Source organism: Lepidochelys kempii, chromosome 11 (assembly GCF_965140265.1).
Source record: "Lepidochelys kempii isolate rLepKem1 chromosome 11, rLepKem1.hap2, whole genome shotgun sequence".
Lineage (NCBI taxonomy): Eukaryota > Metazoa > Chordata > Testudines > Cheloniidae > Lepidochelys > Lepidochelys kempii.
Genome location: NC_133266.1, coordinates 57957675 through 58246032, shown reverse-complemented (window position 1 = coordinate 58246032; position 288358 = coordinate 57957675). Strand labels below are relative to the sequence as shown.

Below are 288358 nucleotides of genomic sequence, written 5' to 3'. Positions count from 1 at the left end.
TTATGTAATCTAGTCTGCAATTGTTTAATTCAAAGGGAAACAAGGAGTTGGAAAATAAGCAGAATCCTTAATGAAATCTGTCCAAGCCAGAAACATTTGTCCCAAACCCTGACCGTTGGAGGGCTGATACAACAGGACATAGGACCAAACCACTCAGTTTTAGTTTTTCAAAATCAAAACTCAAATGATGTCCAGTTTTTCTCCTCTCAAGTTGTCATTCATTGTATAAAATGAGGAATAATTCACATGCTTTGGGCTGGCTATTTGATTAGGTATGTTTGCTGTGAAGTACCAAAGCTAGAGATGAGCCTTAACATAGACCCTCAGACCCAAACACTCTCTTGCCACGGTTGTAGAGGCAGAATGCTGACCCATATTTCATAAATGCCCCTTATTTCAAAACCCAGATCTAAGCACCCCAGACATTGTGCTCAGCATATTCAGCTTGGGGCCATTTCTAGTCAAACCCAGGCTAGCTGGCAATATAAGGTAATGCGTGGAGAGTTCTGGTGCTATTCTACCGTCTCATGAGGACTGGTGGCAAGATGAATCAAACCTGTTTATCAGCCCTTGAAGGTGTAAAACGAAGGAGTTGGAGACTCAGGGCCTGATGATGGGCTGGGTGTTATGATCTAATAATGCATCTTGGTGATGGGATTGCTGCTAACTGGCAAGATGTGCCATTATGGGACATAATACACACTCTGGAGAGATTTATTGCAGCTATAACATATTACTTTCTAAACAGGAACCCATTCATAAACATTTAAAATTAGTCTAAGGTTACATTTCAGGAAAAACCACAGTCTCAAAATAGTGACTTTCATCGTTTAAACCATTAACTCTTACGGAACCCTTTTTAACAAGAGTCACTTTTTAAAAAGCGGCGTGTCAGAGGCTGCACTGGCCTTGTTTTCGACAGCCACTCCTGCCACTAGCTGTGCTGCTTTAAACCACCAACAGGTGACGAAGGAGGCCAGCGAAATGTTTTAGAAGGGACCTGATCCTGCTTCCATGAAAGGAAGTGGCAACATTCCCATTGATTCCCGGTGACAGTCAGCTGTCTTAACGGGAGGCAGAAAAGACCTAGCAGATACTGTTAGAGCAGGGGTGGGCAAACTTTTTGGCCCGAGGGCCACATCTGGGTATGCAAATTGTGTGGCGGGCCATGAATGTTCACAAAATTGGGGGTTGGGGTGCAGGAAGGGGTGAGGGCTCTGGCTGGGGGTGAGGGCTAGGGGGTGGGGCCAGAAATGAGGAGTTCAGGGTGCGGGAGGGGGCTCCAGGCTGAGGCAAGGAGTTGGGGTGGGGGGGAGGGCTCTGGCTGGGGTGCAGGCTTTGGGGTAGAGCTGGGGATGAGGGGTTGGAGGTACAGGGGGTTGCTCTGGGCTAGGATTGAGGGGTTTGGTTGGTGGGAGGGGGATCAGGACTGGGGCAGGGGGTTGGGTGTGGGAGGGGGTCAGGGATGCAGGCTCCAGTCAGCGCTTACCTCAAGCAGCTCGTAGAAGCAGCGGCATGTTCCCCCTCTGGCTCTGCATGCTGCCCTGTCTGCAGGTGCTGACCCTGCAGCCCCCATTGGCCAATGGGAGCTGTGGAGGTAGCGCTTGGGGTGGGGGCAGCGTGCGGAGCCCCCTGGCTGCCCCTACATGTAGGAGCCGGAGGGAAGACATGTACTGCTTCCGGAAGCCACACAGAGCAGGGCAAGCCCTGGACCCTTCTCCCCGGTGGGCCAGATTAAAACATCTGGAGGGCCAGATGTGGCCCTTGGGCCATAGTTTGTCCAGCCCTGTGTTAGCGGCTGTGGGCTTCTGGAGGCTTCCTATTTAACTACTTTGTAGAGTTAGCTAAAAATGAGAGGAATTAAAAAAAAAAAGTTGTAACTTGTTTGCACTGTTAATTTTTTGGATGTAGGGCTATGTGGCACAGGGAGGATGGATAGTCATGAGTTTAATACACAGGCTTGTAGATTGGGCGACCTGGAATGAAATCCTGCCTCCTCTGGAGTCAATGGCAAAACTATCTTTGACTTCAGCGAGGCCAGGATTTCACCACTAGGTTCCACTCCTGGCTCTGCAACTAAGTCACTGTTGTGCTCTTGGCCAAATAACTAATCTCTGTCTGTTTCATCTACCATTTCTGTCCCGCATGGGAGTGTTGTGAGGCAGGCTGTTGTGTTTGCAGAGTGCTTAGCTATCATTTGATGTTACAGAGTCGCGGAGCGTTCTGACTGGCAGTAATACGGCTAGCAAGTTACAACGTGTGTCATTCCAACCTGGAGAGAGCACTCCAGGAGGGCTGCTCATGAGTAGCCACATTGCCGGCTTCCTTTTATCCACCCTATTTATTAGCCCTGGTCGAAAAAAAGCAAACAAAAAAATCTCTACATGGAATATTTTGAATTCATCTTTTAAATGTTTAAATATTTTTATTTTACTATTTTAAATCATTTTTTCATTTAGCATTTTCAAAATAAGAAATACTTTAACTGAATGTTGTGGATTAGCTTAGTCACCGTGGGAATTTTTGTGTTTAAAAAAAAAATCCACTTCAAATGTACAAAGAGCCATTCATTTTCAAAAACTGCAAATGATGAATGAGAAATGAATGTTTTGAATGAAATTTGCAACAAAAAATAACTCTCCAAGCCCTTAATTTCTCTGCCTCCATTTTCCTTACCATAAATAGACCTAATTCTCCTCATGGGGGTATTGTGGGAATTAATTAGTAGTAATCTAGGGCGGTGCAGTATTGCCATCCCTATGAGTTCAAAAATCATGAGCCCAGATTGAGATTTTTAAAAATAAATGATTGAGATTTTTAAAAATAAATGTTGGGTTTGTTTTATTTGCCTTCTTATTTTTGAACCTTACATTCACATTTTCAATCTTTCCTCAGCAACCAGGAGGGCTAGAATCTTTTTGTTAAATGAAACCAGAGAATCTCACCTAGCTCCAGGGGCTGGCACTTTAAGGAAAAACGCCAAAAATTGCAAGACTTGTGAGAATTGGGAACTCTGTGAGTACTACTAAGTGCTATTGTTAGTAGAAGTTACATGAGACATAAGTGACATTGTTCTATTGTTTTTCTAAGTGTATGTCCTCTGTTTGCACCACCACAGAGACATAGCTCCTGAGCAGGCCAGACCACTTGATGCTGTCCCTTGTTGTTCTAAAAATAAACCATCACCTCTAATTTTGTTCATTTTTTTTTTTTAATTAAAAATCACTTTTAAGATGAGACCCTATCTGATTCCTCCAGGAGGTAAATTACAATAGTACTAGTTGATGTAATACTTGATGCCCACCGCAGTGGTAACAGGCATTAAACCAAACAACGTACAGTTGCTTTTAAGGGTTGCTATTACACAATGAGAGTAAGAAAAAGGAAGGAACACTGTCTCTTTTAGGCGAGCACCAGGATTGTCCACATGCAAACGGTTAACATCTCAGTCCTGAAATATTATTTAAGATCCTACTTGTTGAAATACCATAAAAGGGAACCACTTAGCAAAAAAAGATGGAGCAGGCATTTGAAAGATAAGCTTGTTCTGCTGGCTAATATCAGAGCTAAATGAGGGTGATTGTGGTTTCTCTGCCAACATGGCTCTGGAGCTAAATGTGGGACCACACAGAGTGATATAATAAAAGCCACCTGATATCTGGCCTATGGCACTCATATTAAGGCTCCTCATTGGATCAGCAGTTCTCTGATAGACTGCTCCTCACTGGAAGTTACATTGGCGGACCTGTTAGATAGTTTATATGGATCTGTCTGTAAGTTTGCACATGTGTTGTTGTGGTCTAGCGTCTCTTTACAAAGAAGACAGGCTCAAGTCAGAGCCTCTGCTTATTTCTTTTTATCTCCTGCTAAAGATGTAGGAGAGCTGAAAAAGATCAATGTTAAAATTCAAGGCTGGGGTTTTCAAAGTCACCTACAGGGTTTGGTTGCCCAGGTCCAGTTAATTTTTGTGGAATTTGGATGCCCATATCCCATAAGTGGCTTTGAATATCTCAGCCCAGATCCTCTGCGTGACTTTGGATCAAAAGAAACTTCTGTTGTCTCCAAAGGCAGTTTGCTTGGGACTTTTATAATTAATCCTACTGGAAGAGGAAAATCAGAGTGGCAATAGCTCAGCAATTCCCCTTCGTGCTAGAGGCTGCCAAATCAGCTCTTTAATCTGATGGTGAATTATTTAACCACCCCACCAGAGCCAACATAGCACAGGGGCTTTAATAACTCCTATTTATGTTCTAAATATATCCATGGCAGCTGTTAAAGTATGAATAATTATTTCCACAGAGATCCTGCTCACATTCCTGTACTAAGCAAAGACAGGAGGAAATCCAGTGCAGTGAGTATATTACAGCCTTCTCAGCCTTAAAGGGATGTCCAGATCATAATCAGAATATTGGTTTGCTTGGGAAATGCAGGATCATAAAATCCCTGTATGCAAGCATTTTGATTAATCTGCAAAAAGTCTTGGCCAAGTTAACCATTCTGGCCCCCTACAGGTGAACATTATTTTCTATTCTACATACTAGCCCTTGTCAAAAAATTTCAAGCACATTTTGTTGTCCCACCCCCAAATTTTCAGCATCAAAATTGGTCACCAGAAATTGTCATTTGTTAGTTCTGATCAAGGTCATGTGTGAATATAAAGCTCAGTAGCTGTTCCTGAATGGCTCCATGTGTAAATACGTGTGTAGGGTCCCTGAGTGACTTATCCAGGAGTCGGTCCCTCCAGAGAGGGAGCTGATGTTATAGTCCCTAGAGTTAGTTGTTCAGATGTATTTATGACCACGTGGTGAATGCATTACTCCAACGAGGGGGCAGTTTCTCACACAAGTAGTCCAGCTGAAGTCAATAGGTCAGTTTGTGTAACTGCTCATCATTCATAGTAAGGTACGAGTGCTGTAGAAATGTGGAACAAGAAGATGGTCTCTACCCCAAAGAGTATAAAATCTAAATATGAGATTAAAAAAGCCCAGCAGGTGGAGACAGACAGGACAGCACCAGGAAACAGAGAAACAATATTAGGCAGGCAGTGGTCTCAGCACACCAGCAGCCTAATTGTTGTCAAGATTGTTTATAGGTATCCCAGAAAAGACTTAAGAAGAGATCTGAAGGACAACAATGAGGCGGCTTTGTAGATGTTTACAGGCAGCTCCTCCTACATGGGAGTGTCAGCATGGGGGAAAAACACAACGATTTTGGGTTGTATGAAAATTTAACAAGAGGGGAATGAAGGCTGGGAGCGTGGTGGTGAGAGTCAACACTGAAATAACCTATGAGTCCATAGCATAGGTTGGGGAAGCATAGGCTGCGAAAGGCCTTGAAAGTGGAAGCAAAATGTCTTAACCACTTTCCCTGTTGATGTTTAATCTGGTTTTATTAATGAGGCATTTTTATGGTTGACAACTTAAACATGGGGTTAAAAAATATTTTTCTTGAACTCTGTCTCTAGTTTTTGCCTGATTTCTGAGAATTCAGAATAATCAAGAGAAGTGGTTGTAATATTCCATTCTATTCAGAGGAGGGCAGCATTAAACTTTAAATAAAAGGAATGTATCCACCTAAAAGGCTAACAAACATAGAATCTAAACTCTAAGCATTGCAGTTTACACGGGATAGACACCAAAAGGGTTTCTAAACACACATTTCCTGAACACACACCCTATAGCTCGATTTTGTTAAAACCAGAATCGATTCTAAATTCTGACATTAAAACAGAGCAAATCCGCAATTACAGGAGCATTACAGTGTCATGTCATATTATCTTTGCTTTGTACGGTGATACAATATTTCAGCTTGTTATCTTACTCAGAATAGTGATGCGTTCATTATAGTGGTTAGTATAGTATCTTAGCTATTTAAGTGATATACTCTCCCATATGTTTAGTTTAGATAACATTGCTTTCAAAAAAACAAAAGTTAAAACAAAATCAGAAAGGGCCAAACCCTCTAGTTCCATTTGACTCATGAAGGGCCTTATCCAAAGCCCATTGAAGCCGGTGAGAATTTTCTTACTAGCCACAGGTAGCTCACACAAACTCTGATTAACCTACTCACCCTGGATCCAAGTGTGCAGTTCTTAGTTGGCCAATGGGCCGGCTCCTGTTGACTTCAGCTGGCTTTGGATCAGGACCTGAGTCCGAAGGCCTGATCTGGTAAAACCTTTCTTTTTTCCCTTCAAAGTTCTAAAAAATAATGGGCCTGATCCTTTCCTTGAACTTGATGAGAATTTTTCCTGGGTGAGCACTGTGAGATCAGGTCCAAATTGAATTGTTTTAGTCATCCATCTTGTACCTCCATGTCATGAATAATTAGGGCTGTTGCTTAATCGCAGTTAACTCAAAAAATTAATTGTGATTAAAAAAATGTATTGTGATTAATTGCATTATTACACAAGAGAATACCAAATTTATTAAATATTTGTGGATGTTTTTCTACATTTTCAAATACATTGATTTCTGTTACAACACAGAATACAAAGTGCACAGTGCTCACTTTATTGTTTTTGATTACAAATATTTGCACTGTAAAAATGATAAAAGAAATAGCATTTTTTAATTCACCTCATAAAAGTACTGTAGGGCAATCTCTTGATCGTGAAAGTGTAACTTACAAATGGGTTTTTTTGTTACGTTGTTTTGTTTTTGAGTACAGTTATGTAAAACTTTAGAGCCTACAAGTCCACTCAGTCCTACTTCTTGTTCAGCCAATTGTTAAGACAAACAAGTTTGATTACAATTTGCAGGAGATAATGCTGCCCGCTTCTTGTTTACAATGTCACTTGAAAGTGAGAACAGGCGTTTGCATGACGCTTTTGTAGCCAGTGGTGCAAGGTATTTACGTGCCAGATATGCTAAACATTCGTATGTCCCTTCATGCTTTGGCCACTATTCCAGAAGACATGCTTCCACGCTGATGATGCTTGTTAAAAAAAAATGCGTTAATTACATTTGTGACTGAACTCCTTGGGGGGAGAATTGTATGTCTCCTGTTCTGTTTTACCCGCATTCTGTCATATATTTCATTTTATAGCGATCTTGGATGATGACCCAGAACATCTTCATTTTAAGAACGCTTTCACTGCAGAGTTCACAAAACACAAAGGTACCGATGTGAGATTTCTAAAGAAAGCAACAGCACTCAACCCAAGATTTAAAAATCTGAAGTGCCATCCAAAAATCTGAGCGTGACCAGGTGTGGAGCATGCTTTCAGAAGTCTTAAAAGAGCAACACTCCGATGTGGAAACTACAGAACCCGAACCACCAAAAAAGAAAATCAACCTTCTGCTCGTGGCATCTGACTCAGATGATGAAAATGAACATGTGTTGGTCCGCGCTGCTTTGGGATCATTATCAAGCAGAACCTGTCATCAGCATGTCTTCTGGAATGGTGGCTGAAGCATGAAGGGGCGTACGAATGTTTAGCATATCTGGCATGTAAATACCTTGCACCCTGGCTACAAAAGTGTCATGCAAACACCTGTTCTCACTTTCAGGTGACATTGTAAACAAGAAGTGGGCAGCATTATCTCCTGCAAATTGTAACCAAACTTGTTGTCCGAGTGATTGGCTGAACAAGTAGGAGCAGGGCGAAAGGAAGCTGGTACAGGCCAGTACAGTGTACCGGTGAAAAGTGGCCACCAGTACCGGCCCGTACCCAGCTGACTTTGCAGTGCTTTAACATCGCTGCCTCTTTTGCTTCCCCCCCCACCCCGTCAGTGGCCCTGCCAGGTCTGTAGCAGCAGGGCCACCAAAGGGGTGGGGAGGGCACAAAAGGGGCGATGACCTTAAAGCACTGTCACTGCAAAGGATCCTGCTTAAAGCGTTGCCGAGGTAGTGCTTTAATGTCCTTGCCCCTTTTGCCTCCCCCAGCCACTGATGGGGGCAGGGGGCAAAAGGAGCTGCTGCCCTGTGGCTGGCAATTTAAAGGGCCCAGGGCTCCGGCTATTACTGCGGGAGCAGCCAGAGCCCTGGGCCCTTTAAATCACCACTAGAGCCCTGGGCGGCGCGGGCCAGGCAGCATGGAAGGGCTGGCTGCAGGATGCTGACCACCCAGCCCCACCCCTTCCGCCCGAGGCCCCGCTCCTTCCAGGGGCCAGAGTCTGCCCCGGTACCGGTAAGTCTTCGGTTTTACTTTCACCCCTGAGTAGGACTGAGTGGACTTGTAGGCTCTAAAGTTTCACGCTGTTTTATTTTTGAATGCAGTTATTTTGTGTACATAATTCTACATTTGTAAGTTAACCTTTCATGATAGAGATTGCACTACAGTACTTGTATGAGGTGAATTGAAAAATACTATTTTTAGTTTTTTACAGTGCAAGTATTTGTAATCAAAAATAAATATAAAGTGAGTGGCTGTACACTTTGTATTCTGTGTTGTAATTGAAATTAACATATTTGAAAATGTAGGGAACATCTAAAAATGTTTAAATAAATGGTATTCTATTGTTTAACAGAACGATTAATTTTTTTAATCACGTGACAGCTGTACTGATAATGTAATGCCATGCAATGGGCCAAATTTTACCCTCCGCTACACCCAGACACTTGAACTGAGCCAATGCAGTTGCACAAGTGGAACAAATTCTGCCTTCTGTGATGGAGGCCCCTATTCAGCAAAGCGTTTAAGCATGTGCCCCAGTCTCATTGGCTTCAATGGGACTTGGCAACGTGTGTAAGTGTTTTGCTGAAGAGGGAAGGACGATTGAATCAGGCCCAAGTCATTCGAATAATCAGTTCTAGTGTATGTGCTACAAGAGGCCCAGGGACAGCAAATATAGCCGTTCCCCTGTTAAGAGTTAACTGCTCTAAACCAAGAGGCAGAAGGAGCTAGGAATACTGCAAATACCACTGTTCTTCTGCTGCATTCCTGAAGTGTTTGCTTAATTAATATTTATTTCTGGGTGTATTTAAAGTTCTCTGGTTGGTGAAGATGCTCTTTCATTTTTGAGTTGATTCCTTTCTTTAAGGTTAAAGAACTGGAACATGAAGCTGTTGGGTTTTGTGAATCTGAAGGAGTGTAATTTAACCTTGAGTTATGTATCAAAATCCCCGGTTTCAGCATAAAAACTGCATATGTACCTATTTAATGAATAGGACCCTTAAGGTTTGTAAAGAACCTAGATTTATATATTCTATTAAACAGGTTAATTAGTTGGTAATTTCACCCTTGTTTGCAATATATACAATTTTATGGTCCATAATAGTAAAATCTATGTAAACCATGCTCTTTATTAATAAACATTATGTGCTTCTGGCTTTCAAACAAAGTAATGGATTACTTGCTTCTCTTTCATGTCTGGCACTGTAAAATTCAAACTATGAGAATTGATGATTGAACATTTCACGTGAAGTATGAAAACACAATAAATTTGTTTTATATAAAAATAACAAGATTACAGTGAAGATACTGGTAGTCTAAAGAAAGCTGTGATCAGCAATATCAGAAAGAGCCGGGACTCGATGGCTTAAGGGATTAGTATTGCTTATTGTGACTTTCACTTCTGTGTTACTGGGTTTGAATCCAACCCAGGTTAGTAGTAACTAGAATTTGTTACCAGCTGATTGCTGTTAGATGGTTTCTCTGCTGTTCTCACTGAACAATATCCGTATCACCAAAATGGCACTAACAGGCAATTCTGTTAACATCATTAGCTAAGAACGTGAGGACTAAAGGAGCATGGAACTTCAGCTTCCAGGTCAGGATTTTAAACAAAGTGGTGGGAGCCATGTATGAATACAAAGTAAGTACCTTGCGGGGTTCTACCAATGCTCTGCTGTCCTTGTTCCCGTCCTGGAAATTCTTGAACAGAAATTGCCAGTGGCACTAGTGGGTTTCCTGGTTTTTGGTGTGTGGTGTGTTTGTTTTGTTTTTAAATGCATATGTAACCCACACACCTCCTGGGTGTGGGAGAGGGAGCGAGAGGGGGAGCGGGAGGAAGAGAGACTCTCTGCTCTACAGCCTTAGCTAACAGCCAGTTGGCTTTTAACTCTTGCTGTAGAGGCTCATGCACTAAACTCCCGAGGTCCCCATTTCGATCCTGCCCGAAGACGACCGGCTCTGCCGGTGTTAGATGTACAAATGTCCAGAGGCCCAGACTGAAACTTTAACTTGGGACCTAATGAGAATTTCAGCTTAGATCTCTAGAGGAACAAATGCTAGTGACCTAAGACACAACCATACCTAGTTCCCCAAAACAGGATTAATGAAATAACGTGTCTACTCTTCCCATAAAGACCAATACAATACAAACCAAGAGTCCTGAATAGAAATACCATGTATATGTGTTTATAGGTTTCTATATAAGCATTCTGGGATCTGGCATGGAAAACAAATGTCTCTTGCAATTGTCTGTGTTAAGATCACATACAATAGTGCGCTGTTTTGTAGCCTGAATCTTGAAGCGGACACTGCGAATTATTTTGATGATCTAGTACAAAATGCAGCCTTGGTAGTTCGTGTGACTATAGATAACAATTTTATTTTCCCCTTCTCCTTTCCAATAGAGAGCTGTATAGCAGTGGAAGGCTCTATCTTTATATTGGCTGCAAAGAGTCCATCACACAAATCCTGACCAAAAGACAAGCAGAATGCTAAACCAGCCTGGAAAGAGATTTTTGTTAACAATGATAAATCACTCTCAAAATGAAGCTGGCACTCAGCATATCCCGAGCATTTCTCCAGGATCGTTGTTCGTGCATCCATCATAGGTCCCAGAGGCACAGAGAAGCATGTTAGGGAAAAAATCTAGCTCAAAACTACCTCCCCTCCACACCCACCCTTTTTGAAATGGAGCTGTGTGAGGCCTCACACATGATAGGCTGGAGAAGAGACAACCATTATATTCCTTAGCTTCTCCTCTCCACCCAAGTATATTAGGTAGATGTCAAGGGTAAGGTGAATTCCACTTCCTGTTTCCGCCGTTTCTCTTTCCCACAACAGTTCTCTGAAAGCCTTACTTTGGAGTGTCCACCCCCGCACAATGCAGAGCAGATTAAATTAGGTCAATTAACCTGATAGGATGCATGTGTGGGGGGGCGAGTTAAGGCTTGAAAGGCAGACTGATGCTAGAGCCCAACTGAGAAGGAACAGGCAGGGCTAATCTAATGCCAGGAAGGTACCTTGTAGCGGCTTTCTAGGTGGTAGAGAGGGAGGGAAGGAAAGCTAGGAGGGTTTAACTCTAATAGGCCCTGCATGGAGACATGAGCACAGCAGGATGGGTGGGGGTCAAGCTCATCTCTTCCATTAGCTTCCCCCCACAAAGCAGCTTGACATCTGTGGAGCATCTGCAAAGCCTTTTGGGGGACCTTTTTGGGGACCTCCACCCAATGCAAAGCTGGCTCCTGCACGAGTAACTTGTTTACTTACTTGTCTATAATAATAGCCAGTGCCTGGCCCTTACAATGGGCTTCCTTTTTCAGACTTTAGAACACGCTTTTTGTTCCTTAGGTATGCGGCAGGCAGTTAAAGAGTTGGGTATTTGTGTTTTTTGTGGATGTTAATGGGCTGGACTTGTGTGGTTGAAGGATGTAAGTCTCTCTGAGCTTGATTATTCTCTGTATGTGTGTCTCTTCCTTATCTTTCAGTGTCAATCTTCTCCTTCTCTAAAGCAACTTTCAAATGGAAACACCAAACTGATCATCCACAATTAAAGAAAAGTCTGCCTCTTCCCAAACCTCTACCTGATCTCATGAGCCTCTTGCTCCCATAGATTGTCAACCCTGGCTTCTACAGTAGTAATAGGGACCATCTTCTATAGGGATCTTATAGGGACAGGACTGTTTCACTTCCATTGTAGCCCATGTGCTACCAAGGCTGTATGGTCCAGTGGGCCTACGAACACACTACAAACAGTATCATTTCTCTAATACACAATTATGGTGTCCAGCTAGCCAAAGTGATTTTATGGCTCTCATTTTCAATGGAAAACTGCCTCCTCTGAAGATGAATTCCCAGAAGGCAGCAACTTCATGTTTACAGCAGCAAAATGCAGGGTTCCAATCACAACAGTGAGTTTCTGTCAAGGAAAAAAAATCATCTCAATGTGCCAAATAAAAAACCCAAGCCTGCATGGATGCTTTGGTTGCTGACCATAAAAGCGAAAACCTGCTGCCACTTAGGTGATGGATTTCTCTTAGCAGGCAACCACCATTTTGTTTACAAGGAAACTTCCACCATTAGTATGTACACAAACTGCTTACGGTAGTTTGATTGGTTTTTTAGCAAAAGATGACAAAGAAGAAATGAGACATCTATGAGATTGAGGTAAGCAGTCTGTTACCACAGCAGTATCACTAACTTAGATTTAATTGCTCAGCATTTATGAGATTCATAGTTTGTCTTTCTTGCCACACAATAGGCTGGGTAAGTTAAAGAGCTCTAAGTTTCTAAGGCTAGAGTTTTTGGGTGCCTGCCAGCACTGATCTGTTTAACAAATAAGCTGCAGGGTGCTTATTAGTAGGTTGTGGTTTGCAAACCATGAAGCCTCTGGGGCCAGATGCACTGATCAAATAGGAAATCTATATACCAGTGAGACCATTAGATGAAAAAGAGGCGCACCATTGAGTATAGGCCACTGTAAACGACTTTTTTGTAACTTTCTGTTGACCCAGCAGTCTACATATTAAACATCAGTATAAGCAATATTTGTTTCAAATTGTTTCTCTTAGAATTTCCTGATGAGTGATAATTATATGTACTCAGTACTAAAAGAACAAGTACTTAATTGCTTTTAATTATTTGTATGTATTTCAATGTAACAAATTCTGCCTATCTGCTGCCAAAGATGCTTATTCATTATTCATAAAAGCACAACAAAAATTAATGAATCAAGAACTACAGAAGGCCAGATGATGAGCTGGTCTGAATCAGCACAATTCCATGGAAGCCAAGATGATTTGTTTGGCTCTCCAAAGTCAATGGAGCTATGATAATCTACAGTAGCCAAAGACCTGACCCAAGACCCAATCTACAGTAGCCAAAGACCTGATCCTGCAAATAAAATTCCTTCACCTCAATCTCCTCATCTTCCCACTTCAACTAGAGGAGTGTCTGTTTGTTTGGGATAGTTTGTGAAACTCTACAAACACACAATTTATTCAATGAGTTTACTTATGAATTATCCATGAGCAGGCTTCAGTTTTTACTAAGTTGTTTGTTCCAAATTCTTTGAATTGTAGATGCAGCTGTATTTCATCCTATGAATTGCTCGTGAATTATGTTCTGTAACTACTGCCGTGAATATTTGTTCTTTGTGCTGTATGATTGGTCACCTCAGTCATATGGGACAGTTTCCAAGCCCCTATTGGATGCCAACCAAACTCTTGGAGCTTTCAAGATGTCTGCATGAATAGTCACAATATTTTCCCTTTCCACAAACGTTCTTGTGGACAAAATGTTGCTCTTATAAATGTTTGTGGAAAGCAAATGAAAGGGGGTGCAAAGACCATTGAAGCAAGTTCAGTTTCAGTCATACAAATATTTGCAAATAATGCTTGCTTCCCGCCCCCCAGTATGCAGCCAGCTCTAATTTCAGTTTCAGGGAAAGTCTAGTAAAGGAGAAAGGCCTTGCAGTGTACTTTTAAAGGCTCCATTGGACCAATCAGGAGGAAGAAAACATTAAGTTTTAGAACTGAGGACTTTCACTGAAAATCTAGAATTGCATGGCTAGAGCAAAAACAAAGACCTCTTCTTGGTAGCTCTTCAGTGTGGTGTTAATTTTCCCCCTTTGTTTTCCTTGTGTGGAGTAACTCAGGGCTGCCCTAAACATTGCTTAAGTAGTCTGAAAGAAATATGGGTGCGCGGGGGAGGGGAGTGTCTAGGAGCAGCAACTTTGGCAGCATAATCTGGGAGCAGCAACTTTGGTAAAATGGTGCTTAAAATGCACCCCTCAGTTACCCAGCTTGGTTTAAAAAAAAAAAATTGCCGGGTCTGCAACTCCTTGCCACTCCCCACCCAAACTTTGAGCACTATTAAGTAAAATGAAAGGCAACATGGCTGCAATACTCTTGTAAAGTGAATAGCGGGTGGTGGGGGGGAACAAATGGGGAAGGTGACTGTCATTTTGCATGGTTGATCTAAATTAGAATAGTTAGGAAAGGCTGTTAGCTAGAAACAGTCATTCTAACATGTAGTTTGGATGTCAGCAGAAATTAGGTATCCGTATGTATTGTATCGGGGGGTAGCCGTGTTAGTCTGTATCCACAAAAACAACAAGGAGTCCAGTGGCACCTTAAAGACTAACATTTATTTGAGCATAAGCTTTTGTGGGTAAAAACCCACTTCTTCAGATGCATGGAGTGAAAATTACAGATGCAGGCATAAATACACTGGCGCATGAAGAGACGGGAGTTACCTCACAAGTGGAGAGCTGGTGTTGACAGGGCCAATTCGATCAGGGTGGATGTAGTCCACTCCCAATAATAGATGAAGTGGTGTCAATTCCAGGAGAGGCAAAGCTGCTTTTGTAATGAGCCAGCCACTCCCAGTCCCTATTCAAGCCCAAATTAATGGTGTTAAATTTGCAAATGAATTTTAGTTCTGCTCTTTCTCTTTGAAGTCTGTTTCTGAAGTTTTTTTTTTTTCCAAGTATAGCTACTTTCAAATCTGTTATAGAATGTCCAGGAAGATTGAAGTGTTCTCCTACTGACTTTTGTATGTTACCATTCCTGATGTCCAATTTGTGTCCATTTATTCTCTTACGTAGGGACTGTCCGGTTTGGCCAATGTACATGGCAGAGGGGCATTGCTGGCACATGATGGCCAAAATAACATTAGTAGACGTGCAGGTGAATGAGCCTCTGATGGTGTGGCTGATGTGGTTGGATCCTCTGATGGTGTCACTACAGTAGATATGGAGACTGAGTAGGCAACGAGGTTTGCTACAGGGATTGGTTCCTGAGTTAGTGTTTCTGTGGTGTGGTGTGTAGTTGCTGGTGAGTATTTGCTTCAGGTTGGGGGGCTGTCTGTAAGCGAGGACTGGCCTGCCTCCCAAGGTCTCGGAGAGTGAGGGATCATTTTCCAGGGTAGATCGTTGATAATGTGCTGGAGAGGTTTTAGCTGGAGGCTGTACGTGATGGCCAGTGGTGTTCTGTTATTTTCCTTGTTGGGCCTGTCCTGTAGTAGGTAATTTCTGGGTACCTGTCTCGCTCTGTCAATCTGTTTCCTCACTTCCCCAGGTGGGTACTGTAGTTGTAAGAATACTTGATAAAGATCTTGTAGGTATTTGTCTCTGTCTGAGGGATTGGAACAACTTCGGTTGTATCTTAGGGCTTGGCTGTAGACAATGGATCGTGTGATGTGTCCTGGATGGAAGCTGGAGGCATGTAGGTAAGTATAGCTGTCAGTAGGTTTCCGGTATCAGGTGGCGTTTATGTGACCATCACTTATTTGGACTGTAGCGTCCAGAAAGTGGATCTCTTGTGTGGACTGGTCCAGGCTGAGGTTGATGGTGGGGTGGAAATTTGTTGAAATCCACGTGGAATTCTTCAAGGGCCTCCTTCCCCTGGGTCCATATGATGATGTCATCAATATAGCGCAAGTAGAGTAGGGCATTAGGGGATGAGAGCTGAGGAAGTGTTGTTCTAAGTCAGCCATAAAAATGTTGGCATACTGTGGGGCCATGTGGGTACCCATAGCAGTGCCACTGACTTGAAGGTATCAATTGTTCCCAAATCTGAAATGGTTGTGGGTGAGGACAAAGTCACAAAGCTCAGCCACAAGGTGTGCTGTGGCCTCTTCAGGGATACTGTTCTTGACAGCTTGTAGTCCATCCTCATGTGGAATATTGGTATAAAGAGCTTCTACATCCATGGTGGCCAGGATGGTGTTTTCAGGAAGATCACCAATGCATTGTAGTTTTCTCAAAGTCAGTGGTGTCTTGAAGATAGCTAGGAGTGCTGGTAACGTAGGGTCTGAGAAGAGAGTCCAAATAGCCAGATAATCCTGCTGTAAGAGTGCCGATGCCTGAGACAATGGGACATCCAGGGTTTCTAGGTTTATGGATCTGGCGTAACAGATAGAATACCCCTGGTGGGGCTCTGGGGTGTATCCATGTAGATTTGTTCCCGTGCTATAGCAGGGAGTTTCTTGAGCAGATGGTGTAATTTCTTTTGGTACTCCTCAGTGGGGTCAGAGGATAGTGGCCTGTAGAATGTGGTGTTGGAGAGTTGCCTGGCAGCCTGCTGTTCATAATCCAACCTGTTCATTATGACTACAGCACCTCCTTTGTCATAATATATTTGATTGTAATGTCAGAGTTGTTTCTGAGGCTGTGGATGGCGTTGCGTTCTGTACGGCTGAGGTTATGGGGCAAGAGATGCTGTTTGTTCACAATTTCAGCCTGTGCACGTCTGCAGAAACACTCTATGCAGAAGTCTAGTCTGTCATTTTGACTGTCAGGAGGAGTCACACAGAATTCTTCCTCTTGTAGTGTTGGTAGGAGGGTTCCTGTGGGTCGGTGCACCGTTCAATTGTATGTTGAAAATATTCCTTAAGTCGGAGATGAGTAAAGTAGGCTTCCAGATCACCACAGAACTGTATCATGTTCATGGGGGTGGTGGGGCAGAAAGAGAGTCCCCGAGATAGGACAGGTTTCAGAGTAGAAGCCATGTTAGTCTGTATCTGCAAAAAGAACAAGAGGACTTGTGGCACGTTAAAGACTAACAAGTTTATTAGAGCATAAGCTTTCGTGGGCTACAGCCCACTTCATCGGATGCACGGAATGGAACATAAAGTAGGAAGATATATATACATACAAAGAAGGTGGAAGTTGCCATACAAACTGTAAGAGGCTAATTAAGATGAGCTATTATCAGCAGGAGAAAAAATCTTTTGTAGTGATAATCAAGATGGCCCATTTAGACAGTTGACAAGAAGGTGTGAGGATACTTAACATGGGAAAATAAATTCAATATGTGTAATGACCCAGTCACTCCCAGTCTCTATTCAAACCCAAGTTAATGATATCTAGTTTGCATATTAATTCAAGCTCAGCAGTTTCTCGTTGGAGTCTGTTTTTGAAGCTTTTCTGTTGCAAAATTGCCACCCTTAAGTCTTTTACTGAGTGGCCAGAGAGGTTGAAGGTCATTTATGAATACGTTGAACAGCACTGGCCCCAGTACAGATCCCTGCGGAAGCTCGCAATTTACCTCTCTTCACTGTGAAAACTGACCATTTATTCCTACCCTTTGTTTCTTATCTTGTAACCAGTTCCTGATCATGCAAGGATCATCTCTCTCAGAAGATAAGAATGGCCATACTGGGTCACACTAAAGGTCCATCTAGCCCAGTATCCTGTCTTTCTACAGTGGCCAATGCCATGTGCCCCAGAGAGAATGAACAGACAGGTAATCATTAAGTGATCCATCCCTGAGGCCCATTCCTAGCTTCTGGCAAACAGAGGCTAGGGACACCATCCCTACCCATCCTTGCTAATAGTCATTGATGGACCTATCCTCCATGAATTTATCTAGTTCTTTTTTGAACCCTGTTATAGTCTTGGCCTTCACAACATCCTCTGGCAAGGAGTTCCACAGGTTGACTGTGTGTTGTGTGAAAAATATTTCCTTTTGTTTGTTTTAAACCTGCTGCCTATTAATTTCATTTGGTGACCCCTAGTTCTTGTGTTATGAGAAGGAGTAAATAACACTTATTGCCTGACTGCTTGGGGAAGTTACCCTTGCTCTCTTTACCACCATCAATCACAACACCACTTCCTCATGGCAGCATAAAGTTCTGAATGGGGACTCTCCTTGCTGAAGGATAGCTGTGTTGTCATGAGCCACAGGTACATGGAGGAAGGAGGTTACACAAAAGAACAGGCTCAACCCAGATTACTTCTGTCATGAACCAACATCAGAATTGGGAGTGGGGGTAGTACTCTGGGGTTGAAGACACTTAGTCCCATATCCACCAGTGCACGCTGATGAACCCCAGACGTTTAGGCTCTTAAACTCCATTAAGAGCTTGATTTTTTCAGAAGGGCTAAGCACCTGCAGCTCCCAATCACTTCTGCTGGAGTTGTGGAAGCTCAGCACCTTTGAAAAGCAGGCCCAGAATGCTGCATGGAAAAGGGCTTATCCTCCAAACGAGAATATTAACACTCCCCGGAGTTCCATATGTTGCGCGTCTGTAGGGAAATAGAAGGATACAAGCTCTTTTCTTCTACTCAAACCAATGGATTACAGATAGCTCTGTGAAATTGGATCAATGTTTTCATGAAAACAAATCTTCTTTTTTGAATTCATTCCATTTTGCTTTGCCTGAAATGCTCCGTTTGGCTGCTGTTCAGCACGGGTGTTAGGAACTGCTGCTCGCTGAACACAGAGCAAACTCTCTCGGCTAAAATTAAGAACAGTGCTGTCTTCTGTAAAAGTTTTTAAAACCTAATTAAAGCAAATACTTTGAGATGATTAAAAGGCACACACCATTTTTAAGATAAAAGTTTATTATAGTTGAAAAGGAAGCTCTATAATTTAAAATGGAAAGTTTATGAAGCTGCAGGATAAACCTCAGCTAGAAAAAATAACAGGTTTCAGATGTTCAAAATATCATACATTAACCCCAAATGATCATTCTATAACACCAGTTTCCTTAGTCCATGGCGCTGGAAGTTAGAACACCCACTCTGCTTAAAGGCACAATATTTGCTACAATCAGCAGTTAATCACCCAATTCCTGTCATGAACAAAGACTCCAAACTTCATGATTTAATAAGACAATTATTGTATTTTTAATAAAATAAATGATTGCTAGAACAATACACAATGAGGCTTAACAGCTCTGAAACAGATAGCATCTCTTGTATAGTTGTGGATATTCCAGCTAATATATATACACTGAATATTCAAGTGTTATTTATTTAGAGTAGCTCTTGTTTAATTTACAGAGCTAGATTTATTTCAGCGGTTTCTATATAATTAAATACCAACCGACTTGTGGAAACATATTGAGACTTAACAATTATGTAATAAACATCCTAAGTGACAATTAACTGTGTTGGGGAGACAAATCTTTTAAGGGGGCAAGTACTAAAGAGACGAGAAATTAGTGTAATAAAAGAATCACTAGGAGTAAAAGGATGAAATTAAGAAAGTCAGTCTACTTTCTTCCTTTCCGACAGTGAGCTGTATTACACTCTGTATTAGTCTCCAAGGGAAATAATTGGAGCTCCATGCTTTGGATTCTTAAAAGATCTCTTCCTTCTATGTGCCAGAGGTGAAATCAGCCAAAGCCCTGGAGCCCCTGGTAGAGAGTTCTCTGGGAGGGCCTTTCAATTTTGAAATTCACTCCCCCGATTGGATCCACCGTGGCCAGATTTGTTAAATTTCTGAGCACACTGCAAAGTCCATCTCTTATCTCAGGTTACTGAGGAGCAAGGTGGGCTAAGTTGGGATGTTGGTATTAATGAACAGTCCTTTGGCATTTCCTTTTCCTAATTTATAGGATAGGCACCCAGGGCATAGGGTTTGTGTATGTGTGTGGGGGAGAGAATAGCTATTTTATTTGAATAAATTCAAATAAGCATATAAAAGCAGAGAGGGCAGAAGACACTAGGAAATAAATAGAGAGAAACACATCTTGCATTGGAAGAAGACGGACTGGATGATCTAATAGGCTTAATCCATTTCAACCGTCTGTGTTTCATGACTTGTGTTGGTCTCATGCTGTAGCTGTGAAGCTTCGTTAAAGAGATGGTTTTTGACTAGTCTGTGTGTTTGGGTGACACTTCAATCAGTTATGGTTTGTGATGTGCTGTCAAGGTACATCATCTTGGCAGTGGCAGTGACATTCTTTGGTGGAATTTATATCTAATGTAAAGGGAGCTAGTTTAAAGTGAATACAAGTGAAGCAGTGATTCTGCACTGAGCACTTCATCCGAAGTTGAATAGCAGCTGTGGGGTGATGTTGCAAACCCTGGTGCCTTCCCAGATCTGAGATCAAATCTGAGAGCGAAGGCCACTAGCTGACAATTCTGAAACCTAAATACATTCCTAGATGAAATGTAAGCAAATTATCTTTATAAAATAGGAGATATATTCTAACAAACAGGTAAGAGAACAGCCCACTGCTTCCATACAAAAGCCCTCAGCAGGCAGATACAACCTAATCTACTCCTGCAACAAGTTATATGAATAAAAATAGCAGGTCAGGCCCTCAGCTGGTGTGAATCAGTGTAGTTCCATTGAGGATCTAGAGCAAGATCAGCAGCTATACTGGCTAGGGTCAAAGTTCTGAGGATGATTAATTCTCCCACATCGGGACGTAATCTTCTCCTTAGCTGGGGCCAAGAAGAAAGTTGCTCCCATGTACTGTGCTGTACTACTGTAAAAATAGGAGCTCAGTGGGATTTTGTTACTTTTCTAGAAAAGTTGCATTGATTGCTCTTGGAGATGGGATGCTCAACTAGATGGACCATTGGTCTGTTCCAGTATGAAAATTCTTCTGCTGCAGAGCTCTCCTCCACTTGCCCCAGGTCATCAGGATTCTCTCAGTGTCATGGCAGGATATAAATAACAAAGACCCTGATTAAGGAAAGCATCCCTATTCAGGAAAGCACTTATGCACATGCTTAACTTAAGTAGCTATTCCTTACCTAAAGCATTTAAGTCCCATTGAAGTCTAGGATCTTAAGCAGGTGTTTAAAATTAAGCACATGCTTAAGTACTTTCCTGAGAGGAACCAAAGGCTTTCTTATTCTACCACTAAGTCATCAATAAAGTCTCCAGCACGTCAGCCAGTCACACAGGAAAATGGGGCTATTTATTTATGATGGGATAAAGGGATCTCACTCAGGGTTTGGAAGAGATGGGGTTAAAACACTGCTTTAAAAGCCACATGCCTCTACAAAAACAGTGGGATTGTAATGGAATAGTCTGACATGACTGTCAGGCTGCCTGCAGCTGATCAGCAAGAACAGGTACATCAATGAGGTTGGAATGGCAGAATGTGAAAAAAATCCTCTTCTTCCAAGGGGGACTATACCTAGAAACAGGAAGTGCATATGAGTGGGTGCACGGAAGAGAGGAAATTGGTACTCCTTGTGCTCTTTGGGGGCTGAGGGAAAACCCCTCTGCAGACCTCTGGTCTGAAGCCTGTTACACTTTCTTGGGGTGCCCAGAACTGAGAATCATCTTGTTGCCAACTGCCTCAGCAAGAGGAAGATTTGCTTGTGCTTAACTGGATGTCAACTCCCTGCCACCACCAGAACAATCTCCCAGAGCTCTGCCAGCCTTCAGACTGCCTTGCAGGTAACAATAACTGCACTCCAGCCTCCTAGTCTCTCTGAAAGCATTCACCTTAGTATCCAGCCCCTGTCTCTGGACACACTTGGGAATTACCCAGGTTTGCTGTCCCCAATGTACACACAACTTGACAGGTACAACTCAGGATCAGGTCCTTTATAACATCACAACACTGAGACATGGTTATAGTGAAAACTATCCAAAGTTTATTATCAAAGATCAAGATTAAAGAGACACCCAGTGAGGATAGTGATGGAAACAGAAATGGTTACATAGAAACCACAAAGAATAACAGACTTTTTAGAATCAATACTTAACTTTAATGGGCTAAAATCCTTGTCTAAAGTAGTTCCTTACCTAAAGCAATCTCCCAGCATCACCAACCAATGTGTCTGGAATCCACCTTTCATGGATGTAAAAAGCGCTGTCCCTTTTACTCCTTCAGTGATGGACAAAGATGTGTCCTTTTTTTTTCTTCCTCTGTTCCCAAAGTTCATCGTTTTGTCCCCAGAGTCAGCATAATCCACTGCAGTTTAGGCTCTGGTGTTTTCCCATCCCCCGGTTTGCTCTGTCTGAAGATTTGGCTTCCATTGTGCTGACTTAGTGCTTCATTTACATAGCTGACACCGAGACAGGTGAATCAACTTCCTTTGCCTGGCTCACAACCTGTTTCTCAGACGTGCCTTGATGTAGATATATTTAGTACATATACTCAATTGCTTAAATATCATCTGTACACACTTCACACAATGACTATGAAGATCAGTGTAATCCTGGCTTTCATTTTATATCTCACATGACATTCTCTATGGGTCAATTCTATGACAGCAATGTGTTGGGTGTAGTTAGTCAGCCCTGTGAGGAATACTGCTATAGGACATGAACCCTTTGCAGTTGCCACTGAGGTGTTCTTAGGGTAACAGTCTATTAGGTCTAAAAGCTCTGAAGTTCATATGAACAATGGTGAATGATTTATGATGATTGCTTCAAGTGGTGGGCCAACTGACCCACTCCCTGCATCCTGCTTCTGCAGTACTTGGCTAGATGTGTCTAAGCACTTCCCACCCTGCAGAAATAGACTTCTTATTGCCCTGTGGCTGCCATGCAGCTGCCCTTCAGAGCCCCTGGGGCTGAGAAATGCCCTAGAAAGTCCATTATTTAGGTGAAGAAAGGCTGGGTCACCAGAGTAAATGATGGATCTGAGGTATACTGTGTGTTTACAGTGGAAAGGGCTTGAAATATTTGTTTTAAATGAAATCCTAGATCTTGTCAGACAGAAGATTACATAAATGTCTGAGTGAAAATATCTTTACAGAGAAGATCAATCTCCTACGAAAGGAACTCACCTGAGCAAAAAACTCCAAACTACAGTAGTTAGCATTAACCATCCCACCATCCTGGATAAGCTTAAGAACTCCTGAGAAGTATCTGAGTAACCATCTGAGCTGTTTTTCCCTCCTGGCTGATGAAAGACAGCGAAGAACAATTGTGCCCACTGCTAAGGGGGAAAATCCTTGCCTGCTTCAAGGAAGCAACCCTGCCAGCCTTGATTGTGTGCTCCAAAAAGCCAACATTTGATGCAGAAAACTTCTCCAGCTATTGCCCCATCTCCAGTCTCCCATTCCTAGACACAATCCTGGACAGTATGACAAGTGGCTCCAACAATATGCAGCATCTGCTGACATCTTGCAACAGGCCAAGGCGTGCGCAGAGATGGCCCTAATGGATGACCAACTTGTGGAAGTGGACAGGGCCATCTCTCAATGCTGGCATTACTCAACCTCTCTCTTCAGCTTTCAGAGTAGTTGACCCCAAATGATATAACTGAGGAGGCTACATTTGTGCTTGGCCACTCCTCAGGCAGGCAAAGAGGAAAAAGTTCTTTCCCTCTTCTGATGGCTGCTATCTTGGTGAACACTAGGGATTGAGTGAAGGACTTCCTGGACCAGAAGCATGCATCTGTACAGCTTGAGCTAAACTCTGTAGCTCAGGGCTGTAACAGACTCTCATTCTCTGATGCTGGGGCAGGACGATGGACGTGTGTAAACCACTGATCAGTGTGTATTACACACATGCAAGGGGGCACAACCTGGCCTTTAATGGGGGCTGTTGTGCCATCCTGTATTGTCCAGGATGAGCAGTGTAACACATTCCATCTTCAGCTGTTGTTTTTCCACAGTCACTGTTTTCTCTCCTCACAGTTTTAATAACTCAAGGTAGGATTATTATTTATTATTATTTTGCATTTGTGGGGGATTTATTATAAACATGAACACTGAGCATCTTACTGAAAGGTTAGATGTCAACCAAATTAGACTAAATGGTTGATATAGTTGGATAGCACTGTGGCTGAACTGCTTTGGGTCTGTTTGTCTGGCCGAGCCTGTAAGAGGAGCCCCAGGAACCTCAGCAGAATCCAAGTGTGCTTTAATTCATAACCACAATGGGCAAAGTTGCAAACTTTTGTTTATTCCATCTGTGTAACCCAATAGTATTAAAACTAAAACTTTATAAACAAGAAGATATTGAACTCTTTGGTCAATTCAGCTCTGCTGGGATAACCCCTGAATGGATTTCTTGGTGTAGACAATACACCGAGCCCCTTACTTTGTTTGTGAGCTGGAAAATGTGGGAGTTTCAGCAGTGGTTGTTTTTTCTCATTGTGAGAAACAAATCACTCACTGTATATTATGTTAACATTTGATTCCTGCTCCTACTCTGGATTTGATTTTGATTAGTTTCCCATTAGAATCGGGACTCCTCTATTGTGGGAAAATTTACATATGGGTAGGGATCTCGGAACTGGTGGGATATTAATATAGATATGATGTAAGGAACTTCATTCTGCACTCCTTATTTGGGCAAAACTCCTCCTGACTTATGGGGCCAACTCTTCAGCTGATGTAAATTGGCTTTGCTCCAATGACATGAGTGGAGCTTCACTGATTTACACCAGCTGAGGAGCTGGTCCAGGGAGTTTTTCCAGAATATGTCACCAATTTATTTTTGAATATTAAAAACAGCAGTTACTTAGCACTTACAGAGACACAGTCCTTTGTATGACCTGATAGAAAGCCATTTGCTGCCTGACTTCTTCCTATCCTCAGGGCCAGATTCTGCACATATATAATCTGGAACTGACAAGACATATACTAAACCTTATTTGCTTTTTTTGTCCTACAAACACTTACCACCAGCCATTGTGCTTAGCATGGCGAAGTCAATGGGTCTAGCCACAGCAGTGTGCATTTGCAGGATTGGACTTTTCAAATGCGATCTCCTTGACGTGGGATCCTTGTCTTTATAATGCTGATGTACCTAACTCATGCTGGGTTTTTTACAAGTAATAATCCAGAATAATCGCTTGCAGATGGAGGGTTGAAGATGGTGTTCTAAGCAGTCCATTCATGCTGTAGTATATACCTCAGGGCTTGTGCAGGTAGAATGAACTCTCTAACTTGGATGATGGCATAAGCAAGCCTTCCTCTTGACTCGGAGTTCTAATTCCAGCTGGAGAGTTTAGGAAAGGATCAGTTGTTAATTCTCTGATGCCAACTCAGACGATCCCTTCTTGTGTCAGTTCCCATCTGGTTAAGAGTTTCCTTAGTTCCCTTGATAGCTCTTTCACCCTCCATCTTTCTACAGGATGCCTCAGGTTCAGAATCATCTTTTCAGAGTCCCATGATAGATGCTTTATATTTCTCCCACTGCAGGAAGGGATGTTTAGCTGGTGAGTCTGACTGGCTGTAAGTCCTCTCACATTCTCTAGTCCTTTTGTAGAGTTCTTGCAGTCCATAGAAAAGACTCTCTAAAGCACCAGTTGCACTGGGCAGGGGTCCACTCACACAGATGTCACTTCAGGATCAGTTCTGAATCACTTAAGTTTATTATACAAACTTTTAATCAGATGGAGCTGGAGAATTCCAAACCTATCCCATTTCAGGGTGCACTTTGTAAACTGTAACCTAAGATTACAATTTCCTTAAAGCAAAGGAAGTTTACTCCATTGCGCTCTCCGGTGACAAGGGGAGTTGCCCATAGGAATTGGTTTCCAAATCCTTCCCAATAATCAAATCTTGAATTTATATAAAATCAAAGTTTTCTAAAGCCATTTGCAAACTACGTGCACAGTGAGAGATGGGAATGCCCTTGAAGGACGAGGAAAAGATTAGGTACAAATGCCTTTATTTTAAAAATGAAAAAAAGAAAAAAGAGCAGCAAGATACAAACATAAACTATTGCTCAGTTTAAGGAAGTTATCTGTACATTTACAGCACAGGCAAACACTAATATCTGACCTAAAGCTTACTGCTAGCATTGGCTTTGTTTATAAGTCTCTGTCTTCTAGCAGTACCTGTATCTAATAAGAGACTTCACGGACTATTCATCTGAACTCTCCTCATCAGAGAAACTATCCATAATTCACAACTGTAAGCACTTAAAACCACCTTCTCCATGCAAAATAACCCAAATGAACATACTTGGTCTGTTTGTGGCATCATCTGTATCTCGGTCGCTCCATTTAATACTGTTCTGGCAGGTTTCACTAGTGGTGGGATGTTACAGATAGTCTTCCAAGTTCTTTTTCTGAGGGTTCAAACGAGTGTTCAGTGCTGGGAAAACATGCCATGTTGATGTTAGTCTGGATTATGGAAAATTGTGATGGAGGCGTGCCTTGACTTGAGTAACTGGACATGGGTGAGGCCTCATTTCTTGGGAGACAGGATTAAGGAGGTAAGTAGATCAGCAGGCTGGAAACAGAATGTCTGTACTAGCTAAATTAAGGGAGAATACCTCAGGGAATCCTTTACAATGAATAAGACAACAGTGGATAAGATCAACTTGAAATGTAAAATGAGTTAGAGTAAGTCATACATAGACAGTGTGTGGACAGAGCATATTGTACGGAGATTGGTGCCTGTAAAGTGATCAAGTCAGTCTCAAAATATGTGATGCAATATATAGTAAATGCAGTGTAATTTGTAAATGTATATAAAGGAAGAGGTTTTGCTGTGTAACTCTGGATGTGGGGTATGCCCTGTATCCACCCTTCTCTTGAGTCTGATCAACTCAAGTGTAGTTTTGAATGTATGCCAATAAAGAAACCTCAGTGACAAGTTGGAAGATGAGCTGAACTCTTGGGAACTGAGTGGATAAGGTCTCAGAAGTTACCCCAACATGTGGGAGAAGTGGGCTCTGTGTAGAGGGAGCTATGCAGGCAGCAGGAGAGTTTTCTATTTGCTTTGATCTCGGATAGAGTCTGTTCTTGAGGCAGAGTTGCTCCTCAGAACTGGACATTGTTGCTGAGATGAGCTCCTTGCCTGCATGCTGATTGATCATGAGCTCTTTTGTAGGACTGGTCTACAGGTGTAAATAAAACAAATTACACTTTGAATATACGCTGATTCTGAATCATGGATTTCTCCTTCACTGGGAAGCTGACCGGAAAGGTTGCGGTGCTGGTGTCAGAATGGGCCAACCACACAAACAGACCCTCATTAAAACCACATTCTGTAAACTGATCACTGACAAACAGACATGTCTAGCAAAGAGGACACTTGGTACTCAACTACATTTCCCAGCAGACCCTGTGACCAAAGGGCAAAGTTCAAACTACCTTCCCAGTTATAAAAAGCTCCAGCTGGAGGCCATACTTCCATACTAGTGTGTTTCCAACAATGAGAAATAGGACACCCATGGTAAATAGTAGCTTTCCATCTCTCATAGTGTTTCATAAGCAAACACTTTACAATTCACAAAAGAATAATATATAGTTCAATGTATTGAATACCATCTCTCTCTAGATTGCATAATTTAATATTAACTCTAAAATCAGTCTCTGTAGTTATAGTATTGGATGTGAAAAAACTTTAGCTTGTATGGCAGGGAAAACTTTTTTTGTTTTTTATTTTAACATTTGCTGGAACTGGGCTGCAATGATTGTGAGGACTACAAATCACAGTTGTGTTTGGCTATCTTTTCTGAGAAGCTTTGCATCATTTCTGCTGAGTTAACTAATGAAGTGTAATTTTCTCTGTGTGTAATTTTGTATAATCTGATAATAATACATATTTTTTAATAGGCACATTCAGTAGGTTTTGGAGTGTGGTGTTAGTTTGAAAAGAACTTCCTGGTCTGCTGTGAATTAGTGTGTGTGGCTGAGACACATGACTGAGGATTGTTGTAGCTGAAGGATCACAAAACACTTTTCAAAAGCATAGAGTTCAAGTGAGTTAGTGTCAGTTGGGAATAGAGCACAGATCTACAGATTCCCAGTTCCTCTGCTCTAACCATCAGAATGCTGGATCTTGGCTTGCTGTGAAGAGTAAGGAAATGGTTAGCTCGCTTGAAGTTGGGAAATAGAATGTGGTTCAAGATCTTAGGTCTATTTCCTGACTTACACATCCATCCGAAGAGTCTATTTATACCACACTAAAAATTAAAAGGCTTGTTTTCATGCCCCCAACTCTGAGGCTCCATTAGGGGCAGTGATGATTTGCTTAAAATTTGCCCCCACTCCCTTCAATTTTTCTTCCCTTTCCGTTGGATCCCCACTTGCTTCCTTACTAGCCACAGAAGCGTCGATAGGTCTCTCCCCATTAGCAGCACTGCTCTGTGATGGAGAGGAAGGATTTCTGTTGGACCAGCCCTTGTCAAACTATAGAGCAAGAAGCCAGAACAGAGGAGTCTTTCACATGACAGCCTAGAGTAGTATCCCTAAGCTAGTCTGCTGATCCATACCCTCCAACATGCAGGACTGTTATTGCTGTCCTATCCTCACCATCTCATCTTGTTCTCTTGGTAAAAGGTTCTTTTCTTGCTGCTTATTCTTTCTAATAATTATTATTATTGTATTTATTATGGTAGTGCCTAAAGGTCCACGGAGACTGGGGCCCCATTGTGCTAAGCTGTTCAAACACAGAATAAGAGATGGTCCTTGTCACAAAGAACCTACAATGTAAATAACTATAACCACAGGTTATTTGGCTAGCACTACAGCAGGTTGTGTGACTCGGCTGGGGCTTAACCCCCAACACCTGCAAGGCAAGGGAAAGAACCCAATTTGTCAGGCTCTGCAACTGGTGTGGGCGGGGGAAGAGTAACTAATTGTCTTCTGGCCGGAGGGGGTTGTGCTAGGCCTTGTAAATAGATTGAGGGAGTTCAGCCTTAGAGGAGATTGGTCCCTCTGGTGGAGAAAAGCCCTGAGATTGGGCTTAATGGACAACAACAGAGGAAGAACACTAGGAGCAGGTTAGGCTCCTGCAGGGCAAGTCCTAAAGTAGTTCCAAGAAAGGTACTACATGGAAGATGAGGGGGGTCAGAGGCCTATTGATGTGAAGACTTTTATTCAGACTTGTTCCTGCTCCCCTGGAGGGGGTTTAGACTTTTATGTGACCTGGCCAGAGGGTGAAGCTACAAAGTTGAGAGACAGTGGAAGTCTGAGAGAGAGTGCCCAACAGGGGGCACTGGAGATGAGGGGGTGCCCTAGAGGTACGTGCGCTTACGGTGACCTTAGCCCGTGTTACCAATCTCATGGAATAAATGTATTTCCTTTTTTTTTTTTTTTTTTAAATCCGTGTTTTATCAGTAGCCTTTATTTAGCATGGTTTACAATCAAAAAGTGGGTAGGTTAGGGGAAGAGAGGGTGGTGTCCCTAATCCTGATGAGGGAAACGAGTTTGTCTCATGAACGGCCAAGCCATGAATAAGTTATTTCTATTTCACCATTAGTATTTCCATAAAGTTGTTATTCCACTGCAGCACATTACATATCCTATATACACCACATTGGTTTGGAGAGGGAAACTGTTATAATAAATGTTCAGGTTTTAGGCAAGCTGTGTTAGTTTAAGTTGGAGCAGTTTTAACTCACAGTGTAGTTCAGCAGCGCTATGATGTCAATTTAAAACTGTTTTTAGTGCTGTCATCTGGAGGTTTCTTAAAAGCAAATGACATGTTCATTGCTACGTTGTTAGGGTTGGAACTGCTGTGACAGCTGTAGTTAAGGTTGCCTGAGACTTTGTGTTATAAAACTCTCTCTCCAGTTCCCATATAACTTTGTGAAAGTTCCACCTTTAGGGCTGAAATTTTCCATACCTGGCCTATGCCCAAAGGTGAGCTTATATGGAAAGTTTGAGCAAAAAATGGTTCTGTTCTGAGAAGGGAGAGAGAGAGAGAGAGAGAGAGAGAGAGAGAGAAACTCCCGGTTGTCTATTACTGTACAGTAAATACTGCTATCGAGGCATTCTTGGTGAGTGGTGCTTGGCTCTGAAATTTACTCTTTCCTTGCCAGTGGAGCAAAGGCTAAATCTGATGACCTTCCATGCTGGAAGATGAATCTTCCCTCTCTTACACAGGGGAGGGAGACTATTGAGCAGAGTTTTGGAGATGACTGGGAAGTTATTTGCTGGCAGTGAGCCAACTAGTAAATGTACAAAGCACAGTAACATGCGCCTAGAGTGTGCTGGTAAAAGAAATACCCACGAGAAAGTATGTATGAGGCCGAGATGTGAAAATGGATGAAGGGACACACAGGTATGTCCACTGATAGTTATCCTTTCTCACAATCTAATGCCACAACACTCTCTTTTTCTCACAACATTTGTCATTTTCAGGCTTTTGTATACAGAATTTCCGAGAGCACAATCAATGAGAAATTGCTCCACTTTCTGAGCACCCGCTCCCGGTCAACTTGTGAGAGGGCGTTATCTCTGCCAATCTTATAATGTCTGAGGGAAAAGTGCCGTGGAGAGTATTCAATTTAATTGATGGAAAGGACGTAAATCCCTAAAAGGACCGTGATTTGAAGAAATGGATTTCTGTCAGGTGTATAAAAGCTGGGGAGAGCGTACAGAATATCACTAGCTTTCCTTTACAAATAGAAATGACTAACCTGTGAGCTCACACTATGCTCTGTTACCCTTTGAGTCAGGTCAGCCAGAGAATTTGAAAGAAAAACACCCCCAGTTTTCCCAAAACTATGGTTAAAGGGGAATGTGTTCGAAAGAAAGTCACACTCCTAAGGCAGCCGCAGTGTGTCTGAAGTTGCAAGTCGTGTGTTTGTACTGTTCTTTTGGCATGTCAGAGAGTGCATAGTTATTCCTGAACTCCACCTGCTGCGCAGTGGAATGTCACTTGTAGTTTTAAAATAGTTTAAGGCAAATTTGGTGGCTACCTAGTTTAGGTTTGCTCGGTAAAAGTCCCCTGTTGGCAATGCGTGCCAGCTACCGGCAGAACATGCTACAAAGACCAACTGTGTTGATTGCTAGTTCAGCTGCACCTATTGCTAAATCTCATTGTCAGACATGTCTTTTTATTTTAAATGAATAGTTATTTATTCGTGTCTAGTTTTTATAGAGCACTTTTTTCATTTGTAGATATCTGTGTTTGCAAAGAAAATACAGATCCCCATTTTCAGATGGGGAAACTGAGGCACGGAGCAATATGACTCATGCAAGGTCACCCAGCAGGCCAGCGGCAGAGTTGGGAATAAAATCCAGATCTCCTGAATCTCTGTTCAGTGCATGAGATTGTCTTGCCAAGGAGGCTATGATGGTGCACTGAATCTTCTGATTGCTTTATGGTCACTAATTCAGTAACTGATCTGTCAAGATGCTAGAGAACTAGACTTGTCTGTAGGAAGGATTGTAGCAACAGTGCATGTTTCTCACCCATTTTCTCCCTCTCCCCATGAACACATGCTTCCCCACCCTCAGTATATCTCAGCCCTGACCTGTAGCAGCATCGAGGGGTGAAGTGTAGCTCAGCCACCACCATCAATTTATTTTTGGTTTCTTGGCTGAAGCTGCCAACGAGGATGACAATTAATTCCAATTATGACAGTGACTTTTCTGTGGTAAGCATCGGATTTGGACTGAGATCACCAACATGTTTCACGCAGGCCGGCAACCAGCCCAGCAAATGGAAACGACTTTCAGTCCTGAACGTGCTGCCGCTTGCCAAACTGCTCGGAAAAGCCGGTGCGAACCTAAACTTTCTGACACGTGCTCAAACTCAGAAACTCGTGCACGTTTGTGTTGATCTCTGCACCTTGAAGCTTTGCGCTTCTGTTTAGTCACAAGTGCTTTAAACTGACATTTGAAATGTGAGCGATCTCTGTGTATGCTTGAAGCGTTCATGAGCAAAAGAGATTTTTAAAGTGACTTTTCCTGTTAACATAATATTACTTGTAACCAAGAGCCTGAGCCAAGAGTTACTGTGTGAAAGCATCTCTGCCAGGTAAGGTCACATTTCAGCAGGGCTTGCTGGCTTGCTTTTCACTTCTAAATAAGCATTTCCAAACGTAGCAGCGTGCAAGTCCTGGAGGATTTAGTGTAACATCTCATAAAGAAGTTAACATTGTTTGTGATAGTGCACGGCCTTTGTTATAATTACAGTGAGTCCTGGGAAGGTTCAACTATTTCATTAGCTGACTGAAAAAAACAAAGTCTAAAGTTTCATTAGAATCAGATGTAATGCTTGTGTTCCAAGATCAGTTGGAAACTAATAGGAATAAAATAAGTCGTCATATCCCAACTGAGGCTGAACTGTACTAATCCTACTGTGGATCATGCTGCAGTGATTTGCTATTAAAATATATCCTGTGGCAACCCCAGCCTCTCAGTGTAGTCCCCAGAAGATCTTTAGGGAGGTAAGGGAATGCTGTGTCCACTTTGCTAGTGAGACTATACCATCTGAGGCTCTTCTGGCCAACCAGGTGCCTGGCTGAGCGGCTGTTTTAGGGCCACGCTTTTTTCATGGACCCATTAGTTTCTGCACCAGGTTTAATAAATGACAGAACTCAAGTTCATCTCCCTGCTGCCATGACCGACTTCCTGAATGTTGATGCGGTCTCCCTGAATCTGCAGGCAGAGACGTTGCAGATTAGGTATTGGGGTTCCATCCCCCATACTCCTCTGCTCAAATTAACTCTGTGTGTATGTAGAAGTGAAACACCGTAACCCTGTGATATTAAATGGGTGCACACACTTGTCCCCTTTTCTCCTCCCATTCACCAGCATAGCCCCCTTGAAGCCCAGCCAAAGAAACACACAAGAAATACAATGTTGGTCAATATACTCAGTACAGATATTGAGAAATACAGTGCTTAGTAGAAGCTCCTGATGCCAGAGAAATAAAAGCTGGAACTTTGGTTCCTAGTACCCCAGAAAAAAAACCTCAGAGGACAACAGTGCTTGATGTTGAACTGGCTTTACCCTTTCCTGGAGAAAGGGCCATATACTATTTACACTGGGAGCAAGTGAAAAGTGTCACTGAAGGGGCTGTGAGGAACTCTTCCAAACTGGATTTCTGTGCCATCAGTTTCCACTTAACTGAGGCAAGAAATGCGGTTCAGGGTTGAGCCAAACAAACAAACAAAGTAAACAGATAATTTTTAACAGGGCTCTACACATAACAGGAGAGATGACTCCAGTCCCCTCTCTCCTTAGGCCAGCCATTATCTGCCTAGCTCACTTCCCCGCTCCCCACGCACCCCCCCCCATTGCAGATAGTTTGGCTTCTACCAGCAGCTTTAAATCTTGGGGGAGAGGGGTGGGTAATTATCAGTGGTAGCTATGGTCCCCTGACCAAGAGCCCCCACTGCGGGTATGAAATGAGAGACGGCCAGAAGACGAGATAGCAGCCAGAGGAGGAAGCAAATATCTCTTTCCTTCTGACCTCCTGCTCCCTCCCCCTCCCGCACAGCAACCTTCTTGGCCCACTTACACAAGCCAGAAATCCCCTGCCCGAACTCTCCACCCAGCACTTAGCATCTCAGGACCGACCCACCCAAAGCGCTGTTTCTCCAGGTGACCCCACCACTATCCTGCAACCCTTTATAACCATAGCAGGAAAGTGTGGCTAGGCTTGGGACGGTGGGAGGATAAATGTTGGGGACCCTGTTGTGTGGCTGTGTGCTTACAAATTCAGGACAGGTCACTGTTGTTGGCAAGCTGTGCCCGTCCATCATTTATGGGAACGGGAGTAATCTGTGAAACACGAAGGACCCTATACAGTAACCGCGATGTCAAGGAACACTGGAAACATGCCCTGAGGTCTCCTTACAAATCATTCCTGTGACCAGATGCCTCTGAAACTCTGACTGTACTAGCTCAACAACTTGCCACATCCTGCCGCTTCATGGAGGCCTATGAGAAGCTGCCCCGGTCACCTTGATGTTCTAAGGGACAAAGCCTTGCCTTGGAGCCTCTGTGGCCTGGCAGCCGGATGGAGCTTGAGGCCTGCCTGTGCTCTGCATACACTGAAGCTTACGCAGATCCTGAAGGGCAACAGGGCATCAAGGGGGCATTCTGCTAAAACCCAATGACATTAGAAATGAAGCATGAACCATGACATTCACATCCAGCTTTTCAGCCTTCCTCCCTAAATTTCAGGGCGTTAAGATCTGGGAGTTTGGAGTCATGCCCTTTTTTAGCTCCATGGAGTCATTGGGGCCTTTATCTTTAGAGGGCTCAGCCTCCCCTGAGCCGAATAAATCATGAAGGTTGGTACAAATATTGGTCCATAGGTGTCACTAACCCATTATATGACCTGATCTGATTCATATCGGAATAAATGGAAAGGTTCCCAGTGACTGCAATGGACTTTGGATCTGGGCTGCAGTGCATAGTGGCACTCTCCCACACCTCAAGTCTTGAGCTTGGGTTTAATAGAGAGATCTTCCTTCTGCCACCTTTAGTCTTAACAAATAATTGAAAAAGGAAAAATCTCTTGTCAAAAGGAGCCAACTGCAGCAGAGCAAGCTGTCTGAGTCTCCTCTCTACAATGCACTCCCTTTCGGGAAGATGGCACGGCATGTATGAGGGTTTAAATGAAGAGGTTACATAGGCAGCAGGTTGTGGGTATTTTGATGGTTTGTTTCTATAGCTGAGTGTCTAGGGTTAGTGTAACATGCTGCTGGGGAGACCCAGAGCTTTGAGCCACTCTGTTACCCTCTACCTCAGCAAGAGTATCTTCCTTGGCAGCAAACTCCTCAAGGCTCTCCCAACCCAAACCTCACCTAGCGGGTAACAATTGGTGAACTTCAGCCCTGAGCCTCTCCGAGATGTTTCTCTGCAATGCATAGCCCCTGCCACAGTGCATTCACAGACGATATTACGTTCGCTGCTCTGTTAAAGAGTCAGTGCATCACAGCTTATTGATTTAACTGGGGGTAAATACACCCTTCCCTTCAAACACAGCACTGAATCAGTTTATAGTAAAAGTAAAACAAGCTTATTAACTAAAGAGCCTCGATTTAAGTGATACCAAGAGATAAAGGTAGAGATAATTACAAGCAAAGAAAAATGAAAATGCATCAAGGAGTCTGAAACTTAGGCCATGTCTACACTACAGACCTATACTGGTATAACTACATTAATCAGGGTTGTGAAAAATCCACACCCCTCAGTGATTTAATTAAACTGACCTACCTGCCACTGTAGACAGTGCTATGTTGATAGCTACCACCTCTTGTGGAGCTGGATTAACTACGCCGACAGAAGAAGCTCTCCTCTTGGTGTAGTAGCATCTTCGCTAACACGCTACAGCTGCACCAGTGCAGCTGCTGTAGCAATATATGTGTATCTTAGTAGATCAAGGGCTGGTCTTCAGTCTTTGTTCAAGATGTCTTATTTTTTTAACCACAGTCTCCTTTCCAGGTTTTTACTCGCTGGCCTGGCCAGGGCCCATCACAGAGATCAAATCGCTTAGTTTAGTTGTCTCCTAGGTGAGGAATAAAGATGGAATCTCTCTCTCTCCCTTATATTCCCAAAGGGATGTCTTTGTCTTATAAGTCAGGAAGGCTTGTTGGGGATTCAGTCTCCTGTGCCTCTCTGAGGTGCAGGAGTCATGCTAATTTTCTTTCTCTGAGGTTCAAGAACAGGATAACCCTTGCTGGTTTAGCCTGATAACTTAGTTTACTGCTAATATGAAAATTGAGGTAAATGTACATTCCTTTGTCTAGGACTGACCAGTTTATTACCTGTACCTAGGCTAAGCTGTCTTGTCTTAAACATCTTCTAGTAACATCACGAAGAGGAAATTCACAACTTCACATAAAAGATTGACACATTCATTGTACAATTACATTAATAACCAGCGTGGTAGTAGCTTTTGTATGGTAACTCCCAAGGCATATTTTGTATAAATGTTATTGCAGTAGTGTGTAGGGTGAGCCTGCAGGGGCACCTGGGGTCACAGTGAGGAATGCCTAGTGTTGGGACAAAGGGTTGGTAAGTCTGAAGACCTTACCAGCTTCTGAAAAGAAGTTTTCTTAAAATGCATATTAGCGGATCCTGGAGAGGACTCTGAGCTGCTGTTGGAAGGCTGGGCCTATGATAAAAGCAATTCTCTATAATGAGAGAGGTGTGACTAGGAGACAGGTTAGAAGAGCACTGGGGTTCTAGTGTCAAAGAAGTAGAATCTAATTAGTGTTTTGATCCTAGACCCCTTGCTCAGAAAATACTGAAGTAATTATACTTAATACAGTATTCAAACCTTAGTTGTGTCTCTGGTACCTATTCATCACATGAAATGATACTCAGTCCAGAACTGAATCATTAAAAACCAGAGGATATGAAATGGAAAATAAGAAGCAGAAAACACGACTGTCTACCAAATGACTTGGCTGTAAAAACTGGGGCGACCGTGTTGAGGTTTAAAATTATCAAAGCTTTCTTTGCACTATTTGCAGCACTTTGTCAGCCACAAATATGCTTCCCCACATAAGACAGTAACTGCGTTTCTTTGTAGCAATATCATTAAATGCAGCAGAAGGGAGGGTGTTGCCAAAAGAATATCAAAGTGTTGAACACAAACTAGTGTTTTCTTTTTCATTCAGGAGGTTTCTTTTTTTTTTTTTTTTAAAGGTTAGAATCTACTCTACACATCCACACTAAAACTAAGATATTGAGCCTTTTCTTGCCATGAAATTTGGTCTGGTCTCTTATTCCTCTCACTCCCTCCTGCAAAATGTGTATATGGGGCCGTTGGGACCGGCGGTGGGAGGTGCGGGTTGGAATGTTTTCAACATACTGCTGGCACCCAGCATTCTATCTCCACTTTGTCTGATCATGTTGGCTGAGTCTCTTTCTCAAAGTCTGGCAGTAGCTGGACCATGAATGGGAGCTAGCTTAGGGCAGAGAGCACTGGGGTGATGATGACAAGCTGAGAAAAACAACCAGAGGATATGGCAAAGACTACCATCATTGTATCTCTACAAGGTAGCAAGTATAAAATGATGAGTGGGACTGGAGAAAGGCGGTGAGGTTCCAGATGAGATCTAGCTTGGTTTGACACCTGGAGTTCAAGAACGCAAGCTTGTGGCTGGACTGCTAGGGACAAACGTGTAACACTGTGTACTCTCAACATTTAACTCTGGCCTTTGTAAATGATCAACAAGATCTTTCCTACAACACTACCTGCCTCCTGTATCGCTAATTGAAACAAAAGAGGACATGGTGGTAGAAATGCCTGTGTCCTTTCTACACTAGTGGTCCCACCATCGGACTGCACTGTGTGGGGAGACTTCACCAACAATGCTCCTGACCATGGTTCTGTGTATTCATGGCCTGTCGGCCCCCAGGAACTAGCTATCACACCTGAGCTATGCAGGTATTTCCTATGCAAAAAGCCTATCAAGGAGTCAATAAAGTACCAAGGTTCTGCCTCTACCTTATCTCCAGGATCCAGGCTACCATTCACTGGCATGTTTGAGCCTCTTTCCTTCACAACCTACTTATCTTATTAATGCTGAAAAATGTGACTGTTTTACATATAGACCCATGCATAGTTCCAACCCAATTATACAGTGAGCTATCTCACTACAGGTTAACCACTTGGGGTGGCCATTTCCCCTTTTTTTTAAAGTGGTAGTGGTGTTGGCAACTCTCATCTGGAATATTTTAGGGGCGGATTAATCACTTCCCAGTTGTGCTGAACCTGAAACAAGACTTTCTGACTGAAAGGCACATAATTTAATTTTTCTGTGGCTGGATATTAAAACCACCAAGGAATCATGCCATCCAGCGAGGATGTTTTAATTTGGTTTAAAGCGGTTCAGTTTGGCACACGCTCCTGAGGTGGTGGGAACGTTTATATAAAAATAATACACGTGGCCAGCCATTTTTTTTTTCTAAATCCCTGTTGCAGTGAGTGTGTTTTCATTTTGAATAAGTATTGACTCCTCTCAATGTCTGTCTTGATCTGAGAAAAGTGAAAGTCAGGCATTGACAGTCATAGACCTGTGTGTTTATGACATCATGGTTGCTTTCAAGGGAAACTCTCTTGATGTCACAAATTCAGTAATAGGATAAAAGAGACGTTAAATGACTAGAGAAGTTACAGGTGGAAAAAGATAGTCTCCATCCCAATGCAGGATATAATACCTGTTGTCTCTGGAATTGAATTGGGAAAACTGTTCTTATTAAGAACTAAATTCGACTACACACCCAAACAGAAGAAAGCTGAAGTCTTCTGGTTCAGTCTAGGGCTGCACCCAGGTAACTCTCCCCACAGTAAGTTGCAAAACAATAAAAAATAGAATCATTACATCATTCAAACAACCTGGCACTGGGGGACAACTGATCCCGAGGCCAGGGAGACAGCTGAGAGGTGGGTGCTGATTTACCCTTTTGTAGTTCTCATGCACACCACAGTCTTTCCATAGACCTCTAAGAGGGTGAATTGATCATTGCCAAAAAGCGAAGAAGCTTCTGAGTAGGGCTGGTTGATAATTCCCAGTCAATGGTTGCAGGGGTGGGGTTTTTCCCCAACAAAAAATGACTTTTTTTTTTTAAACCAAAAATTTCAGATTCAGTTAAATTTGTTTATTGGGGGAAAAAGTTTGGTTGTTAATTTTTATTTTGTTATTAGGTTAAAAGCACACTTTTCAGATAAAACCAAAGGTTTTTCAGTTAGAAAGAATTTTAGGTTTTCATTTAAAAAAAAAAGGAAAATATTTACCATTTTCTGGCTTGTTCTGCTTCTAACTGTGCACTGAAGAAGTGAGTCTTTTTTTCACCACAAATATTCTCAATAATTATGTGCGATAGGGGAGATGACAAACAAGTAAATAGTTTTGTCAGTTTGAAAGGTCACCTCGTCATGAAAGTGCATCTTTCAACTCTGAATTTAAAGATGACTCCAATGAACACTTGGACATAACTCATCTGCTTCTATAACACCCCAGTAACTCAATTTCTGTTTCTAGGAAAAATTGCTGACATCTGTTTTGAAGCATTAGTATCTTTAACAATGTAGGATTCTGACTCAACATTGGTGTCATGTTAAAGGATTTGTGCTGAGCTTATAGTGTAGTTTCAAGTGGTTGCACAAGTATTGGCATTTAACCCCGGCATTTTCCAGCCAGCCAGCCAAATATGTGCTTAGAGGGATAACTGGTTGTAGTCATATAAATGGCTCTCTCTTTCTCCCCTTCTGTTGTGGCGGGTTGCCTTCTGTTACTGACTACTCCGTTAGACATGTTCACATTGACATATCATTTTAAAATTGAATATTTGAAATAATTTGCTTCCCTGTCTTATCCTGTGCTGGAATCCAGATGCCAGGACGTGGTGGGCCTCATTTTTATTCCCACAAGAGGAATCAAGTGACTAGTGATTTTTGTGTGCCTCATGTTTTAGAGACCTAACTTAAAATACCTTAAAAGGGCCTGGGTTTTTTTTGGAAAGCACGGCGCCCTCGCCCTCTGAAAATCAGGCTTATTTATGGCATCTTGAGCTGAAGACCCAAAAATTGAAGCACCCCACAAATCACTAGTGACTTCCAAAAATTTAGAACTAGAGATTTTTTTGGTCTAGGAAGACTCCGCTTTGACAGAGTTAATAGTGACTCTGAAAGATCAGGCCTCTTAAATAAAGGTCTGGTGGCACCCCAAGTAGGCTTCCAAGCACGAAAGGCCCAATCCTTGCTCTGGAGAGCTCACAGCTGAAAGAGGGACAAGTGAACAGACAACAGGTACGGGGGAGAGGAGCAACAAGTACACAGTTGCATTATCAAATGTCCCACTTATATACCAGTTCCTCCTCAAGTATCACAATGTCACTTAACTAATGTGCATCTAACCGATATCACAGCAGGAAAGGGAAAGTTTAGGGGCCTGGTGGATGAGCTCATGCTCAAAACTATGTTCAGTATCAAGCAAAATTCTGGAGTGTCCCCCCTAAATCCTGCTTTTTCAAGGACGAGAACAGCTTCCAACAATCCAACCCAATTTATGCTTCACAGGATCCTAAAACGAGATCCTCTTGTCTATCTCCCGGGACATGGCGCTGGATTGTTCTCTATAGTGTTTTCTCAAGAAGTCTGTTCAGGCTGGTTTTAAGTGACTCAGTCATGGGGCTTCCACCACAGCCCCTGGGGGATATTCCACAGTCTAATAATATTCATGATTATGAATTTTTTCCTGATATCCAGCCTAAATTCTACTCTGTACATTTTTTTTATCCTATTAAGCCTAATTACAGTTTGCCCTCTTGGATACCCCCTCTCCCCCCCCAGTTCCTCTCCCATTTCCTTTAATGGTCAAGATCTACAGGAAAGAAAACCCAATGTTACATCTATAGAAACCACGATGAAGGGTTGTTTGTGCCTTGTTTAGCAAATGATGAGGCTTTTAAGGCTTGGCCAAACATCAGCATAGCATTTGAGCAGGAGCTGGGGCTTGAGATTACTGACTGGATTACATAAACTCTACACCGATTGCTACCGAGAAAGCTAACCGAGAAATTGTCACAATATAGAACACCACATGTGCACCTTTATTTTCTCTCAGGCTGCATGATCAGTAGAGAGAGGTCTAACCCCAAACTATAGCTATGAAGGAATGTGCACTTTGGGGGAGTTAAAAAGTCTGAGTGTGCTTGGGTCCATGTATTTATATTGAATACATTTAAAGCGCTGAAAGGATTTACAGTCCTGTGTGCATAGTTATAGTGGTCATCCTCTGCCTCCTAGAGGTGACGTGGCAGCACTGAAAAGGACACGGGAGGGCTACCATGATGCAAGACTTGGTTAAAACTTGGAAACTCCTCTCACTACACTCAAAGTGTTGTCACTTAGCCCCAGAAGGATGCTGTGAGGATGGGTTGATGCTGAAGTGGGGCATAGGCCCTGCACTGGCCCTCTGCACAGGGATGCTTTTCACCATCACAGAAGGCTGTGCTGACAGTTCTGGTTCCTAATGATAAAAACAAAAATAGTGACTTGTCCTATATCTCAGAGTTCTCTGGTGCTTGTCATTGTAGTATCACCCAGCACAGCACAGCCCAGGCACAGCCCCTCCTTCCTCGTGTGCCTACCCACCCCCTCTGAGACACCCCTCATGGGGTGGGGGAGAGGGGGAAGGAAGAGAGGGAAGAATGATGCTGAGATGACCCACTGACATTGGGGGATGTCAGGGTTCCCTCCCCACTCTGAACTCTGGGGTACAGATGTGGGGACCTGCATGAAAGACCCCCTAAGCTTATTTCTACCAGCTTAGGTTAAAAATTTCCCCAAGGCACAAATCCTTTCCTTGTCCTTGGACGGTATTGCTGCCACCACCAAGCGATTTAGACAAAGATTCAGGAAAAGGACCACTTGGAGTTCCTGTTTCCCCAAAATATCCCCCCAAGCCCCTTCACCTGCTTTCCTGGGGAGGCTTGAGAATAATATACCAACCAATAGGTTAACAAAGCAAGCACAGACCAGACCCTTGGGTTTTTAGGGCACTAAAAACCAATCAGGTTCTTAAAAGAAGAACTTCATAATAAAGAAAAAAGTAAAAGAACCACCTCTGTAAAATCAGGATGGAAGGTAATTTTACAGGGTAATAAAAAGATTTAAAACACAGAGGATTCCCCTCTAGGCTCAACTTCAAAGTTACAAAAACAGGAATAAACCTCCCTCTTAGCATAGGGAAAATTCACAAGCTAAAACAAAAGACAATCTAACGCATTTCCTTGCTATTACTTACAATTTTCTTTGTTTGTTCCAGAGGGAACAAACAAAGAGAGCACAAACAAAACCACCTCCCACCCCACCTCAGATTTGAAAGTATCTTCTTTCCTTATTGGTCCTTTTGGTTAGGTGCCAACCAGGTTATTTGAGCTTCTTAACCCCTTACAGGTAAAGAAGGGATTTTATGCTACCCTTAGCTGTATGTTTATGACAGGAGATGAGATGAACTAAAAGCCTTTTAGCTGCAAATACCTCTGGGTATCTCCTGCTACAGTTCATGGTGTGATCCATGCTTAACCCAGCTCAGGGAGTGGATTTATGTGTTAGGGACCCTGTCTAGCAGGAGAAACCCAGAAGCCTGAACTTGGGTCTTGACAGCTCAGTGAAGGAGGAACTGATTTTTCCAGTGTGTCATCTGTAAATGTTAAGTTTATATTCCTGTATTCTGTTAAGTTGAGAATTAGTTAACCCTTCATAAAGTACGACGTATTAAAGACTCTCTGGCTCAGATGCTCAACTGGTGTATGTTGTTATAGCTCCATAACAATTTATTTTAGTAACAATGGTCCCAACATGCTTAAAGCTAAGCACATGAGTAGGCCCATTGACTATAAGTCTTTAAAGTCAAGTATGTGCAGGATCAGGGCCTACTCAGTGCCAGTTTTATGTCATTATTAGGTTTCTGATTGGCCAAAGTTACCCTGATGTAACCTGATCCTCTTCTGATTTAAAGATGCATTTTGGGACCAAAAATATCCTTTTGTCACAATCTTTGTTTTCTTTTCTTTTTCTTTTTTGGCGTTTTTTTAGGTGGCTGTAATATTCCAACTATATAGATTTCTTCACTCTGGGAATTTGTAGTATTTTTGTAAAAACTCAGTAACTTATTTCTCTTACTACTTGGTGCATAACTAACTTAGCACTTAAATACCTTAATTTTCAGAATGATAGATTTAAGGTCCTGAATCTCTTTTCCCCCTGCCCTGCCACCCCCCGCCCCCCCATACAAGAGCCATGTGGGTAGATGCATGGAGCCTTCCTGACTTCAGCTTTACTGTGGGTTCCCATATCTCTGAAATCAAATGTCATAATTTGGGCACCCAAAATTGGAAGCCATCTGTGACTATTTTGGTCTTAACCTCTGGCTATTTCAGCTGCTGCTGAAATCTTAAAGGTATACGCACCCAAATGTAATTTTTAAGCCTATAAACATTGTAGCGAATCCAATCAATGAATAAAAAAATCATAATCTAATTAACTTATTTTGGACCTAAAAATGAAATATTTTATATTTATGGGGATGTCTTACAGTTCGTGTCAAGTATGAATACCTAGATTCACTAAAACAAGAGAGTTGGATCTCAGCAGCAGCATTTCGGCCTTTCACCCTTCTGAGCAAGAGAACTTCAATCTAAGCTCATTTACTGTGTGTGGATCTTTAAAATGAGACCTTGACACAGGAGGTCTTTTCTCATCTACAGCATGGTACAATTTTTTGGCCAAAACTTTTTTGGAGAAAAACACAGATTTGGTGACACTGCAACATTTTGTGAATTCACCTCAGTTTGGCAGAATTGTTCATTTAAAACAAAACCAAAAAACTCTGGAAAAAAATCAAAATGCATTGTGGTTTTTTTGGGTTGAAAAAGCTTCTCATTTTGAAATTTCCTTCCAATTATTTTTTTTCACCATGTTAAAACAATGCTCACTGAAACAAAGTTTTGTTTTGAACAGAGCATTTTGTTTGATTCCAAATGAAACTTTTTCCAACGTTTTGACTCGCCAAAAAATTTACAAAAGACATTATTTTCAGTTCGACCGGAAACTATTTTTTTTTTCCTGAATTGCCAGAGAACTGAAAAAACTTACCAATGTCTTGTCCTGTCTCTTTGGCATGGAGGCTCTGTCCCTTCTTGTAAGAGCTCATATTTACCCAAGTGCCCACGGTCACATGTCCTTTGATATCAGGTGCCTGATTTGCTACTGTTCCCCACACAAAAAGTGATGGCTTTTCAATCATGTCATATGTGCATAATCTAGAAACGAGGATATAATGCCTCATCACCATGGTACTGGGCACAAATATATATGGAACGTTGTAAAAGTGCTTTGGAATGAAGAATGCAATAGAAGAGCAAAGTTTTATTAGCACTGTTTTTATTAGTACCATCTCATTGTTATTGTAGGTAGAATCCAAAACCACAGAAGAGCATCATCCTGCTCCTTAGAGAATCCTTTTCAGTTAATCATATTACAATAGCAAACAGAACCACCATGTGTCTACCTGACCGGTGACTGATATGGTGACTGTGAAGAAGTGAGAAAACATCACTCCTCTGGCAGAAATACAGTCGCTCACCAAGTTCCTTGTGCCATGGGCCCTCAGGGAGATCAGTGTGGTCACCTCCCAAGTTTTCCAGCTCAGACACATCTGCTTTGAGAGTGACAAATTAAAATATCTTAATTGAGCGGAGCCCGCTGCCGCCAGCCCACATGGCCTGCATGTGAATCTGTGGTATTCTCAGGGTTTCAGCACATTCCTCACAGGGCACAGGGACAGCACTGTTTTAGAACTGACACAAGGAGGAGTTTCAGAAGCCTTCCAGGCAGCCAAGAGGCTGACGGAAAAAGACAAACTTCTGTGAGTTTCTGGAACGTTTTGAATTGCCTTTAGCGGCCCTCATAGTTTCCCAGTTGCAGCCTGGGAAGAACGGCTATGTGCTCCTAGCATGTAATGTGCATCTGAGCTAAAGGGTTGTATGAGAGCCATTAGATGAGTACAAGAGCTACAGAAAACACCAAAAAACCTTACATGAATTTCCCTGGTTGCAGGTCGTGCAGCCTCCTTCTGGAAAACGCAGCCCCCTGCAGGAAAACCAATTCAGTGATATTGAAAGGTCTGTAACGCCTCGAAAATGTCTCTTTCCTTTGCAGGAAACATGCTTAGCATCACATTAAATGGTCCTGACAGCTTGCTGCAAGTTTTATGTGATTCAGTGCCACATTGCAAAGCCGTCACTGGTGGCAGAGAATAGCTGCTTAGACCCACTGTTGAATTCATTGCAGCTGATGCAAAGATTCTTTCAGAAGTAAAACATGCAAAGGCCTTCATCTTAAAATGGTTTTAGTTCCTTTATTCCTGTAAAAAGAGATGTGCACTGAATTAATCTCCCCGCCTCCTCCATCAAATCTTCCCGCAGTGCTCCGCTATGAAGTTTTTAGGATGTTAAGAAGCTTGTGAGAAAGAGCAGTGGCTTGCTAGGTCAGTGGAAACTTAAGCAGCCTGTGTCAAAACTCAATTTGTTTGACAGGTGAGACCAAAATATCTGCAGCTTGTGTAATGGAGCATGGTGTTTTGTTTTGTTTTTTTTATTAGTACTGAGGTAATTATTTGTTGCCTATCAGTATATAGCTCCTTGAGGTAGAGAGGAAATTAGTTTTCTGTGATATAGAAAAGTTAGGGATTGTTGACTTCTGGTAACAGACAAAAAGTAATGAGAGTTCTAATGACTGCTTACTGGGATAAAGGGACAGTATTCAGTGGACACAAATCAGTGTGTACTACTTTAAATTTTAGTCATCACATTATTTCATGTTACGTGTGTGTGTGTGAGAGAGAGAGAGTTACTTTCACACTCGACTAGATGGAATTTTGGGCCTGCTCAAGTGTTTACCATTTCCTTCTACTAGATTATCTAAACTGTAAACTCTTTGGGGACAGGGACCTTATCTTCATACCTTTCTTTAAACCAGTGACTCTCAACCTTTGCAGACTACTGTACCCCTTTCAGGAGTCTGATTTGTCTTGCGTACCCCAAGTTAAAAATGTACACGATCAGACATAAAAATACAAATATGCCACAGCACACAAGGACTGAAAAATTGCTAACTTTCTCATTTTTACCATATATATAATCATAAAATAAATCAACTGGAATATAAATATTATACTTACATTTCAGTGTATAGTATTATAGAGCAATATAAATAAGTCAGTGTCTATGAACTTTTAGTTTATAGTGATTTTGCTAGTGCTTGTTATGTAGCCTGTTGTGAAACTAGGCAAATATCTAGATGTACCCCCTGGAAGACCTCTAAGTACCCCATGGGCACAGGTACCCTTGAGAACTGCTGCTTCACACTACCTAGCCCGCTGTTGGTGCTTAACAAATAATGGTGATAATAATCATCCTTATCTAGTGGCGCTGTTCATTTAGATTGCCAGCGCTGAAGTGGTGCTTTTAGTGGGTTAACCATGTTGCGTTCTATCTCCAACACTGCACATGTGGTTAAATGACAAGTTAAATGCGACTACACTGACATGGGAGTGCGGTAATAGCTTTTACTGGACCAACTTCTGTTGGTGAGCAAGACAAGCTTTCGAGTTTACACAGAGCTCGTCTCTCCCACCAACAGAAGTTGGTCCAACAAATGATATTGCCTCACCTGCCAGGTCTCTCTCTAATATCCTGGGACCAACATATTTTCTACAGTGACTTTTCTTACAGCTATTGGACTAAAATCCGGTCAGTTACGCATAGGAACCCATGAATTACAGCACAGCAACTGAGGGCGGAATTCAGTCTGTTGTTTGGCTTGAACTTTTTCTACCTTGATTTACATTTTAGATTTTATTTTAGGGTAGGTCTACACTAGAATGGCTACAGCAGCACAGCTCTGGCATGTCAGCTGTGCCACTGTAGTGTAGATGTTCCCTTCCATCAATGCAGGAGTTTTTAGCTAGGCTGATGGAATAATTTTTCTGTTGACCTAACTGCATCTACAATGGGCGTTTAAAGAAAAGGAGGACTAGTTGACCTAACTATATCACATAGGACACAATCCTCTAGGAACTCTAACCCCAGGGCAGGAAGCCCTACCAATAGGATCTCTAACCCTAGCTCCAAGTATCCTACCCATAAAAACCCTAACCTGAGGTTGTGGAGCCCCACCGATAGGAACCCTAATTCTAGGGAAGGGAGCCCTACCCAGAGGATCCCTAGCCAGGGGGTGGGGAGCCTACCTTTATGAACCCTAACCCTAGGTTACCCACACCATGCATGAGCTGGTGACTACAGGAGTTGAGTTCTCCCCAGACTCCCCTGTGCTCCCCCATCGAGGAATAGACTCCCCGGGTGCCACGTCACAATGCCATTGGCCCAGCCAAGTCTCCCTCTGGGCAGAGGGGCAGCGGGGTCAAATCCTGGTGTCTCAACAACTGTGCTCCAGGTCACAATGCCACATGCTGATGTTTGGCCCAGCTACTGTGGAAAGCTGGTCAGGTCAAATGGCAGTGGCGTTGTGACCCTGGCGTTGCAGCAATGCATCGGACTGCAGCAGCCATCCTGACTCAGCACAGGGCCAATGCTTAAGAGCTGTTGGGGCGTGGCTGTTGATGCCACAGCTAATAGAGCTCGAGGGACTGCTAGGGCTGTGTTGATGGCAGTGGTAGGGGAGCTGCAGGGGACTGCGACACGAGGACCCCATCGACCTGACCTTCAATGGATCAGCCTTGGGGCTGAACCCCATGCCATTCCAGAGAGAGGCAAATCCTGCCGCTCCTCGGAACAGTCTGATGGAACGTCTACAGTGGAGCATTGCTGACTGGCCTGGGCCTACTCTGGCTTAGGCTGTGACTACACATTTCAACATTCAGAAATGCAGATTCAGCCACAGTCATGCCAGAAAATCCACACATTTATGTGACCATTTCCACTGGTCTGAATCATAACCAGAAGAAAAAGTGCTGGCTGAAGTGCTAGGACAGTTGCTAGCAGATAGAGCTAGCAAAAAAAATTGAAACTTTTTTTAGCACAAAATGCAGATTTGGTAACGCCAAAATATATTGCAGATTTATGTTGATTTTTGCCAATTGTTTCAGTTGTAAACACCTCCCCCTCCCAAAGAATCAGAAAAAAATGAAACGTTTCCATGCTTTGCTTTGAAATGACTTTTTAAACATTTTCATTAATTTTATTTACATTTTGCTTTAAATTGTTAAAATGTAAACAAAACAGCTTGCTCGACCCAAAACAGATTTTATTTTTTTTTAACTTTTTTGATTTGCTGAAAAGTTGGAAATTTTCATTTTTGTTGTTTCAACCCAAAATTTACAAAATATATTTTTTGAACTGCCAGCAAACCAAGAAATCCATTTTTCACCCAGCTTACCAAAGATAGGTCTCCTGAGTCCCAGTTCAGTGCCTTACTGATGAGACAGTGTTTGGTTCTTGGGTCTAGTGCAGAATTCCTGTGGGATCTTGGGCAAATCACTTAATCTCTTCGCTCCCCCTTTGTAAAACGGATAACAATAATTCCTTTGTCTGTCTTACTCCTTCAGATTGTAAACTCTCTAAGGGTTGGTCTTCATTATGGGGAGATTGACACTGCTGCAATCGATGCAGCAGGGATCGATTTAGCGGGTCTAGTGAAGACCCGCTAAATCGATGGCAGAGCGCTCTCCAGGGGACCCCTGTACTCCAGCTCTCTGAGAAGAGTAAGGGAAATTGACCAGAGAGCATTTCCCATGGATGCAGCGCAGTGAAGACACCGGGGTAAATCGACCTAAGCTACTTCGATGCTAGCTACATTATTCACATAACTGGAGTAGCATAACTTGGGTCGACTTACCCTGGTAGTGAAGACAAGCCCGAAGACAAGGACTCTGACTTCCTGTATTTATGTAGAGTCCAGCAGGGTGAGATATTGACTTCTGCTGGACCACCTAGGTATCACATAATAGAAGTAATAAATAATAGGCCAATTATATTCCACAGGTATCATTAACTTACCAAAAATATCAAGTTAGACTACAAACTCTGAGGCTTTCCAAGTTGACTCATGAGTGGTTATGCCTCCTGGTAAATTGTATTGTTATAGAACTGGCAGAAGGGAGAGTATGAGAATCCAGAACTGACAGACTGAGAATGGGAAAGCATGGGTATGTCTATTCAAAACAAAACAACCCCCCCAACCTCCATGGGAGAATAAAGGGGCTACCGTTCTCCCCAGAGCAAGTGTGCTACTGAATTTGGGGGCACAATGAAGAAAGTTACTGCTGAGACATGGACTGACTTCCTTTCACGTTTTAGGTGGCAAAGATGGCAATCATTTGAGTGCCACTGAACAGCCTTTTGAATGAATACAAAGGAGCAGACGGTTCCACTTATTTCTGAAATTGGATGCAATCATATCTGTGAATCACACAGCAGCAAATCACAGTAATCTGCATTACAATACATTATTCTGCTCACTACCTAACTCCAGTATTCCACCACAGCAGAAACACTCCTCGCTGACCTGTACTGTATTTGCCTACGGCTTAGAGCTGTACTGAAGCAATAAGCTACAAAAAGAAATGCTTTCTGCTGCAAAAAAAGAGCAAATTACAACAGGAGTCAGTCTCAACTACTGCAAGACAAGCATCTTCTTGTTCACAGTTTGCATAATTAGATATCATGAATAGGTTTTTTTTATTGTTCTAAAAATACTCTGCCTTTGTTTAAATCAGCTATTTCATTAACAGCATGACTTTTACACACGCATTAGTGAGGTAGACAGGGCAGTGAGTGCAGATAAGGTATCTTTTAGTTAACACAAATAAAATTCAATTTCCCTCCACCAGAGCACCCCAGGAACCACTGCTCCTATTCCCGAACTCCTGCAGCACTGTGGAGGTAATCACTGCTGGCTTGGGTACTCTCACAACTGCTGCCTAACCAAAGATTAGGGGGTACAAACCTGCTCCCCTTCTATCCCCATCCCACTCTCCAAGGCCTTTGCTCTTATAAAAACAGGAAGAGCAAAAATCACCTGACTGGAAGGTAGCCTGGAAAAGATGAAAACTGGTGGCACTGAAAGCAGAGTCTTTCAATGCTAAGCTCTTCAGGTCAGGGGATATCTTTGTTCCATGTTTGTATAGCACCTAGCACATTGGGACCGAGGTCTCTAGATGTTACCACAATACAAATAAATAGTGACACAGCCTTGAAACTAATCACTAATAACATTTCCATGAAACTAACTTTTTTGACACACACGGATTTTGTTTTTTTGCGGTATATAGGTTGATTTTATGGCTGACTTATTTTCCTGTTCTGAAGAATGTATTGATAATGTCATAGAGAAATCTCTAGGATAACCAGTGGAATTTACATAGAAAAGAAAATCACTCTGAAAATGTGTATGCAGCACATTATCATAAGGCAGGGATCAAGGGTCTATATCAAGTAAAAATAGATTGGTTAGGGTGCAGTTTCCATTGCATTGCATTTCAAGGCTTTGTTTTTACACACTGACACTGGTTTAGTTGACCCCCGGTGTGGACGCTCTATTTTTGGTTTGAGTGGCTTCATTTCAGTTTAGTTTAAACCTGTTACTGAACTGAAATATAAGCCTGGTTAAAACCAAAATAACCAGAGTAACTCTGTGTGTAGACAAGCTGTGTGTAGTAAGTAACTCTGTGTGTAGACACGCTTTCAGTCCAAGCTATTAAATAGTATTATATGCAATTATTCTATAACATTCATGGTATGACAGCACCTAAATGTCTCAACCAGGTTAGAACTGCACTGTGCTAGGCACAATCTAAATACGTAGTAAATGACAGACCCTGTCCCAAAGAACTTACAATCTACAAGGGGCTTTACAGTCTAGAATAAGCAGATATAGACAGTGCCTTTCGTCCCAAAATGCTGTACAGATTAGATACAGCACGCAACAGGAGGAATTTAGGAAGGCAGCATGTAACTAGCCAGATAGAACTTGGCCAGGCCATCCACGGTAATACTGGAGTAGGATGAAACTTGGAATTTTCATTCCACGGGAAATTCCAACCCTTTGAAATGCCTTTTTCTCACAAATTGGAATGAAGAATCCAAATTTTGAAATTCCTCACAAAACAAAACTTATGAAAATATTTGTTGGGCAATCTATATAATGCATTGTATTTATATGTAATCTGTAGGTATTGCAATTTATATAGTAAAAAAGTTGAAATGATAAAGACAAAACAAAGCCTGTTGAGTCTATTGAAACAAAATGTTCCAATAATATTTCATTAAAAATTTGGACGAAATGGAGCCATTCCCACAAAACGTCTTGATTTCATTGCATCAGCATTTTCCTGTGGAAAACTGTTCTGTCAGGAACATTTCCACCAGCTCTAGTTAACAACTTACTCTGTGGCGAGAGGCAATGTGTCATGGAATGTTTCATAACCTTTCTTTATATTACAGTAGCACCCAGAAGCCTGGATCAAGTTTGGGGCCCTATTGTGCTAGAGTCAAAGCATTGTGAAACACAGAAATAACACATGGTCCTTATCCTTGGTTTTTTAATTTCCACTGAAAGATATCACTCCCAAGAGCAGCCTGCTGGGGCATTAGTTTATTACTGACCAGGAGAGCCACTGGCTATCCAACACCTGTGTTTGCCTACAAAGAGAAATGGAAAAACCTGTCCATCAGCTGACCTCACCTTTCTGTTTCCATCCCCTCCTCTCCAAACATACACAGGGTTCTCTCCCTCCTGTGTGAAAAGAAAATGGGAGTGAGTGCAGAGGAAGGAAGTAATTTATAGAATCATAGACTTTAAGGTCAGAAGGGACCATTATGATCATCTAGTCTGACCTCCTGCACAACTCATGCCCCAGAATCTCACCCACCCACGCCTGTAACAACCCCCTAACCTATGTCTGAGCTTCTGAAGTCCTCAGATCATGGTTTAAAAACTTCAAGGTGCAGAGAATCCTCTAGCAAGTGACCCGTGCCCCATGCTGCAGAGGAAGGTGAAAATCCCCCAGGGTCTCTGCAAATCTGCCCTGGAGGAAAATTCCTTCCCGACCCCAAATATGGCGACCAGCTAAACCCTGAGCATGTGGGCAAGGCTTGCCAGCCAGACACCCAGGAAAAAATTCTCTGTAGTTTAGGAATTGGCTTGTGTGTTAATTACTTTTTATATGGGGGAAGAATGAGTGCAATAAGAAATCTGTTCTTGAGATCATTGATGCCTCAGTATTTGAGATGAGAGACCCTTAAAACTAAGATTTTTGCCTCTTTCCCCCACTCATTCAGATTGCCTATAATTCATTTAGTTTATATGAAAGCCGGGAGTTCTAAATCTATGGACTCTTGACCAGATATGATCACAGGGAATGTTAATGCATGCCTAGGGGAATTATCATTTATCAGTGGGGTGTGTATGCACAACCATTCTGTATATGGCAGCAAACTTACAAAAAGCCCAAAATATAGAATATTCATCTTTACTTCTGGACACTATTTCCAAAAATCTATTTACTGTACAACTTACTGTTATCTTAACTGTATCAGCTGTTCTCTTTGGGTCTATTAGAAGCTAGGTAAAGCAATGGACTCACATTATAGATTAATGACTTGGAAGCCATTTTTGTGATGCTATAGTGCAAAAGATTCTGTTTAATAATAGTGAAATCTGCTGTGGTATGCTTTGCTGGTAGTAGCAATGGTGGAAGCTGTACTGTAGGTAGGACATATATTTTTACCATGCTGTGTCCAAATTTGCAGATTTGTGTCCTATTTTCTTTGAACGGGGCTACCCATCCCTAACTGTCAAGTTTTTAAAATGAGAACATTTCATATCTAGCTAACATATGTCTAGTTAACATAAATGGACAAGACGTCTGTCTGTCAAGTTGTATACCTAACTTGTTTTCCAAACACACAGCCTTTACTGATTTTGGGAACCAGGGTTGGAACTGTGATCCCTCCATTCCCGAAAACCATCCCTCTACTGCTTGAATTAAAGGAGAATTTCTATAGCAGGGAGCTGTGCCAGGTTCCTTATGTTCTGTGGGCCACCTGCAAGGGGATAACTTCATTCACTCTTGCACATCAAGCCAGTTTATTTCCTTGGCTAGATTATTGAAAGCAACAAGGACAAAACAAGATCTCCACTCTCCATGCTTTGTTTTGGATTCAAACCCAGATCAAAGCACATGGATGTAAAATGTAGGAGGGGGTGTATAACTTTAGAGACCCATGTCCATTTGTGTTAACTAGACATATGTTAGCTAGATATGAAATGCTCTCATTTTAAAAACTTGACAACCCTGTTCAAACAAAATGGGACACAAATCTGCAAATTTGGACACCCTATGGTAAACATATATGTCCTACTTACAGTACAGTTCCACCATTGCTACTGAGAGTTGCTGAAAGAGAAGCTGTGGCAATAGGACAGGTGCTGAGCATCAGAAATCCCACTGTAATTCTTCAGTCAAGTACGGTCTTGTCATTTTTAAATTGCTGACCGGGGCAACTGACAGGTCACAGCCTCACTATTGTGCCTTTCTTTTTCTAATTTTCACAAGCATTTTTAGTCTGCCTTAGGATGGCTTGGCTTTAAGCTAATAGTGATGACATGTAGCTCCAAAGGCTCATTCATTAAGGTTCGCTTAAGTTGTGGCAACATGGACTCAAAGGGGAAGACCAGGAATGTAACCCCAAAACTGTCAGAGTTCATAGACTCATAGACTTTAAGGTCAGAAGGGACCATTATGATCATTTAGTCTGACCTCCTGAACAATGCAGGCCACAGAATCTCACCCACCCATGCCTGTAACAAACCCCTGACCTATGTCTGAGCTTATTGAAGTCCTCAAATCATGGTTTAAAGACTTCAAGTCTTACCGGGTTTTAGCCCAGAACTTCCTTTCAGGTCAATGGTAGCTGTGTGGCAGAAGACCACTTAGCTCCTTGAAAATGTGCAGCCTCATGCCCATTGTAAAGCTGTTGATGGGTAGATGATGGTTTTCCCTGTAACTGGCCATTTGTTGTTTGATGTTTCTTAGGGTTTCTCTGCCCTGGGATGTTTGCATTGCTGCAACTGCATCAGTGCAAATGCCTGCAGAAGTCACACCATGCCGTTGCAAGTCGCTTTCCCAACCTGCACAGTGCATCTACAGTAAGCATTTGCTCCGGTCCAGCACCAGTGTGGCTACATGGCTGCAGCTACCGCATTGTCTAAACCCCCAATGCAGAGAAGCCTTTAGTCAGGCAGGAACGTGTCAGCTCTTCTTCCTGGCTCTCTAAGCATTTTTGTGTGACAGAAAAGCAGCTATTTTCTCTGTTTAACTACATGATGCAAAAGCCTGTTGCCAAGAGAATCTTTTGTCTCCTCAGCCTAAGAATGTGTTAATTGAATACTAGACAATGTCTGTCACAAGGGAGATCTGTCTGAGGGATGTCTGCCATCTAATCATGGCAAGCACTGAAAAGTAATAACTTATAAGAAACAGAACCCAAATGCAAGTCCCTGTGTGGGTACTGCTGTGGCTATTCTTCCAGACAGGATTGGCTATAGCCTCTGGAAGAGATCAGGACTGGGAGCATCAGTTCATTATTGTGATCACTGTTGTAACCTGAGAAGTCCAAGAGCTGGCTTCCTTGGTTTAAGCAACTAATTTACAATGCAAAAATGGTCTCGCTTTTCTGGTAAGGAACTAAATTCTCTATATTTTCCCCATTGGGAAAGAAACATTTTGTTTGTCCAGAGGCGATTTCTTGAAGCACCTTGAGATGATCTCCTCTCCCAGAGGAAGCCAAGTAGTTTTCTAATATTAAATTTCTCAAAGCAACTAGTGATTTGGGATGCCCAACTTGAGACTTCTTAAAAGGGCCTGATTTTCGGAGGTTGGGTGCCCAGTGCTTTCTGAAAACCAGACGCCTTTAAGATGTGGCAGGTTGGACACCAAAAATCACTAGTCATTTCTGAAAAATCGAGGCACCCATGTTTATCTTCTCTAATTGAAGTGTCCCTTGTTTTTGAAAGCTCATGGCAGATTAAGACAACTGTTGAGCCAATTCCCCTTTATTTTCAAGCACCAACATCTCCTGTTGTAGGCGTGTAGTCAGAATTAGTTTTATAGCAGGAGAAGGAAGGGTAAAAAGAAATCCAGGCTAGAGCTGATCTGTGGCCAAAGGTGACTTTAACCTACAGTACGATGTTGGCTGCTCTTTTCTCCTTCCCAGAAAAGGCAGATTGAAATTTGCAAATAAACTTCTGATTTTCTGGTGCACATCTTAAACCTTCTGGGCCAAACTAATCACTGATGTAACTCAGTTGACTTCAGCGTTAACTTCCAGTCTGCTCTCTACAGAAACATGTGAGTGAACTCCACTAAGCATGCTAACAGGTGCCCAGCATGGCTCTGTTATAACTACTGCTGGGATTTGACTAGCAGAGAGGTGGGAAAGAGCAGGTGTGCACAGCTAGGCCCAGGGATCGGTCAGGAGATACAGAGTAAGATACTCAACTCATTGGGCCTTGCCTGTACTCATGAGGAAATTCTTGCTAAAATTCTCTGTGGTGACTGCCACCCCCATTTCACCTTGGTATCAGTGGGAGTGCTAGTGAAGGCAAAGCACTGGTGGCTGCCAGTGTTTTAAGCACTCTGTCATGCAGGCTTGGCTTGAGTAAGGTTAGAAGTCAAGGACCTTAGAATGCTAGCACCTGCCTGGAGCCCAGACTCCACCAGCACTGCTGCCTCTGGCCGTGGAAGGAACAGTAGGCAATCCGAACAAAAAATCTCTTAGCATAGCCACGGCCATGCTCTCCTTACTGTAGGCAGACCTTTTGATTTCACAGGTCTACTCTGAACAATTTCTTCCTTATACCCACGGATAGTGTTCTGAAGTTCAAGAGTAAAACAGCCCCTCACTCGCAGCTCCTGCTACAGTAAGGTACGGGTGAAGTCCCGCTCTTGAACTAGATCCTGTGACGAAAGCTGAAGCTGCTGTATAGGTTCTGTACAAACAAAACTCAAGAAGCATCGTGCGTCTTCTACTGAAAGTGGCATGGGGTCGTGAGACACTCTCCATGTCACATATGCCTTGGAGTGATTTTTGTATAAAATTATACAACTTTATCATACAGAACACCTGTAGGAAACTACTTCCATTGGTACTGTTATCCTATGGCTAGGACAGTCATAACAAGGGATGGGCAAACTCCTTTGGCTTAAATTCAAACCCACTCAGACAGAACTGGTTTGAACATTTGACTTGTATTCAAGTCTTCATTTCATTTAAGACACTGGTGGGGGACGGGTAGGGGTGGGCAGAGAGTGGAAAATAGTCGAATAAAAGCAGACTCTAGGGAGACCAGAGTGGAAAAAACGCCAGTGTGAAAGGAGAATGTAAAATGGAGTAGAGAAGGGGCAGAGTGGGACAAATAGTGTGGGAATAAGAAGAAGAAATGGGGGAGATTTTCTACTGGATGTTAACTATAGGTATAGGATGAAGGGTACCCACGAGTTCAACTTAGCTTTGAGGGTGGTTCTAATATAGCACAGACTTTGATTTTGCTATTAAAAAGCACGATTTGAAGAGCAATCCATTTTTTGCACCAAAAATGCCCCAAATTATAGGAAAAGAATCCAATTCTAGTTAATCTGGCAAGCCCCAAAATAGGCTGAATGCTCCACAAAACCTCACACTCCAAGAGGTTCACCCATCTCTAAGAGTAACTTCTGGTCTCCCAAGAGGCTGATTGCTGGTGCTGATTATTGTATCAGGTTGCCACGGGTGGCAAAGTATAGGGCAGACTTTCTGTGTACAGGAATATACATTTTTGATTGTTGGTTTAACGTTTAGCTGAAGACTAACCTCTACTTGTTGAATTAAATTATTTTATTTTCTTTGGAGACAGGCTTCATTGTCTCTATCAAATAATTAGCTTGCACAGGGCCACAGTCTGCATCCCAGAACATCTTCATGTTCAGTGGAGGGGAAGATGGAACACAGTTTTGTCCTGTCTTATTTTAACCCGTCCCGTTGTTACCGCATGAAAAACTCCACAGTGGGAAGGAGCCCTCGTGGAAAGAGAATAACTATAATGTTAACATGGTCAGGAAGAGGCAAGTCCTGTATGGCCGGGTGGTCATGGCCGCTTCAGAAGCGGTATGGGTCCCATACAGAGATCGACACTCTGCAGCACCCATAAGGGCTGACCAGCATGGAGGGACTGGGATAGTGGATCAATGATTCTGCAGATCCACTGGCTATTTTTCCCCTGAGGATGGAGAGACAAGTCCAGTGTATCCTTCATTACAGGACTCAGAGATTAATGACAGTCTAGTAATTAGGGCACTAGCTGGGTCGTGGAAGGCTCAGGTTTCATTCCCTGCTCCACTCCTGACTTCCTGTGTTACCTTGGACAAGTCACTGTGGGCTTGTCTGCACTACAGAGCCGTGGCTCGTAAGGCTGTGCCAGCAGAACCCTCCACTAGAGATGCAGCCTCTGCCACAGGAGTTCTAAGCCACCTTGCCGCGCGACACAGCTCTGCCCACAGAAGCATTCTGACTATGGCGGCTGGGAGGTGAGATTCCCACCCCTCCCACACACACACACATTGACTAGCCCGCGTAGCTCTGCTGGCAAACCTTTGTAGTGTCGACTGAGCCGAGTCTGTCTGTCCGCCTCAGTCCTCCATTCTACAGATAATAACAAAGAGAAGCACTTCCCTATCTTACTGAGGTAATAGACCCATTAACGATAGTGAGGTGCTTGGATACTATGGTAATGGAGGCCAGTGAAATGCCTTGGATGGCTGATAGGCAGTAGCCACTGCATAGCAACTGTGAGAGGATTCCTCCGCCCCCCCGCCAGCTTTTGGCAAACTCTCAGGCTGTGCACTGATATGTTTGGCTCTATAGAAATATACATTTCTTTCCATCAAGGCTACTCCAAGCTTAGTGACTATGGAGGAGGGAGCATAAAATTATTTTAATACAATTAGAGGTAATTCAATTTCCATGTAGGGATGTTGGCGATCAGCAATTAATTGCAATCAAAACCATTAATCCATTTTGTTGACCACAAAACTACCATCTATCTCAATGGCTCCAAGATAAAGCAAACCTTTGGAGCCAGTTCAGTAATACAAGTAGAGCAAAAATTGACCAAACTGAACATCTAATAAGACAGTTCAAGCACCACCCAGTGGTCTCTAGAAAATTTGAATTCCAGAATAATTGAATTCCAAGTAATTTCATCCATTTGTGTGGGCTTCTGTGAAGTGGAAGATGGACAAGAGTTTTTATTTCATTCTGGCTCAACTAAAGAAATTCTAGACTTTTCCCTCGTGATCTGATTACTGTAAGTTTTCAATATGACATTTTATAAACTGTATGTAGGGACTGCCTGCTATTGTTGCTCTTCATATAACCTAATGGAAATTCTCAGCACAAGTCAGCAACTTGGTTTTACCACCATTCTAGGGACACATTTTCCACACTCCATAAATGTGACTGGTTTCCTAAATGTCTGAGGATTACATACTGAAACTTTCCACTTTGTGCATCTAGTCATAGAAGCTGGAGATTTCAGTCAGTGCTAGTTCGCAAAGCTGCCTTACACCAATTAACCCAGTTGTGGTATGGAAATTAGTTCCTATATCTTCTACTGCCAGCTACAATGTTGGTTAAAAGGTTGGAGAGTATAATCCACAACATTTCCAAAAGGGGGACGTATCATATATTCCAGCATGGCTTCTTCTCTGGCTATTTGTAAAATTACCGACAACTCACATCTGTCTACGCATGGCTTCCTATGTAATAGGTTAAAAGTGCAATAATAGCTGATGAATTGAGAGGGAGCAGAGAAGGCGGCCGTGCTGAGCTAAGAACGGAATGATGTGCCCTTACTATGATAAACTGATTCCATTCCATTAAATCACAAAGCTGTCTCCACTCTCTTCATCCCATCTGAGCGGCTGAAGAAAAATCCAATCGCTCACTGCAGCTGTCAGGAAATGATACTAATTAGTTTAATCTGCAATAACACAAGCACTTAACTCTCCAAATAATTTAAGTTAGTAAGTCAGTTTTTACATTATGACAGTGACATGTTTAAGAGTCTCTGGAGCACTGATTTCTTTAACCTCTGACGCTACTGGAGCACATCAAAAAGTGTTTGTCCCCTATTATTCTAGTACCTGTTTTTGAAGGGAATTGGTTGATAAGATACCATGGTAGTTTCACTTATGAGAATAAAAATTGGCTCATGGCTTGTAATGTTTTGCAAGTTAGTATTGAGGAAAAAATCATATTTAAAATAAAAAATTCCTCCCCATGTTATATCCAGCCCCTGAGATTATTCAAATTGACTATGTGAAAGCTGAATTTGCTTTTTGACATTTATGCTCTTTGCTTAATTTTTGCATTTAACTGGGGAGAGAAGCTAGATCCATCAGTTTTCATAGTGTTTCTCATCGGTTTCACTTTCTGGCTCTCATGAACTAGAATGATGTTGCTATATGTAGGTTTCCAGTGCTGGGTTCAGGCTGTGTGGAAAACAGGTGCTTTAGTATTACAGCTCTCACCCACTCCATGGAGCTTGAACTGGTCAGGGTTTCCAGGTGATGGTGGTAGCTCGGGGTCCTGAGTGCTGGAGACAGGCAGAGCCCCCAGCATGATCAGTCAGGAGATGGAGTCCCAGTGGAACTGATGCAGAGGTTGGGTCCATGCATCAGAATACTGACTGGAGGGTGAGTAGGAATTTTTGTAGAGAAAATACAGTGGTTCAAGGGAGAACACTAGATTTGTTTATAGGTAAACTGATGACTCAAGGGTTTTCTTTAGGCTAGACAATAGGGGCTGATCACTCTTGGCTCTGGGTGGTGTTTTCTTCCAGGGAGCTCACAATGCAACTAGGCTGCTTCAGTATTTTGAATATCAATCAAAGATTTATTACTAGAATTGGTCTGATAATTGCTGAGCTGGGTGTGTGCAGGCATAGGTTCATTAACATCTGGAGCAGAGATCCCCCATGATGCCATGCTTCCCTGCTTTTCTGGTCCCAGAGTTCAGTGCGGTTCTCTGTTCTCCATTCTGTATGCAAATTGAGATGTCTCCCTGTCCCATCTTTCATGCAGATGAGGCTAGGGGAGTTGTCTCTGTTTTCCATTCTGTATGCTAATGGAGATGTCTTAATCTTGTCACCCTTGTCAGGAGGGGTCTAGGTGTGTCTCCCATCTGCCCTTCATTGCTCTCTGCAAGTCTTTGATGGATTTTGGTTCAAGGAGAGACTGGAGGGGTGGGTGTCTTTCATGAGTCAGACAGGCTAGATACTGCGTCCTGGTTCCCCAAAAACACAGAGCTGACTGGTATCAGCAGGGACTGGGGAAGCTTTTCTACATGAGGCCAGCGGTAACCCATGAAGAAGGACCTGTGTGAGTGTGTGTGTGTGTGTGAGAGAGAGAGAGAGATGGGGGGAGGAGAGAGAGATCAAGGGAAATTCACTGAAACCTCTTCAAAAAAGTTAGTATTGTTTATGCATGTTGCAGTGTCTGAGCTGCCTCTTCTACTTGTTTGCATGTGGAGTCCATGGTGCTGTCTTACAGCTCGATTCTGGAGCTTATTTGCATGGGCATTTAGGCCCCAGTTACCCATGCTGCACTTTTGCATGCCTATTTGCAATGCACACCCAAATGCAGAATTTGCTTGTGCAGCTGATCACCCCTTTTTGATCGTTTGACTCGGTCATAGGTAACCCAACAATGCACTGCAGGTTGGAGGTGAGTCATGTGGCTAAACACCCAGGCAATGTTCTCTTCTCACTTTGTTTCCAACTCAGAAAAAAATCACAGTTTGGGAACTGGGATGTAATGATGTACCTCTGCACTCATCATCTGTTGTTTTAGGGGATTGCAGCAGAAGATCACAGAGACCCTGTAGAAACAGGCAAGGCCTTGTGGACTCCTCAGCAAGCTGCACTCTGCCGTTCTTTGGTGCATCAGGCTGGGAATTCTGTAATAGTGTGACTTACTTTGCACAATGGATAATTGGTAACAAATTAGATATGAAGATGAATAATACCATCAGCATGGCAGCCCTGGTGTGTTTAATTTGGATTTGAAATTGAAGTTATTTTACACAGATCCCACATTTTCATTTCTTAATATGCTACAGGGCGTGTAGTACTACAGTGCAGTTATGCCTCATTGGCCTCGAGGTTTGGTCAGCTGCTTGGGGACAGTTGAGGTTTTTGGACTTGGGAGAAGTAGGAGGCAGTTTAAGTGTGTGGGATAAGCACTTTAGCTGGATGTAGTCTTTAAACCATGATTTGAGGACTTCAATAGCTCAGACATAGGTGAGAGATTTATTGCAGGAGTGGGTGGGTGAGATTCTGTGGCCTGCATTGTGCAGGAGGTCAGACTAGATGATCATAATGGTCCCTTCTGACCTTAATGTCTATGAGTCTATGTATCTGAAAAAATCAGCAACGACTAAATGTAGCATTAACAGGTCAGCTTTAGGCTTCAGGGTGAACAATCCATGAACACGAACAGGGCATTGCACATCTCTCAGAGCGATTGTCTCAAGCTGTTTGCAGGCTCAAAGACACTGCTGCATCAGCTAATACACCATTCATGGTCCCAACGATTTTTTGTGGTGGTGGTGGTGGGGAGTTGGGTGGGGAACCTTTTGGGCAATAAACAACTTTTGAAGAAAATCTTAAATTCTGGAGCAGAATTTTGCACCAAGAGGGGTGGGGTGGAGTCTGCAGCCATTTCCGTGCGGGGTGTAGAATTGTAGAATACGCTGGCCCCTAGAAATGGACACAATTGGCAGGTTTAGAACAAAATTTACCCTTTACTCTGAGCATTCTGGCTCTTATTGGTTTCTGTCAGACTGCTAAGAGTATATTTAAAAGCCCTACTGTGTCTGCCACAACATTATTGTACATGTGAAGAGAGTTAATCACAGTCTTTTCAGGATCTCTGCCCCTTTTTAATATATTGTCTAGAGACATGCTTTTCCCAGTTTTCTGGTCCACACTTACAGTCCAGTGAATATCTGGAAAACCCAAGTGCCAGCAACAGTGGTAATAATTTTGAAAAACATATTGCTATAATTAATAGGAAAAAATTCCCTATGACCAAAAGTTAGTTTACTTTGAAAACCCCAGAACTCTTCTTTTGTTCTAGTTTTTCCAAACTTCATAATTCAGTTTATCAACTGTCAATAACCAAATACATGTTTTTCTTTTCCCAAGAGCTGATTAAAGCTGTGGTCTCCTTTAATTCATGGCATTCCATTGTATTTATTTCTGCTGGAATTTTCAGGCTGAACTACTGTAACTAATATGCTGCTAACTCTGTGCTTGCAAGAGCTCTGACCTCTAGAATCCCTCCTTTTTAGCAGAAAATTGGCATAGAAAATTTCAACACAATAAATGCTTTTAGTGTTTTCCTTTATCTTGAGCCAGAAGTCCATATGTACCATCTAATTAAATTAGTTTGCCACCAGTATCAGGTTGGGTTATGGAGTTCTGAAGATGTAGTGATATGAAAAGATGAACTATTCTTTGCCGTCGACTAGCAAGAAAGGGAAAGACCAAAACCACAATCCTTTTGACCTCCCTTTAAAAATGGGATTACACAGCTTGACTGAATGTATATACACACACACCCTGGTCAGCATCCCTCTCAGATCTGGAAATGTTCCAATTTTTCACATCTAATTTAAGAAAATTCATAAAATTCTCTCATGGCTGACAAAATCATCTTGGACATTATCGTCCAAATCATGGCACTAGCCTTTTAGACCTACAGAAACCGAAGATGAATACCAGACGTCAGACTCTGTGAATATCTTTAGCAAGCTGGACATGTACAATTTCCTATCTGGTCTGTGGTACCTTTTAAGACTATTGCTAATGGCAAAGTTTTAGCTACTTAGTCTTGAGATATAGGATGGAGCCCTATGTTGTGTCTGAAACAGGAAACTCTGCACTAGGACAGTGTTTCGTGTCATCAACTTAAATTAGCATCTGGACTGGGCATTATATACAGCTGGGGTGGATTTTTCTATGCTCAGGAGGAGATACATTTTTGCAAGTGCTTTGTGGTGCTGTAGCCACAGAGCTTTTCTAGGGGTGGGGAGAGATGATCCAACCCACAGAACAAAAGACTGAGATAACCCAATAACTAGATGCTAATCCTCTGTTGGTGCATGGAATTGTAAGACTGCTGCTGAGGAATGGAACTTTGCTCTGCATGTGAAAGGAGAACCTACAACTGAACCTGGGTGGGCAGCAGATCGAGCTCACTAGAGGGACTTCATTGGACAGGACCAAGAATGGGGATGTTCTGGTAATCTGTTAAATCAGTGGTTACTGATACTGTCCCAAACTGGGACACCCTTCCCATTTACTCGGAACCTCCTCCCAGTTAGCAATATGAGGAGGGCAGCTTGGTTTTAACCGGCTTACATCTCTTTGCAGCCTTTCAGCTGAGAAGCCCTGTACTAGATACATATAATACTGCAGTCAGTGCTTGGAAAATATGATCAACTGAACTTCTTGCTTTTAGATGCCACTAAAACACATAGGACTACCTGACAGCGAACACAGACAAATTCTTGTACTTACAAATTCCAAATAAAAAATCCCCCACGAGAACAGTTCAAAGTTGCTTACCTTATTGATTAGCATCACAAATATTTTTAAATGTGGAACTGACAAAATCGGGTACATAATCTAAAGGCATTAAATATTAAGCAGCTGCTATTATTAAAGGCAAAGTGTATAGTTTTTCTCTTAGTTAAACAACAAAACGAGAAGCAGAAAGATTTTTTTAAAATGAAGTCTACTCTCTGAGGGCAGTAGTACAGTTATATTGAAATACACAGATATTCATCCTCTCTCTGCTGCCTTTTGAATAGGTTGTTATCTTGGTGCTATTCTAACACCATCATGAAAAATATCCTCTCCTAAAGTGTATAATTACCCTCCATCGCTCTTTATTCTCCTCTGATTTCTGAGCTCATTTAATAATGATGAGCAGAAATTAAAAATAAAGGGCTCCTACCAATTTAGTACCCTGAACATAATGTACCTAAAATGATCGTTTGATTGCCAGTGTCCATTATTTCCAGTTTGTCCATTTTCTATTACTACACAGAGTATTATCCTGTTCTGTAGAAGCAGAAAGAGGAATATAGATGTTAGCCTATATAAAAAGGGACTCAAGAATAATGTGGTATGTCGTGGCATTCAGATTCACCTAGATCTTGACTTCATGTGTGTCAAATGAACAAAAACAAAATGCTGGATTGCAATTTTGTAACTTGTGAATTCAAAATCTGGATCAGAATCTGGACCATTCCAAAGTTCCGGGTGTTCAGACTTGCCCCCATTACAGAGAGAGGTTTGAGCGTGATCTCTCATCTGAACATAGAACAGGGTGTCTATGGTACAACCTCACCTTCATTCAGTTTCAGTCCTCTCCTCTCCAAATGGACAGGGTTCAAGGAAGGGCAGCAGACCTGATTAGATGTGTGATGGTGGGTAGGACAGGATTGTTTTGTATGGAAAGAAGAAGAGTTAAAGGAGGTAGGATATAGAGGTGTATAAAACAATGAATGGTACAGACAAGCCACTCCAGTTTATCTTACTCCCAGAAACTCCCTTTCTCTTCTTATGGGATCTCTCACAGCAGTTGTGATCAAATGAGGTTCTTGAACGCACACCCTCCTGGTTTAAATGGGCAGGACCTGGTATTCAGGATGTTTTAAGTAAGGGGTCCTTGACTCTGGAGCCTGCTCCCTGCCTTAGTCAGTCTTACAGAGATCAGATGCATTGACCTAAAGGGCTTGTTATAAAAAGCCTCTGGTTTCCCAGTCTCTCTCTGAGGCAGGCTGAATGTGTGGATTGAAAGGGGATCTTATATGTAATGGGTGGGGAGATTTTCTTCTTGGGGAGATTTGATCCAATTAACTTGTATGTATTTAGAAAAACTTACAAGCACCTGAAGGCTAGTCAGGGGCCTTTTAAAAACTGAAATAAATAAATCGGACAAAATGGTGACAATCAAAAGGCAACAAATTAACAATGAGATAGTGAGTACCATCGACAGCAGAATGATGTTGACAAATGGGAAGGAAATCAGAGAAGAAACATTAAAACGGAGTAGCAGCTGAAAGGATTGATTTTTATGAAGAAAATCTTTAAAAAAACCCTGAAGACCAGAGTCTCCACACCTATCTTATCCATAGGGGGTGGGGCCAGTGGCCTTTGGGGAAGAACTCTGCATAGGTTCCTCCATATTGTCCTATTGGGTGAGTGCTCTTCCCCGCCAAGTGGAAAAAGGCACAGGGTCTGTCCACAAACTTGGAAGATCATCAAGGATCCATACAGAGGCCTTGGTGATCCACATCAGCGCTGGTCCATGACTAGTCCCTGGTTCCCTGTTATAAGTGCTCCAAGGCCCCAGTTTTTTCCAAAGTGATCTCTGATTCTGGGGTGGTCAATTTTTTCGTGCTCAACAAGAGACACTTTGGACCAGTCAATGGGAGCTGTGGGTGCTCAGCACCTCTGAAAAGCAGACCACCTCAAGAGTAGCTTTCACCTTTAATTCACTTGTCTGTAAAGCTGGAATAGTAATAATCACCTATCTAACAGGAGTGGTTGTGATAGTCAGTTAATGTTGGTTAGAAGATAAATACATTTTAAAAAATCACCTGTATGCACACACAACTCCTTGTCTAGGGATCTAGTAGCCTCCCAACTCCCAGCTTAACTGAATAATTATCACTTGGAAAACGTTTATTAAAGTTTGCAACTGGGTGCAGATCCCAATACAAGTAGCCTCATCAGGATGCTCTGGGAAAGACTTAGCGGTTCTCAAACTTCATTGCACCACAACCCCCTTCTGACAACAAAAATTACTGCACAACCCCAGAAAGGGGGACCGAAGCCTGAACACACCCAAACCCACTGCCCAAAGCTGAAGCCCAAGGGCTTTAGCCCCAGGCAGAGGAATCATAGAATCATAGAATCATAGAATATCAGGGTTGGAAGGGACCCCAGAAGGTCATCTAGTCCAACCCCCTGCTCAAAGCAGGACCAATTCCCAGTTAAATCATCCCAGCCAGGGCTTTGTCAAGCCTGACCTTAAAAACCTCTAAGGAAGGAGATTCTACCACCTCCCTAGGTAACGCATTCCAGTGTTTCACCACCCTCTTAGTGAAAAAGTTTTTCCTAATATCCAATCTAAACCTCCCCCACTGCAACTTGAGACCATTACTCCTTGTTCTGTCATCTGCTACCATTGAGAACAGTCTAGAGCCATCCTCTTTGGAACCCCCTTTCAGGTAGTTGAAAGCAGCTATCAAATCCCCCCTCATTCTTCTCTTCTGCAGGCTAAACAATCCCAGCTCCCTCAGCCTCTCCTCATAAGTCATGTGTTCCAGACCCTTAATCATTTTTGTTGCCCTTCGCTGGACTCTCTCCAATTTACCTACATCCTTCTTGTAGTGTGGGGCCCAAAACTGGACACAGTACTCCAGATGAGGCCTCACCAATGTCGAATAGAGGGGAACGATCACGTCCCTCGATCTGCTCGCTATGCCCCTACTTATACATCCCAAAATGCCATTGGCCTTCTTGGCAACAAGGGCACACTGCTGACTCATATCCAGCTTCTCGTCCACTGTCACCCCTAGGTCCTTTTCCGCAGAACTGCTGCCTAGCCATTCGGTCCCTAGTCTGTAGCTGTGCATTGGGTTCTTCCGTCCTAAGTGCAGGACCCTGCACTTATCCTTATTGAACCTCATCAGATTTCTTTTGGCCCAATCCTCCAATTTGTCTAGGTCCTTCTGTATCCTATCCCTTCCCTCCAGCGTATCTACCACTCCTCCCAGTTTAGTATCATCCGCAAATTTGCTGAGAGTGCAATCCACACCATCCTCCAGATCATTTATGAAGATATTGAACAAAACCGGCCCCAGGACTGACCCTTGGGGCACTCCACTTGATACCGGCTGCCAACTAGACATGGAGCCATTGATCACTAGCCGTTGAGCCCGACAATCTAGTCAGCTTTCTACCCACCTTATAGTGCATTCATCCAGCCCATACTTCCTTAACTTGCTGACAAGAATACTGTGGGACCTGTAACCTGAGTCCCACCACCCAGGGCTGAAGCCCTTTGGCTTCGGCATCAGCCCTGGGCCCCAGCAAGTCTGACGCCAGCCCTCGCAACCCCATTAAAACAGGGTCATGACCCACTTTGGGGTCCCAACCCACAGTTTGAGAACCACTGATAGAGAGACCCTCCTCACCACACATTGGTGCAAAATCAGTCACTTCAGTTTGTGGCATATTCAGATGAAATATCTTGCTAATATGATGACCCCAGCAAACAAGTGGGGATAGAACATGCAGTCTTCAGCGACAAAAGCACAGGCCTCTGCCCTGATGCTGAAGCTAATGACAGTTGTAAGTGCTTATGCTCTATGTAAGTTTATCCTCTGACACACCTAGCTAGTGTCTTATAGCCTCAACCTCTTCCATACAGTGACCCCATATTACAACAACAACAACAATTTTGGGAACACCACCTCCCACTAAATAGCCCCACAGATATCTGGGAAATCCAGCATTCCCCTAAACTATTGGAGAAGGAGCATATAGTCTTCTCAGTTTATTGTATGTAAACATTGGTACCTGGATATTTCACAGTATCAGCCCTGCTATTCTGCTGCAGGTAACTGGACACTATTTTTAATTGTATCCACTTCTTAATGTTCTAAACTTTAAAACTTGCTACTGTTCAGTGTAATGTTTCAAACAGCTTTACTTACAATATAGCCTTCTCCAAGTTGCCCTGAGAAAGCACGGTACAGATGGGACAAGATTATGCTGTGACATTTTTTATGAGCAGTGGGAAAATCCCCTCAGGGCAATTGTTTGCTCTGCTACACTCAGCCTTTTCAGGGAAAAGTCAACAGCAGCCTCTAAAGAATCTTTTGTTTTAGAATACATCATTTAAATTGTCATGTAAAATGTTGAGTTGCATCACAGCCATCATGGAAGTACTTTCAACCAAAACAATTGTTCAGGCGGGGGGGGGGGGGGGGCAGGGTGTTTCCTGACCTACACCAAGTTTCATAATACTGAATCCAAAAAAAAAAAAAAAATTCAGACTATTTGTGTGACTTCTTTATCCCGTTGCAGAATATAAGAACAAGGGAACAATCAATGGACTTGAAAACACATTAGAAATGTAGAAAATAACCGTAATGCAACTGGAATGAACCCAGGGAACTCACTGCTACAGCATATTATAAAGCTTATTGGTTTTGGGTTTTTTTTTTTTTTAAATCTTACTAACTTTAAAAACCAGTTTCTTTGAACCAGTTTTCAAACTGGTGATAAATGGCAGGGCACTTTCCCCAGTGCAGATTGGTCTTAGGTGGCAAATGTTCTCCTCCTCTGGTTAGTAGAAATAGAACCTATAGCTGTTTACCTTTCACTTGTCACAATTTTTTCTTTGTATGTTTCCTGATTGCCAAAGCCACTGGTGTTTAAAGAAAGGGCATGTTTCTTTCCAGCCCGTCTCATACTTCAGTATGATCCTGTAGTGGAGACGTGCTCCTGAATATGACACCGCTTTCATTTCTTTGGTAACAGGTGTTGTAAAGGCTGGATTATGATTTTATTGTAGAATTACACAGGGAGGATATGAGATATGGTAACTGAAGGCTTTGAGCTGTTAATAAAACACGTCACTTTAATAAGAGCAAAGGGGACATGCAAGAATCCTGGTTAGGTACGCTTCTTTTTGCATGAAAGCTCTTCTCCTCCCAGCCTCCTTGACACCTTTGTCTCATTGTGAAAGCTCTTGTGCGCACCATGCACACCCTCATGTAAAACTGGGTCCTTAATTCATTGTGTTTTGCCTTGATCTTGCATCTCCTCCAGAGCACAAGACCCTTGCTTGAAGACCTGAAATAAGCTGCGTGCACAACAGAGAATAAAGAGTTAGCCTTAATTCTGCATGTCTTTGATTTTGTTTTAGCATGTTGTTTGTGTGAGCCCATCCATTTTTGTTTTTTAATGTTCATTTAATAAGAAAACAAGCTCTCTGGAATTGTGGGAGTTGGGGTTAAAAATAAATGTTATTTACTTGATGGGATATAAAAGCCCTAGTATTGTACAGTGGTTCCGGAACTACCCAGGCTTGAAGTAGTGATAACAAACACCAAATGCATGGTTTCCATCATCAGCACCCCCACTACAAAAATTGTTCCAGCACCCCTGATATTCTATGGGGTATGTTGGAATTAGGCCCAGACTCAGAGACCACATCCAGTCCAAGCAGCTGACTGAGTGGGTGAAATCCTAGTCCCACTGAAGTCAAAGGTATTTTGGGGGCCAGGTTTTCACCTAGTAACTCCATGGTGGGCTTAGAGGGATGGAATTTTTCTTCCAAGGATGGAGAGCAATTATAGAGTTGGGCCATAAATACTGCTTCTGTCCAGGGGACCATAAACATGTGTCATGTCCCCGCCCCAGGGGACCAAAGGATTCACATAGTGACAGACCCCCTAGCCACACTACACGGGAGAGTAGATTCATGACCTATGCAGCCCCCGGAGATCAAGCACTCACTCTTCTCTAAAAAGAACAGGAGTACTTGTGGCACCTTAGAGACTAACCAATTTATCTGAGCATAAGCTTTCGTGAGCTACAGCTCACTTCATCGGATGCATTCAGTGGAAAATACAGTGAGGCTCACTTCATCAGATGCAAGCCTATGCTCAAATAAATTGGTTAGTCTCTAAGGTGCCACTAGTACTCCTTTTCTTTTTGCGAATACAGACTAACACGGCTGCTACTCTGAAACCTGTCACTCTTCTGTGTAGCAGTATGACCTAATTCTGCTTCCAGGGACAGTTCAACAGCCCCTAAATCCATGTTCTAACAACCCTTACAAACTCATCCTGGAAAAAGATGAGTGTGTGCAGTGAACGGCTATGTGTGCAGTGCTCGGAAATGGGCTGGTTTAAATGCCCTGGAAGATGAACTCCTCTCTGTCCACTGAACAGGCACAGCGGTCCAAGCACCCATTCACTGACCCGCCAGTGTGCCTTTACGCTAGTATGCAGTGACTGCCTTCAGGGATATGCCCATCCCTCAGTGCCCATGCCCATTAAACCCATGGCCTCTTTGCTGGGACTGGTGGATGCCAGTGTCATTGTTTCGGGCGCAGACATTTCCATTGGAACTGGACTGAGATTGCCAAACTCATCTCACACATAGGACATCACATTGTAACAGCTTTTGGGCCACTGGAAAACTAGTCTGGATTTGAATAGATCGCTTCGAGATGAAAGACTCTAACAGTGACCTGCTGTTGAATAAAGGGTCATTGTTTTCTCTCTCCAATGTATACAAAGGTATTCAACCACAACACTATAATACCGAGGAGAATTTCAAAACACACACACACCCCCTTCACAGACAGATTAGGTGACCAGATATCCCGATTTTATAGGGACAGTCCCAATTTTTGGGTCTTTTTCTTATATAGGCTACTATAACCCACCACCCCCTGTCACATTTGTTGTCTGTCCCCCTTCAGACAGAAAGTATTTGAGAGGTTTTTAAGGCCCCAGGCTTTATGGGTCTCTGTCTCTACACAAAGCCTTCTCACTTAGAAATGGCGCCACTGATTTTTGTTGCGTGGCAAATTTAAACAGGAGCAAAAGGTTGTGTGAGCTCTAAAACCCAAATTTATAATTCAGTCAGGGATGCTGCTATTCAGTATATCATCACTAGTAGGCAGGGGCCCCACTCTAGTTGAGATGAAAAGATAAATCAGTTTGTTTGTGCATTATGCAGTTCCTGGAGTGAACAGGATAACGCCTGGTAATTAACTCTGATTCAGAAGCAATGTACTAGAAGACACAATATGATATGAAGTGAAATACAGGAATATGACTATGGGGTTTTTATTGTGTCTATTAAATCTAAACCTTAGGCTAGATTTGTATTAATTTTATTCATCCCAAGGATTATAACCACAACTGTGAATACCAGGATCTTAATTCTTGTTGATTCAATACAGTGCTTAAAAATAGCTCTTGCAAAACAAAAGGTAGCATTACCTTCTTCAGGATGTTTCTCCTAATTAACATTTTAAAGCTGATTATTCTCCTGTTATGCTGTCCACCCCCACCCTTCCAGTATATGCAATATATTGTAAATCTGAAGGATCCAAAGGTGCTTCTCAAACTGTGGGCTTGGATCTCTGTCATAATCCATCCATCTCGTTACCTATGAAGGAGTCCTCCTGCAGTCGCCAGTTAAGCCAGCTGTAGATCTGCTTTGCACTGCTGCTGTGGGGTAAAGAAGCTTTAGAGCAAGGGAGGATCTGGTCCTAGAAGCCACAATTTCTTGATTCTCAGAGCACTGAGAGAGAGAGAGAGAGAGAGAGAGTGTGTACACGGATGGGAGAACCGATGCTGATAACAAAAAATTGTTAAGAGGAGGTTGGAAAAGGCATCTGCTTCTATGACTTTCTAATTCTGATTATATCTGTACTCTAGAGGACATGGATGTCAATGGACTTTGCATGTATGAACTGTAGGGTACATGTAGGGCTATAAAAAAGGGAATTCAGCTACTCTCTAAAATGAGTAGAATCATTAATAACAGTCATTTCCCAAAATTGTTCTTTCCAGCAGAGGAATGTTTTTCTCTCAGAACTTCTATAAAAGCTGGATTTTCTTTGTCAGAAATACAAGTGCAAGCACGCAAATTGTCCATCTGTGTTCATAATATTTCTTTAAAAGGCAGATGTGCTCATTTAGGTACTGATAATACCATTAAAAAGTGGTCAGCTGTCCTGAAGGCCTTGAGGGACAAAACCTACAATCTGACTGTCCACTAACTCATATGTAAAGGGATATGAAGGTTGGGTTATGTTTTCCAAGTAATTTCAACAGTGAATTAACTATTTCTATGTAACCTTGACATATTTGGCTTTTATGATTACCCTATGGTTCTTAAGTCACGTAACACTGCATTATTAGACGGGACAGCTTCTCAGAGTGTATTGTTACATTTTTATTTGGGTCCTTCAGAATGTTGGGTGTTTCTTTTTTTAAAAAGCCAATAAACGTCGTCTTGGGAAAGAGAATAAGCTGTTACTTGTACAGCTTGGTATTTATAATTGCAAGATTTGGTTTGTATTATAACAATGAACATACTCTACCAATTGTAGCTTGGTATGCATTTGGGTCACTTTTTAAAGGACACTGTCAAGATTTTTAGGGCTAAAATGGACTTACCCTACCATAACCATGATCCCGTCAGAAACGTCTCACCATCAGCCATACTGGTATGTTCTTTCTTTCTTTTTCTTTCTTTCTTTGCAGCAGCGGGTGTCTTGTCAATATTCTGTGGCTTCACTAATGTAAAGGAATATTGTGAGGGACAAATTAGTGCACATCTTTGTGTAAGGATGTTTTTGGGACTACCAAGCAGATCCACAGGTTACCTTATGAACCTAGCAAAGCAGACAATCACTGTTCACTGTAACAGACAAAACCACGGCTAACTCTGAGCCCAGAGCCAGGGATCAGGTTTATTTCAGCATAGATACAGAGTGCTATACCCCAATGATCAGTTGAGGTATGACCGGCCAACGATCTGGCTAAGTACATACAGACAAGGCTGAACGCAAACAAAGGCAAAGACTTAAGTCTCCATAAACCCTTTTATACCCAAGATGACACCATACTATCTATCAACACCCATCTTCTTGGTTGATTACATAATAATAATTAACAATATCTATGACCAAATGTAAGATTCCACATTACACACTAGGTTGTGTAACGTGTTTATCTACTTATTAGCAATAACTAAGCTGTCAGTCTTAATAACTGACAGGGACTTTGGGGACTTTCCATGTTTAGCCTGATTATATTTGGTGGGGTCATCGTGACCTCTCGTTACTCCATCCTTGTTCTGTACCCAAGTATCAGGGATATTTCAAGAAGTGAAAGAACAGGATCCTCTCTGGTCTCAGTTGAGCGTAGCACTCTTCTCTTTCTGTCCAAGCCGTGTGTAGTGTGGTTGCTTAGTGTTAAATAGCTGCCACATTTCACTCAGGAAAGGGCTGAATTTTGGAGGCATTTGAAAAGATCCTTAGAAATAGAGTTATTAGAGTTGCAGTGCTCTGAGACCATTTGAGATTAAAGTATCTGTGTAAATATGTATTTATGAATAAATAATAATACATCTGCCATGCAGGTCTTGTTCCTCTAAGCTTTCACCTCTGGAGTAGAAGAACATACACTGTAATGGCTGCAGTTTGCTGTCTCCCATTGACTCCAGCAGGGCTAGGATTCCACCCCTCAGTTTCAGTAAGACATGAGGGTGTGGTAGTGAAAGGCAGAGTGAGGCTAGCTAGGTGTCTTGATTCACTCCCCCGGTAGTCGTACTAATATGTGTGTGTCACTATTCTGAATATTTTGAAGCTCATGTGCCCTCAGTACCAGAGGCTACATTTGGGGTTGATTTATAACCCATTCTGGGTGGGGCTGGGTGATACAGCAATCCTTCCATCTGAGCAAGTCTGTGTAACTCCCGTTTCAGGATGTGCACACTGGATCTCACTTGCACGAAGGCCAGACATTGACACTGGGATGACTTGCAGAATACAAGGGTTACCCGCAGAATACAATAATGCTCGTTCTTCATTTTACTCCTTACACTTTTCTACAGACACTGGGACATTCCTCATTCCCTGTGGCTGAGCAGGTCGGGCCACCAAGGAACCAGCTATAGCTCCTGGTGCTGCTCTCCCTTGCCCCTAAACGCTCCCTGTTCCAAAAGAGAAGAGGGAAGGAAAAGGCCTAGGTAGGGAGCGTCGAATCGTGGAAGTCAACGAATGGCTATGTAGGTGGTGTCGGAGAGAAGGCTTTGGTTTCTTTGACCATGGGATGGTGTTCCATGAAGGAGGAGTGCTGGGCAGAGACGGGCTCCATCTTACGAAGAGAGGGAAGAGCATCTTTGCCAGCAGGCTGGCTAACCTAGTGAGGAGGGCTTTAAACTAGGTTCACCGGGGGAAGGAGACCAAAGCCCTGAGGTAAGTGGGAAAGCGGGATACCGGGAGGAAGCACAGGCAGGAATGTCTGTGAGGGGAGGGCTCCTGCCTCATACTGGGAATGAGGGGCGATCAACAGGTTATCTCAAGTGCTTATATACAAATGCACAAAGCCTTGGAAACAAGCAGGGAGAACTGGAGGTCCTGGTGATGTCAAGGAACTATGACGTGATTGGAATAACAGAGACTTGGTGGGATAACTCACATGACTGGAGTACTGTCATGGATGGTTATAAACTGTTCAGGAAGGACAGGCAGGGCAGAAAAGGTGGGGGAGTAGTCCTGTATGTAAGGGAGCAGTATGACTGCTCAGAGCTCCGGTACGAAACTGCAGAAAAACCTGAGTGTCTCTGGATTAAGTTTAGAAGTGTGTGCAACAAGAGTGATGTAGTGGTGGGAGTCTGCTATAGACCACCGGACCAGGGGGATGAGGTAGATGAGGCTTTCTTCCGGCAGCTCACGGAAGCTACTAGATCGCATGCCCTGATTCTCATGGGTGACTTTAATTTTCCTGATATCTGCTGGGAGAGCAATACAGCGGCTGCATAGACAATCCAGGAAGTTTTTGGAAAGCGTAGGGGACAATTTCCTGGCGCAAGTGCTAGAGGAGCCAACTAGGGGGGGCGCTTTTCTTGACCTGCTGCTCACAAACCGGGTAGAATTAGTGGGGGAAGCAAAAGTGGATGGGAATCTGGGAGGCAGTGACCATGAGTTGGTTGAGTTCAGGATCCTGACGCAGGGAAGAAAGGTAAGCAGCAGGATACGGACCCTGGACTTCAGGAAAGCAGACTTCGACTCCCTCAGGGAACGGATGGCCAGGATCCCCTGGGGGACTAACTTGAAGGGGAAAGGAGTCCAGGAGAGCTGGCTGTATTTCAAGGAATCCCTGTTGAGGTTACAGGGACAAACCATCCCAATGAGTCGAAAGAATAGTAAATATGGCAGGCGACCAGCTTGGCTTAATGGTGAACTCCTAGCGGATCTTAAACATAAAAAAAGAAGCTTACAAGAAGTGGAAGGTTGGACATATGACCAGGGAAGAGTATAAAAATATTGCTCGGGCATGTAGGAATGTTATCAGGAGGGTCAAATTGCACCTGGAGCTGCAGCTAGCCAGAGATGTCAAGAGTAACAAGAAGGGTTTCTTCAGGTATGTTGGCAACAAGAAGAAAGCCAAGGAATGTGTGGGCCCCTTACTGAGTGAGGGAGGCAACCTAGTGACAGAGGATGTGGAAAAAGCTAATGTACTCAATGCTTTTTTTGCCTCTGTTTTCACTAACAAGGTCAGCTCCCAGACTGCTGCGCTGGGCATCACAAAATGCAGAAGAGATGGCCAGCCCTCTGTGGAGATAGAGGTGGTTAGGGACTATTTAGAAAAGCTGGACGTGCACAAGTCCATGGGGCCGGACGAGTTGCATCCGAGAGTGCTGAAGGAATTGGCGGCTGGGATTGCAGAGCCATTGGCCATTATCTTTGAAAACTCGTGGCGAACCGGGGAAGTCCCGGATGACTGGAAAAAGGCTAATGTAGTGCCAATCTTTAAAAAAGGGAAGAAGGAGGATCCTGGGAACTACAGGCCAGTCAGCCTCACTTCAGTCCCTGGAAAAATCATGGAGCAGGTCCTCAAAGAATCAATCCTGAAGCACTTGCATGAGAGGAAAGTGATCAGGAACAGCCAGCATGGATTCACCAAGGGAAGGTCATGCCTGACTAATCTAATCGCCTTTTATGATGAGATTACTGGTTCTGTGGATGAAGGGAAAGCAGTGGATGTATTGTTTCTTGACTTTAGCAAAGCTTTTGACACGGTCTCCCACAGTATTCTTGTCAGCAAGTTAAGGAAGTATGGGCTGGATGAATGCACTACAAGGTGGGTAGAAAGCTGGCTAGATTGTTGGGCTCAACGGGTAGTGATCAATGGCTCCATATCTAGTTGGCAGCCGGTATCAAGTGGAGTACCCCAAGGGTCGGTCCTGGGGCCGGTTTTGTTCAATATCTTCATAAATGATCTGGAGGATGGTGTGGATTGCACTCTCAGCAAATTTGCGGATGATACTAAACTGGGAGGAGTGGTAGATATGCTGGAGGGGAGGGATAGGATACTGAAAGACCTAGACAAATTGGAGGATTGGGCCAAAAGAAATCTGATGAGGTTCAATAAGGATAAGTGCAGGGTCCTGCACTTAGGACGGAAGAACCCAATGCACAGCTACAGACTAGGGACCGAATGGCTAGGCAGCAGTTCTGCAGAAAAGGACCTAGGGGTGACAGTGGACGAGAAGCTGGATATGAGTCAGCAGTGTGCCCTTGTTGCCAAGAAGGCCAATGGCATTTTGGGATGTATAAGTAGGGGCATAGTGAGCAGATCGAGGGACGTGATAGTTCCCCTCTATTCGACATTGGTGAGGCCTCATCTGGAGTACTGTGTCCAGTTTTGGGCCCCACACTACAAGAAGGACGTGGATAAATTGGAGAGAGTCCAGCGAAGGGCAACAAAAATGATTAGGGGACTGGAACACATGACTTATGAGGAGAGGCTGAGGGAGCTGGGATTGTTTAGCCTGCAGAAGAGAAGAATGAGGGGGGATTTGATAGCTGCTTTCAACTACCTGAAAGGGGGTTCCAAAGAGGATGGCTCTAGACTGTTCTCAATGGTAGCAGATGACAGAACGAGGAGTAATGGTCTCAAGTTGCAGTGGGGGAGGTTTAGATTGGATATTAGGAAAAACTTTTTCACTAAGAGGGTGGTGAAACACTGGAATGCGTTACCTAGGGAGGTGGTAGAATCTCCTTCCTTAGAGGTTTTTAAGGTCAGGCTTGACAAAGCCCTGGCTGGGATGATTTAACTGGGAATTGGTCCTGCTTTGAGCAGGGGGTTGGACTAGATGACCTTCTGGGGTCCCTTCCAACCCTGATATTCTATGATTCTAAGAGTGGGGAGAGGCCAAGCAACTGGTGCAGGAGCCACTTCCACCACCTTCACACCAACAGAGTTCCTCTCCATAGCAGAAATTTTCTGCTGGCAATTTGCATTCAGAACCTAGCCCACTCTTTGAATTTGTCAGGAATTTCATGATCATTGTTCTCTAACTAAATCTCAGATTCACTGTTCTTGCTTGCGAGTTAAATAAGCCAATATATCATAGCTGCTGAAATAGTTCTCTGATATCTTTGTTCCAATCCTCTTCCCACTCGTTTCTGTGGCTGCACTAACTGGCAGGTTCCTCATCTTTTGCCCACCGTTGAGTTACGGTGACTGACATAAGACCGTTGGGTGAGAACATCTGAGCTTTCTCCACTAGCAGCCAAGTCTCCGCTGTGGTTCCGCTGAGGCCAGGGGTCCTAGAGATTGAGGGGGAGGTGCGAGATCCGAGTGTGGTGAATGGTTCATAGATTTGTATGAAATTAGAAATTAAAGACACTTATGGTTTCACTTTCCTAGAGGTAAGTAGGCTTCCACTTTTCATATGAAACCATTTAAGCTGACATCGTTCTTTAAATACACAACCAACAAGAAACCAAAACAGTCTCAGCAAATGAAGTTCTCACGAAGAATGCCAGCCTGCAGAAACTCCACAATAAGCTGAAGCCATGTTTTTTTAATCAGAAATACCCCAAACAGCATGCAATTGTCTTATTTTTGTACAATGCTTATTACTTGTACACTGTCAGTAAAACAAAAAAATCCAAATTCCTGACAATCATTTTGAATAATTAACTATAGCCACCTGTTTAAACGGAAAGTCTCTACACCCTAAGGCAGCAGGATTTGCCAAAGAACAACACACCATAAACAATGGAGCCTCTACACAGTCAAGATGAAACTACATAAAAGGGAACCCAGCAAATGCTGTTTGTGCTGCTGCAGATAAATGATAATGGATGATTCCATCAGGGCAGATATCGCACGCAGTTGTCTTTAACATGGGTTGTTGAGGATGGAGTCTCATTTATTCCTCCCTTGGGTTGCCCCGGCATTGCAGAATTCTCCAAGTCCATCAGAGGATCAACACTTTGTAGGTCTTATTTCTTCCTCAGAAAGTTGCGTGGAGCTACCCTAAACCACTGGATACCAGTCTTGGCTCTTAACCTGTCCCCTAGGACAGGGTCTGGAATGTATTCACCGCTGAACTGTATTTAGGTTACCATATACTCTGAGGAGCAAGGCTGAGTTTCTTCACTGGTTAGGCCCACACATTTTTCTTATTTTTGATTTGAGTCTGACCGGTATATAGTGAGGATGGTAAATAGTTTTAATTTCAACTATATTATCTCTTTATTTGTGGTTTCTGCAGCTTATGATCAGGAGGTGGGAAGCAATACAATCAAGGTGAGAGAGACTTAACTGGTTGGCAGTGTTTGCCTGAAACCTATGCTCCCACCCCCATTAGTAGATATCACTTCTGTCCACAGGGAAAGGGTCTGTTGATGCACTTAGGCTAGAGTTTATTAACTCTCTGGATGTAAGGGAAGTGGAACTACCTTTCCAGGGAGAATGTCGGGGATGACAAAGAGAGAGAGAAAGGGGATTCAGGGTGTGAGCTGACCAGTCCTGAGGGAGGAACCCTAGAAGCAGCCAGACAGGAAGAAAAGATTTGAGTTGAACTTTACAGTATCTCATTACTGGTTTATTTTTTAATAAAACCAAATCCCAGAAGATGAATAAATTTCCATTGTGGAATAAGAACCTTTTAATTTGTATTTGAATGGATATAACCAATACAATTCTGAAATCAGAGTAGGTAAGTAGGGAATAATCAGAGGTTTAATTCACTGTTGGAAACTCTATAACATACCAATGGCTAGTGCATTACACCCTTAAAAAGCAATAAGACCACATTTATGATGGATAAACCTTTAGTAAGCTGGTCCTTAAAAGGTACTAGCCACTGATGTTTGAAATTCAAAGAATTAAATGAACAGCATGAGACAACAACCTGATCCTGAAGCTACTGAAAATCAATGGGAGTTTTTCCATTGACTTCAACAAAAGCAGGATTGGGCCTTTTTTTTGGCGCTTCATCTGCAGACATGATTGATTATTAATGCAAACCAGTGATGAGCTAAATAATTTTTCAACAGCCCTGAATTTGAGAGATCAAATTGCTATTTTTTCCCTTGCAAATTTCTTGATGTTACTCTGAAAAGGCCTACAATATGTCTAATCCAAATATTTGTGTCCCATTAGACAATTCAAAACTATTCTAAATATGGAAAGTTTGTGGATGAATCCAAAACCAAATTAATATCTGAGAGCTTGAATTCTGCCTTGCATTTTGGAAATGTTTTCCCAGATTGGGGGGCAGCATGGTCTGGAAGAATGCACAGATCTGGGAATTGAGAATACCTGGAGAATCTGCCAATGACTGGCTGTGTAGCCTTGGGAAGATCACTTCAGCTTCTTGACTCACTTTCCCTATCTGCAAAATGGGGAAATGTACTGAAGGATGTTGCATGGGTAAGGGCTAGGGGGAAATGTCTACAGTGTATCCCTTGTGAAGCCTGCCTGTATCTTTCCCCCCCAGCATATTGGAACTCAATTGGTTCTACTGCCTCTGGGGCCCTCCTCTCACTCAGAGAGGAAGAGACAGGATCTGCCCTTCAGAATAAATTCTTAGCAAATTTAATGCACTTCACAGATATAAACAAGTGTATCCTTGCATCTCTGAGGTCAGAAAGGAGGTCAGGTCGGATTCTTTTGACAGATGCAGAAACTGAGACAGAAGTTACGGTAAGGTTTTCAAAAGTCCCTAAGTAACTTAGAAGCACAAATCCCACTGACAGTCATTGACACTTGTGCTCCTAAGTCATTTAGGCTCTGTTGAAAATCTCACCCAAGAGACTTGCCTGTGACCCAGGTCTCCCACTTGCCAGGCCTATGCTGTAACCCTTAGAGCACGCTGTCTCTTTAAAGCATGAACTGTACAGTCTCCTGCTCCACAGGATATTAATGCATTATAATAAATGACTGCTCACGTGGAAACTGTTTAACAGCAAACATCAGCACTATATCCCATAGGCCAAATTCTGTTTTATGCAACCCCACTGCTGGACCCAGTCTAAGCAGGGTCTTGTTCTGTGTTGCTAGCACAGCTCTTCATCTGAGGCTGGGTTTCCTTTTGAAAATATAGAGCCAGCTCCTCAGCTGGACTGCAGCAGCTGAGGATCTGGCCCATGGTAAACATGTAAATGTGCAGTGTGAGTTTTACTTGCTTTCACAAGAGTTGAAGAAAAGGCATGTCTTGCAACTAATACTTTGCTTTTACTTTTTCTGTTCAGTTCTTTGCAAATCATTTTTCTGTAGAGAAGATTTTCCCCTCCTTTTAAATATTTGTTTTAAAAATTAGCACAAAAAAAATTTCCCAATGCTGCCCCAGTAAACATGAAGAGGAGTTCATGAGTACAGGTTACCAACACTTTATAGAATCTGATGAGGGCTTAGTGCAAAGTCCATTCTGCGTTTGGGATCAGTCCTTGGATAGGCACACAAAGGTGTGTTTTTCATTGTACTCTCATTTGATTTTCACATTTGGAAGTGCAATCAGCAAACTCTGCCTTCCACTCATGGCACAAATGTCACCTGTCATCAACACACTTTTCTTTTTCCCCGGTACACTTTAACACACTACGTCATCCCAACTCTCTCTCCTCCTCCCTCTTCATTCTTTCCTGCTGCTGTGTATATGCACTGACTAACTGTGATCAGGTAAAACAGGACAGAGAGAAAAAATTGAGGCAAAGAGGCAAGACTCCTTTGCCCCCCTCTGAATATGGCTAACATGATCAGAAGTAGATGTCAGGTCAGATGTATTTCCAGCTCTGAGCTCTCTGTTCAATAGCTGTGGTGATGCCAAAGTCTTTTTGTACCTCTTTTTTTCCCCTTGACAATCCTTTCTTATCATTATGGTCCTGATCTCACTTGCACCAGTTCTAAAATGTTTTAACTCCATTGCAATTAATGGAATTTGCTTCTGATTTGCACTCTGTTAGCAAGATGGGTCAAACCCTGTATTTCCTATAACACAAGGCCAGATCATCAGCACATATAAATTGCTGCAGCTCCATTGACTTGAATAGCTTACACTGGCCCTAAATAGCTTGAGTGAAACCCTGGCACTACTGAAGAAAGACAATAGGTGTTTTGGGACTAGGGATTTCAACATTTAATGGTGGGAGGGAAGGGGAATCTTCCTGGATATACAATATTAATTTGAAACTGGTCATCAAATGTTAAGGAAATATTATAAGATAGGCTTCAGAGTAGCAGCCATGTTAGTCTGTATTCGCAAAAAGAAAAGGAGTACTTGTGGCACTGTAGAGACTAACCAATTTATTTGAGCATAAGCATCCGATGAAGTGAGCTGTAGCTCACGAAAGCTTATGCTCAAATAAATTGGTTAGTCTCTACAGTGCCACAAGTACTCCTTTTCTTTATAAGATAGGCGTTTCCATAAAATACTAAAATGTTGGTAAAAACAACCAACATTTACACCATATATTGATGTTTGTTATACTTCAGTAGTCAATGATGCTGTGCAGAGATGGAGAACTAAATTACTAGATCAATACAGAACTAAATTCTGCTCTGTTCCCTTATTGTAACTGTGAGGGGCATGTCTCTACCTGAAATACAGTCATGTTGAATGTGCATTCCTCTCCATCTTCAGCAGATTGATACAAATAATACAATACTATTCACTGTTAGACAGTGTTCTCTAGTAGGTACAGTGCCGAAGTCATGTACACATGTTTTCCCCACGCTACCCTATTTACTTTAGCGTGAGTGACAAGATGTAAATTGGCACAGACTTTGGTGCACTGAGCATCACAAAATTCCTTACAGACCCTCAGGCGTGATACAAATATTATAGCAAAGACAAGGGAGATCTTAGAGTGCGCTCTTAAAATTACTTTATTACAGAATTTCCACCTCTGAGGTAGACGAATGGATGAGATCCAAGGCAGTCCTTGACTACATAACACCCTAACGTTTTTCATACTATTCTTTGGGCTATCCTGAATTCTGCTCCTGTCGTCTGTACCACCACTACCTAAAAGCCATGAGCACCACTGACAACTGAAACTGTCCTGCTGATTCCATTGGTACCTCCCTGTTTTGAGGAACCAGAGTCAAGCAAGCTATCCATCACCAAGGGGAATACGATACATTTTAATAAACTGCATTTTCCTAATTTGGGTCTGCTTGCCACCAGAGAGAGCTCTTTCACTGAGGTAAGGCATCACCGGGGTCTGAACCTTTAAAGACAGTTGAGAATATCCCATTGATTTCAGTGGGCTACGTGAGTTTTTTTGCAGAAAGGTCACTGAGCGTAGAAACAGAACTGCCTTCTCATGTGGTGCCTGTGATTTAGGGTTGAGGGACAACACCAGAAGCAAGGGGAGGAAGCTTGCACTTCCGATGCCCATGTTGAATGTGGTTTTGGTGGATTAAAGGGGACTGCAGATTCCATGGCTGTCAAGCCAGCACCTTTTACAAGTAGTGAAATGTTTAGTAAAGTATGTTTTTTTTTTTAAAAAGCCATGCAAGCACAGCTTTGGAGCCTAAAGTAAATGTCTGTGCTAGTTCAACTCAGATCTGCATTAACCTTAGCAATAATATCCCACTTCAGTAAGGTACTTAAGCATGTGTATAATTTTAAGCACATCAGTATTTCTATTGACTTCTTCGAAGTTAATGCAACCACTTACATGTGCTTACGTACTTTACTGAGTAAGGGCTTAAAAAACGTCTACAGGTAAAAAGTGATTCTGCAACCCAGCTTAAGTCCCAGAAAAGTACATGAGGAGCTTTTCTTTTATGTTTGGGAAGGGGAAAGAAGGAGATTCATGAATGCTAAATTCATGCAATGGTAGCAGATTAAAAGCCCTGAAAATTAATACCAAAGTGAGGGAAGTGGATAGACACATATCCCTGAATACATTTGGTGCTGTTACGGTGCTATGAAATGTGAAACTGCTAAAATGGCCCACTGACTAATGTAATCACCTTTCAGAGAATATGTGAGAGGCATTTTGTCAGCCAGATGTAAACAAAGACTGTGTTTGAAATTCGAAACTCATCCAAAGTCATATTTCTTTGAGTCAGTTTTCCCCACCCTACTTCTCATTTTGGGGTTTGAAAAGATGCTCTCTTTAAAGGACAAACTATTTGTAATTACAAAAATCTTTATAAAATCAATAATGAAAACCACTCCAGTTTTCCAAGAGCAAAGAAAGTACTTAATAGAAGCTGTATCAAATGAATTAGATACCAAGAACCTTTGGAAAATACTGGCACCATTTCTTACAGTAACATCACATGACTAGCTAGAGACCAGCAGGCCATGTTGACAGTAACTCATCTTTTTAACCTATATACAAGACTAAACAGTACACAATCTCTTACTAATTATCTTACATTGACCTTTCATCCCTAACTCCCAAAGTGCTTTACAAACGGGTGGCATATGAACCCTTAGCTGCTCCACGCACAGAATTCCCAGGGAATTGTGTGTGCAGCCTGGCTACAGAATTGTGACCTGAGACTGAAAAACAAATTATACACAGTGGTTAATTCATCTACCACTGAAATGCGGGCAGCAGCTGAGGTGAAATTTGGCAACTGTTTAACATGCCCAGCCGCACCATGCTGCAGTTTAAATCAAGAAGTGAGTAAATACGCTTTTCCCACTGAAACTGTATGGGGAATTTAGTTTGTAAAATGTAAAAATGGTAACTAGCCAGGGTGGAATTTGGCTAGGACACTTGGATTAAACACTCTCCAGTGGTAATCTGTTATGATCACGTTATCAGGGCCTCAGTTTTACATCTCAGTGTTGAAAAAACGGAGGGGAAAAGAGCACCTCCTGCAGCACACTGGCCTTTAGCCCCATTCAGTGGCACTGATGTTAAATTAGCTCAAAGGGAAAAGTGCTGTAAATTGGCTCACCAGTATTGTCTCTACATAGATAACCTAAGTGCTGCAAAGTTGTGGTTCACCAACTATTTCAAACCAGTGTGTCACTTAATGTTTACTCTCTACCCATTTTACAGATGGAGACTTGAGGCACAACGAGAGTAAGGTCATATCTATTCTGCAGTGAAAGGTTGGATTCAGCATGATGCCTGGCACACCCAAGCTAGCTTTAATCCAGCTAGCATGGCTAAAAATACCAGTGAAGATGTGGCAGCAGAGATTTCAGTGTGGACTAGCAATGCAAATATGTACCCAGGGCCTCATTCTACTTGTACAGACAGTGCTGATGTCCATGCTACTGCGTCTGTTTTCAGCATTGCTAGTTACATTAAAGCCAGTGCAGGTAGGCCAACCCATGCTGCCATCACACCTTCCACTGCAGTATAAACATGCCCTAAAAGACTTAATCAAAACGGTACAGGAAGCCCCCTCACAGAGCAGGGAGTTGGACGTAGAGCTCCTGAGTCCCAGTCCAATAACCTTAATGAGAAGGCCATCTCCCCTGCAGGCCCGACAGTAGTTTGACTGCTGCCAGTTAAGGGCTTCTTCCTGCTATCCTTTCCAAGCTAATCATTCATTTTTGCTAAAGTCAGGACTGTGGTATCAGTCCCTCGACATTAAGATTTGGGGAAAATAAATGGTGTATTATCCCTGACTCATAAACAAATGAAAGAGAAATCTGAGGCTGACAATTATATATTTTCCCATGCAGCCTACCTCATATTTAGCTTCTTTATTAGCTGTTGTTTCTAATTTCTTTAAGGGAGCAGGAAGCCTGTTTGAGCCACAGTTAGTAAACTGTCTTTACAGAAATAAGGAAACTGTTAAAAGGGAGTAGCTGCTACATTATGCGGGTTACTTAATTGTCTTAATCAAAAATATATGAATAAAAATAGACCTCAGACTTCCTCTCCTTTCTTTCTTTTTCCAAACTGAAAAAGATCCAAGGCCATAATAAAACCAATGGCGGTTTATAGGCTGGGGAGGGGGGGGGAGAACAGAACAAGGCTTTTTACTCTTCATCTTTAGGGTGTCATAAGGCAATCAGCTTGGCACAGTCCGGTATTCTTCACCTGGGACCATGGGCTTGCTGGCCTTTGCCGGGTGTTATGTATCTGACAACACTATTATTTCAAATAGGAGAGACACTCCATTGTGTTTGCTTTAGGGGCGTGAACAGGGGCTGGAAGTTCGTTGAGATTTTACTGTCAGAGTATTTCAAAAGCGGTTTAAATACCTGTGTGCACAGGCTGCAGGACAGGCTCATAAAAGCAGGCCCATATAAACAAGGGGGGAAATTGACAAAATGACATATTTGGTTCCCTTCCTCTGTCCCCCTCCCCCGCAGCTTTCCAACCTGAGTTCTACATTGCTTTGCACTGGGCTGCTGTGTTTGATTCCAGGGCAAGCAGAGAGGTGCTGGGAGGGAGTGGACACTTGGCAGCTGGGAAGGGCACCAGTCAAGGGGCCAGAAGATCAAGCATCTCCAGAGCGGCCTGCTCCTAGGATCTGCGTGCCCTGAGCGCAGAGTCCCGCAGCTCCAGAGCTGCCCTGGTGTGCACCGCAGAGCAGACAGACACAGTGCAAGCACTGGTGGGGATCACACGATGGCTGGCTCCCCGCCGCACAGACACATGGAGCCATGGGGGAGGGAAGTCGACCATCTATTTTTAGCCATACGCTTGCGACTGGGTTGCAAAGATAGATGTGTACGCGGCAATGCACAAGGCAGATGGCGCGGGCCCCCGCAGCTCCGCGATCTCTGACTCCCCGCCGCACGTGGGCTCGCCGGTGCGTGCCCAGCTCTCCGCTGCCGGGGGCCCGAGCCTGCCGGGCTCGCTGGGCACTTGGCTCACCACCCGAGCTCTGGCCTGGCCCCGCAGGCCGCTCCCCCTGCCAGGGCCCCCACGCGGGCCGACGGGAGCCGCCTGCTCCCTGCACCGCAGTCTGCTTGTAGCCGATTCCTGCTAGGGGCCGAGGGAGACGCTTCCACTGCCGGTGGGCTCCGGATTGACTCTCGGGGCCTGCCAACGGCGCGGGACCCAGGCAGCTGCCAGGTTCCCTCGTGGGGGTGGGGACCCTGGAAGGCGCTGCCGGCTTTTTCCGAGCGCATGCGAACCGCCCGTCTGCCCGCTACCAACACCCGCCAAAATCCCCCCTACCCACCCGCCTGTGTCACAACACTGCCCCGCGGGCTGGGGGGCGAGGAGCCGCCTCTGGCTGGGAGCTGTGGGGACGTGCAGCAGGCGGCGAGCTCGGGCTGTGCTAGGAAAGAAGCCAGCGCCGCTGGGCCCGTTTTCATGGTGCAGGGTCGGTTCAGGCTGCCCGGGCTAGTTCCGGAGACCTGGCCCCAGGGACAGCTGGCAAAGTGCAGGGGCTTCGCAGAGGCGCAGGCTTGAAAAGCGGGGTGACTCCTAGGCGCGTGGGAGGCCCAGAGGAGCGAGGCGTGGGGTTCGGTGGCTCCGCGCACGCGGAAACACCCGGGCCGAACGTCCCGCTCTCCCTTGGCCGGGAGCACAGGGCGGTCAGCCGACAGGGGGCGCAGCACGGGACTCCAGCGGGGCGGCGGAACTTAGCAGCCCCACGTGGGAGCCCCCCCGCCCCAGGTTAGCAGTTCAGCAGCCCGCGTGCCCTCGTCACGTGCTCCGCTGGGGAGCGGGGGGGGGGGGGCGCGAGCGGCTCAGCGCACACTCCAGGCGCGCCAATGGCAGACCCGCAACTGCGTGACGCCAGAGGTGACCCGCCGCGGGGTGGACTCGCTGTAGGCTCTGCGTGAGTGAACAAATGACGTAGGCAGCTTTGGGCAGCCTGAGGCCGCAGAAGAGGGGAGTGGGGTAACTGTGGTGAGGGGAGAGACTCCCGCTCCCCTTGAAGCAAAATCCCCTTTGATCCAGGGGGCCGGAGCTCCTGTGCAATCAACGCCCTGTGTGATGGCAGCGCTGCCTCCTCCCCGTGGGCCGGGGCCCTCTCTCCGCGCTGCGAGTGGGGCAGGTCCCCCCGCCCCGGCGTGGCATGGGCAGCAGGCGCAGACCCCCTTCCCCGAGCCTGGCGGTGGAGGTGGAGGCGGGGGTGGCAGCCGTGCTGGGGAGGTAGCGGGAGAGGTGGCCGCTGGTTAGCGCAGGGGGCTGGCACAGGGCCCTCGCTGAGGCTGCCAGGAGCGGTCCCTGCTCCTCCTGGAGCTGTCAGGATTGATGGTGGCGGCTCCCTGAGCTGGGACCTGGGAGCTGCGGGTTGGCGGAGAGCTCTCGGCCCTCCTCAGCCCTCCTAGCCCTGCCCTGCTGGGCCCTGGGCGCCGCTGTGGAAATCCCAGCAAAGCATCAAACTTCGGCACAAGCCTGCGAGGCGAACAGGTTTCTCTGATCCCCGCCTGGGGCGGCTGCTACTTAGCCCGGTGCCAGCGGCCAGACAGACCCCCCTACCCCCAGACCACAATTAGTTTGCCTCCCGCAGCGACGGGGTATCTTTAATCACAGCGAATAAGTGGCAAACTGGGCCATGCCGCTGGTTGTCCGGGCTGTTCTGACTGACTCGTTTTTACGATTCTCTGCAACTGGCCTTGAAACCACTCGGGGGGGACGTGGCCCTGTGACAGGCTGGGCGCTCACTCCTCACTCTTGACTTATTGGGCGGGCTTGTCACTCTTGAGCGCCTGCGAAGTCCTGTCCTTTTGAAAGGCCTCTGGGTCCAAAAGCGGTGATAACAAAGGGGAGGTGATAACAAAGGGGGAGACCGGTGTCTGGCTCCTCTTGCCCGCGGGGATTGTGTCCCCTTTAACCAAGTCCGAGAATTACAATCTGAGCATTGGGAATCTCTGCTAAAAGAGAGCCGGGGTAACTCACCCAGGATCACCGGCTGGAAATCCATAGCTAAAACTTGACCCATCCCGCTGCAGACCTCAAGCAAGACTCGGAGTCTGGTGCGCGAACAAAGGCCGCAGGTTGGGGCTGATAGAAACGAACGGCCTCTGGGCGTGGGGCGCAGGCAGCCAGGATCTGATTCAGTTAGCACACAGCACGGGCACACGCAGTATTGTTGCCTCCCCCTTTTGTTCAGACCGTGATATTATTAGCCAGGCCGTGCCCTGCTCTGTTTGCGGTCACTCCGCTGCAGCATCTATCTTGGCGGTCAGATTCCAACCCCGTACAATGACTGTAATGACCCGCGCAGACATGTGTCCCTTACAACTGTGCTGTCAGGCCCAGGTGTGAGTTAGACGGAAGCACCGGAAGCCACGCCAGGAGCGTTCGGAAATCCGTGAAATGGCTGGACTTTTTTTCAGACCCATGCCGGTCGCTCTTGGCTCCACATTTCGAATGGAAAACTGGAATTTGTAAAGGCCTGATTCTGCTGTCACGCTGGTGTGAGGGCAACAGATTCTCACCAGGGTAAAACTGCTGTGAAAGGAGCATTGGTCCCAGTACATGTCTGTGTAGCGGCCCCCTATCCTACTCCCATAGAAATCAGTGGCAAACATCGCGCTGACTTTGTAAGAGCAGGATCGGGTCCCATACGGTATGGGCTTCGAAATCTTTCTTTGGCTGGGTAGAGGCAGTGATATCTGAAGTATGGATTTGTTAGAGGGGTACATGTACCGTCCTTCCTGGGGCTGTGTTGATTTCAGTGTCAACGCAGAACGCGTAAATAAGTTAGCAACCGGGTCCCGTCCGCGTGCGACCAGGCTCCGCGACATTTCCTAGGTTCCAGCGTAGCTAGCATAATAGTATGGGTCAGGTTCTGAACGCCGATCCAAACTGAGCAAGGGCAGACAAGAGCCTGAATTCCGATTGGAGCTTGGCCTGGATCAGGAGAGCAGGATCGGCCCCCCCCCAGCCAGGAAATTAATGACACACTCTGACTCGTCTAAACCTTTGTAGGGGCTGTGGGAAAGAACAGTGCCTTTTTGGTCACTCGGTGTCATCGTCCTCAGTGTGTCGCGTTATGTTTAATTTGTTTTTGGTTATTAAATGTATATACATACAAGGCATAACGAGTTATCAAACGCGTGATGCTGCTGTTGAAACGGAATTAAACATTTCTTTAAAAATCTTTTGGAGTTGTTCCAGTCTCTAACCAATACACCAGAATGCTTCCAAAGCGTGTAACCAGGCACTGCAAAACTTGTGCAAAGAAAGTTGTATCACCTCCATAATATTCGCAAAAAGAAAAGGAGGACTTGTGGCACCTGAGAGACTAACCAATTTATTTGAGCATGAGCTTTCGTGAGCTACAGCAGACTAACACGGCTGTTACTCTGAAACCTCCATAATATTGTCTGCGTGTAGTTTTGAACCTGCCCGCTACACTCACAAACGGTCCCAGCCAGCTGATTAAAGTGGAGTTACTATCTATGTGTAGCAAGCAATTTGAAAAGTGTAACACCCTGGGTGTTGTCTTTTTGGAGATTTGAGACGTTGAAATACACTCAGATTCCTCTGAAGAGAACGGGCGAATCTGGTGAGAAATAGCCTGACAGATCGGGACAAACCAGCTGATAAATAAAGAGAAGTCCGTGTTCGTTGTGAAGTGACTGAGGCGCTATGAAAATACGGGAGCTGTTGTTGTTTACATCAGGCAATGGCAAGACTCCATGCGTGCGAAAATCTTCCCAGGGAGAGAGTAATATGTGCAAAGAACTGCAGGAGCCACAAATTGGTGCACAGATGAACTGATCCAGTAAATCAGTAGGGCCATAATACCCTTATTTATGCTAAAGCATGTGACACACAATCTCAAAATGTGGTAGCTCGAAGTTACCACCACGTTATCACTTACACGAGCTAATAGGTGAGGTGACTTTTACCTTCTTTGCTTTGAAGGAGGCACAAAGGAGCGGACAGGTAATTCCATGCTGCTAATTGCTATGATGTGATGGGCAGGGAAAGCTGAGGGGACTGAAAGGCTGGCGGAAACATAGAGCGACTGAATGTGGAGTTTAGCTCCCAACGACCAATTAAGATCTCGTTAATTTTGTAAATGTGGTTGGATATATTCTAGCAACTGTGAGGAGTGGAAAGGTGTCACCTAATCTACCCAGGGGTGAATTGTTTTGTCGGTGTGATGTAATGTTCTTTTAATCAGTTCTATCGATCCGCATCTGCTTTCCTCTCTCTTTCTCTTTGGTAATAGGATTCCATCGTTCCTTACCTTCCGTACTTTTTTTTTTTTAAAAAAAAACCCAACCGGTTGGGTATTGTCTGTTTAGAGGACGTTAGATGATCGTTACAAGGCGTCTCTCTTAATTCTAATCCTAGGGTGGGGAGATGGGGCGTTATTAGTAACTGAGCGCTCAGCACTTAATTTTCAGCGCTCCTCCAGTAAAGTTGCAATAGTTTCCAATTCTCCCCTCCCCTCCCCTTGGATAAAACTTATCAGATTCCAACCTGAAGGCTAAAAAAGTGTTTCATACACAAAACTGTCGGAGTATTTACAGGTAATTGTGAATGTCAAATACTCCGGCGTGCTGACAAAGCGCAGAGATCCTGGAGAGTTTCGCCTCTGGAGCGACATGGGACCCCCTCCCTCCCCTCCTCTGGGCACGGGACGCCTGGAGCGCTGCAGGGGAAGAGCAGGACACCAAACAGCGGTTTAGGCGTAGGATGGATTCTTGCCTTTTGCTCCTACAGAAGCCCAGCTCAGCTAGGGAAGAGCTGGAAAGGCTGAGCCGCCAGTTGCGCTGCAGAAACCTGCGTGGAATAGCTTGTGTCAGAGTGAGACCAACTAGCCTGTTAGAGCTTCGGGGAGGGCATCGATTCCGGGAGATGGAACAGACCAAGCCCGCGGTTGACCTGGGTCTTGAAGTGTTCGTCGAGTGACTAATATTTCTACATGGCACCTTTTAAGAATCTGCAATTGGGCGGAAGCTCGCTGGCTGTTTTTGAGAGCGATCCTCCTCCCAAGGAAAGTGAAAAACTGGCTGTGGGTCCGAAGGGAGCCGGGTCCGAAGGGAGCCTAATCCGGATCACAGTCTATCTGGTACGCCAGGGGATTCTGTTCTACCGTGATGCGGAGTATCTCTCCCTGTGTGCACACAGTACATGACACTAAAGGCGTGTGTATATGTACACATAGGCAAGCCATTATATTAAAAAAAACCCATGCAACCACACAAACCAGGAGCAAATGCGAGGTTTTAGGTTAGTGGACGAAAAGGAAACTGACCCTTAGGCTCCCAGACGTTACCTTTCGATTGAATAACACTGAGTAGTACCCCAAATTATTGAGGGATCAAAGTGACCTCTGCTCAGGGGAAGCAAGTGTGAGCTTGGAACTGCCTCAACAAGCTCCCCGTCCTGCTCCCTGTAAACCCTAACCAGGGGCAGGTCCGCTGAGTGGGGAAACAAGGTGATTCCGCCATGCCTAGCCTGGGCACAACATGAGTTTGGGCCATTGTCCAGCCTCGGAGATTTGCAGGACGGTGCCCAGCCCTCGTCTGTAATCACCTCAGGTTCAGATTTAAATCCCTCGGGGTCAGATCCTGCCGGCTTTACTCCCTCGGCGGCTTGCTGCAATGCCAGCAAGATTTGACCCTTTCTATGGAAGGTGGCTTGGACGCCTGGCTCCTTCAGGTTCGCCTGGAAACTTCGCGCTGGTTCAAAGTCTGGGTTCTCGTGATACACCGAGACACCCGAGACTCGATCATGAGGCTGCAGGAAATGTTTGGACATTCATTAAGTTGCAGGGCAAATGAGGATGTTTATTTGATGAGCTTCTCGCCTGTATGTGCCTCCCTGCTCCTGGCGTCACGTTGCTGAATGGAAACCCTGAACATTTCACGCTGCACTTGTCTAGGGTTTCTTGTAATGACAAATTAGAAACACAGTTCTGTTTAAAATAATTTAAAAGGGGAGGGGTGGGGGGAGGTGGGAAGCAGACTGCAGGGCCGGGTGGAATAAGGAAAAAGAAAAACTGTCGAGAGAGCTGAATATTTCTCATCTAATACGATCCCTGGGTCTGAAGAACTGAGTGTTTCTTGAAAACTGGAGTATTGATCCAGGAGACAGGCATCTGAAAGCCCGATTATCTGAAGCACGGTTTATTTGAAAAGGATAGCCAGGCTTTCTCCGCGTTACCACGTCCTCTCATCCAAACCGATTTCCTCCTCAGGCCTCGCTCTTTGTGTGACACAAAGCAAAGTTCATTTCGCTAGACACCTACTTCTTTAAAAGGGGCAATTTGCCTGGTCAGCTCAATGGCAGAGCAATCAAGGGTTCCACAGCGCTTCAAGACTCATTAGGTTTGTTATAAATGGGGAGCGTCGGTCTCCGGGACCTGCCGTGTGTAAACGCTGATTCTGTTTGACTTTCTGAATGGAAGTGCCTTGATTGGGCCCAAACCGTTGCAGGAGATATAACTGCTTTAATTGAACCTGCTGTAAACAGACAAATCACATTTCGCACCACAAACCAGGACTCTGCTGGGGCTCCCTGCTCCGGCCATGGGCAGCCCTGAAACCTAGGAGTCGAGGAGAAAAATAACCAAAACAAAACGAAAACCTATCTAAATCCAAATGAAAGTACAGTACGTTGGAGCGCGGTGTGTTTTGCAGGACAGGGGTGGGCCGAAGTTAGCTCCTTCTTGCTAAATACAGACAACCAGTATGCTCTCTGCGATCAGTATCTTTAGTAGCTAAACGTTTGTATTGAGCATTAACTAACCCTTCTCCTATAGCTTCTCTGCTATTGTACCTGTAGGGAAAAACATGCAACAGGGTAATCGAGTGGAACCATGATTTGTGTTCTTGTGTGGCCCTTGTATTTTAGTGTTACTTGTCTAAAACTTGCCTGGGTTCTACAGAAGAGCCATCGAGTCTAGTTCCCTGGACCTATTAAGCTATCCATCAACAAGGGAGATAGTTTCTCAGTCTTTACAATGCAATAAAACCCTCTAATATTTTTCTTAACTTGAAATTCCCTGACAAGCCTGCTGCGTATATTCAGGTCTGCAAGGTTAGCCATTGCATGGAAATGTACAAATACAGGGCCCGATCCTTCCGTCTCTGGGCACCCCAAACTCCCTCTGCGTTTACTTCTACAAGCCTGATCTAGGCAGAACTCCCTTTGGATTTAACTGAGATGTTTGGGGCGACAGGACGGAGGGTCGAAAGCTACATTTTAAGCGGCGGTTTCTAATTTCTCCTTATTGTTCAGATCCCTCAGTTTTCTAGCAATATTGTCCTTGTTATGTCTGAGGAATTTATGAAGGAATCGCTGGGAACAAGGGGGAGTTCAGGTCTAATTGATGCCAATTGTTATAAAACTGAAGGATCCGGAGGATGTTTTTCGGGTTGTTTTATTTGTTGAGGGGGTTATGGAAGGATCGGAGTGTTTTTGTTTTGTTTGTTTGCTTGTAGGGGAAGGGAAAGCTTGGGTCTAGACGAAAAACGGAAACCGCATCCTACAGGAAGGCGAACGGTTTTTTTTACTCCATAGTTTGAACTGATAATTAAATTCGCCCGCTACAAGAAGCCGCTTTTGAGCTGGGACGCGCTTGGGTGCGGAGGAGGGGATAGAAGTGGGAGAGATCAATGCTAATTTTGAAGGTTACGGGGACGGTGTTTTGATGACGGGTTTGTCTTCTCAATCGCTGTATGTTTTCCATGTAAGTTCGGGTTTTGGCTGCTGCAGCAACTTTCAGAAACTTTGGGAAAGTGCTGCTTTTCACGTGGGTTGAAAATGATCTTCCCTTTTCTTTGGGAACAGAGAGAGAGAGAGAGAGAGAGAGAGAGGAAAAACAACAAGAACCTCTCACTTTTTTTACGCAGATCATTACAGAAAGATAACACACAGACAGCTGCCATGAAAATGAGCCATGCCTCTGCGGTACAAGTGCTCAGCATTGCACACTTAAAATGTCTTGGTGAGTCCTTAGTGCCTAAACCCCTCACCGACTAAATATAACAGTTCCGTGAGATAACTAGGAAAGAACAGTGTTCGCCACTGTGAAATCATCACCCTTGTAAACGCTTTTGGGCAAACAATGCAGATCTGAGGCTCACTGCTGCGTTCATGTACGTATTTTGGTTTTGCGATTCCTTACGGCATCTGTTAGCTATAGATTATGGCCCTGTGATAGAGAAATGATATTCATTTCGTTGTGTCGACATAGTTTGCACTGGAAACGGCAGCTCTTCGCATATCCTATATCTAGATGCATTTCATTTGACTTTCCGTGGCTTAGTAGCAGGGAGTTTAAAAGATGTGGTGTTTTGATTGCATTTGTCACGAGTACTTGTTACGTAACTTTTATTTTATCGCATGAAATAATTTTTCCTTAAACAAAATAAAAACACTTGTCATGAAATGATATATACTTTCTGTCACCTTAAATGAGAAAAATCGCATAGAAGATGACTGCTTTATTTTCCATTTTAATCATTTTAACCCCCCCCACGTTTATAAAAGAAGCCACATATGACACGCTAATGAAGACAAGCTTCCTAAATATATAATTGATAAACATTAATTGACTAGCATGAAATTATCATAAAGCAAATATTAATATTTCGGAAATAGGCACGCTATTTTAAAGTGTAAATAACATTTAAATATAACAATATAGAGTTATATAAATATTAAAAAATAATTCTTAATAGTAATGAAAAACAAAACAGTTTGAACACATTTAACCTTTGTACCATGTAAAAGATAGCTATCTCAGAAAATGTAAATCATTTTTTTTTCCATTCAACTCTTATACAATACGCTTATTACTAAATAATATTTGTAGTTTAAAGCGAAACGAAACTTGGCTTTTCAAACACGTTTGTGCTTTTGCTGTTAAGTTACTGAGAATCCATCAGCACGTGAACATTGTGACAGATTACTTTTGTTTTTAATAAGTGACATGCCAAAGTCAGGAAAAGGCGACCTCTCTAATTCTTAGATGTAGTTGAAATCAGGGGAGTTTTGTTATTGATTGAACTGGAGCAGACTCGGGCCTGGAAAATAGCACGTGTTGGCCTATCTGCAAAATCAGTGTTGTTTTTCTCAAGTAGCATTTTAGCGAGCGTTTCTACCAACTATGTTATCTCTACTTATAAAATCCCCGGCCAGGGTTTTCGTATGCATTTGTTTTGGGTAAAATTGTATTTGCACCAGTTCCAGCTGTAGAATACATCTGTTCCAGTTGTACAGTACAAATCCACAGGTCCCGCTCCATGCAATTCAGGTTAGTAGCACACTGTTTAATAATAAAGTCCTCAGCCGGCGGAATGTGGAGGATTGGGGACAGCCTTTGCTGAGAAATCGCCGTCATGAAAATGATCTGTTTAAAGATCTGATGCCTTTGAGCGTCTTTAGGTTTTTTTTTTTTTTTTTTAAAAAAGCCTCTCGGTACAAATACAGTACCCCCCCCCCCCGCAAACAAAACCAAAACCCCGGCCGTAGGAAAGTAGCCTTTAACGCTCGCATTTGCATTCTGTAATGCAGAACAGCCAGCCAACGTCTCAGCAACCAGTTTATATGGCTGGACAAGGCCAAAGGCGGAGGGTCGCCTTTCTCCCCAGCATTGTAGCCAGGTCTAAAACGGCCAGTAGTTTTGATCTTTGGTGCTAAATAAGCATGTTCAGTGCGCCCAGAAGCTGCGGTCACTGCCGGTCTCTGTTCCGCCTGACTGCTGGATTAATGGGTTGTGTTGAATTTAAAGGCGCAATGAATACAGTTGGCTAGAAAATCCTGCAAATGAGATTGTCCCTTATTGGGCTGCTAGGAGTGAAAGGAGGCTGAAGGCAGCGTTGCTCTTTAAATCTGTCCCCACCACCAGGGCTGTGTTCCGTGCACGACGCAGTTTCTAGCCCGGTGCTGATCCCACAACTGTGAAGAGTAATAGTTGCTCGAAGGGGAGGGAAACCTTGGGGCTTTATTAATTCACTCCTCTTCCGGCCATGCCAGCTTGCGGTGCGTGTTGTTCCGTCTCCACTGTGTGAGTGATCGCTTTGTAATACTGGGGGTTGCAGAGTGCCAAGGAACACGGCACCAGCTCTGGAAATGGGCAGCATTCAAGGGGCTCTCGGGTTGAGGGCTTGCTCCTGAGAATCAGGGTCCGTCCCCCCCCAGAATCAGGAAGGAATGGTAGGAAAGAAAAATACAATCATGCACCAGGTTCCTTCCTCCCTTCCCCAGGTTTCCTCTCCCCCGCCCCCCCCACTCCCTTACACCCCTTGCTGTGTTTCCCTTCTCCCCAGCACAGTGAAATCCAGAGGGCTCGCTCCAAGAAGGGGAGGGAGGGTGTCCACTTTCACGCACTCTCCAGTCGTTATAACAAGGCTGTAGGGTCACCAACACCAGCCCTGCATGCACTCTTACCAACGAGGTGCCCCGGGGGTGGGTGTTGGATGGACTCTGCCCTTGGGAAGAGAGGAAGGACGCTGAGAGGGGAAACAAACAGCCCGGGGGGCCTCGCGCGATCGCACGTCCGATCGCGTCTGGGGGGCTCCCTGGAGCTCGGGTCAGCGCCCCCGGGGGTCTCCGCAGCACTGATTCCCCGCAGGGGTGAGGCTGGCCGTCCCCCAAGGCACCAGTCCCTTGACAGCGCGAGGCGGCCGGGTCCCGGCCTTGAGTTTTCCGCAGCTGCCCGCGCGGTGGCGCTGTTCCAAGCAGCCTCGGGGCTGCTCCGCTTGGGGGCCGGGAGCGGCGGCGCTGAGCGCGGGGCCTAGGTGGTCCCGGGGCGCTGAGCTGGGCCGGCGACGGAAGCAGGAGCCTCCCCGTGGCCGGTGACGCGGCGCGGGCTGCTGCGGAGCCGGAGCTGCGAGAGGAGCCTGGGGCGGAGGGAGCTGTGTCCCCGCGCTGCAGCTGTAAGGCGCGTAGGCAGCCTCTCCACTCCCCCTCGGCCATATGCCACCCCTCCCCTTTTCTGGGGGGTCAGCTGCAAATGCTGGCACATCTGGGGGCAAGAAGGAAAAGGTGAGGCGCCAGGAGCACCAAGCTTCCTTCTTTCCTTTCTGGTCCAGAGCGGGCCTGGCCACAGGCCGGTCAATCACACCCGCATTAAATCCCCGCCAGGCCAGGGGAGCCCAGCTAGAGTCCAGCCCGAAGCGTCCCTCAAAGCCCACCCGCAGAACCTGAGCACCTTCCCCGCAACATCTCGGCCCCCACCCCCTATCCCCCAGGCGACTTACCCCGACCACCCCACTTCTCTCACTCAGACTTCCTTCCCCACTCCCCCCTACTCTTCTTTTCCCTTCTCCCCCTCCTCCATCCGCACTTGCCCCTTCCCCTGGTCCCAGTCCCCCCACCCCCGTCTGTCACTCCCTTCCCCGATTCCCCCACTCTCTCGCCAGCTTCCCTACCTCTTGTGCCGGGCCCTCACTTCCCAATGCCCGCACCAGACTTTTCCAGTCCCCAAATTGCCTCCAGATTGAGATAAAGGAGAGAGAGAGAGAGGGACGCGCCCTACAGCTCTAGAGACGGGGCGAGCTTTGTTTCCCTTCACTTGCGTGGTTCGCATTTTTGCCGTAACTGTTGCCACCAGAGAATGAGTTTTAAGGCACATTGGTTCACTGGCCTGCGTGGTTTCTTGCGCCTCTCCTTTGTTCTCCAGCCCATGCCCTGCCTCCGACCCCTGGCAGGGGTTTGGCCAAGGCTTGTAGCCTGCCACCACCCCTAGCGGAGTACGGTGCAGCCGCTCCGGACTCTCCCCCCCACCGCCGCTCTCAGCCCCGAAGGCGATGCGGAGCGACCTTCCCAGGGAGGGGCTCGGAGGATGAACAGTTCATGTGCACGATTAGCCGGCGCTGGCTTCGTGGCCTTTCCTTGCGCTCCGCTAGGGGTTTCCCTTTGCGGGTGGAGGTTTAGGCCATTCCAGGCCTTTTGCCCTCCGCTGATTTAGCCACCGGGAAAGAAACTAACCGCCCCCCCCCGCCCCCCCCAGCAACAGTCGGTGCATTTCAAGCGCTGCACAGCCCCTTTGGCCCGGGAGCGCCGCTGAGATGCAGAGACAGGCCCTGGCTTCCGGCACTCAAAGCGGCGGAGTAAATAGAAAACGAAGTACCCGCTGATTCTCCAGGGCAGGGCTACCCCCTGTTGCTTGCAGCCTGGCCGCCTGCTGCAGGGAGCCCGGCGCTTCCAAGTCCGGTGGCAGGCGTTAGAGGAGTCCGAGCTGACAGCACCCACGGGAAGCCAGGGGGGAGACGGGGGCACAAGGCAGGGTCAGGGCAGCAGGGGCCTCTACGAAGAAAAAGAAAAATAGGGAAGGTGAGGAAAGGAGCTAGATACCGAGAGACATAGGCAGCTCCTGGAGGAAAGAGGAAAAGAAGGAAATCGTATTGACTAGGAGTAATTTGTCATTCGATTGCGGGGGGAGAATTTGCGAAGAGCAAGGAATATTTCCCACTGTGATCCCAGGCGGGGACAACTTTCAAATGTCGCAAACTCCGCGCAACGGAGCCCAGCAGATGAACAGCCGAGAAAGGAAGCGCAATAGTTGTCCAGGAAAATCTGCAAAAACTCCACAGCCTTCGGCTCTTTGCGCTTTTTGAAGGTCGGACAACGCTGGAACTTGAAATCGCGTGTTGGCTGGAAAAGTGACAGTTAATTAAAAACAAACCTTTCCACTGAGATTTGTGTTCAGAAAATTATTTGGCAATACACCACGCGAGGATTTAAAAAACGAAAATAACGATGATTGTCGCACGCTAATAAGCGCATCCATTTTGCATTCATCAGACTAGGTCCAAACAGAAAGCCCTGGTATTTGACTTTGTTCTAAATGACGAAAAAGCAGAAGTTATTAATAAAAGAGAAGCCAGCTTGTTATTTTTATATTAAAAATGCGGTGGAAAGTAATCGCTTCCCCCCCAGTTGAAATAAATAAATGTGAAAAATTTGTACTGGAAAAAGCATATGTAATTTGAAACAGAAAAGGCCTTTATTGGGAAGTATTCTGTAAAATAAAAATAAACATCATGTATCTCAAAATCTCCTATAAATCTGTTTGAATAAAATAAAGTTAAAGAAACAGAAATTACTAACCCGCAGAATTTAAGTAATCGGTTCAGTTTTGCGTGTCTTTAATAATAATCCTCCCAGTTTCCGTGCCACAATTATTACTACTCAATAATGCAAAGTTTAAGGAATTTTATATACAGAAAACAAGTTTGCAGCTCTTGTTCTCCATATAACGCACAAATGCAAAAAATAAATAAAAATAAAATAAAAAAGACCAACCCCTCCCCCCTCCCAAACCCATACCAGAAAAGAGGTGCAATGGATTAATTGAAAATAAAGCAATTGCAACGTATATATTTAAATGTATTTAATTGTATGCATTATTCAACTCCCCCCACCGAGTGGTTTAATAATTTAGAATAAATAGTTTCCCTAAAAACTTTATAAAATATTTACAAATAATAAAATATTAATCGATTAACAAGCCAGTTGTATTCTTTTATAGGAACTTTGCTAAAGTCCTGTAATCATGCTGTTGACATACGTCTCTGATGTTAACGAAAGGATTATTGACAAAATGTAAATGAAGATCTTCAGACGGTGGTGTTTATAAAATAGCTCATTAATGAGCTTGGGTTGACTCTGTCCATCCACATCATCAGATATAATAATAGTGACGAATCAAACAGGGAAGATCCTGGCTAAACCACTGGTATTTTTTTCCAGAAGTACTGAAGTCCTAAAATCACCAATTCTTCTAACTTTCTGGCCATTGATCCGAAGGAATTCGTAGTTCAACATCGAAGGTAAGAATAAATCAACATTATTTAATTATTCAATAGTTGGTAGAAAATACGAACTTCCATATATAACCCACAACAGCATTTTACGCAGTTTATTTTGTTCAGTTACACTAGGGTATTGAAAAAAGTTTGCTCTCCAAACTTCCAGGATTCTTCTCCCCCCCCCCCCCACACCTGTCATCTTTCAAATACGAAATCTGGCTGACATACTTCAGCTACTTTGCATTAAACTCCTCCAAAGTCTGCATTTTTCAGATGCATTAGCTTTCAGTCCTTCTCAAACAAGTCATGCAAACTGTCCGAGCGGGTCGTTGCTCCGTGCCTCGTGGAGAATTCTCGCCCCACGCCACCCTCCCTACCTTTTGCTGGCAGGAGCCTCTAGTTCTGGGTCCCACAAAGTTGACCCGGAGCTACGACCCCCGCCCCCACCCCTTCCATTTCTTCCGGACCCGGGGGCAGAGATTACACCCTGTCGAGACGCCTCGTAGCCACGCAGCGAGAGATCGCTGGTCCTCCCCGTCCCCTGCGTGGGGAAGGAACCCGTCCTTCGCCCCAGCGATGGGAGGCGAGCAGCTGCTGCCTTTTCCGGGGTGGCGGAATCCTGCTGCTGCACCGGGATTGATCTGGAGTGAAGCGAGTTTCTCTCTTACCCTGGTCACAGCTCCGCCGCGTCTCACAGGCTCCCAGCCCCACTTCCTTGTACGGCCCAAAACCCTTAGAGAGACACGATCCCTCTGCAACCTATTAACCTCGTCTGGAGGAAAAGCAAGAGCAGCAGCACCGCGGCTACAACCACCAGACTGCAAGCTCCACACAGCCCAAATCCCCAAAGAAACTGCATTGCTGCTGCTCTACTTCCAAATGATGTCCATAGACTACCGGCAGGGATTGCCAACATGGTGGCGACGGGGCTGGGAGCTGCTGCGATTGCTCCTTTCTCCCGACTTAAGATAATAGGATGGGTGTGAAGCTATTAGTGCTGCTCGTTCTTATTCTTACCTCCAGATAATTTGACCCCCCCCCCCGGCGCCCCCACACGGGAGCGCAACATTGGTGGCGGGGTTGAAAGTTGCTGCTGATCTTGCTGCTTCTGGTTTTCCTACAAAGCCCGCCGAGACTGTCCTGGGCACGCGTGGGGTGGTGGAGGAAAGGAGTTACTGTTGCTCGCGCTCCCCTTTTGCTCCAGGTGATATTACTGGGGAGCAGGGGCTGCAGCTTGTTCTTTCCCGCAGCCCCCCTCTCCTCGGCAGGGCTGGGCAGAGTGGACAGGGCGGGTCGCCCGGAGCGCTTGCTATTCTTGGTTCTTCTTCCCGGTCCCAAAGGCAGTCACTGAACCCCGCTCCCCAAAGGGTCTGTGACAGACCAGAGCCAGGGGAGCGTGTGTGTCCCGTTCCCGCTGCCCCCGCACTTGGCTGGGCTCCTTTCCTCTCCCACTCCCAGCCGCAGGCTTCCACGAACAGTCCCCTCCCCACAATCCTCAGGTCTCCCATGTGTCCCCCTTTCACGCGTTTCTACCCCTCTTTTTGACCCTCCGGCGCCACCGTAAAAGCAGGCCCACTGAAGGGGGCTCGGCCGGCCGCAATAGGCGCCGCTGAGCGGGCGGGCGGGCGAGTCGGTTGGTGCCTGGCGGAGCGGGAGCTGGGCATGGGCGAGCGGCGGGGACGCCCCGCTGGAGGGGGTTGGAATTTCTTCGGTCCACCTTAAAGCGGAGCTGGTGCCGCCGCCGCCTCGGCTGCTGCGGGGCGGCCCCGAGCGGGGCCGGGCAGTTGGCGGCGCGGTTCGGCGTTTGCGGGCAGAGCCCCCCGCCGCCGCCTTCCCCGGCCCAGGCGCAGCCAGGCAGCGGCGAGGCCGGGGGCTGCCGCCGGGGATGGGCGGGAGGGCCCCGGCCCGCTGGCGCGCTGGCCCCTGCCCCAGAGCCCGGCGCTGGCGGACTGTCCGGGCTGCGGCTGCACCTTGCAGCCGGGGGTGGCGGGGAGGCCGCTCCTCTGTCTGCCCCCGGCCTCCGCCGAGGCCCGACTCCCCCGGGCTGCACGTGTCCAGCTGCCCGCGGGGGTGGGCTTGGAGCCGGCGGAGGGCGCAACTTCCAGCCCAGGCCGTGCCCGGCCGCGACTCGCCGTGGGCAGGCTGCTCCCGCTGTCACGAGCCGGGCCTCTCTCTACGCCGCCCGCTCGCCCCCTGGCCCGGAGCCGCGGGCAGAGCGCCCGGCTCCGGCTCCGCCTCCCCGGGTGCCCTTCTCTCCCCCGCCTCCTGCCCCTAACCCTGCCTCCCCGGCGCAGCGCCTGGCTCTCCTGCCCGTGTGCGCGCTCCGGGGAGACGTTCATTATTTATTTATTGGTGTTTAATTTCCTGCCAGGCGGGTCTCCCTCCCTCCCTCCCTTCTTCCCCACCCCTCTGCAGGCAGCGGGGCTGGCTGGAGCTGCAGCAGCCGTGGCTTGGGGCGCGGGGGGGGGGGAGGCTGCTTCTCTCCGCGCTGTACCTGAGCTGAGCTTATCCAGAGACTTTTATTTATTGGGGGTGTGGGGGGAGGGGAGGAAGGCAGGGGCGGGAGGTGGTTGCTATTTTGGATGCAAAGATCTGGGGACAGGAAAACCGCACACACAGACACACACACACACACAGACACTGAAACCAAGGACAACCCCAAAAAGGACTCACTTTGCCTTGATGACTCAACGCAACTAATAATCATTTCTCTCCTCTCGCTCTGGCGACTCCCTCCTGCTCCTCCTGCTGCTGCTGCTGGCAGAGCAGGGAGCGATTGAAAGTGACACATCGGGGGCTGCCGCCTCTTCACCGCGATCACAAGCGCCCGCTTCCCGGCTCCTCCTGCTGCCGCTTCTCCTCCCGCTGCCCGGGATAGCGGCCCCTTTAGACGCGGCCTCCCTCCCCTTCGCCACCCCCTCTCTCCCCCGCGATTGATTTTCTCTGCCGAAGGTGTGAGAAGTCGGGCGTCTCCTCCCCCCCCCGGAGCCAGTCCCCTCACCTCTCCCCCCCCCCGGACCCCCATACACTACCCCGGCTGCCCTCTGTGGAAGCGGCTCTGACTCGTGACAGCCAGCTCTGCCCAAGAAGGCACCCTGACCCAGGACCTTAAAGCTCGGACTCGAGGACAAGGAAAAGGGGGGGTCAGCTGGGTGGGGAGGGGGGAAGGAAGTAGAAAGGAAGCAAACAGGAACGTAAAAGGAGGAAACAAGAAAACTTTCCACCCTGGATTCTCTACTTTTGATCCATGGACAGAGCCCAACTCAGCCAACTTACAGACAGACTATAAGCAGTAAGTACAGCAGGAGCGCGCCCACAAACCCGGCGTGGGTGAGCAGCTCGCAGCAGCCTTTGTCGCGAGGAGCTAGCTAGTTTTCTTATTTGCGGTGTCCATGAAATAATGACGGCGGTGGTGTTAATTGTGGGAGAAACAGCCCTGTCTGCAGCAATGCCCTGTCCCTTCTTGTTCCTATGTGTCTGTGTGGCCCTTCCCAGGAGCCCGGCGAGCAGGATTGGGGCACACAGGTCTTGGGGTTTGCTGGTCTGGTTTGTACTGCGTTGGGTAGTCAAACCTGCAAACCCGAACTCCTTTAAATCCCGCGTGGGCACCCCAAACTGACCTGCCTTGCAGACACGCTGGAGCGCGAGGTACGGGGACCGGGGGCAGGTGGGGGGAGTTTTTCGAGTGAATTTGAACTTGAGTTTGATTTGGCGCCGAGTGTCCATGAACTAAGAGGAGGCTTGACCCGGGATGTGTTAACGGCGCTTTGATCAGTGAAGTGTAATCAAAGTACCTGTCGCAGGTAGTTTTGAAAAAACGTGCCGCCGTTAATGCCCGTTTGCTAGCATACGGAGCAGGTCCCGTTTGCACGCACCCCAGAGCGTGTGTAGATCCGGTTTGTTGTCCTGGCGGTGTTCGCGCGCGACATTAGTGTTTAGAGCGATCTTCCGAAGAGAGAAGATCTTCATGTCTCGGCATATCGCTGTATTAATTCACAGGCCGTTGTGTCCGCGTGGATCGGGTTAATTCTGTGCAGGAGTTACTTAACACACCTGCCTTTTTCAAAGTACCCAACTTTCTAAACTGGCCCGCGAGACAGAAATGTAAGGTGTAAATGGCTCCGGTAATAACATGGTTTGTGCCACCGAATTTCAAGCGAACGATCCGCGCTGGCGAGCCGTTGTGGGTCAGTACTTGTTAGTTGTCTGTTCCTCAGTCTAGGTGGGCAATGTATTAACAACTCGGCCGCAAATACCTGGGTTTCAAGCAGTTTAGCTCTTGCACGCTATAGAGAATGAATTTGATTCTGAAAGCCGGGGTTTTGATTGCTTTATTTGGATAAAGTGAGCGGACAATGATGATTAGTAGCTCTTGAACTCCCTGGTTATGCTCTCTTTACAAACCTCTGAAGTGTATATGTTTCTTTCTTTCTAGGTCCTTGTTCATTTTACTGTGATCTGCCCGTGGGAACTTTGTCTCCAAGTCAAAGTAGTATGGAGCGGAGAAGTGAGAGTCCCTGTCTAAGGGATAGTCCAGACAGAGGGAGCGGCAGCCCTGATGTCAAAGGTCCTCCCCCCGTGAAGGTGGCCAGGCTCGAGCAGAATGGCAGTCCTATGGGAACCCGAGGGAGGCCCAATGGCTCTGTGACCAAATCAGTGGGAGGTAACCATCCACTAGTATTAATGTATACATAACAGACTGGCAGCTGAATTACAATGACATAGTGTCAGGGTTCATGTTGATTAAGCTTTCTGTCTGGGTGTAGGATTACAGGAAGTGGATTGCAAATTGTCAGTACCCAACTTGCTCCTCATCAGTAACCAGCCACGGCATTTACTGTTAAATAGAAAAGTGGTGTATCCAGAAGGTGGCATTTTGTTGGGCATGTTGCCACTCTGTGCGAGGTGTTGGCAGGTTTATGTCACAGTTAGCAGTTTCTAGCTTTTACTGGAAAGCTTTTAACTGTTCAACTCTATTCCAGTGTTAAAAGGGTGCATGTAAGGGCTTCTTTTCATATTGACTCTTTTCACAGAATATTTATTAAAAGGCCTTTTTAGTACCATGGTTAGTCCATCGCTATATCTACGCCAACTCACAAAAGGCCTTATCCTACCCCTACTGATGAAAAATGGAAACAGGATTGGGACGAAATACGCCAAGCTTTTGTTGAATACGCATAATTATAAACTGACAGTGGAAGATCACATTAAAATTTGTATTGCATGACGGCCTTATTTTTAGAGGGGAAAATACAATTTTAATCATGCATCAATAGATAATTATTAGCAAAAGAGAGCAATGGAGAACGCTTAACTATAGTTAACATGATCTCACTAGTGACTTAAAATATATCATGATATTTATTATTATTAATAATAATAATTAAAACCATAATGGTTTTATAAATTGAAAAAACCTGCTCTATTGAATTACAACACATATTACTTGTAGAGTGTATATGCTTTATGGAACTTATATGAACAGTTATAAAATCTTTAGGCAGTTAACCTGTTATGCAGAGGACATAGGAAGACATAAACACATGGTTAGGATCAGTTTGTTTAACATAATTATTACAGATTAATTTTGCAGTTTTGGCACAGTTACTCTCTGTAGAGCTTTAAATTTCATAGTTGCTCTGCTCCCTAGTTGCTATTCAATTTTGTGTTTATGGCATGTTTCAGTGACACGAGTGGCTGCTTTTTTTCAAGCAACTACTTACTCAAGCTAAACTCTCCGATGACCTCTTAAATGTCCTGCTTTTTCCTCTTAATTTTGATGTTGATGAGATTGATGTAATGTAACATTACATTTCGAAAAATATCTTTAACGTTTTGTAGCAGATCAGGTAATAAGAGAGAGAAATATTTCAAAACAGGCCATGGACATCTTTATATTTAGTAAGAAATGTAGCTATTTAATGTAATATATGTTTGTGGTGTTTGTTTTGTTTTTTTTAAATCTAGCCCATGATGGATACAAAAATCTAATCAGTTCATAATAGAAAGGGTCAGTATTAAGGACATTTAGAAAAGATACATTAATTTTGTCATCACATGACTGTGTACTGTGAACTTAATTTAACAGTTTTGTCATTATATGGTTGATTTAAGCATTTTTTCTCAATAGGGTTTCTAATTGCTGAAGTTTGTTGATAGGCTGCAGCTTGTATTTTTCGAATTGTAGTGATCTGTATATTTACTCAATGAAGGGTAGAAAAGTTCAGCAGTTTCTTGTGCTTTTGATGAATTCATCTCCATTTATTGAACCTCTGATTGTTTTTGTTCTTCTAAAGTATGCAAAGGGAGAAATAACTTTACAGTTAAAGACTTGTTGTATTATACCAATTAGAAATTAATAGGAAAATAATTCACTGGCTAACAGTGGGATCCAACTAGCTAGTTTTGTCTGAAAATGCTAGAAAGTAAGTATTATAGCCATAGGTGCCTTTTAGAAGACTGAAGGACTGTGGCTTCATTTTAACGAAAGGCTTAGAACTTGGAACTAAAGTTTTGGAGATCTATTAAAATGCACTTAAAAAAAGGATGACTTCAAACATTTTGGAATATATATGTTGCTTTATAATTGCAACTGTGCTTTGCCAAAGGAAGTTTACAGGGTTCTGTGATTATATTGGTGGTTCAGATTGCCTCTGGCCTATTGAAGTACGGAGCGTTTCATTCAGTTTAACATGAAGACTTTCCTTTCTGAAGACAAACTTTTAAGAGGTTACATTTTCATTCACTGCTGTCTGGTTTGTTATAAGCTTAATATAGACTGGAGTGTTAAAAATGTAGGGGAATCATGGTGAATTTTTTTTCCCTTGGGTTTTTTAGACAGCTTGCCTGAGTGTCTCATAGTTTGAGTACCATAATACAGTTTATTCATTAGTTCTTGTTCATATTGAGAGCAAGAACAATTTTATTTTTGTCTGAATACTGATCTAGAATCTATAATACTCAATGCTAAAGTAGTTAAGGTGGATTTTTTTTATAAGATAATGGCACTGTATAAGATTGATTTTTATTTTTTAGAAAAGCTTTCAGGATAAACTAGCATATCTGTTTTTCAGAGAGATGTTTCCCATTTTCTTTTTAAGATTTGATGTTTATGAACACATTACTTTGACTTTGCGTTCAAGTAATGTATTGTGAATGCAAATAACTGTGTCTGTTGGTTTCAGAAGTTCATATTGCTCCAAATGTACACTGAAATGGTAATAATTTTGTCACTTTAATTGTGACACTCAAATGTTGGCATTTGAAAAGTACTTTTTTAATATATTAGAGTTTTAGAAAATAATATCCTTTCATGTACAAAACTTCGTGTCTATAAAAATAAGTTGTTAATAAACCACTTTTCCAGTGCTAGTCATAGATGAAGACTCTTCAGTAAAAGCAAACTATATTGAAATGTTGAATAGTGAAGTGACTTCCAAGACTTTAGCTGATGTGCTCTTAGTTTGATTTTTATTTTGTAAGTTTAAAATGTGTTTTATAAAAAACTTATACTTTTCAAAAAGCAAAATATTTTCAATGTTTTTCTATTTAGAGACAGTGTAATTACAATCTTTTTCAGTTCTGTAGAACGTGTTTTAAGATTTGAACCCCAGGGCAATAAGACGCTAACAAATCACATTTTGATTACTCTTAGTTTCCCTTCATTCGTTCTATGTAGGTAAATGCTGAAATGTTTTTTTTTTCTATTATGCCCACTTTTAGTTAAATCTCAAGAATAAATATTCTTGTACATTTTCATTAAAAATGGAGAAATTTAATTTAAATTATCTAAAGCTATGGTGGGACTGATGACCTGTGGTAACAAGTTTTATAACTTTTTTTTGTGTTTATTACATTTTTTTTACAATGATTTCCCTGAGAAAGAGAGATATATTAAAGTGCACGGATGTTCCACTTTTCTCACTGAATTTTTCAGTGAGAGTATTTTATACGAAGTGCTGCAAACAGTATATCAGCTCTGCTAGGGAGAAGTTTTGCCTTCTGACTTTTTTTGTAGCTAATGTACATAATTCAAAGGGCCATTATGGCAGCTGTAATAAACTTGTGTAGGTCACAAAAAAAATAAACAAGGCTGTTTTTAATAGGGGATTTTAAAGTTTCTGTACTGTTTACAATGGTGTTTGCTTCAGCTGAAGGTGTTAGAGTCCAGTTTTGTTTTGCTCTGGCTAGTCCAACACTTTCCAAAATGTTTCACCAGTTATCTAACCAGTCTGTTTTAAAGCATGTATGTAATAAAACACAAGTGCTCAGATGTTTGTGACTGGCAGGTTTTATAGAGGGTCCCTGGGAAAAAAGGCTAATATATCTTTAAAAAACATACGAAGTCTGGGAGAGAATTTAGAGTGTGCAGGAGAACTATGGTGTTGACAGCTTTATATTCCTGTTGGGTAACATTCACTTACTAGAATTGGCGTCCCCTCTCAGTTAGTAATTCACTCCATAAGGATTTTGAAAAAAAGAATGATTAATAGCTAGGAAATTCAGATTTGCAAAATTGTTGATTAAGCTTGCAAACCTGTCTGTAAATGGAGCTGTATTTGTATGTGTGTATTTTATTTCTGAGAAAACAGAAAATGAGTTCAGAGTCTTGAGTGTATCTTAAATATTAATGTTCTAAATGTGCTATTTAATACTTCAGTATAAAAGAATTAAATGTAGAACCCAAATAACACAATCAACTTTTAGGTAGGAAGCAATTGTATAATATTTGCTTCTTAAATGAGTTTGAAACCAGTTTAATAGCAATTATTTTTTTCTTCATTTACCTGTTAAAACATGCAATTTAATTTTATAATATTTGTCTGAAAGAGAGAACTTTCAAACAGTTGTAACTAAATTACACGAGCAGTACTTAAATCTACCATATGGTTTAAATGCTTATAGGAAGCTACAAATATCAAAAATCTTCTTGATGCAGTGCATTCTTCTATGGGTGTTCCTGATAATTTTGTACTGCTGATTGTTCTCAGCTTTTTAACATTAAAGCTTAAACATATTTTGATCTTCATAAGTACATTTCAGAAATCTGTTTTAATATCTCTCTCAACACAGAGAAATGCCAATCAAGGGTGGTAAAAGTACAGTCTATCAAAATCAGTGTCTTGCAGCTAGTTTTACAAAAGAATACTAGTTAATCTTTGTTATCCTATAACTGTTTCAAGGATATAAATACCTTGTTGCCGGGGGTACGGAGATATCCATTATTATACAGACTGATGCATGCAGATTGATCACATTTGATATTATATTCTAAATTGTTAGGCTATCATTTAGAGCTAAATTTTATCTACAATAACTGTTAACATGTTTTAATTGTCTGCACAGAGAATGTTACTTTATTTTACCCGATCTATTTATAAGGAATAGGTTTTAGATGTTGTTCAAATCTAGGTGAAGAATAACATAATACTGTCTGAAAAAGGTAATTTTGCTATTTGAAAGGGCTGAACATGTCTAGGTATTGAAGCTATGAAAGCTGCAAAGCCTTATTAGCTTGGGAATTGGCAATGCACTGTAGTTTATCTTATACCACATATACGATATAGTTGGAAAACACTAATTTTCTTTTGCTTTAATTCAGCATGAATTAAAATAGAAAGCGTATTCTTAGTTTTATGCATTACTAGTATATCACTAGGAAAAAAACCCCTCATCTAATTTGAATAAGGAAAAGGGGACACTGGTATCTCCTTGTAATGCAGATGTAGACTGATTAATTGTTAGAAATGGGCTGCTTTTTGTGCTGAAAAAGATTATTTTTCTTTCCTGATCATAGCTGATATCTTAAAGAGAATAAACTTAACAGTCGCTCTTCTGGGGTCATCTAGTGTATCATTTGTATTTTTGCTGAGGTAGAAAAATAGCCCTTCACTGTGTTTTCAATACTTGGTCTGTTATTAAACTAAAGATACAGTTGGTTTAAAATATATATGTAATTGAAAATATGCATTAAACAGAATATAGGGTATCCACCCAGTCGGTGACCTAGGCATAATTTGATGGTTAGTGTAATTTTGGAACTCTAAGTTCCATCTACAGAAAACCACTGACCATTATGTATTTGAGACTTGAAGATTAGCTGTAATAAGATTTTTTTCCCCCCACAACTGTTCAGAAGTAGCTATAGGCATCTTTTTTCCCCTCCTCACAGTAAATTGCTAGATGCCGTTATCTTCATCATGAACCCAAGAAAAGAAAAGGGACCAACATCTTTGAGAAATTAAATGTTAATTCTTCTTTCTGTAAACCGTACACTTGCTGTACTTATAGGACAGAACCGATTTACTGTCAGTTATTTACAGGACATTTCTTTGAGATAGATGCTGTCAGTGTGATTCTAACAGACAGTGACCCTGTAGAATAGAATTGGTTTGATGCACATGGAAGGGTGGTAGGTCCATGACAAAATAGCTGCAGTATAGAACAGCGGGGAACTTTTGCTGCAGAACATTAAATAGCTACATTTTTACAACCAAATTTGAACAAAGAGCTTAGACATCATCTGCAAAATATTAAACTTTACTGTTATGGATAAACTCCTAAAGGTGAAGCTAAACGATTGTTTTTTTTTCCTAACTATATCAATATTCCTAATGAAATTATTTTGCTATATGAAATATTTTAGCAAGGTTTAATAGTTGATGAAAACTAGTTTTTCATGTAATTGTTTGTAATAAAGTAGTCATAAGCTTTCTGTGATCAGTTAAATGTGTCACAATTCATATTTCTAATCTGTATTCTAGACTTCCACATATTCTCTAATACCTTAATACACAGCCCTTCATTTTCAATTGAGATTATAGTTTGAATACTTTTTAATGAAATTACAAAAGTGTGATAACACTAATTTTTAATGCCCTCTGCATGAGCAAAAAGGGGCACAGTGGTATTTTGGACCTTATGTAAAGAGAAAGCTGGCGCATGTAACATATTTTGTCACTGAAAATGATACAATAAATGGTAATGTAAATTGGCATCTATGCTGTTATAAAACTGAGACCACTTGCTGCAGTATGTAGTTTACGTTCACAAAATTGTTGTGTGTCCTAAAGAAGAGAAATTTTGACTTTGTGAATGAACAACTATCAGGCCATTGAAGAATCTTTGGTGCTGTGTGTGTAGTGTAAAGTGTTAGAACTGACAGATTGTTTTGAACTCTCTGTGGTCTTTTTAAAGTAGAAAGTCCTTTTGAAATAACTGAAAGTAGTTAAAATGAGGAAAGCTTTATCTCTATTGCAAAAGTTATAATTTGGTCAAGTTTGCTCTTCATTTACTATCTTTCTATGCATAATGAGCTTAAATTGGATAATTTATTTTGGCTAACTCAAATTTTGCAGGATTTTTCCTGCCTGTTGGTGACACTTAATGTATTTCAAGATCAAAGGCCCAATCCTGCAAGGCATTAAGTATCATCAACTCCTCTTGAATTGATGTGAATTGTGGGTGATTTGCACCACAAGGAAGTTGCTCAGCACTTAGCTCAATCAGTGTCTGATTTAGGCTCTTTATGTGTAGCTATCAAATGAGTGTTCTCCTTTGGCAACACAAAGTAGACGTTTTGAACATAGCAGAATGTGTTAAAATGCATCATTTTTGAGAGAGAAATGATGAACCCATCTTTGGTTCCTACTCTATCAGCTATACTGCAACAGATGCATTTTCACATTCTTCTATAAGTGAAACTGACTTACGAACTAAAGCCACCACAGACAAAAGCCAGTTGAGGATTTGATGGCGTCAGAGAAAAATATATTTTGTAGCCTCTAGTCATGCTAAAAATGTTTCCTCCTTTATGATTGCCACAGATAATTGCCACAGATAATTTTTAAAGCATTTTTTGTCTATTTCGGTTTTAATAGTTGCTCAAAATCATGGGTTTTCTACATTTCCCCCCCCCATAATTTTTATTAATTGAAAATTTCACAGTTGGATGAAATTATGGAGGGGGTCAGGCAATGGAGGGGGCAGACAGTTATTATTTAATGATAATAAATGCTGATATTCAAAAAGTTAAATCTTTAATATCGTTAAAAGACAAACTGTCAGCTACGTATGTCAAAATATACAATGTAAATATCCTTAAATCGCAATCTAATAAGTTCTCAAGCAGCATTTTTCTTACTTTGCCTATCTGTAAATTTTGACGATTATCGAAGGAAATATTTTAGTTGGTTTGTGTATGTATTGTGAAATTGATGTTTATCAACGTTTACCAATAACAATTTAATCCTTCCTAGCGCACCCATATTTAAGCTTGGTGTGTGTTGCTGTATGCTAGTCAGTTAAAACATATATATTTCCTGTGTTACCTAAAACCTAATTTAAATTTATTAGTAGTACAAAATATAGAAATTACACTTTCATCCCAGTTATAAGGGCTTTCATTAGCCTGGCTGTGTTAGGTTCTTCAGTTCATTCACAAAGTTTTTTACTGCATTTATACATTATATTTAAAAACAACAACAACCCTTCTTTGCATTAAATGGCAACTGTGTTGACGTTGTTGCAGATTTGAAATTGAGTTCTTACAAAATCTACTTTAAAAGTTGCTACGGCTACAGTAACTTCTCATAAAAGCTAATTATTTGAACCAAACACTTTGTGGGCAATTGTTCTTTTGTCTTTGTACTGAGGGAAAATATTGAGTTAACTATTTAGAATTGTACTTCTCTCAGATTAGAGAATGATAGTTTTAATAATGGTTTGTCACTATAATACCAGCTGAAAAGATTCAGATAACTTCCCTTAAAGATTGAAATAGTTGATAAATATGCTTATTTTAAACCTGGTCTAAAACAACATTATTCCCTTCTTTCCCCCCGCCCCGAAAGTTGTGAAAAGTTGTAACTCTGTTAGTGAGCAAGGTATTTTAGAGACCACTAATGTGATAAGAACTTACAATAAGTTTGATTGTAAGATTCTTCGTTTTTTGTTTTTTTTTAAAGTCTACATTTAGAGTAAATCTGAAAATCAGTGTTGCTAACAGATCAGGACTAACACACTTTTCTGCCTGACACAAAGCTGCAGGGATGACTTACCGCAGTGCCAAATGACCAAAAATGTAAACGTGGTGCAGTGTGAGCCATAGAGTCTATTATTTTCATTTGCATGCCGGAGGGGAGAGTGCATGTCTGCACTAGAGATTTTAAACCTTGTGTCAAATGCGAAATTGTTAGTAGCTGCTACGCTCAGTTTTGTTAAGAAAAAAAAGTAGCACTATAACATGTATAAGCTGTCTGAAATTCCGTTAAGGATAGAGAGAAAATGAAAGAGGAACAGGTAGTTGTGGATAGGAGTTAAGTACATGTCTTGTTTTCTGAATAGAATTACATGGATTCCAGTTTGTGCCTTGTTAGTCATGCTGCTGTCCCTGAGGTCAAACCAACACTTCTTTTTTCAGCGGGTAGATTATAGTACATGTCATATTAAATAGTCAGAATAATGACATAAATTTGTCTACAGCAATGCCAACAAAGGTAAGAAGGTTAAGAGGAAGCCTTCAGCCAACCCAACTCTACCATCCGACTACTTTTCATATGAAATTGATGCATCCTGCACTTCGGCCATATACACATTGCATTTTCAAAGTGAAATATAAACAGCTTCTACTCCAGTGTCCTCCTTTGCCTATGTGTTCTTTCTTTCTTTTCTTTTTAAGATGTGCAAGCCTTTTCAAAAGCACTAGATCGGACAAAGAATGTTTTGTGGAAATTCTTCATACCAAAACCGTGCTTTTTATCTTACTTTAGCCACAAGGTTACTTTCTTTTTCAAGATGCTTTACTTATTATATTAGCATCTTATGTGAAAGCAAATGTACTACTTCATCTATCACTGAATATCACCCACAATTTGTTCATTTCACTTAGTGCTATACTATCTAGAAGTTGCTCATTTTATCTTCATTTGGACTGAAGCTTCGAATAAGTGGGAAAACTTAAGTAAAATACCATATATCCTAGTAATATAAACACATGAAGAGTTCTTTTTTCATAAATATTACTGATAGGCATATATTGGAAATGAAGCAAGTTATTTTCCAAACCATAACTAGACTATATAGCCAAAATAATATAAATTCATATTTTGTGCTATATTTTTAGTTTATATGCATTTCCTCTCTTTACATATTAAAAATTAAATGTGCACAGTTTTGAGGCTTGATATTTTGAATGGCTACTAAGGAATGAAGTTATAAATTAGGTGTTATACATTACTTTGGAGTAAAAGGTGATTTTTCGTAATGTCTTTTCCGAACTTACAAATAACTTTTGTTGCCATAATACAAACATGCTAGCAGAGCTGCATGATAGATGTCTCTAAGTATCGTAGTAAAAGAAAATGACTTGTATTCTGAGGCTGTGGATAGTTTATGTTGTTTTGGACCCATTTCCCAAGCAGTGATCGAAAACAGATTACAATAACAATTATACAGTCAGAAGATGCAATATCCATTTCTGCTTTAATTGAGTGAAAGAATAATAAAAACATCATTAAGAAAAATGAGGTGGACCTGTCATACACTCTACCAATTTTTAGACTTGGAGAAAATGCAGAGGAACTGAAATATTTTTTAGTTTATTTCATCTTGTTTGTTAGCTGATGTTTATATTTATTATCCTAGAAGATCTTTGACTTGGGTTCTTCACAAGGGCAGATATGGATGAACACCTAGTAACTGGATACTACTAAGATGCTAAAGCTAAGGTTAGGCATTATATCTGTTGATTTAATAGTAAAATAATTTTTTCTGTCCCTTGTTTAATTCTCCCTTTTGTTACTCAATATGATTAGAGATGCTCGTTATCATATGCTACCCATGTAAACTTAGGGAATCTTAGGGGTAAGGGAGAAGGAACGGCCTCTAAGTAAGCAAGCAGTTGCATTCTGCACTAGGATGAGGTGCCAGTCCTTCCAATATAGTCCTGTGTGTACCATGTTGTAGCAATCCTTTCTGGAGAACCCCCAAAGCATGGGTAGTTGATGCCTCCAAATCCACACAGTAGGGCTGCCCTAGCAGATCCTTTTTCCCTCTGGAGGTTGTGACCAAATATAGCGCGCTGGTTGAACAAAATAAATATGTAGTTGTGAAGCTCTAGTGGCTGTTAAATGGAATTCCTTTCCCTTGTGACCTGTTTGGTAAAGGCATGGCTACTGCTAAAAACCGTATGGTAAATGTACGGTACCAGCTCTTAAGAGAGCATTACGAAAAAGGGGGCTAAATTTTAAACAGAGAGATGGTACTACTCCTTCTGCTGCAGAGGTATATGGTTTCCTCTGCAGCCCTTGCTTTCCTTCCCTCAGTTAACACAGATCAAAGTATTGGCACCCTCCATGCGAGACAAACCAGACTGTGGCTGGGGACCTGCAGGTAAAGAGTCATAATTTCTGATGTGCTTGTGCCCCATGTCCACTCTCCCTGAAGGCTTTTTGCAGGCAATGTGCTGAAAGAGAATGTGAATGGAGCAGATCAGCTGCTTCCTAAAAGTGACAGGAAGAGCTCATCAGCTTCCCTCCTTGCTAGGGTGTGGATTCCTTCCTTCCTTCCTTCCTTCCTTCCTTCCTTCCTTCCTTCCTTCCTTCCTTCCTTCCTTCCTTCCTTCACGTTTGCTTGGTGTTGTCTGTAGAGAGGTCTTGATGGTTCTGTCTGTATTTGGAAAACTCTCTCTTGCTGACAATGGATTTCAGCAATGGGAGCAACTGAACCATGGCTGAAAGTGTAGACAAAGTCATACTGTGTTCAGGACTGTTTCAGTAACCATGCTTGGACCCGACTTGTTAACAATGGATTGACTGTAGTTAGCTCTTGTCCATGTTTCCTGCTAAACTGTGCCTGGCACCAGTTTGGCTGCATCCATGGTTGACACCCAGTTTCAGAAATGAGCAGTTTTCCTAGTATAGACATAGTCTAAATGGGAATAGGGAAGAGGGCGCGAAGGTGAGGGTTGCAGATCAGTCCCCTCTTTTCCTTGCTGCTGGAGTCTGGAACTGGACTTGAACGCAGCAGCCTAACCGTAGCAGTTCCCTCGGTCCCTCTGTCAGCTACTTCTCTGGTAAGGTGAGGACTGATTCTTCCTTTTCTCCTGTTCCCTTACTTTCCTGTTAGGGTGGTGCACAGAGGGCTGGGGCTCAAGGAGGGAGAGAGCTTTACTAGTGAGTTCCAGTGAAGATGCCAAACAAGTCGGAGTGTGTTACTTAGCTCTTCTTTAGAAATGAAATCTAAAGCAACTAAGAAAGCTGTGCTTTTACATTCCAAGAGATGCATTCCATTGCTAGGAGACTATGTAACAGAACCTTCATTAAAATCGTTCTGCTAGAAGAGGGTTTTTACTCTAAAATTTATATAATATGGTGGCACCTACTAGCGCTGCCAAAGTCACAGGCCTATTCTAGTTTTAAGGGCTTTATAACACAGTCATTAAAATTATGCCAAGTTCCACCCAGAATTAGAGAATCTTAATCCCTAAGAAAACTTTAGTTGCATAAGTAAAATAAAAACATACAAAACCCCAAACTCCAGTCTTGTTTTTTAAGTTCTAGGAACCAAAAGCAAATATCACTTAACAGCTTAAGATGCTTAAAAAAAAAAAAAATTCCGAAAGGGCTTCCTTCCTTCACTATTTTTAAGTAAATCTTAGTAATTTTCCATTAATTCATATTGTAAAGTAGTGCTGTGGGGTATTTTTAAAAAGGAAATTGAAAACAACTTAGCTGTTTAATTTAGGAAGGTACTGTAATGGATTCATGTTCGCTTTTTAAAATATATTTTGAAGGCCATACACTGCTCTTGACGCATGCATACAACTTTCATGGACATCAGTATTTTCTGTCGCTTTTTTTTTGTGGGAGAGAAGAGGGGTGGAGGGTAAAGTTTTAGGCTAGAATAATGGCAATGATAATTTGCATTTGTATGCTGCCAGGCATCCAAGACTCTCAGAACCTCACAACACAACTTTGTGGTATGCATTATCATCCTTGCTTTACTGATGGAGAAGTGGAGAAGTACTAGCCTATGGGTATGTCTTAGGCAGTGAAGAAAATGCAGGCACAAAACTCCTATGCTAAACCAGAGGAGATGACAAACTCTGAACTCCCATCCTTTTGTGCTTGGTTATCAGAGGCAGCTGAGATTCTCTTATTTGGCATATAGGGTGATCGTGTGTCCTATGAGCTACAACTTCCTATTGGGGATGCAGTAGGGTGAGAGGGGCGTGGAGATTCAGCATTATACCTATTTTTATGTTTCTTTTTAGTCTAAACGTGCAAGTTAAGTGTATTTTATTTATATCCTCTTATGTAAAACTGGAGTATTATCAAATCATGTTACGAGTTCAGTAATAGGTTCGTGTCATGGCCTAGTGGCCTAGAGCATTTCCTGTTAAACAGTGTAGCTGTGTTTCACGTAGAAAAAGAATCTTTGGGCTGGCTAAACTGTCGGAACAGGGGGAAATTTGCGGTTATGCTGGTGATTTATTTGTGAAAATTCTAGAGAGCAGGGAGAGTGGCGATGGTAGGGGGACTGATGCCTCAGAAGGACTGGAAGCTGCAGAATGATGTAAACAGTATGCTGTGGTTTCCCATCACCACTGACTACAACACAATATGTAGAAGAGTATTTCCTGACTAGGGTTGAGTTAAATACTGAAAGTTGGAGGGGGGGGAAAGGTGGAGAAAGGTAATGTCTGTACTTATCCCCTCAGTCCTCCCAAAAAGGGAGCCATGCTATAGTATTTGAAAAAATAAATCTGGAGGCTGAGATCTTCTAGGCCAAATTTCAGTCTGGAAGAAATTTTTACAACTGGTATATAAACCATTAAAGAGCAGGAGGTAACCAGTTAAAATTCTGCCAGTCCTAGTACAAATGTCCATTAGCTCACAAGTAACCTAAAAAAGCTGGAATGCCATATAGGCAAGTGTTGTGATTGTGTAAAGATGAAGTTTTTGCCCTTCTGAGCTAATTTTTTATTTTTGGGCAGCACCATAATGTTGTGATGGTCTCAATATAATCGCTAATTCTAACATATAGAATTCCAGTTAGCCTCATGCCTGGATACATGTAGTGGTTTTCACGTTTTTCCAAGTGGTTAGTGGAAAACAAGCTGCAAAGTAATTCCCCCGGTCCTCAGTAAAAACATTTACAGTGAAAGAATTCTCTACCTCAAACGTAGGTTTGTGTTTGTTATTTAAGACTGAAGTACAGTCCATTTACCCAAACCAAGCTTTTATTGTAAACAGGTTAACTGCCAACAGCTTATATTCTGTCAAATGTAATTATATTTAAGATTTATGGATCACTTGAAAGCGATTCTGAGAGAACATGACTAATACCTGCTGAAGTTTTTGAGCTTTGTTTCTTCAACCACTCTACTGTGCTGCATTGCTATGATCTCTTAAGCACAAAGAGTGATAGGTATGTTGCACTTCAGAAACAGTATCTTTGCATCTATTCAGTCTATCATGTGTCCTAAATATTAAATCTTTAATTGGACTCTGTAGGATTTTATCTGTAAGATCTCACATCACCCCCCAGCTAGAGCTGAGCAGTGCTTTCAATAAAAGTGGGGTGAAGATAAGAATGGTGAACTGTTTTTTCTAATACTCGTGGCCTCTCTCTTCTCAAAAAGCTCTGTGGCACACTTTAGAATATCTGCGTTCAGCTAGTGAAGCTCAAATAGAAGTCTTATTCGTATTTGTGTGAGATGTTCATTTCTCAGAGTTGTTGCAGGGTCTTCCGATGATACCATTTTTGGAGCTATGGTAGCCTTGCTGCTGAGCTTATCTTGTTGGTTGGTGTTGCACAATATGATTTTCAAGAGTGGAAATTATGCAGTTACAAAGGGGACTAGGCAAATACGGCTATTGCTTTGTTTCCATGGGAATGTGGGATGGAGCTCTTCAATGCTGAAATTCAGGTAGCTCTAGAGAACTGGGAATTGTTAAATTCTAGAGGTTCCTACCTTTTTAAATAGTGGGACTAGGCGGTGGATTCTAATGAGGAGGAGAACAGAGGAAAAGCTCTTTTTGCTATGTGAATTCTGATTTCTGAATTCTTGAAGGGATATTGTCAAAATTAGCATTTGTTTAAAAGAAGGTATGGGAGAATTGGATAACAAATATTTTCATTGTATTTTTTTTTTAAATTCAGCTTTCACCTAGTGCATTAGATTCTGAAAGTGACTGACTCAAAAGAAACGGACCTGTTCCTCTTCACTGTCCACCTTACATGAAATGCCCCTCTAGAGGGAAAAGTACATGATTAGTGGAAACCAAATCAGATTTAAGAAATCTTTCAGTTTTGTTCCTCTGGAATGATTTTAGTATGAGAGGGGAGAACAATTTTTTTTTTTTTTGTTAAATATAATGTATGACTTTCATCAGAGGGAATTGTCCAGATAAACTCTGTGTTGCGGATGGAGTTGTATTGAGATAGATTCTATCACGAAAATGGGGGCCCGGTCATGAAAACCATCTTGTGCAGAGATCCCATTGAAGTCATTGGCAGTTCTGCATCTAGAAGGCTTGCAGGATTGGTCCCTCCATAAGACAAGTGTTGTATTGCGAAACGGAGATGCGGTCTCTCATCAGGGTATGTGTGTTTGGGGGAGGGGGAGGTTGTAATTAATTTTAGCTTCCTCTGCAGATTTGATACTATCTTTTCTGTACACTGGATTTAGGAAAAGTATGTAGTCACACTTTGGGTCAAATTCAGTCCTGGTGTAATCAGGCTCAGCTCCATTGAAGTCATTGGAATTGTGTTTGCTTGACCCAGGGCTGAATTTGGCCCTCTGTGTTTGAGAGGGGCTTGATTATTGTGTGGCCTTTGTTTAGAATCTCTACTAGGCAAAGCCTGCTTTCTTATGCAATAATCGAGGGTTTTCTGTAGTCTATTAAGTGTCAGTAAATGCCCTGGTTTCTGAACATCAAATCATAGATGTTAGCTTTGTCTGTCTGTGAAGGAGATTATCTTGTGTGCGTGTGCTGTAAAAACTTTATTTTCTACTTTTTTCATTTGATAAAAATCTCTCCACTATCGCATGATTTCCTTTGGGTTTTACACCACCATTTGATCTCAATTTTTAATAATTTTGGTGGGTTTAACTCCCAAAAGAAAACATGCTTGTGCTATGAAGTATTCCCACTAGAAATCTGGGAAGTCTTAAAACCTTGTGTTACTCAGAGCTGAGAACTTGGCTCCTTTATTAATTCGCTTCTAGAGAACCCCCATACAGTAAATTTTTCTATAACATCATGCTGTTGAAATTAATCAAGATGATGTTTGGAAATTGTTCAAATTAGATTAAATTAAATAACACCTAGACAGAGTTCAAAATTTTGCCTGATGAAAACAAATTTTAATCTGAAAAGACACATTTTATTGCATCCTACTCTTATTGGCCGATCTTTGTATTATATTTATTAGGATAAATAGTGCTTCCCATTCAGTGGGGATAGAGGGGCGAGTATATATAGCATTTTTATTTAACATCGTCACCAGCTCTCCACATCCTTTCTTTTTTCCCCACATTTGGAGACACTAAATGCATGGTGTTAGCAAGCAAATGGACAACATGTGGAAGTCCAGTGACTGTAGAATGCAGTTTATTACTCATTTTAAGCACACATTGGACTAGATAACACTTGAAACATAAATAAAACCAGTGTAAGACTCAGCGTCATATTGTGCCTTGAAATAGTCATTTGAAAGGGACTCATCCATACACACACAGTTTACACTGGTTTAACTAAAAATATTTGTTTTCTTCAAGTTGATCTAATTAAACTGGTGGAAACCCGTGTAGACATTCTTATATTGGTTTAGAACTCTGTATTGATTTAGTTCAATACATTGTTTGGTTTTTTTTTTAAAATGACCTCAACTTTTAATTAAACTGAAGAAAGTCTGTACACAGATATATCCAAAAACTACTTCTTGAATGAAGACGACTTAGACAATTTCAGAAAAATTCAGAAAAACCTTCCGTTTTTAATGCCCACACTCTAAATTTTATGGATGTATTTTATTTACTAAGGAACTGTTCACAGCAGAATGAACTTGACAAGGAGGAGAAAATGTACAGTAAAATACAAATATCAGGTACATGATTTCAGTGGTGCTTTCTTTCTAGTCTCTCTCTGCACCTTTGGCCAGGCTCAGAAAAGAAATTGAATAGTTTGCCTAAAAAGTAAGGAAAGCCAGGTGCAAAGCCTTAGCTGTTCAGCTCCCTGTGACTGGAAAGGGAATCGTGAAGTTTAAACCCCCCAGATTTGGAAAATGTACGCAGGCATAAACAGTTATAGTCAAAGCAGTTTGTGCACAGTTGTCATACATTGGACTGTGAACTGGCCTCTTCCTCAGAGTGCAGAGAGCGGCTTTTATGCAGTGCTGTCATGAAAGCATTTGCTGTTTTCTAGGATCTTGTTTTTTACTTATGTGTTTCAACTGATGCTATGTGTTCAGGGTTAAAGCACCATCTGAATTTTATGCAGAAAAGCAACTAAGTTGCTGCATTTAAATAAATTAACAAAAATAAAAAAAAGGAAGCAGCTTAATATGAATGCCTTTGTGCATTCTGGCATTGCATTTATCCTTTTCAGAAAGAAAAAATATTCCCTCTTGCCTCCAGTCCACCTCTTGTAACCTCTGTATATGAAAATCCTATAGTTTTATGTCCTGCACCATGAGTTATAAAGACCCGCTGAAGCGCCTTTGTAAATCTGGGAAACCAAATACACGCAGTTTTAGGACCAGAAGTTTTCTTTTGTGTGTGGTAGTTTCTGGATGATCAGGAATGGGAAGAGAATCAAGCAATGTTAAAACTAACTATGTAAAGGCTTGTTTTATCTTACTCCATCAGCACCTACAAGGCTTCATGTCTAAGCTCACGATCCCAGCTTTGTAAATATTGCTATAAATTCTCTGACTGGGGCTGTTGCAGAGCATTGACTAATTTACACAGCTCTACTTTAAATCTATTGTATTAGGGTTGAGTATGAGAGAGGTGTAATATACGTACCTAGGTGTGAGAAGTTGTGTATATCAGTCTGTGAGAGTGACATTGGCTTCCAGCCGAAAATGTTTTCTTCTCTCATTTTTAATGTACAGTAAAGAATGTTAATTTATTCACTCAGATTGTCAGGAAACAGGGAACTCTGAGGTAATAAATCTGTGGAAGAAATGATAGCTTTACTCTGTCCAATGCTAAATAAAGGACAAAGCAGGTGATACTTCTTTGGAATGAGATTTTCTGGGGAGAGTTGGATTTACCATCAGTCTTTAGTAAAGTAGGATTGGTGTTTAAAGTTCTAGGGGTTGTAGCCACAGGCACAAAACCCCATTAGCAGTAGAGGATGTGGTAATTTGCCCTTTGCCCCTTGCCCCCCATTCTTTTTAATGTACTATTAGCATCTTATTGTCATTTCTGCCGGGCCAGAAAGCTCAGAGATGCTGTCCTTGGAAACCCCATCTCTGTAGCAGAGCTGCCAGCAAGCAGTGGTGGGAAAGGACCATTTTAAAACCCAGTATTTGGGAGCATTACGGAGGATCTGCAATAATACCGTGGGTTCATCCTGCCACTCCAAAATTAAACTGTGACTAACTCTACTTCCAGCAATTGAGAGCTTCTTCTGCAGAGAAGACGTAAATGATAGTATAAATTGCATGGGGAATCAATATAACCTATATGTCAAGGGGGCAGATAGACAGGGTTGTAGCAAGAAAAGCAACCAGTAGGAGGACAAAAGATGCAACAGCACGCCCCTCTCTCTTATAAGCTTGCATTTACCCACTTGTGCTAATTTACCAAATTGTAATTTATGCAGCCATTAGCATTGCGTCTGAATTTGGCCTCTTGTTACTACAATCATAAACTTGTCTCGCAACATATTAATAGTTACACCACAGATTGTTGGCATTACTAATGATAAATTGGGCGTCAAAAGTAGTATGATAAACCATATCTGAATAGAAACAGAAGATTTTCACTTACAGAGAGACTGAAATTTGTGTGATTTATAGGCAACTAGGATTCAATCCTAGGGTCATAGAAGTTAACAGGAATTTTGTCACTGGCTTCAACAGGAGCAGGATCAATTCCATAACATCTTTCCGGCAAAGAAGCCGGATGGCTTTATGGTACATGTTCTTGAGTACATTAAGAATAAACGGTGCTATTTGAGCTTGCAAAACCCTTGGTCATGTACCAGAATCCAAGAGTTAAGAAATAAGACAAGGAGCAATATGACTATGGATATTGTATTAGCAGAACTGCGAACTATTTCAGTTAAACATTTTTTAAGTAAAACAAAATGAATCGCAGCAATCTGATAGTGAGAGATTCATTCCTGAGCTTGTTACTATTGCAACCAACATTGCTGTACTTGTCAAAGGGAACCTGATTAGTGTCTAATGTAACGATTGAGAGTTGTGTACTTTACATTTTATTTTTAAATGAGTTTCGTCTCTTGCACCAAGAGCTGATAAGGATTTGAGTCCATTAGTTTTTCCTCCTATGGTTGTCATTGACGTCACTGTCTCCTGTAGGACTGTGATTCTAAAATGGAATGTAGCTTTTCCCCAAGAAAATGCCTAAAGAACCAGAAACTTCAGTCAGTGTATAGAAGTGATCTTTAACTAAAGCTTGAACCGAACTGTAGTGGATACCTCGAAGAGGTTTTAATTGGCTTCTTAAGGAAGGAGAGTTGACTTCTTGAAATGCAGTTTTCCCTGTATTTTGCTTGAATGTGCAATACAGTAGCACAATGATTGTTCTCCTTAACATAACCTAAAAATAGTTAGTTGTTTTTCTTTTATTTGCTGTTAGAGAGAGATCGCTATACTGCTGCTCTTTAGAATGAGCTTTCCCCCAACAATAATAGACCTAAAGGAACTCCTTTCATTAGACTGTATAGGTAGGAACTAGTTAAACCATTTTAGGCTGAGATACATCTCCAGCCTCACAATGATTTCCAGCATGTTCAGTGACTCAGAAGTATATGTAACCAATTAATAAACTTCTAGTAGCAGAGCTAATCAGCAGTTTGAAAAGGAAGGATGATAACATTGTTACAGGTAATGTTATGTGAAAGGTAGCTTCCCTAGTCTGTTTCAAACACAGGCCACACAAGTTGTAGCAGATGCAAACCTGCCAGGAGTCATGAAAGGAACTTGCAATAAAACAAAATTAAACAACCCTGCCCAAACCTTCTCCCAAGTCTGGGCTGCTTCTAAACTTCCTCTCCTAGGACTGCTTAGTTCATACCTAGATCCTCTCTAGACCACTACCCCTTCCTGCCTTATATCATGGGGAGATAATGAGTGACCACTACCCACTCATGCCTCAGTGATTCTGCAGGACCAGCACTTGCTAACAGGGTGGGTTTTCCTATGAACAACGCGAGCCTCTTACTGCATGTTTCTGTAGAATGTTTCTTAATATGGCAAAAGGCTGAGTGGCTTCAGTCTATATATGTATTAATGACCACACCCCATCCTTCTGGAGCACATATCTGGAAAGTCTCATTAGGGCATCTTGTTCATCCCCATGCCAGTTACGGATTGGTTCCTGCATTGTATTCTCTGGACTGTTATCTAGTGTGGTTTTAAATGAGTCAAGTGATGAGGCACCCACTATTTCTCTTGAAAGACCATTCTGCAGCCGAATGAAAACCGGGAATCTGCTAACATGAGCACTCCAGGAGATGTATTAATCTGACATTTTAAATCAGAAATGAATGACTTATTTGTTCCTGTTCCTCTATTACTGATGATTCTTTTAAAAACTTTTCTCACTTAGGTTTGATGATTCCTGTCTTTTGTGTGGTGGAGCAGTTGGACACCTCCCTCGAATACGATAATCGAGAGGAGCATGCAGAGTTCGTTCTGGTCCGCAAAGATGTGCTCTTTAGCCAGCTGGTGGAGACGGCGCTCCTGGCTCTGGGGTATTCCCACAGTTCTGCAGCTCAGGCACAAGGTATTCCACTGCATTCTTTTTCATGCTCATTGGCATAAGAAAACAGCCTTTCATAGCTCCTGAGGTCACTGTGCAAGAGAATTAACGGCAAACCTAGCAAGCAGTTAAATCAGTAGTATTTCTTACAACTGGGCTTGTAACAACCCCAAACTCTCTGCCTGGTTTAGAAAGCATTTGATAAATCCTACTGAAGTATGAAAGGCTGGTACTGATCAATCAGAGAAAATGTTATGACTCGCTTTGTTCTTTACTGTAAGGCCCTAAGCTTGCTGCCTTAAAGAACATTATTCAGAAGAGCCATGTAGTACGCCTGTGTGTACAATATGTGCAAGCTATCTTTCCCCCTCATTTAGGGCCATGACACATGAACACCAGGTTATGTATTTAAGAATGGTTGTGCTGCACCATACTTTGTCCCTAATAGAGATAGATCGATAGATATATATTTATTGGATTCCTTTTATGACTGATAGCTTATTCTGATTATTTTATATTAGACCAATATCTATTTTGGCTTCCCTAGCATAGTGCTACAAAGCCTCTTGGGAAGCTGAATGTCACCCTATAGTTGTGTAGATGATTCTTCGGCAGTCGAGAAGAGGTTTAAAAAAAAAACAAAAAAAAAACCTCTTGAGAAAAAAATTGAAAACCAAGATCCTGTTAAAATGATTTTCTCTGCATTTCAAGTGAATGGCTTGTATTGACTAGATGGTAATGCTTACTTTTTTGGAAGCAAAATCCGTAACTTTCAGTTCAATCTTGACATGATCTTTTAAAAACCAATGCACAATTAGACTAATTTAAGAGTGGTTTTACTTGGAAATTTGGCTTTTTAGCTGCTTTAGACAGTATTTCCTTATTTAACAAAAATCAAAATAGAAGGCAGCCATGAGGTTTCAGCTGCATTCAATGTGAACAGCAGCGGTGTTTGAAACGAAGTGTCCTGGAAACTAGGATATAATAATGTCGGGCTCATATAAAGAAAGCTTCTTTCAAAACAGTGTGATAAAGATTAATTTCCTCTGTCAGCTAGTCTGCTTTTCGAGAGAGGTCCAGGATTTGGGACCAAGCAAAACTCAAGCACAGCGACACTGAGTTTTGTTACAAAACATAACAATCAAAGCAAGCAAAGAAGTTCGGATTTCTTTCAAAACACTTCATGCCATTTCAGGGACACTTTTCTCTGAATGTAAAGGTCACTGTATCCCACTGTTTCCATCCTGGTGAGCCAGCTTCCTGCTTGACAGCGCTATTCATCTCCGTTAACACGGTTGCTCAACATGTTGGAAGCTAACATGTGGAACACGCTGCGTTAAGTAGCCAAGATTTGATTTTTGGCATCTATCGAGGGAAGGGGCTTCACGGGGAGGCGTGCCATTGCATGCAGTGACCCATACCAGCTGAGCATCTTGCTTGGAGAAACCTCTCTCTTGCAGTACCCTTCTGCTGAGGGCTCAAGTGGGAGAGGGACTCACACAGGCTAATAGCCACTTCCCCCTGTGCAGTGGCTGCTGCATTTTTTTGCAGTGTGGTCTTGGAAAATGAACAGGTTAAAGTAATCATCAGTTGTTGGCTTGTGTGTTTGTGTTTTAAAGGGCTAGTATTCAAACCTCACATATCAAATTGATTTAATCAGTTAAGAAATGGTCTCTCTTTGATGAGCACTTTTCTCATACAAAGTGTTAGTGCCCACCAGTTCCTTTGTAGTGTTAAACCTCACACATGAAATTGTACTTAAAAGTGGAAGAAATTGCCATAAAGCTTGATCAGCTCCTAGATCTCTTATTAATGTATTGCTCTTATTACCTCACTGTGAAAAGCCAGTTTTAAATTGTACCATACACGCCATACAAATAGTGAAGGAACACTGAATGTATCATTTGAGGTTGATTTTTTTTTTTATATGAAGTCTGCTAGAGAACAGATCATTTATGTGCAAGCTGCGAGACGTGACAGAGGCATGGACATAGAACTAGTTGATCACCAAAACAGTTTAGAGTCCCGCTGAAAACGGCAGGATATTGGTTTGGTTTGTAATCAGTATTAGGGTTGAAACAAGGGGGCCTGTAAGGTGGTGATGTATTAGTATTAGCTTATAAAAAATGATAGTACATCTGTTTTTCCCTTTCTGAGCCTATCTCAGCTGCTCTGCATCAGGAGAGACCAGCCCCTCCTTCTCCAATAATGACATGCTGTCAGTAACTTTGTCAACAATTGTGATCATTGGAGTTGATTTCTTTTTAAACAATGCATTGATAAACAATCATTTTAGTTCTCTTTACCAGTGTTCTGTGAACAGGAAAACAGCTAATTTATAAGACCAATGTGAGAAGTTCAGCATTCTCTGATGCTTTTCTAAATGCAATAAAACTTTGAGCAACTTGCTTTGTAGAAAACTGACTAGGATACTGATGTGAAGAGCTATCCTGACATATTTTAGTGGCAAAGTAAACATTAACTGGTTAATGCTTCATTATTGTAAAGGCAGTCTGTGCACTGATTAATAATCCAGCTGTGGGATAAGAATTCCAGATATTGTAATTTATTAGGTGGAAAAAATGCACATTGTTAATTTTTCTCTATGTTCACATATTGTTATCTTCACAAATAATGTTCTGTAACCAGATAGGGACTTATTAACAGCCTGGCACTAGGGTGTGGAAGTTGGTTGTGTGAAATCCATAAAAGCGTAGTAAACATTTATGTATTTTATTTCATCATTTGAGGCTACACCTGAAATTAGAAAACCTGCTACCTATTTCTTTATGAATAGAATGTGATACCACCGAGCTCTTCTTAACAAGGATATTTTTCTCTGCAGAATTTAATAACATTAATATCCCAAATCTAAAACAGTCTGCTTCTAATCATTGTATTTATTGGGTGGGGTCCCAGACAGAGAATAATTCATCTGGAGCATTTGTGGCCAAACTGGAGTCTACAGGGCCTATTTTTGAGTGGCCATTAGAGTTCTACATTGTGACCTGCACCTGATCTCTCTCATAAGAAGAGGTAGCCCATAGGCTCTGTGTGTCTCAGCAGCCAGTGCTCCATGAAGATGGTTAAAGATACAGCACTGAATGCTGGGACCAGACATCTCCACAGGCTGCCCCTCCATACTAAAAATAAAAGTAGCTACAATCGGCTCCATTTTACAGGCAAACGTACAGCTGTTGGATTAGCTGTGACAGCAGACTCCTTACGACAATGGATACTAATTTAGTAGAGCTAGTTGGCAAATTTTGCAATGCTGAGAGAAACCAGGGGAAAAAATTAAGTGAGATTTTTCTTCTATATTTTGACCAGCTCTGCTAGTTAGCTCTGATCACAGGCTCTGCAGAGAAGCCAAAGAATGACTGGACCATGAAGCTGGAACTACGCTTCCACTTCCTGAAAATGGTTCAGCTAGGTCAGGGTCAACATGGGTTCGCCGGGAAAAGTGCAGTGTCTTCCACTGTGGATGCTCCTCTCATACCTCTGCTGTGAATGAAAGTTTCCAGGGCACAGCGACAGTTTTAGCCATAGATTAGATAGATACATTTCAGGAGGGGCTGCCATGGCTTTAGGAGGAGTTGTGCTGCATGATGTTACCCATTCAGAAAGTGCACGTCTGTTCCGGGATCCTATTACCAGGAGCAAAACGTGTAGCAATTAGCCAGGTGGACAGAAGACCATTGCATGGGGGTGGGGAGGGCAGAGGGGGGCGGTGATAAGGAGAAAAGTGAAATGTGGAGACTGAAGGAAGGTAGGAGGCCGCCAGGTGGAGTGGAGGGAAACAAGAAAGTGACAGGAGATCTAAGGGAGAGAAAGAAGTGGGCAACTCTTTAGGCTTGCTATTATATCTGGCCTCTGGAACTCTAGAGCAGGGGTGGGCAAAGTTTTTGGGCCACATTGGGGTTGCAAAACTATATGGAGGGCCGGATAGGGAAGGCTGTGCCTCCCCAAACAGTCTGGCTCCCGCTCCCTATCCGCCCCCAATCCATCCAACCCCCCCCCCCGGCTCCTTGTCCCCTGACCACCCCCTCCCGGGACCTCCCACCAATAACCGCCTCCCTGGGACCCCATCTCCTATCCAACCCCCCCCTGCTCCCTTTACCTTGACTGCTCTGACCGATATCCACACCCCTGCCCCTAACTGCCCCCCTGGGACCCAACCCACTATCCAACCACCTCACCCCATCCAACCACTCCCTGACCCCTGACTGCCCCCGGAATCCACTGCTCCTTATCCAACCTCCCCGCCCCCTTACCATGCCGCTCAGAGCGGCAGGAGCTCCCAGCCACACCGCCGTGCTTCCTGGCAGGAGCAGTGGGCCAGAGTGCTGGTGTCTCAGCAAGCTGAGGCTGCGGGGGAGGGGGAACAGCAGGGGATGGCCCGGGGGCTCAAGGACCGGGCAGGATGGTCCTGTGGACCAGATGTGGCTCACAGGCCGTAGTTTGCCCACCTCTGCTCTAGAGTCTGAGCACTTCACAAACATGAAGAATTTTATCCTGGCAGCATGAGTGAGAGGTAGGGAAATGTCATTATCCCAACTGGACAGCTGGGAAACTGAGGCACAGATATTAAAGGACTTGCCCAGGATCCATAGCAAATGTGACAAAGCCAGGAATGAAACCCAGAACTAACCACAAACCATCTTTTCATTTGGAAAAAGGGGGGCAAACAAAATTTCTGAACATGTAAATATACTTAGTCTGCCCCGCCCTCGGGCTGTTAACCTAATGCCCTCCATGATAACTGGATACACTTAAATACTGCAGTCGCTTTGGGTATTTTGCCATTTAGAAAACAACCAGCCACTAAAACGCAGTCCACCAAATGTGTGAACCTATGTCAGCCTGAATACTTAGCTCCTGCTTTAGTTGCATTGTGTGATGACCATTACAACCCTGTTGCTATCTGTGGGACTATAACTGTCTACAAATATTTGAAGGGTGTAAATACCAAGAAGGGAGTGGAATTGCCTAGGACCTCCAAGAGGACAGGGCTAGGGGTAATCACAGGAAACTGAGTAAAAGATAATTTGGGCAAAATACCAGGAAACATTTCCCAACAGTGAGCTCTGTTGGATTGCGAAGTAACATCAGCGTAGACTGTGTAACTGCAGGGTGAAGGCAAACAGATCAGCTGCTGGTCTTTATTGCCATTGAGTACACACAAGAATAATTTTAATATTCCTCTATCAAGAAAGATAAAACAAGATCATGAAAATACAGTAGAACCTTGCTAATCTATGCATGTTACTGCTTGAAGAGTAGTAATAGTGTACTAAGTACACTACAGACAGGAAGAGAAGAAGTTTCTTTCTGATTACAGCTAGTATAAGTAAGAGGAATAACTGCACTCATGTCAGTGGAGCTATCCCATGGACAGCTGATGCGAGAGGAGAACTGGGTCTACTTTGAAGAGTTGTGTGAAAATGTACAGGTGTAGTGGTCTCTTCCTACTCCTCAGCAAAGGCCACTGGCTAGTACTGTTCAGAGCTGTGTGTGCAGGGCTGGGTCCCAAGTTCTTTTGATCAAAGCACCGATAATAATAAATAACAGGGTGGTCTAGTCAGGTTTTGTACTGTCAAGACTTTTTTGTGTTTAGAAAAGAAACACTTGCTTTACTGGTAAAATTCTGGTGCTATAAATGAAACTCCGTGATAGTTATCAAATGAACAAAATGCATTTTCTGATGGTTTCCTTGCCCTCGCATTGTTTGTTCACTTTTTTTTCCTTCTTCGTTTGTATGCGGTAGTGCCTAAGAACCCTGGTCATGGACCACGATCCCATTATGGTAGGTGCTCTACAAACACAGAACAAAAAGATGGTCCCTATTCCAAAACGTTTGCAATTTAAGTTGCCCTTACAGTCTACTTGCTCCCTAATCTTGTGAAGTTCATTAATTTGTCATGGGGCCTCCCAATGATTAGTGCAGTTCTCCTGTATTTGTGCCTTTAGGTTCTAGGCAATGTCCTCATAACCTCAACTTGGTGGTTGCCAAATATGGATGCCCTGAAAACGTAACACCTCTCTCTTATTTAAAAATACACAAACAAAATACCCCTCCCTTCTGGCCTCTTCTCAGCAGCAAAATCTTATCCGGATCTTTGATTAAGAACTATATCTGATTAAGTTAAAAGTAGTAACCCCCTTTTGCCTTATTCGCTTCTCCTGGGGCGTCTATATTCTCATCCCTAGCTCTCCTCACTCACTCCCTTCTCAATGATTTCTGATTTTGGAGGCAAGGTGGTGGGGGGTTGGACTAAAGCACTCAGCAGTGTTGCATGTCTGCCTGATTTGGCTATACTGGGCATTTTGTAATGAGCTCTCAAGTTAATACTGGCAGCCTTGAAACGAATTGTTAAGCCGATGTGAATTCTGGCAATGATCTGAAGGGGTCCAGAAGAAAAGTTTCCTTCTGAACGCCTCCCTAAATTCTCTGGGTTTTGTAGTTTTGGGTGTTTCCATTTTTGCTTCCTTATGTTCTAAAAAGAAGGCCTGAAAGATTTTTCTCAGGTTTTGGTTTTTCCTGTGTTTAGTATTATTATTATTTAATAATACTTTGTATTACCATAGTACCTAGGAGTTCCAGTCATGGACCAGGACCCCATTGTGCTAGGCACTGTACAAACACAGACAAAATCATGGTCTCTGCTACAAAGACCTTAAAAGTTCGTATCTTGTCTACCCTGGAACGCTTCATGGGAAGTGGAGCGTAGAACTGTATCCCAAGAGTTGAGAGAGAAAATCAAGTAAGTGTGAAGGGCAAGGAATTTTACTCAGCCTGTTTAAAATGTTTTTTGCTTTTTTGTTTACATGTATTTAATTCTAACACCTAATGAACACTTGGCTGAAGGGGCATATTTGATAAAGATTCAACATCCAAAGTCTTTCAGATAAGGCATGGGTGTTCCCAGCAAATATAACTGAGACCGTCTCCCATCAAAATCATGGAAGACCATAGTGAGACTTCTGATAACCATGAAGAACCTTATTTTTGGGGAAAAAAATACATTTCAAGTTTCTTTACATGTGCTAAAGAAGCAGGAAGGGTCCAAATCCAATTTAAAAAAATGTTGCAGGTTGCCTTTAAATCTCATCTGTGAATGTTACCTTTTTTTGGTAGAGTCATTTTGCTGTTACGCAAATACTTCCTGTGTCACTACCTTATGAACCCATTGGCCACTACATTCCTTGCTTTGCTCGTTACAGAAGTTCTTAACTTTAAAACAGTGGTCAACAAGTGTTTTTTGCCCCCCACCAAAATGCTGATCTATATGCAAGTTGCTTGTGGCATTGGCTCTCTGCTCTCCATTTATTATTTGCAGGATTTTTGAGATGGAACAAAAACTTCCACAAATAATCTGTTTTTCTAGATGGCAAACATCTGGGTAGTATAAGTAAATGGGTAATTTATTAGTGTTTGAACAGCTTAAAGGAAAGTAATCAAACGGAGCCCTGAATAGCTCAGCACTTCTGATGGCTGCTTTCCATCTCATGTGTGGTTTGTGACTGAGCAAAATACCATGGCGTTCACAAGCAGAAGAGGAGGCAGGGATGAAAAGAAGAGAGAGCTGAGTGGTTGGAGCACATTTTGGTCACAGTAGAATACCCCTGCTTCGTTTCCTGTATGCCTGTGAGCTTTTGCATGTCCGCGATGCAAATTGTTAAACCAAGTGCTGTGAAATACACCATATTTTGACTGGTTTGAGGACTCTAATGAATCCTGAATTTGTGTTTCAGTGGAGTGTGTATCATTTGTTTGTTCCATACCAGTAATTGGTAAAATTCTGAATACGTCACTGAAAGAAAACATTAAAGATTTCTTTTTTCTTTCTGTTTCTGAGCAATAACACCAGAACATAATAGCAAATCTGCTCTACTGTTTTACAAGGTTGTATTCCTTAAAGCTTTCCACTCTTTGTGCTGCAGGCTATATGCAAATAGATAAAACTTGTGTCCCACAGCTTCACCCTCATTAGAGAAATATTGTCACATATTCTTTTAGTCAGTTCTGTAAACCCATGAACAAAATGCTAAAGAAGTTGTGACAGAAAAGGGGCTATGGCCCGGTAACCCTTACAGCAGTATTTGAGGGAAAATAAACAAAGGCCTGGTCTACACTATGAGTTTAGGTCGAATTTAGCAGTGCTATCTCGATTTAACTCTACACCCATCCACACGACGAAGTCCTTTTTTTCGAATTAAAGGGCTCTTAAAATCGATTTCTTTACTCCACCCCTGACAAGGGGATTAGCTCTGAAATCGGCCTTGCTGGGTCGAATTTGGGGTACTGTGGACGCATTTCGACGGTATTGGCCTCCGGGAGCTATCCCAGAGTGCTCAGTTGTGACCGCTCTGGACAGTGCTCTCAACTCAGATGCATTGGCCAGGTAGACAGGACAAGGCCCGCGAACTTTTGATTCTCGTTTCCTGTTTGGCCAGCGTGACGAGCTCACCTGCATAGGTCACCATGCAGAGCTCATCATCACAGGAGACCATGCAGTCCAGAATCACCAAAGAGCTCCAGCATGGACCGAATGGGAGGTACGGGATCTGATCGCTGTATGGGGAGACGAATCCGTGCTGGCAGAACTCCATTTGAAAAGACTAATTGCCAAAATATTTGAAAAAATCTCCAATGGTATGAAGGACAGAGGCTATAACAGGGTCCCGCAGCAGTGCCGCGTGAAAATTAAGGAGCTCAGGCAAGCCTACCAAAAAACCAGAGAGGCAAAGGACCGCTCCGGTTCAGAGCCCCAGACATGCCGCTTCTATGATGAGCTGCATGCCATTCTAGGGGGTGCAGCCTCCACTACCCCAACCCTGTGCTTTGACTCCGTCCAAGGAGTGGGAGGCAACACGGAAGCGGATTTTGGGGGCGAGGAAGATGATAGCTCACAGCAAGGAAGCGGAGATACCTGTTTCCCCAGCAGTGAGGATCTGTTTCTCACCCTGGACCTGGAGCCAGTACCCCCCAAACCCACCCAAGGTGGGCTCCCTGACCTTGAAGGTGGAGAAAGGACCTCTGGTGAGTGTACCTTTGTAAAATATTATACATGGTTTAAAAGCAAGCATGTTTAATGATTAATTTGCCCTGGCATTCGCGGCCAGTACAACCACTGAAAAGTCTGTTAACGTGTCTGGGGGTGGAGCAGAAATCCTCCAGGGACATCTCCATAAAGCTCTCCTGGATGTACTCCCAAAGCCTTTCTGTTTCTGGGGGGGGAGCCTTGCTGCGTCCTCCATGGTAGGACACTTTACCACGCCAGGCCAGTAGCACGTAGTTGGGAATCACTGCAGAACAAAGCTTTGCAGCGTATGGTCCCGGTGTTTGCTGGCATTCAAACAACATCCGTTCTTTATCTCTCTGTGTTACCCTCAGGAGAGTGATATCATTCATGGTCACCTGGTTGAAATAGGGCGCTTTTAGTAAGCGGACGTTCAGACGTGCCCGTTTCTGCTGGGCTGTTTGCCTGTGGTGGAACAGAAATCTTCACCGCTGTTAGCTATGCGATCGGGGGAGGGGTGAATCCATCATCCCAGAGAATTGTGTGTGTGTGGGGGGGAAGGGGGTGTTAGTCGGGTTTCTGCTGCACATGAACCCGGAAACCGCAACCCCTCCTTTTAAATTGCCAACCCATTTTTAATGGCCAACCCAACGGCTACTTTGTATGGGAAATGAGGGCACTGCTGTTTGAAACCATTCCCACATGTTATGAAGGTTAAAGTAGCTAAAAGACTGTGGCTTACCATGGCTGCCTGCAAGGCGAATTCTGCTGGCCGGCCCTGCGTGAGTGATCTCTCACACCAAACCGGCATACCTTGAATAAGAGGCAAAATGCAACCTTGTAATGAAAGCACATGTGCTATGTAATGTGAACAGCAAGGTTTACCATGAAAGAGTGTACCCATTGTTCTATAAAATGTGTCTTTTTAAACTACCACTCTCCCTTTTTTTTCCTCCACCAGCTGCATATGTTTCTCCTTCCCAGAGGCTAGCAAAGATTAGAAGGCGAAAAAAACGCACTCATGATGAAATGGTCTCTGATCTCCTGCTGTCCTTCCACACTGACAGAGCATAGCAAAATACATGGAGGCAGACAATCTCAGAGTGCAGGAAAACAATATGACCGCGAGGAGGGTTGGCAGGCTGAAGATGGTAGGTGGCGTCAGCTTGCTGAAAGAAGGCAGGAGTCAATGCTCCGGCTGCTGGAGGATCAAACTCATATGCTCCAACGTATGGTTGAGCTGCAGGAAAGGCAGCAGGAGCACAGACTGCCTCTACAGCCCCTGTGTAACCAACCGCCCTCCTCCCCGAGTTCCATAGCCGTCTCACCCAGACGCCCAAGAATGCGGTGTGGGGGCCTCTGGCCACCCAGCCACTCCACCCCAGAGGATTGCCCAAGCAACAGAAGGTTGGCATTCAATAAGTTTTAAAGTTTTTTTTAAAGTGCTGTGTGGCCTTGTCCTTCCCTCCACCACCCCATCCGGTGCTTCCCTCCTCCACCACCCCTCCCGGGCTACCTTGGCAGTTATCCCCCTATTTGTGTGATGAATAAATAGAGAATGCATGAATGTGAAGCAACAATGACTTTATTGCCTCTGCAAGCAGTGATCGAAGCAGGGAGGGGAGGGTGGTTAGCTTACAGGAAAGTAGAGTGAAACCTGCGGGGGTGAAGTTTCCATCAAGGAGAAACAAACAGAACTTTCACACCATAGCCTGGCCATTCCTGAAACTGGCTTTCAAAGCTTCTCTGATGCGCACCGCACCCTCCTGTACTCTTCTAACCACCCTGGTGTCTGGCTGCGCGTAACCAGCAGCCAGGCGATTTGCCTCAACCTCCCACCCCACCATAAACGTCTCCCCCTTACTCTCACAGGTATGGTGGCGCGCACAGCAAGCAGTAATAACAATGGGAATATTGGTTTAGCTGAGGTCTAATCGAGTCAGTAAACTGCGCCAGCGCGCTTTTAAACGCCCAAATGCACATTCTACCACCATTCTGCACTTGCTCAGCCTGTAGTTGAACAGCTCCTGACTACTGTCCAGGGTGTCTGTGTATGGCTTCACGAGCCATGGCATTAAGGGTAGGCTGGATCCCCAAGGATAACTATAGACATTTCAACATCCCCAATGGTTATTTTCTGGTCTGGAAAGTAAGTCCCTTGTAGCAGCTGTTGAAACAGACCAGAGTTCCTGAAGATGCGAGCATCATGTACCTTTCCTGGCCATCCCATGTTGATGTTGGTGAAATGTCCCTTGTGATCCGCCAGTGCTTGCAGCACCATTGAAAAGTACCCCTTTTGGTTTATATACTGGCTGCCTTGGTGCTCCGGTGTCAAGATAGGGATATGGGTTCCGTCTGTCGCCCCACCACAGTTAGGGAATCCCATTGCAGCAAAGCCATCCACTATGACCTGCACATTTCCAAGGGTCAGTACCCTTGATATCAGCAGCTCAGTGATAGTGTTGGCTACTTGGATCACAGCAGCCCCCACAGTAGATTTGCCCATTCCAAATCGGTTACCGACTGACGGGTACTGTCTGGCATTGCAAGCTTCCACAGGGCTATTGCCACTCGCTTCTCAACTGTGAGGGCTGCTCTCATCTTGGTATTCTTGCGCTTCAGGACAGGGGAAAGCAAGTCACAAAGTCCCATGAAAGTGCCCTTAAAAAGTTTCGCAGCCACTGGGAATCGTCCCAGACCTGCAACACTATGTGGTCCCACCACTCTGTGCTTGTCTCCCGGACCCAGAATTGGCGTTTCATGCCATGAACCTGCCCAATTGGCACCATGATGTGCACATTGCAGGGGCCCGTACTTTGTGAGAAGTCTATGTCCATGGCCTCATCACTCTCGTTACTGCGCTGCAGTTGTCTCCTCCTCACCTGGTTTCGCTTTTCTTGCAGGTTATGGTTCTGCATATCCTGCTAGATAACGCATGTGTTTATAGTGCTCATAATTGCTGCGGTGATCTGAGCAGGCTCCATGTTCCCAGTGCTATGGCCTCTGTGCTGAAAAAAGGTGGGAAACGATTGTCTGCCGTTGCTCTGATGGAGGGAAGGGCGACTGACAACATGGCTTACAGGGTTGGCTTACAGGGAATTAAAATCAACAAAGGGGGGTGGCTTTGCATCAAGGAGAAACAGAATGGCCCCCTCAAGGATAGAACTCAAAGCCCAGGGTTTAGCAGGCCGTTGATTTCATGGAGGGAGGGAGGAAGGAGAAAATGAATACAAAACAAATCTGGTCTATTTCTTGTTTTGATCCACTTCATCTATCTTTATACATCTTGCTGGCAGCAGACGGTGCAGTATGACTGGTGGCCATCATCGTCTCCTGGCTGCTCATTAGAAGACGATGCAGTAGGACTGCTGGCAGGACTGAATGGCCATGAGACGAAACTTAAAAGGGAAATGACCTGGCTGAGTCACTCTCATGTTTGCCCACTGAGGTCAGCTAAAAGAGCATCCTGGAGTACAGCGACGATGGCTACCAGTCATACTGCACTGTCTGCTGCCAAAAGGCAATGAGCGGCTGCTGTGTAGCAATGCAGTACCGCGTCTGCCAACACCCAGGAGACATATGGTGACGGTGAGCTGAGTGGGCTCCATGCTTGCCGTGGTATGGCAACTGCACAGGTAACCCAGGAAAAAAGGCTCAAAACGATTGTCTGCCGTTGCTTTCAGGGAGGGAGGGAGGGAAAGGGGGGGCCTGACGATATGTACCCAGAATCACCTGCGACAATGTTTTTGCCCCATCAGGCATTGGGATTTCTACCCAGAATTCAAATGGGCGGCGGAAACTGCGGGAACTGTGGGTTAGCTACCCACAGTGCAACGCTCCAGAAGTCGACGGTTGCCTCAGTACTGTGGAAGCACTCCACCGACTAAATGCACTTAGAGCATTTGTGTGGGGACACACACCGTCGACTGTATAAAAACGCTTTCTACAAAACCGACTTCTATAAATTCGACCTAATTTTATAGTGTAGACATAGCCAAAGTTCACTCCAAAAGGACTGTGTGTACTTGATTAAAAACTCAGACCAGCTGTTAATAAATTCAGATTATTTTTGGTCCACTTCTCCCCACCCCCGCCCATAGAAACCTCTGGTATTTTTGAGGAATGTTGGGAAATGGTGTATGGTAGTTTTTATTGAACATTTATGTTTAGCCCTCATTTCATTTCTCTAATGTGGGCCTAAATATTAGTTTAAAAGTAGCAGTATTTCCTAAAAAAGGGAACACAATAGGCTAGATTAGGTTACAGCCCCCCTTCCCCCCAGTCCATGATAGGAAAATGAGGTGTGTTTAATAGATATGATAGCTAATGTGTTAATAACACATTTAAAACATCACTTAGTAGGTAATGTTGGCAAAGACAATGGTGTTTGAAACACCTAACTCCTCACCTCTCCAGCGTTGATCACGTTTTTTAACAGTGGTCTGTGTAGACTACAATAAGAGGTGCATTCTTAAAAAGCAAACATTTTAAAATTCTAGCAGACAGGGGAGGTTGCATTTTAACATGTTAGCTCATCAGAAAGGTCCCTAGGCTTCCCGGTAAAGCTCCCCCTGACCAGCTAACATGTTAAAACATGGCTTATTCCAAACATATCATAGCCAGAGTTATGTCTTTTGTTTCAGAAAAAGGTATTTTTTTACATTAAAATCATTCAAGTTTCACATCAAGGTAGCTGAGACAAAGGCATAAGTAGTTTTTACTTTGATGGAGCTAGGTATGGTCAACCTTATAAACCCCAACTGGTGTTTACCTCAACCATCTGCATTGAGGGTGGAGGGATAACTCAGTGGTTTGAGCATTGGCCTGCTAAACCCAGGGTTGTGAGTTCAATCCTTGAGGGGGCCATTTAGGGATCTGGACAAAAAATTGGGGATTGGTCCTGCTTTGAGCAGGGGGTTGGACTAGATGACCTCCTGAGGTCCCTTCCAACCCTGATATTCTATGAGGTAAAAATTACAGTGCCTTGTCTCCTCTAGGAATTTAACTAACTTGACATAGTGAGTTCAGTAAAACACACACCTTTTCTGCAGTGAAGACTAACCCTAGTTTAGATAGATCCTTTGTCTACCCTAGTTGCCAAGTGGTGTTTAACAAAGCGTTAATGCGTTCTAGCTCAGCCCGTTTGCCAAAACACTCTATTTTCCCAGCGTAGACAGGGCCAATGAGTAATCTTGAGGCCACAAGACCAAACTCTGTTCTTAGAGGTGTGTTTGCACTTTTCACTGAAAGCATACTTAATTCTGCCATGGGGTGGTATGGGGTGGACTAGATAACCTCTTGAGTTCCCTTCCAGCCCTCCCCTCTATGGTGCTATATCTTACGGTAGAATTTGTCCCTAAGAGCTTTTCCATCACAGTTAAATGGGAGCAGGAAAGTGTTTGAGAGAATGGCTTCCTTTTCTTGATACTAATGGACAATATCCCTTGCATGCTTATTCCAACAAAAATGATCACTTTTTGAATGAAGTAAATGCCAGCTGAATTATAAAGCCATACTAATTGTAGAGAACAGTGTCAACACCTTCCCACCGGCCAGTTCTGTATGTACAGTAATTTTCAGTTGCTTCCTGTCCTCACTTGGATATTCCTAAAATTTTCAAATAAGAGTTTAATTAGAGTAAGTTTAAGAGAGAATGTGTGTGCCATTCAGGATTCTTTGCTAAATTGCTTTCATACTTTGTTTTTATAATATATTTGCTGCTTAGCCACATTTTGGCCCTCTTCCTTTTTCTAATAAAACCCATTATGTGGGATAGCTAGTAGATAGTCCCTACTTTCACAATGACAATTCCATTCTAAAATGTCCCTTGGCACAGGGATCGTTAACGGATGGCAGTTTGTCTGCTTCTCGGAGTCTATTCTTTTCAGCACTGTGTGAAGATTCTGTGGAAGAGTGTGTGGGGAGAACATTGAGGAAAAAATGTTTATCTTGTGCTAAAACTGACTGAGAACAGATGACTGAGGAAGAGAATTTATCAAATAATGAACTGTATATATAAAAATCATTTTAAGATGTAGAGAAATACTCAGGCAGGATTATAGCATCATGAGAAAACTGCGTTTTGTGAAACATTACCATATAATAAGTGTTTCAGTTATTACTATTACTATAGATTGTTGCTATATAAACAGATATCTTTATTATATATGCAGTGTGTGCGTGTGTATGTATGCAAACTATATGTGCATTGCAAACATAGATTATTCTTTTTTAAAAAAAAAAAGCTAAGCAGCTTTTTATGTAACAAACATAAAATAGATATGCAAAACAAAGGATTGTTATTCTGATAAATTAAACGTGACTATGGGTGGTATTTCTTTTAGCCCCAAAATCTTTTTCTGAGCTGTGAGCATGGAGAACAGTCTCTTCCTTTTCTAACTTAAAGATTATTCAGTTGTAAAACAAACAAAAAAAAAGAGTGCAGAACTGAGGTGTTTTTTTCTTTATAATATTCACAGCAGTTACTAGTATTACTAGGCAATTTTAAAACAAAGATTACATATGCCAGTTCTTTCTTTCTGAAGTCTTATTAAAGACCATATCAACACCATGTTTTTTTGCATTTTCTGATCGCTAACACCCCTCCCATAAATGTGTATGTGAAATTGAGAACCTAATTAAAAGATTAACAGCATGTACAGTAATTTATCCAAAAGGCATGTGTTAATTTGTTACACTAAAGAGTTTTATGTCATCTTTTTTGACGCTATCAAAATATTATCAGTGGAACTGGTTTAACCTGGAAGAGTTTGATGCTCTATTATAAATTCTTCTGAAGAAGTGAGATGACTTAATTTCATATCTAATTGCATAAGGAATTATAAATTATCTTTTCTCAAAGACCTATGACACTAAGTCACAGAATGAACAAATAAAACTGATTTGTTTTAGTACAAATTAAGATATATGGCAGTATTTTCATTACAAACACCATTTGTGTGTGGTGAATGTCTAAAAATTTTGCAATACGATACAAACTGCTCTTTTATAGTGCAGCCATTCATGCAGTGCATCTTAAGGTGATTTACAACTCATTAAAAAAAAAAAGTCACAAACCAAACCCATAAAGCAAAACCCCTTGAACTGGCTAAGCCATTAAAACACAAATATGTCTTACACCCAGTCTTAAAAGTTGTGAAATCTGCCTTTTTGGATCAAAATAGGAGCTTGATTCTGCGCTTTCTGTTCTGGGAAAGGCTGGTTGACTTCAGTATGATTTTTCCTGCCCTCCCCCCAGCAGTGAAGACTGTGGGGTCAGGCCCAAGAATAGCATTTCCATTCTGAGTAATGTCACAGCTTAGATTTGAGTGTATTTGAATTGATAGAAGCTGTGCTTCTTGTTAGACGTAGACCATGTCTACAGCAGTGAGCTTCCAGTGGCACAGCTGTACCCGTGCAGCTACACCGCTGTAAGATCGCTCATGTAGCCATTCTATGTGGACAGGAAAGCGCTCTCCCAGCGACATAATAAAACCACCTCCATGAACTGTGGTAGCTATGTTGGCTGCCTCCACCAGCGCTTCTGTTAGTGTAACTTATGTTGCTTGGGGGTGTTTTTTCACCCCCCTGAGCGACATAAGTTATACCAACAAAAATGGTAGTGTAAACATGGCTTTACTTGGGTGGTAGCTAGGTCCAGTGTAAAGGACATTATTGCCAGTCAGGAAACCTGGGTTCTGTTCCCTGCCCATGCCAGTGATTTGCCTTGTTAAGGTAGACAAGTCACTTAAACTCTTTCTACTTCTGTTCTCCACCTAAAAAACAGACAATAGTATTTACCCTCTTTGGAAAGCATTTTGGGGTCTACGGATAAAAAGTGCTACATTCTGTAAGTGCTGAGTACTCTGATGGAAAAGTCTTAAAATTTAATAGGAAACTATGATCTTTGTATATGTTTTTTTCTTTTTTCTTTTTTTTTTTTTTAAAAACATTCTATAGGGAATTTTATCCCTGCTATAGAAATGAATGTTTAAAATAACCTACAGTAACATTATTGGTTTTTGTTAACCTGTATAGATGTTTACAGTAATTCCTGGAGATCATTCTTAAGTTTCTAGGTAAGCCTGTTGGATCAATCTGTGTTAAATTCTCCCAGATTTTGCTGTAAGTGTATTATTACATGAAGGGTCAAATTATTCCTTTTGTGAATTCAACCTCGGTGGAGCTAACAAAGTTATCCCAAGGATGAATTTGGACTTGGTATAATCATGTGTGTTGTTTTTACAAAGTGTATTTTTTTTTTATTAAGAGATTTACCAGTATCAAGCTGCTTCTATTAAGCAGATTGTTGCCTCCAGATATTAAAAAAAAAAAAAAAAAAAAAGTGTCAGATTGGGTAAACCTCCAGATTTATGTATTTATTTTAAAAGAGTGTTCAGCAGGAGTAAAGGCTGTTTATAAAACCTAAAAGAAAAAAAATCTTAAGTTGTTGTTTTTTGTTTAAATTACAGGGCTTTCACAGTCCACGTTGAGTGATAGGAGAATAATAATGCAGCATGAATGGTCAAACATGAATTAGATTTTAAAATACTTTCATGCCTAATAAACTAAGGTGTTCCGATTAATGTGAGGAGGCCATGTTTTTATTTGAATACCCTGTGTGGTATTTTTATCTTGCCTGTGTACCCTTAACTTTATTGTAAAACCTAATTTTATAGGTGCCTCACTACTTAAGCAGGAGAATACTTGGGTTCTGGGGATGGTGTTTCTGTACTGAGAAGCATAAGTTGGGGAGGGGGCGGCGAACAGAAGGGAAGGGAATGAAGTTCTACACTGAAAAACACTGTCTTGGTATTTAATCAATCGAGAATAACACTAGGATAAAATTAGGTTAGCCTTTGCTCCAGGATAATGTTGAAAGAACTGACACAAATCCATAAAACTTACTTCATGGATCCAGTTGTCTTGAAATTGTGCAACTCTATTTTAAATAAATGGCTCCAACTGATAGCAATAAATAACTTTATTTTTTTTTTAGGAGGAACTTTCTTTTTTCCTCTGAGGATTACATAATCACTGTACTAAATAATACACTCTATGTGCTTTGTTTTCCTTTGGAGCACTTAGCATTTGTCTAAATTTCTGTCTGTCCGCATGTCCAGAAACAACATGCAGATTAGAACTTTTAATATATGTACTGTATTCAGTTCTACCAAAACCACCTTATCTGATGTGTGGCAAGATATGTAGTTAAATTTGCTTGGTTAGTACTGTAGCTGTAGCATGCTTGTCCCATGGCAGATAGGCAATCTGTATTCCATGTATTTTAAATATAAAAGTAATTGGCTTATGACTGAATCACTTCTATTTCTGTAAAGCATCTGCCCTTATATGAAACTATGGAATTATTTATATTAGCAGTTGCTGTGTGTAATACCTAGATATACATGTAGAAACAATTAACATGCTCTAATTCGAGTTCAGACCTTTGGGTCTGTTGTAGTAGGTCTTGTGCCTCCAGCAGCAGCCAGTGCCTGCTGTCAGCACGAGGCCGATTGCAATCCCTGCCCTGCCCCAAATCCTTCCAGAGGCATGCGGTGATGAGTGTACAGCCTGGAATATGAGACCACGTTATCCCCATGTTTGTAAGTAATGTATTTTACATAAAAAGAATGTTACATAAAAGAATAGTTAGTGTTGCCAGCACTCGTGTTGCCAATTTCTGGTGTTTTTCTGAAAGCCCAGGGCATGTGACTAGATGAAAGATCTCAGCTTTTAATTAAAAAAAAAAAAAAAAAAGGGAGTTTGGGTATCTGAAACACATTGTACCTTGTGTGTGTGTGTGAGAGAAAAAATGCATAATTTTTAATAATCGTGTGTGGGTGCAAACTCCTTGCATTGACCCCAAATATCATGGGGACTGCTCACTGCTGCCACTTTGTTCTCTTTTGCGCTCCGGGTATCAGAACTGAGGATGGAGAATTGGAGGAGTAGGGTGTGGACATGGAGGCCCATTTGTGGTTCACTACTCTGTGTCAGCAGCTCTTGTCAGGCCTGACATATTCCCTATCTGAACACACTGTTACTATAATCTGCATCTAAGATGTGGCCTGTAAGATATCATGGGAAAACTAATAGCTCACTGCTCATTAATATTCTTGCATGCTGTATGCACAGGATGTGTACAAAAACTTATATGCGTTAGAATTATATTCTTAAACTGTGTTTGGCCACCAATGCATAAGCACAGTCTGCCTTATACAAAGGAATGTGTATTTGATTCTTTGAGCAGCCCAGTCTTCAGGCAAAGACAATGATGGTCCATTTTTACATATTAGGCAAACAAAGCTATCAAGCCAACAAGTGGAGGAGGAGACAGGATGGTATCTGTGTCCCAGTAGCAGAGAGAAGCTTGGTCTGGGTCTTATTTTTCAAAGAATAGATTGCATTGGTTTACTGATCTTTCACGACAGGGGGAGGCTGAAGCTCAAGAGATAAGCAGTTGAATCCACTGGTTGTATACAATATTACTGTATTTTGAAAGTGCATAGATTGAGGTCTTTTTTGAAAGCTAATGATGCATTGGTGATTGCTATCCTTGTGAAATGTGCATATTGACATGACATGAGAAGATGTGGATACTAAATGATATTATGCTTTATGGTCTGTGGCCAAACAGGGAGAAACAGATTCCTTCCCAACAGGAAGAAGGCAGCGATTTACCTTTCTGCTATGTAAATTAAGCATGGTGGAATCAAAACAATGGAAGCCGCATTTATATACAGGGGGATAGGAAGCCCACAGAAAGGGAAAAACAGCATGAGGTCCTCCTGCCTCTTGAAACCAAGTAATTGAACTTGGGAAGATATAAGTGAAGACAGATGCCATTTGTGGCATCTATCACTAGACAGACACAAGGGAACAGAGCTCTTGCAAACTGAGAAAGATGGGTCTTTCAACCAAGGAGGGTTGAAGTCTCTGGAAACTGAATATAGGTGAGAAAGTGGCCACAGGCTTTGTCTACACTACCAAGTTTTGTTGCCAAAAACTGTCTTTTGGCGACAAAACAGTGAGTGCGTTCACACTGCAATGTGACTTTTGTTGGGAAAAATGCCTGGTTTTGACAAAATACTTCCACCCCTATGAGAGACTTTTTTCTTTTCCCTTCCCTTTATTATCGACAAAGAGCCAGTGTAGACTCCACACATGCTTTAATCACTTTATTTGGCCTCCAGGAAGTGTCCCGCAGTGCCCATCCTGACCGCTCTGGTCAGCAGTTAGAACTCCGCTTCACTGCAGCCAGGTAAACAACAATCTGCTCCTCCCCCTTGCAAGCCGCAGGAATTTTAAATTCCATTTCCTGCTTGCTGGCTCGGCACAGAGAGGTCTCATTGCGTCTTCCCAGGTGCCCATGACTGGCTTTTGCACCAAATGCTTTCCCGCTTGGACCACAGCAGAGTTGTTGGATCTGATCAGTATATGGGGAGAGGAGGCTGCACAGTCCCAGCTGTGCTTGATCCCTAGGAATTGGGATACCTACAGGCACATTTCTCGAGGTTTGTGTGAAAAGGGCTAAGATCGGGACATGGTGTAACGCAGATTGAAGATAAAGGCACTGAGGCCGGCCTACCAGAAAGTGAGGGAGGCAAACTGTCGCTCCGGTGCTGCACCTAAGACCTGCCGTTCCTATAAGGAGCTGGACGGTGTCATTGGTGGTGATCCCATCTCCATCACCAAGAGCCCCATGGACACTTCAGAGGGAATAGAAGCGGTGGAAAGAGGACCTAATCCAGAGGATGAAGTTATTGATGAAGAGGTGGAGATAGACGAGGATGTGGAGTTCCTGGCAGGGTCGACTGGTGGGGCAGGCAGCCAGGAACTTTTCTCCACTCCTGAGGTGCCTAGCCAGTGTCAGCAGTTGTTCTCCGGCGAGCAAGAAGCAGAAGATGAGATGCTTGGTAAGTGGCTGTGGCTTGTGTAGTGCGGAGGTGGGTTCAGGGCATAGAAATGTGGAAGGCTCACTGTATTTCTGTGTGCTGGACATTTCCCCATGTAGCTAGTCGGTATGGTGGAACAGGTTGTTGATGCAAGTCAAGATCTCACGGGAGTCCTCCGGAGAGATCTCCAGGAAAGTTTCCTGGAGGTACTCGGTAATCTTCTGTGCAGGTTGCATGGCAGTGAAGCTTTGTTCCTTCCCGCATTGTCGGAAACTTTCCTGTGCCATTCTGCAATCACTTGTGCAGGTACCAAAGCATCACACAAGTGAGCTACATATAGAGCAGGGCAGAAGCTGCAAGCATGCAGTAGATGTACCCTGGTTTCCCTGCTTAGCCTCAACAGTGAGATGTCTTCTAGAATGATCCCTGCCTGTGGAAAAGTGTGGGATAATTTTAGAATTATTTTCCTGTAAAGCTGCACCACAATCCCTGCAAAGACTGTATGTTTTTCTGTCCAGGTGCAGCACCCTCCTCCTCCCAAATCATGAGTTTTGGGTGCTTGCAGAGATGCGTGCCTGGCACGGGTCAGTGAGAAAGTGATTGATAGGTTGCAAAAGGTGCATATAAGTGAAATGTTTCAGTGCTGTTCTTGAATTTAACAAACCCGCTTCTGTGCATTGTCCCCTGAGCTTCACCAGATGTGGCCTTCAGGAATACCCCATGCATCCCTGCCAACGGTCTCTGCCAGACGAGAAAGAGACCAAGATGCAGCAAAGAAGACATGTTTCAGGAGGTACTGCCGAGCTCCAGTACAGAGAAAAGGGAACGAAAGGACTGCTGGGAAGCCGAAAGGCAGGACAGATAGGAGAATCAAGCATTTGCTAGGGGTGCGATTGAGTGGATGATAAAAGTAATGGAGGAGCAAACAGAAATGTTCAGCGTGAGCCGGTCCGGGCTCGACCTCCACTGCAGCACATGCACAATTCTTTACCAGCCCGCCCTGCCCCTCTCCCGCTCCCTGGCCCCACCGCTGTGCCCGCACCTTCCTTTCCACTGTCTGGGACTCCTCAGTTTCCCCATCACTCCACCCCTTCGCACAACTTTCACAATGACAGCTGGACCTACACACTGTTGTGAGGGTCTGCCCTTTCCCAGTCCCTCCTTTCCCAGCAAGCATCTGTGTGTTGGTGAGTGTCACTGCTTTTTCTTGATCAATAAAGGCAAAGTTTTATAATGGTAAATCATCTTTATTTTGTTTTCTGCAAATTCACATTGCAATCACTATGAGAACATGTACAGGCATTCTAATCATTTTCTTACTGGGATATGTGGCCCCAAATATCAACATAGCCTCCTAGGGAAAAAAACATGGAATGCACCATGGAAGCTACCCTAAAGATATACGCTGCTGCTGCTCATTGTCCAAGTGCTTCCTCAAAGCCTCCCTGATTTCAGTTGCTGCCCTCTGGGCTCCTCTGACAGCCCTGGTATCTGGCTGCTCAAACTCAACCGCCAAGCGCTCTGCCTCAGTACTCCACCTCTGAGCAAACATTTCACCCTTAGATTCACAGAGATTATGCAAAGTGCAGCACGTGGCTATGACCAAGGGAATATTCTCCTCATTAAGGTCTAACCTGTCATAAAGGCAACGCCAATGTGCCTTTAATCTGCCAAAGGCCCATTCAACTGTCATCTGGCACCTACTCAGCCTGTTGTTGAAACACTCCTTACTGCTGTCCAGGTGTCCCATGTAAGGTTTCATGAGCCAGGGCTGTAAGGGGTAAGCTGGGTCTCCCAGGATCACTATGGGCGTTTCCACATCCTCCACTGTAATCTTGTGGTCTGGAAAGAAAGTCCCCACTTGCAGCTTTCTGTACAGGCTGGTGTTCCTGAAGATGCATGCATCATGCACCTTTCCAGACCACTCCACACTGATGTCTGTGAAATGTCCACGGTGATCCACAAGCGCCTGCAACATCATGGAGAAGTACCCCTTCCTATTGATGTATTCTGTTGCAAGGTGGGCTGGTGCTAAAATTGGAATATGTGTGCCATCTATCACCCCTCCACAGTTAGGGAAACCCATCTCTGCAAAGCCGTCCACTATTTCACTCACATTTCCCAGAGTCGCGGTCCTTCGTAGCAGGATGCGATTTATTGCCCTGCACACTTGCATTAATGCAGCCCCAACAGCAGACTTCCCCACTCCAAATTGGTTTGCGACCGGTAGCAGTCAGGAGTCACCAGCTTCCAGACAGTGATTGCCACACGCTTCTCTACTGAGAGGGTAGCTCTCATTTTGGTGTCCTTGCGCCACAGGTCTGGGGCCAGTTCAGCACACAGTTCCAGGAAGGTGGCTTTACGCATCCAAAAGTTCTGTAGCCACTGCTCTTCATCCCATGCTTGCATGACGATGCGATCCCACCATTCAGTGCTGGTTGCCCTAGCCCAAAAGTGATGGTCTACCCTATGCAGTTGCTCTGTGAATGCCAAAAGCAATGTAAAGTTGCTGCTATCCATATCATGCAGAATGTTGGATGCCTGCGAGTCTTCCTCTATCAGTAATTTCACGATTAACTGCACCGCCATGTGTGATGTCCTCATGACACTTAACAGAGCACAGAAGAGAAGTGCGGGATCCATTCCCTCTCACTACAGATGCCTGGGTGCACAGCAAAGAATGGCCATTGAAAAAATGGCGCAAAAGAAAGCTGGAAGCAAGTGGAGGGCTAGGACACAAAGCAATGCATGACAGGACCTTTAGCATGGTTCCAAGATGCACCGTGATCCACTTCACCTTCCCACAACACCTAGTGACAGAAGGTGTCGCCCTGCACTGTGGGATACATACCCACAGTGCATTGCTCACACTGTCAATGACTGTGCCCCCAATGTGGACGTGATATGTCACCAAAGGGGGCTATAGTGAACAAGCTTTTCCGATTTTTATTAAGTTGACTTTTGGGTGTCGATATAAGTATAGTCGCCAAAACTTGGTAGTGTAGACAAAGCCTTAGGCAAAGATCTTTCACGTAGGAAGACAAGGGAAACCAGCATCTTGAACTTCTGTAGAAGGTCCTGACTGAGGGAAAGTCAGCCATGGCTGGGAAGTAGAATGACTGGTGAGAGAAACCAGTCTTGAACAAAGCCTGTACCTTGCTAGAATACATTTTAGACTTTTAAATGCATGTTTTCACTTCTTAGTTGCTTGGAACCCATTCTAACTCTATTCCTTTTACTTGGCATCACCTAACCTATGTCCTGTTGTTAATGAATGTGTTTTATTTAACTATAAACCAGCTCAGTAGTGCTGTGTTTGTAGGGAATGGTGTATTTATCCCAGTTAAGTTGATAAGCTGTGATGTGCTTTTATCTCTTTAAAGGAACAAACAAACCTTATTATTTCGCTGACCTATCCAGGGAGGGCTGGGCGTTACAGAACACACAGTTTTGGGAAAATTTGGGACTGGGAGTCTGTTGAGGTCACCTTGCTGGTTGTAACCAAGGCTAGTGGAAGCCAGAGTGGGGCTGTGAGGTTGTAGACAGGCTGTTGGGGTTGGAGTTGCTGAACCAGGGCTGGGTGCATAGCATACAGACCCAGGGCGTGACCTGCATGCCTGTTGCTGACTCTACACAGTTAAGGGGCTGTTTAATTGTGGTGTAGACTTTCGGGCTCGGGCTGGAGGGTGAGTGGGAAGGTCACAGAGCTTGGGCTGCAGCCCAAGCCCGAATGGCTACACCGCAGTTAAACAGCCCCTTAGCCCAAGTCAGCTGGCATGGGCCGGCCATGGGTTTAATTGCAATGTAGACATACCCTGAGCCTCCCAGGCTGGGAGCTACAATAGCAAAGCATTGTGAGCACTCAGGGTTACAGGGTAAGAGGCGACACAACCCCTTACCGGTCTGGATTTCATCTCCAACTAACTCTAGATTTGAAGGCCCAGCTGTAGAAACCTCAGCATGTTTTTAAGTTATGAGGCTTATGTAGACCCTGGCATGTGCCTGGCCAATGGGCATACTCAGTAAACCACTGAACAATTAATTCTCTGATGTTATAGGACAATTGGCGTGTTTTGTGATTCTGCCGAGAAAAGGAGGACTGCAGCACTAATAGCTTATTACCCTGTGTACTCCTATCAGCAATTTGAACTTGTAACGCAGCAAGTAATTTCCCTGAAGTTACACACGATATCTTGCAACACACTGGAGTTCTGTCAGTGACCCTTAAAGGATCAACAGAAGCTGGTGCTGGAAAGAGCTTAGGTGGGAGAGGGTGCTCAAAGCCTTGAAAAAACCCAGTGCTTTTACTGAAAGCTGTTCTGAAGAGCTCTTAAAGCAGATCAGAGAAGTGGATGGGAAGATAGGCCCTGAGTGGCAAACTGCACATCATAAAAACATCTTTAGGGACAGCATGTAGTTTGGGCCCAAAATTTAGTTTTGGGCTTTTTATTTATTTACTTAATTTTATTTTATTTTTTAACCTAGAGGTGTTCATTGATCGAGTGTAGGTTTTTAAATGGCCCATAAATGGTCAACTTCTTTCATTCAGTTATTTTTCATTTATTAGCAGGATGATTATAGTAGGAAAATTAATCATGGGCTTTAGAAGTCATGTGGGGTTTATGATGTCATATGATGTCATTACAGCAATACACCGAATTGTAAACCTTCAGAGTGACCACCCTGTACCACCAGGCTGAATAATGGAGCATTCATTCATTCATTCATTCATTCATACCAAGTTGCAGCATAAAACATTCCATAGACTCTCTTAAAATAGAAAATGTGGGGTATGGGAACATGTAGTGCAAAGCTGCCCTTTTGAAACTGTAATCATAGCCTGTACTCCAGGAGTGATATATATTCAAATTCCCAGAATTCCTTGTGTTGGAACTGTACAATCTCTTCAAAAGTGAGTGACTGAGAAATACAAGTTAGTTCTGGGGAACTTGTAAGAACAAATACTACAGGCCCAGTTCTGCTGTGTTTACACCAGTGTAAATCTGGAGTAGCTCAACTGAAGTCAATTTTGTCTGGTGTGACTAAATGGGAGAGAATACAGATCTAGGGAGACTGAGTGACCAATGACTGCTCTAAACCACAGAGAAAATGAGTTTAGCAATCTTGGACTGCTGAATAATGATTCATTTTATAATGGGACCACAAAATGTAGCTGAATCAGTAATGATTGCTTCAAAGGGATCATGAAACTGAATGAGCAAGGAGACTGGATTACATTTAGTAGGTCTAAGTGTCCGTTTCAGGTCAAAGGTCAAGGATTCTTGGTTAAGCTTTTGCTTGGGGTTTGGGAGGGAGGAAAGGGAGTCTGCCTGCGACACAGGCAGTTAAAGGTCTCACTCTTTAGTGCTTAATATCACTTAAAATCATCTTAACTACTGTACTGATACCAAAAAATTAAAGGGAACATTAACAGTCTTATGTGCAATACTTATACAAGATATTCATAGCACTATGGCAAAAAATATGTACCACGAAGGAAGGAAGGAAGATAAAACAACCTTTCACGGAGATTCTTTGCAGACTTGTAATTACTTCTGCTAAATCTGGATTTATTGTTACATTATCAAGATGAGCTTGGCAACCCGGAAGTTAAACTTACTGTTATACCCCATGGGATAGAAAAGGACCATTGCATTAGGACAGGTCTTCAAAACAACCCGATGTCAAACAATGCATTCATGCTCAAGCAGAGAATCCCCCTTTTGTTCAGACACTGAGATTTGTTGCAGGTGTTGCTATGGCAAGATGGGGCAGAAAATCCCATTTTGAGGTTAAAGCGAGATATTTAGAAATTAGAGGGAGACAGAGTTCGAGAGCATAAATTAATTTAGCGATGATAATTGCATTATTGCACTGTCTTGCCATGGAAATAGCTATTCCTAAGGGAGTCTATTATAGCGTTAAGACTTGGACTATTACAGTGTTAGAGTGTGGTTCTTTGAAAGTGCTTTAGCTTTGTGAATGATCAACATCTGCCTTTCTACTTTTATTTACTTTTAAGTAATAAAGTTTAGGTCAATAGGAGCTCAACCCCGCAAGGTGCCCGAGCTTCCTCTGAGTTTTAATTGTTAGAGTGCTCAGAGAATTTGCTCATAAATTGAAATAAATAACTAAAATCCCATTTGAATCAAGCAGAGTAGGTTTTCGGTAACTGCCTGATTGGGACTACAGATTTTGATGTATTTTCTCTAGTTAACTGTTCCTGTATTTCAAGCAAAATTCTGCTTTTCCCCTATAAAAATGATATGGTCAGCTATCCAATGCGGGTTTTGCTTATTGGCGGTTGGTGGTGCAAAGTGTCAGGTATACAGAGGACTTCCTTAGTGATTTTAAGTTACTTGAAAGAAGAAAAGTGAACCCAAAGTTCCATTATATTGCTTGTCGTAGTGGGACTACTATTTCACAACCACTTCAACCACTTATTCTTGAAGCTATAGTCTTGCTAACATCCAGCCTTCCATCTGGTCTCCAGCAAAAGGCTAAACAGCAAATTTCAAAGACAAATGCGGATTTGGATGCCTCCTATTGTACTGTATTTATAATCCAATAAGAAGAGATGCTCAGAACAATTTTCTTTTAATGCTCAAATTCGGGGAGCTTCTAGGTGCTTAAATATATACGTCTCGGTGTGTGTGTTTTTTTAATAAAATATCATCACTTTAAAAAAAAAGCAATGGTAAGATATGGCCCTTAGACAGTTTTAAGAGGGGGTGAAGACTAAAGTTCCTTCCTCCTACACATGAAGGGAATGCTTAGATATGGAAAGAGAGAGTTCAAAGCCATAATGTGTAGATGGAAGATGGGGTGTTAAAGTGAAAAGTAATGGCCCAGGTCATTTGACCTAATATGTAGAGTCCCTAGTCTGGACGGGACATATCCTTGGAGTCCCTAAGATGTGTGTGTCTACTTTTGGTCAGTGGCTGATGGTGAGCCATGCTTTGGATGTTGAGGGCCATCTGGAAGAATAATAAAATCAAAGCCTTCAATGTGATGTGATTGCTGCTGATGTTGGGAATGGAACATTCTCCTCCTTGTGTCCATCTGTAAATGAAAAATGCACAACAAGAGCACAACAATAGCTGGTCTAATGGCTAGAGCACAAGACAGGTAGTCAAGAGACCCAGGTCCCGTTCCCAACTCTGCCTCTGACTTGCTGTGTGTCTTCGGCAAGTCGCCGGTGGTTAGTGTTGCTGGTCTATTACAGGTGCACAAGGGCCTCCCACCCCTCTGTGCCAGGGTGAGTTACAGACCCAGCCCTCGCACCCTCTGCAGCCATAGGCAGTAGACTCCTCAGAGTGAATGGAGCAGTGTAAGGACAGGGCCATGGCTGCTGCTTCTTCCATGTTGGGCAGCAAGCTGAGCTGTCAGAGGGGAGGAGAGGGGAAGGTAAGGAGAGTGCATGCTGCAGTCCATTGGAGGTCAGTGGAACTGCCTTTCTGATGCGTCTCCTCAGAATCTCTGGAGGCGTTTTGAGTGTGCTGGCATCAGCTCCAAAGATGGTTTTGGGGGCTTTTAGGGGTCAGCTTTTCTAAACTGGGCTCAGTGGGTTATGCCTGCAAATCAGGAGTATTTCCGTTCATCCAGCTGGTTTGCAAAACTGATATAAGCATGTTCAAATGGTCATTTGCACGTGAGTTGGATTACTGCCCACAGTAGCCGTGTGCATGTGCCATCATTCAGTTTAGCAGGCGCAAGTGTGAGGGTTTTGCAGGTACATTGTACGAGCTGACTCTGAAAAATCATTAGAGTAGAGCTGATCAGAAGTTCTCAAAAATTAAAAACATTTTTCAGACTAGCTCAGGTCAGCATAGTCAACTGGAACTGGGCCAACCCTGGCTGAAGGTGCTTTCTATGGCATGATATTTGCCAGTTACCGTTTAAACTAAGGCATTTATAGTTATTCACTAGTTTCTGCTCATTGAGTCATGCGTGGAAGAACACTTTTTGTAGAATCTCATTAAAGGCAGAGCCAAGATTTCTGCTGTTTCATAGTTTTTATTTGACAGTATCAGCATTCATATTATTTGCTATCGTGATTTTTGTGTGTGTTTCATTTAAACATTATTTAGTTGAGAAATTTTTCACTGTATCATCTCTGTTAAACAAATCTCAAGTTCGAGGTTAAACTTAGGAGTTTTGAGTGCCCACATATTCTCTCTGGTCCCTAGTACTGAGCTTTGGAAAGGAGGATTGAATGCTTTAAAATGTGGCTATCTGTTCTCTTATCAACAACGTGACTTATCTTTAGCCTACAAATCACAAAGAATCAAAATGATTTTAAAATAAAAAAAGGTTAATTGAGTAGAGAAATGTTTTTCCATAAATGTTGCATTCTTTCTTTTTGGATAAGCAGACTTATAAAACACTGTAAGTACACCCACAGCATTCATTCGTATTAAATGAATACACTTTTTTTATACTAGCTGTGCAGGGTAAGTGAATAATTTCTGTCTTAAATTATACATTTTTTCCTCTGTGGTTACAACCAAAATTATACAGATTCCCCCATGTGGAATTATATCCTGGACTGGTCTCCGCGGTGGTATTTTTAAACCTTTCTCTAAATAATGTACACTGTTTTAATTAAAGCAAGTAACAATTATCTTGGAGCTATTGGCTGTGGCAGTTTGAGTTGCCACTTAAATTCTTTTCTTCTCACAATTAACGGTATAGTAATCATTTCTAAGGCAGTCTGTGATGGGAACCCTAGTCACATCACAGCAGACGGGTCATTATCATAGCAGGGGAAAGTCAGTATTTCATGAGGACCTTCCCGGGGGAAAGCATCAGAAAGAAGAAAGTTGCTTCCATTTCTTTTGCTACGCTGGGGCTGCTGTGTCCCCAAAATAGAACCAAAGCCAAGTGATCTTTAACTCCACTTGAGCCATCTCTCAAGCACTTGTGAACTTTTTCTTTGTAATATTGCTTCCACTGTACTTCTTACTGCTGCAAGGTCCCCTGTGCTGCTCCTGTTTCAGGCTTGTCCAGTGAAGGATTTCTCATCAACTAATAGCCATGATTTCAAATAGAACTTTGGTTGTAATAGGATCCAAGCTCAGATGTATGATCATACAAGCAAAAAGTGCACAGGGGCTTTGAGTGGAATGAAGCCCCCGCCTCCCTCGGTATTTTTGTCTAACATATGCCACTCTATTAAAAATAATTACTTTGGTTCCTTGGAGGGGAAGAGGCAGGATTTTAAAAAAAGTTTGAATCCAGTACTGAACAGGCAAATAAATTCCTGAGATTAGTTTTCATTTGAAAAGCCTCGTTTAAATGGTACCTTGATTTGAATGTCAGCCAGTTTAATTTAGATTATTGCTTATTACAATTAACCTGGTGTTGGGCTCTGCTTGTCTCATTAGCAATGTGGCTGATGATTATATTTGGAATTGTAGTCAACCCATTTAGACTCAGCATTTCTAGTCACCTGAGGCAACTGATCCGCTCTACCAAAGAGCTATCCAGAAAGAGTATCATTCTTGTGTACAGTGTGATGGCTTGAGGAAGGCTCAGAATGGGATAAAAGATCATTTCCCATAGCAGAAGTAATGACTTCATCTTCTTCATGCAGTAGAATACATCTAATCTGAATTAGCATCAATAGGAGACTGTTAGGGTTAAAATACATGTCTGAATAAAATTCCTTATTGGTGTCACTAAGGAAACCGTACAATATTATAGGAGAAGGAACTGAAAAAAATGGAATGTAACTTTCAGCATTTAGGCTTTTGATTTACATTTTGCATGTTACTCATCTTGGTGATATACACACCTATAGTTTCACTATCTGTGTGCATAAAGGCATTGAAAGGTTTATTTATATATAAAAATAGAAAAAGAATAGAGATACCATTATCCTGCAAAATGTAAATATATATTAATGGAAAACTGTCTAGTCGGTAAGATAAAAATGTCGGTTTGGTGGGGGAGGAAAAAGGGTTTTACAAAACCTAAAAATAAATGTACTGTTTTTCCTCCTAATTTAAATTCAGCTTTTATTTTAATATATCAACTTCTGTACAGTGTTTGCTATCTTAGTATGTCATTGTGCAAATACCGGAGAACCAGTAAATGAAACAGCCCTTCCTGACTTCTTTATATATATGTGTGTACAATATTTGCAGCTACTAAAGACATTACAAATTTTATGTAAAATATTTATTCCTTCAAACAGTTAATTATATATATAAAATCTGACCATGGGAAATTGTATTTAAAAGATATGCTTGCTATGGTAGCAAATCAAAATGGACTGTGTTGATGAAAAAATGAAATGTTCATTACTTTTTAATTTTGGGTAGGCCAAGTGCAGCCTGTAGGTTAAATACGGCCTGTAGATTTCTCCAACGTGGCATATAACTTTAATGTGCAGATTTGTCCTGTGGAGACTGCATATACCAGCATGCAATATTCCACTTTAATCCCAGAGGGCAGCCCTGCCACGTACTGCGTTTGGTAGTCTCAGTGTGTTGTATTGCCCTATTATACAGACTACTCTATTTTGCACAAATTAAGTGACACCCTCAGGCTTCTGACAATTTGCCTTTGCATCCCTCTATGGGGGAAAATTTGGTCACCTGTGTCACAGATAAATCACGGCTGTTATTTTAAGAGGCTCCCTCGCTGATCCCAGTAGGTTAGACACACTGAGGTCTGGCTAACGTCTGTTTGTCCTGGATTTAAATTGTTACTTTCAGGACAATGTGCCCAGTAGCGGGATGGGAAGAAAAGTTGTGACTCACTCTAATAGAGTATAATTCTTTGCCTTTGGGGTGGGAGGAGGAGGAGGTGTTAGAGGTTTGAGGTTTGGGGATTATTATTGTTGTGCTTTTTGGAGGTGGCTGGCCAGAATTATGAGACAAAAGAAGTTTGGTGTGGGTGGGTGGGAAGAGAAAAGGAAGCTGAAAATTATGTGGCACGTGATTGGTGGGTGAATAGGATCTGACCAGTGGCAGAATGACTCTACCACAGTAAGAGGAGAGTGAGTTCTCATTCGGGATTGGGAAAGTTTATCCAAACTCTGATGTATCTTCTCTGTGCTCCATCTTTGGAGCAGAAAAATGTGTTCATATATTTCCAAGAAGCTACACATAAAAAGAAGATTTTTGCTTTGTACAGGAGGAGGGTCCAGGGGAATCACATTTTGTAACCGCATCTCACCAGTTCCATTGTGTGGCTTTGTCTGCCATATATTACCGTAATCCTCTACTTTAATAAAGGTTGGGCCTGGTCCTGCTTCATTTGGCACTAACTGGCAGCCTTGATGGGCATTCTCGACAGAGAGGCTAAGGATTCGGAGAGACCAAGTTACCCTCTTAACCCTTGAGGAGGTATTGGAGACGTACTGGCAGGGATGCGTGGAGACGTTTGCCCTGCCATTGCCCATTCTGCACCTTAGCTGACAAATAAAAGGATTCAGCCTCCCAGACTGTCAATCTGTTGTTTTTATACAAGCAATAAAATTAATTTAACTACAGAATAAGTAAAGGAGATGAAAGATAAGCCAGCATTGTTGGCCCACCAAGAATAAGAGAGGAAGAAAGTAGCCCGCTGCCTATACTGTAAAGGTTAGACAGGGCTTCAGTTTCTTTGGATATGTCTACGCTGCATTTCAACACCTGTGATTGGCCTGTGCCAGCTGAATTGGGCTACGGAGCTGTTTAATTGCAGTGTAGGCATTTGGGCTTGGGCTAGAGCTCAAGCTCTGGGAGCCTCCCACCTCTCAGGGTCCTAGAGCCCGGGCTCCAGGCTGAGCCTGAACATCTACAACACAATTAAACAGCCCCTTAGCCTGAGCATCGTGAGCCCACACCAGCTGACACGGGCCAGCCATGGGTTTTTAACTGCATCATAGACATACCTTTTAACAAACTGCCATTGAACAACTTGTGAAATTTCATTGTGAAATGCCCACCTAAATCCCGTGGTACAGAGAAAACATGTACCGAGAAAACAGCAGCATTTGCCATTGATTCTTATTGACTCACCCGACTCTGAAACCTATCATTTTAGTGAACATTTTTGCCATCTCTTTGGGTGGAGGTGTTCTGTATTTATATTGTCATTGTATGAGAAGGCCACCCAGGCTGGGGCTTCATTGTGCGAGGCCTTGTACAAACATGTAGCAAATGATACTCTTCTCCAAAGCATTTGCAATATGGAAAACAAGAGTGGTTTTGTTTTATATCAGTGATAATCTCATTGGATTTTCATCTCCCATAAAACCAGCTTTTAAGTGGAAAGAAGTGGTGGAATTTCTATGAGATCTGGTTACATTTGTGGCCGTGCATTAAGATGTGTGTGCTTGGTACTTACCATTGATGCATGCTGCCAATCAAAAAGGAAACAGAAAAGCAGGAAGAGAGTAAAAAGCAGCCTCAAATGAGAGTGAGATGAAGCAAAGTTGGAAAATCTCCAGGAGGAGGGTTTGTATTAAAGGTGTTTGGCAGTTTAAACTTTTGCAACCAGTTCTCAAGTGGGAGATAACTCAAGGTCTTCTTGACTTTGGAATAGTTACTGGGTAGCCCTTATGTATGCAGATAGTTGTCTTTCCCTTCTTTTGGTTTTCTTGAAGAAACATTTATTAGAAACAATGCAAGAACTATTCCACCTAGTCTTTTTGAATAGTTATTTTATATGCCTCAAGCGGTACTGTGGGGCATCTTTCCAATGTGAGAGCTTCTCAAAAACCTCTGACTGCAGTTTCCAGCTGCCTTTTGTGACTCTACTGCTGTGAAGCAGCCAGTAACATTTAGTCACCTAACATGCAAGAGATTTTGGGGCACTACAGTAAAGCCTCAAATTAACATACAGATACCCATGGTGCACCATGTGTCCCTCCACCTGAGTGCAGTGGTGCTAAGTGCAGAGAATAGCTATCGGAAGTTTCAACGTGAGCATAAATCAGATTGACCTTTAAAATCGATCATGCTGTGAACACTAGCAAACTAACTGAGCCTTCCTCTTTGTATTTTGGTTTGTCATATGTGGTGCCCCACTGGTGCAAAGGTTTGCTCTGGTTCTTATGTGGTCAAGGAAAAGGGGTCTGTTTAGGTGATTGAACTTTATGCTTGTTTGTATGGTCTTTCTGGGAAACATGCAGCCTAGACAGCCATTGTCCCCTTGCCATCCAATAGGTCTGTGGAAACAGGTACCAGCAAAAAGACTTACTATTTATTATATATACTGTAGTAGGACCTTTAGTTGTAGTATTTATTAATTTGGTAACACCTGTAGGCCTCAGTCAGTTATCGCCTGTGCAGGATGCCATGGGTATCATTTGCAACAACAGATGTTGTACGTCACAGTAAAATGAGATCCTTATTAGATCCTGGGCGTCTTACTGTGATAGAGCCACATTTCTGAGAAAGGCATCATCTGGACTTCTTAGCGTGGTGTAACCCACCAACACTGGGCCACACCATCTGGTTTCCTTCCACATACAGAGGAGCCAGAAACTGGGCAAGTATAGGCTAAAATTGGAAGGGATGTGGGTAGATGATTGGAAATGGCAATTTGACCTCCTCTACCTCTTTTCTCTGAAGTATATTCATGGGTTTGTGGCTCTGTGCATTTGGCGTGGGAAGTGGTGTGGGAAAGAAGGGTCAATGCCAAGAGGATAAGCCCTCGTCCCCTGCGTTTGGGCAGAAGGAGAGAGGAAGGGAGAGACGGAAGCTGTTGCAGAAATATATCTTGTAAGGTAATATTGATCCTGTCACTATGATCTTACCTGGAAAACTTCTCCACAAAGAACCACTGGTGAGGTCCTTATGATACATGGTACTTAAAGTGCCCATGTTGTCACAAACTAAGGGGTCCTGAGAGTACCATTGTTCTGGCTGGCAGCTCCAAGGGTTTCAGGTAGGTGCCTTGAATCCTCATGAAGAAATAGTGCCCTTCACCATTGCACAAGGGACAGGCAGTGCTGCCAGCACTTTTAATCTTATTGGGAGTCTTGTAATATTTATTGTTTTTCATAAAGCCCCAGCTCCTGGAATCCTGTGATTACATAAGACTCTGAGCTTTCATTTAAAGAAACACAACAGTAAGTTTCCAGCCCTCATAGTTTTGGAGAAAAGCTTAACAACATGACCTGAGTGTAATCTAAAGGCTCAAAGACCTGAAGGTAAATAAAAATGACCCCAAATTTATCATGTAACCCCCCCCAAACATAACCATGATTTTTTTTTTAAGTCCGTTCATCATGTTTAGTCACCTGACTCATCATTTTTAAACACAAAGGTGGCAGAATGGATGTTGCCAAGAAGATAAAGGTAGTGCTGGGAGAAAATGGGGGCCAATGTAGTGGGAGAGCACCCACAATATAACTGGAGCTGCTTTTTTTGATGCTAGGTACAATTACTGGTTGCATTAAGTCATCACCTCTGGCAGTGATCTGCAACCTTTTTCTCTTTTTGTTTGATATGAATCCCAATGTAGTTGAGCCCAATAACCAGCAGAAATTTATTTATAGTTATCCTAAATTTAGAAGTATTTTGCAATTCCTTGGAAGAAAAGTGGGGAGAGAAGGAGAGGAATCAGAGTATAAGCCCTTTTTAAAGTGGGATTTGGTGAAGGAAAAATCAGCCTGTAGAGTTAATATTGAACTTACTGTCACATTTCTGAAAGCTTAAAAATACTTTCAAACTGGAGTTCTGGCAACAGGATCAATTTAACAATATTTTGAAAAGAAATACTGCACATTTTAAGGATTCGATTCTGTATACTTTTCTAATACTAATCAATCTACCAAGGAAAATTGGATTTATGCCCTTTGTTTTTGCTACATTGCGAGGTATGAGGAAGGTCCAAAGACTTAAAAAAAAAATCTTGCTTGTTTTTGTTTTGATTTTAGCTGCAAATATTAGGTACATTGTTTTCTCAAGGTCATGAAAGGTCTCATAGTGGATTCAGAGCTTAATTGAAGGGGTTGAGGTATTATATCATTAGCAAGAGAACTTTTCCCCAGCTGAGTGTCAGGCGTTTGAGTTAAATAGGTGGAAACAGTCATAATTCTAAGCAGTCAGGCAAAGATAAAAAACCAAAACCCACAACATCCTTGCACACTCAGTTGTTCATATTCCTCTTCCTTGGTGCTTATGACATCACCCTACCAATTCTTCAGTCGTTCATATCACTTCCCAGAAGAAATAGGGAATACAAGAGCTGAATTTCTAATGTTTTTAAAAAAGAAAGGGGTGAAGGGTGGGGAGCAAGTAAGGGGAAAAAAAGTGATTTTGTGGAAAATCCCTTTGCATTTTGCTTTTAAAGGGACTCCATCAAGCTACATAGGCCTAAATTTTCACCAGTGTATTAAAGTAGGTTTTCTTTTACACTGCTTCTTCCTGACCTTGTACATCATCTTATTCTCAAGAACTGAGGGCTGTTGAAGTCTTAGTTATAGTTCTGGCTGCCTCTATAGAAAGACAGTCTGGTAATTTTATCTCTGCAATCTTGGCCTTGCTTTCTTCTCTCCATATAGTTCTATTGCTGTGAACAGGCAGTATATTTGGATTCATAGGAGTATTGTTCCCTTAAAGGAGTCAAAACAATGTCAGTGGATTCAGTTTTAGACCTATTCGCCTCCACAATGCCTATTAATAATGCTCATTTATAACATAAAAAAGTGTTCAAAAATATTAAACTGCAGTACAATGTTAGTGCGTTTTACTGCTGAATGGATCTCTTTTCTACATGAGATTTTTGGTGTAACATTGCATTGGGCAGTACAGATGAGGGAATTGTTTGGAGCTCTTTGAAAACATCTAGAATTTTTTTTTTAATCAATAATTTCTTCTTCCCCGAAGAAAAACAATCCTCTTCCCCCCCAAAAAAGGGAGGGGAAAAATTCTCTGCTGTCTCTGCCCTTCTAAACCACAAATTAATTGTAAAATCTAAAAAAGGACTTTTCCAAGGCTTTGAATGCTAGGACCTGTGACGATCTCAAAGACTGTACATTCAGGATCCCATGTTCTCCTGAATGTAAGAGGGAAAGGTAGCCACATTGTTTTAACTGTATTCTGCATCTTGTTGACAGTAAACGGTTGAAGATTAAAATAAAAAGGCCAGGGCAAAATTCTATCTTCATTTACCCCCAGGCAGCACCTTGCAGGTCATTAGGTTTGCGTGGTTATCACTGAGGGCAGAATGTAGAGCTATATAACATGGGACCTTCTGGGCATCATACTGCTGACAAGTTGCTATTAAAGAAAGTGCAATTGTATAATACGAAGGGGAAGAAAGCAACGTAGTATCCCAGGAATGTGCTGACTGATTGAAATGCTCCAAAGCAAGACCATCAGGAACTGTTATTAAATAGCAGCCTGAGTCTCTGAACAAAACATATGATGAATTTGGATGCTAATGGCCACTGCTCCCATGAGGCCCTGACTCCAAGAGGTGCTGTACATCTGTTGCTCCCAGCAGTCAGGGTTGAGGGAACTCAGCCCATCCTGGGACCAGGCCTGAAAGACCGTAAATGTAGAAAACAGAGAGTGCCCAAAAGACAGCTGTGAAACTGAGGAAGATGCAGCACGTTGTACGTAATAGGTATTACACTAGTGCAGCAATCTGGGCCTGACACTGAGGAACTGAAAAATATTGGTGGAAACAAGTCTAGTTCCATGGCAAGGTATGAGAGGCAAGCCTATTTTTTTAGGTTGTCATTGAGTGTAGCTCCTTCCCTTTGGAAGGAAGTTGAGGCACTGAGCTAATGTGAGTTATCAAAGGCATCTACTAATATCAGTATAATATGATGACAGTAGATTGTCCATCATGCTTTTTGATTGTTCAAAAGATCTTAGTTTCATGCCTTTGACAAGGTGCTTTAGAGGAAAAGTTTTCTCTGTGTCACACAAAAGAAATGAGAGGGAGAGAAAGGCATTTCTTTCTCATTCTTGCAGTCCTTCACCTTGGTCCAAGCTAAGGACAAACTTATCTCAGAAATGCTAAAAGGAAAATATCGTACCAGCAAGTACTCTTATGAACAGGAGAAACTGACATACAAAAAAATCTGAACAGATATTTCAGCAATCCAATCCCCATCACCATTTGTTATGTTCCCTTGTATAACAGTTTAAATAACAATCTCATGAAATAAATAACTGAACATCAGACATGGTTTTTTTCCATATCCTGACCAATATTTTGGCAGTTTTTCAAAAAGAATGGGAGTTTTGAAAATTAAATAAAGGCTTCTAAAATAACCAGTTTTAGGAAGTTTTATTGAATTTGCAGAATAATTCTGTTCTCTTTCTTTCAGTGAAGTCTTTATTAATTTAGTCTAGTTACTTAGTGACTATATTAAATTAATCTAATAAAAGTCAGGGTTCTAACATAACGTTTCCCAAATGTGAAGCAGCATCTATTACACGAGACAAAACCTCTATGCAACAACATATAAAGTCCGTATATAGAATTACAAGGCATCAGACTGTTCAGTGTATGTTATTCAAGTCAAATACTTCAATACAGTGTATTCAGGAGGAGGGGAATGAACAAAACTAGCACTCAAAAAATTAAAAGTCCTAGCAGAGGACCATATAGAAAAGCTATTTTCATCCCTGAAAGCAGTCTAAAGTTCAATAATTGAACCGTATAACACTAGCGATCTTCTACTGACACTTCTCTACAAATATATATAATTTTATATAATTGCATCTATGTAAAATAGCCACATTAGTGTAGATTCTTAAGGCTGGAAAGGACCAGCATGATCATCTAAACTGACTGTCTGCATGATGCATGCTATTTTCACTGTAGAATTCCACTTCCACTTATATATTATTGTGTGCGTAGTTTTAAAAAGCACACTCTCGCCCCCATAGCTGCAGGTAAAGCTAGTGTCAAACACGGGCCTTTCAAATGAAGGTCACCTTTTTGTTCGCAACCTAAAGTTGTACATGTCTAGTCAACTGAGATGGAGTGTTAATCATTCAAGAGGTGTGGGTGTTCCTGTTGATTTGTGGATGTGTACATCACAACATAATCACAGAGTTTATTCCTGTTCTCTCACTGAATTATTTATTATGGTCTGAAGTGAGGGGGGGGGTGCTTTTGTATTGGTATAAACATAGGATTATGTTTATTGTGTACTTTCAATCACTAAATCACCAGTATGTCAAAGGGATAATGCTGCTTGCCTCATAGGGACAATTAAGCCTTATGAGGCTTAATTAATTAATGTTTTATAAAGTGCTTTGGGATCCTCAGCTGAAAGGTGTTTTGGAAGTGCAAAGGAGAATTATACTGATTATTTTTTCCATCTGTTCTCACCCCAATATGTCACTGATTCAAATTCAATAGAAAAATGTAGGCCCCCCCATGTAACAGACTCCAAACGCAGTACAAAATCTGTTCAATTGGTATAAAAACTTGAAGAAGCAGCTCAGTAATATAATATAATACAAAAATTAATACAATCAGTTTAAAAAAATGTGCCCCATTGCTCACTTTCTTCTTTCTGCTTGAAAAGTCGTTCCCTGCAATGGTTTAACAACAGTAACTACAGCAGCCTTTATGCTGCTATGCACTGATGATGTACTACAACCAGGCCACAGGTTAGAAATACAGGCTGAGTTATTATATACTGCAGGATAGTGATTTCCTGTGAACTAATTTATGGATAAATAATTCTATGTACTTGTTATATAGGACAGGAAGTTTTAAATTTCTTTAAGAAAGCACGTCTGAATAACAGTAAATTACCTGCTATAGCATAGGGACAAGACTGCTCTGAAGATGGTAAACAGATGCAATCAGTGTCACAAGAATCTACCAGTCTCTTCAGCAATAGAAGTAATGCTGTGAACAGAGACTCTACGGCTTAGAGCAGTGGTTCTTAACCGGCAACCCACAGACCACTTGCAGCCCAGTCAGCGCACAGCTGCGACCCATGTGACAGCCCCAGGGCCATAGGGGTAGTATATAGTGTGGATGCGGCCCACATAACACACAGAAAGCTGCATATGCGGTCCACAGTGATAAATAGGTTGAGGACAAGGTGGGTGAGATAATATCTTTTATTGGACCAACTTTTCTTGGTGAGACAGACAAGCTTTCAAGCTACACAGAGCTTTTCCTCAGGTTGGAGAAAGGAGAGCTTTGTTTAGCTCAAAAGCTTGTCTCTCACCAACAGAGGTTGGTCCAATAAAATATATTACCTCATCCATTTTGTCTCTCTAACGTCCTGGGACCAACATGGCTACATCACCACTGCGAACAACTCTGTGGCTCAATCATTCTAGGACCCAGGGTTTTATTGACAGCGTTTCATGGCCTTTAACTGGAAGTTATAATAGATATATATAATATTTATTTATTTTAAAAGAATTTGGATATTAATGCTAATGTCTACTTTCCCTTGAGTTTACATTGTGCTGGTAAGAAAAACGGTTAAAAAGGACCTCGTTTAAAAGAGAAACTATTTGTTTGATTAGACTTCTATCACTACAGCAAGTGATGCTATTGTTCCCTGAACCATGCATCCTCGGAAGCAAAGGTCTGTGTGAGATATATTCAATGTATAAGCAAGGAGCTGGTGATGGTCCAGTGTCTCAGTCCACGAGGGGAGTGATAGTTAACACCCTCCACTCCTTGTGTGTCTCTGTGGGATGCATTTGTTTATGCTGAAGACAATGAAAAAGTTTGGTGTTGTGCATCAGCTAACCTTCACGGTTAGTGTTGATAAATACCCTCCTTCACAGTGTTCATTAAACAGGGTTCTTCTTTCTGAGCCAGTATTTTATTTTATTTTAACCAAGGAATGCTGAATTCTTTTCCTCTCTTCACTTTTTATTTTAAATATTGTTGAATTTTCATTCTGTACCTGCAAAATTTGTGTGTGGGGGGGAATGTATATGATCTTCTTAATTTGACCCATATGACTTTAATCTCTGTTCTGGCATGTAAAGCGCTTTAAATCGTTTACATTAATCACTTGCAAACTTACTACAAATATGCTTTAAAAATATTGTTCAGGTATGTCCATAGTCTATAAAATGTAAAAAATTGGGAATAAATGTGGTAGATGTGAAGGAAGCTATTAACAATAGCACAAGAGATGTTCTGTTGTATGGTGCCTATATGTTCTGTTTGGTTGTGAATGATATTTTGGAAGTGGTCCAGTTTTAAAGGTTTGATCCTGCAACTCTTATCTAAGTAATCCATGAGTAGCTCTATTAACTTCAAAGGACTATTCATGTAAGTGAGGGTTCCAGGGTCTAGCCCTAATTGTGTAAATGGTCTAGAAAAGCAATATCTAGTAAGGTGGCTTAGTGATTTAAGATGCAGTTTTGAAATGTTTAGATACATTCACAAGTTCAAATCCTAATAGCATTGAGTCAGTCCTTCATTTTCTTGTGGGTTAAATACATTGAAATCCAAGGCAAGTATGAATCTTTTGGATGCGACCTTAAAAACTGTAATGCTTTTTGCATGCTTGTCGAGCACCAAGTGTCAAGCCAAGATTGCCACTCCCTCCACAGAGGGTCTTTTGGTTGGCACTCCCTCCTCTGCAAGTGGCTGCATTTTCAGTGGTGCTTGTTATATGGAATTTAAAGTACTTTGGGATCTTTCTGAGTGAAAGGAGATATTCAAATTTAAAATGGGGCTGCAGGGAGAGGAATTATTTAAGATCAGTACCAATGTGGACACAAGAACAAATGGATATAAACTGGCCACTAGGAAATTTAGACTAGAAATTAGACGAAGGTTTTTAACCATCAGAGGAGTGAAGTTTTGGAATAGCCTTCCAAGGGAAGCAGTGCGGGCAAAAGATCTATCTGGCTTTAAGATTAAACTCGATAAGTTTATGGAGGAGATGGTATGATGGGATAACATGGTTTTGGTAATTAAATATTCATAAATGGGTCCAGTGGCCTATGATGGGCTATTAGATGGGGTGAGATCTGAGTTACCTAGGAAAGAATTTTCTGTAGTATCTGGCTGATGAATCTTCCCATATACTCAGGGTTTAGCTGATCGCCATATTTGGGGTCGGGAAGGAATTTTCCTCTAGGGCAGATTGGAAGAGGCCCTGGAGGTTTTTCGCCTTCCTCTGTAGCATGGGGCACAGGTCACTTGCTGGAGGATTCTCTGCTCCTTGAAGTCTTTAAACTACGATTTGAGGACTTCAATAGCACAGATATAGGTGTGAGGTTTTTTTGTAGGAGTGGTGGGTGAAATTCTGTGGCCTGCGTTGTGCAGGAGGTCAGACTAGATGATCATAATGGTCCCTTCTGACCTAAATATCTATGCATCTATGAATCGATATCCTTATCATTCCTCTGTTCTTCAGTCTGCGACGCTGATCAGTAATGAATCTTGTTCAAGGAAGAGATGGCAACATTTTTGAAAATCAAGCTTATGAGAGGGCCTGTCTACAGAGGGCAACGGTTTTCAGGAGCTAATCTTGAAAATGCTCCGGCTAACACATCTGAGGCTATGTCTTCACTACCATGGTAAGTCGACATACGCTACTCAACTCCAGCTTCGTGAATAACGTAGCTGGAGTCGACGTACCTTAGGTCGAGTTACCGCGGGTTCTACACCTCGGGGGGTTGACGGGAGAAAGTCTCCCGTCGACTTACCTTACTCTTCTTGTCAGGGGTAGAGTACAGGGGTCGACTGGAGAGCAATCTGCAGTCGATTTGGTGGGTCTTTACTAGACCAGCTAAATCAACTGCTGGTGGATTGATCTCAGAGCATCGATCACTGCCATAGTATAGACCTGCCTTCAGCCAAACAGAGTGGAGGGAGAATAACTTCTTTAAAACAGTTGTTGAAAAATGTTCTTCAGACAAAACCATTTAAAAGATTTTTTTTTTTTTTGGCCTCCTCTAACGGGCGGTTTCACACCAAACCATTTAAAGGTCAGTTTTTGAAGGTTGTTCCAGGACACAGGTGGTTCCTCCCTGTTGGCAAGGCCTCAAAATCTCCTCAGCTTGACCTAGTAACTTAGTGAATAAACTCCTGGCAATTAGCATTTGTGCACTGTTTGCCAACACTCCACAAAAAGAGCCCCAAAGGGGTCATTGGTTTGTGAATGAGTGATTGAATTAGTTAATGGGAAAAGGTTGTGAAGTCATAAAAGGATCTGCCAACAGATTTCTTGAGAGTTCTGCTGCATCTCTTCCTCAAACAGTATTAAGGAAGGAGGAATGTTGTTCAGGTTTAAAATAGAGTATTTGTTCAGTAATCATTTATAAAGTGCCTCACTGATTCTCCCACTCTCTCTAAGTCTCACAGGGTATGCCTCCACTGCAATTGAATATACTCCCGGCTAGTCCTTGTCAACTGACAGGCTTCACACTGCAGGACTGTAAAATTGCAGTGTAGACATTCAGGCTTAGGCTGGAGTCCGGGCTCAGGGACCCTCCTCTCTTGTGGGATCCCAGAGTTTGGTCTCCCGTCTGAGCCTAAACATCTCCACTGCAATTTTACAGCCTTGGAGCCTGAGCCCATGAGTCGGAGTCAGCTGACCCAGGCCAGCTGCAGGGGGTTGATTACCCTTCGGGCTCAATACAAGATAAAAACTCTATACAATACAAGTGAAGTTGCATAATTAAAGACCACAACCTTAAAAATTGGAAATTAGGCCATTAAGGTATGTATCTAGGAAGATTATGCCTAGCTATCCTGGCGTTCACCTATCATGATGAATGCCGCATTAAAATCCCCTTGAGAGTGGGAACAAATGAGAAGGGAGCCTCTAGCCAAACTATGACTGTATGTGCTGCTCAAATCCTGATGGAAAGTTATTTGAGAGAAAGAGAACTGGCGTGCTTAAACAAGCCGGCACCCACATCCCACCTGCAACACAACAGATGCCTTAAATGCAGCTACAGTGCCGTGAACGGAACCCCCTGTGGAGCCCGCTGAAGTGCTGGATGGAAATCATGGCTTCTGGCTAGCCTAGGGACTAACTCAAGATATATTTTAAAAAATGTCACCCATCAAATCACACCGGCTGCAATAATAGCGTGCATCAGCAGTGCTGTAACAAGGTGTAAAGGACTCACAGTAGGTGTTAACATGCCCAGGCATTAGGGTAACACCTGTGTTTGTCTAATTCCAGCCAAAAGAGTTTCCTTTCCGACTGTAGAGAAGGATAGAAAATCTATCTAACTACCAGTAGTAGCAGACATTTCCTGTAAAGTGATTTATAGAGTATTTCCCATGATGCTTTGGCCTGTGGTTTTGCTTTGAACTTTCCCAGGCTGGGACAACTCCTTGCAAACTCCAGTGACCTCTACTGCCTTTTTGTCTCTCCAGCGCTGCCAGCACCAAACACTTGGAGATGGTATTCTCTCACGGAGGTTCCTGTAACTGAATGAAGAATACAGCCTCTTGTAAAATGTGACCAATGTAGATGTGACTTATAGGGCACATATGATGCTTATTTTTTCAGTTATATGGAAACTTGAAGTGATCAAAAATAGGAAGGCCAGTGTTCTGCGAAGCTGATATAGATTTCTGGATTTTTCAGGTGACTTTGTGTTAAATTATTACATGGTATTAGAAGGGGCAAGGGAAGTTGGCAGCTAAACTGTTTCACTAGCATGTGTTTCACTCAGTGGACCCTTGATGCTCATTTCATGACTAATGTATGCTGTACTATGTGTACTTCTCATTGTCTCCAGAGATAACATGAAGTAAACTATCCCCTTCAGAAAAACAGCTTTCCTTGGCAAGTGGAATATGGCTTGAGGAGCCAGCTCTGGAGACATATGATACTGTGAATGAGTGCTGTGTGTTACTTTACTGGATCCGAGTCCAGGCACTATTTATACTGCAGCATATTCAGCACCAGATTGTTAAATCTTAATACTGAAACAGTGCATCATTTAAACGTTTTTGTTCTGTGTATGCCCCACTTCCAAGCATTGGATGTCAAGCAACAATTATTAACTTGGTTTGTCGTGGACGAGATTCTACCCTTACCAAAAGCTTCATAACCTACTCTTGAAATGAAGCTACTGAGTCTATACCAGCGTATCAGATTGAGACTTTGAACTAGCAAAGGTAATGGCCTACTCTGGCTTCCCTCTCAGGGTCTGTACATGGTAATGAAATGTGCCGTGAACCACCTGCAGATCTGTTTCCCAAGAAATCTATATGCACGTACTGAAATGCTACAAGTGGGGAGAGTAGTTGTACCAAAATTGTCCTGGCAGTGTTATGCAGAAACAGAGAAAATATTCCCATAGTATTAGCACTGTGCCAAGTATCTCATGCAGTAAGGGAGACCATTGGGCTACCATTTTCACAAAGCCTTTGATTTGCCGTCTCATAACCACCTTTACAGGAGCTTTGATAAGTCTAGATGCAACTCAAAGTTCAGATTTGGTCATCATCAGCGTTGGTAAAATGGTGCATGTGGGGAACTGCGTTAATTTTAGCATCATGATATCACCTCAGAAGATTTCCAGTGAGTTTTCTTGATAGGCCGGGTTGTCATGAGTTGTTGCTTCCCATTTAGAACAAAGGTGTTGGATTATTATAAGAGCTTGCAGATAGATATGCAATAGTGTGGTGTCACCAGGTAACAGTATTGTGAACAGTCATCTCTGTGTTGCTTTTGATAATGTTCGCAGACTGCCTTGTTGATCTTTTCTGGAGTCTTGAATGGGTGTGAACGGGCCAAAGACCAGGTCTCGAGCACTGTCAATTTAAGTGGGAACAAGGGTGTTTGGTATCTTGAAGGACTGGGCCCAGAGACGATAAGCAGATTAAACAAAGAGGAAGCCAGTAACCGAGCTGAGGAGATGGAGTGAAGCAGAACAGCAGACATCTGCCCACTATGCTGTGTACCCACACAAGGCAGCACTGTGCCTCGTTATATTCCTAAAGTCTCTCTGTTTTCTGGGCTTCCCTGGAAGTCCATCCTTTCTAATAATTATTAATTGTTTCTGGTAGTGCCCAGGGTGTGCTAGGCATTATATAAACATTTAAAAGAAGAGAAGGTTTCTGCACTAAAGAGTTTGCACTATCGCATGGGAACTCACTGTCTCTTGCAACAAGCCTATCTAGAAAGGGTGTTGCTGCTGTTACTGAAGGAGCAGAGGTATAAACAGGGACCTGGAAGACAGCTGTGCTATTTTCAATATGTGGTCAAGTACAGCACTGTCACTTTTTGCCAAAGAAAGCAACCATCTGCCTGGTGAAACGCATATCTGGGAGTGAACTCTAACGACTTCATCGATTTCAAATGCTATTTGTGCTGGGAATCGCACCACAGTCAGGATGTAACTGTGTGCTGAGCCCACACACAGGAATTTTCTTGTTCAATTCAAAACCAAATCTTCTATTTACTTAAGGGTTGTGCAGGCTTTCAAATCAGGAGAACAGGGTATTTAAAGCTTCTCTTAACTTAGAAAGTGCAGGCTTTCGTGGGATGAGGAAAGGTGATGCTGTGTGGGGGGCTGCATCCTTTACTTCTCTATAATAATTCAAGAAACATGAAGATGTAAACAGCTCTCTGTTTACAATTCAAAATATATTCCTTCCCCTCCACTTAGGCTCAATTGTCAGAAAGAAATAGCTTTGTGTTCAGGATTGCAATAAAGCTCAGGGCAGGTTCTGAGCACCCTGACCAAGCAAATAATCAAAATGTTTCATAAACAGCTTATAGATGTGTATTATATTTTTTCTTCCAGGAATAATCAAACTTGGGAGGTGGAACCCTCTCCCCCTCAGTTATGTGACCGATGCACCAGATGCGACAGTAGCCGACATGCTACAAGATGTCTATCATGTTGTGACATTGAAAATCCAATTACAAAGGTGGGTGTTTCTGAACATCTGTCCTCCTCTATTCTCTGAGCTGCTCCGTTGATCACAGCATTACTACAGAGATTAGCACATCCTGTCTTCATTAATTTCTGGGCTTTTGATTAAATGAAAAGGAAAATGAAGGGAAAGGTGCTTCACGATGCAGCTTTCTCGGTGAACCTTCAACTGTTTTTACATTTTATTTTCTGAAGCAGTAAAGCCACGGTGGTGTAGTGGGGGCAGGAATGGGGCAGGTGGGTAGGTAGGTGGGTGGGGGGACTCCATCAATCATGAGGGATCTGAAGCCTTTAAAGGGAAACTTTCCCCAACTCCTAATTTAATGGGTCCTCCAGGCCTGATTAAATGCTTAGCACATTGTATGTGAAAAATAAACACCTCATCTATTTCCAGGACTCAGGTTATGAGGGTCTAGACTTTCTGCTAACTGTGGCTCAGACAGGATGGCCCAGAGAGCTTGTTGCCGTCTTTTTTATCTCCAGTGGCCAATCCTAGCATGGTGGGGAGAGCCTGCCTCTACTGCTCCATCTGGTAATTTAAACTATTTCCTACTCTTGAACATCAGATGGACAAAGCGGTAGCTGCTGTCTGACAATTCTACACACTCTTTTTATTTTATATATTTTTTCTCTTCTACATCCTGCCCATTTAAAGAAGATGGAGGCTACTGGGCTGCTCACTGAAAAGGGTGGAGAATTCTCCAGATGGCCTCAGCAAAGCGCCCACCCAGTTCTTAAGAAACTCTGTTTAACCTAGGATGTACCTCACTAGGTCAAACAGTTGGCCCATCTGCCATAGTCCAGTGATCAGGATGCTTTAGAGGAAGGAGTAAGAAACAGTGGAGTATTATGAAATAACTGGCCCACATGAAAAGGTTCATTCTGACTTTATCATAATTAGGAGTCTCATGGCTGTTGTATCCGAGCACCATCAAGTAAATCCCATTGCAAAAACCTCCTGCAAAACAACAGAGGGTCTTGCCCCACTTTGTGTGCATGTATGAAATCGGTACTGCATGGTTGAGTTGACTCTATGCATTACACTGGAGCTGCCTAGTACTTTGAAACTTATGGCACTGCATACTTTCCACCTCACTTACTTAATCAATGGCAATATTTTTTTCCGCTTAAGAAGCACTAAACACCCTAAATGAATATCCACCCCAGAATGACACTGAAGAAATCTGCCCTCTTAATAGCTCAGTTCTGGTGAACTATTGCTCAGTGTAAAATCTTTTGTTACCTAGCAAACTCACAGATAAGCTAGCCACAGGCCGACTATAAACTCTTCTAATTGAAGCTAATATACCAGACCAGGCATAATCTGGATTCAGGTCAGGACATGGTATAGAAATAGCTTTAGTGTCACTGATGGCAATGCTCTCAATGGAGCAAACATCCATTCTCCTCCTCCTTGACCTCTCTGCAAAATTTGACACTGTTGACCATAAGATACTGCTGTCTTGCCCGAGAGAGGAGGTAGGAGTCCTGGGTAATGTGTTAAAATGTTTTTTGGAGGAACACACACACGAGTAGTGATGGGAAGCTGCACCTCTGCCACTGCACTCTGCCTTCATCTGTGGAGTCCCACAAAGATCAGTTCTCTCTCCAGTCCTTTTCAACATGCAGCAGCTAGGTGAAATGGTCAGACAGCATTGTGAATAATGTCACAAGCATGGATTCAGGGACCAACAATATGCGGATGACACACAGCTCTACCTGTCCTTCACCACATATGCCCACACTACGACCACCAGGATGCCCCAATGCTTGGAGGAGATCAGCTCATAGATGAAGAATAGCAGGCTGAAACTGAACCTGAGCAAGGCAGAAGGTGTGCTGATAGGCAGAGAAAAGTGTCTCCAACTAAGTCTCCTTGATTGAAGTCATGTGCCCACAATTGGTCAATTCAGTCTGTAGTTTAGGAGCACTCTTGGATTCTTTACTAACACCAACCTCTCACATAGCAGCTTTTATGAATAACACTCTGTCATCTCCAGTTGCCTCTCTTCCCTCCTGGTGGATAAAGACCAGGCCTCAATTACTCACACCTTTGTCACCTCTTGGCTGGACTGCAGTAATGTGATATACCTGGGCAGGAAGCCATCAGCCCTTGGGAAACTCCAGCTAGTACAGAATGCTGCAGTGCATCTCCTCAGCAACACAGGCTACTGTGAGAGCATCATACCCACCCTCTGCTCTCTGCACTGGCCTCCCAAACATTAAGTCAAATTTAAGATCTTGGTCCTTATCACCAGGGCAGTCAATGGTCTGGGCCCAGCATGTCTGAAAGAGCCTCAAGTTCGGAGATGAAGACTCTGGTCAACAACTCCCCTCCTCAGACACAAAGGCACTTTCTAGCATAAGGGTAAAGCTCATCTGTGCAGGAGACAGAACAGTTTCATGGGTCAGTCTGAGACTGAAACAAAGTCTCCCAGGAACAAACAGTTGTCACAAACTTCCCCGCCTTCCTCACTGATTGCAAGGCACATTTCTTTGACCTTGCCTATTCTAATACAAACACAGAGCGTGGGTACTTAAAAAAAACCAAACAACCTTACAACACCCAAATGCACCTGAAATGTAACCTTCCCGAAACAGAACGCTACAAAAACACATGCAATTCCCCACCTACCAAGAGAATGAGAGTGAGAGTGACCAAGACGTGACAGGTGGAAGGTGCTCAGATACTACGGTGGTGAGGGCAGGATATATACCAATATAGAACAGAATTCTGTTTTAGACCAAAGCCTTGCCCCTCCAGAATGAGGGCGTCTCTCACTACTTAAGCGTGTTGTGTAATTTTTTTTCTATTCCAGCAGGAGCATCTATCTGTGCCTAAGAGGCTGCCTTTCCCAGTCATTTGTGTGGCCTGCATTAAGCAGAGCACTTTGCACTCCTTCAGGCCCCAAAGGAAATGGCTAGGCACACATGTTACATCACTTATGTAGGCTTAGCTAGGATTTCTGGCATGTGGTGTAATTCTCTTAGTTGCAGCATATGTCTCGTTGGGGGGAATGGGGATGAGAAAAAAAAGATGTACTTTAAAGAAAGGTCTGAGCACGGGACTGTAAAGTGGGGATGTCTTCACAAAGATTTATGGTTGCACAAAGAGAGCAGGTTTCCTTGCTGGTGATGTTTCCGTCTGATTTTTCTGCTTTCTTTTTTCGCAGTTGTTCAAAGTTGGAAGACTTGCCAGCAGAGCAGTGGAACCATGCCACAGTCCGCAATGCCTTAAAGGAACTGCTTAAAGAGATGAATCAGAGCACATTAGCCAAAGAATGCCCTCTCTCCCAGGTCAGTGCTTCTACCTGTACTAGAGGATCCAGCTTTATAAAATCCAAAGCCAGGAACTGTTTAGCAAGGTGTTTACAAGAAAAAATTCCAGAAATGTTTAATCCTTTTTTTTAAATTAAAAAGGAGAAATTTCAATCCACTTGGGAAATTATCTCTTTACTCTTTAATTGTGGTGCAGCAGGAGAGTGGGGTGGGAGGAGGTATTGTTTCACGGTCTCTGTGTATATAATGTCTTCTGCAGTTTCCACAGTATGCATCCGATGAAGTGAGCTGTAGCTCACGAAAGCTCATGCTCAAATAAATTGGTTAGTCTCTAAGGTGCCACAAGTACTCTTTTTCTTTTTGTGATGTGTTGTTGGAAGGCGATCAGCTGGCTTGTGACCTCAACTTCAAAGGGACCCCAAGTTCTCCATATATATCCTCTCCGAATTTTGTACTACCACTCAACATTCTGTATTGCAACAGCAGCTTATCCTCACTGGTAGAAGCCTGCAGCATACTTTAGGGACACACACAGTTTTCATCAGTCTCTGATTACAAAGAAATGTATATGACTCTCATCAGTGTGGTGCCAGTTTCTAGGAAAACACAACAAAAGTGTGTGTGTGTGTATGTGTTAATAGAGAGAGAAACTTTATGCAGTACAACTTTGTCACTTGCAGTGAGGACACAACTGCAGTTCGGACTCCTGATGAATCTGAGCTCTAGTTCAAATTTCTTACATGAAGACTTGTATAAAGTTGGCAAGGTTAGCTGAGCACCCTTCTGCACCACCAAAAAAGCCAACATCCAGTGATTCATATTACCTGACAAAAAACTTCACTAGAACAGAGGTAGAGCTGTTAATATATTGCTTTTATATTGTCTTTTTAAAACATGAAAAAATGTCTTTTATAGTTAACCTCTTCCCCCTTCTGTCCAAAAAATAAACGAACAACCCTTAAATGCTAAACACATTGCTTACTGAAGTGACTCTGAATACAAGAGTGGATGTGTTGCATAAGAAGGTGTTACTTTTACAGAGTAGAACAGGGGTGGCCAACCTGAGCCTGAGAAGGAGCCAGAATTTACCAATGTACATTGCCAAAGAGCCTCAGTAATTCGTCAGCAGCCCCCCATCAGTTCCCCTTCTCCAGCCCCCAGTGCCTCCCGCCCGTTGGCAGCCCCACCTGTCAGTGCCTCCCCCTCCTCCCCATATCTCCTGCAATCAGCTGTTTTGCGTGCGCTGGAGGCTCGGGGGTGGGGGTGAGGGTGGGGTGGGAGGAGTGAGGGCATGGCAGGGTCGGGGGAAGGGGCAGGGACCTTGGGGAATGGGGGCAGGGCCTGTGGCAGAGCCAGGGGTTGAGCAGTGAGCACCCCCCAGCCCATTGGAAAGTTGGCACCTGTAGCTCCAGCCCTGGAGTCAGCGCCTATGCAAGGAGCTGCATATTAACTTCTGAAGAGCCGCATGCGGCTCCGGAGCCACAGGTTGGCCACCCCTGGAGTAGAACAACACTTTAAGTGTTTGCCTTTATATATAGAATGGACACTGCAAGAGGAGAAATTGATTGGCTAGCGAAGGTTCCAGCAAGTAGGTTGGGGCTCTTTGGCTGATGGTAACAAAACTAGCATATCAAAATTACATTTCAAGAAGTGAAATGAGATGAGATACCTGCAACTCTCAGGTGGAGGGAGACTGGTCTTCAATCCTGTGTGTCCCAGTGCACCTGGCCTGTACCACTATCCAGTATAACTGAACAGTGAGCCATGTTATGTGGTGGCATTCATTCACTGTTTAGGGATGTTTTCCATCAGTTTTCATATGGGAATATGCCAGTTGGCTTACCTCTCTATAAACTCATCCTGACATACATTAGCAAGACTACTGATGGCAGAACTGTAGGAGAAAGAATTTCTATCCTGGTGATTATGCAGAGAATAAAGGTACAGAGACATCCTTTTGTGGGTTCTAATTCAGCAAGGCATTTGCACATGCTTACCTTTAAGCATGTGCTTAAGTGATTTGCTGAATGGCGATGAACTCCAGAAGCTGGACCATAATGAATGCATTTCTTGCATTAGAACCACAAAAAGTTGTAACCTCTGTTGTCATGGCTTCCAAAATGTAAAAGATACAGTGGAAGGTTGTATAGGAGCTGTCTATTGCCATTATCTGAATTTGCCTTGAATACAATTCCTTCTCCCAAATCAGTTTTAAAAAAATACCGCACCAAATGTGAAATGTCATTACAACCCCCTTGTGGTTAATATATTATTGACAGCGGCAAATTACAGAGCTGTCTCCTAGGAGTCCAACTGCGGAGTAAATGCTGCTGTTTAATAATGTGTTCACAGTGCATTGAGTTTCCCTCTGTATAGAAGTGGAAAGGGGCTTTTTTTTCTCACCAGTACTATGCTCCAGCTCTTGTTCTTGGTGTATGAGCTCTTCTTGCAGCCCAGATGGAGATTCTGATTGCCACTAATGGGCAGTGTAATCATTGGCTTTGATTTACAATTGTTCTGTTTCTCCTGCTAGGTGTATTATGTATTTGCAGCTTAGCCGCCTTTAGCATAAGGCTGCTGTTCAGACAAATAAATCCCAGTTAAGCAGGGTACTGTGCTAATCATTCCAGTATTGTTCATGTATTTTGCATACTTGTATAAACTTCATTTCCTTGTTGTGGGTTGGTGGTTTTTGTTTCCATTCCATAGTTTTCTCCTTTTATTTTAACTTACGACATTATATCTTGTTTATATGAATCCTCTGCTAGTTCTAGTATACATTATCAGGCAGATGCCAGCTTTCTTTCCACGTGGATGTAATGAAGCTGTTCACCCACCGGGGGTAGGAAGAGGAATTTCTGCCCCATTTTTCTTCCTCAGAACCACCACAGCTATAATCTTAGTAATGCCCATTTATTGTAGAGCTGTGAGAGCTTAAAGAAAAACCTGCTGGAAAAATAAACTCTTTAGAGCTGCTTCTTCCAGCTAAAGTTTCCACTCTGTTATGCCCTCAAAAGTCTTCTGTTTCCTCAGGAACAAGCAAGGGTTAATAGGGAAGGAGGTGCTGCTGACTGTTATGGTACTAGGTGTAGGTCTCAAAATATGAATTTTAACTAGAAAATTGAAGCTGAGTTTTGGTGATTAGAACATACATTTAAAAAAAAAAATTCCCAGCTCTTATTTCATAGCTACTTTGAATTCCCCATACTGCAGCTTAGTGGAAATGTGAAAGTGAAAGGGAAGAGGAACCTCTGTGTTTAAAGTTAATTCATGCCTCAAAGACGGAAACTAATCTGTACCATCCAATCTTCCTTAAGTCTCTCTAAAGTAATTTCTTCTCAACCTCCTAATACCTCCAAAACTCAAGGGGTCGGGAAAACTGGAATCTTTTGAGGTTGCAACAGAGTAGCAGACTGGGCTGAATAAATACAGAATTGATCTTGAACAGGATGGGATTTTTTTTAGAACACTGTAAAAGTGGAGTAAGCCAGAAGTGAGCCTAGCTAGTAGTTTAACAGCCATGGATAAGACCCCATTTTACACATGAGCCTAGAGGGGCCTGTGTGCCAGAGCTGGAAGCTGTGGTAAATAGCTTGCAATTGCTTTGAGGTCATGCTATCTCTCTAATCTCTTCTACTATGCAGAAGTGTCATAACAGGTGCCAACATTTCTCTGAAACCTGGCATGACTGTAGCTATAAAAAATGTGATTTCAAGAAAGGGTGCTTTGGCTCTCACATCTTGTTAAACTTCTTGGGCTTTAGAGTGAATGTGTGTGTATAGATCTATGTAGATATACACATAATGGAATGATTCAGCTCTGGAAGAGTTTAAAAGTTATTAACAATTATTTACTCTATAAAACTGAGACAAGTACCCGTGACAAAACTATGTTCCACCATACAGCCAAAAGTGCCCCAAATGTAAAATATTTTTGTGTGTGTCAAGTGCTGCAGAGCACTCTACCTAGTATCTTCCAGCTGCATTGTAGCAGTAGTTGCCAGAGGATACCTGCAAAGGGTGGGGATGGTGGTGAAGTAGTTTAAATCTTTTAGCTGTACCACATTTTGTTGTGGCCCTTGGTTACTTTGGGGATGGTGGTGAAGTAGTTTAAATCTTTTAGCTGTACCACATTTTGTTGTGGCCCTTGGTTACTTTGAAACTGTAGTGTATTTAGTTTAATCTGCTCTGAATAGCACTATTAATTTTTCTGTTGAGTGATTTTTCACACAACAGCTAATCACACGTTTCTATAAATTATATTAATTTAACTTATTTGCCTAACTGTTGTTCTGCAGCGAGTAGCACGGATGTTCTCCAGTTCTTGGCTGTGTGGTCTTGTTGCAGCTGAAAGCAGAACAGAAGCAGCTGAAAAGCATTATTTGGATTATGCATGCTAACCTTACCTTTAGAATCTGGTTCCTAAATCACAATTGTTCTTACCCCTTGTGTCTAATGTGTGTGTCCCCCAACGTGTCACTGCCTCTAGTTATGCTTTTAGTATGAAGATTCTGTGACATCACAAGTATAAATTAAAATGACAAGTCAGTAGGAGCTGGAGATAGGAGTCTTGGTTCAAACAGCACCTTTTTTGCATTATTCGTGAACCAGAGTAATCATGTCTGGGGATGTAGAGTGGGAAATACAGCCAATTTTGAGTCCTTCACAGTGACTGCATTAGGTTTTGAAGGCACAAATGGGTGATCAATGTGAGCTTGCATGTCATTGACTAGCTCTGGAAAAGAGTTTTCATTATTTTTTAACACACTTTCTGTCTTCCTCTACTTCCAGAGTATGATTTCATCCATTGTAAATAGCACATACTATGCCAATGTATCAGCAACCAAGTGCCAGGAGTTTGGGAGATGGTATAAGAAGTACAAGAAGATTAAAGGTAAATTAACTTCAGTTATTGTTAATTTCCAAGCCAATGAACTGTGTTTGACTGTTTGAAATTTTGTTTTAAGTAAGAGTGATGATAAGCCTTAATAATATTAGTGAATTTGTCCGCAAAGAGGGCACAGTTGTAGCACACTGGAAATTAAATCCAGTGCATTATGAACAAGGATGGTGTGAAAGGAAAGATTTTTAAAGAAAACATGCGAGTTACGTCACATTTTAGACTGTAATTGCATTGAAAGGATCAACTGTGTGTGTAAGAAAACTAAAACATCTTGGAAAAAAAATCTGCTCTAGAAGATCTGGATTGTAAAGTTAAATTGCTATGTAAACCACCTTCATCATATTTTATTTATGAAAACTAAAAATTTGTCTTCCTAAGTTAAATGTGTCCTCGCTTTCTGTTTAAATATGGTTAAGTGTATTGGCATTCCTGGAATTTAGATAGTAGCAGTGCATTTGAGACCAAGTTGCTTGGAGGCACTGGGCTAAATTCATCCCAACTATTCCTACTTGTACCAAACTGAAAGTGGCCCGTTATTTTTATGATATGAAATGGAATTATGTTAGTTGGTGAAATACTAATGTCTCATACAGGAACATTATTTTATGTAGGTTCTTATAACGCCCTTGTTGCCATAATGACTGAGTGTCTTCCAGCAGCGCATTACATGACGTTACTAACATCTGTCATTGGTAATTTGTTCTTTCTCTTGCCCTTTCCTCAGGGGGAGAATTGTGTGTACAATGCAATGTTTTGTTTTGGTGGAGTTTTCTTTTAAATACACATGCTGCTATGTATTTCTGTGAGACAAAGTATGGCTGAAGAAGTGCGCCTTGTATTTGAAGGGGAGGTGGGAGGTTTGTGATGGTTCTTTGTTCCGCAATCTCGGACCAACCCCGAGTACTGTCTTCTGCACAGACTAGATTTGCCCTTATGGTAGAAAGTTCTATTTTGCCTGAAGAGTGGACTTGTTGGCCAGAGTCTTCATCTAAGAACTTAAGTCTCTTTTTTAGATATGCTGGGTTCAGGCCATTGAGGACCATGAAGATAAGGTCTTAGACCTTAAATTTGACTTGATATTCTTTGGGAAGCCAGTGGAGAGAGAGCAGAGGACAGGTTTGATGTGCTCATGATAGCTTGTGGTTGCTAAGAAGATACATTGCAGTGTTTTGTTTTAGTTAGAGTTTCCTAAGGACTGATGGCTTCCTGCCCAGGTATATCACATTATTTTAGTCCAGATGGTGGGTGTTGTAGATATGTATAACCAAGGCTAGCTTATCATCTGCCAGGATGGGTTGGAGTCTTCTAGTAACTGGAAATGAACACTGGTATGTGAGAGTTAAATGTCGGCAAAGAATCCAAGAGTACTCCTAAACTACAGACTGATTGACCACTTGTAGGTGTGTGTCTTCAGCTAAAGGAATTGCATAGTTACTGCAAACTCTTCAAAATGCTTTCCTCTGCCCACTAGCATATCTCTTTGTTTTGCTTGGGTTCAGCTCCAACCAACTGCTCTTCATCCACCAGCTGATTTCATTCAAGCGCTGGGCCATCTTGGTGATATGTAACACCAAATTTTTAAATAAGACTCCAGAGGTAATCCTGGCAAGTACAGTCTTGTAAGACTAACTTCACTACAAGGCTAATTGGTTGAAACTATAGTAAAGAACAGAATGATCAAACACAGATAAAGCATAATATGTTGGGGAAGAATCAACATGGCTTTTGTAAAGGGAAATCATGCTCACCATTCTATTATCATTCTTTTGAGGGTGTCTATAAGCATGTGGACAAGGGTGATCCAGTCGAAATAATGTACCTGGACTTTCAGAAGTCTTCAACAGGGTCCCTCACCAAAGGCTCTTAAGCAAAGTAAGCAGTCATGGGATAAGAGGAAAGGTCCTCTCATGGATCAGTAACTGGTTAAAAGATAGGAAGCAAAGGGTAGGAATAAATGGTTAGTTTTCATAATGGAGAGAGGTAAATAATGGGATCCTCCAAGGATCTGTACTGGAAATTGTGCTGTTCATCATATTCATAAATGATCTGGAAAAGGGGGCAAATAGTGAGGTGAGAAAGTTTGCGGACAATACAAAATTACTCAAGATATTTAAGTCCAAAACTGACTGCAAAGAGTTACAAAGGAATCTCACTAAACTGAGTGGGTGACAAAATGGCAGATGAAATTCAGTGTTGATGAATTCAAAGTACTGTACATTGGGGAAAAAATCATCCTAACTATACATACAAAGTGATGGAGTCTAAATTAGCTGTTACCACTCAGGAAAGAGACCTTAGAGTCATCATGGATAGTTCTCCAGAAACATCCACTCAATGTGCAGCAGCAGTCAAAAAAGCTAATGATGTTAGGAACCGTTTGGGAAGAGATAAGTAGTAAGACAGAAAATATCACAATGCCACTATATAAATTCATTGTACGCCCACACGCTGAATACTGCATGCAGTTCTGGTCACCCCACCTCAAAAAAGATACATTAGAATTGGAAAAGGTTCAGAGGAAACACAAATGATTAGGGGTATGGAACAACTTCTGTACGAGGAGAGGTTAAAAACACTGTTCAGCTTAGAAAATATATGACTAAGGGGGATATGTTAGAGGTGTGTAAAATCATGAATGGTGTGGAGAAAGTGAATAAGGAAGTGTTATTTACTCCTTCACAAAACACAGGAACTAGGGATCGCCCAATGAAATTAATAGGCAGCAGGTTTAAAACAAACATATGTAAGAATTTCTTCACACAATGCACGGTCAATCTGTAGAACATGTTGCCAGGGATGTTGAGAAGGCCAAAAGTATAACTGGGTTCACAAAAGAATTAGATAAGTTCATGGAGGATAGGTCCATCAATGTCTATCAGCCAAGATGGTCAGTGACTCTACTCCATGCTTTAGGTGTCCATGAACCTCCATCTGCAAGAAGCTGGGAGTGGATGACAGGAGATGGATCATGTTCTTTTAATTCCCTCTGAAGCATCTGGTACTGGTCACTGTCGGAAGACAGGATATGTGGCTTGATGGATCATTAGTTTGACAGCCAATGCATTGGTCATGCTTCTGTTCATATTTCTTATAGGAAAGGTAAAGCTGTATGTCATTACATGTCTCTCACTTAAGTCTGTGTTGTGTGTTCATTTCACCTACTGGCTGCATATAGATGTTGAAAAGGCATGGAGAAAGAATTGACGCTTGTGGGACTCAACAAATGAGGGGTCTAGTGGTGGAGGCATAGTTTCCCACTAGCATGGTTTGGATGTGTCCCTGCAGGAAGGACTCAAACCATTTTAGCACATTCCAGTGGACCTCTGCCATCTCTCTCAGGCTAGACAGCAGTATCTTGTAGTCAACAATGTCAAATGTTGCAGACGTGTCAAAGAAGATGAGAACGGATGTCTGCTCACCATCCATTTATTGCAGGAGATCGTTGGTGGCACTAAAACTGTTTCTGACCATGGCCTGGCCTGAATCCAGATTTTGGGGACTGGATATTAGTTTAAATTAGATGTTTGTAATTGACCTGTGGCTAGATTCTCTGTGAGTTTGCTCAGAAACAGAACGTTTGACACCAAGCAGTAGTTGGCGTGAACCAATGTATCAAAGAGGGAGGGTTTCCTCAGTGTCGGTCTCTGGAAGGGAAGATTCCTTCCCTGAATTGGAATGCATTGGCTATTTCAGGCATGACTTGCACCAGAAGCTCAAGCCTTTTTTTCACCAGCCAGAAAGGGCTTGTGTCAGATTCACAAAGCTTGGGTCGGGACTCCCTTATGGTGCCCATAACTTCTTGAGAAGTGAATATACCAAATGTATACTTATTCGTGAAACTCAAATCTTTTAAAAAAGTGTCTGCAGTTTTTTGCTCTTAAAAAGTAGAGCATATAAGATGTGGAAGGCTGCTATTTAATTCATTTAAGGCAAAATATAAACCCATCATCGTAATGTAATAAGGAAGCTTCTTTTAGAATTGAGAATATTTTTATCTTGCATAAGATCAGGGCAAACACTGAGGGATCTGTTTTCCCTTTGATTTATGTGCCTATTTCCCATTAACTGTAGTGTGGTTACATGTGTGCATGGAGTATGGAAGATATACGTATAAAAATCAGAGCTCTGTTGTGTGCAACAGTGATATTTGCCCTAGCAAGAGCGATTATGTTTTAGGTTAAAAATGTCTGTGGAAGATTTTAAAATAGTTGAAGTAAAACTGTAAATGAAGTACGTAAGAGAATTAAGATACACATCTTTTCATTTTGTAAAATTACACAGGGGTCATCTGCAAATTTTGATTTAGACATTTACTATGTCGTTAATATTTACCATTGTGCAGGATGAATTGAATAGTTCCTTCTCACTCTAAATTACCATCGTGTGACTCAGAAGTGTTTTCTTTTCTCTAAATGACTCTTAGTAAAAAGATTTTTTTTAAAGTGCTCTTGGCTGAAACAAATCAAAGGAATCAAAGAGCTTCAAGGTCATTTAGTAGATCGCTTTAACTCTCTGTTGCAGAAGAAAAGCTATGGGTTTGCTATTTCATCAGGCTAGGGTGTAATGCCAGCTCCAAAGACACTGGAAACCCTTAACTGTAGTGGTTCTCAGTGTTGCCACTTCAGACTCCCAAGTGTTTCTAGCACACCACATCTTCCACTTTCTTCCTTTCTTAGAGCATTCAGTTCTTCAAGCTCTTTCTTTTTTTTTTAGTTAGTAAGTGCACAGTTAAATCACTAAGTGCAGTAAAAGCAGAGCGAGACCTTGATTTCAATCAAGAGGTCAAGGACCCAAACCTAAAGAGTTTGCCAGATAACTGTGTATGTGCACAATTTAAAGAGATTCAGCTAGTCGTTGCTGTTTGGAAGAGTATGTGTGTGTTAGTAGGAGGAGAAAAGAGAAGGTTAAGGTATGTGTGAAGTAAACACAAGCTGCTGTAAAACAGTTCAAGTGGTGTTGATTCATCAACCAAACGAGTGGGAGGGAAAACAAAAGATCCATGACAGGTACAGTTGGGTATGGAAAATAAACAGCTATGTAACTTCATTGCAATAATCTCTAGCACCCTCTGAAAGGGAAGATTTCTGCACTTAGTTTGGTGCTTTTAATTTCACATCTCCATTTCTTTGTTATAATTTCATTTCTACTTCACAGTTGGTGGTTTGTACAGTAGAACTCATTTCATATGTGAAATTAGTGAGTTTGTAAATATACATAGCCACACATCTCTTTTAATAAGAAGTAAAAAGTTCTGTTTTTTAAAAAACTGGATATAAGCAACAGTTAGATTTTAGAGTCAAATTTTGCCCTTGGATATCACTGTGAGGCATTGGGACCAGCACATACATATCCAAGGCCAGATTTGGTTAGTAGAATGTAAAAAAACAAAACAAACAAACAAACAAAAACCCAAACAAGCGAAAAAAAAATCACATGCACTGTGGTAAATGCAAAATAGAAAGGGGCTTCTAAATTACTTTTGACGTTGCAAACTAAATGCAGTCTACGGTATTTAAATGTGTTTCCTATTATCTGCTAATGTCCGTTTTAATAAAACAGTGGGAACTAAATGGTTGCTTCTTAATCAAAACCATGATTTCCTAAACATAAGCTATGTGATTCTGTTACAAATTGCCACATATAGATAGATCTCCTAGGTCAAACTTTTTTCCCCCTTTCTCATGGAAATAAATAAACAGTAAAATAATTATACATTCTGGAAGATCAAAGTAAATATGACTAAAGCAATGCAAAAATAAAAAAGTCCTCTGGGAAAATAAAGAAGAAAATCATCAGGTTGCAGAGTATATAGTTAATGTTTAAATAAATATAAGAAAGTGAACAATCAATAATTTGATATCATTAGTAACAGATGTCAAACCTATATACAAATGGAATTGTATGAAATTTGAAGTAAACATTCTTAGTGTGCATTCTGTTGAGCTTACTGAAAATACAGCTAAATTATTTATGCTTATAATTGTTAAAAGTTTTCAGTTAGTTCAGCTCAGAATGTTAATTATCTCTTGTGTCAAGGCCATCATAGAATAAGGTTCTGGCTTGACTTTCCTACCCCTGTCTACCAGCCCCTTTAAGTTTTGAAGAAATTCATCATTTATTCAGTAGCATAGGAGTTAGTATACATACTGATAACTGGAATTTACTAGTGTGAGAATGGAGATTTTTCCATGTTTTCCCAGCTGTTGGTCTAGCACTCTGTATGTGTGTTTGGGCATGGGTGAATGGGACAGTAGGATGGGAAAAGATCAGGAAAAATCTTCCTAACCAGTTTGGTGTATATGATATATACTGTGTATGCCAGTGGTTCTGAACCAGTGGTCTGGGGCCACGAGCAGATTTCAGGGCAAGCAGGGCCAGTGTTAGACTCACTGGAGCCCAGGGCAGAAAGCTAAAGTCCCACTGCATGGGGCTGAAGCCTGGGGCCCTGAGTCCTTCCACCTGGGATTGTAGCTGAAGCCGGAGTAACTTTGCTACCTGGGGGGCCCCTGTGGCATGGGGCCCCAGGAAGTTACACTGCTTGCTACCCCATGATGCCGGTCCTTGCTTTTATATGCAGAAAACCATTTGTTGTGGCACAGGTGGGCCGTGGCGCTTTTATAGCATGTTGCGGGTGCCTCAGAAAGAAACATGTTGAGAACCCCTGGTGTATGTAATTGTGGAAAGAGGGCTTATATTAATACAGTTCTAACTTTTTAAAAGTTGGGAAATGAGAAAGTTAAGGTTCTCAGTAACTTTCTGTTTGTCACACAGCACATATGTAATCATTTAGATCTAGTATTTGGTAGTTTAATTACCGATCAAAACTATACACAGAATGTGCAAGATGGAGTGAGTTAATGTTACTACATGTATCTTTTATTTAACTTTTGATTTTAAATTTTCACATTTTTAAGGTTACAGGACTACTTCCTCATTTACACTGAGGCCATTTGCACTACCCTAATAGTGGAAAGAGGCCTTGCAGTGAATTTAAAATTACCCCATAAGGCCCTTTGCATTCCCAGAGCAGAAGAAAAGGGCCTCATGTACATGAGAATCAGGCCCACAGTTTTAATGAGGATTGCATGTAAATCAGACAGTGATGACCTAGTCTTCGGAGGTACTGAACATAAACATCTCCTCTGGAAGTTTACGGAAGCTATGTATTCTCAGACCCTTTGAAATTTAGGATCTGAATAATTAGTTTAATATTTCTTAGCAGAATATAATATGAATGAAGCCCAGTCTTTGGTCCAAAAGTAATGAGCTCTTCTGTCAGTCTTCTCTGTGTTTGTATCAAAATCCAGCATAAATGTTCTCTTCCAGTCCATATGTAAATAAAACATAACATTTGTTCAAACGCATTGAAAGGCAAAAGCAATTATTTGCAATGAGTTAAAGCAGAAGTAATTCCATTTGCATTATTTGCTTTGTTTTGTGCATGATTCTACAACATTTAACACTGACTTACTTAGATTCCCTGTAAAAATTAAAGAATACATACATAAAAAACTCTGTGTGTGTGTGTGACAGAAATATTTCAAAGCAATCAAAAGCATTTCCAAGGAATAAAATTCATAGAAATAATTCATTGTCCAGTGTCATTTTGGTAATATTTTGCTAATGGTCTTTCAGCTATCTGTTTTTAAAAGATATATTCCCTTCCCAAGGTTAGTTTTATAGGAAAGACAATCACTCCTTCACTACTGAAAGTTTTTTAGTACTGTGAATATTATCTCTTAGCCTGAGCCCAAATTCTCAAGCAGAGGGGAGAAAGGAGAACAACAAATATGATGTGACCTTAAAACAAGCTAAAAAGTCTTTTGTTTGTCCAGATAATAAGAGTCATCTTTATCCCTAAGATCAGAAATCATCTTGGTGTAAGTTCAGAGATGTTGGCTGATGGTCTTTTTGTGAAGTGATGAATCGCTTCAATATAAATGAATTATTTCTGATTTCAGTAGGTCAGGAGCTAGCTGTTGCAGGAAAGAGGATTACACATCTTCTTTAACTGAGGATAATCTATGTCGTCTTATCTTTTTGGATCTTCTTTGTTTTTCAGATATAGTTGTAGGCGCTGTTATTTTTTGAAAACTTGTTTACAGCCTCAGACAGACGGACAGAGAATCTGTTTTTTGACCATGGGTCTTAGTTGCAGTTGCAGGATTAGAGAGTTTAGAAGCAGCAGCATTTGCATGAGTTTCCAGCTTTTCCACTCTCAGGCTGACAGAACTCAGTTTCCCATTCAAGGTAGCAACTGCCGAGGGAGCACACTGAGAATTCCTATTTCTTTCTTTAAGAATTATTTTGAATTGTTCATCTGAAGCAGGTGTTTTTAGGAACTTCTTAGAAAGGTAGCAGTTCTTTTCCATCCAAGATTTTTGCTTTAAATTGGCCTATGTAGTAATGTTTTCTTTGGACTTCGACATTTCGGATGGCTAGTTACACTCATTATCAGTTTAGATACTTAAATAACTTATTTAAGAATTTGCAGTTTCTTGGGGTTTTTGCTTGTACTTTAGTTGTTGATCTGGAGCTAAGCCAAAACGAAGCCTTTCAGTTTAGCTGACAGCTCTTCCTCCTGCTATGAAAATCTGAACCTTTTCTTTTGAATTCAATAGGGTTTTTTCATTTTTTTAAAAGAAAATAAAGAAACTATTGGTCTTGATATTGTTAGCATTTTGGTGGCCCACGGAGGCTTTGAAAGGTCACAGTTCACTGAGGGATGAGCTCACATCTTTAATGCTGTTAAGCTGTAGACGATGTTCTGCTGTACTGCTTTGATGGGACAGTAGGGCATTGGTTTACATTGAGACTGCTGTATCTTTACAATGGAAAAAGATGGAGACTTAATTTTTTTAAAATCAGAGTATAGAATTGACAGAACAGGCAGGATACAGCAAACGTTATAGATATCTGAAAATTGTCTACACCTTTTCAAACCCACATTTCTTTTTCTCCTCTCCGTGATGTTATGACGTTCATTTTTAAGGACTGTGTTGTGTGTGTGTGTGGTTCTATGAGACGCAACCCGCCCAATGCCTTATATTCCAGAAGCCCATAAGCAGTGGCCTTTGTGGCTGTTAAGCAGGATGGAGAGAATTAGAACTGGCTGAACTATTTTGAAATTTGAATTTTGATGAAAAAGACGTGTGTGGGAATTTCAACTTTGGAAAATGTTATTCCTATTTTTTGACTGCGCTAGAGAGAATGGGAAGTCCTTACAGCTCCAAGTGTGTTGTCACTGCTAGGTGTCTGCTAAAAAATTTAACAGATGCTCACTAAGCATGCTCAGAAGTGAGTTGTCAATTATTTACCTTTTTTCTTTTAAAAACTTTCACTTTCAAAATTAGCTAAGAGATACTTCCTCATTGTGGAGCAGTCACATGCCAAGACTGCAGTTTTGCTCAGCCATTTTTGAATTATTGGGGAGCAAAGTAAAAAAAGAAATTCTCCCCCGCCCCCGCCTCTGGTTATCCCAGAGTGTCTTATTTTTTTTTTTTGAGATCTCTTTTGCACCATTCTACAGGTTAAGTAGGACACACTGCCGTTAGAATCCAGTATTTATAACTATGTGCAATCCCCCACCCCTTTAAAAATTTTTTTAAAAAAAAGGGCGTAAAACTTTTTTGGTCACAAATAATTCAAAAATTGGTTGAATGGATTTTCCTCACACGTAACAAAAAAACAAAAACGAACTTCCAGTCTCAGGCCAGCTAAGGAAATTGCAGCCCCAAAGGAGAATTTTTGAGAAAGTTAGCGTCAGGTGAACGTGAGAATGCAAAAGGAACTCTAGACCAAGTTTGAAAATCCCCATATCTGTTGCTGGGACAGAGAGTGCAGCACTGCTGTATCCTGATCATCTGAATTTCAGATTACACAAAATGTATTTCTGTCACTGATTTATATTTATTCAGCACTCCAGTTACCTGATGTTTTTAGACGAGTCTCTTGGTAAATGACATGGGTGATCCATTTCCCCTGATGATTGCTAGCAAAATCCCCATATCTGTTGCTGGGACAGAGAGTGCAGCCCTGCTGTATCCTGATCATCTGAATTGCAGATTACACAAAATGTATTTCTGTCACTGACTTATATTTATTCAGCACTCCAGTTACCTGATGTTTTTAGACGAGTCTCTTGGTAAGTGACATGGGTGATCCATTTCCCCTGATGATTGCTAGCAATTGGACTCAGAAAGTGATCACCCACAGCACACATTGCACAATTGGTCAGGTATGGTTTGGGAGGTGCATCATCCATGGTAGATCACTGCCTAATTGTAGGGAAGATGCGTAACTACCAGGACAAACATTTCTCAGAATAATTTTACACTATCACAGGCATTTCTATACAGGACAAGAACACTGGTCCGTCTAGATTAGCTGTTTCTGTAAATTTATTCTGACAATGTTTATTCTTCTTCTTCATCTTCATTTTTATTCAGTCTGACTGGCATGTAGAGCTCCTCTCTGTATCATGTGGACTTACAGTTAGCATATCCTGCCTGTGAACTAGACTGCACATAGTTATAAATACTGGATTCGAATGGCAGTGTGTCCTATTTAACCTGTAGAGTGGCACAAAAGAGATCTGTAAAAATAAGACACTCTGGGATAACCAGTTGGATTCCATGGGTTGTACGTTTATAGGGTGAACATTTGGCCTAGTATGTTTAAACAGAATTAAAAGAAACAAAGTTAGAGCCAATACACTGTGAAATCTATGGGAGACTTTCCATTATTCCAGTGGATCAAGCCCTTAGTGTGTGTGTGTGTGTGTGTGTGTGAGAGAGAGAGAGTCTCTGCATCTTTTGTAAATGTGCTGATGCATGTGGGAGCTCAGAAACTAACATTGTACGAGGGCTTGGCTGTGGTGGGTCGGTCCATAACATTAGTTCACCTTGTGCCCAGTTCACCTTGGCTGCTGGTTGCACAGAAGCCTGGTGTTAATTCAAATGCACAAATAATGAAGTGGGGGTGAGTGTGAGAGAGAGAACTAAACACTGCACAGTCAAGAACAGACAGACGTGTTCTCTGTTTGGTGTTTCCATTAGGCTAGGACAGAGAATCACCTTAATGCCTCTCCCTGTGCCCCAACCCCCATTATTACATATTTGCTATATAGCTGCTGTTGGGTCATTTGCATGTTATGAGCATGGAGGCAGAGAGAGATTGTAAAAGTTAAAACTTATTATCAAGGCTGGCTCATTCTGGTCATCTGCATTTTCTCTGAGCCTATCTATCCCAATCCTGCAAGAGCAAGTGGCCTGGCCAGAGAGCAGACGGTAAATGAAGGGCTTTAGTAGACACTGAAGATTAGATGTTGAATGAAAATGAGGCTCCTCAAGCTAGTCCCCTGTACTGAAGTGGCTAAGTGGGTTGTGATGAAAAGAAATAAGTAATTACAGTAATTATAGATGAAAAGATATGACGTTACCACTTTAAAGGCACCTCCTTTGTTCTGGAATGGTTTTGTTATTTTGAAAGAGTTGGCTTGTAATTATGAAGAGAAAGCAGCTGGGTAGCCTCTGGATGTGCCACGGTAGCACTGGCTCCTCTAGGCAGAGGGTGGTTCTGTGGCTTAATGTGTTGGCCTCGCAATAGTAGAGTCATGGGTTCAGATCCTGCTTCAGTGTTTGGTGATACCTAAACCTACATGACTGTGACTAATAAGGCATGACTGATCTTTATGGTTCAGAAGTATTGCAGGGCTTAATGTGGTGCACTAACAGACCAGTGTGTGGAAACTGGCCTAGTGCAGTCTATATAGTTGGCTGTCACGAGGACCAGAATCTTTGACTTTTCTGGTCATCAAATTGAATCAGGTTTTAAATTAAGAAATAGAACGAAGAAGAAAACCACCAAAACTCTCAAATGGTTCCACTGAAAAACAGCAACATGGCACCTGCTATCCTGTGATGGCGAGTTAAAATCACAATGGAAATAAAGCAATTCTGTCTATTCTTTTTCACAACCTCCTCCCCCTCCATTACAGTGGCTGTTTGTCGGAGATCTCAGACAAAGAGTTTGTAGCCCCCCATGGAATGGAAAGGCCAAGGATTGAATGGGCCTTGGAAGATGGTCTACCATTTCCTCCACAAAGGAGGCTTACCAGTGTCAGGGAGTAGTGTGTTGGTGGGGAAGCATGTTAAGCTTGCCCTGTTGCTCTCTGCACTATACCATTCTGCGAATGAATTGAGGAATTGGTACCTAGAGCTGGCAGTCAATTCCAGTGTCATTCATAAGTCCTAAATGCACCACAGGCTGTTTATGAGAATGTTTCTGTTGACAACCAAGTAAAAAAAAAATGGGGAAAAAAAGAGGGAACGCCCTCGCTCTTCCGCCTAAAAGCATCTGATTTAAATCTATTCATCTTTTTTCATTTGAATGGAAAGTCCTTTTTCATGCTATTATCTGCATCAGCTCCCAGACTGTCCAAGATGGATTCAGGTAGACAATACGGAGAGATGTGCTTTGGTTTGCTCTTCCTCCGAATCCAGGCATCTTCCTAGTAAAGCTGTAATACTTTGACACACATGGTAATCATTACAACAGGAGAAAGGAGCATAGAAAATGGACAGTTTGCTGCACTCAGTTAGGGGATCATGTTGGTCTGTGGTTGTTTTTGGTGTTTGGTGACTTTCTAGTTAATAAGAAATGAGGGACAGAGACGACAGTTGGTCAGGAGTTTTTTGACCAACTGTTTTTTCACCAGAAAATACTGATTTGTTGAAACTGAAACTTTTTGCAGAAACTTTTATCTATTTTGATGAAACTTTCCTCACGTTCCAGGACTGAGAGAGAGAGAGAGAGCAGCCTCCGCGCCCCAGAATAGCTAGTAACGCGCTTCTTAGGGCACTCACCTGGGATGACCCAGGTTCAGATTTGATTTGGAGCAAGGACTCCACTGCAGTGGCAATAATAATAATAATAATAATATATATATATTTAAAGGCTTGGTTTCATCCTGTTGCTGAACAAAAACAAAAGTCAAACATAGTTTTCGCGAAACTGAATCACTGTTTTCTGATCACCCCTAATGAAGACTTTCCTGGAGTGCTGTGTGAGCTGCTTTCTAAGCTCTGGCAATGCACCTTAGCACCTCCTGGGCACAGACACCTTAAATCTGGCTAACTGGTGTAATAAATTTGGAAGAGTGTAGGTCAGAAAGTATTGCATTTTTATTTACAAGGATTCTTTAGGGTAATGAGCTTCATAGCTGATATTGCATACTTGCTTATTTAAATAGTTAGCCAGTATGATATGGGGACAAAGGGCACAGGTACAAGACAATCTGAGAAGGACAAATACATGCTAGGATAAGACTGTGAGTGGAATGTGTGGAAATCAGACAGTGCAAATGGAGGATATCACTTACCTATATAAAACGTGAGGCTGTGTATTGATATGGCTGTGCAAGGGCATTCAGCTTCATGATTCATATGTTGTGCCCTCTGTATATTGCCTTCTTTTTCACGTTAATTGCCATGGGGCTGCTCTTTGTCTGAGGATTATACCATGCCACCATTTCTGCATTCTCACATTGACTTCACTGCCTGGGTTGGCCCTGCAGTGCCCCTACTGGCCACAGCTTGAGATGTGACATTGGGCAGGGAGGAAGGTCTCTGAGGTGGGACAGAGCATTCTCTTTTTCGAGTGCTTGACTGGCTGGTTGTTGCTCACCTATTCAGTGTCTAATGGATCACCCTATGTGGGGACTGCAAAGAATTTCCCTCTCAGTCAGATTGGCAATGACCTTTTTCACCTTCCTCTGCAGCATGTGGGTGCAGGTCACTTGCCAGGATTATCTGTGTATATCTCACTTAGTCATTTTCCTGCCATTGCAGGGGCCTCAGGACTGGTGCTCCTTGGGACCTCCTATTCTCTGCCTGTGGCATATTGTACTCTAGCCTCCTGTGCATTGTAATACTTTGCTCGAATTTTAGTTGGGTTTAGTAGACAGATGTTGGTGGATTGTGATACATGGGAGGTCAAACTGGATGGTCTGCTGGTCCCTTCTGGCTCTATGACTCTGTGAGAGCAACATGGCAGACAATATGGGTAGTATTGTTAGAAAGTGAGTCTGAGACCACAGTGTAGAGGGAGTTGGGTAATGCATATTTTTTCCATGCAACGTGATTGTTAATGGTGACTTTTTTATTATTAAGGCAGCTAAAGTGACTAGAATCTGGTTTGTTTATGGAGGACATGTGCATTACTGTACAGCATAAAATGATGAAAAAAGGAAACTGATAGTAAGGGGAAAAATACACCCAAGGAAACGAGTCAGATGATATGTCTGTATTCTTGTAATACCAGCTAGCACTGCAAAGGTTAACAACCTGGCAGCATTTTCATTTTAAACTTTACTTTTAAAGGGGTTTATAGCTTGGCACTTAAACCAGGTCTGAGTGGAAACTTGGCAAGTAAGGTTTAGCGCAGGAAAGTGAATTTTATTTGTTACTAAATGTTCAGAAATACTTGGTTACCTTTAAGGTTTTGGTATTCTTAGAAATTCACCAGATTCAGTGCCTTGTTCTTTTGCACTTCCCTAACTACAAAACTGCTTAGAGCTAAATTCAGCCCGCTTGAAACTGAGGTGAATTCCACTGGTGCCAATAGAATTGCTCTGAATTGACAGTGGTGTAAGTGAGGACTGAGCTTGACCTTTATTTTCTCTTCAACAAAAATACTTTGGGTGTTTGGTCTCTAGCAAATGCTAGGGTTATTTATTAATTTTTAAAATGGATTTGTGGAAGATTAATTCATGCTGGACAAGTGACTATTGCACAGGTTCAGTAATATCTAAAAAAGCTTTTGTAAATTATATGTATAGATCTGTATTAACATTGTTCACATTCCATAGTGCAAATTTGCATTAAGACAGATATGGAATCAGAGAATGATACAGTAGGACCTGGTCCTGCAAACTCTTACATGGATTGTCCTTGTGCTGTAATCCTAGTTCATTAATTGGGACTAGTCTCTTGGATAAGGGTAGGCAACACCTCGTCCATAGACTAGATTGTTGAAGAAAATTGAATGATGAAGTGTCTGTGCAATATGCTGCAATTACTGTAAAAAAGCTTGTGGTTTTATTTTCAAAATATTTTTTGTTTTGAGTGGAGTGGGTCAAATTTTTTTCATTGAAACATGTTGATTTGCAACCACAATGAAAAATTTGGCACACAATTCTCATTTTGGTTGAAATGGAATTTTTTGAAACACTGGAAACCGAAAACATTTCAGTAAAATTATTTAGTTTTTGATAAAAGAATTTTTTGTTTGTTTGCTGTTCAGAAACTGATTTTTTTTGACCAAAAGCTGCAAGGTTTTCAGGTTTTGGTTTTTCATAGAAAGATTAAATAAAAATGGAAGACATTTCCCACAAAAATAAATGGCATTGTTCATGCAGCTCTAGTATTTAGTACTCCGGTGAGATGCTGGATTGAGATCTCTAGGGTTTAAAATCCTATGTGTATGCCCAGAACTTTTCCACACTATCTCTATATAAGATAAACAAAAAATCTTCAAAGTATTGTGCAAACATTATCGATTACACAAGTTCTAATATTATTGTGACATCCATGAGATAAATCGTGGCTCATTATTTGCGGAAAACATTCCTGTGATGAGTCAATAATTTCTAGATATGTGATACTAGGTCCTAGAACCCTTTTAATCACATCATATATATAAATGCATCCAGACTGGCTATAGCTAAGTTTATTGAAAACTATGGCCTGGTATGTCAAGGTGAATTCATACAATCCTGGTCATTTTATTTGTGTGGGGTACAAGACTTTCATTTGCAGCTAGAGTCCTTGTGGTGGGACACTCTGTCCTTCATTTCTTAATAATTGCAAATTAATTTTTTTTAAAAAAAGGGGAGCTGCTGGCAGGTTTATAGGGAGGCGACTGTAAGCAGTGGCTGAAACACTGAAAAAAGATGTGTTGGTTCTTTTTGGCAGTGCATTTGCCTGTGTGTCTTTCCTGGAACCCTCATGTTTCTGCAAGTAAAGCTTGTAGAGGTGTGAATTAATAATTTCTCTGTCTGATACTTTAGCTGTAGCATTTTATTATAGGTACTAAAAATACAGTCACTTGTAATAACAGTTATAGTAACAGTCCTGCTGTAAATGCAAATCAAAATCACAATGAACTCATTTTTTCTTTTAACAGTGGAAAGAGTGGAAAGAGAAAACCTATCAGACTATTGTGTTCTGGGTCAGCGTCCCATGCACTTACCAAATATCAACCAGCTGGCAACCTTGGGAAAAACCAATGAACAATCTTCTCATGGCCAAGTTCACCACAGTACTCCAATCCGAAATCAAGTGCCAACATTGCAGCCAATCATGAGCCCTGGTCTCCTGTCTCCTCAGCTCAGTCCACAGCTGGTAAGGCAGCAGATAGCAATGGCCCACCTGATAAACCAACAGATTGCTGTAAGCCGGCTATTGGCTCACCAACACCCACAAGCTATCAACCAACAGTTCTTGAATCATCCACCCATCCCTAGAGCTGTCAAACCAGAGCCAACGAATTCATCAGTGGAAGTCTCTCCAGATATTTACCAGCAAGTCAGGGATGAGCTGAAGAGAGCCAGTGTGTCCCAAGCTGTCTTTGCAAGAGTGGCATTCAACCGCACCCAGGTATCAATTTTTATTCTATTAAATAAGAAGAGCAGAGGGGAAAAGGTCATAACTTTACGAGGTTGCATGGTTATTGCAAGTCATGACAAGAAACATACCAAGGAAATATCAGCTTCTCTTTTTCTAATCTCATCTTATTGTCATCACAGTTATAAATCTTTCAAAATTTTCAAGTTAGGTTGAATTTTCAAGTTAGATGGTCAGTCTTGGGTGCTATTAAAATTATTGCAAAGTGCAGCTTATATTCTGCGTAAAGTGATATGAATTTCACTTGCAGACGGGGAGTGCAACCCTCACTGCTAGGATACCACTTCATGATAAAATAATTCTGTGGGTCTAATTTTCTGCTGCTATATGGAGGGGTGCCCCCAGAAATTTTTCCCCTGGTTCTCACTGTCAATCTCGGTGGAGCCATGCCCGCTGCAGCTGCTTGCCCCATTGCCTGGCCTTCCTAGTCCGTGCCATGTTCAGGCCCTGCTTTCCAGCCTGATCCGTCCCCATCACTACCTGTCCTTGAGGAGGGGATATGTGCTGCTGGAAGTGAGGAGGTCTCCGGGGGGCGGAGGGGAAGCCAGTGCCAGAGCCGGCCCGACAGCAGTGGTGAGGAAGAGCCCCTCCACTGAGTGAGTGTTGTTGCCACCTGGTGCATGGGGGTCGCAGTGATGATCAGGGTTGGCCCCGCAGCCCCTCCTGAGTGGTGCTGCGGCCCTCATGCGTTGGGTTACAATGGCACTCACTCAGTTTTGACCCTGTGGCACCTCCATCACAACGGAGGGGCCGTGGGGCCTAACTTGAACAGCATTGTAATCCCCACACACCAGATCACAGTGCAACTCACTCAGTTTTGGCCCTGTGGTCCATCCATCATGACAGAGGGGTCATGGGGCCTAACCTAAGCAATGCTGGGACCCCTGTACACCAGCTCACAATGCCACTCACTCAATTTTGGCCCTGTCACCACTCGTCATGATGGAGGGCTGCAGGCCTAACCTGAATGGGCAGTGGGGTGGCCAAGGCTGCTCCTCCTTGCCCCTGCCCGTGGTATGCATCGTGCATAATGTGCGCACGACTGTGGGCACCATTGGATATGACCACTTTTGACTGTGTCTCTTGTTAATTGTGGGTGCGAAGCTAGGTTAGTCAGCCATAGGAAGAATCCATGCCAGTGCAGGGGATCCCCTGTTGGTGTCGGGCCAGCATAGCAGCTCCTATTTCTCATCTCTGCTTGTAGCTGGTGTCAGGAGCATGGCTGGGTGAAAGCACACATCGTTAGGATGATCCCACACCCTACTGACGTCTGGCTCCCTTCATGCCTTTTGCAGCCTGCTCATTTTACTGCAGATTTCAGACTGCTCCAGATGGTACTGGGGACTGGATTGATTCCCATCCAGATGAGATTCAGGACTCGGGGCTGAAAAGGGCAAGCTTTGTGCCTCCCCATGAGCTGCCCCATGTGGTCCGTGTGTGTGTGCGCATGTGCACACAGGCTATTTCATGATATGCATGGTATTTACAGTAACCAGTGTATGTACAAATTACAAATATCGACTAGTTGCAAAGGAGGTATCAGTAAAATATTGCTCCAGGGAACAAAAAGTGCTTGAGACCATGGCATTGGGCCATATGTACAATGAAAGGGAACAGTCTTTCTCTGAGGAGCAGTTCTTTAGTGCTGTTTCTTCCACAGCCAGCCAGAGTTTGGCATAGTATCCCGGTATTTTGATCTTTCTCTCAGTTCCTGCCTTGCCAGTTATTTCTTTTTGTCCCTCCTAGAGCTTCCCTAGCTTCATATCTGTCATTCCTCAAATCTGCCTCCCTTGTCTCTTCCGTGAACTCTTCTTCATTGTTGAAACCTTCCACAGCTGCCTCTGCCTGACTGGCAGGAAGAGGGACATTATGCCCCCTATCCCCTTCTGCCATCAGCCTTCTTGTTTGCCTTCTTGGGAGCCGGGGGAGTCTTTGGGCTGGCGTCAGACCTCATTTCCTTGCTGTAGCATCTGCCACTGATGCCGATATTGTGGTGTTTGTGGGGGCCCCAGAGCAGCAGAGGTGAGTGGGTGAGTCTGATGAAACTCTCAGAGCTGGCTTTCAATCCTGCAGATGAATAGCCACGAGGAGAGCCGTCTGCCATTTGCAGTAGACCATGTTTGATAGCATCACATTAATGGTCTCTTTCATTAATGTGCAAATAATGACAAGATAGTATCACGTGAGTGCAGAAAACCTTCTCACCTTTATGCTAGCACGTGGAATACCTGAATACATACATGTCCATGAAGGGCCTCCCATATACATTTATTCCATGCCAGTTGCCATTCACATACAAAACATGGATCTCCAACCTGTATTGTTTTGTAAAAGAACTGAAGGAGTGTAGTGATGACAGGATTCCATGTTTAAAAATACAGCACAAACTTTATGTAAATAGCCCATGTGAAGCTCTAGTTCAGCTTTGCAAACAAGACAAAACACGGACAAGTGTGTGTATTTGTATCACCCCTGTCTCCTGGATCTCCACCACAGATGTTCACTGACTTCCACACACTGCACAGTGCCTTTGTCGATTCTCCTGGAGTAATGATTTTCTTTGGCACAGCCATTTTGGAAATACCATGTTATGAGGGAACTAATTAAAGTATGGAGCACATTTTTATTACTTCCCTTCTGCCAATAAATTCATAAGATGGCTACACCCAGCAAAACATGCACTTTCAGTCAACATGACTTTGAGTTCTGGGGTTAGCCTTGAGGATATCAAATGAAAACTACATAGGAATGTCTGAGTATTTCCCTTTCAAAATGCTGCTTTTAATTTGGAAAAGCTTTTCATCCTTCTGGGATCATAACCTGTTGTATATAAAGCTCAGTATAATTAAGGTAGATGGTATTGACAGAATGACATATTTTGAACTTGAACAAGAGGTCAGCAGTAATACTGCCTCTGCTGATTCTACGACTCTCACTGAATGTGAGGCTGTGTTTTAGCAAGATTGTTGAAGCTGAATGGGAAGTATGCGGTAAACCAAAACCTGATTCACAAAATGTAAAGGTTCTCGTAGAGCTTTTAGATTAAATCGGCCATTTTGCTATATCATGTAAAGGGTGACCAGATTTTGACATTGTAAAAATCCTGAGCTATGCCTATGTGTCATCTATGGAGTGCTGCAATGTCAGATATCCAGAACAGCAACAGAAGGCAGACATATGAGATAGGCCAGTCAGGCCCTTTCCGAACAATTGCACAGTCTTTGCATATGCCCATATCATCTATTAACATCTGTGGTGGAGATCCTACCACAGTTTCCTGTGGGATCATTTGAAATCTGGAGTATTTCATCTGCAGAACATTTCTTCACTTTCTTGTGGTGACCTGGGATAGGTCCAGTGGATTTAAGACACTGGACTGGGAATTGGGAGACTTGGGTTCAAGTCCTAGCTTGATTGCCAGCCTGTTGTGTGACTTTGGGAAGTCACATCTGTTAAAATTTTCAAAAGCATCTAAGTAACTTAGGACCTCAAGTCTCACTGACTTCCAAGTTATTTTAGATTCTACTTTGTACGTTTTTGCTTTCTTTTTTCCTTAAAAAAAAGCATAATAACTAATATCTTGTGGGTACACTGTCTCCATGCATGTTTGTCATTCAAACCAGATGCCACCCTTCAAATCTGACCATGCATCTCTGCATTCCAGTACGAAACAAAACAAAAAAAGTGGCAGCTAAAGTCACACTTTTGCTTGGGTTATGGAAAATATCTCCAAAATTGTTTTAATGAATGAAAAGAAAATACTTGCCTTTTAAATATTGTGACAGGGTCTGGCCAGATGGCTACAGGAGAGTGATAGAAGGCAGATATATTAGCCCCAGGTTAAGCAGGTCCCTTTTCCCTAGGTAAGGTAACAGGCGCAGTTCCAGAACAAACAGGAACTTGCTGGAACCAATTAAGGCAGGCAGGCTAATTGGGACACCTGGAGCCAATTAAGAAGCTGCGAGATTCAATTAAGATAGGCAGGCTAATCAGGGCACCTGGTTTAAAAAGGACCTCACTTCAGTCAGTGAGGGGCATGCAAGGAGCAGGGAGTGAGAGGGCATGCTGTTGGAGGACTGAGGAGTACAAATGCTATCAGGCATTGGGAGGAAGGTCCTGTGGTGAGGATAAAGCAGGTGTTGGGAGGAGGCCACAAGGAAGTAGCTGGCACACAACTGTTACACGAAACACTGCAGACAGCTGTGATCCACAGGGCCCTGGGCTGGAATCTGGAGCAGAGGGTGGTCCCGGGTTGCCCATATCCCCCTTCCCCCTATTGGATATAAGAGGAGTTGACCTGTACTGTGGGTCCCACCTGAGGGAAAGGTCCCTGGCCTATCCCCTGACCCACTAAGTGGATCAGCAGAGACTGTGGGGATTGTTATCCTTCCTTTTCTCCATGCTGGCCAGTGATGAGGTTAGCTGAGTGAACGGCAGGTTTGAGCCACAAGCAAGGGCTGCCGTGAATCTCTGAGGCGAGCAAATCCACCAATAAGCACAGGACCCACCAAGGCCGAGGAGGAACTTTGTCACAATATCCATAATTATAAAAGATATTGAATGTTAAACACCTCAGAGGATACTGGATATAATAACGTTATGACATTTCTCCTCTTATATATCACTTTGCATCTGTATGACAAACTAGCCCAATGGCAGGGTCAGTTTGTTCTCAGAGTTACAACCTGGCCTACTGCTATTCGGTATGGTCACCATTTTTCTGTGTGCAGACTCAATTGCTGGTTCCCATGTGCTTCCAAGCAAACCAAGTCTAGTCACTGCTTTTAGATCTGTGGCTCTACAGGGCACGGTCCCAGGCTTGGACCTCTTGTCTGGAACCATTCTTTAGGAGATGTGGTGTTACCACCCAAATACCCTCAACCCCCACTTCTCCCCCAAATCCCCCCAAAACACTGTTCCATGGGGTCATGACAGCAGATGAGAGACAATCGGAGTTGATGGCTCCAGATTACAGTCTTGATGTCTTCTCAGTAATACTCTTCAAAGGAGGCATCAACCACCTTTCCTTGGCAGGGCTCTGTCTGGAATATTGTACAATATGCTGCCCTCAGGCAAGTTTCAACTTGATGTTAGCACAGAGAGCAGAATGGAGTTCATAATTTGATGCAGACGCATCCTACCCTGTCACACTTAGACGTGCATGCTCAGCTCCCGTTGAGGTCTATTTTCAGGTCGCATTAGCATTTTGAGACTTTTTGTTTTAAATGTCTGTCTTCCTCAGATGAACTCACAAATGGATATTATACAAATGGCACATTTTACATAAAGAAAAATTAAATTTCATGCTTGACTTACAGTCACCCGGATGCTAACGTCCTGTGTTACACAATCCATAACAACTGTCCCAAAAGAGACAAGTCTTTAACATCCATTAAAAAAATTACTATAATTTCAGCCTGAGTGTGTTAGAGTGCAAGACCGTAACATTAAGAAGGCCACGAGGCGTTGGAATTAGTGCAGCAGATCACTAGGGTATGCCTACACAGCCCGCGGCAGTGAACCTCCCAGTCCAGGTCGACACACTCAGGTTCACAGGGCTCACGCTACACCCTAAAAATAGCTGTGTAGACGTTGCAGCTTGAGCACTGGCACCTGGGGGGGTGGGGCCGGGTGGACTGGGCTTCGGAGCTCCAGCTCCAGCCCAAGCCACAGCTTAAAAGCACTGTCTGTGCAGCTTTTTTTAGCATGGTCGCTTGAACCCTGCGAGCCTGAGTCTGTTGACCTGGGCTCGGAGGCTCGTGATCACAGGCTTCCTCAGTCTGTGTAGACATACTCTAGGGCACGTTATTTTAACAGGAGTATCTTGCCACATTTTGGTGCCTCTCTCTCCTTTGCTTTTAATTCTAAATAAAAATTTCTTAGCTCTGTCTTTTTGTTTTCCCATTGGCCAGAGACCAATGTCTCAAGTAATACTCAGCCACCAGGTGAAAAGGTAGGAGAGGGGTTCAGATAGGACCTGACTCACTAGTGGTGCACAAGACTTATCCGTGGACATTCTCAAAGGCTCAATAAACACCACAAAAAGAAAATAAGACAGAGGCTGGGTCCTCACCTCTTGTCACCCTGCCCCCCACTGCGCCTCCCAAGGCTGGTGTGCTAAGGCAGAGCAGACCCAGCCCACTGGCATGGCAAATAGTGAAGTGTTCAGATTTGTTACATTTTACAAGGATCCTTGACCTTAAAAACTAAAGGTTTTTGTAGCAATTTTTCTATGTACATTAAAATCCTTGTACCAACTAGCTAATAACTGTATTAATCACCAAATCACGGTCCAGTGTGTAATCTTTCTACAGGGTGGTTATGTGCCGTACATTAACCTATAATTAAGGATAGCTTCATAAAATATGTACCGTGAAGCTTGTTTAATAGATAAACTATTCTCTAATTTATTTTAAAGTCCAATGACCTACATACTCAGATGCTGAAAAACCCCTCTTACTAACATCATTTCTCCCCTGAGACCTTCCATCTGAGCAAATCTGTTAAATGAAGTAGGGGAAGCTTTGATCCAAACTAGGCTAAATCCATTGGAACAAATGCCTAACAAATGCGTATGTGTGTGTGTGGGAGGGAGAAGGTCAGAAAAGGAAGTCAGAGGTAAAGTCACGTGATTCAAGTAACTTCTGAGGCTTCTCCTAAAACTTTAAAGTTCGCAGCTTGTTTGAGACAGCAATATTTGCTTAAGCCTCTGGCTATGTTATAATCTGCATACCAGGCAGAACACTCCTCTGCAGCCCTCACCATAGATCTTTATTGCAAATTCTGCATTTGTCTGAGCGCCCAGAGCACCCACTGAGGTTGATGAAAGTTTTGCATGTGACGGCGGGCAGAATAAGCAATAGTTATCCATACTGTGGATAAGAAATCTGCAGTGAATATTTAGCAGCAACAATTTGTTCATTCTACGTTGCTCATGAGGGGAATAATTTTTAATTGGATTGAAAGATCTGAAATTAGTGTATTTAGCAAGTTTATTCTGAAACAACGTGCATCAGATACCCTCAGAAAGTGTGATTTGCTCTGATTTCTGGTTAATTCCTTCGGCTAATTACTGTGCATTCTTTTGTTTTATCTTTATTGAGTCACAGTAGTAGTTTGAACACACCGTATTATATCATTCTGAGGATCATTATCGAGTACTCACTAGAACCAGGATGGTGCTCTGAGGCCCACAGAGAGAAAATAATAATTATTACTAGTTTTAATTATAGTCTGGAATTCCAGCAAGTCGGGAGTTCCCGTATAAGCTTCAAAATACTTAATTTGGTTGTGCACAAAACAATGTTTTTCAAAGCCCTTCTTACCTCTAAACCAGTTAGCCGTGATGGGAGCTCTGGGTGAACATTGGGAAGAGATTCCCGCCCCCCCCCCCCCACAAGGATGTACACAGCCGTAGCCTCCTCTGAGATTGCTGCTGATATTGTAGTTCATAACTAGGGCTCTCCCAAATTCACGGCCATGAAAAACGTGTCACAGACCATGACGTCTGGTCTTCCCCTTTGAAATATGGTCTTTTGTGTGCTTTTACCCTATACTATACCGATTTCAGGGCCGAGACCAGTGTTTCTCAAATTGGGGGGTTCTGACCCAAAAGGGAGTGCAGGGAGGTCACAAGGTTATTTTAGGGGGGGTACGGTATTGCCACCCTCACTTCTGCACTGCCTTCAGAGCTGGGTGGCTGGAGAGTGGGGGTTCTGCTGACTGAGGGCCCAGCTCTGCCGTCAGCAGCGCAGAAGTAAGGGTGGCAATACCATACCAGGCCATCCTTACTTCTGCGCTGCTGCTGGTGGCGGTTCTGCCTTCAGAGCTGGGATCCTGGCCAGAAGCCGCCGCTCTCCAGCTGCCCAGCTCTGAAGGCAGTCTTGCTGCGGCAGGGCTCCCTTTGCAGTATAACCGTACCCTGAGAGATTCATTTTAGCAAAGGACTGTGGGTACATAATATGACTTTGTTTTAATTTGCAGACATTGGGGTCTATATGCAGTAATTCATATTAGCATAACAGGAAGTTTCAGGTGCACACAGAGATGAGAAACCACAATGGGCCCCTATAGCACTTAGCTACCTTCCTTCCCCCTCACCCCCGCCTCCTATCCCCTCAGCAAAATACCCACATGTCCTAGGGGCCACACAGGATAAGTGGAGGGAGGATCTAGGCTGTGGAGAAAAGGTATTCTTGCTGTTAAGGCACTGGACTATGATTCAGGAGACATGAGTTCAGTTCCTGGCTGTGCTACGGACATCCTGGGTGGGTCACTTAGTCTCCCTGTGACTCAGTTTTCCATCTGTAAAGTGGGGATAATAGGACAGCTCTACCTCACCAGGTGGGTGTGAAGTACAGTTTGTTAGTTGCTCGAAGCAATGGGCCCCCTCTGTGTATCTAAATTGATAGCATTCTGCTTAGTGTGGCTATTCCCCCTAGGTAAAGGCAATACTGTTCCATGTTTTGCTATTCTGCCAGGCCTGGTAGGGGCGGGGCTACAGGTTAGCTCAGAGAGGAATAGTCATCCTTCTACTCAGCTCCCTGGAATCTCTGGCCTGAGTTCCCTTTCAGAGCTCTGCTGTCTTCTTGGCTAGCTGGCCCAGAGGAGTTAGGAATGTGCAGACACTGTCTTCACTACCTGTTGTTCACAGGAGTGGTCTTGGGGACTTCAGTGGGACTAGTGCGATGAGTCACATGTTCCAGTCTGGCCTATAGTGCTTTACATCTTAAATGCTGTGTATGTTGTACATACTAACTAATTCAAATCAGTGCCCTAACGGCGAAAGGCTCTCGGTGTCTCATCACCATCCCCAAGCTATGCAGGCATCCCGAATATCTGTATTTTAAAATAGGAAAAGCATATGAATAAGCATGTTTACATTAAACCAAACTGTAAGTAGAAAGTTGCTATAAAAATACTTTATTCATGGTAGATCTTGCATTTTTTCCTTGCTTGTTTTAAAAGACTTCAGTATTTCAGATTTTGGTGGTTATTTACAGCCATGAAAATCCTTTAGAAAATAAACAAGGAAGGGTTGATAAATGGTGAAAATCCATCATTTATTTACTTCTTGGAGACCTGGGTTTAAATGGGCACCGGGTTTAGCTGCTGCCATGAATGAAGTTGTTAAATGTGGGGCAGATGCCACTCATAGACATAGCTGTAGCTGTGGGGTGTGTTTGTATGTGTGTGTTTTTAAAGCCATAGCCTTCTAAAGGGTCAAAGGTGAACGAGAGGCTTCAAAAGGCTTTCTGCAGAAGACCGAGAAGAGCAGAATGCCCCTTGGAATGCGCTGGGAGAGCAAAGACTTAGAAAGGATGGTGAGGGGCACTATAGAAACCCCAGACAAAGGCACTCTTATCCCAGAATAAGGGTATCTACAAGGAGTTATTCCAGAAGATCTATGCCACTTCAGATTTACATCCTACCTTAATCTGGCATAGTTGTCAGGTGGAGACGTGCCCTAAAACAGGTGGGTGAGCTCCCTTCAGGGCTGGTCTGAGGTTGCCAGTTGTTGTGGAAGGTGAGGCTGAGCCATGGCTAGCCGCTCTCCTTTTGAGATGTGTAGCCCCACTGGTGATGCTATGACCTCATACCTTGTGTGTAAGGAGCACGCTTAGATTCTGGCTCTTCTCAGGGCAGAGAGTTCCTTGCACCTTCTTCCTTAGCCCCCGTTGCAAATTCATGCTGATTCACTCAGTCTGAAGTTTCTGCAAAGTTGGTATTCAAATCTCAATCAAAATGTTTTGCCAGAACCTAGTGTAGCAGGCTGAAGGCTGATAATGCATTTAGAAATGTACCGGCACAGAATGTAACAACCATGAGAGGGAGACACTTTTAAAAGACACTTTTGGATGAATAAATTATCCTTTCATTCTCTGGAAAGTTTCCAGACAATTTCAGTTTTGCTGTAGTGATCCCTAAAGGTTAGAACTTCACTTGCGAGGGAGTCCCCAGATGACCAACAGGCAGCTTGACTCCAGAACTGAGGTCTCTGTGGTCAGCATAAGCAGAATAAACACAATTCATCCCCGTTCTTTAATGTCCCTTTCCGTGCAGCAAAGGCATGATGGAGAATCTGGAGTTCTAACCGGGAAAGCTGCCGGTGCTGTAAACAAAAGATCAGCTCCATATTACAGGATCCAGCAGACTCAGTTAGTAGACTAGTGAACTGTTGTTCTCTTTGCTCAAGGGACCCCCGATGGACTGAAAAGCCTATAGACCAAACAAATGTATTCTGTTTTGAGTCTTTTTTTTTTTTTTTAAAGGCATCTTTTTTGCCAATGTTTTGACACAGTAGCCAAAGTTAATAAAATTTTTGGGCGAGTGGCCAGTGCTTGTTTTACTGAACAGCTGCAGAAACTGGGAATATCAGTGAACCTGAGGCTTTTTGAATGAAACAGTCATGGTGCCAGATACAAAGAGAGCTGGCAAAAAAAAAAAAAAAAAAAGCAGCAAGCATCTTCAGTGCTGAAGAGGCCACTTTTAACTCTCTTCCCAAAGAACAACCTCGTCCCCTGTTTCTTTTTAAAACTCTTTAGCTGTGAATGGGAATAATCAGTGTTCTAATTTGAAGATTTGACTTGGCTAGCTCAGCTAGTAGCTGATTGGCTATTGCTTGAAGATAGTTTTGGGCAAAAGGGATCTAGAGTATAGAAGGAGTGGAATTCCATTTCATTGAACTTGGGTGTAATGAAACTCCATTTGGAATGAAATAAAAGGAAAAGGCCCAGGTAGTTTCAATGCATTGTGTTGTGCAGAGTGCAAAGTGATTAAGGCATTGGGTTGTGACTCAGAGACCTGGGGTCAGTTCCTAGCTCTGCAACAGACTCCTTGTGTGACCTTGGGCAAGTCCCAATCTCTCTGCCTTGTTTTCCTATCTGGAAAATGAAGCAGCCTCACAGGGGTCAGGAAGGTATTTTATTCCTGTCTCTGAGGAGCTGAGATACCACAGTAATGGTGCATAGGGTAAGAAAGTTCCAGTTATACCAAATCTCCATTTATACTGAAGAGCTTTGAACGGAAAAAATAGCATCGGTATGGGTCTAATTCTGTTCTCATTAGACTGAATTGGCAAAATTCCAGTTGACTTAAATGGCAGCAAAATCGAGGTCTCTGGTTTGAAATATATTTTGTCAAAATAACTTCCATGTATAGCTGCCTGAGAGTCAAATCCTGTCCACTTTCACTTGTGAGTGTCTTTGCCTTGACTTAAGTGGGAGGAAGACTAGCAGCATTTAATCCTCTGGTTGGTATCTGTTTAGACCTTCATACCACACTCATCACTGTGGTGTCTGCACCGTTCTACGTAGACTTTCAATTAGGAAAGGCCTGTTTTTGTTTGTTTGCAAAGAAAACTCTCTCTCATTGCCTGAAACCTTTTCATGCTGCCTGCTTGTTTTAGTCTTGTGTGTAATGTGGCACAAGCCGCGTTTTGTTGTATGCACAGGAAAGAAGGCAGTCTGTAAGGGAAATGCTTAAATTAATAAATTGCAGATTTTTGGTACATGGGATATTTGTTCCAACAGTGGGTTTTACAGTACCCAAATTTTCAGTTTCAATTAACTTAATTGTATTCAATAGGCTGGATGAAAAGATCTTAAGTAGTATGTGAGTCAGGCTTTCAGAATGTGTTCTGCAGGAGGCTGCTCCTGCCTACTCAGCTGATACACAGGATTTCTGATCCTTGGAAACAAATGCACAGATATACAAAGTATGTGCTATGTCTTGCTCCCTTTCTGGGTTTTTTTTTTCTTGTATGTCATATAAATGGCACGGCATTTGCAGATATTCTCTCTTTTTTTTTCTTCTGCCTCCTTTTCCCCCAGCTCCAACATGCAGATCCCCATGCACACACACACTGTCTTCCCTAATAAAAAGAGCTGCCATAATAAAAAAGAGGCTTTATTAAACTAGTGTAATAACACCATTTGCTTGAGAATTTAAACATTTCATTTTAATAATAAAAATCAAATTGACATTATTGCCCCCTGAATGTGTTGTATTCAAATCAGACTAAATGCCGTCACTTCATGCCTAAGCAGACATCTCTTGAGATGTCTGTATTTATAGCATTAGTTAAATGAGTGTTAAGAATCAGACTTGTATCAGGACTACAGGTAGTGAATCTGGGAATCAAGTTTTAAAAAAATGAGGAGCTGATGGGATGTATTCCACGGCTCTGGTAGGTCAGGGGCCAACTGTGCTCTCAGTTATATTGGTATAAATCCAGATTAACTCCTTTGCAGCAATGGATTCAGTTCATTTGAATTTACAACTGTGTGAGATCAGAATTTGTCCCATTGGAAGTTACAAGGATTGTTCAAGTGGCAGGGCATACATGTAACATTGCATTTTCTCAGCTATGAATGGATGAACCTTAGTGCTGCTTGGTTTGCAGAAGCGCTCAAAACTTCCATTGACTATCCCAACTTCTTCGATCTGCAAAATTGAACTGGAAGAATTGCCAGGGTACAGAGATGTCAAAAAAAGGAAAATAATGAAAATGGCCTTAGGTCCTCAGAATCCTGATAATCCATAAGGAACATCTTCAGTACACACTATTGCACAGATATTTTTGTCATTTGTTGGATGCTTGTAGGCTAAGAATTGTCTTTTCAAAACCATTCAAAGTATCCCATTCATATAACACCCTTGTTAATGGTCTGTTCGGCACAGCTGCCAATAATATAAGTAAAAAGAAAAGGAGTACTTGTGGCACCTTAGAGACTAACCAATTTATTAGAGCATAAGCTTTCGTGAGCTACAGCTCACTTCCTCAGATGCATATCGTGGAAACTGCAGCAGGCTTTATATATACACAGAGAATATGAAACAATACCTATTTCCACCCCACTGTCCTGCTGGTAATAGCTTATCTAAAGTGATCATCAGGTGGGCCATTTCCAGCACAAATCCAGGTTTTCTCACCCTCCACCCCCCCACACAAATTCACTCTCCTGCTGGTGATAGCCCATCCAAAGTGACAACTCTTTACACAATGTGCATGACAATCAAGTTGGGCTATTTCCCCTGGGCGCCCCATCATCTCAGGCATTGGCACCCTGACAGCAGGATTGTCTGGCTATGTAGACTCCCTCCTCAGGCCCTACGCTACCAGCACTCCCAGCTACCTTCGAGACACCACTGACTTCCTGAGGAAACTTCAATCCATCGGTGATCTTCCTGATAACACCATCCTGGCCACTATGGATGTAGAAGCTCTCTACACCAACATTCCACACAAAGATGGACTACAAGCCGTCAAGAACACTATCCCCGATACTGTCACGGCTAACCTGGTGGCTGAACTTTGTGACTTTGTCCTTACCCATAACTACTTCACATTTGGGGACAATGTATACCTTCAGATCAGCGGCACTGCTATGGGTACCCGAATGGCCCCACAGTATGCCAACATTTTTATGGCTGATTTAGAACAACACTTCCTCAGCTCTCGTCCCCTAAAGCCCCTACTCTACTTGCACTATATTGATGACATCTTCATCATCTGGACCCATGGAAAAGAAGCCCTTGAGGAATTCCACCATGATTTCAACAATTTCCATCCCACCACCAACCTCAGCCTGGTCCAGTCCACACAAGAGATCCACTTCCTGGACACTACAGTGCTAATAAACAATGGTCACATAAACACCACCCTATACCGGAAACCTACTGACCGCTATTCCTACCTGCATGCCTCCAGCTTTCACCCTGACCACACCACACGATCCATCGTCTACAGCCAAGCTCTGCGATACAACCGCATTTGCTCCAACCCCTCAGACAGAGACAAACACCTACAAGATCTCTGTCAAGCTTTCTTACAACTACAATACCCACCTGCAGAAGTAAAGAAACAGATTGATAGAGCCAGAAGAGTTCCCAGAAGTTACCTACTACAGGACAGGCCTAACAAAGAAAATAACAGAACGCCACTAGCCGTCACCTTCAGCCCCCAACTAAAACCCCTCCAACGCATTATTAAGGATCTACAACCTATCCTAAAGGATGACCCAACACTCTCACAAATCTTGGGAGACAGGCCAGTCCTTGCCTACAGACAGCCCCGCAACCTGAAGCAAATACTCACCAACAACCACATACCACACAACAGAACCACTAACCCAGGAACTTATCCTTGCAACAAAGCCCGTTGCCAATTGTGCCCACATATCTATTCAGGGGACACCATCACAGGGCCTAATAACATCAGCCACACTATCAGAGGCTCGTTCACCTGCACATCCACCAATGTGATATATGCCATCATGTGCCAGCAATGCCCCTCTGCCATGTACATTGGTCAAACTGGACAGTCTCTACGTAAAAGAATAAATGGACACAAATCAGATGTCAAGAATTATAACATTCATAAACCAGTCGGAGAACACTTCAATCTCTCTGGTCACGCGATCACAGACATGAAGGTCGCTATCTTAAAACAAAAAAACTTCAAATCCAGACTCCAGCGAGAAACTGCTGAATTGGAATTCATTTGCAAATTGGATACTATTAATTTAGACTTAAATAGAGACTTGGAGTGGCTAAGTCATTATGCAAGGTAGCCTGTTTCCTCTTGTTTTTTCCTCCCCCCCTCCCCCCCCAGATGTTCTGGTTTAACTTGGATTTCAACTTGAAGAGTGGTCAGTTTGGATGAGCTATTACCAGCAGGAGAGTGAGTTTGTGTGTGTATGGGGGTGGGGGGGATGTGAGAAAACCTGGATTTGTGCAGGAAATAGCCCAACTTGATTGTCATGCACATTGTGTAAAGAGTTGTCACTTTGGATGGGCTATCACCAGCAGGAGAGTGAATTTGTATGGGGGGGTGGAGGGTGAGAAAACCTGGATTTGTGCTGGAAATGGCCCACCTGATGATCACTTTAGATAAGCTATTACCAGCAGGACAGTGGGGTGGGAATAGGTATTGTTTCATATTCTCTGTGTATATATAAAGCCTGCTGCAGTTTCCACGATATGCATCTGAGGAAGTGAGCTGTAGCTCACGAAAGCTTATGCTCTAATAAATTGGTTAGTCTCTAAGGTGCCACAAGTACTCCTTTTCTTTTTGCGAATACAGACTAACACGGCTGTTACTCTGAAACCTAATAATATAAGTGTTGCCGTTGGAGAAATGTCATGGCAAAGACTTGTCTTGACAGGAAGTATACAGAATGTGAAATTCCTTTATAAGCCTGAGGGCTGATAAAAGTGAGAGGTTACAGAAGGACAGTGCACCTTGCAACATTCCTTTTCTATCTTTTGATTGCAGGTAGTAATGGTTTATATCTAAAATTGGTCATTTTAGTACGGTAAAATTAGATTTCGCTGCTGGATACTGTGGGGTATAGTTTCAGTATCACCCACTAGGGATGAGTTCAGAGTTCTCATTCATAAAAAGGGGGGTGGCGTGTCTCAGCACCTGCCCTCCTGCAGGAAAAGACTGCTCGCCCCCCAGGCGGGGCGCTGTCACCGTCGCTAATCCCTGAGAGCCAGAGGCTGAATTTGAAGGAGCACCAAAGCTTCTGGTGCTCATCTGAATCTTATCCAGACCTGCTGGGAAGTGGAGCTGGCTTTCTCATGGTTCTGATTGGGCTTGAAATGCCACGACAGCAAGTCTTTCAGGGTACGTCTACACAGCAACTAGCCGCCCTCGGCTGGCCCCTTGCCAGCCGACTTGGGCTTGCGGGGCTCTGGCTGCCGGGGGGTTTCCCTGCTGTATAGACTTCCTGGCTCAGGCTGGAGTCCAAGCTCTGGGACCCTCCCATCCTGTCGGGTTGTAGAGCCCAAGCCTGGGAGTCTACATGGCAATGAAACAGCCCCACAGCCCGAGCCTCACAAGTGCGAGTCAGCTGGCACTGGCCAGCCGCAGGTTTTTCTTTGGGGGTAGACATACCCTCAGTTGTTTCAGCACTTTCCATGCTGCTCTTGTCCAAAGCCAGGAAGGGCAGAGGTGCACAAAAAAGAAAAAGCAGTGTGAAAAAATTATCCAGACTTTTAAAACCCTGTCTCAGAAAGACAGGCTTGGGATTTGTTCACGTTTTGCCCACGCTATTCAACTCCACACAGGCTGTGGCGCAAAAAGGAGAGGCTGTGGTTGTCCTGAGCCTTGTTTGAACCTTTTAGCATTAGACTATTCTTTTTGCTCCTGTGGCCCTATGCATTGATTTGGCCCACACGGCAATTTAATTTCCACCTTCAACACAAACTGCTTCTGAAATGCTTTGCTTAAAAAAACGAGGTGTGGGTTGTTGTTTTTTTAAGCCAGGGACAATAGAATCATTCTTTCCATTGAGTCCTTTATCAGTTCCAGGTCCTGATCCAAAGTCCATTGGGAAGACTGCAAAAAGATTCCTGTTTACTTCAGCGTTGGATTAAGTCCATAGGTTGCCTGGCAATTAAAGGTTACAGTCAGCCTCTATTGACTGAGCCAGGCAAACCTAAATCACCACCCTTTCCAGTACCACCCTGGTTCACATGGGTCCAATCCCCTGAGGTGTGGAGCACCCATAGCTCTGGTTGCCTCCACTGTGGACATCCTCTCTTAGGAGGTGCACAGCACTTTGCCAATTGCTTGTCCACAGTTGATTACAGGACTTCCTTCTGAGGTTCCGGTTGTTCAGAGTGGAGATTCTGTCGGTAGCAAAACCAAAATAAAATAAGATCACAAACAAGGCTCCATAGGACTTGTGCAAAATATTAACTGTCTCGTTTTTTGAAGCCAGTAGTAAAGTTTTGTGAACTAATTCTCAACTAGCATAAGACACTGACAAAATTATTCTAGACTTAAATACCTGCAAAGTTTTATATTTTGATTGGAAATATGCTGCTTTTTCTACCTCTGTGTTTGTTTTCTGTAGTCAGTTATTGGCACAGTGTGTAATAAAAAAATAAAATACAGTGCCTGGCATAAGCCCCAAATGTAAGCTAAGCTGTACACATGTATGATACCTGGTCTCCGAGAATGTGTACAATGTTGTTTAGAAGCAGGGCCTAAATTTACTGTTACATCTGTTTTAATCACTCATCACTTGAGATGGTTTTAAACCAATAAGCATTATGGTGGAAAAAGAAGCACAATTCCTGTCAAAATACTTTTTAAAAGTGGGTATCTTAAGGATTCTGTTTGATTGAAGAATATCCGTTTATTCATTTAAGTTCAATTTAGACTAGACAGGCCTCAGAGTGTCCCTTTAAGTTTGCATAGCTCGTTACTCTGCAAATTGCCAAATGTGTGTGTATTTTTTTTAATATGGGAAATGTATGTATGTTGGAATGAGCTAATTTAGCCATCGGAATTTTATAACAAATGTATGAATGCTGTGGGTTTCCCTCCTTAGCCCCCTCTAGCAGAAACATAATTTGCAGAAATGAAAACAGTCTTTGGCTAGCTTTAGGCTTTTCTCAAAAATAGAAACACTAGGGTTTGTCTGGCTGAGCTGCTTTCCTCACCACACACCTGGTGTATATCATTTTAAAAAATAAATTATGCCTCATTAAATTACAATTAAGTGAAATCACGATCATTTGTTTTTCTGGAAGGAAGATGTTTTGCATACTGAAAGCCTAATTTTTTGCAGGTGACAAAGAGGCTGAACAGATTATTTAGTATCACTTTATTTTTTATAATGTTGCTTGCTGGTTACTTTGTGTATACTCTAATAGCTCAGAATTATATTAATGTAAATGTTATTGCTCTCAAGATATTTTATTGTATTGTCTTTTCTGTCACTTTGCGATCTATCTGGCATTGTTTACTGGTGCACTGCATCACAGGGTTCCCTTCAGTCTTAGAAGGAAATGGGATTTTTCCCTCTGAGTTAGTCATTTCTCATTATCTGTCCTACTATTAACATAGCTCATAAGGCTACCAAACATCCACCCTCATCTTTCGAGGCGGACTGAGCCTCAGTATAACATTTGTACAGCCAAATTTCCCACATGCACAAATGTGATTGGGAATCGGTGTACATAGAGAGCTCAACTCCTCAAAGTTGGAGCTGTGTCAGATGGTGTGCAGTTACCTCGATTGCTTGCACGAGTCTAGAAATATGCATTCCAAAGTTTAGGCACCGGCAGAGCCACTTGTACATGCAACTACCTGATTAAGTATGGAGTCAGTGACTGCACTTGTAAGAAATTGCTGGTGCACTTTTGTGTATGTGTCTGATCTCCATTTTTTACAATTAGACCATAAATTCAGACATGCTGGAGTGAGGGAGAGGGAGTAGGAAGGAGGAAGCAGTGCAAGCTGTCTTAGAGCTGTGGTTTTCAACCAGGGGTCCGGGGCCCCTTGAGAGCTTTCAGGGGGTCCGCCAAGCGGGGCTGGCATTAGAACTTTCTGGGGCCCAGGGTAGAAAGCCAAACCCCACCACAGGGGCCTGAAGCTGAAGCCTGAGCAACTTAGTTTCATGGGGCCTCCTGTGGCATGGGGCAGTTGCCCTGCTTGCTACCCCCTAATGCTGGTCCTGGCTTTTATATGCAGAAAACCAGTTTGTTATGATACACATGTTGTGTGGGGTTTTTATAGCATGTTGGTAGGGGTGGGGGCGCAGGAAGAAAAAGGTCAAGAACCTCTGTCTTAGAGTACATTCCTGTTGCTCACAAGTTTCTTTTTCAAATCAGCCTGGTGCTAGGGAGGAGAAGAAAGGGGAGCATAAGGAAAAATCACCAAATCACGCAATATTTTGGAAGCTGAGGTGGTTTTTTTGTTTTTGTTTTTGTTTTTAATTTGTTTCTGGTATATCCCCAAAACAGCCAGAGAATCAAGAGTTAGGAAACTCGTAAAATTGGTTATTAATTTTTTTATCCAATTTGGAGGGTTTTCCATTTACTCTAAAGGAAAACTGGAGGAACTGGATAGATCTACCTTGGAATGGCAAAGGGCTAAGGTCAAACCTCACAGTTTAGACCTCTAGGACATCCATCCCTCTTTCAGCAAAAACAACGAGGAGTCCTTGTGGCACCTTAGAGACTAACAAATTTATTTGGGCATAAGCTTTCGTGGGTTAAAACCCACTTCATCAGATGCATGGAGTGAAAAATACTGTAAACCAAATATATATTATATCTTGCCTCTTTCAGTTAATCTCTCCATGGGCTTGTTAGTCTGGAAAACTTGAAAAGCATTTTGAAATGTCCCCAAACTGTACTGTCTCTAATACATTTTTACAGCTATACCAACTACACGATACATGGTACTGTCAATGATTTCGGTGGGTAACCGAAGTAAGAGCCGTTACCATTACACTAAAGGGTCTTTGAATTTTCCGATAGTGTGGATCTCATCTCAACAGGCCGGTTGCCTCACTGACCATCTTCTACTTCTCATCGCACGGCCCCAATCCTCTCCCATTTGCAATGCCATTGCACTTCTGTAGCAGCTACCACAGTGGCTTACATACTAAAGTAATATTAGGAAAATGTATTTTTAGCTTCTTTTAAGGAGAGACATTGACCAGTCAGCTCTTGGGGACCACCAGTGGTCTGTGGACAACAGTTTTGTGGCTTCTTCCATAACAGATCATGGTTCAAACATACCTCTTCTGTGTATGTTCTGGCAGTGTGTGAGCAGATGTAAGCAGACATGGGGTGTTTTTTTCTAGACTGTTGGTTTTGTCAATAAGTGTAGTGAATAAGGCCAATAAACACTGGAAAATATTGGCTTTTGGTCACTGGTCAACTGTCTTGGAAATGTCCAACAAGGGTATTGGGGTCTATTTGATGTGAGGGGAGAAAATAAGCCAAGAGTAAATACTTCAGGTTTTCTAGTATGTGGCTGCATGACAAGAGCACTGCAGTAAGATTGACTAACTGTAATGTGATTTCACTGGGCCGTGACTGTAAAGTAACGGTGAGATATATTTTTGACAACGGTTTCCACACAGTTGTTTTTCTGAGGTACCCCAGTTTCCCCCAGTATTTGGTTGGTAAATATTGACCCTTTAACGGTGAAGGCTTTAGGTAAGCTTCATTAGTTATGTAATGGAATTCCCAGCAGAAAGCTTTTTCTCTCGGCAGTATTTCTGGGAGTAATACTTCAGTTTGATAGATTGCTAGGTGGGCAGGGTGTATGAATGTTATGGGACAGAGCAGCCTTTTTAATACTTTGAAATCTCCAACTCTGAGCCTCTTGACTGGCATGCCCAGTACTGAATTATACCTCTTCTCCCTGTGAGTCTAATCCTTCTCTGCTTCTTGCTTGTATGTGAATAAATTTAAACAAAGATGTTGAAGGAAGTTACCATAGTATTACCTTGTGGAAGTGAAACACATATCAATAAGCTGGTGGCAGATATAGTATGGCCTTGTGAGGACAATGGTACATCCTGTACGATCTAATAAATTGCCTTTTGTCTTAGGCCCTGATCCTGCAAAGCACTTAGGTTTGTGCATAGTGACATTGATTTCAAGGTAGTGCCTACAGTTATACATGGGCTTAAGTGCTCTTGTTGATTTTAGGGCCTTATTAAATAACACTTTAATGTCCCTAAATCCTCCTGAATTGAGGGCCTTCTGCTATACTGGCTACCTGCTGGCATGAAAGTGTTCGTAAACACTGAAGGAATGTTATTCATTAATTAATATTGGCATTGCGAGGTCCATGATTTAAATGATGCAGCAAATAAATGATGCAGCAAATAAAGTAACCAGTCCCTGGAGATAGGTTCATATTTGCTGCATTCTCTCCTCTGAGAAAAAATTGTCCAGACTGAAGTGAATGGACTGTAACATCAAAACCCAGCCAAATGCTGTTTTTTTTTGTTTTTTTTTTGTTTTTAAAATAAACCTCCTGTGCTGTTTAAATGTCGGAACTAAATTTACCAAACTTGGCAGATTTGTAAAGATGAACAGGACTGCCAAGTGTTCCCAGCTTCAAGCAGGGAGAGGGAGAGATCTAACCGTTCCTAAAATATTTTCAGGAGGCACCTGGTAGTAATTGCAGTTTTGCCATTCTGCTCAGGCATCTACCTTTCTATCCAGCATCTCTGTGCTCAGATTGTTGTTCGAGCGTTAGAATAGGACATTCCCAAAATAAACCACAGCCCCCAGAAGACAAACACTTTCCTACAAAGCGTCCCTTCTGGAGAACCCTTAAGAATCTGATGTAGGTTCTCAGCATTGCAACCCGCATGGTTACACCAAACAAATTAAAAAAAAAAAATCAACACATGACTTGGCTTTTTTTTTTTTAATTTTTTGAACCAGGGATTGCTGTCAGAGATCCTGCGTAAAGAAGAAGACCCTAGGACAGCTTCCCAATCCCTCCTGGTAAACTTGAGGGCAATGCAGAATTTCCTCAACCTGCCTGACACAGAGCGGGATCGTATATATCAGGACGAGAGAGAGAGGAGTATGAACCCCAATGTGAGCATGGTGTCTTCGGCAGCCAGCAGTCCAAGTTCTTCCAGAACCCCCCAGGTAAGGTGCAACCCCGCTTTAACTTTTTCTTTGGCTTGAGATCCTGCACATATCTTGGAGAGGGGGCTTCTCACTATGTTCCTGTCTGTTGTTCCCTGCACCTAGATGTGTCTTGGAAATTTCTTCTGTAGGGTTTGGAGTTGCTGTTAAGAGGTGTTTATTGGCTGTCAGCAAGGCACTGTAACAACTTTAGCTATGATCCATGTCATAAATATAAAGTGGTATTTCAGTACACAAGAGAGGATACATGTGCTGTGTATACAGAGTAATGGTGTATGTCCACTGTATGGCTACGACATGATGGATTATGGAAAGAGCCGTGTTTCTAACTTATGTCCTACATTGTTAGTGTCTATTACAGTGGGCAGGGCAGAGATAAGAGCTGGACCTGGGTTCATGTGTGATTTGCAGTGAATAAGAGTGTGTGGCTGACAGAGTACATGGCTCCCAATGAATGAGAATCGCATCGAAATAAGTTTGCTCAATAGTCTGCCTCATCAGAGTCCTTATTTTAGAGGTTTACTTTTGTAATTACTTACAAGTATGGAGATGTCAGGTGGGTGGGGTGTTGAAACAGAAGATCACTGCTTGCTATTTGCCACCAACTATTGTCTGATTGACATAGCTTCAGATTTCTGTACACTTTTATCGTTGCTGTGTTACCACCCACTTTCCTAACTCCCCATATACGATGCTCATCTGTCACTAGAAAAAGAGAATGTGGGCACACAGACTGCAGTGTATTTTCCCCTGCTCGCTGACTGAAAATAATCTCACAGACATTCAGGCTTCTGAAAAAGAGGTGTGTGCTTAGAAGGAGATTGTGATTACAGCAAATTACCTTTGTCATCACAACATTTGCATTGCTTTAATTTGAAATTCCTCACTGCAGAGCTAAGCCAGCTCAGTGCCAGCATTAAACTTGATTCAAAACTTTACTAGTGAATGGGCATGTCTCATCATCCTGCTTTAGTAACTGTAGTATTTTCAAGTCTGTAAAGCATTTAAGTTGTAGTTCTGTGTACATGTTATCTGTGCTTCTAATCTTATTACTGGGTACTTTTCATATCTGAGATCTGTAGCCTGGATGCCGCAACTCTCAGTCCTGTTATTGGCAGTAGCGTAGCACAGACTGATTAGTTATAAAGACATGATTTTGTTTCTGTAGAAACAATTGAGGTCGCTTAAATACATTCTGGCATTTTAATGCACTTTATACCTACACATTACATAAAGGAATTGTTAATTGCAGGTAATTTTCTAGCATACTCTACTCACACAAATTTGAAAATGAATTTTGTGTTGCAAACCCAGGTCATTGGCCTAACTAACTTTATCTTCCCAGTTTCCATCTCATGAAAATAAGGATTTGTCGAGACAACTGTTCTATTTGAAACTTTAAAACATCATAACCACATGTGTTTCTGAATTAATTATTATATTAAAGGATTTGCTCATTCACACAAATGTTCAAGTAGGATAAATTCCACAACTAGAGTTACATACGAGGCACTCTGGCTCCGGGCACTCTAGCTTTCAGTGTGGTTCAATGGATCACGGGAGTTGGAAAACCAGAGTTTGGATCATGTCTTTGCCCCCAACCTGCTGGCGAAGCCGCTTCATCTCTTTGCCTCCTTTCCCCCATCTGTAAAATGAGGATAATGGGTAACACCTTCCCATTTTAGAGCTCAGCATTGTTAGAAAATCTGATTACAAAAGTTTAAAGAGACAAGGCGGGGGAGAGAAGCTGTTGAGCTTGCACAGAGCTCTTCTTCAGGCCGAAGGCTCACTTTACTTTTTGACTTGAATGAGGCAGCAGGGTTTTGGGTTTTTTTTACATATTTGTTTTATTGATGAGCAACAGTGATAGATAGAGCTTTGTGCCCTCAGTGCTTGTCTTTTCCTGAGTACGCCGGGAGCAGCTCCTCACCCTGCAGTGGGCCAGCACAGCGTCTGGGCACCAGTGAAACCCTACTTCAGCACTCGCCAGTGGCATGGCTGTAGGCACCCCTGAAAACAAGGTTGCTGACCAGCCCGTAGGCAGCATGTTTTACTTTGCTTCCCATATACATCGTATTAGCCTGGGTGAGGCCAGTATCTTCTTGATCTCCTGTACAGTGATTCCTGCAAGTGCAGCCTCCCAGCGGAGATGTTCTAAATAAGAAGAAGAGGGGCCTTGGACATAGCAAAGGTAGCTAGATGGGAGAATTGTACTGTCCTTCTAGGAATTATGCTACAGTGCTAGAGAAGTTGATTTAATGGTATTTTGAAACATTGTTTCCATAGATACCAGTCTCCTGAGGCAGTAGTTCTGGGAATGATTTTTCAGTGTGGAGGGTTAAACGAGAGGGTATCATCAGCTACTATTAATATATAATAAGGGCAGTGTGGGGTTGATATAACAGGGAGGGGGAGTTAAGCACCCATCTGTAATTCTGCGCTGGTGATGAAATCCCCGCCGGGGGTGTTTCCTTGGTATGTTCCGGTGTTGTTCAGGACCAACGTGAGGAGCAAAGCACCAGATTAACTCAGCAAAAGGATCTGAGTGCTTTGAAAACAAATTCTGAGAGTTTAAAAGGTTGTTGCATATGTTTGGCCAGCTCTCTCCACTCTGTTTTACAAAAGAGGAAGGTATGCAGCAGTAACTGACCGGAATTAAGAGCTCTTACATTGTTGCTGCCCACTTACCCTCTTCCTTTGCTTATTATTTGCACTGAGAGATTCCAATAACGGCCAACTTTACGGTAGCATGAAGACCGTTTTCAAACCTGGGGGTTGAAAGTTAGGCACCTAATCCCCTCAAGATTTAAGGTGTCATCCAAAGAAGTCCATTGGAACTAGTGGGTGACTTTAGATCTTTGACTTAAGTGGGCTTTGGATGGGGCCATCAGTGAAGATTTCCATGGTGAGGAAAGGATTTGGGATGGGAAGAGCTAGGAGGAAGAGAAGAGAGGGAGTTCAGAACATTCTGATTGGCCCAGGTAATCTTTCTGTTAACATACAGACATTTGTGCAGTTGTATCCAGCTAAGAATTGACACTAGAAATGAGCCTGAACCAAAACCCTGTCATAACTACCCCAGACTCCAGGGAATTGCAGATATAAAGACAGGGACCAGCTGCAAAGGTTTACAAAGGGCCAAACCAAAATCTGGGAATGGAATACATACACTCAGAACTTCTGGGAAGGTTTGGATCTGGAATGTGCTGTGAGCTTTGCCACTTGGGCTCATTTATTTCTCAAGCTCTTTGCACCTCAGTTGCAAGCAGGCAGTTTTATACTTGTGACATTCATCTTTTCGTTAAGGGATCTTCCTCTCTGGTGCAGGGATTCCAGGGTGAGCTGTTTCAGAGTTAAAACCTAGTTTAGATCAGCTCGAATACCTCTGCTATTTAGCCTCTGGAAAATGAATGAAAGCTGGCATTCGGAGGAGCTGATGCTGCTGACACAGATTACAGAGCGTCCTACTGTAAAAGCACCAGTGGAAGGGCATGTCATCGCTCTTGATCTGTTACTCGTCAGTAAAGTCTTAGTGCTGCTGAGGAAGTTAAAATAAAAATCTTGCAGCAGCCTGGTGGATTGCATTGGTACAAATCTTTTAGGGTTAGCGCAGCCTGGGGAAGGGCTGGCATCCTCCATTATTGTCCTTCATTTGTCACAGAAGCGGATGGGAAATCATTCAATTAAAAGGAGTGCAGTAGAATACACAAAATCGCAATATGAGTTAAGGAGAATGAGGGCGGCACATCAAAGGCATGCCAAAGCCTGGCTTTATTAAATGATTTTTTTTTCATTTCCACTGATTTCCTAGGTGAAATTAGGTGACTGGCTGGCTAGCATAATGATGATCATGATGGGAAACCATACATACTCAAATGACATACGTATAGCTTTAATAAAGAATGAGGGAGACTTGAGGGAGTGCATTAAATTGAGTAATAATTTATTATTTAGAGACCTCTACCCATTTACTCATTTTTTCTGGGAGAATTGGCTCTTCCTCTAAGGTATGCCATTTTTAGAATAAAAAAAGAAAAAGGCATATCCCCATATATATGCTGCATTTGCAGGTTGGCAGAACAAACTTAGTTGTCTGCCTGCAGCTTAGAGCCCCAGCTACCTATCCCGTCTTTGAGCTGTTCAATAAACATGCTGTGGGAGAGAGAGAGAGGGTTGACAGGGCCCTGCACGTCCTATAGGAATGCATTGCAATTATTTCCAATCACAATTAACCTGATTAGAATAATGGACAGGAAGTGTCCCTCTGTAGCTAATGCAGTTTGGCATCAGCTGACTGAAATCCTTTGATAATTTCTGCACAGATGGCTGGGCTGAAAGCAGCACTTTTTTAATTATTATTTTCATGGTCTCTTGGTAGGCCAAAACCTCAACACCGACAACAGACCTCCCCATTAAGGTGGACGGCGCCAACGTCAACATCACAGCTGCCATTTATGACGAGATCCAACAGGAGATGAAAAGGGCCAAGGTGTCTCAGGCCCTGTTTGCCAAAGTGGCTGCCAATAAAAGTCAGGTGAGTGATTTTTTAAAAGAGCAAATTCTGGGGCTGGGATTAGACCCTTCTCCTTCTCCCTCCCACCAATAAAAATACATCTGTTCCTGCAATAATAATAATCTCTGGGGAACCTGTCATGTTTTGTCTTTTGCCTCCCTGCTGGTTTCCTTTTCCTTTTAAAACAGGTTGGAAAAGGGACCAGCTCACAATCCCATGTAGTTGGTACTGGTTTTGTACATATTGGGGCCCTCTCACTCAGATGCACACACCTCCCTCCCCACTGTGGTACGTAACCTAAAATTTCTGGTAGTGGAACAAGGACCCTCCAAAGCTCCTCCTCATTTGGGAGATAAATTCTTTATTTTTCTTAAATGCCTAACTGTGGGAAACCAATGGGAAATTGCATCTGAGGCAGATATTTCTTGTTTTATGTTCAGTATATACTGTGTACAGTATTGCCTTTTAAATAATTCACTATCTGTCCTTGCCATTGTACAAGGAGGGGTTGGGGGAGAAGGGCTAACACTTAGTTCACTTAGACTAGCTCTCACCTTGGATGCAAAAAATTCATACTGGGGAACTCAAAGTGGGGCTAAAATTCTTGTAGGAATCAATGAAATGGAAATTTTATCCAGCTGTTTACCAAAAAAACGCAAACAAACCCCAACCAGAATAGTTTTATGGAGACAGTGGGGGACAGAGTTTGGTATAGGGCGGACAGTGAGTGCGTTGGTGACTATTAAGAGGGATATGTTTAAGTCTGTGTGAAAGGGGCAGTTTTGTTATGAGATGGCATCAACCGCGGGGGGGCGGGGGGTGTTACCCATGTGCACACTCTCTACTCGTAAAATATATAAATATATTTTCCTTTCCTTCAGGCAATAAAACAATACTGTTCAAACTGAAGTAAAATAAATCTGATGAAAATGTTGAAAGGCATCTAAACAAGGCATTAAAAGCCATTGATACCATTCTAAGAGCCTTACTCATATATGTATTTATATCCTGGCATAGGCTGATTCCTTTCCCCTTTCTTCATTTTCTCTTTCCCTTCTTAATTGTTATTTCCCTTTGCTGTCTTATGTGGAGGTGCTTGGGTTACAGCTCACAACCCCCCAAAAAACCCAACACACACACAGGCACAATATGAAATACATAAAAGGAAAATACCATGGAACCCTTTTAAACTGTTAAATGCATAAAAATCTCATATACCACATGGCAAAATATAATGAGAACTGGAGCTGTTAAACGAATAAAGCTGTTAAAAGCATAATGCCACTTGGCACAACTACTGTGCATTTAACGGTTTTCCACTGTGTAATAAATGACATATGTGGTAAACGTGCAGTAAATATAAAACCTGCACAATTGATTTTGCAAACGTGCCCCTTATTATTTGATTCATGCAAATATCAAAGTTACACACACAGTCCGGACAGGCCAGTTTTTAATAAGGAGCTTTTAGCACAGACTGAAAACCAGTCTCTCTGAGGTTTGGCTCAAAATTGCCTGCAAACTTCCTGTCATTTTACCCAGAGGAATCTTGAAATAGAGGCACCGAACCACCCAAAAATAATTTGGGTGGCTCACCAGCATCAGTCTGTGCCAGTTCAAATGCTTAAAATGAGCAGCAACTGAGCCCTCCCCTGGCAGAACTGAACACCAGCCGTTCTCCTGAAATGAAAATAAGCCCATTCCTGTCCCACTTGAAAAAAGAAAAAAAGACGCAAAGTTTGAAAGTGTGAAGCAGAAGGTTAAAAGAGGACCCACGAATACTCTTGTCTGGAATGAACTAAATGTAAGGTTGTGTTGAACGTCCCCCACAGCAGCCAGTTCAGAAGGGATTCTGAGCTGATGTTTGTTTGGTTTCACAGCCCTGCCAAGGCAGCATTGCCCACTCCTTGTGGTGCTCCAGCATTCACCGTGCTGAGAGGTCCTAGCTACCATGACATGCTGCGGGAGTGTGGAACTGTCTTACACGGGGCACTGAGGAGTGCGGACGAATAAGTGATTGTCCCTGAAATAGAAAAGGAGTACTTGTGGCACCTTAGAGACTAACAAATTTATTTGAGCATAAGCTTTCGTGAGCTACAGCTCACTTCATCAGATGCATTCAGTGGAAAATACAGTGGGGAGATTTGTATACATAGAGAACATGAAACAATGGGTGTTATCATACACACTGTAAGGAGGGTGATCACTTAAGATGAGCTAATACCAACAGGAGAGCCGGGGAAGGGAGAAGAAAACCTTTTGTAGTGATAATCAAGGTGGGCCATTCCCAGCAGTTGACAAGAACGTCTGAGGACCAGTGGGGGGGGGAATAAACATGGGGAAATAGTTTCTTTGTGTAATGACTCATCTACTCCCAGTCTCTATTCAAGCCTAAGTTAATTGTACCCAGTTTGCAAATTAATTCCAATTCAGCAGTCTCTCGTTGGAGTCTGTTTTTGAAGTCTTTTTGTTGTAATATTGCGACTTTTAGGTCTGTAATCGAGTGACCGGAGAGACTGAAGTGTTCTCCGACTGGTTTATGAATGTTATACTTCTTAACATCTGATTTGTGTCCATTTATTCTTTTACGTAGAGACTGTCCAGTTTGACAGTGTACATGGCAGAGGGGCATTGCTGGCACATGATGGCATATATCACATGGGTAGATGTGCAGGTGAACGAGCCTCTGATAGTGTGGCTGATGTGATTAGGCCCTATGATGGTGTCCTGTGAATAGATATGTGGACACAGTTGGCAGTGGGCTTTGTTGCAAGGATAGGTTCCTGGGTTAGTGGTTCTGTTGTGTGGTATGTGGTTGCTGGTGAGTATTTGCTTCAGGTTGGGGGGCTGTCTGTAGGCAAGGACTGGCCTGTCTCCCAAGATCTGTGAGAGTGATGGGTCGTCTTAAAATAGAAATAGAAGTGTGCTGCACCTCCTCTTTTCCTGAAGACCCTTTACTGACCACACCCATAGACTAGCTGTGTGCTCCAGTAAGATTCCCCAGCTAATGTGATGTGGGGGTGACATTGAACACGAGTTGGCCTGAATTCGAGGGGCTAGGAAAAAAGGAAAGCAAATGATTGGTTCACTTGTGTGGGACATTCCCTTCCCTCCCCCATCACGCGCGCTGGGGCTCTCAGCAAATAACCTTACATTCATTCATTTAAGAACTAGCAATGGGTTTCACTCTGTGTAGCCTAACTCTGCTCTCCTTGAATGACTGTAAGCATTACCATTGATTTCCATGGGAGTAATGCCACTCACAGTGCTCTGGAAAATCCGTATATTTGCAGGGGGAATAATATTTGAAAGAGAAAAGAAAGAAAGAGAGAGAGAATATTAAAGGAGAGTCTGATTGCACTCTTCTCCAAGGTTCATTCCTTTGCTGTTCTCCCTAGGTTAGGCTTGCTTTGTAGTGTTGCATAAGCTTCCCCTGTTATTTTCCCTCTTCCCCAACTCTGACCACCGGGATCAGTCCAGTTTACTAGTAAGGCAGTTGCTCTTGTTCTTTCAACCGCAATACCTATGACTGTGAGATTTTCACAGTGTTAACTGACGGTGAGTATCAGACAAGGATGTTCTGACGTTTAAAAAAAAATCCTTAATGTTGAGCTGCCTCTCACACAGCCAGGAGCCAGCGGGACCCATTTCTTTTGCCCTCTTCCTGGAGAAAGAGTTGGTACCCAATGAAAGTGGCTGCTTTACTTTGGATTATCCACTGGTGGAATGAATTGGCCTCTAATTTAATGCCCATCCATCTCTGTTCTTAAATCCCGTTGCAGGTTAGGTTTAGCAGCTAGAGAAGTGAGGGTTTTGGGTTCTTAGGAGAACACAGATTGTGGTGTTTGGAAATCAGGGTAAATGAAAGGTGCGGGGCTTCAAAAAGGGAAAGGTGCAAAGACAATATGGTGATAGCCTTCTTTAAGGAATTTAACCCCTGTAATGATCTCAGTTCTGAGATCATTAATCTCAGACTTTCTACTTAACAACCATTTATGTTCATTATGTGTATATTTTTATCTAAAGTTTGATCCTTTGCAGTTTAAATACAGGCATTTATGGCCTGATTTTCTGATGTACGAGAGGCCAATACCTGCTTTCACTCACACCTGTATAAATCAGGAGAAACGCAACTGAGCATCTCTGACTTACACAAGTGTAGCTAAGAGCAGAATCAGGCCCAATATGTTTCTATGCTTACACAGTTTTAAAAACATTAATAAAACCCAGGAAAATTAAGTACAAAAAACTAGGCTAGTGATGTTGAGATGAAATGCAAGGAAACTACTGCAGGCCATGGAGCGTTTCTCAGTGTTTCCCAAAGCAGAGCCCTCTTTTCTGTACTGGAAACTCCTGCCATCTAGCTGGGATTTATTTGGGCCCCCCTTCCCATTTAGCAATATGGCCAGGGCAGGTTTGAGTCCCAGATTGAGAACCCATGCAATAGGGCAAACACAGGTATGTCTACACTGGAGCTGGAGGTGTCATATCCAGCTTGGGTAGACATACCTGAGCTAGCATGCTAAAAATAGCAGTGTAGCCATGGTCACACCTGAGTACGATCCCATCTGAAACCCAACGTGCGTACTTGGGACAGCTAGCCCGTCCTGCTGCCCGTGCAGCCTGTCTATTCTGCTATTGTTAGCATGCTAGCTCCATCAAAGGTATCATGTATATGTCTACCTGAGAAGGAAGTTACATCTTCAGCGGCAGTGTAGACATAGCTTACTGTGCTGCAGTCCTCCTCTGAGAAAGGATCAAAGATTCCATAAGACCTAGGAATAAAGAGGTTGAGTTAAGGACACGGGGGTGTGGTTAACTCCAAAAACTCCTTGCTTTTATCATTTTCTCTCTCCTCTTCAACTCTATGAGGCTATATTTAGTATGGTAAGGTGATTCTCATTTAAATAATTATAGATATATTTTGTACCCCTCCACAATCCTATAAGTGAGCATCTAATTAGCTGTTAATGAACATGCACAACAGGTCACATATATCCTACAGTGTAATGCACTGGAAGGGTATGTCCGAACTCAGATGTTCATTTTGTGTGTGTGTGTGTATATATATATATATCACTGTAGTTCCAGAGAACCTTTATGGTGCTTATGAATCTCAGTGTGTGATGCACACCCATTTGATTCATAGTTTGGTATTATTATTCTTTTACAGTACCATAAGGTCATATGGCAAACATAAAAAGATAAGCCCCTGAGCCAGTGATCTTAAATTCTCTGTGTACCTTTACGGATGGTCTACACTAAAGCTGTAAGTCGACCTAAGTTACACTAACTCAGTTACTGTAACCTAGATTGACTTACTGCTGTGTCGATAGGAGACGCTCTCAGAGGGGTGGTGTACAGACATCAACAGGAGAGCGCTTTTCCATCGACTTAGCGGGTCTTCACCAGACCTGCTAAATTGACGCTGCTGCGTCAATTGCAGCAGTGCCAATTTAGCTGTAAGTATAGACAAGCCCTTAGACACCAGTGTCTTCTCTACAATCTTCTCTACAATCTGTTTAGACACTTATATGTCCATTACGCATAGTTACTGAGTACCTCACAGACATAATGAATTTATCCTCACAACAACTCCATGAGGTAGGGAAATATTATCCCAATTTTACAACTGAGGTGCACAGATTAACTGATTTGCCCAAAGTCACACAAAAAATCTCTGGTAAAGCTGGGAACCCAAGTCACAAGAGTTCCAATCCATTGTCTTAACCACTGACTAGTCTTACTCTCCTACAGGAGATATCCTCAGTGTTGTGCTCTTTTGAACTCTGGGAACCTAAATACACAAAATCTTTCAATGTCCCTTTTATTCAGGAATATAGTACCAGGAACTGCAAAAAACTTCATTTCTATTAATCTAGGAATATGCCAGGATTTGAAGTTACTATGTAAAGCCAATGATTTAGTGTTTAGTCTGAAATTTTGGAAGAGGAAAAAATATTGATCAGTTTTCGTTAGTAAATTCAAGGTATAAAATTATTAACCTTGAACTGGAACAAAATGCACTGTGTAAAGCTTTTAAGGTTCAGGTGACCTCCTCCTCAAGAATTCATTGAAGCCCGTGACAGAACTCTCCATTCTAGTTAGTCTTTTATCCATTTCAGCTTTCTTGATTAGGTTATCTCGAATCATTAGGGGTTTATTTATTTTAATAGACACTTATTGGATTCATGGAAAGAGAGTTTGGCGACTAAGGAACAAGAGCTGAATATTATCTGGCTCATTTCGCACTGCGGAAGAGTCCCAGCCAAGTGAAGAGAAGAATGCTTTCTGCGCTTCTGAAAGTTTGGTCCAGGGAATTCATGCGATTCCGTTTAGAAAGTGATATTTCTGTGGCTAATGGCGTAACATTAAAAAAAAAAAATCTTTCAAGACATACATCAAATGTTGCTTTTTTTTTTTTTGTCACATATGTTGACATTTTCTGCACTGATGATGTGGGTGAGGAAATGGCCTTTTACATTTATTTTGAGAGGAATCTTGAATCACTCTCACTAAAAACTCTTCATTTGCCTACTCATACATTCACAGGAATCCCTGGAAAATGTCAGTGTAGAAAATTCTCAAATTATTTTTTTTTTAAAACTGAACACCAGGAAGCACAGAATCAGTTTAATTACATGCCTGCAATAAGGCCTGATCAGTGCTGAAAGCATGTCAGTATCCTGTGCATGCATCTATGCTGTGTCTAAATAAGTTAGGCTGGGCAGCCGGCTGCCTGTTTCTATTGTGGACATCCATAGACATACTTCTAGGAACGTAGCCACTGGCTTCAAGACCAATATGTCTAAGTCTGGACTTTTCACCTAAGCTTTCTTAGCTCTTATATTGACTACAAGTGGGGCTCTGCCTGCATAGAACATTGGGGGTCTTTGTGTGCACCTTCTTAAAGCTTTTCTAAACCTAATCTTATCTGCCTCTGATACCCCTGGCTTCCATTTTACTTAACCTCCTCCTCCTCCCTCCCCCGTGCTATGTTAAGTATTACAAAAGTAAAAGGGTCAAGCCGCTAAAAAGGGATCAATGATAAGTGACAGCGAATAGGGCTTACATTTGTTGAACCAACTAACCCGTCCCTCGAGGGGATTCCGAGTGCACCAAGCCTAAATGCTTTAGTGTAGCAAGCGGGCTGTTCGTTTAACAGCATAAAAACACAGTGGGAAAGGTTGGCCTCCTGCAGTTTTTTTTGTTTTGCTATGGGAAGTGTATTTGATTAGGGGAGAGAGAGAGAGAGAAAATAGGACATTAGTATGATATTATTTGTTTTATCTAATAAAATGCCTAGAAAATCTTCATCCTTTTTGATTGGAACAACAGCAAAAACAGAGGCCAGCTCTTCTTTACAGTTCCTTTTAACAAGATGCATTTAGAGCTCTGCCCAATTTAAGTTCAGGTTTTGGGGTGAAAGTAAAGAATTTATTAGCAAAATTCATTGGTAACCACAAGTACTGGGTGTGCCTGAACATAGAGCCAAAAGCATCCTTTAATTGTGGTGTTTTCCTCCTCTTATTTTTAATGGAAGACATTGCCCGGTTTAAGAACGTGAGAGTCAGACATTGAAGGCCAGATTCTGCCATCCTTATTCACCTTGACTAGTATCACCCTCCCTTGGTAACACTGTTGAAATCACTGGGTCTGCTTGCATAGTAGAGTACCACTCAACATGTGCATGGGCAGGAGCATCAGGAGCTCGGGGAGGAGACATCTCTGTGAAGAGTATGCAATTTTTCAGTCTCTCAATAGGTTCGTTTAAGCTGGCTTCACTGGTAAGCACACTGAAAAGTAGCTCAGGCATTCTGGGTCAGTGAGGTAAATGAAGATGGGGTAGAATCTCCCTTTTGGTTTCTCTAATTTTTTGTTCCCCACTCCTCTTTCCCAATAAATCAAACCACGGATGAAAATCAGCATGAACTGCCGTACCTCTGTGAACGCCTGAATCAGCATTTCTTAAATGAAAATAATTCTCCTGGAAAGCGCCATGTAACATATACAGAACTACACAACCACCACAAAACCACCCCCAAAACAACAACAACAAAATCCACCAAACACCCAATCTGAGATTTTTAACAGAAAGAGGAGATTTGTTTATTAATAATTCATGAGTTCTCATTGAACATGCACGAAGAAACGGTGCTATTCAATAGAGAATACTGTCATCTGTCACTGTTTTATTTGACATTTACACTTTTTTTTTCTTTTTGCCTGGTACTGCAAAACTTCCTTGGATGGCACGCTAAGATTGTTTAAATGAAAAAAATCCAAAACCCCAGTGCAGACTCCTCATCTTTACCTAGAGAGGGTTTACTTGCAATTATAAAGGGGTGAATGTGTATGTTTGTGTGGTAATGGCTTAGTGTTTTCTGACATATTAGCTATGCTGCTACCTAATAACAGATCCTTTAGATGGATAGATAATCCCAAATAGATAGGCGAGTGAATGAATGCTTGAATAAATAGAGGGATAGAAAAAGAGCGTGTGAAAGAATAGTTTTGATGTAGATAAGTGTACAAGTGCAATAGAGGGTGAAGGGGAGGGGGAAACAAATAATGACTGTTGTGAAGAAAGCTGACACAAAAAAATTGCCACTGCTGATGCAAAATAAATATTTATAAATGGCATCAGAGGGAAATCCAGTCGTATAAAACATGAGCGTAAACAGGGCATTTAGCACAATGACAATTCAGAGGTAGGAGCACCTTGCAATTTCTTGCTAATATTAGGCTCATGAAAATCTTTCTGCACTGTGGGTTAGTTATTATTTATAAAAATCACAGAACCAGCTGATACATTCATAAGCTAATTATTGTAGCAGCTGGGTACACATGGTGCAATATGTCTGAGCCTGTGAAGTATCACAGATTTCTTGGGGCCTGCTGGGGGGGAGGGGTGCTGTTGAAGGCTAGATCCCTTAATCTGATCAGCCAAGCAAATACTTTGTAGGGAAACTGGATTAATATTCCTCTAAATACCATGAATGTGCTTTACCTTCAGAACTGGGCTCCCTTAAACACACCATTAGCGTATCTCCATTGGGGAATTGAGAAGTTCTCAGGTGTCCTAAGGACAGGGTCTTTGCCTGGTGCCTTCCTTTGCCAGAAATTAATTTGGTTTGCTCATGTCTGCACACATGGTCACACTGCAGTCTAATCCTCTCCCTAATAGCTCCAAGGTCAGGACCTCGCATGTTGCTGGGCAAATTGAGCCCTATACTCCTTAAAGACTAATGGCAGAGAGCACGCAGTCCATAATGAGGCCTGTAGTGTTGTTCTAAGTGATTGTAATGAGCGCAGATTATAACGGTGCCTATAAATCAAAATGCAGCAATGAGTGTTGTGCTAGACATTCCAAGTTTCATCCGTGGCGATGGTACCACTCAGCTGTCACCTGTCTCATTTCAAATTAGGGCTTCCCACAATGCAACTCCTGCCTCCATCAGAACAGCAGGTGTTCTCATCCTTAAGGTCTGTATCTCTCAGAACTCTGTCTTTTAACAGATGTAGGTTTTTGTTTTTATTTTCTGTTTAATGATTGGTCTTCATGCTACAGCATCCCTCGGGAGATGTTAAACATACCTGCTTGAAACATTTGAAAGAGTCCAGTTGGAGACTTATTCAGATCAGTAAAAAGGATGGAGAAATAGGAGCTTATTTTTTCCACAGATGGTTTATTTTCCATTTCAAAAATTGTTTTCTTTGTACAAAGGAACCCCTGAGAAAATACTTTGGGTCTGGAAGATTTTTTTTCTTTCTTTTTTAAGATACAAAGTTTTGGGTGTTATTTTGGATGGAGGAGAACTGTATTAGAAATTCAGCCATCACCTGACTCTGAGCTTAGCTAAATACCAAGTAAAATACTTTAAAAATATCTATATATTTTCCAAGCAAATGATTAGATATATTGTTTTCATCCCCCCCCCCAACCCCCAGTTTATTGCAAGAAAAGATCAGGTCTGCACAAATGTGGCCTCTCACTTGTAAAAACAAGGCAGTGTTGTGTTACAGATTAGTTTATAAATCCCCAGTGGCTTCACAGTTCAGTGCCTACAGCTGCTGCAGATGGGCCTGGGTTTTTGTCTCTTCTCTGTGCTGCAGCCGGCAGTTGAAGGAGAAAATGGAATGATCAGGTTATTAACATGTAGGCCGTGAGGAAGAGGCTGCACAATGAGAACAGCTGGTGTTGCTGTCTTGGCTGATGCAGCGGAGATAATCAAATCTTCCTTTTTGGGGCGGGGGGGAGGGGGTGAAGGCAGAAGACACAGTGGAGAGTTAGACAAACAACACTTACGATATCATATGGGGGTTTTACAATGCACATTAGGAGTCATCACTGGCTTACAAGTTGTTATATGAAAATCTTTCCTTTTTTAGGAAGGACTGTATGGGCCTTTAATGAACCGGCCTATTAAGTTTTCTTTGGTTACAGCTTGGAAATATGCATCCTGGGCTACTTCCTGTTCTCTGCATTTAACATCGATCTAGCTGTCTATCTTTTAGGTATTTTAAGGTGCCTGTCAAAATGGTGTCTAAATGCCGAGTTGTAGCTTGGAAATGATTAGGTTATAAAGTGACTAGGTAAAATATTTTGACAAGAGTCAGTAAGCCGCATTGACAGCATCCTTGGCGTTATTTTCATATACTCCATCATTTGCATTGCATCTTCTCTTGCACAGGCACAAGAAAGAAATCATATCCTCAGTGCTAAGTAGGATACATCTGCCTGCAGGTGTGAACTGAGCCAACTTTCAGATACTTGCAGGTGCAGTTATAGTTAACCTGCGCAGGGCCCAAGGTCACAGACAGCCACGCTCAGTGCACACACGGGACCAGGTGTGTGAATGCCATTAATAAGCCTTGTTGTTTTGCCCTGCAGTATTCTTTATGGTCTACAGTCAGCTCCTTTCTTGGAGTGCACACTTTTCACTCTCTGGGAACCTTTGTTTCTTGGCCCTTATGGAGAAGCCCTATAGTATTTAACAGACTGCTAGCTTTTCTATAGAATTTCAAGCTAACCTATAGAAGTATAGAGCAGGGATATCATTATCCAATATTACACTATATAGGTTGGTTTAGAAATCTCTTCAGCAGATATCATTGTCCATAGATTTTTAGAGTAATTCCTGCAGAGCCCTATTTGTCTCATTCTCATTAAATTTGATAGGATTTTTCCATAAGGCTTAATCTTCCTTTATAAAACAGGCACTTGATTATTTACACCTGGTCAAGTTTTATTTTGGGATCTGAATTGGAGGAGCGGATATTATGTAGCAAGAGCTAATCAAAGAGTTTTTACTTGTTGGTGTTTTTTATCAAAAGTTTTCATTTAGTGTGTGGGGACAGGACTTCTGAGTTGGTCACTAGCAGATGTCAGGGGCCACAACCACCCTCCCCTTGATGTATTGTTAAGTGTTGCAATAAATCAGTGGTTCTCAACCTTTTCCAGACCACGACATCACTCCCCTTGCTGTGTATTGCTAAGTGATGACTAAAGCTTATGCTCAAATAAATTGGTTAGTCTCTAAGGTGCCACACGTCCTCCTTTTCTTTTTGCAGATATAGACTAACATGGCTGCTACTCTGAAACCATTGATTTATGGCAACCCTGGTTTGCCACAGTTAAACCCAGTTAAATCTGTGGAAATCAGGGGGGCTTCCATGACAGATCAAGGCAACAGAACTTGAAACAGTGTATCAGCAAAGCCTGCAAGATAGCTGAAGTTCATTTCACATCTGCTTCATCAGTGCTCGACAAGTTAACTACTCTAACCCTTTTGGTGCAGGGATGGCTGTGTGAGCTGCTCCGCTGGAAAGAGAACCCAAGCCCGGAAAATCGCACCCTGTGGGAAAACCTCTGCACTATCCGCCGCTTCCTGAACCTTCCCCAGCATGAGAGGGATGTGATCTATGAGGAAGAGTCCAGGCATCACCACAGCGAGCGCATGCAGCACGTTGTCCAGCTCACTCCTGAGCCTGTGCAGGTCAGAACGCTAACCTCCCATTCAGTGGTTCTTTGTGTTGCAACAGCTGCCCAAGGTAGAAAAGAGCAACTGGTTCCAGCTACCATGGGGCTTGCTGGTTGTGTGTGTGTATGTGTATGTTAGGTTACCAAAGAAGAGGTCAAAACAAACTACTTACACTGGCAATAAGTGAGGGTAAGACTCAATAGGAAGAAGAGCTGGTGGTATTTTGGGACCTACCTAATCTAAATTTTTGTGATTTAGTATTATGGCTCTGAGTAATAATCCAAAGTATGTTCCTTGAAAACAAATTTCTCGTAGAGCGTGTGTGTGTAGCTGGAAAGTGGACTGGGAACTTGAGTAGATGCGCTCAACCCACAAAGTTCTCACAGCTTCTGACAGGGATTCTCAAACTATGCTCCACTATCCAAAAATGCTTGTAGCATCCATCATTAGAAAGAGACTGCTAATACCACAGAAGATATGGGGTGTTGGGAGGAGAGGTGGTCCATGAGTGGGTATGTCCCGTGTGAAGTGGTCTAAAAAGTAAAACATTTGGAGAAGCCGTGCTTTGGAAATCTCAGCTACATGTGTGTGTGCTGAGCAGGGCGAACATTTCCTTGAAAGCAGAACTTCATTTCAGAACCCTCCTCAGTGACATCTGCACGTTTGTAGGCTTCATTCCTGCCTCATGCCCTAGATTTTGGTTCTTTGCCACTTTATATTAGCCTTGTCTTAGTTGTTCTTAGTGAAATGAGAAGATGTTGTACTGGTAAATAGACATACACATGCACAGAAAAAGAAGGGGACTGAGTGAAATACTACCAGACTTTCATCTCTGAGGTCCTTGCTTCAAAACATCAATGAAAATGAGTAGTAGATATTTATACACATCACAAAACCAAGAGTCATCTGGCTGTCAAGAGAGGCTAGAACTGAGACAGCAACATGTAGCAGATCAGGACTAATGTGAAATGAGAACTGGAAAGAATTGTAGAGTACTTTCCCACCCTACAATCCTCATGCGCACCATTACCACAGGTAAATTCAAACCAGTGCTTTACTGTCCTATGGTATGAGCCAACACTGGGGGCAGGAGGTATTATTATTTGTACTGCAGTAGTGTCCAAAGCTCGGCAGGGACCATTGTACTAGGTGCTACTTTATTAAAATAAAAAAAAACCCAGGAAAAATAACACTCCCCCCCCACTCCAGAGATCTTAAATCTGATATAAGATATGAGGCTAACTGAGGCTAAAATGCTAGGAGGGAATGTTGGTTGTTGGTGGAGGGAGAAACAGTAGAAAGAATCATAGAGGCTACCTATGTACACAGCTTGATGACTCCAAATCATGTTGAAAGCTTTTTTTTTTTTTTTTAAAGAATAATGATCATTTCTCCACATCGCCTCTTGATCTAGCCTTCATTCTTTTGGGGGTCAAAGCAGAAGTAAGTCTTGAGGAGGTCATCAAAAGAAGAGAGGCCTTACAGATTAGTTTGGAGTCAGCTTTTCATGCATAAGGTATTGCGCAGAAGGAATTGGAGAGATTTGGGGGGTAGTGGACAATGGCCATTCAAGGCTAGTATTATTGGAGAAGTAGGATAGAAGGGATGACAAGAAGCAGTTAGGTGGGGGGTGGTGTCCTATTTGCCAAAAACCCTGAAGCTGATGAGAAGAAGCTTAGACTTGATGCAAGGAGATCCTGCCTTTCAGCTTCATGGTTTCTACTTTCAGCTCTAGCCTCTGTTCTGTTACTGGATTCTCTGTTCTTTTCTAGAACTGCTTTGTTCATCACTCTAATCCCCTGCCTCTCCATTCAATCCGCGTTCTCTACTTCCGTTCCTGTGCTTTTGAGCACCTCTGCAGGCAGTTCTGAGACTGTTCCCCACTCTAAGTTCATTCTCTCTTCTTTGAATTCTGCCCCCTTTCTCTCCAAACAACTTCACTTCTCCCTGGTCATTTTTTGCCCTATCCAGCTGCATATAGCTTTTCAACTTTTGACTTTCTCCTTAAAACCTATTCCCAGCCTCCATCTTTCTCTCTTCAAGTTCTCCAGTCTCACATCAGCACAAAGTACCCTAAATGCCCTGCATCAGAGGGCCAGGGTTCATTGGCACCCCATTCCTCTCAGATTGTAAATGATCTGAGGCAATGAACTGTCGTCTTACATATTTGTAAAGGACCAAGTTCACTTCTGGCACTGTATAAATAACAATACTCAGCAAAGCTAGATGAATTTGTATGTAGCGGAGTATTCTCTCTTAAAAAAACAACAACAGTTGTGCCAGAAGGCTACCAACTTTGTGTAGCACTTAACTGTGTTAGACACACAAAGGAAACTGTTATAAGTGGAAAAACGCAGCCCTGGAACTAACACCAGTTTTAAGGACCTGACAGGGACAGTTCAAGATAATTTTTCCCTGAGTTGGCTCTAGCTTTAACCAGTGACCTTGATAATTTGGCCTACTTTCAAAACTCTTCTTCACATCACTTTTTTTGCATAGTGCACGGTGTCTCATCTGAGTGACATGTTACACTGCATTGCAATATGATGCATTTGTATTTGTCAGCAAGTTACAAAGCCATAGATTAATTATTTATTAAGCAAAATATGAAAAATGAAGAAAAATAAATGGAACCAGCTGGCAACTGCATATAGCAAAACTCTGGAGACTCTGGGATATGGTTGATACATTAGGTTTGTGTTTTGGGGGTGCTGCATTTTAAAGGACTTTGTCTGCCCATCCAAAATTCCCAGTTGGTTTTTGAATGGTGTGCTACCAGTACAAGAGACAGACCTCCACCTGTCCCCTAGTGTCAAAAGAAACTCTGGACAGAGTGATTTTTTGGTTTATTTTAAATCATACTTTAAGTCTCTGCTACTGAAGTTATTTTCAACAGCAAGGTTTGATTTTGGCTTTGCTGTGTGGGTCGTTCATAGGCAATTAGCTTTGAAGAATCAGTGACGGCTAGTATCAGAGATGTAAAGCTGAGGTCCTCACATTTGCAGTCATTGGAAATTCTGTGACACTTTATACAAGGGTAGGGGTCTCAGGCCCAGGAATCCTGGCCAGACTCCAGCTGGAGTAATTCCATTCTGCCTATCTAAAATTCCCTCTCTATTGTCAGTTGGAAAAACTAGTCTCACTTCCTCCTAGAAGCAGTTTCTGCTGCAGAATGCCTGCCACATTTCAATTCTGAGCTCGCTGCATTTTAGCAGTGAGTGAAACAATCCTATAACTACTGCTACAGAAGTACTCTGCTTTGCTGGTCTTTGGGGTGAAAGGTGCTATGTAAATGTATGTTGTTACCACTCAGCCTTGACGCCAAGGTGATGGTCGTTATAGGCCAGAACAAGTGACAGCGTTGTAAATGTAAGACATGCAAACCGATAAAAACCTTAAGAGCTTACAAGGCTCCCCAAGGAAGGCGGTGGGTAGTCATTCTTGCATCTCTAGTTTGTTTCATTTTTCTTCCGTCTTCCTTTTTTTTTAAAAAAGGTTTTGCTGTGTGGCAGTCATTCATGTTCAAGAATTGAGATACGGTGCAATTGTTCTAGCAATGGCATTGCCACATGGCAATCGGAGTTTGAGATTGGGCTTGGTCCCTTGCTTCCCAAGCTGAGAGCCAAACTAAAAGGAGCCTGAGGAAGAAATGCCTCATGTCATTGGCCAGCATTTCCCTTCTACCCAGTAATAGGGTCTTCATGCCTTCTGGCTTCCAGCAGATCCCCCAGCATCTGTGACTTCTGGATTGATCCCTCTGCTGCTTTCTTGGGGTAACAGGGTAAGGGCAAACTATACCCCCTCTGATTAAATAGGGTGAAGTTCCTCTTCATGGAGTTTGTGCCCCTATGCAGTGCAACCCCGGCAGGGGACAGAAATCGGGGCAGAAGTCAATAAATAGAGAAAATTTTTTGAAAAAGCAACCCTTTAAATTCAGTTACTTGGCTACTTGGAGTAAATTGGAGACCATGAAGATTCCTTTGCACTGGGTTCTGTCTCATTTACATGTTGAGTTCATAATTTTGAAACTCCTCTACAGTTCAGGGATTGAATGCCAGTGATCACTGGTGGTTGATTTCTGCTCTGCAGTATCAATTTAAATCCAATGGATTGTGTTACTCCAGCTCTACAGCGGAGTAACTGAGAGGAGAATTTGGCTCTTGATAGTTTAAAAGGATTATTGCCACAGTTAGATGCATTAGCTCCTTTGGGGGAGGCTGCAGCAATCCCTGACCATCAAGGAGACAGTTGACATTTCTATTCTGCATGCTATTAGTGTGTAACTTTGTTTTATTCCTCCTTTTCTCTCTTCCATTGGATTCTCCCTGACACCTACATATTAAGGCATTTAATGGAGTGCTTTCCTATTCCTTGAGTGAACTGTTCAAGGGGTGAAATTTACTGCAGAAGAAATTTTCACTAAGACGCTTGATGTAGAAGGAAGCATTTTTATACCAAAGAGCCAATAAACCCTAGGCCCTATGGAGCCTTGCAGTATGGCTGCATTCTTTGGCAGCATGGAGTTCATTTGGGGGCTAAGGAAAAGGCCAGGAAGACTATAACCACATAGATCTACTGGATAAATTACATGCATAGTGACCATTTTTGTGACTGGTCACTGCAATTATCAGGGCCATGTAGTGGCTGCCTAGGTGTTCTGCTTGCCATGCCTCTGGGTTGAGGGGGATTATTCCTCCAGCCCCATCTTTCACTTAGATCCCATAAGCCTTTGAAACCATGGGTCCTAGGCTAATCTCTGCCCTATAGAAGCACACACAGCTACCCTTCCATAACATTCAAGCTAACAAGTGACTAGAGAAGCTTGCCTATGCTGAAATTTGGGGGTTCACTACTGGGACACAGTAATTCACACTTCTATCCTTTCTGCCCCCAAGGTGACCATTACAGAGAGCAACTGTCTTGCCTGGTGCTTTAATATAGGGCTAATTCACTGTTAATTGCTGGGGCAGAGAAACCTGACTCAGTTGGGAGAATGATGAATCAAGCTGTTGTCTCTAGGGTGTCAGGATGGATAAGCTAGTTCTCTAGAGTAATGAGCCACTGCTGCAGCAAAGCACCTGCTATTCAAAGAGCAAGGCAACCTTGCATTTCATTTTTTGTATAAGCTGTCAGACAGATCTGCTCAAGCTCATAGATACATATTGATTTAAGTGTAGTCAAACATTGACTTTAAAGAAGAAACAGGAATGTATGTCACATGCTTCCTGATACACTGCTACTTTTGTCAAATTATTTTGTCTAAGGATATCTTTTTTCTTCTCCAGGAGCTTTGATTTAGACAAATCTGGCAATTTATAATATTTCAGATCATACATCTTGGGGGAATGTTAGTAAATAAAACAAGGTATAGTGGAAAGCTGTCCTTCAGGAAGGTCTTTTTGTATTGGTCTGTTGTTTGGAGCACTGAAAACAACACCGTGTCTTTTTAAAGACCCAGGAAAAATGCATCACAAAAATAAAGGAGATCATTTTACCATTTTGTGGGAGATGCCACAGGACAAATTACAATTGAATATAAAACATCAGAACATCAGTCACCTGTAAAAATGGGTCAAGGCAGGGGAGGTGGCAATCCATGAAACCCTAATCTCGTAGTCTCTTTATAGAAGTAATAAAGAAGGGAATGAGCTCCACAATAATGCAACTTTATGAAATAACGGATTTTAAATGGCACTAACACTAGAATGCACAGGTCAATCAATACATACGATATGCAGATTAGAAGAAAAAGAGGTAACCTGATGTAAAATTCCTCCATTTTAAAAATAATACTAATTAGTAACTCTTAGCTAACAGTAGGTAGGAGGAAAACCATGGCAATATTGTTCCTTCAAGGAAAAGAGCATGCAGAGTATGCTGCACAGTGATCTGCACACTCATTTTGTCCACAAATGGATCTGGGAAGGGCAGCAGTCTTCACATACTTGACAACTTAGACAAAAGCCACTTTCCCATCCCAAACTATCTTTTTGTGCGACTTGTGCTTATGAATTTCCCCAGACATTTTGTGTCGCACTCCAGTTCTACTCCACTCTTCTGCATGATTATACCCTCTTGTTCCCATGTTCGCTTCAGCCTCTTCCTACATCATAGCTCCCCAAAACATACCAGAAAAGTCACCCTCTAATCCCTGTCAGTCCTTGCTCAAAATGGGAATGAGGCCCGACAGATAAAACCGGGTCTAGAAGCCTGGGTGTACGTAGGCAGGTTGTACTGTATCTGCAGTGTAGCTGTATTTGAACCAGTCTCAGAAAGCTTAGAACCTTCATTTGAGCTGGCACATTTATGTTGAGTACTTGGTGTATTTATGTGCTGTTTGACCTTGAGCTATGGGGAAAAATATGTGTCAAATCTTACTCTGTTTCCAAACCCGACAGATTATCTAACCACTGAATGTTACCTGGAGTTGTGTGCGTGTGTGTATGTGTGTGTGCATGCGCTGTCTTCCATTTCTGTATCGCCTTTCAACCTAAAAAATTTTAAAATACTTTGAAAAATGCCTAACTATATGGTAAATAAAGACAAGTTTGTATTACTGCGGTGTAAAAATGATAGTTAAAACAGAAAAAGTCAGCCCATTAGCATTTGCAAATGCTAATATATCTTAATAGGTTTGTTTCTCCCCTGGCAGTTGGGGAGGAATAGGGTTTTCTCCATCCTGTAGCATCCCCCATGTGTGTCCCCATCCACTACAGAGTTCTTCTTTGTTCCCACTGCCCCAGCGTGTGTGGTGTCTTTGAGAAATTGGTTCATTTCTTCCTCCTGGCATGAAACCAAATCCTCCATCAAAGTGAATACGGAACAAAATAACTGCGGCTTTCCCCATATCGGCAACACCCAGCTTCTTTAGAAGAGCTGCTGCTGCAGTGGGAGAGTGGAACATTGCACCATCGTCTTGGCTTCTTTCCATTCTGTCTAACTGCCATGTTGTGGGGAGAGGGAGTTGGCCATGTATCCCCCAGACTGTACCCTCTGTGTACAGTAACTCCCTTGGGATCCACCTCAGCAGCATGGAAGTTTCAAAAATATTCTGCCAGAAAGCCAGTGAGGTTTGGACTCAAGTTTTCCAGAGACTGGCTGCTGCCCGTTCTGCACAACGGCCCCTTGTGGCAGGAGGCCAGCAGTGCAGCAAAAATCCTTGGTCCTGCAACACCCAAATCTATGTTTTTGGCCACCTGGGCATGTAAAACTGTTTGCCCTGAAAACGGGGTAACTGCTTTAGACGTTTTGGCCTTGTGGATGTGGAAAGCGACGTGTGTGTGTGTGTGAACTTGGAGTCCTCAGAGCAGTACTCTTGTTCTTATGCAGCTCTGTTACTCAACTCTTCAGGAATTACAACCTCCCTACTTGGAAAAGAATTGTGGCTGTGCACTGTGGTTTTACATCCTAATGAATGTTTGACCACTTCACCTTTTGATGAGCACCATTAGAACATTTTTCTGACAGTCTACAGTAGCTCAGAAACATTGCCCCAGTGAGGCTTGCATGCATTTTGACAAAGCCAACAAGCAACACATAACAGACAATGAGCCCCTTATATCAGACTCTGAGGTATCCGATAGAATTTCCTATGATTGATAGTTATTACAATTGCAGTGGAAAGCCACTGAGTTTTTACTGTTCTAGCCAAACCTACCTACTGTGCCTTCTCAGCTGTTTCTGTTTAGTGTGGATATCTAATGTGGCTGAAAAGTGCTGCTGATTTTTATTAAGTTGAAGTCTGCAGCTCCCCTTATAATGACAGTAAAAGCACACTTGCAATTAAAGGGAAACTGCCTTAGTTCTGAAATTAATTTATTTTATTTAACCCTAGAAAGAAGAGAGCAACAAGGCTGGATAGTTTTGTCATTTCTTAGGTGGCAAGTTCAGTCTCTTCAAAGTGATCTCTCTAGAAGCAGTACTCACCTAGTCATATGACCATGTACCTTTAGATTTCTAATTGATCGACTTAAATTGTAAAGCTGGCTCTATGACAGCTGGTGGGCTGGGAGTTTTCAGTCAGATGCACATCAGTGTAGGAGAACTGGTGCCGGAGTAGGTGAATTGAGGTGGCACTTGTAAGCAGGGGAAGAAGCTGGAAGGTCAATATTAGCATTTTATATCACCTGGTCTTCATGGTTATGCTGCTAAACAATATACAGGATACAAGCATAATAAGCACCATTAAAATCTGTTTGTAGCTTAATTTAATACTCAGAGAGACAAGAGATTGACAGCATTGGTCCGAATGGCATGTTCCCTGAAAACTGCTCTGCTCAGTTCATGTCTGTGCTACACTGCACCGTCTCAGATGTAGCTCACTCCCCGCCCCGCCCCCCCATGCAACTTGGCCAATATGCTTCCACCTGAACTACCTTTAACCTGCTGTTTCCTAGTCCCAGGGCGCCCATGAACTCAGATGGTCACTTTATTCTGAATGATGCAGTAGTTGGAGGATGTGTGAACATGGCCACAAGCGTGACCATTAAGTTAACTCTTAACTTGTGAACTTTCAAAGCAGGACAAGACACAGGTGTGAGGATGAAGAGCTGTTGGACCTGCTGCCCCACTTAAACTCCTAAAATTCTAGTAGTAGTTCAAAAAAATCTCTCTTTTTCATTTCATATTAGTGTTCCCTAAGTGGTCTCTCTTATCCTCTCCCAGAAGTTATAAAATAGCTGGCTTTACAGCCAGGCAGATCTGTGTGGTGGACACTTCTAGGACACTGGCCTTATTAACCTGAGCTTTCAAGTGGGGACCCCTCTTGAGAGTAAGGCCCCCTTTGCCAATCCCAGTGCAGCTGGCCTCTTCTGCAATGTAAAGATATGCAAATTAGTATTGGCAGGGAAATTATAGACATTAGGGAAGAGAAAAAAAGGACACCCATCACATTTCCTGTTATGAAACAGATTCCATTTGACTGAGGCAGGTCCATATTGAACTTCATCAGCCAGCTGCTGGTTAGCAGAATTTCTGAAGTGTGGTCTGATGTCTGGCTGCCCTGCCCTCTGGTAACAACTGCAGCTTTGCCCCAGCCTCTTCCTCTTGCATCCACAGAAACCTCACTCTTGTTTGAGTATCTGTCTAAGATATCCAGTATCTGAGCATCTCACAGTATTAATCCTCACAGCACCCCTATGACGTAGGGAAGTGTTGTTATCCCAGTTTTGCAGATGGGGAACTGAGTCACGGAGAGATGGTCAAGATCACATAGGAAGTCTGTGATGCAGCAGGGAATTAAACCTAGGTTTCCAGAGCCCCAGGCCGGTGCTCTAACACTGGGCTATTCTTCCTCTCCATTGATTAAGGCTCCAACTTCCTGGATAGTGGCTCATACACAAATATGCACACATTGCAGGGGGAGACTTTTTGCTGATGTATACAATATGTTTGTATAGCTTGTTTTTGTATATGTACATATCAAAACCGGAACTGTTTTTTGTACATACACAATTCTTACATAGAATATGTAGACGTACAGTAGCACATATTTTTTCTTACATTCATCTACATTTACGGTATTTCCAAGAATATTCCAAAATATCTTAGCACAGACGGGAGAGTGAAGCTGCCTGCTAGATCCCTAGCTGTAGAACAACAAAGGCTACGTTATAAACCCAGATCAAACACATGACTTTAATAAAAGACTTTAAAAATAATTAGTTAATTTATTTAGAAAGCTGAAAGTCTCCATTTCTGATCATTCTTATCGTCCTGAAAGGAAGTAGGTGCCCAACTTCTGCCTCTTTTCAAATGCTTTCCCCCCCTTCCTCATGTTTTGAATTATAAGCTTGTGTGTGTATATATAAATGTGGCCTCTCTCTCTCTCTCTCTCTCTCTCTCTGTGAGAGTGTGTGTGTGTAGAAATATTATGTAGCCTGTGTGTGTAGATATGTGTATATGTATAAATATAATGTGGCCTACATTTTTGAAAGTAACTATCGATATGGAGTTCCTCAGTTTTGGGGTTTTGAGACACCTCCTGACTTTCAGGACAAGCTGAACACCCACCTTCCAATAAAAACCCAAACCTCTACAAGGTATCTCAGGTTGGGTACCCAAAAATGTGAGTATGCAAAATCACTTGCCATTTCTGGGAAAAGAGAAACAAAACACACACACAGTTTCACTCATTTGGCAAGAAAGATGTGGAAAATCTTCACATTTGTTTGGGTTTCATAGACATAGTTAAAACCAAAAGACAGCCCCCAGTTTCCAATAGTTTATCGTGAATAACCCTAGGACGGTATCTTTGATAATTGCCTTTGTACCAACATGGTAGAAAATCATGTTGACACCCATTGGGGTTTCTGGTTGTGTCTGTCTCTGTTTTCTGCATTGGGTCTCTGCTTTTTCTTATGTGTCTGCTTAATTAAGCCGTGCCCATATTATGTGTTTTTCCTGAATCCAGAGTTTAAGGGGCTAGTAGGAGGAGACAGAACTCCTTCATCCATGCCCCAAATTTCATCCACACTGTGGGGCATTCTGCAGAAGTAGTCTGAAATGGCACTAACTTAACTAGGTGATATAGCCACACAGCTGTCATTGATTTTATTGGGAGTTGGGTGGCTAAATCTCCTAGTTTGGTTTGGAAATTTCAACCTTCCTGACCTTGCTTCAGATGTAGAAAAATATGGCAGCCTGGTTGCCTTCATGCTTTCAGGAAAACCTGGTACCTATTTGCTACAGTTTTTCACTTTTAGATATTCAATATATTACAAAAATCCACTTTGTCAATATAACGGAAATATGGCTGTAAAAGGGTATGAATTAGTTACTCTACTTCCTTTGCATTATGAGATATTACAGTTAGAAGAACTGTGAATCTATCCAGTTGTATAAGAAAGAAGCTGAGATGCTCAAATTCCAAGATTTAATGCATCCCTTAAAAGATGTGTATGGACAGCCCTTCACTAGTTAAGTGCTAAGTTATTATTACTATTTATTATTTACTTCCTCGCCTATTTTCCTCGTACTGAAGAAGCAGGAAATATTTTTGTTTCATTTTGGAAGTGAAATAAATGTTTTCCCTGTGGCATTTGAAATTTTAATAATCCATAATAAATAAAATCATATCTAATAACATAACTGGTTTCACTTGGCACTGCGATCTTCTAGATGCATTGCAACTGTGGAAACATAAATAGTTACAGCCTTCGAAAGCCCAGTTCCTATTCGCTAAATATACTTGGCTTGCTTTAAATTCCTTTGTGTGCAGTCATTAATACAATCCTCTTTGACAGCATTTAATTAAAGTGCTTTTCTCTATTAAATTCATTAAAACTTTTTTTTACATACAACTGTTTCCCAGACACTGAATGTTAAGGACCTGTAGGCCTCTCTTTAAATAACTTCTGTCTCCTCATTGTAAATTGTTAATTAAATTTAACTTCGACTGTTTAAGATGGCTGGGAAAGGAAAGCCAGATTTCAGGATATGGTCCCGATCATGTCTGTGACATTTTTTTAATACATTTTTTCTGTGTAGGTATAGACTGTATATCATATTGTTTATGAACATTGCTGTACATTTAAGCTGGAGCAAAATAAAGAAATAACCTAAAGAACTAATTTTCATTCCAGTTTTAAAATTTACATATTTTTAGTACAGTTCCTTAGCCCGAGAGCATTTGCATGGGGGGGAGGGGAGGAGAAGGGAGGGAGTAGTTCAGTATTAATAGATTATTGACAGTTTAATGTCTTGGCACCTAGACAGCCCATAAGGTATAATAAACAGGAAGCTGTCTGATGTGAGAGCAGTCAATAGCGTATTCAATCAGAACCTTTCAGTTAATTGCTGGTTGACCTCAGAGATTTCCTGTAGGAAGTACTGTCTTTACCTTAGAACTAGACGAACCAATATGGTTTTCAGATTTTAATCTCATGATCCTTTTTTGTACATTGGCTTGGACAATGGTTTTTTGCATTGCTCCAATATGGGACATTGGAACTATACTAATAATTTTCTTTCTCCTGAAGCTTTTTGAACAATGTTTTGCACGCTTAGGACCCTTTTGAGTACGCTCTTCTGTAGCCCGGTATTGCAGATGTGAGAAAGGTTCTGTTACTACAAGATTGGTCATTAAGGGGCTTAGGGCTAGATCCTGCATTCCTCACTCAGGCAAAACTCCCATTGACTTCAGTGGAAACATTTCATGAGCTAATAAGGAGTAAGGACTACAGAATTGGACCTTTCATTTAGTTGATAAGCAAGGTAAAGTAGCCGTCTGGGATCAAGAGAGTCAAAGAAAACAGAGTCTAACCAGGGTCGGATTTCTTCAAAGCACATTACATAAATTAGGCATTGTTCTGGTACCTCTGTATATGGGCATATTAAAAATAATTGGCCTGCCTTTCCTAGGTGCTAAGCACCACAGCTCCCAATGATTTCATTAAAACGTCACTCAGCACCTCTCAGAATCATACCCCATGTGTTTTACAAGTAAGCATTGAAAACTGATTTGTGTGCTGGTCTTTACAAGTGCAAAACGGGTCTTGGTTTATATTTAGTTTCTCTAATTTCTGTACTTAGCTTCTCTAATTTTTTTCGACTGTGTATCTTGATAAGATCTAGATAAGCTACAAAGGCAGGCAGGCAGGAAGCAAGCCACAAGGGCATTTTCTGACCCTGACGAACTGTAAACCATCTGCTCATTTGGGGAGGAAGGCTGCGTGGAAAACTCAGTTGGAAGCTCTGCAGTGGTTTTTTCTCCAACTCTCGACTTCCGAAGTGTGTGCGTTCCTTGTGTGAGATCGCATGTAAGTGAACGGCTGCAGTCCTGGTTTGAGGCAAACTGGTTTGGGTCTCTTCAGGACAATGACTGCTCTAGTCTCCCCTGGAAGCATTTGTAGCAGGGCCAGGTTAATTTACATTTCATTCAATCAAGAGACTTTTTTTGTCTCTAGATCTTGCTTTGATTATGTCTTTAGCCACTTATCATGCACTTCAAGCTTTTCCTTTGCTGAGAGGAGTACTATTGTTTTTAAACTATAACTTTCCCTTGGTTTTGATTCATTCCTTTGGCTGGCTTCTTTGCCCATTTGCTTAGCGAAAAGCTCTTGATGGCACTCTAGAGGCCGGATTCTGTTCTCACACTGGCTTTACACTAGTGAAACACCACTGACTTAAGAGGAGTTACTCCTGATTTACCCTGGTGTAAGTGAGATCAGAATTAGGACCTATATCTCTCGATAGCAAGGCTTTCTTGGGTGCCGACTATAAATGCCTGGGTTGCTTAAAGCAGAACAAGTTCGTAAATTTCCTGGTTTCAGGCTTATAGGAGGGGTAAAGGAGAATGATGGAAGAAGATGGGCCCCTGTCGTGGAGTGTTGGAACTGATTATAGTAGTTTTGATTTATGCTCGAACTGATTTTGGTGGGCGAGGGAACAAAATCATGGTGAAATGCCACAGAGCCAGTGTACAGGTTGCAAGGTACACGCTTTGCCCTTGGGCAAGTAACAGCAACATATATGCATTTAACTCTGAGAAGCAGCTGGTCTGAAGATGTTTTAAGTAACTTCCTAGTTTCATCAGTACTTCTAAGCGAACTGATTATCAGTGCTGCATGGACTGAAGGATTCCCACATGGAAGACGTATATATTAAGTTCCTTTTATAAACGACATTACTTCTTATTCTTTTGGGTCAGTTCTTCCATTTGTGTAGGCACACAGCCCTTATGCATGTCAACAGGAGTTATAGGGGTAGCACAGTGGAAGACTAGATCCTCTTGCCATAAACTTCCATTTCTTGGTGGTACAAAATGATGTAAATAAAGGATCTTGCAATTATAGTGCAAATCTAAGGCTCCTCTTACAGGGATCTCTGCAAACCTCCTTTAAGCCTCACCGTATCCCTGTAATGTAGGTAAGATCACATGTAGTAAGTAAACTGGGGCACAGAATGGTCAGTCGTCTTCTCCAAACGAGTCAGTGACAGATCTGGACTAGAACTCAGAGGTCACGACTCCCAGTCGCTTGTTCAAACCATTAGTAATTTCTTAGATTATGAGGCCAGAAGGGAGCATTGTGATAATCTAGTCTGGCCTGCTGCATGACACAAGCCTTCCCTGAATTAATTCCTGTTTGAAGGAATTAGTAGCTCCATTGTATAGGTTGGGAACAGAAGCCCACAGAAAAGTGACGTGCCCAGGGAAGTCTGTGGGAGATCTGGGAATTGAACCCAAATGTCATGAGTCCCAGTTCAGTGCTTTAACCACAAGACTGTTGTCGTTGTACTTACATGCCTTTGAATACTTTACCTGCCTTTGCATCAGCCATCCACATCTACACTGAATTGTTTCAATTTTTTAATCAAAAAGAATGAAGTGCATTTTATTTTTCAATTGCATTTGTGCCTAATTTTCTGAACAGAAAACATCTGTACTGCCAGTATCGCACAAGTGCAAACAATGTAGGAAACATTTCCTTACAGCTTGCAATTTACAACATCCGTCATCTACTATAGGAAAACTAGTACTGGTCATAATTAGTGTCCAGTGAAAAATGGCAATTGAAACAAGACTAGCAAAATCAGATAATCGTCCAGTGTTTTCAAAACTTCCACACCTTTTCAAGAGTGAAACACAAAGACAAAGGATCTTTGTTATAATTCCCAAAAATCTACTGTCTTCTGTCTCATAGTCCCTGGAGAACTCAGCACTTTGATCATTTGACTTTATTTACCCAATTTTAAGCTAAGGGTATAATAAAGCGTATTATGCCAGTTGTATGTGTGGTAATGCTGGCTATTTTGCCTTTTACCATGGCAGTTGATTATAATGTGGTGTTTAAGACTGGCGTTCTAAAAAAGGAATATTTATACTTTTATGTGTTTGATTCACACGGTATAGTTTGCTCAAGTCCTGTTATTAAGTGCATTGGTGGTTACGTCTAGAAAGCAAAAACATGCTGAATAGTGTTTTATCAGCACAAATCTACTATTTTCACTAACCATAACAGGCAGGTTTTTCTGACTTCTGAGTGTAAAAATTAACAGAACAGTTGGGTATTCTTGGAACCCCAAATAGCCATGGGTGAGGACTAAAACAGTTTGATGGGACAAATAATTACCCGCCGGAATAAAATGTCTAATCCAAACATATCCTCCCTTTAAATAATTCAAAACCCTCTTCTTAATCTAAGTAGCTGGAAAACTGCATGATTATAGTGGCGCCATTTGTGCCACCATAGTTATGGGGTTTATAACTTGACCTTAAACTTTGCTCTCGGCTGGAATTTGGCAGGAAAGTTCTCCCGCAGGCTAACGGCAAATCCTTTATGATGTTTAGGATAAAGAAGAAAATGCATGGAGTGGTAACTTTTTGAGATACAGAACGTACCAAAAATATGTCAAAAGTTTAGATCCATTTTTGGATGACTTTGACTGAAAAAGTGGCTCTGTTATTCAATATGATGGTTTTGCCAGCTTTCAATTAGGGATGGGCGAATTGCTTTGGATAAAATAAGAACCAACCCAAGTCTTTGCCAAAAACTTGAACCGCACCCTAACCAAATTCAGATGGAAGGACTCTAAGTACAGTAGTGCCCCAAAATGCCATCGCCCACCTCCAGCTAGGCAGGAAACATTGATCCTTCCTCTTGAAGGAGGTTCTGGCTCCAGCAATCCAAGCATTTCTCACCTTCAGACTTGACTATTGCAGCTCCCTCTCTCTGTGCTTGAGGGTGGGTCGCTACAGCTTATACAGAATGCAGCAGCTTGCCTCTTGAGTAGGAAAACATCCCAGAACCACTCGACTCATGTTTTGCATTCTCTAGTGACTTCCTGTTAGCTTCTGGAGCCAGCTCAAAGCCTTCGTCTAGAACTGTTATGGCCCTTAATGAGATGGTGTCTGGATGCCTCTGAGGCAGCCTCTTCATTTGACACCTCCGCTTGCATTAGTTGGTAGTCAGTAGTGCCCAGAATGCAGCCCCCAAGAGCCAGAGATGGGCCATTCTCAGCGAAGTGTCCTTTATTGTGTAAGTCCTGCTGTACCAGAGATCAGAAGGAACCCAAGCCTGACATTAGTGGCAATTTAGATGCTGTGATGATGGGCACCCCAAAGATACCTGAGACGGAGAGAAGAGAGCAGTGTTGCTCCCCTCCTGCAATTGCTTCTCGGTTCTTCTCTCCACTTTACGTGTAGGCTGTTCTCACAATATCTGCAATCTAACCTGAAGCAGGAAATGCCAGAAATCTTGATAGAAAGCTGTCACCTCAGAGGTTTCGAGGCCAAGTTCTCAGACTCAAGAGGCTTAGGTATTTAGAGTGTTCATCTATTGGGCTAGTCACTCCAGCTGGTGGCAAATGGCCAGGTGATATCTCCATGTGCCACTGCACTTTGAGGATGACTCATTCCCGGTGGCTGAGTAAGGCAGCGTTTTCATCTTTAAATCCCATCACGAGTTACAATAGGGAAAGGGCTTCACCTTCGCTGCACCAGGGAGCCATCAGAGCCCTGCTGGCTGAGACACATGCAGAGAACAAAGCGCATCCACAAGCTGCAGTGGCCATACTGCATCCCCTGCCTCTGCCACCCACTTTTTGGGCTGATTCCTTCACCCTCTTTCGAATGAGAGATTGTAGCCAACCTGTGCTACAACCCACATCCATAATCAGGCCTTTCTGCCATCAGAGACCCTGCAGCCTGGTTTTCACCAGCAGAAGCTGGAGTGAATCTGGCCTGTTTTCCACATAGTACGTATCCACATAGTAGGTATGTGACGGCTCCACCTATTGGGTAAACAATGTTGTTTATAAAATTCTCGTAGTGCAGCTAGATATTGGAGAGGAGTGTATTCTCTTTCACGTAAAACTACGATACAATAAACCTAAGGATCTGGCTTAAACCAGAAAGAGTTGGGAAGTTCAGAGCTAATCCAGGGATCATCAGCTTGAGCTCATTTATGTTCAACTATAAAATCAGCTAGTTCCCATGCACTGCACAGCAATGAAAGTTTTCTCTGTGTTTTTGTGTGAAGAGCTTAGTCAGTGTTACAAAGGAAAAGTCACCCTTTCCAGACACCCATGAATTACTTAGCATGTTCAGGGTTGTAATTTTTTAAAACATTATACTGGCAAAATAGTAACTCTTGTGCAGCCACGTGCTGTCTATTAACCTAGATCAGGAAGGGGAAATAAGCCACGCATTATTGGAAAATAAGGTCATGATTGTGGTAAAGTAATGGCAGAAATTTTTCTCTTTTTTAAGACTGATTTGTAAACATTCTTCAAACAACTGTGAAGACAGTAATTCTATGTTTTAAAAAAATTCCCATGCCCAGATGTTTTTTATAGTAACCATAGACCTGTCCAAATGTTATCTGGTCATCCCCAGTTGTCACTGTGAGTCATATCACACATGTAGCCTCTTAGCAGCACAGTGTAATCAGGCTGTAATTTATATTTTATCTCCAGTGATGATAGCTTTTAAAAATGTTTTGTGGTGTATTTGCTCTTTGATGCATGCTAAGCCCCTGTTAGCATTAATGGGAGCAATGTGTGCTAGGAGGGGAGAGTACACCTTTCTTTTTTTTTTAAGTCAACGAGATTAATTGAATTTTACTAACACTTTACACTTATCACTTCTGATGTGATGGCAAATGCAGTACACTATTGAACTTTTTTCCAACTCATAGTTTTTTAAGGAGGATGGAACAGTTCACTCCTTTGTCTCCCTTATCTATAAATGCAATTAAAGTTTGTTGCTGCTCTAATAAAAAAAAAATTAAGAATACCACAACAGTCCTTCATTTCTTGTCTTCGGGAACCTGTTGGGTGCACAATGATTGCAGGATCGATCCCTTGTTTCAGAAGCTCGGTGTTTGTTCTGTCTCTTGCCCTTTTTTTCGATCACTGTTTATTTCTTGCCCTTAAGCAACATGACTGCCATAAAGCAAAAGGAAGCATATGGAATGTATGCTGGGAAGCTGTTGAAATGAATTGCACTCAACGAGTTCCTCATTCCCATTTAGAAACTGGGCTTGTACTTGAGTTTGGGTTCCTTGCGGAACCCATTTTTCCCTGTCCACCTAACTCAGAGAATTAATATGTTGCAGATGAAAAGTGATATGGAAGGGCTGTGTGGCCATGTTATTTATTTATTTTTCAAATTAGCTGCTGTCTCTTTGCAGCTGAAAAGAAGAATTAGGGCTGTTGGTTTAAAGATCATTTTAACCAACTAACCCATAAAGATTTATTTGGGCCCTGATAAAAGGAGTTGCATTATATATCACAAATTGTGTGATTATCTTTGGTGCTGATGTTTACTCTTGTGAAGCAATTATTAAACTGCATTTAAAAAAAAACCCACGAGAAATGCCACTAGCATTTTGGTTATAATATTAAAGGAAGCTCAGACTAAAACTAGATGAAAGTGAACATATATATCCATGTCAGACTTCCTACCATTTTGCACGCTCATATTGATTTCTTTTGACATGGTCTTCTTTTATTGAACACCACTTTTTTTTTAAAATCCCTTACCCATAACAGTACCTGCTAGGAGCAATTGTAAAAGGAAACGAAAGTATATTAAACCTGCCTGAAGTCAAAATGTAATCTAACACCTGTAGTCTGCAATTTGTCATCACTTCATAGATACTTTTTTTTTTTAATAACAGTTTGGATTTTCCTGACTTTTGACCTTAGGATACTGTATAATCCAAGAAAAGCAACGGAACTAAACCACAGCCTTTAACACAGCTTTATGGTGTCAAGATGTAAAATAACAGACACGTGAATGAACCCAAAGAAAATACTTCATTTGGGGCTGTAACTAGGGCTGCAATATTTATCTAAATAAGTACACTTTGCAAGAGCAAAAAAAAAAAAAAAATCTCACCCCACTACTTTAAAAGGAAAAATGAACACAGGTGCAAATTGTAACTTCTATTACAGTTTCTCATGCAGACATTCATAGAAGCCTGTAAAGTGTCTCAGCTCAGGAATTCTGTCTAATTAATGCTTTTTGCCAGTGTGACCCGACTGGAAATCCTGTTTGTGTGTAGTTTTGTTTACTGCAGTGTCTTGTTCTGGTCTATTCTTGTACAATACAATGTATTAAGCTAACTCTTTGCAGCCTGTGGGCAAGATATGTAAATACAGAGCTGTGTGTGTATACATCTGTATGTGTCTCCAATGGATTAATGTAACATAGCTAGATAGTACATCTTCCTTGGCATGACTTTTGGCTGGCTGGTTATAGTAAATGCTAGCATGCTAAGGTTAATCCAAGTCTTGGGGAGTGGGATACCCTGCTTGTGAGGTGTGAGGGTAAGTAGCCACTGATGGAGCAGCATGGGAACCCTTTGATTGCAAAGTTAAGTCTTGCAAATGGTGATTGAGTCTAATCCAAAACCCACAGAACTCAGTGGGAGTCTTTCCATTGACTTCAGTGAACTTTGGATCAGGGCCAAGGAAAGTAACTGTTCTGAAGTGGATGCTTAGTGTGTTAAGTTGTGAATTGAAAGTCCCATTAAGGACCTGGTCCTGCTCTCAGTGAAGTTGGTGACAAATCCCACTGACTTTAATGGGAGTAGGATCCGGCCCAAATGTCTGTAATGGATGCAGTATGTAACTGGTCTAAGTGTGTGTGTTCCACTGTTTTGTAAAGCTCTGGTAGTCTCTTGTATCTCTCTAGGGTTTCATGGGCCCAAGTAGACTAAAATTCCCCATAATCGGCATCGTAAGAGTTCTTGATGCAACTACAATTTTTGGTTGTCTGGGATGGTGTGATAAATTCCGGGTGCGGGTTGTTTCCTGCCCCAGGGAGTGTTAGGGCTCTTGCCAACGGGGGTAGTCTTTCCTCTCAGAAAAGAGAAAGCAAGATCCAATGAATCTTTGCTACCTCTGACTTCATGTTACAGTAGCTTTATGGGAACTGATATTGCCCACGGTAAGCCATCCTCAGAGCCTCCAGCTGCTCTGAGTCACTTCTGGCAATATAATCCCTGCAGAGAGAGAGCCTGTACTTAAAAAATTTACTGTCTTCTCTTTTGGGAAGGTAATCTTATGACATAGTGACAGGGATGGCGATGAAGACAAGGGGGGGACACCTTATAATAACTTAATAGTTTCTGAGAGAATGTGTTAGAAGTAATGATCTCACAGACTAATTCTCTTTGCTAAGAAGGAAATAATTGAACCACATTGTAAAACAAAGAATTTAGAGTTTTGATGACACAAATCATGTAGAAATGTGGTTCCTGTTTCTAATCAGTTGTGACAGTTATATAGGCAACAAAACCTGTTTTTCACAAAGTAAGCTTTGTTAACCTTTAGCTAGCTGGCAGACATTCAATGCACAATGCAACACATACATATATTTATTCAATTGTCTTATTGGGGGGTGGGAGAGTACATGTTCCCTTAATGAGGGGCTATGTTGTCATCTTTAGCTCTAGATGGGGAGAGAGTGGGAGTGGAAACGAATGTCAATGAGGTAATGAATCTAGCCAAAATTGAATTCTGTGCTGATGGAGAACTGTAGTTAAATGGAGTTTGTCCAGTTTGGTTTGTTTCTATGGGACCTACATCTGGTAGTCTTCACCTGAAGCCTGTTTTCTCATCCAAGATCATCTTAATGGAGATGGGGAGCAGCTACCTGTGAAACGGAGCAGTGGCCCCTTCCCCCACCCCAATATTTCTTTGCTTTAGATTTTAAAAAGACCACAAAGCCTTAGCTTATGACAAGTAATCCAGCTCACTCCTGTAATGATATACTACATTATATACTTTCCTAAACTTAATCATTCAATATCTAACTTCCTTCCCTGCAGGCATGTACCATTATATTTTACACATGGCTCCCAGCTGGTTTTCATTGTGGCCTTCAAAACATATTTCAATACTGTGCGATTTAAGACTAGTCACTCTATCTTTTTAAGTCAACTTCCATCGTATTAGCTTTTTGTACGTTTTCTGTCGGCGGTGGCTCATATATGAAAAGTGAATGTTTGTGTGTGTTTAGAGTACATGGGAATAAAGCTCTATTTCATATGGCATCTTTCGGACAACGTCCCTTCTAAAATGGCTTAGAGTGTAATGCTGCTTTTACAGCTCGAAAATTAAATCTATCGGACGGACAGAAAAGTAAGTCCTATGGGTAAGGAGTGAGATATATATCTTCAAATTAGATTTGAAAGTAGGTGGAGAAGTAGTGAGGGGCAAGGAGACAGGAAGTCAGCTCCAGAGGCCAGAAGATGCAGAGAAGGAGGCTCTCACACAAACTCATCCACCATTGGTGTGTAGGGACAGAGGAGAGCCGTGCTAGAGGAGCAGGAGGAGAGTGGGGAAAGGAGACCTGTGAGACAAGCATGGAGCAAGTCAGTGGAGAGTTTTAGAAACAAAGGGGGCAAATTTGAACTGAATCCTTCAGTGACTAGCGGGCCGCGAGATGTCTAAGTAATGGGGAGGCATCATCATGCTCCTGGGACAGGGAAGAGAGGTGTGTGGGAACAGACTCTGTATAGTACAGGTGTGTCTCTTGCCACCAAGCAGATAACCAGTTTTATTCTGAAAAAATGTGTTCGCTGCATATGTCTTTCTTCTCTGTAGCCTGCCTCCACAGCTCAGCAGACACTTCATGCATATTCTTCTTTGACAGGTTACCGATTATCATTTACTACCTGTACACGTATGTAAACACACATGCACATACCCCATGCTTTAGCTGTAAAGAGAATCTGCAGTGATGCTTCTATTCTGTAAGTGAGCCAGAACCGCATTAACCAAAAATACAAGAGTACATAATGTGGTATGCGGAACACCTATTAACATCCATAGGAATTTTGCATGGAAATCAGAAAAATGATGACCCTAAATTCTGGAACTGGAACTACCATAAACTATATAGTTTCCTTTGTGACGATGTAGTGTGCAGAACAGTAAATGAAATAATCAAACAGCAGAAATCGACTAGTGCATTTTATGAAGCTTGTCCAAAGGAGTTGTTTACAAAACATGAAGTTAATTCTCACTTAAATAAGAGAACTTGACCATTGGTCTGTTTCCCAGAGAAATACAAACTTCTGACTAATTCAAAATAGGTTAATAACCTATTTAATCAGGAGATACAAATAATAAACGGTTTTGTATTTGGAGGAATTGCAGAGTGTGTGTATCTGTCTGTGTGTATCTGTATTTATATATGCAAATAATACCACTACAATGTGCTGTTAACACCAGTCTAAATTCAGAGTAATCCCACTGAAATCAATGGGGTTACTGTAGATTTACATTGGTGTAACTGAAAGTAGAATTAAGACTTTGTTGTTTAAGAAGATATTAATTCAGACAAAACTCAACCTTTTTCTAATATATTGTACTAATAAGCCACGGTCAGCATATTCCCTTCTGGGAAGGGTAGGAAGGTGGTTTCATCTCAGAAAGGGTTAAAAAAAATTACGCTGTATTTATCTTTCTTTTGCACAGCCCTCTCTTTGGTGATTTGATTGCTTTGAAGATGCTGTAGGCATCCCTTCATTTTCTTCAAATTAAACCTTTTACTGCTGCTGATCCTGTACTGCTGAGTTTTTTTCATCATTATATTTGATTGGAAGTCTTGTAACATTTTTCAGATGGATCACTTCTCGTGCTGTTTATTGAATGAAAAAAAGAAAAGTCACTTCCAATTCCAACAAAAACAAACTGAGTAACTCATACTCTTTCTGGATGCTTTTGTACCTACAATAGCTGATGACCAAGTTGTGATCAGCAATATTTCTTGACGCTTCTAGCATGCAGCTTTCTGAAGTTCATACTGTCAGTTTGTTGATGTAGTTAAACTTGTTGCTATTGACAGCTCTGTGTTTTAGAATGCCAAGGCACACAACTATTGGAGACTCTTCAGGAATGGTCTGTGAGAGGACATACACTGGGCCATATCACTACTATCTAAAAATATAATGACTGAACATCTCTTAAAAACAAATCCATAGACAAAATATAATCCCCAAAGGAGACAGGCATAACAGAAACTGCAGCTTTTTCATTTTGATTGTCTTTTTTTTTCTAACTAATGCAACTTCGCTGACACTGCATGTGTTTGTATTTACAGAAATAGAACTCTGATCCATTGACATTGACTGTGTTCATTCAATGAACACTCCTCCCTGTAGATGGGTCCTGTCAGAACTGTACCAACCTGCATTTCACCAGTGCCGACATCTGCCTTTTAACTGTGGAGGGCAGCCCTGCCGCGGGGCTGCCCTAGTGTTTTTATGCCTAATGCAATTAGGATGTTGAAGTACTGTAGTTCTCACTTTTCTGCTGATGCTAGCATGCCACAATGGACCACATGAGCTTTCTGTTATTTGAAAGTGGTGAAGCGAGAGTGCCAGGAACATTCATTTTAATTGGTCGACGTTATTTAGGCCTTATCACTACTTTATTGCTCAGTGCATTAGAGTTCTCCATCACCAGCAGTTACTGTATTATTACAGATGTGATTTTTGCATCTTCTGGGCTGATTGTTCATATTGTTGTATGGATTTTTAATCTCTATACAGATTGGTTCTACTCTACCCACACATTCATATGTGTGTTTGTTTGAACAGACAGACAATCTAATTCAGCACCAGATTCTGCCTCCTTGAGTCATAGTGAGTAGCCTTAGTTGTCGAGTAGCCCAGTTGATTTCAGTGGGACAACTCATGGAGTAAAATGAGTAAAGGTAACGTAATCCTTCCCTAAATGTGAAAGTGCCTATCTCAACTCACTTTTCAGCAATAGTTTAATAGCAGCACATTGCTGTGAGGTGTCGTATTACTGAGACTGCATTACTTTTACTTTTATTAGTGTAGTCTGAAGAGTTATGATAAATAAAACATGACATTTGGCCAAAAAAAATGTGCCCACTGAAACCTTTATGAGAGTGGGTCTTTGTCTGGCTAGCCGGAAGAAAAGGGGCATTGCCCCTTAAAGGTCTCCCTTACAGCAAATGAGAAGAAGAGGAAAAGTTTACAGGGATGGGCAAGAAGTTGGGGCCAGTTTAGAAGAAGAACACTGTGTTGCCTTTCCTACTGACCGGAAGAGTGGAGTGTATTTATACCCCATGTAGCCCAGTAAAGACCCTCTTTACCTGGATCGAGCTGGCAGTAGGGTGATTATAATGTTACAACTTTCAGGGAAGGTGTGGGACCCTTAATGAATGGGGTAGGCAACCTAGTTGCAGATGATGTGGAAAAAGCTAAAGTATTCAATGCTTTTTTTGCCTCTGTCTTCACAGACAAGGTCAGCTCCTAGAATGCTGTCCTGGGCAACACAGTATGGGGAGGAGGTGAGCAGCCCTCTGTGGTGAAAGAACAGGTTAAGGACTATTTTGAAAAGATGGACAAGTACAAGTCCATGGGTCCAGATCTAATGCATCCAAGGGTGCTGAGGGAATTGGCTGATGTGATTGCAGAGCCATTGGCCATTATCTTTGAAAACTCATGGGATCGGGGGAGGTCCCGGACAATTGAAAAAAGGAAAATATAGTGCCTATCTTTAAAAAAGGGAAGGAGGAGAACCTGGGAACTACGGACCGGTCAGCCTCACCTCAATCCCTGGAAAAATCATGGAGCAGGTCCTCAAGGAAACTGTTTGGAAGCACTTGGAGGAGAGGAAAGTGATCAGGAACAGTCAACATGGATTCACCAAGGTCAAGTCATGCCTGACCAACCTGATTGCTTTCTATGATGAGATAACTGGCTCTGTGGATATGGGGAAAGCAGTGGATGTGATATATCTTAACTTTAGCAAAGCTTTTGATATGGCCAGCAAGTTAAAAAAGTATGGATTGGATGAATGGACTATATGGTAGATAGAATACTGGCTAGATTGTCGGGCTCAATGGGTAGTGATCAATGACTCAATGTCTAGTTGGCAGCTGGTATTAAGCGGAGTGCCCCAGGGGTCGGTCCTGGGCCTGGTTTTGTTCAACATCTTTATTAACAATCTGGATGAAGGGATAGATTGCACCCTCAGCAAGTTTGTGGATGACACTAAGGTGTGGGGGGAGAAGTAGATACGCTGGCAGATAGGGATAGAGTCCAGAGTGATCTAGACAAATTGGAGGATTGGGCCAAAAGAAGTCTGATGAGGTTCAACAAGGACAAGTGCAGAGTCCTGCACTTAGGATGGAAGAATCTCATGCACCACTACAGGCTGGGGACCGACTGGCTAAGCAGCAGTTCTGCAGAAAAGGGCCTGGGGGTTACAGTGGACGAGAAGCTGGATATGAGTTAGCAGTGTGCCCTTGTTGCCAAGAAGGCTAATGGTATGTTGGGCTGCATTAGTAGGAGCATTGCCAGCAGATCTAGAGAAGTGATTATTCCCCTCTATTCAGCACTGGTGAGGCCACATCTGGAGCGTTGCATCCAGTTTTGGGCCCCCCACTACAGAAAGGATGTGGACAAATTGGAGAGAGTCCAGTGGAGGGCAATGAAAATGATCAGGGGGCTGGGGCACATGACTTACAAGGAGAGGCTGAGGGACCTAGGCTAGTTTAGTCTGCAGAACAAAAGAGTGAGGGGGGATTTGGTAGCAGCCTTCAACTACCTGAAGGGGGGGGGGCATTCCAAAGAGGATGGAGCTCGCTGTTCTCAGTGGTGGCAGATGACAGAACAAGAAGCAATGGTCTCAAGTTGCAGTGGGGAGGTCTAGGTTGGATATTAGGAAACACTGTTTCACTAGGAGGGTGGTGAAGCACTGGAATGGGTTACCTAGGCAGGTGGTAGGATCTCCATCCCTAGGGTTTTTTAAGGCCGGGCTTGACAAAGCCCTGCCTGGGATGATTTAGTTGGTGTTGGTCCTGCTTTGAGCAGGGGGTTGGACTAGATGACCTCCTGAGGTCTCTTCCAACCCTAATCTTCTATGATTCTTCTATGTAAGCATATATTTGGCGGATGTCCAGTGCAGGTACTCAGTATGGAAGGGATACGGTTATCCGATAAAATGGATTGGAAAAGGATTTGAAGGAAATCATCCTTTATGGGAGCTGAGCAGGGGAACTTGGGGCTCCTATGTCTTGTCAGTGGGGAGCTGACCCCACTTCCTTCTTTTGGTCCCTTTAAGGGGGACTGAAGAAGAGGGTTTAGGGCACCTACATCTTGAACAGCAGGGAGACGACCCCCTCCTTCCTGCATTGTACAATTTGTTGCCGAGTACTCCCAGATATTATACGTGAATAAAGTTGTAGCCTATTTAAACCATATCTATGGCCTCGTGTCTTTCTTCTGGCATGGATGGACAATGAATAAAGGTCACTCTGATGCAGATATCTTAATATTTGTTTTCTTGTATGCTCGATTTGGCAATCCACAATGGATCCGTCTCTTCCAGTGTTAGTTTGAATTAGCAAGGTTCTGCTCAGTGTGTGTGTATGTGCTATATCCTGGCTTTCTCAGGGAGAATAGCTACCTTTTATATACAATTCAGTCTGAGCCCTGAACAAGTTTCTATCATTTTAGTTCTTCTAAACCATTTGAATGTAGGGTTGATTTTAACGATACTGTACATGCAAGATGTTTTGAATATTTAAAGCAAAGACTTGAAGGATACTTTTCAAGTGGGGAAACAAGATTTCCTCTTATTTTGTGAAATATCAGGTCCATATTAAATTTGTTAGTTTGGTAGCTTTGAGTTCTGATCAGTATTTCCCTGCATTCTGAAGAAACCTCTGGACAAAGGCAGCCTTCAATCCTGTGGTGGTGGTTTTTTCTTTGTTTGTTTTTGTTTTTTTGTTTTGTTTTTTTTGCTTGCCAGTAATATCTCCTTTATGGACTTTGCTTTAAAGAAAGCATCTGTAACTCCGATATAGTTCTAACAATTCAATGGAAGTTTTACCTGAGGTAATGGCTGAGTAAAGCCCTTTCTGAGTAATTATAAATGGCTGTTAGGATTCTATAGGAATTACAGATGCTTTCTTTAAACCTACCTCCAAATAGTAGATATTATAATACTGGTGAAAACCCTTTAGAGGGTCAAAGACTGTGTTTGTCCAGAGGCTTCCTTAGAATGCAGGAAAATTAATTATTTGAACTCAAGGCTCCTAAGTTAACAAAATTAATACAGACCTAGTGTAGTGAAACCTGCTCAAAGGACACCCTTCAAAGGCAACTTCTCATCTTCAGAGACTTTTCCAAGAGTATCCCGTAGCCCAGTGGTTCTCAAGCTTTTTTTTTTTTTTCTTCCCCACAGACTATTTGAAAATTGCTGAGGGTCTTGGCGGACCACTTCATGATCTCTCCAAATGTTGTTTGTACCATTAGCTAACTATTCTAAAGTGCTTTGGATAAAAGCGCTATATAAAAAAAACTTAATAATAATTTTAAAAAATTTTGTTCTACAAATAAAAGCACACAATTCATATTTTAATATCAGTAGTCTTACCTTTCTAATGCGATGGATGTGCCCTTTCTCCTCCGCTGTGGCACCCCCCGAGCTGGGGCTAGCAAGGAGGGGGGTCTCTCCCTGCTACAGCAGCCACAGAGCTGGGGCTGGGAAAGAGGGCCGTCTCTCCCCAGCAGCCACAGCCCTGGAGCTGGGGAAAGTCACCTCTTTCTCTGGCCGCTGCAGCCCCTCTTCTCACCCCACTGCCCCCTCTCACTTACCCCCTATTTCTCCCAAGCCCACCACCTCACCTTACACGTGCATCTTCTCCAGGGTCCAGGCACCTAATTAGCGAAGCCATGCCTGCGCACTCCACTAACTAGTTGGGTGGCCTTTCATTCTCTTGTGTGAGGCCACCCAGGCATGCACCTCAGAGGGAACTATCTGCGGACCACCTGCATGGAGCTCACGGACCACAGTTTGAGAACCTCTGCCCTAGCCATTCTGGTTACAACACTACCCCTCCTTCACTTCAAGGCCATCTCTTTTTAAGCAGCTGAAGTTTGTCTGTCCCTTGAGTGATAGGGACAAACTCCAGCTGCCTAAAAAGAGAGGCAAGTGTTTAAGACAGTGATACTCAGACCTCAGTGATTCAGGAGCCAAATTAGCAATCATCATTATTCCCAGTCTCTCTCTCTCTCTCTTTGTGTGTGGTGTGTATGTGTGTGTGTGTATGTATGTATATATATATATATATATATATATATATATATAAAATTCTCACAGCAAAATGACTGGCCGAGTATTATTAACCATCTGTAGTTGATAACATAACAACATAGTAAAAGCATCCTGACTGATTAATAACTTAGATTGGTTAATAATGAAATCACAGTGTTTTAATATCATGTGCTGCAAAGAGCCTCCGGAGACCCATTAAAGCGTCACTTGTGGCTCGTGAGCCTCAGTCTGAGCATCACTGGGTTAAGACAAGTTTCACTACATTTAAAAAAAGGAAAATATTGCCACATCTGTCTGAAAAATGTCATTATATAAGTCTTGGTCTAAAAGCAATTCTCATTGGTTTTGTTCCAAATCCTATTGTTTGCTATGCGGTAGCATGTAAACCAAGATCAAATCCTCTTGTGATAGGCACTGTACAAACACATACTGAGAGACAGTCTCTGTCCCAAAGACTTTACTATCTAAATAAGTGGGACAAAGAGTAAGAGGGGAAAGAGGGATACAAAAGGGTGAAGTGACTTGCCCAAGGTCACACAGACCATCTGTGGTAGAGGGGAATTTAATCTGCTGGGGGTAGAACCAAGCTATCCTGAATTCCAGTCGACTCCCATGTCCACTGGGCTACAATGACCCCCAACTTAATTTCTAGCTCTGGCCATTTTACTTGGGCTTTCATATTTTGTCCTTTGGTATCTGCATTTACGGTGCAGTGCTTTGTGGAGAAGAAAGGGAATGGAGAATAAAAATTCACAAGTACGTCCGTATACTAAAGGGTAAAATAAAACCTCACCTATATTCTGTCCATCTGCTGCATATATCAGGTGGCCCTTTTAACCAGAGGGCTGGCCACATTTTTGAATTGTGCAGAAAGTTCATTGAATATGTGTATATGTTTAATTATATAGGTCCTGCATAGACAGCAGTCCCAGCCTGCAAAGGAAAACACACCTCCAAGAGAAGAGGTCCCACCCCCACCTGCTGAGGACAGTTGTGCCAAAAAGCCAAGATCCCGCACCAAGATATCCTTGGAAGCTTTAGGCATCCTTCAAAGTTTTATCCATGATGTAGGCCTGTATCCTGACCAGGAGGCCATTCACACTCTGTCGGCTCAGCTGGATCTGCCCAAACACACGATCATCAAATTCTTCCAGAACCAACGTTACCATGTAAAACACCATGGGAAGCTAAAAGAGCATTTGGGAACAGTGGTTGATGTGGCAGAGTACAAAGATGAGGAGCTGCTGACTGAGTCGGAGGAGAATGACAGTGAAGAAGGCTCTGAGGAAATGTACAAAGTAGAACCCGAAGAGGAGAATCCTGACAAAAGCAAGGCAACTCCTTCAGAAATTGACCAGAGATAATGTGAGCCCATGATACAGAAAGCAATACATTGATCCAAGGATTTTCTGTTTATTTGTATTAATTTGTTTTTTTTCTCTTTTTGCATTTTTTGTTGTTTATGTTGTACACGAATCATGTGCAAACTGAATGAATTCAGCATCATCCAATCAAACATCGCCTCGACACAGACACTTGAGTGTTACACTTTTACTTTTGACTGAGATAATAGTTGTAATCACATAGGATTATGCCTGTTGTAATCTTGCACTTATGAAAGGGACATCTAGCAAGTTAACAGGAAGAAAAAGACCTATGAAATCAATGAAGAAAAATTTACAGCTCTGTGTGTGTGTGTGTGTGTGTGTGTGTGTGTGTGTGTATATATATATATATATATATACAAATATATATATATATATATATATATATAAAATTGCATGGGACAGAACTTTACAATCCGAAAGTATAGACTGTGAAATGAGTTCTTTAAAGATGAAACTTGTTTATGTATTAAAACCACTTCACAATGAGTTGCTTTGGCTTTTTGATAACTGCCGCCTGCTCTCAGGGTGTGGTGACTATTTTTGAATTCCTATTTATTTTCTATGTTTATCCCTGATTTTTTTTATTATTGTTATTATATGGCTTCCTATCTGGCAACTTGATGGGTAATTTTTGAGGTATGTATTTAAAGACATAAATCAACACTGCCAAAAAAAGAAAAGAGAAAATGGAAAAAAAAAAAAAATCAGGGCACCTTAAAAACAACTACTATGTCAAAGTACTTTAAAACACAGTGCACACTTAAAACGATATAGCACGTTCCATTATTCAGACTGCCCTTTCTGTAGTGAACAGATGAATTTTCACGGAATTCAAAATGAGTAAAACTGAAATTCAGTGCATAGAAGACTTGTCCGTTAATGAGGTCTCGATTAAAAAATAGCATTTTGAGATTTGATGTATGGAATTCATACTATGAACCACGTTTTACTGTGGAGTTTATTTACTTGTTCTCTGTTTCAGTTCTTAAAATTTATACATTTATGCCTTTTATTTGTTGTTGCTTTTAGTTTTTATTATTATTTTTTGATTCAACATAAAGTCAAGTTAGGAAACTAGAATATCAAAACCCACATGGGTAGAAAACTGTCCAGTTAAATTGATTGATAAAGGGGGTCTCCCACTCTTGGCTTCCCTTTCCCTTTCCCCTTTTATGTCTATTAAACTTGGGCGTCCTTTGTTTCATGCACATTATTTCAGTGGTACTAAGCGCTTTCAGCCACTAGTCTCACAAGCTGTAGCCCACATTCAGTGCATGGCAGCCCTGATGCGAACACATTTTTCAATCTTCCCGCAGCCTAACAGCTCTAGGTAATAAGAATGAGCGGCGATATCTGTGTGGTCACCTTCTTGTCGTAAATTGAAACATTTTCCCTGACACCTAACATAGCAATTACATTACATAAAGCAGAACTTATGCTGACTGACTCTTCAATGGTCTGAGCACTAAAGCTGCAATCTACTATAGTTTCCAAGTGTTTTGAGGCATCTTGTCGGGAGCAACACCAGGGAGCATTACTTTTCACGTCCATGTAATGATTTTCAAGAGACGACCTCACCTTCACTACTATTGCAGCTGGACTTATTGCAGACTCCTTCTAAACTGCAGTCAGAACCATATCTGCAGGGTTTCTTTTTTGTCCGTGTTGTGCTTTTATGTAACCTTGACAAAGACCTCATGCAATATCACTTTGAAAGTTATTTTCTGTTTACTACACCAGGCATTGTAATATAACTGTTAATACTATTTATATATTTGAAAGGTATAAAAAGTAGGAGTAAAAACAAAAAACAAACCTCTGTGTTGATATTTACTCAGAACGTACAATATACAGGGAGAAGACATGTTGCAATACAAGCTAATTCTAGCTGCTCAGTAACCTCTGGAGTTTTTAAAGGGACTTTTTCAAATAATGTTTTGAAACATAACAGTATCTCTGCATTAGTTTTATGTACCTTTGCGAAATGATGGTGGTTTGCTTAATTAAACCCTTCTTGCTCCTCATTCTTTATTTCTGTAGTATGCTGCAGCTTTAATCAGAAGTTCAATGGTTGCTGTTTTATGTTCTTTGAAGAGTTACTCTCTCAAAACTGTCTTCTTTTACTGTTACTGAAATCACTCCATCTGTGTAAAAGGAAACTGATTTTTTCCCTTGCAAGGTTGTTCATCTGTTGATGGTATCAACGTTTGGTATCTTTTACACGTCAACCAAAAATTTTATTAGGTATTTTTTCAATGCTGAGTCTTGCCTTTTATTTTTAATTTCACTGCCAATTTTGCAGTGGTTCTAAGTGAATCTGTGGGCATTTTAGCCTGTGGTCTTGCCAGAACTTTGCGAATTACAATGCATATATGTCTATTTATTCAGTATCCATCATATAATATCTATTTGGAAAAAGAAACTTTTCTTGTAGTGCCTCTTAACAAAGCACAATTTTCCGCCTTTTTTGTGAAATAAAAAATAATAAAAAAAAAAATCAAAAAACAAATTGTGTTTTATTGCGGTATCAACAATGTGAATAAGGATTAACATATTGTAAATGTTCTTTTTTCCATGTAAATCAACTTTATCTTTGTTATCACTAAGTGATAATTAATTTTTAACTTATGTGCATTGTTAGGCTGTTAGAATTTTTTGGTTGTTGAAATAAAACGCATTCAATAAATATGACTTCATTTGTCACGTAATTCACTGGGCCTTATTTTCTTTCTCTCTGAGATAAAGTGAACCAGACCTGTGAAATCAAGGGAAAAAACATGTTCTTATTTTGGAAATAAGATGTGATCAGAACAGCATTATCAGTCATTACAGATGTTTGCTAAATCCATAAAAGGCCATTCAAGTCAGTGGAGCTTTAGCGAATTAATGCAGCTGAGAATCTGACCCAGTATGTGACTGGATTTTTACTGTGTGTGTATAGACACACACACACACACACACACACACACACATATCATCTGTGACAGGATGGGAAGGGAGGGGCATAGATGCACTGCCTTTCAACCAACTGGATCACAGTATGCAAAAGGAACTCAAATGTATAAAGATATTTGTTCCCCGCTCCCATATTTCACTGGTGGATATTTCTGTTTATAATTAAAAAACCACAAATGACTGCGTGTCAGGAAACTTTTGGAACACACATGTCCATGGTTAATGGACATAAAAAAAGGCTTTTATTATATTTATAGCGGGGCATCCTACTGAGTGTCTGGGGGAATGCCTCAAGGATTGATGTATCTGTGGAAATGTGTGAAAAGGATTTTTTGAGGGAATGCAGATAAGTGGAAAAAATTGCTCAAAATTCTTAAGCTAACAAAGTAGCGAGTGCCTGGATTCCATCCTAGCAGACAGAATTTATGTTGAACTCCAGACTTAACAGTCCTCACTTGCCTTAGTATTGCCATTTTCCCCACCCCCGTTTTAATTCTATGGCTAGGATGCCGCGGTTCTTCCCTTAATGACTCATTTACACTCCGCGCGAAACATCGGCAGACTTGCTTGTTTAAAAAAAAAAAAAAAAGACAATAGAGAACTGTGTCTTACGGTACCCCACCACCTGCTTGTCAATTGAATTTTGGAATTTCATCAGAGACCAAGTAAAAACAACTGTATGTTAAATTAATGCTGCTTCACTTCTCACACAAGCGCCATTTGGTTAGGTTTTGTTTTTCTGGCATGCATAATTGCTACTTTTCACTTTATTCCACTTACCTTTGTATGAACCCTGGGGCCTTTTTCTCTCTTCAATGGAAGTAATAAGTACACGGCAATACTGTACCTATTGACAGACAACACCACCACTAACCAAGCCTCTTCCATGTCAAAGCCACCATTTGCCTAGTACCTGAAAAGATGCATCAGTCAGACAGGCTTCAGCCCAGCATTAGGGACTGATCATTGCTCTGAACTACCAGTAAAGTCCTCATGGATAGCAGCTGCTGGAGCAGGCCTTGGGGCTTCTGCTGACTTCAGTGCCTTTGGGACCTGATTCAGCAAAGCACTTAAACGTGCACTGAAGTCTATCCTTATTCAGCAAAGGATCAATGGGATTTAAGCACGTGTTTGAGTCCTTTGCCGAAGTGGGAACTTGGTGTTCCAAGGTAATGAAGTTCTTAGAGCTGGTTTTAAATTTTCCTTTGAAATAAAATGTCAACAAAATACAGAAAATGTTTCATAATTTCCCTCCATTTCCTGATCAGGGCAATTCTGCAGATCCTGCAAGGCGCTGAGTGCTTTTATCCCCATTTAAACCAATGGGTGCTGAGCACCTTGTAGTAGGCAATCAAAGAAATAGCAACGCTAATGTTTCCGTCTATCCTCTAGACCTCTTTATACACACACTGTATTTTTTTTATTTGAAAAAAAAATCTTTCAAACATATGGATACTTCTTCCAAACCCTTAAAAACAATCATTTAATAGCTGCTATGGTAGAAATATTTCTATTAATAATGCTTCTATTTCTCCACACTTTACCTGCTGCTGCTGCTGTCTGTTAGGCATGTTTTAGTCTTCCAGACATATGTATTTCCATTTAAAAACCTATGTAACTGAAAAAATAAACATTTAAGATTTTTTTAAATTGCACAACATACTGTCTACTCCCTACAATTCATCATCATTCAAGTATAAGTATACGCCCCATCTCCTCCTCTGTATCCGGAAATCAATGAATCTCCTTAGATTAGATTGATTAGCATCCCTGATAGATCAATGTTCTCTTGACAAGTCGGACCTGTTGGACATGCAGGAGTAAAAGCTACAGCACCCAAGATAAGTTGGAAAATGTGCAAAATGTCATCTTAAAATCATAAAGAAGTCATTACAAAAAGTCTCCATTTACAATATAAAGTGCACTGATTAATTAAAGATGCAGCTTTAATTTATTTATACCCATTAAAAAAACATACCCGTTTTAATACAAAATAACACAAGCTAAGTCAACCAAAGAAGTGCTGGCGGGCTGAATATTAGAGAATAGGAAGTGAAACAAGGCCAGTGTGAGGCAGAACATGTAGAAACCTTAAATCCTTGAAACCTTTAGCAACATCACTGGAAGCTAGTAATAAACAATGCACCATGGGGAGAGATGCAATTGACATGGTACATTCTGAGTGGGGGAGTGCTGACTTTTTGTGCTCCCTATCTGAGATCTTTCTCTTATTTATCCACAAACAGTGTGAAAGGTGTTGCAGCTCATTCTCATTCAATTTACATGAAGCCTGCGTTCTCTCTCCTTGGCTGTGGTGCAGATCTTGGGAAACTTGCCAGACACGGTATGTGTGAAAGATTGTAAGGGGGTAGAGGAAGAGGAAGGCACTGGTCCAAATAATGATTTAAATAGCTTTTCTCCTTGATTGCTTTTGAATTCTTTGCTCGTTGGTGGCCAGATTCTAATCTCAGCTCCATCGATGTAATCAGGAGGAGTAGCTTATTGAAGGAAGTGGGGCTCTCCAGCATGTGAGGTCAGAATCAGGCCCTGCGTCTGTGAAATGTAGGGCTGGTTGTCTGTCTCCTGTCTGGCTTTGGCCATATGAAAGGGTTCCCATGCACATGCTGTTGAACAGCTTCTCTCAGACCAGGTATCCAGTATTATTTATTTGGTTTATTATTCATGTTACCATGGTACATACGGGCCCTAATCACAGACCAGGATCCCACTTCATTAGGCACCATACAAACAGAACAAAAAGATACTCCCTGAACCAAGGTATGTCTACCTGTTTTCCAGTCCTGTAGACCTTGTGCACACGTTACTCCTATGCAGGATGGGGTCCAGGGGCCTCATTTCTGGAAAACACTTAAACACATGCTTAAGTCCATCCATATTCAAGACAGATATTTAAGTGGATAGAGATTTTAAGGCCAGAAGGGACCACTAAATCATCCAGTCCAACCTATATATCAGAGGCCACAGCATTTCATCGTGACTCCTGCATTGAGCCAAATCACTTGTGTTTAACTGAAGCGTGTCTTTTAGAAAGGCATCCATTCTCGATCTGAAGACATCAAGAGATGGAAAATCCACCCCTCCCCTTGATAGGTTGTTCGAAAGGTTAGTCACTCTCACGACTAACAACTTGTGTCATGTTTCAAATTTGAATTTGTCTGGCTTTAACTTTAAGCCATTAGTTCTTGTTATACTTTTCTCTGCTAGATTACAGAGTCCGTCTGTACCTGGTATTTTCACCCTATGAAGGTACAGTCCTGAACAGAGATGCTGCCCTGAACTGGGGCCTTCATGAACAAGTCAAATGTTTTGTCGCTATTTTAAGGAAAATTCATTTTTTATTTAAGTATGAGCAGGCCTTCTCCTCTCTGGGTAATGTTTCAGGGTAGTAATGGAGGTACGAGATTTTTCTGTAAACATTTTTAGGGGAAGGGTGTGAGGAAGGTATTTTTTAAGATTCTGGCCCATGAGAACTGTAAGGTGTTCCTGGCTATTTCCTATTATTAGTATGGCTTTTTTTAAAGAATAGATTTGAAATGACATTTTTGTTTCAAATCATTTAATTAAAAAACCCAGATAATTGGAGGATTTTTTTTGGGGGGGGGGGAGAGGCTTTGAATGAAACAAAGATTCTGTTTCTTTTGCAATTTTTAGAAAAGATTTCCCATTTTTCGACCAGCTGTAACTAATAGTTTCATATGGAAGAGTAAAAAGGTATGTGGAGGTATCTAGAGAACTCATGGTAGATGCAGACATAGAGGGAGAGCTGTGGAAGACACATAACTCATTCTGTATCCTAGGACTGGACTGAGGTTGTAGCAACAGACTACATCAGCAGCAAATATGCTGGAGGCCAGAATTGGCAGAATACATGTGAAAGGCAGTGTTGAGGTGGAAATTTTATCTCTATATATTCCTGTAGCAGGGGTGGGTAAACTACAGCCTGGGGCCCACATCCAGCCCTCGAGCTCCCGCTGGGGAGCAGGGTCCGGGGCTTGCCCCGCTCTGGTGCTCAAGTCGGGGAGCGGGACGGGGGGCTTGCCCCGCTCCGCGTGGCTCCTGGAAGCAGCGGCATGTCCCCTCTCCGGCTCCTACACGTAGGAGCAGCCAAGGGGCTCCTCACACTGCCCCCGCCCCAAGCGGACCACAGCCAGTGGGAGCTGCAGGGGTTGCGCCTGCAGACGGGGCAGTGTGCAAAGCTGCCTGGCCATGCCTCTGCGTAGGAGCCGAAGCAGGGACATGCCACTGCTTCTGGAAGCTGCTTGAGGTAAGCGCCACCTGGAGTCTGCGCCCCTGACCCCTCCCCTCTCCCACGCCCCTGCCCCAGCCCTGATCCCCCTCCTGCCCTCCAAACTCCTTGGTCCCAGCCCGGAGCATGCTCCTGTACCCCAAACCCTCATCCTCAGCCCCACCCCAGAGCCTCACCCCCCTCCCACACCCCAACCCCGTGCCCCAGCCTGGAGCCCCTTCCCGCACACTAAACTCTCATTTCTAGACCAACCCGAGGCTGCACCGCCAGCTGGAACCCTCACCCACTCCTGCACCCCAACCCCCAATTTTGTGAGCATTCATGGCCCGCCATACAATTTCCATACCCAGATGTGGCCCTCGGGCCAAAAAGTTTGACCACCCCTCTCCTATAGAGATACAATGATCTTCTCTTATTCTCAGTGTGGAGCGGAGTATTTAATAGAGACCCAGAGCCAGGTTAGCTATTGGGGAAAGCAGATCTGAGGAGGCTATTTCCCCTCAGTTTTTTGCACTAACTGTACGTATCCAATAAAAAGTAATAGAAAAGCATTTTAATTTCTTGGGCAATGTCCAAAATAACCTGGCAGCTTTGGAATTTTATTGATAAAGGCAGATACTAAATACATTCTGAAAACAAAATATATTAGTGATATCTGACTATTTAATTATTAGCTGAATTGTAGTTATTATTATGGTAATGCTCAATGGTCCTAAGTGGAGTCCCATTGTATTAAGCATCATACAAATCCATTAAAAAAGAGATTATAATCTAAATGTAAGTAGATAGTCAGCAGCAGGTGGTGTGTTTGTAAATGATGGGTGACAAAGTTTCATGTCTGGAGGGTAATTCATGCCCCAATCCTGCAATGAGCTCTGGGTGGGCAGATCCCCTGCATTGTCAGGGAGCCCACTGCAGCCAATGGGATGCTATCTGCTTGGACCTGATTCTGATCTCACAATTGTGGTGTAAATCAGGAGTAGCTCTGACGAGGTCAGTGGAAATCACATTAGTGTAAAATTAATGAGAGATCACAATTGGACCCCTAATCTTCCTAGAGCCATGGTTCAAATTTCAGCAGAATTGAATCAGCCTTCTGCAGTAGACACATAACAATGCATTTGGGTAATTTAACTATGGAATGCACAGGCCTACTTCTGATCTTTCTTATCCTGGTTTTAACTCCACTGACTTCTTACATGCCAGTGAGAGGGCACAATCTGGTCCAGTGAAATTATTCCAAGAATGAATTTGGCCCATTGAATCCCAGACCTGGTACTGATCTTTCAGAACAGACCTTATAAAGTGGGGTCATGTCTGTTGTGTGTGGTCAGTAAAGGTTCCACGCCAATTTCTATAACGATGACAGTTTGAATCGGTCCTTTGCCAACTTTTACCCTTCTCTTCTGCAAACCAACTCCACTTCTCTGCACTGGGGCCCGTTTGCCAGAGCATGCACCCTGGTTTGTACAACACCCTGGGTTCCTTCAGGTTGAAAGGGCTTATACAAATGTAAAATAGTCTATTACCACACACAGCAAACAAATCATCAGGGATGAAACAAGCGGTAAAACATACTGTTCCCTGTGTGAAATCCTTAAAAGGAATACATTAGTCTCAACTCTGTTAAACTGCTGTCAGCATGTCTGCGGCTGCTTTTTGCCTTAACATGTGTGCTGCTTGTCTAGAAAACTGACATTTTAATGGACATGCCTCCATTAAATGTTGCATAATGTTGGGAGGATTGGTATGGCAGGACTGTTAAGTATAAAGTTAAATGGTGACATTATACTAAAGGGCCAAACAGACCTGTAAGAGCTTTGGTAAAAGCTGTTTCCTATTTCAGTCCCTTTGATCTTCAGCGCTTACTCTTTTTCATAGATCATACTTCTCTTTATGCTGCAGTATTGTTGAAATAGCATTATAATCAATGCCTCTCCCTCCCCCTTCCCATGTGAAACTGATCTGACCTGTCTTTGCACAAAATAAGCAACAGTTGCAAACAGGAAATAAAAGTACAGTGTGCCACTTTGTTGTTTTTTTTTAAAAAAGAAACAAAAATAACATAATTGTCTTAGTGTTACAATAAGGAGAATGTTCAGAAAACCAGAGAGTTATATTGAAATGAAGCTGCAGTAGCTAACCTTGGCAAAATGTCACCCACACATTCTTTACAAATGGAGACTTAAGTTACAAACTGTCTCTGGATCTTGGTCCTGACTCCATCCAAGTTAATGGGGGTTTTGCCCTGGACACCAATGGGAGCAGAACTGGGTCCTATTTTGGCTTGGCAAGGAGTTCACTGGGCTCACAAAGATGGGTATCTTGAATTCTCTATGGGGTCCCACTCAGCCAAGGAGATGAAAATAAGTGCTTCCTTTACCATACACCAGCTTTATCGGTGGAAGAGTGTAACAGGCTGGCCTGCCCAGCGTGGCTAGCCCAGGTCTATTCTGTCAGCCCCACCTGTGCAGTAATTAACTGCCTCTCAGTCTGAGCCAGGTGGGACTAAGGGGGTCATGTATTACTATGGCAAACACCTGGGCCTCATGGTATAAAGGCTTCAGAAACAGCAGTAAGAAGAAGCTGTGATAGGAACCATAGGGAGGAGTGTGGGCTCCTGGGGGAAGCCCTGTGATGGGGCCTTTAAGAAATAGGGAGGTCCTTGAGAGAAGCTGCTGGAGTTCCTGAGGAGAGGCAAGATGGGGGAACTTGTGAGGGCCAAGAAAGCGAGAACCAACTTTGGGTGGATTAAATATTTTGGTTGGGGATTTAAACTGGACTTATGTTACTCAGGATGGGACTGATATTAAACACAAGCTGGCTGGAGTACTAAGTCACCGAGAAAAAGACAGGTTTCAGAGCAGCAGCCGTGTTAGTCTGTATCCACAAAAAGAACAGGAGTACTTGTGGCACCATAGAGACTAACCAATTTATTTGAGCATAAGCTTTCGTGAAAAAGACTGTGGATGAAGCACATTGGCTGAGGCAAAGGAAGCACTCGAGAGAAGAATCCCTGCAACACTTTCACCCTGTCACCAGGGATACTGTGGTGGTGAGTGGAACTGTTTACTGGGGCTCTCAAAGGGGAACGTGGCCAGACTGGTCTGTAACTCCCCCAGCACAGGGCTAGAGGTGGCCATGATGGCTACCAGGAAAAGCAGCTCTCAGGAGGGTCTGTGTTTAAAGCAGGCTATGCCTTGTGGTGTCTGCTTATTGTTGTTGCTTTTTATGTTACGCCTCTCCATTATGGTAAGCAAAGGCACTGTTATCTTAAAATAAGGCTGAATTTGATAAGCTGAAGATTTGGTAAGAAAACATGGGCATGGTGTGCCCAGTTGTGCTTTGAGGGGCATAGGCTGATTTCCTCCCCCCCCCCCTAAGTTTTATCCAGTACTGCCACCACATGGCACTGGCTGGCCTCATGGTTGGCAGGCTCTCCATAGAGGTTATGCACTGATTGGCTATGGCAAATAAATTGCCCTCCACTAGCAGAGATGGTTCCATTCAACCCTCATTTTTGAGGTACCACAGCAGGACAGTGTGGCGTGATCGTGCTGTCCTGGGCCATCTCTGGCACAGTCCTTGCTCACTAGCACTAACTTTTCCCTCCAAGGGCTACTGGGATAATATTTAGCTTTTTAAACCTAGCTTCTAAAAAAGTTGTGTGTGAATTCAGAGCTCATCAAAGGTGCCCAACTGTCAGCGCTGGGGAGTGAAATCCTCTACCGGACTGTAGAATATGCAGTGCCTGAGCAGTGTCACATCCACTCCCTCTCCACTGCTTTCCCCATGTGTCTCAGCCCTCGCTTACAGGGAACTCCAGGAGGAGGGAGAGGGTAATTCAGTTGCCATGTCTATGCGACAGCTGGAATCTGCTGAGACTGCTGGCAAGGTTGCCAATAGCAGAGCTGGTTGAAATTTGGAATTTCCATCCCATGGGAAATTCTGAAATTTGGTTTAGTCCTGATGCAGGACAAAAAGTTCACATCTCAGATGTTGGAAAATGAAACGTTTCAAAGATATCTTGTTTTTAACTTATTGTGTTGACTTTTATACTATAATACAGCATAAGTTGAAACTATAAAGTCCAAATGAAACATTTTGACCTTATTGAAATCATGACGTCCCACGAACATTTTGTGAATGTTTGGTGGTGTTTTTTTTGGGGCGGGGGAGTTCCTGTGAAATGTTTAAATTTTGTGGAATCAGCATTTTCGGCGGGGCCGGGGGGAAACTGTTCTGTCAGAAAACCTTTGACCAACTTTAGTGGATAGAGCACCGGTCTGGGACTTGGGAGATCTGGGTCCTATTTCCAGTTTGGCCACTGACCTCCTGGGTGACCTTGGGCAAGTAACTTCCCCACTCTGCCTCAGTTTCCCTACTTTTAAAAGGGGATAATGATCCATCATCGTTGCAAAGCATTTTGAGAGATACTGAAATCAAATATATGGAGTTTGGCTATATATTTCAATGGGCTCAGGATTTGGCATTTCATATGAGTGGTGCCTTTAATTTGAAGGATCAATATGCCAAGCAGTCCACATTGGTGGTGGTTTCTGTTCCAAGGGTTCCATTCTGGCTCCCCTTCCACAGGAATATGAGTGTTGGGGAGAGGGTGGAAGGCGCAACCTACTCTCCTTTGTGCATCTGGACAGCAGGCAACCAGGCTCTGGGTGCTCTGTGCTTCCCAAAAGTCCACTGGGGGAGCTGTAGCACTGCCAATGACATGAGGAACCTCGAAGACCCCTTTCCTACTGGCTGCCAGTCTAAGCTTGGGCTCATGCTGCATCTCCAAGTAGGAAGTGTAGAAGCTTGTTCTGTATGAGCTTCCTAGCAGCATTCAAATGTGCAGTGCCCACACAATCCCCTATAGCACAGGGGTTTCTCAGAGTGGCTGAATGGTCTGGGATTAAACTGCTGAAAAGGACTCTGGGAAATACAGGTTTAATTCCTGGCTGGCCACAGACTTCATGTCTGACCTTCATGTCTGAGTCAAGGTCTCTGTGACTCAGTTCCCAATCTGTTCTTTTTCTCCCACCCTTTTTCTTTCCTGTCTAACAGCAAGCTCTTTTGGGGTGGAGTCTTCCTTACTATGAGTATGTTATGGGGCTAGCTCCATGGAGCCCTGATCTCCGCACAACTAATGAATTTGTAAAATGTGAGCACTAAGGGTCAAAATTAATCCCATGCAAAGTCAGATTTAAGGCAATAAATCCAGCCCAGCAGTCATGTCCTCTAAGCCGGCTGCAGCATGCAGCAGTGTGAGTTAAGGCCAAAGGGGGGCCTGTCCTAATAGCATTCATTCTGCCTTTCTTTGCTTTTGTGGATTTACATCCTTCACCTTGATGTGGCAGGCAAACAATATGTAAGTAGTCCTACCTTTCTCTATTGACTTTTCATATTCCGTATGAGCAACTTCCATTCTGAATGCAGCAGGAGCAGTACTTCAAATAGCTACCCTCCCCACTACATTAGGGACTATAGCTGTGTGGAGCAGATCCTTAAAACACATGGGCTGTAATGCCAAACCATGCAAGGGACATCTCCTGCTATAGCCCTGAAAAAGCCTTTTCAGCATGGAAAGGAGAAAACAAACTGCACCCTGGAAGTGAGGTATTGAGAGCCCACAGTAAGTAACAGGAACACCCTTTTTAATCATGACTAACTGGGATGGTAGCTGGAGTTATTAACTTAAATGCATAGAGATGAAAAAACATGGGTTGTCAATAGACAGGACACAAATGATAGAACAATTATCCCATACAGCAGGCTGCTTTCCAAATCCAACAAATTCCAGTATAATGTGGGTGGATAAGCAGCATTCTTGAGGCCTACTTTACCACTGGCACCAAATACCTCAGCTGGAAGGCCAGAGGGTGGCCTCTAGTGCCACGAGATCCAGAGCTGTAGATCAAACAAATCAACGACAGTCTTTCTACAACACGATGTCTTGCATGTCACCAAACAAGGAAAGCTGAACAAGGGGGCTGAGGGCAAACCAAATCCAAATGCTTCCCACCATCCTCCCTAGACTCAGCACGGACTCAGTCTGAAGAGAGCCCCGAGGAGCTGAGTGCAAATGTCCAGGGGTGTGTGATTAAACTCTGCCATGTGACCAGCTGAATCCCTCCAAGGATAGAAGCAATACAACAAGGACTAAAATGGCAACTCACTGAGTTTGACCTTAAATTTCTAAGGCATGATATATCCTCTCAAAGAAAAGAGAACCAACCCCCCTGAGCCAAGTTCAAATGGGAGGCTAACATAGAGAAAATTATTTGGGTTTTTTGTATGGTCATGGCCCCACCAGAAATGAGGGTCCCATTGTGCCTGGTGCTGGTTCAGCACTGCAAAGCTGGCAGTGTAAGTAGACTAGACCAATAACCCCGTAGTGGGGACAAACAGAGGTCAAGGGGCTGGCAGAAGGTCAGTGGCGAGCTGGGATTAGAATGTAGGTCTCCTAAATCCCAATCCAATGCCCTAATTTTGGGACTGTGCCTCCCAGCTTTAGTTCCTCACCAGCCCATCCCAAAGTGTGCGGTTAGTGTGTTACACTAACATAGATTGTCTTACAAGAGTACTCTGTAAACTGGTCTATGGGCTTCTAATTCTACGCAATTTACCCCTCCTTTCTCCCCAGGAGAGTGTCTGTCTCTCTCTCTCTCTCTCCCTAGTGGGAGCATTAGAAATCAAGGAACACATTTTCTGCTTGTGTAATGTAGTGCTAATCCAGTGACTTCAATTAAGCAAAATCAGTTTATAGCTGCAGAGAGTTTGGCCCTGAGACTTTTTTTCAGGTGGATTGCTCTTCTATCTCTTTAAAATCCCAGGGCTGAATCCTGATACCACTGAAGCAATTACAAAACACATTGTCTTCAATAACACCTGGATTTGGTCCTCCTAACTGAGCACTGTATACTTTATTTCCAAAACATGAGGACCTTTTCTCCTTTCCAGGATACTGGATGCCTTTAGAAGGTGGAAGCTGGCATTTGGGGAAGGGTGAATTCCTATTTGATGGACTAAGTCTTTTAAAACTACATTTTGTCATATAAATAATATCTCTGTGCTTGTTGTCTTTATGGAAATAGCCTTAATTCCAGTCGGGACATCACACATTGATCTAAATACTCCTCTGTGCTGGATCAATTTACATTAGGAGATGACTATTCTTGTGTTGCTGTTCATCACATTGAAAGAACTAAATGTTTAGTTACAGGCTAAAATCCATTAGACAAACCTCTGCATTTTGCTGTAAGATAATTGTCCAAGGCATAGGCTGCCTTGTTGACTTTCAGCTATAACTCCTAAAACCTATTTGAAAATATCATCCCCTTCCACACGCTCTTCAGTTCCCCCTTCAAAGAGCTCCTTTGCAGTGTCCCACTTGCTCAGTACACAGACAGAACTGCTTTCTACTGAAACACACAAGAAGGAAATGAGCAAAATCAAAACACTGCTGTAATGGAAGGGGCTTTTCGAATTCTGTTCAGAGTCATGTTTCCAAAAGGGAAACCTCTACTTTCACCAGAAGGCTGCCTGATAGAACGTGACAGTCTATATGTGGGAACAGATGGAAAAATGTGGATTGCATGGTTTGAGATGATGATGATCTCACCCATGAAGAAACAGTGGTTTGGGGCGTTTGTACAATGCCTTGTTCCTTAACCTCTTAATTTACTCTAATACTGGACAGCAAGGGACCTTTAGTAACTTTCTGACAAGGGAAATGGACTTTTCATTTGGACAAAGCACGTATCTGAAGACAGACAGGCTGTGAGTTGGAAGACCAAGCCTACTAGGGAAATTGACTGCTCTTGCAAGGTGTCACAACACCAGGACTTAAAGGAATAAGTTTAGTCCATTTGGACAGAGATAGGCAGCCCTATACAGCCCATGGCTGTGGATCTAACCTCCCTGTTTGTAGGAAAAGTAAAAGGGAATCTCTGCTTTCAGTGACTAAAAACAGTACGCTTCTAGCTCGTGGGAATATAAACCCACACAAAGCAATCATTAGGGCTGGGAGCTCCCTGCTGATCTTCCCCTAAAGAGAACAGTCACCCAGGCCTAGGCTCTGGGGCTAGGAATAGCAATGGCCTGGGACCCCTTGAATTTAAGGAAGACCACAGATGACTGTATGGGGTGGTGGCCAAGCTGTGGCTGCTGAAAGCTCCCTGACTCCCCCTCACCTGAGCGAAAGTTCTCAAAATTGGTGGTCTAAACCTGGGCACTTTAATCTGGGGGAGGGGTGTAATAACTTTATACACCCTCACTTGAACATTGTGGGCTTCACTCCTCTGCAGCTACACGGGATCAGACCAGGGTCCATCTTGCCCAGTATCCTTCTCTGACAGTGAGCAGTACCAGAGTTTCAGGGGGAGCGTACATAGCCGGCAATGATGGAGTGATCCACCCTTGTCTTCCACTCCTGGCTTCTGGTACTCCGAGGCTTAGGGTTGCTCTGCTCATGAGGCTCGGTTCCTGATTGTATTGGCTGATGGGCCTATCCTGCATGAACTGATCTGATTCTTTTTTGGATCCAGTTATATTTTTGGCCATCCCCGGGCAATGAGTTCCACAGCTTAATTGTGCATTGTGTGAAGTACATTCCCTTGTTTGTATTAAACCTGTCGCCTATTAATTTATTGGGTATCCTCTGGCTTTTGTATTGTGGAAACAGGAAAATAACACTTTTTCTCCGCATTGTTCATGATTTTTATAGATCTCTATCATATTCTCTTTTCTAAGCTGAACAGCCCCGATCTTTTTTTAGAGTGTGTCTCCCTCTTTCTCTCCCCTTGTAGAGAAGCTGTTCCATGTGGTCGACTATCTCTGGTGGCCCTTCTCCAAACTGTTTCCAATTCCACTCCCTTTTCTGAGATAGGCTGACCAGAACTGCATGCACTATTCAAGGTGTGGGCATACCATGGATTAATATGGTAGCATTATGACATTCTTATTTTTCATCCCTTTCCTAATAGCTAGTAATGCACTGTTAACCTTTTTTGACTACTGCTGTGTATTCAGCATCTGTAAAATGTCAATAACATTTACCAACTTCAGAGGGCTTGGGACAATCGAGTGATGGGTTGTACAGTGCTACATAGTCTTAAAACTTAACAGAAGGTATGCAAAGCTCCACCCCCTCTCTGAAACCTAGTGCCCCTAAATCCTAGCACATTTCAACAACTGTCTTTTTCCAAACACTTTTCAGTGTTTGGAAGTATTTTCATGTGTCAAATAACATTGCATCCTGTCTTGTATCCTTTACAAAGGAGGTGAGTAGCATTATAAATAGTCCTACCAAATTCACAGTCCATTTTGGTTAATTTCAGTCATAGGCTTTTTAAAATAGTAAATTTCATGATTTTTAGCTAGTTAAATCTGAAATTTCACTGTGTCGTGATTGTAGGGGTCCTGATTCAAAAAGGGTGGGTGTGTGGAGTGTCACAAGGTTTTAATGGGGTGGGTTGTGGTACTGCTACCCTTACTTCTGCTCTGCTGTAGGTGGCAGCTGCCTTCAGAGCTGGAGAGCGGCGGCTGCTGGCCAGGATCCCAGCTCTGAAGGCAGAACCGCCACCAGCAGCAGCGCAGAAGTAAGGATGGCCTGGTATGGTATTGCCACCCTTACTTCTGGGCTGCTGCCTGCAGAGCTGGGCCCTCAGTCAGCAGCCGCCACTCTCCAGCCACCCAGCTCTGAAGGCAGCGAAGAAATAGAGCTGGCAATACCATGATTCCCCCCATAAAATAACCTAGTGACCCCCCCCCCCCGCAACTCCCTTTTGGGTCAGGACACCCAATTTGAGAAACTCTGGTCTCCCCCATGAAATCTGTATAGGGTAAAAGCACACACTACCAGATTTCACAGGGGTAGACCAGATTTCAGGGTCCATGACACATTTTTCATGGCTTTGAATTGGTTAGGGCCCTAATTATAAAACACTGTGAGAACTATGGATGAAAAGTGCCATCAAAGAACGAGTTGTTTTTTTAACTCCTTCTTTCATGTTTTTGTATATTTATAACCGGGGAGAAGGATCAGATGTCAGACCTACTATAGCATTGTTTGTCAGGCTTCCAAGCCATTTGGATACCTGCCTTTTAATTCCCACTCAAATGTATGCTGTGTATTAAATGTGCATAGGGATATATGCTCTCTCTAACAATCCTGTACATTTTTGAGGCCCTCAATGGAAGGAACCACACAGCACTTTGCGCATGTGACCCAAACACAAGTTTCAAGTCACGCTTCTGAGGGATTACTATCCTCCCTATTTATAGGTGGGGAAACTGAGTCAGACATTAAAGAGTTGATTTTTTTTTCCAGAAGGATTTAGGACAGAGGTGGGAAAACTGGCCCATGGGCCACATCCAGCCCACAGGACCATTCTGTCTGGCCCTTGAGCTCCTGGCCAGGGAGGCTTACCCCTGGCCCCTCCCCTGTTCTCTCCCCTCCCCTACAGCCACTCCACCACACAAGCAGGGGGGCTGTGAGCTCCTGCTGCTCTGAGCAGCATGGTAAGGGGGAGGTGGTGGTATGCAGTGGGGGGGTTGGGTAAGGGGTCCCAGGGGGCAGTCAGGGGACAGGGAGCAGTTGGATAGGGTAGAGGTTCTGGGGTGGTTGGGGATAGGAAACAAGGGGGATTGGATGGGAGGCCTGTCAGGGGGCAAGGAGGGTAGATAGGGGCAGTCAGGGGATGGGGGGGGGGGCAGGTTGGATGGGGGTGGGATCCTGGGGGGACCCTGGAAGGGGGCAGTCAAGGGACAAAGAGCAGGGATGGGTTGGGGGTTCTGAGGGGAAGTTGGGTGGGGTGGATAGGGGGCAGGGGCCAGGGTGGGGTGGGGTGGATAGGGGGCAGGGGCCAGGCTGTTTAGGGGCACACAGCCTTTCCCTACCTGGCCTGCCATACAGTTTCGCACCCTGATGTGGCCCTTGGGCCAAAAAGTTGCCCACCCCTGATTTAGGAGCTCAGTCACTATTGAAAGTCAGTGACTTGGACCTGTGCTCCTACATCCCTCAGGTACTTAAAAAAAGCATGACTTGTTTAAGGTGGCAAAGCCAGGACTAGAACTCCGGGTGAAATAAGTGGTGTTTTGCCATTGACCTCAGTTAGGCTGGGGTTTCACCCTAGGTGCCTAGCCACAGAGCTGGCCTTCCCCTTTGGGAAGGCATGTGCACATGTTCACCTTCTAACCACCAGCTGCTTTTCTGATGCTCAGCCTCTCACTCCCATGCCTCTTTCTAGGCTTCTCATAATGCTCTGTCCTCCTATATGCCGAGCAGCTTCTCTATTAAAACCCTTTCTTTGCTCATCCTTCCAGAACGGATCTCCCCTCTGGTGCTGTCAGCTCTCACTTTACAGCTGGTCATCTGTTTGCACGGTATTAGTCTGATGCAGATTGAGACATTGGGAAGGAGCTTGTCTTCTTACATAGCATTTTACAGCCATCTAAAGAATGGCTTGTCTGGCCATGCTGGGGCCATTGCACTAGCTGTGCAAATCAACAGCATAGTCCCAAATGTGCATGCTCCTGACTGCTTCTGAAGTTCCAAGACTGTTTTCTGATGACTTGGAGTCCCTGCAGCTCCATGCACGGGGAGGCTCAGGCCTGCTCCCGCTGACTGCACATGGGGGGGGGGGTGCATGGTCCCCTGAATAGGCACACACTAGTACAGTGCCTGGAGGAAGTCCCCAGTCCTGAAAACCAGCTCTCATTGGGTGTGCTACCCTTTGCAATATCTCCAGCCTCATTTCCTCAGAAATAGTTTTAAATCAGCTTGGGTTGAATCTTTCTTCTGCTTGTTTCGACCTTACTCCCTAGTGCTCCTCTGCCAGAGCAGAGGAACGGAGGCTGCACAGTTAGGATGCTGGAGCCAGATTCACAGTCCTGCTGTATTAAATAATGATGAATTTAATATATACAACACCACTCCCATCGTACTGCGCCTTGCGGGCAACCTGTACCACAAAATGCAAGAGACAGATATAATATGTTAAATTCTGCATGATCCATTGTATAATGAGGCATGAAAAATGAGGCCATGCTGTGTAACAAGATAATTCTGTTGAGCATATTGTTGGTGGCCCTTTTAGGGGATCCAGAAGAATTACTCTAAGTAATGGTGCCTCAAAGATCACTGACTTTTAATTCCAGTTTTTCGTATAGAATATTTGCATTACAGTAGCACTAAGATGCCCCATCTAGAGACTTTTGGACCCCATTGGGCTGGGTGTTTGACAAATACATAGACCATCTTCCATAGAACTGCAAAGACAAGGGGTAGGGAAAAGGAGGTACAGTATTCTCTTCTAGAGTAGGGGTTCTCAAGCTTTTTCTTTCTGAGCCCCCTCCACCCCCCCTGATAAAAACCTCCACCACCCACATATGGCACAACAATTGTTTTCTGCATATAAAAGCCAGACCCAGCTTTCGGTAGCAAGCAGGGCCCTGCAAAGCTCCGTTGCTTTGGCATCAGCCCCGGATGGCAGTGTTCGGAGCCCTGGGCTTCCGCTGCAGAGTGGTGGGGCTTTGGCTTTCTGCCCTGAGCCCTGGCAAGTCTAATGCCAGCCCTGCTTGGCGGATCCCCTGAAACCTGATCACATCCCTCTCGGGGCCTCCAGGCACCTGGCTGAGAACCACTGTTCTAGAAAAAGGGAATTTGAAGCTCGGAGGCACAGACCCTCAACAGTATATAGGTTCCTAACTTCCTTTGACATGGATGGGCGTTAGGCTCAGATCCTCACACATATCTGGGCACCTATGTCACTTTGCCAAGGTCCACATATGCAAAGTCTGCAACATAGCCCAACTTTCCTGATTCTCCCTCCGCCTCCAGTGACATAATCACAAGGCCATCTTTCTTGTTTTCTTAGTTTCCTTTGGCTTCAGACTTTGTCCACTCATGTTCCCCACGTCCAGATGTGCAATTTCTGCCCTCTTCTGACTCTTGCATTGTGTAAAATATTGATGCCATTCTAAATAATAATCCAAGGAAGGAATAATGGATATTAAGAAATTGAGCTCTAATGGTATATTTTATAAACAGAGACCTCTAAACAGTTGAATCAATTCAGTTAATTGCTTATTGGCTCTATTGAATGATTATATCCACCCTAGTTCTATCAAGTTCAGCAGGCCCTCATCTGGTCAATTAGCCTTTGGTGTTTAAGAAGGGAAATTCTGAATTTATTTTTCTTAAAGTCAATGAGAGGCTTTTGTGTTTTGTAAGGATTGCAGGACTGTTCCCCATGCTGTGCTTTGAGTTCTTCAGGACGGTCGGTGCTATTTATTTTATATTTAAAAAAAAAAAAAGCCTGACTCCTACAATCTGGTTCGGTCAGGTGGACACTGGCATCTGTGAAGAGTCCTACTGAAGTTAGTAGGATGTTGTGAGAATGGAAGGGTCCACCCATGTGAGGGATTTTGGGGCGGATCATAGTCCGTTCCTTAGACAAAACCATGGCATATTAGTTCAGCAGAACCTCAGCTGTACTCACGTTGGGGCTATTTTGCAATCAGACAGATCAATCACCACTCCCTGTAAGCCTAATCCCATTAAACTTCTACTGCTTTCTACGCCCCTGGATAAAATAAAGCATTGCCTGGTAGCAAATCCTCTGCCCAACTGTTAACAGTTGCCACTGTGATTCTTGAAGCATCAGCCAGACCTGGGTGGATCTAAAACTGAACTGACTTGGTTTGGGGTGTGGTGTTTTTTTTTTTTTCCCCTTTTTTCCTGATGTGGAACAGTAAGCTCTCAATACTGCATTCAATGCTCTTGCTTGCTAAAGGGCTCCAACACTTGCATTGCAGTGATGCAGACCCTCTAATGATAGTTGGTCATGTTCAGAGAATTCAATTCAGGCTTTAAAACCCCATCAAAAAGTTAATGACTGACTCTTTAAACACAGCAGTCCCTGCATGACAGGAGAGAAGAGATGGAAAAGTTATTCATATCCCATCTGTCTGGAACTCTTGTCCCTTCCCTCCAACCTACTGAGTCACTCACTTCCACCCTTTATTATCTCACTTAAATTTTCCTTTCCCCTTTAGCTTATGATTAACTTACACTCACACATTGCATCATAAAACACTTTGCAGAGGGTATTAAAGTTCCAAAGACAAAATGTATTGCATTGTAAAAACAGATTCACAATGAAACTCTCTCTCTAGCCATGCAGCATTATGGTAAGGTCAAAGCCCTCCAAAGTCAGGAAATTCAGTGCCTTGGCAATGCTAACTTGCTAGTGTTCCGCATGTTGTCTATTTTATGGTGTACGCTCCTAGCGGAGTAAGGTGCTAAGGTTTGTACTTAGCAAGGGAAGGAGGAAGGGCAAATACTGTAACATGTGGCCGAGTTAACTCTTTCAGAGGAGCAAAAGTGTGGTGGGGCCGACCATTGAAAATGTTCAACGATGAATAATCATGTAACTATATTTTCAATGGACACAAGACTCATTGCATGCCCAAACAAAGGCCTCGCTTAGTGAGGTGTGTGTGGCCATCTACTTAAATACACAGGAGCCATTTCAGCATCTGGGGACAGATTGTATGTAGGTGATGCTTGAGGACCTCTAGCTGAGAAATCCCTAGCATGCAGGTGCTAGCAAACCTCCAGGAGAGACCTCTATTTGAGAGAGAAGTGTTTTCCCTGCTCTCCTTGCAATGTGGGGTTGCATAGAAAGACTGGCTTACGTTGGACTCCTAGGTAAGAAACTTTATAGATCGTCAGGCAGATGGTGGCCTACGCTGGGCAGGCCCTATGAGGGGAGGAAATGGCTCTACAACACCTCTTGGAGGCTCAGAGAGAAGAAGGGAGCAGGCAACAAGCCCATCCTTAAGACAGCTGTGGTAAGCAGGATCTTAGCACTTCTTGGGGCTGCTTTGGGAGGGAGGTTATGGGGGGGGGAAGGAGGGGGCAGGCAGACTGCAGGAACTTTGCCACTCTGCAAATACATTCTCCGCTTGTATTCGGTCAAATTCCTCCCCCATGTGGAGAGACTGCATAAGACCCTCTTACGTGGTGGATGGGCTTTGTGCAGGCCTTCTGTGTAAGGGGGCATTTCATACATTACTGAGCAGGGGTTGAGGCTGGAGTTCCATTTAACCTCAAGCCCTACATTAAGTGTGAATGTGTCTGAGGTATGGGGGAGTTGACCTGTGCTGTGGATCCAGCAGTTCTCCAAAAAGCATTAAATTCCCGTTAAACATAACACTCAGGCTACTCTTCATAGCCTTGTGGAATTTCATCCAGCTCCCCAAAATACATAAGTCATTTTATTTCATTTTTAACTACTGTCCATTTCTGCAGTTGCCTTTTTATTCAGGTATCGTTAGCTAGCTTACTTGAACACTAATCTGCCTGTAGTCTATGGGTGGCGTGTGGCCCACATTCACACTGGTGTCAATGGAGATGAACTCCACTGAAGTCAGTGATGTAACTGAGAACATCCCTGTACTTGTCATTGTTAAAGGTCTTGATCCTATTTCTGTTGAAGGCAATAGTAAAGTGTCCATTGACTTCCACAGTGCAAGATCAGGCACAAAATGTGTCATAGCCTTGTCCTCCAAAGGTCTAAGCCCCAGAATGCAGTCTCAGGTCAAGCAGATGAGACTTGCCAATTGTATGGCATGTCTTTTCTCCTCTGATACACTGGACACATGGATTGTAAAATGGCTAGTCGCTCACCTTTAATCAGCACAAGAAAGTTTTCATGTATTATCTCCATGTATAGTGGCGGGAGACCAGGTTGCCCTGCTGAGCTTTATGCAGAACTCCCACTGACATCACTGGGAACTTCTGCTTAAACCCCAGTGGTACAATACAACCCAGTGTGTTTTTTTTTTTTTCTGTACCTTCATTCTGTTGGGCATCTTGTAGTAGTCTTTAAGACTTCCTTTTCAAGAGGGTTTTTTTTAAAAAATGATTGTACACATATGCATGTAGTGATTGCATAGCTACCCTTGTAATATGTATAATGTCTAATGAAATTAGCTTTTCGCTTGCCCCAGGACAACCTTTGGAAATAAGACAATAGTCTCAGTTATTTCCTGGAGTAATGTTAATGATTAACTTAAAAAAGAAAAGCAATTTTTACCTATACTATCTAATTTTTCATAGTTCTACACAATTGGAAAGAATCTTTTTGTAATATATTGCATGTAAAAAAGCTTAGTTGTGTAACATTACTGCGCAGATATGTTGATTACAGAAGAACTACTATACTCTAAGAATTTAGGGTTGCCAGCTGGCAGAAGTGATCATGTATATAAAAGCTGAAATTGAGCCAGAAAAATCTGGGTTCAAATCTGTCTCAGATGATTGTACAATAGAAAGATTAACCTGATATTCTTTTTCTGGATAATAATAAAAAGTGCCTGAGTATTTATAGCAATAAATGTCTTCCATATGTGTTGATGTATCTATTGAGTGAATGTATAGGAAATAGTTATTGTTTTACTTGAAGATACTGTTCATTATAATTATGCTATAGGCCCACTAATTATTATGACCTCAGTCCTGCCAATGCTTATGGACATGCTTAACTTTACTCATGAGAGTAATGCCATTGACTTCAATGGGGTGACTCTTACATGAACAAAGTGAAGCAATTAGGTACTTTTAAAATTTTTACTCTAATTCCCATTTTCAAAAGTCTTAGGTACTTGGGGCCATATTTTCAAAGGTTGTATAGGGACAAAAAGATAAAGCTAGGTGCCTAGTGGGATTTTCAAATGTACCTAAATAGATTGGGTGCCTAACTCCTGGAATTAGTGGTCCTGCTTGAGCACTCTTGAAGATTCCTTTAGGTGTCTAAATACCTTTGGAAATTCTGGAATTTAGGCTCCTAAAATCCAGATTTTTCAAAGGTATTCAGGTGCTTCACACTCATTAGCACCTAAATCCTAATGAAAGTCATTGACTTTCAATGATACTTAAGTTTCTAAACGACTGTCTCATTTTCAAATGAGATTGAGGCTCCTAAATCACGTGGGCACGTTTGAAACCATTGCCCTTAGTGTTTGTAGGATTGATGCCTACCGCTGGGTTAAAGGTCTGATCCTGTGAGGTGCTAAGGCTCCTCAATTCCCACTAAGGTCAGTGGGAGTTGTGTAATCAGAACTTTTCCAGAGAAGCTCAGCAGGTCCCAGTATCAGGTCTGTTCTCTAACACGTGTCTCAGTTAAAACATCTTCAGTAGATGACTGGAGAGTGGAACTTTCTGGTTGTTTAGAAAAGTCAGCACAAGATCTGTATTAAGCTTTTCACATTATTTAAAAATAGAGAGAGGGACTTGACCAAAGTTCCAGCGTTTTCTATTCCCTTGAAATAGAGGTAAACCCACCCAGACGTCTTCCTTTTAAATACTGACTGCTGCATCTGTTTTAAACCAAAAATAATACCTTTTGATTGGAAACATTTCAATAACATTATTTGTGCATTTTATTGAGGCGGAGGTTGCAATTATTAGCGTCACCAGGAATTTCAGATATTTAAACACAGTCTTTATTTCTCCAGAGCAAACCACATCCCTGTGCAATTATTCTTCTATCTAAATGCCTTCAAACCAAACCCTAAACCCAGAGCTGACATTTGTTGCTGGTGGTCCCTTTACAAACCAGCTCTTGAAATGTAAATATGGGATGGGCAAGCTCTGAAGAGTTTAGAGATAGGTGTGGGGGAAGGGTGAGAGAGAGGAAGACTTCACCAATGGGTAGGACATGCATTGCTTTTGCCAGTTTGGTCAGGTACAGTAGTTTGGACTGTCTGCCTGGTTGAACCAGGCTTTGAGCAGATTAACGGAATAAAGAAAAGGGTTTGTCTGATCATGGAAAACCACTCTTGCAGTCACATGATCTTTTTACAGCTTCTCATTAGGAAACAAACAATACTGCATCTGCGGCAGAGGAGGGATCAAACAAACCAGCAGGAGCGAGGAAAAATAGCCCACCAACCCTTCTGTGCTTTTAAGAAAGATTCGGTGAATTTTTAAAGGTTTTATTTAAAAATAAACAAAACCAACCGTTGTGTACTCTCTAAATTCACAAAAATGTGTCTAAGTTATTAGGGCCTGATCCTCATTTACACTGTGGCCTTCTTACATCACTTTGATTGTCAGGGGTCTTTGAAATTAATTCACATCCACTTTAAGGCCTCTTGACACTACCAAAACAGTATAAAGGGGTCACAGTGTAAATGAGAATCAGGCACTTAGTTTTTGGGATGAAGGTTTGTATATAGTGGAGGGGCGGGGACAGAAGAAGAGAGGTCATTCCTGTTGCAAGCTCTTCCTAGGAGGCTGCTTTTGGAGGGCAGAAGAAGGGATGCAGGTTTGTTTAATGTAGACACATTGGACGAGATTCTACATTCATTGACATCGTTACGAATCCAAAGTCAGTTAG

The 288358-nt window shown here is 42.6% G+C and overlaps 2 protein-coding genes and 1 long non-coding RNA gene across 5 annotated transcripts; 2 read left to right on the top strand and 1 right to left on the bottom strand.

The window, feature by feature from the left end:
* Window positions 1–95296: 95296 nt before the first annotated feature.
* On the bottom strand, window positions 95297–101704 carry LOC140895782 (uncharacterized). The gene is made up of 3 exons (XR_012154355.1): window positions 101478–101704; window positions 97124–97299; window positions 95297–96016 (listed from the first exon to the last, which is right to left on the bottom strand). It is a non-coding gene; the product is annotated as an uncharacterized lncRNA (long non-coding RNA).
* On the top strand, window positions 98744–265270 carry SATB2 (SATB homeobox 2). 3 transcript variants are annotated; one of them, XM_073306320.1, is made up of 11 exons: window positions 98744–98825; window positions 103240–103467; window positions 123616–123792; window positions 170368–170494; window positions 173673–173796; window positions 178569–178671; window positions 194866–195338; window positions 216579–216791; window positions 221170–221325; window positions 233106–233303; window positions 262250–265270. In XM_073306320.1, the coding sequence occupies exons 2-11, from the start codon at window positions 103299–103301 to the stop codon at window positions 262703–262705; spliced, it is 2196 nt and encodes a 731-aa protein (XP_073162421.1). In that variant the 5' UTR covers window positions 98744–98825; window positions 103240–103298; the 3' UTR covers window positions 262706–265270. The 3 variants fall into 3 exon arrangements, with proteins under 3 accessions (XP_073162421.1, XP_073162420.1, XP_073162422.1); XM_073306319.1 differs by lacking the exon at window positions 98744–98825 and adding an exon at window positions 101363–102096; XM_073306321.1 differs by lacking the exons at window positions 98744–98825; window positions 216579–216791 and adding an exon at window positions 101363–102096.
* LOC140895781 (zinc finger and SCAN domain-containing protein 29-like) lies at window positions 130509–134327 on the top strand. The gene is made up of 3 exons (XM_073306322.1): window positions 130509–130532; window positions 132226–132811; window positions 133753–134327. Exons 2-3 carry the CDS (start codon window positions 132427–132429, stop codon window positions 133863–133865), a joined length of 498 nt encoding a protein of 165 aa, XP_073162423.1. The 5' UTR covers window positions 130509–130532; window positions 132226–132426; the 3' UTR covers window positions 133866–134327.
* Window positions 265271–288358: the final 23088 nt, after the last annotated feature.

Coding starts and splice junctions, on each gene's coding strand:
- SATB2 (XM_073306320.1), top strand. CDS start 103,299: ATGGAGCGGAGAAGTGAGAGTCCCTGTCTAAGGGATAGTCCAGACAGA. Junction 170,495..173,672: donor TTGAAAATCCAATTACAAAG/GTGGGTGTTTCT, acceptor CTTTTTTCGCAG/TTGTTCAAAGTTGGAAGACT. Junction 173,797..178,568: donor AAGAATGCCCTCTCTCCCAG/GTCAGTGCTTCT, acceptor CTCTACTTCCAG/AGTATGATTTCATCCATTGT.
- LOC140895781 (XM_073306322.1), top strand. CDS start 132,427: ATGAAGGACAGAGGCTATAACAGGGTCCCGCAGCAGTGCCGCGTGAAA. Junction 132,812..133,752: donor AGGTGGAGAAAGGACCTCTG/GTGAGTGTACCT, acceptor TTCCTCCACCAG/CTGCATATGTTTCTCCTTCC.